At 43.2% G+C, this 288358-nt stretch overlaps 11 protein-coding genes and 1 non-coding gene across 29 annotated transcripts; 6 read left to right on the top strand and 6 right to left on the bottom strand.

Moving 5' to 3' along the window:
- The first annotated feature begins 4680 nt into the window (after positions 1-4680).
- LOC110498426 (TBC1 domain family member 9) lies at positions 4681-37211 on the top strand. 2 transcript variants are annotated; one of them, XM_036954237.1, is made up of 23 exons: positions 4681-4760; positions 5565-5701; positions 13648-13758; positions 16752-16870; positions 17456-17684; positions 17996-18072; positions 18185-18369; positions 22851-23058; positions 24285-24491; positions 24846-25025; positions 26193-26343; positions 28026-28240; positions 30543-30660; positions 30916-31201; positions 31737-31866; positions 32126-32224; positions 32378-32446; positions 33123-33375; positions 33512-33577; positions 34266-34349; positions 34588-34656; positions 34965-35068; positions 35230-37211. In XM_036954237.1, exons 2-23 carry the CDS (start codon positions 5581-5583, stop codon positions 36025-36027), a joined length of 3879 nt encoding a protein of 1292 aa, XP_036810132.1. In that variant the 5' UTR covers positions 4681-4760; positions 5565-5580; the 3' UTR covers positions 36028-37211. The 2 variants fall into 2 exon arrangements, with proteins under 2 accessions (XP_036810132.1, XP_036810133.1); XM_036954238.1 differs by lacking the exons at positions 4681-4760; positions 13648-13758 and having other exon boundaries at positions 4771-5701.
- A 3998-nt stretch (positions 37212-41209) lies between these two features.
- LOC110498444 (mitochondrial uncoupling protein 2) lies at positions 41210-46485 on the top strand. The gene is made up of 7 exons (XM_021575061.2): positions 41210-41366; positions 42400-42536; positions 42670-42877; positions 43019-43216; positions 43590-43691; positions 44333-44513; positions 44931-46485. The coding sequence occupies exons 2-7, from the start codon at positions 42411-42413 to the stop codon at positions 45043-45045; spliced, it is 930 nt and encodes a 309-aa protein (XP_021430736.1). The 5' UTR covers positions 41210-41366; positions 42400-42410; the 3' UTR covers positions 45046-46485.
- On the bottom strand, positions 45753-50821 carry LOC110498445 (ELMO domain-containing protein 2). 2 transcript variants are annotated; one of them, XM_021575062.2, is made up of 9 exons: positions 50608-50821; positions 49220-49367; positions 48945-48973; positions 48077-48174; positions 47851-47980; positions 47555-47688; positions 47349-47417; positions 46912-47045; positions 45753-46803 (listed from the first exon to the last, which is right to left on the bottom strand). In XM_021575062.2, the coding sequence occupies exons 2-9, from the start codon at positions 49362-49364 to the stop codon at positions 46643-46645; spliced, it is 900 nt and encodes a 299-aa protein (XP_021430737.1). In that variant the 5' UTR covers positions 49365-49367; positions 50608-50821; the 3' UTR covers positions 45753-46642. The 2 variants fall into 2 exon arrangements, with proteins under 2 accessions (XP_021430737.1, XP_021430739.1); XM_021575064.2 differs by lacking the exon at positions 50608-50821 and adding an exon at positions 49454-49886.
- A 7958-nt stretch (positions 50822-58779) lies between these two features.
- Positions 58780-70533, top strand: LOC110498432 (G protein-regulated inducer of neurite outgrowth 3). Its single transcript, XM_036954235.1, has 2 exons — positions 58780-59641; positions 67021-70533. Exon 2 carries the CDS (start codon positions 67117-67119, stop codon positions 69880-69882), a length of 2766 nt encoding a protein of 921 aa, XP_036810130.1. The 5' UTR covers positions 58780-59641; positions 67021-67116; the 3' UTR covers positions 69883-70533.
- A 9882-nt stretch (positions 70534-80415) lies between these two features.
- On the top strand, positions 80416-127539 carry LOC110498434 (ovochymase-2). 3 transcript variants are annotated; one of them, XM_036954211.1, is made up of 26 exons: positions 80416-80637; positions 85720-85850; positions 90781-90874; positions 92449-92589; positions 92849-92946; positions 94405-94531; positions 95373-95555; positions 101242-101463; positions 103333-103473; positions 104513-104755; positions 105933-106118; positions 112327-112436; positions 113200-113300; positions 114786-115063; positions 117924-118087; positions 118261-118444; positions 118911-119129; positions 119791-119925; positions 121156-121377; positions 121577-121759; positions 122271-122383; positions 122511-122605; positions 122743-122836; positions 123043-123238; positions 125687-125847; positions 126662-127539. In XM_036954211.1, exons 1-26 carry the CDS (start codon positions 80487-80489, stop codon positions 126851-126853), a joined length of 4164 nt encoding a protein of 1387 aa, XP_036810106.1. In that variant the 5' UTR covers positions 80416-80486; the 3' UTR covers positions 126854-127539. The 3 variants fall into 3 exon arrangements, with proteins under 3 accessions (XP_036810106.1, XP_036810107.1, XP_036810108.1); XM_036954212.1 differs by lacking the exon at positions 80416-80637 and adding an exon at positions 86604-86664 and having other exon boundaries at positions 85736-85850; XM_036954213.1 differs by lacking the exons at positions 80416-80637; positions 85720-85850; positions 90781-90874 and adding an exon at positions 91572-91658.
- Positions 127540-127768: 229 nt separating this feature from the next.
- Positions 127769-206045, top strand: LOC110498641 (protein FAM13A). Of its 7 annotated transcripts, none has more exons than XM_036954214.1 (25): positions 127769-128075; positions 138169-138379; positions 141629-141838; positions 147529-147706; positions 153223-153424; positions 156111-156242; positions 157248-157334; positions 162109-162347; positions 173009-173053; positions 179699-179740; positions 181276-181473; positions 182100-182328; positions 185036-185103; positions 185740-185785; positions 191006-191159; positions 194326-194391; positions 198343-198559; positions 199194-199338; positions 199705-199992; positions 200105-200188; positions 201202-201297; positions 202487-202570; positions 203294-203496; positions 203849-203950; positions 204120-206045. In XM_036954214.1, exons 1-25 carry the CDS (start codon positions 128049-128051, stop codon positions 204241-204243), a joined length of 3477 nt encoding a protein of 1158 aa, XP_036810109.1. In that variant the 5' UTR covers positions 127769-128048; the 3' UTR covers positions 204244-206045. The 7 variants fall into 7 exon arrangements, with proteins under 7 accessions (XP_036810109.1, XP_036810110.1, XP_036810111.1 ...); XM_036954220.1 differs by having other exon boundaries at positions 127770-128075; positions 147633-147706; XM_036954215.1 differs by lacking the exon at positions 194326-194391.
- A 221-nt stretch (positions 206046-206266) lies between these two features.
- Positions 206267-241473, bottom strand: herc3 (HECT and RLD domain containing E3 ubiquitin protein ligase 3). 4 transcript variants are annotated; one of them, XM_036954221.1, is made up of 25 exons: positions 241245-241463; positions 239875-240212; positions 236508-236667; positions 235740-235816; positions 235382-235603; positions 235040-235131; positions 234605-234735; positions 234242-234405; positions 233289-233362; positions 232093-232217; positions 231784-231843; positions 230209-230320; positions 227786-227975; positions 224644-224843; positions 224144-224257; positions 223703-223726; positions 223522-223611; positions 222946-223116; positions 222522-222665; positions 220199-220365; positions 215389-215455; positions 215068-215150; positions 209790-209973; positions 208672-208774; positions 206267-208227 (listed from the first exon to the last, which is right to left on the bottom strand). In XM_036954221.1, the coding sequence occupies exons 2-25, from the start codon at positions 240098-240100 to the stop codon at positions 208019-208021; spliced, it is 3189 nt and encodes a 1062-aa protein (XP_036810116.1). In that variant the 5' UTR covers positions 240101-240212; positions 241245-241463; the 3' UTR covers positions 206267-208018. The 4 variants fall into 4 exon arrangements, with proteins under 4 accessions (XP_036810116.1, XP_036810117.1, XP_036810118.1 ...); XM_036954222.1 differs by having other exon boundaries at positions 224644-224807; positions 241245-241462; XM_036954223.1 differs by lacking the exons at positions 236508-236667; positions 239875-240212; positions 241245-241463 and adding an exon at positions 236445-236466.
- trnaa-ugc lies at positions 223351-223424 on the top strand. The gene has a single exon. It is a non-coding gene; the product is annotated as a tRNA-Ala (tRNA).
- Positions 241474-241628: 155 nt separating the features above from the next.
- On the bottom strand, positions 241629-252711 carry LOC110498638 (probable E3 ubiquitin-protein ligase HERC3). Its single transcript, XM_036954229.1, has 24 exons — positions 252369-252711; positions 251782-251896; positions 251590-251660; positions 249428-249649; positions 249113-249204; positions 248791-248921; positions 248483-248610; positions 248269-248345; positions 248053-248171; positions 247809-247868; positions 247601-247706; positions 247255-247447; positions 246952-247109; positions 245143-245217; positions 244978-245022; positions 244793-244879; positions 244547-244669; positions 244187-244330; positions 243831-243997; positions 243095-243158; positions 242946-243004; positions 242636-242819; positions 242348-242447; positions 241629-242242 (listed from the first exon to the last, which is right to left on the bottom strand). Exons 1-24 carry the CDS (start codon positions 252592-252594, stop codon positions 242025-242027), a joined length of 2964 nt encoding a protein of 987 aa, XP_036810124.1. The 5' UTR covers positions 252595-252711; the 3' UTR covers positions 241629-242024.
- Positions 252712-253985: 1274 nt separating this feature from the next.
- LOC110517190 (probable E3 ubiquitin-protein ligase HERC6) lies at positions 253986-265106 on the bottom strand. Of its 2 annotated transcripts, none has more exons than XM_036954226.1 (23): positions 264819-265106; positions 264082-264238; positions 263852-263934; positions 263223-263450; positions 262950-263041; positions 261880-262007; positions 261602-261759; positions 261369-261421; positions 261156-261247; positions 260595-260654; positions 258876-258972; positions 258590-258773; positions 258254-258405; positions 257977-258099; positions 257701-257799; positions 257271-257450; positions 256842-256982; positions 256262-256428; positions 256091-256160; positions 255931-256001; positions 255388-255571; positions 254985-255087; positions 253986-254607 (listed from the first exon to the last, which is right to left on the bottom strand). In XM_036954226.1, the coding sequence occupies exons 1-23, from the start codon at positions 265036-265038 to the stop codon at positions 254396-254398; spliced, it is 3054 nt and encodes a 1017-aa protein (XP_036810121.1). In that variant the 5' UTR covers positions 265039-265106; the 3' UTR covers positions 253986-254395. The 2 variants fall into 2 exon arrangements, with proteins under 2 accessions (XP_036810121.1, XP_036810122.1); XM_036954227.1 differs by having other exon boundaries at positions 261369-261418; positions 264819-265105.
- A 4702-nt stretch (positions 265107-269808) lies between these two features.
- LOC118941453 (probable E3 ubiquitin-protein ligase HERC6) lies at positions 269809-275914 on the bottom strand. The gene is made up of 6 exons (XM_036954234.1): positions 275844-275914; positions 274693-274756; positions 274544-274602; positions 274250-274433; positions 273834-273933; positions 269809-271749 (listed from the first exon to the last, which is right to left on the bottom strand). The coding sequence occupies exons 2-6, from the start codon at positions 274693-274695 to the stop codon at positions 271532-271534; spliced, it is 564 nt and encodes a 187-aa protein (XP_036810129.1). The 5' UTR covers positions 274696-274756; positions 275844-275914; the 3' UTR covers positions 269809-271531.
- LOC110514020 (probable E3 ubiquitin-protein ligase HERC3) lies at positions 275068-287355 on the bottom strand. 4 transcript variants are annotated; one of them, XM_036954231.1, is made up of 19 exons: positions 286998-287355; positions 286411-286525; positions 286219-286289; positions 284057-284278; positions 283780-283871; positions 283458-283588; positions 283150-283277; positions 282935-283011; positions 282731-282849; positions 281345-281404; positions 281135-281240; positions 280812-281004; positions 280512-280669; positions 280336-280416; positions 280090-280200; positions 279826-279918; positions 276434-276547; positions 276193-276333; positions 275068-276010 (listed from the first exon to the last, which is right to left on the bottom strand). In XM_036954231.1, the coding sequence occupies exons 1-19, from the start codon at positions 287224-287226 to the stop codon at positions 275990-275992; spliced, it is 2262 nt and encodes a 753-aa protein (XP_036810126.1). In that variant the 5' UTR covers positions 287227-287355; the 3' UTR covers positions 275068-275989. The 4 variants fall into 4 exon arrangements, with proteins under 4 accessions (XP_036810126.1, XP_036810125.1, XP_036810128.1 ...); XM_036954230.1 differs by having other exon boundaries at positions 276434-276559; positions 286998-287354; XM_036954233.1 differs by lacking the exon at positions 276434-276547.
- Positions 287356-288358: the final 1003 nt, after the last annotated feature.

Raw genomic sequence — 288358 nt, 5'->3', positions numbered from 1 at the left:
AGACAGGAGACGAGGACGCTCACACTCTCCTCCCCCGAAGGAGTCGGATGAACGGTAGCCAGGTACAGCTCCAGTTGTAGTAGGAACCCCTGGCACCAGCCGCCGTTCCATCGTACTCCCTGGGGAGCGCCAGACGCAGTGCACGGATCCGGACGCTGGAGGAGGGGTAAGGCGGCGGAAGCGGAGCTGGGGGTGAGGTAGGGAGGCCACTCCTCTCCCATCGGTCCATCCTCTCCATCATCTGGTCCATTGCCGCCCGATCCGGTGGAAAATGGACGTATGATGGAGTACTCGCTCCTCCATCGATGGGAGAGGAGGTGCAGCTGCTCCTGCTGACTCCATTTAAACGGTGCGTGATTCTGTCAGATTCCTTTAAGAACAGTGGGTTTGGAGTCAGGTGCAGAGAGCAGAGGGTTCGAATACACAGGACCCAAAATGTCCAGAAAAATAAAATACAATCGAACATCCACAACTAACAGTAAAACAATCCCGCACAAACCTAGGCGGGCCTAACTGGCTTAAATAGACAAAAATCAAGAAACACACAAAGGAACAGGTGCAACTAATAAGACCAAACGAACAGAAAAGGAAAAAGGGATCGGTGGCGGCTAGTAGACCAGCGACGACGACCACAGAGCACCGCCCTAACAGGCAGGGGAGCCACCTTCGGAGGGAGTCGTGACACTGACATTCATTATGTTGGTATCAGAGACATGGGGGAACTTTAAGGAAATGACTCAGAACACATCAACAACAGCACAGTTTCTGTTTGAGCCATCCCATGATACTTTGTGGTCGTTACAGCACCTACACAAAATAACCCCATAATGTCAAAGGGGAATTATATTTGTCTTTTTTCTACAAATCAATTAAATATGAATAGCTGAAATGTCTTGAGTCAATAAGTATTCAACCCCTTTGTTATGGTAAGCCTAAATAAGTTCAGGAATAAGAATGTGCTTAAAGTCACAGAAACAGTAGGTTGCATGGACTCACTATGTGCAATAATAGTGTTTTAATACTGTAGTGGGCTAAATCAGGGTCACAGTGATTATTGGTAGTCTTAAACAAATCTACATTGAAACAAAGTATATACCTCACACACATGGTTATGAGCTTAAAGAAAAGTCCCCTGTACCATGTCAGATATAGAGTTGATGTATTACATTTTGATTTTGCATCCCAATATTACACTTTATATACATCACAGAATACTTTTTTTATTTTTTTATTTTAATTGTACCCTTTTTTCTCCCCAATTTCGTGGTATCCAATTGTTAGTAGCTACTATCTTGTCTCATCGCTACAACTCCCGTATGAGCTTGGGAGAGATGAAGGTCGAAAGTCATGCGTCCTCCGATACACAACCCAACCAAGCCGCACTGCTTCTTAACACAGCGCGCATCCAACCCGGAAGCCAGCCGCACCAATGTGTCGGAGGAAACACCTTGCACCTGGCAACCTTGGTTAGCGCGCACTGCGCCCGGCCCGCCACAGGAGTCGCTGGTGTGCAATGAGACAAGGATATCCCTGGGTGGGAGGCCCCGGTGCACAACTAAGCACAGGGAACAATTACATTAGAGTGTCTAGTTTGAGAAACAACCACACCTCACAAGTCCTCAACTACCCGCAAAACACCAGTCTCAAAGTCAACAGTGAAGAGGTGACTCCGGGATGCTGGCCTTCTAGGCAGAGTTACTCTGTCCAGTGTCTGTGTTCTTTTGCCTATCTTAATCTTTCCTTTTTATTGGCCAGTCTGCCTAGAAGGCCAGGAATTTGAATTAGGAATTTTCTATTACTGTATCTGTACTTTTACAGAATTATGACGATTGGATACCTTTTCCACCACTGGTTAGAGGTAATAATACAGACAACAACAATAACACGTCATCTTCAAGCAGGCAGACTGTTCTCTTTCTTCAAGGCTTCACTATTCGACCCGTTTAATCTGCATGTGGTCTTTTCCATTTCTCAATAGCCCCCTTCACTCCTTGAATGTGGAACGAATCTGTCAATTACCAATAATAAACTGCCCTTTTAGATTTAGGTTCCCTACACCCAGTTGTGGAAAAAGTAGCAGTTGTCAGACTTAAGTAATCGTTTAGATACCTTAATAGAAAGTAGAACGTTCCTTGAAAGTCACCCAGTAAAATACTACTTGAGTAAAAGTCTAAAAGTATTTGGTTCTGAATATACTTAAGTGTCAAAAGTAAATGTAATTTCTAAAATATACTTAAACATCAAAAATCAAAGTATAAGTATAAATCATTTCAAGTGAATTATATTACGCAAAACAGGTGGCACCATTTTCTTGTTTTGAAAATGTAATGATAGCCAGAGGCGGATGACCACGTGTTCTTTTGATAAGTGCGTGAATTGGACAATTTTCCTGTTCTGCTAAGCATTCAAAATGTAACGAGTACTTTTGGGTGTCAGGGAAAATTAATGGAGAAAAAAGTACATTACTTTCTTTAGGAATGTAGTGAAGTAAAAGTGAAAGTTGTCAAACATATAAATAGTTAAGTAAAGTACAGATACCCCAAAAACCTACTTAATTAAGTAGTACTTTAAAGAATTTGTACTTAAGTACTTTACACCACTGCCTACACCCTAGTAATAGCCTAAATATGACATACCCTAACTATGCTATTCTGGGGTGCCCAGGTAGCCTAGCAGTTAAGAGTGTGGGGCCAGTAACTGAATTGTCTCTGGTTTGAATCCCGAGTCGGCAAGATGGAAAAATCTGGTCTTCTGCCCTTGAGCAAGGCAGTTAAACAACAACTGCACCGATGACATTCGAATAAGGCAGCTCCTTGCACCTCTCTGATTCAGAGGGGTTGGGTAAAATGCGGAAGACACATTTCGATTGAATGCATTCAGTTGTGCAGCTGACTAGGTTTCCTCCTTTCCTTATTCAGTTATATACTGAGGAAATCCTTACTTTAGGTGTTTTCTCCTTCAAGGAGTGTTTACCGTAGCACCACTGTCTTGATTTTGGGGTTTTGGCAGCTCACAACAGAACAAGGAGAGGAAAAGGAACATTTCCTTAGAATGGGAACCCTTGTTTCAGTTCTGCTTCTGTTTTTTTTAAGGGAAGGACTGCTTCTAAAATGGGGATATGAGGATGTGTTAGATGCAAAGCTATGGAACAGATAGTTCTGTTTTGGTTCTGTGATGGTAAGAGAAGGCAGGGAGGAAGGCCCTACTGCCAAGCAGAAAGCAGCTCTCCACGATCAACTCAACCATGAAGGGTTTAACTCGACTGGGACTGAGAGTGAAGCTTGAAAGCCTCAATCCCTGATGTCTGCCTGACAGTAAAAAAACATTGAAGAAATCCCCATCTCTGTCAGGAGAGCTTGTCTCAGTAGGAGATGGAAGTCTAAGCCATTTAAACTGACAACTATTCCAGTAATCAAATGAAAAAATCTAACTAACTGGTTGGATTAGTTTAGAAAAATTTGTTATTTATTTTTGTGTAGCATAACATTTAATCAACTCTACACATAAACCTAATCCAAATATGAATGAATTTGCCCCTCTGCCCACTAAATGGCAAAGGTAAGCCTCACTTGAATCCTGCCCAAGATTTAAGGTGCTTTTGAGTGACATCAGAAGAAAAGTTGAGGCTAGAAACACAAAAAGTTTTGTAGATGAAACAGGGTGAAACTAAGAGGGACTTTTCGATCTAGTGGAAGAGTGTAAAATGTATCTTTAGGAAAGAAAAGAGAACAGAGTAAAGTTCAGTTGGAAATTCGATCTTGTGAACTCAATTACACGTATTTAGGGGGTCCCTTTGAGTCGGCATTATGTCAGTGGGTTTGTTTGTTAGTCCTAAATGTCAAGTTTCCATCCCCCACATCTGTGGATGAAACTGTTCCTCCAGACTATGTACACAAACACTGACTGAACAGAGCCCCTGACATAGCCCCACTGTGGTTACTGGTGAATAGGTGGAGGGTAAAAACAAATAGTGCACTATGCACATCTGCTTGTCCCTACCTTCAGCCTCAGTCTAAACCGACAAAAACAGAAAGTATAGCGACATCTGTCTCATCTCTGCAGCTCTGAATCCCGTTTACTTAATGTGGTCTGTCGAGAGAAAGTCGAGCAACCTCAGACAAGGTCTCCCACGCGTCGATGGAAGCTGTGAAACCTTAAAGTGCAGTCAGTTTAGCAAAGCTAAACCCACACATATATATATATATAAAAAAAAACAAGCACAGTTAAGTACAGGCCTTTAGCAGACCATGGACCACATACTGTAGACAGAGAGACGTTGTGGAATATAAACCATTCCTATCTCCATTAACTCCCACATATTTACCCAACATGTTGACACACAAACATTTGTTGACTCATGTCTGACAGGTTTGTGGGTGTGTGGTGTTGAAGGAACTGATGTTTGAAACTGGATATTATTTTTGTGTACCTTTTCAGCCCTCTGACTAACTGGGAATTTACTAATTCAACGTTTTCATTCTTAAACACCCCTTTCTCAAGATTTTAAGAAATCCCAAATGTGTGTGGCATGTCATTGTAAAACTCCTACCCACTGGACATAGGTGTAAGTTATGGCAATTGTATTTGCTTATAAAATTGCTTTGATGATATTTGCATTAAAGAATAAAGTACAGATGAAAGAAACAATGGAAACCATTACAATTGATCCACTAATTGGTACCAGGTGGCAAAAACAACAAATGCAAAACAGCAAGAGCCAGCAGTGACAGCTTTGCTCCTGAAGACAGCTTCGACACCTGGTATTTGTAAACAGTAGCCAAGTCATATCGACGAACAACTTTAGTCATTTGAATTATACTTTATTACCACGTAGGGCCTAGGCTATAATTATACAAACAACTCCCACAAAGTTGACGTAACGATGTGGCCACTCTATGACGCGTGTTGTTAATACAGAGCTGTGCGGTAGCGGCGCTAGAGAGTGGGTTGCATTAAATGACATTGTTGTTCGATGTGGAGCCAGGCAGCATACATATATGTTGGATAGTAGGTTGTAAATAGCCTAATGGATATAACGTGCTTGTGGGCACATTATTTAGCGTCCAACCATCGCTCATTCTGAAATATCTGACGACCGATGAACGAGGACTCGTCGGCGGCATCGATATCCACCTGACAGCGGTTACAACACAGATAATAAACAACAAAGACCGAACCGAAGTGTCGCTCTCAGATCCATCCCTACAGAAATCTGTCAGATTCGGTTGTTTTAATGCGAAAACTGCTTTATTGTGCCACCTAGTAATTGAGTTCCACTGAATGTATTGCACACATTTTTTTTGCATATTTTGCGTACACGGCTGGAATCCAATCACCTCTCACGCGGCCGTGCATGGAAGTTTGGAGAGCGTGTTTTTAGCGAATAAATAGGGTCTTTATGCTGTCATAGTTCTATACCTACACTGTAACCAAGTTGTCCTTGTCCAATTGTACGTGTTATTCGGTGGACCGGCATCGAGCCTCAGCCCCTGGACTGACCGAACCAGCATTCCAGTTCATTTGACAGGCACCGCCTGAATCAGCTGGATTTGATGTGCTTTTAGAATCCGCTGGACGAAGATGTGGGTGCACCCTGAAGAGGTGTTGCAGGCGGGTGCGTTGTGGATAACAGAGCGAGCAAATCCGTATTTCATCCTCCAGAAACGCAAGGGCCACGGGGACGGCAGAGGAGGACTAGCGGGTGAGATACATATAACTGTCTCTCTCTCGGTCTCTAAATCATGGCTTATTGTAGCCAAGCATAGCTCAACTCCACGAATGTTCTATCGTCGAGTTCAGATATACTTGGCTAGGATTATTTAACGCTATTACAGCTGTGATGCAAGCAGTGCCAAGCCAAATTATTGTCCTCTGGCCGGGTCTCTCGCTTGGTTTGGGAGATTATTCATGCCTCACAGATGTTTAGTGATGGAGAGAAGATTGCATGCGTAGTGAGGGATAGAGGTCAGGTCACTCGGGTATCAAAGGGGTGACAATGGCATGAGGGGATGTAGACCTGTATGAATGAATAGACACGTGACCCAAATAGCCCCTACTACTATATTTTATTTATTTAACTAGGCATGTCAGTTATTAACACATTCTTATTTTACAATGATGGCCAAATGGGACTCCCGATCACAGCCGGTTGTGATACAGCCCGGGATCGAACCATGGTCTGTAGTGATGCCGCTAGCATTGAGATGCAGTGCCTTAGGCCGCTGTGCCACTCGGGAGCTACTATAACTAGACAAATGCAGGTTTGATTTTTATCTGAATAAGGTTTTAGGCTCAGAATAGGCCATTGTTGTATGTTTATGGACCTCCTCCCATAGAACTACATACAATGGAGCTAGTGGGCATTCAGCAGCTAATGTACCCTATTGATCAGCATCCCAAGATCTGGGCTATTTATGTAGGCCTTGTACTTTAGGTGATCCTGGAAAATTGTAACTAATATTGTTACAAAGAGTAAGCCTTCTATATACCCTTTAAACCATTAACAAAACAAGGAAAGAAATGCATAGATTTGTTAAATAGATAATCATTGACTGCGCTTAGTTCACTCCAATTTTAATGTCATTATGCTACTAGCTAGCTAACATAAGTCTGGACACATCTCCCCTGACAGGGAAGACAAATTCCAGCACTTGGGACCGTTAAAAGGCTCCAATGAATGGAAATGAACCTGTGATTGATTAGAGCCCAGCACGCCCAGGGAATGTTAAAATGGCTGATGTGTCATTCCCCGTACTGAATTTTGAATGCCACCGAGACAACCCATACACAAGGAGACATGCAGAGCAAAGGCACACTCTTTCTTCCCGGCAGGAGTAGTACATGCTGAATCATCTCTCCCTCTCCTTTCTCTACTCATCTCCTCCTCTTCGACTTCACTCACTCCATCCAAATTTGTCCACAGTCACTAGGAGGACTGCTACATCAGGGAGGAGCAATCATTTTAAGGACCGTTGGTGGTGGCGACTGTCTGCATCTGAAATGGTGCACTATTTCCTATGTAGTGCACTACTTTTGACCAGGGCTCATGGGGTTCTGGTCAAAGGTAGTGCATAATGTAGGGCATATGGTGCCATCCCAATCAGGCTGACCTGGATTCAGTCTGTCTGTTGAACTCATCGCAACTCTGAGAATGATGCGAATGATGCTACCTTGTTAAAAAAAGGATAGAACATGATCAGTTGAAAAGTCAGTCAGGTTCACTATAGGTACAGTAGATTCAGTCCAAGTCTTTGACTCCGAGCCATAGAGATGACTCTGTATGGATATATCTATAGCCCTCTCTATACAGTATCTATGTAGCCCTGCTTTGACTAGACTGGCCGTTGCAGTCATGGTAGGTCAAAGAGAGTTGAACTGTGTGCTGCTGTCCTCAGTGCCAGTCAGTCACTCCCTCTTCAGTGTCAGCCAGCCAGTAATGAATATGACAAGGGGAGCCAAAATGGCCTGCAAGTATCTCACTTCATTGGTCAGCAACAAGACATTTCGCTGACATTTTACTGAAGGACGGAGATATTATTTTTTCCTGCATGCCAGCGACTGAAAGTTAGCCCCCGAACCAACGCTCTGCCTCTCCCTATTTTCTTGGGATAGCGACACAAAGCGTGCGGTGGTGATATGTGATGATGTCATTGTAATGTGAATACTGAGCGGACCGTGTGGTGTGCCAGTTGGCCTGCTGAGGAGAAGAGAGAGCCTGGGCACAATGACTGGCACTGCCCAGTAAACACCCCTTTTCAGCGGGCAGAGAAAGCCAAGCGAGCACCTGGTCCTCCTGGGGCATATGGAAGGGCACCAGGGCCAATGCTTTTTGATTTATAGCCATATTTATGAGGCTACTTGATATGAGAAGTCAACATTATCATTTTTTTTATTTAATTAATTTATAGAGACTGAGAAATAAAAAAAATTGTACAGTTTCATTATAGATGACTAGTTCCCCTAAAATCAATCTTAAGTCATAAGATTTGAAAAATGTCAAGCTTCAATTGTGAAGTGTTGACTGGTAATTTGTAGGCGCTTATATTTGTTCTATTTCCCACTTGTACAATTGTGTATTAATACGCATGTGACTTGGAAATGTTTGTTTTTGCATATCCCCACTCTCCTTGAGACCCCCTCGGAGAGTGGTGTCTCTGCCAGGGTCTGCCATTATCTACGGCGACACTGGAGCAATTTGGGCTAAGTGCTTTGCTCAAGGGCACATGGGCAGATTTTTCAACTTGTCGGTTCGGGAGTTAGAACTAGCGAACATTCGGGTGCTGGCCCAATGCTCTAACCGCTAGGCTACCTTCCACCACAAATGTTGGATTGGAGCTTATTCGCCATATGATACTTTCAATGCAGAAATTACACTATCCAAGGGACAATAAGCCAACCTATATTACCTAACATTTCACAATAGTGTGACATTTTGTAGTCGTTATGACCTGAAACTCTACTAGGCCTACATGTGTTGGGTGACTAACATCACGTACACATGATGACATCGCCCTCAATAGACACTTGGACTAGACTTCTAACCATCGACCTCTTTGACCATCGAACTTTACCCACACTATCATCTGCTGCTTTACGTCACCTATCTATCTTATCTGGTGACCTCTGACCTGGAGGTACACTTTGAGGCTTGGGAAAGAAGAAAAGGAATAACACTACAGCTGTGTTACAGGGGGTTAGGTTAGAGAAACATGACTTAAAATAACATGTATGGTGTTACTTCGTATCAGGTTCTTGTTATTTGAAACAATATTGATTCTCAACCAGTGGGGTGATTAGGAGCAGTGTCAGTACTTGGGAGAATATAGACCAGTGTTTTCGCTGTAGTCATTTAGCTGTGGTGCTGCTCCACAGCAAAATCATTACCGCCACGTCCAAAACAATATGGAACATGAGAAAATATTTCTGCCAATGCTAGAACAGTCCACATGTACTTTTCCTCTGCAAACAAACAAGTCATGAATATAAAAATCGGGTAACTCCATAGTACAATGGTTAATATTTTATAGTCCGCTTGTTTTTGTGTGTTCTATGCAAGATACATATTATTCTCATGGCACATTCAGGTTACAAGTGCCATAAGGAGGGAAACATGCATTGTGACAAGCAGTCGATGCATGCATATTTCTCAACTCCTAAATATGCAAGAACTGCACCAAGCATTTTTTAGTGCATGGGGGATATTTGGGATAAATGTAACACTGGTCAATTGTAGGATAACTTTGAGGTAAAACACCACCCTACCTCAAGTACAGGCAGGGGGTGTGTTACCCTGGGTTACCCTACCAGGTAGCTAGCTCTACACTATATTCACTGTGTTTATGCATAATAACTAGTTACCCTATTGGGCTAATCATTAACCAATTAGTTTAGCTGCAGACAGGTAGTCCCATGCTTCAGCCTATTTATGTGCTCTTCTCTGCATCAGTTGGGCTACAGGTGATAATGCTTATTGCTAATAGCATACCTGATCATATGGACCATGCATAGACTATATAAAATGTTAAAATATTTATTTCAAAATAATTTTACAAATGTGTTATTGCGCTCATTTCTGGAGATGGAAATTATATTTGAAAGGGTGTCAGCATAATTGTATTTTTGTTCATTTTTGGAGTAGAAAGTCATTTTTTAATAAGTCACCAGTACTGAGCTTCTCAGTCCTTCTCCATAAAAATGATCTGGCAGGGAACCCAGACCCCCAAATCAAGGGTGGGACCCTTCCTTCAATCCCCATCGGAACTTCCCCTCCACTGCTATACATTTTTCCAGATGAAACACTGAAATAGACCCAACAGAAAGCAGGATGGAGACCGATGAAAAGGAGAGGAAAACCGTTTGTTTTTGCTCTAAGAAAGTAGGAACTAGCCGTCTCAACTGAACAAAGAATGGAGCTTTGCTAAGTAACAATAGGCAGCCCAGCTTCTGACCTTGTTTCTTGGCTTCTCCAATCTATAAAAAGTCCAAAACATCACATGATGCTGGTCTGTTCTCCAGTCTACTGTATGTACACTCAGACTCGTTTCTTTCCATCCCCACCCACAACAAAGGAAGCATTTCTCATCAGTGGAGCTTAGTTTCTGTACGTCTTGTTTTTCTTTGTGTGTGTGTGTGTGTGTGTGTGTGTTACGTTGGGGATGTTGAAAGTACAATCAAATGTATAGGAACATATAGTCACAGACAATTGTGTGGTTTCCCAAAGTTCATGTTATGGATTAAAGGGTCAACACTAGGCTATAGGTCTGGGGTCCTTCTCTTCACCATATACAAAACACCACAGTACAGTAGCTCATGTTAACTCTTGTTATTATAGCATGGTGGAGGATCATGTGTTCTGAGGGGGAAAGCAGGGAAAGTAGCCCTCTGATCAAAACAAGCAATATTGTCACGATGATGTAGGGTGCACTAATTCCTTCTTCATAAAATACCGTGCATACTAATCCTCTCCATTGCTGTTGATATCTTAACTGTGCAGATTATTTGGAGTGAGCGGTTTGAGCTGTAGGTTGCATGTAGTCGTGGAAGTCACAGGATGTTGTGGGTGTCATCCTTCAGTGGGTCTCACTCGTCAGTGGTCTCTTTTGTTGTGCTTGACACCTGTGCTTCCTGTGTTAACCCCTAACACACATCCCTGCAACACCGCTGGGTTCAGGTCATGCCCTGCCTATCCAACTGAGAGGTGCTTCACAGGTATTTGTTCAGTGTTCTGCAACTCCATGTCTTGAGGTAACCTCCATGGTTGCACATTTTGTTCCAGCCCAGCACTAGCACACTCAATTCAACTAGTCTACTCATCATGTTCTTAGCTGAATGTGGTGTCAGTGCTGGGCTAGACCAAAAATGTGCAACCCTGGGGGTGCAGAACTGGATTCAACACTGTTCAACAGAAACAACCGGTTGAAGTTTTGAAACTGAAAATGTCCTTATGCCCACAACACCAGAAAGGCCCAGATCCTGTATCCTTGCATTAGCCAGCCCCAAGAAACAACAACTGCTTCGGTGTCTGTGCTAACCCTTTGAAATGGAGGCTAACACACAAACCTTTTGCATATCGGCCAAGCTGTTCTGTTCTCTCCCATCTAGTTTATTTTCTGTTTCCCCGTGATTTCGTACCGACGGCCATATTGATTACGACCATCCAGTGTGAAACTTGAATTGCCCTTACTGCCTCTTAAAGGCCCACTCTGTGATATATATATATATATATATACAGCCATTTTTGATCATATTCAATTACTGTTAATGATATATTAATTATCTATTTGCCTTTAATCATTATTTAAGCACTTCTCATTGAATTCGTCCTAACCTTTGATTGGGAGAGAGAGAACAGAAGGGAGAGGGAAATGAATCCCCATAGATTTAATTGTATTCAGATGTCTTTATTAGAGCAGGTAGTGGAGATGAGTGGTGTCCCAGAAGTCCTCCAGCAGACATTATGTATGGACGGAAGAATATCATCCAGACTGGCCGTTTTGGTTTCTCTTGCTCCCTTTCTGCATGTCTGTCTCTTTCCCCCTCTCTCCCCATATTGCTCTTTTCATCTATCTCGGTCTGTGTGACTCATAGAATTGTATGCGTCTGATGCGCCACTGGCAAAAAGCTGTCATGGTAAAATTCCCAACAGGGAATAGTTTTGGGGTGACTGTGGAATATGGCAGTGAAAAAGCTTCTTTCTATCAAAGGTTGAGTTTGTTGGAAGAGTGTCATTTCCACTCAAACTTTGATGACAACATATTAGTGTAGAACCCAAGACATAAAAAAAAAACGAGACTTATCACTATTCACAACAAAAGCCTTTCAGCAAGACTAGCGTATTCATCACTTCAGATGTTTTTCCTCCACTTTAAAAAAATATATATATATATATATATATATTTTTTTTGAATTGTGGTACCAGTTTCTTCTTATTTTATGATCTTGTGGTTTACAATAGACAGTAGCTAGACACTAGTCATGTATTTTTACTGTATCAGAGATAATAAGCATTAGGGTAATACAACTCTTTAAAAGAGATGGGAGTTATTGGCTTCTTTCAGCTGTCATGAGTCCATAATCTGTCCATCTATCTCTCCACTTCCCTCATTCATTAGATTATAGGGGATTCATCCCTCGGTCATTAGATTATAGGGGATTCATCCCTCGGTCATTAGATTATAGGGGATTCATCCCTCGGTCATTAGATTATAGGGGATTCGTCCCTCGGTCATTAGATTATAGGGGATTCGTCCCTCGGTCATTAGATTATAGGGGATTCGTCCCTCGGTCATTAGATTATAGGGGATTCGTCCCTCGGTCATTAGATTATAGGGGATTCGTCCCTCGGTCATTAGATTATAGGGGATTCGTCCCTCGGTCATTAGATTATAGGGGATTCGTCCCTCGGTCATTAGATTATAGGGGATTCGTCCCTCGGTCATTAGATTATAGGGGATTCGTCCCTCGGTCATTAGATTATAGGGGATTCGTCCCTCGGCCATTAGATTATAGGGGATTCGTCCCTCGGCCATTAGATTATAGGGGATTCGTCCCTCGGTCATTAGATTATAGGGGATTCGTCCCTCGGTCATTAGATTATAGGGGATTCGTCCCTCGGTCATTAGATTATAAGGGATTCGTCCCTCGGTCATTAGATTATAAGGGATTCGTCCCTCGGTCATTAGATTATAGGGGATTCGTCCCTCGGTCATTAGATTATAGGGGATTCGTCCCTCGGTCATTAGATTATAGGGGATTCATCCTTTTTATTCCAGGTGACTTTACTCTCACCTTCTTCTCTCCGCATCGATCTGTCACATGGGAAATCTGAGCTCTGTGCCATCTGCCCATCCACCCCACTTATCCATACAAGAACATTGATACCAGATTCACACATTAGTGCCAACCTGAACCGTACTGTGCTGGCTGGGATATTTCTTCACTGTGTCTTTTCCAGCCCAGTTCCAGCAACTAGGGTGGATGTGTAACCAGGCCAGCCCAGACCCCATCCACTAAATGTCTCAGAGTAGGAGTGCTGATTTAAGATCAGGTCCCCACCTGTCCATATAAACATATCTAATTATGATCTAAAAGGCTAAACTGATCTGAGTTCAGCACTCCTACTCTGAGATGCTTTGTAGATACGGGCACAGCCCTGGTTTGTGTGGCTCGGTTTGGTCCTATAATATAAATTGGGCATGAAGCAGTCAGGACAGGAAAGCCACAGCTGCCCGTCAGCCCTAAATACCCCTTCCTCCTCCCTCTATTTCATAAGTGGTGATCTCATAGCCAGAGGGCTCCATCAAGGGCCTTTCGAGGAGAGCATAAGTGGTCTAACAAGGGTTAATGTCCCAGAACGGTCTGCTGTCTCACATGGTGGAGGGGGGTGCTTTGTTACGTGTCCGAAATGTGCTAAAACAGAAACTCTTTTGTTGGGTTTTTGCTTTGAAGTCATTTTTTTAGGGGGAGGATTCATGACTTGTTTGTATTTGCTTTTTAAGTTCTTGGATCACTTACAGGTTTTATTTTCCATCCTCAAGACAGTCAATGCATTATCTATTCAACGTCCAAACAATGTTGTATAGACGATCATGATATTCCCACAATGTCTCCCTCCCTAACCCACGGTATTCCCTGCTCCTCCCACCGCAGGTCTGTTGGTGGGAACACTGGACGTGGTGCTGGACTCCAGTGCTCGAGTGGCCCCATACAGAATCCTTTACCAAACACCTGACTCCCTAATCTACTGGATCATTGCTCATGGTGTGTACTGTGTGTCTAGTTCTCTCTCACTCTTTCTTTCTCTCCCCCCTCCCCTTTGCACACAAGGCCCTCTCTTCCTGCACCATGTTCTCACTTCCTGCTAATGCCAAGCATCACGTCATGGCCCACTGCTCTTAAAGGGCTAGACTGGGGGGAAACGGATACCAGGAATGGGAATCGATGGGGATTCGCTCAAAATATGAGGAGCTGTCATGATTTTTTTTAGTTAATTAGCTAGTGTGATAAAGCTTACATTACATCTGCTGAATTCATCTGTTAACACTGTCTCTTTGCATGTTAAAGGGTTAACCACCCTAATGTCCTATATGGAAAAGCTAAAAGGTTAACTCAGGGCTGTAAATGTAAGATACTGACACGATCTCAATGAAATGGGCTATCTCATCACACCTCTTTTGGCTAGTTACAATGGTTTGTGACATCACAGAAACCCCAATCTTCACCTTCCTCTTTCCTTGAGCAGTTATGTCACACAAATAATTTACTACTCTGGAGGAGCCATAATGCAATCCCACGGACCCAACATGACAAGCGGATGGGAAAGGAAGGATTTATTTTTAAAGAGGGATTATTGTGTAAGTAAGGAGAGGCTTCAGAACTATACTCCCCAGACGTAATGAACAATGGCTCTGTTTTTAAATGAACGGCGAGAGAGCGGAGAGACACACGCACACTGCAACGGTTTTGACTCTTGAGTTTAGTTTTAGTTAGGGGGTCACGGGTGCCAGGTAGGTCATGCCTACCGGTAACGTTTTGATTTCTCCTTTTTGTTTGTGAGTCAGTCTCATCTGTCAGACATATAGTCTAGACCAATACAAAGGCCTGATGACAAAGTCGGTATTAGAATGTAAACTTTTAACATTGATAGAAATAACTTTGTTATTTTACATTGTATGACCCAAAATGAAATGATCACGGAAATAATAAGATCAAAACACAAATTGCATCACAACAATTAGACTTTTCTAGTCACAAAATAATATAAGTTGACTTAGGAAAGCACTGCACACACAGCATCCATGATACAATAGAAAGGCCTGTAGCTCAATCTGGCTTTATGGTGGGATGGAGATGGTGGATCGAAAAGTCTGTTGTATTGAATTGTGTGTGACTACGAGCATGTGTATTTGCCTTAGTGGGTGGTCCCATATGGAAAAAGGAGTAGGGGAAAGAAACAGGAGAGAAGACCCTCTCTGAAATGGAAGCCCAGAGAAGAAGACTCCTGAGGGCTGGCCTTGAAATGGCAACCACTCCTCCCTCCCCTCTCCCTATCCGCCCATCCTCCAGCACAGAGGGAGCGTGGAGCAGTCTGTCTGCCAGACGTCATCACTAATGTAGCTAAGAGATGAGCAGCAGTGGGCTACTTACAGGGGAGATGGATGATGGATGAGGCCTCTAACGATAGTGGACACTGAGGTTTCTGTGCTAGCAGGCTCTGCCTGGACTGGCTCTCAGATTTCACTAGCGCTAAGTAGCTGCTAACAAGTAGCCACAGTAGCACCAATAAGGATTTGCCTGCCAATACTATTAAAAATTCTCCCTGAATTTAAGGTGTGCTGTATTGCAGGGCATTATTATTTCACCTTTTTAAATAGGATCGTAACATATCTGAAGCTAATTAGCCAATAGCGCTGTAGCCATGAGCTTATCGCCATATGTGTGGTAGTAAATGTAGGCCGAGCAGAGGGGATGGCCAAGTAATGTCAGTGGCTGGGCTGTCTAGATTTAATCCAACTTTATTGATATAGCACATGTCTTACAGGATGCGTTTTAAAAGTGATTAACAAATAAAAGGTGAGAAAGATAGTTATTTGTATTTAAGACAATAAAACATTTAAGAGAACTTAAAATAACAGTGCACATGAGACTAATGCATTAAAATACATGTGATTATATATGGGAATATGATTTAAAATAACCCTAAGTAAAAGCATGTCTAGAGGCTGTTCTAAAGGCCAGGACCATAGTGGCTGAAGGCAGCCTCACCAAACGTTGTGGTTCTGAGTGACCTTTGGAACAGCTGAAAGGCCAGTGACGGAGGATCTGAGGGACAACCCGGCACATATGCTTTTAAGATATCAGACATGTATTCAGGTGCAAACCCACGTAGTGCTTTAAAAATCAATAAAGCAATTTTAAAATCCACTCTAAAACTAACTGGCTTACCAATGCAGTGACTTTAAAATAGGTGGTGTGTGTGTGCTCTCCTCCTGGCCTTTGTAAGCACACGTGCTGCTGCATTCTGAATTAATTAAAGCTGGCCAATGTTTTCATTGAGGGGGGAGACCAGACAGGAGTGTATTGCAATAATCAAGCCTGTCAGTAATAAAAACATGCATTAGTCAGTGTGGGCTTGACAGAGGAATGGTCACACTTTGACAATATTTCTAAGGTAATTAAAAAGCTGATTTGGGCACATTTCTGATGTGGGCCAGTAAACAAAAGTTTGCTAGATTGAATCCCCGAGCTGACAGTTTAAACATCTGTTCTGCCCCTGAACAAGGCAGTTAACCCACTGTTGCTAGGCCGTCATTGTAAATAAGAATTTGTACTTAACTGACTTGCCTGGTTAAATTTTATTTTTTTAGGTCAGTCTAAAATAACACCTAGGTTTACAGCCTGGTGGGTTGTCTAGTAGTCTTGATTAGCCGTCTGAACAGCTTGTTACTGCTCTCCGTACTGTCTTTCCCCTCGTCTGTCACTGGTCCTGAATCATGTACCTCCATACTACTTAGTATCCAGAAGAGTAGGTTTGGATTCCAAGTATGCTAAACATGTTAAATTTGCATACAATTGTAAGAATGATGAAGAGCGTCTCAGTCGACATGCTGTAATGTCTCAAAAAAAATGAATAATGGGTAAAACTCCATGCCTCCACATTCTCCTGGGAGCCTCTTGTAATCAAGTTCCTTGATGCACCCCTGTCTCCTCCTCCTCCTCCTCCTCCGTCTCTTCTCCCCTCCCTCGTTCCATAGGGTGCTCCCGTAAGGAGATCACAGAGCACTGGGAGTGGCTGGAGCAGAACCTCCTGCAGACACTGTCCATCTTTGAGAACGAGAATGACATCACTACCTTTGTCAAGGGCAAAGTTCAGGTACTGTTTAGTGTATATATGAGTCACTTAGCAGATGCTTGTCTCTAAAGAAACAGTATGGACTTCTCTGGGATTTGGAAGGTTGGTTGTGTTTTGTGTTTAGAGGGGTTGCATGGTGGAATTTCACAAATCTTTTTGTAATGGTGTTTGTGACAATGGTAATGGTGGTTGTCAGCAATTCATTTTGACAGTTTGGATATTGAAACGTATGACGTTTGCCTGTGTTCGTCATGCCAGGTGAAATATTAGCCTAGCATGTAGTCAAAGTTGTATTGTCAAAATAACTCCTGCCAGGGGCAAAATAACGAAGCCCGGCTGTATTTACTATTGTAACCTAAGAACAGGTCCAGCTACTGACACAGCCTCTAAATCAGATTCTGTATGTATCTGTATGGCGATAAAGTAGTTCTTACTCAATGAATAGATTACAAAAGCTAGCCAGACAAGATTTATTTTGCTCTCTCACTTTGTCAGCCACTCACTCTCTCACTTTCTAGCTATCTCTATTTTAAAATGAATTGGTGAACTTTTATTGATTGTCTCTCTCAAAGTCCTTCACTCCGTCTATTTCTCTCTTGCCCCCAGGGTATTATCGCAGAGTACAACAAGAACCACGACGTGAAGGAGGATGATGACACTGACAAATTCAAGGAGGCCATCTGTACGTTCCGTAAGCTGTTTGGCATGCCTGAAGAGGAGAAGCTGGTCAACTACTACTCCTGTAGCTACTGGAAGGGCCGTGTGCCCCGGCAGGGCTGGCTCTACCTCAGCATCAACCACATCTGCTTCTACTCTTACCTGCTGGGGAAAGAAGGTAGGGACCACTGGCATGCTGGCACAGGTACACACACCACTGCATACCTGTTAGTACTACATACCGATTATGCATAGCTTTTGAAGAGCCTTCATAAGTCCCAAAAATAGTACAGCCCCTTGATATTTTCTCTGTGTGGATACAATGTATTTTTTAAGATGCGGTGATGTATATTTCAAACGATCGGCTTTTATGCAACCCAAAAATGTATAAATGCAACCATCTTCAATTTCGCTTTCTCTCTCGCGCTCTCTCTCTCTCGCGCGCACTCTCTCTCGCGCTCTCTCTCCGTCTCTTTCTTCCCTCCTCAGCCAAGCTGGTGATCCGCTGGGCCGACATCACCCAGCTGGAGAAAAGCGCCACACTCCTCCTCCCCGATGCAGTCAAGGTGAGCCTTGTAAATCATATCAACTATACTGCATGTTACCCTCGCTTTAACGTCTCTTTATCCATCCATACACCCCTCTAACCTTCATTCATGCTTCCATTCCTCGGTCAAGGTGAGCACGCGGGTGGCTGAGCATGTCTTCTCGGTCTTCCTCAACATCAACGAGACCTTCAAGCTGATGGAGCAACTGGCCAACATCGCCATGAGACAGCTCCTTGACAACAAGGGCTTTGAGCAGGACCGCTCTCTGCCCAAACTCAAGAGGAAGACACCCAAAAAGGTGTCTGCCCTCAAAAGGTGAGGTTTGGTGGAGGGGGTTCTGGGGAGGTTCTGGGAGAGTTTGGTGAGGCTGGATGTTGTAGTCGATAGATTTGTTGGTCTCCCCTCAATAGGTTCGGTTGATAGTTGAGGAGGATTGGTTTTCTCGGGAGATGTAGTCATTTATAATGCTGCACAAAATTCTTTGCTGCGGGTGACCTATAACCATTCACAGCCATTCCATGTGGTTGCATGACATTGTAAGTTTTACACAGTTTAATAAACCATATACCACGACTTAACTAAATGACTACATAAGACCACCAACAAACAACAAAAATGACTTCAGAGGAAAGGAATGTATAGTCTTGTTCCAACGTGCCTGGAGGAAAACCAGCTGAGGCATTAGTAGTATATTTAAACTGGGTTCCTTTCTAGTAGTTTGGCTCACACACTTTTGCATTCTTTAAATCAACAGCACGACTTTGTCATAATCCTTTTAGGTACAGCTGAACTTTTACTGGCGCTATTAACTTTGAACACCGGTGTTTGCTTCATTAGCCCAAGACTTTCAAATGTATTTCCCTCAAGACAGATTCCAACTCTCTAACTACTACTCATACTGTTGCCCCATCCAGATGTCTATTGTAGTAGTAACTGTTGCCCCATCTAGATGTCTGTTGTAGTAGTAACTGTTGCCCTATATAGATGTCTGTTGTAGTAGTAGCTGTTGCCCCATCCAGATGTCTGTTGTAGTAGTAACTGTTGCCCCATCTAGATGTCTGTTGTAGTAGCAACTGTTGCCCCATCCAGATGTCTGTTGTAGTAGTAACTGTTGCCCCAACTAGATGTCTGTTGTAGTAGTAACTGTTGCCCCAACTAGATGTCTATTGTAGTAGCAACTGTTAATACATCCAGATGTCTGTTGCAGTAGTAACTGTTGCCCTATATAGATGTCTATTGTAGTAGCAACTGTTGCCCCATCCAGATGTCTATTGTAGTAGTAGCTGTTGCCCCATCCAGATGTCTGTTGTAGTAGTAACTGTTGCCCTATATAGATGTCTGTTGTAGTAGTAGCTGTTGCCCCATCCAGATGTCTGTTGTAGTAGTAGCTGTTGCCCCATCCAGATGTCTGTTGTAGTAGTAGCTGTTGCCCCATCCAGATGTCTATTGTAGTAGTAACTGTTGCCCCATCCAGATGTCTATTGTAGTAGTAACTGTTGCCCCATCTAGATGTCTGTTGTAGTAGTAACTGTTGCCCTATATAGATGTCTGTTGTAGTAGTAGCTGTTGCCCCATCCAGATGTCTGTTGTAGTAGTAACTGTTGCCCCATCTAGATGTCTGTTGTAGTAGCAACTGTTGCCCCATCCAGATGTCTGTTGTAGTAGTAACTGTTGCCCCAACTAGATGTCTGTTGTAGTAGTAACTGTTGCCCCAACTAGATGTCTATTGTAGTAGCAACTGTTAATACATCCAGATGTCTGTTGCAGTAGTAACTGTTGCCCTATATAGATGTCTATTGTAGTAGCAACTGTTGCCCCATCCAGATGTCTATTGTAGTAGTAGCTGTTGCCCCATCCAGATGTCTGTTGTAGTAGTAACTGTTGCCCTATATAGATGTCTGTTGTAGTAGTAGCTGTTGCCCCATCCAGATGTCTGTTGTAGTAGTAGCTGTTGCCCCATCCAGATGTCTGTTGTAGTAGTAGCTGTTGCCCCATCCAGATGTCTGTTGTAGTAGTAGCTGTTGCCCCATCCAGATGTCTATTGTAGTAGCAACTGTTGCCCCATCCAGATGTATTTTGTAGTAGTAACTGTTGCCCCATCCAGATGTCTGTTGTAGTAGTAGCTGTTGCCCCATCCAGATGTCTGTTGTAGTAGTAGCAGCTGTTGCCCCATCCAGATGTCTATTGTAGTAGCAACTGTTGCCCCATCCAGATGTCTATTGTAGTAGTAACTGTTGCCCCATCCAGATGTCTGTTGTAGTAGTAGCTGTTGCCCCATCCAGATGTCTGTTGTAGTAGTAGCTGTTGCCCCATCCAGATGTCTATTGTAGTAGTAGCTGTTGCCCCATCCAGATGTCTGTTGTAGTAGTAACTGTTGCCCTATATTGATGTCTGTTGTAGTAGTAGCTGTTGCCCTATATAGATGTCTGTTGTAGTAGTAGCTGTTGCCCCATCCAGATGTCTGTTGTAGTAGTAGCTGTTGCCCCATCCAGATGTCTGTTGTAGTAGTAGCTGTTGCCCCATCCAGATGTCTGTTGTAGTAGTAGCTGTTGCCCCATCCAGATGTCTGTTGTAGTAGTAACTGTTGCCCCATCTAGATGTCTATTGTAGTAGTAACTGTTGCCCCATCCAGATGTCTGTTGTAGTAGTAGCTGTTGCCCCATCCAGATGTCTATTGTAGTAGTAGCTGTTGCCCCATCCAGATGTCTGTTGTAGTAGTAACTGTTGCCCTATATTGATGTCTGTTGTAGTAGTAGCTGTTGCCCTATATAGATGTCTGTTGTAGTAGCAACTGTTGCCCTATATAGATGTCTGTTGTAGTAGTAGCTGTTGCCCCATCCAGATGTCTATTGTAGTAGTAGCTGTTGCCCCATCCAGATGTCTATTGTAGTAGTAGCTGTTGCCCCATCCAGATGTCTGTTGTAGTAGTAGCTGTTGCCCCATCCAGATGTCTATTGTAGTAGTAGCTGTTGCCCCATCCAGATGTCTGTTGTAGTAGTAACTGTTGCCCTATATAGATGTCTGTTGTAGTAGTAGCTGTTGCCCCATCCAGATGTCTGTTGTAGTAGTAGCTGTTGCCCTATATAGATGTATGTTGTAGTAGTAGCTGTTGCCCCATCCAGATGTCTATTGTAGTAGTAGCTGTTGCCCCATCCAGATGTCTGTTGTAGTAGTAGCTGTTGCCCCATCCAGATGTCTGTTGTAGTAGTAGCTGTTGCCCCATCCAGATGTCTATTGTAGTAGTAACTGTTGCCCCATCCAGATGTCTGTTGTAGTAGTAACTGTTGCCCCATCCAGATGTCTATTGTAGCTGTTGCCCCATCCAGATGTCTATTGTAGTAGTAGCTGTTGCCCCATCCAGATGTCTGTTGTAGTAGTAACTGTTGCCCCATCCAGATGTCTATTGTAGTAGTAGCTGTTGCCCCATCCAGATGTCTATTGTAGTAGTAGCTGTTGCCCCATCCAGATGTCTATTGTAGTAGTAGCTGTTGCCCCATCCAGATGTCTATTGTAGTAGCAGCTGTTGCCCCATCCAGATGTCTATTGTAGTATTAGCTGTTGCCCTATATAGATGTCTGTTGTAGTAGCAACTGTTGCCCTATATAGATGTCTGTTGTAGTAGTAGCTGTTGCCCCATCTAGATGTCTGTTGTAGTAGCAACTGTTGCCCTATATAGATGTCTGTTGTAGTAGTAGCTGTTGCCCTATATAGATGTATGTTGTAGTAGTAGCTGTTACCCCATCCAGATGTCTATTGTAGTAGTAGCTGTTGCCCCATCCAGATGTCTATTGTAGTAGTAGCTGTTGCCCCATCCAGATGTCTGTTGTAGTAGTAGCTGTTGCCCCATCCAGATGTCTGTTGTAGTAGTAGCTGTTGCCCCATCCAGATGTCTGTTGTAGTAGTAGCTGTTGCCCTATATAGATGTATGTTGTAGTAGTAGCTGTTACCCCATCCAGATGTCTATTGTAGTAGTAGCTGTTGCCCCATCCAGATGTCTATTGTAGTAGTAGCTGTTGCCCCATCCAGATGTCTGTTGTAGTAGTAGCTGTTGCCCCATCCAGATGTCTGTTGTAGTAGTAGCTGTTGCCCCATCCAGATGTCTGTTGTAGTAGTAACTGTTGCCCCATCTAGATGTCTGTTGTAGTAGTAGCTGTTGCCCTATATAGATGTCTGTTGTAGTAGTAGCTGTTGCCCCATCTAGATGTCTGTTGTAGTAGTAGCTGTTGCCCCATCTAGATGTCTATTGTAGTATTATACTGTCATACTTGGTTGCAAATTGCTCTTTCACTACATTGATCTGATTTTATTTTATTATTCATCCAAAGAAAAATAAAACATTTGAAATTGTTTTTGGGATGCATTTTAGGAAACATGGGAAATATAAAACATTTGCTAAATGTATTTTAATGTGTGACATACATTTGTAAAGGTATTTGGAATATATAAATTTGTATGGAAATACACTGCGTACAAAACATTAAGAATGCCTTCTCTTTCCATGATATAGACTGAAGTGGAGGAGAAAGTTTAAAGAAGGATTTTCAAGCCTTGAGACAGTTGAGTCATGGATTGTGTATGTGTGCTATTCTCAGGGTGAATGGGCAAGACAATAGATTTAAGGGCCTTTTGAACAGGTTATGGTAGTAGGTGCCAGGCGCACCGGTTTCTGTCAAGAACTGCACCGACAGTTACTCTCAATTTACTGCTGCTATTTAAAGACAACAGATTATGTTCCGAATTAGATTCTTGACCGTCTCTAGACTAGACAATCTCTTGAACCTTGTTGTCTCACCCAGGGACCTGGATGCCAGAGCTAAGAGCGAGCGTTACCGGGCCTTGTTCCGTCTGCCCAAGGATGAGAAGCTGGACGGACACACAGGCTGCACCCTTTGGACCCCCTTCAACAAGATGCACATCCTGGGCCAGATGTTTGTCTCCACTAACTACATCTGCTTCACTTCCAAGGAGGAGACCCTGTGCAGCCTCATCATCCCCCTTAGAGAGGTGAGTCTGGCTGGGTACAGACTCTGGTGATAGACCGTAGTCCTGGAGCTTAGTGTTGGCCCGGAGCAGTAGTCTGCACTGACTGGAGCTCTCTGGGATTTCGGGTTGGTGACCGTTGAACTATACTTTTGTGACAATGTTGGATGATGCCAAGACATAAGTCAATGTGGGACCACTATAGATTTGAGATTTTCCACCAGGAAAGAAAGGTTACCTTTGACAAGTTGGGCTGCTGTAGGGGGTTACTAGCAGGGCAGTTAGAAAGAGCAGCAGCCGGCTTAACACTCTGGTAGGGGCTGTCACTCCCAATCTGCTTTAGTCACTGGCTGCCCCTCCCATTGCCATGTCAATCAGGACCCCATCCCCCCCACCCACCCTGTCACATCCTATCCCCATCAGCCATCTTAAACTACCAATAGCTGGCAGGGCAGAACGTGGATCGACTACTAATGTCTAGTGTTACGATGTGTGGCACTGAATCAATTCAGTCACCTAGTATGTGGGTTGAAGTGTTGATATGGTGAAACCTATTGTGTGCTTGGTATGGTATGTTGGCCTTAGGTCATTGCACATGAGAATATTGACCTATGTGGTTAGATGGTGTAATAAATCAATACACATGTGATGGGTTACTGTAATTCATGTTCTACATCGAACACTTTCTCATATGAAATAGGAGATTTATATCTTATGTTGCATACTCATATCTTATGACTGACATGTGACTGGCGTATCTGTTGTCTGACACAACCGGGTGGTAGCAGGCTACCACCCGATTGCTCAACCCTGCACCTTAGAGGCTGCTGCCCAATACACATGGAATCACTGGTCACTTTAATAATGTTTACTTACTGTGTTACTCATCTCATATAATATATTTTATACTGTATTCAATTTACTAGTATTTTAGTCAATGCCACTCTGACATTGCTCGTCCTAATATTTATATATTTCTTAACTCCATTCATTTACTTTAGATGTGTGTGTATTGTTGTGAATTGTTAGATACTACTGCACCGTTGGAGCTAGGAACACAAGCATTACGCTACACCTGCAATAACATCTGCTAAATATGTGTATGTGACCAATAACATTTGATTTGTTATGACTGGCATATCTGTTGTCTGACATATGGCTGACATCTATTGTGACTGACATATCTCTTGTGACTGATACATGAATGACATATCTGTTGTGACAGACCTCTGTGTGTCTGCCCCTCCCAGGTGACGATAGTGGAGAAGGCAGACAGCTCCAACTTTTTCCCCAGCCCAGTGTCCATCAGCACCAAGAACAGGATGACCTTCCTGTTCGCCAACCTCAAGGACCGGGACTTCCTGGTCCAGAGGATCTCTGACTTCCTGCAGCAGACCACCTCCAAGATCTACTTCGAGAGGGAGACCACCGGGAGTGTGAACAGCTCTGACGATGAGGTGAGGGCACATCTATGTCATTGTATATCTAGGATGTTGTACATCATTTAGGTCTATACTCTTCCACAACTGCTCCCCAAGTTTGCTGATAAGTCTCCCTCCGGGTCTTCAGTAAATACTTAGCATGATTATTATCACAGGTCTCTGATCAGCTCTTATCATAAAGCACACTGCATTAACTATCCTTACCCTGATCCTGGACTTGTTCTGCTCTCCACCAGGTGTATTCTCAGTATTATTAGTTTGTCATCTCATCACAGGTCTCAGAACAGTTGTTATGATAAACTCATGATAATTGGCTGCATTAACAATCTCCTAATTCTGATCCTGAATCTGTGTCTCTCTCTCCTCTAGGTGTACTCCCAGCAGGGCTCTCTCCTCTCCAGCAGTCCCCAACGCAGCAGTCTGGGCTCAGAGGGCTCCTCCGAGGGTGAGCGCCAGTTTAACCTCAATGACAACAGCGTGCCCACCGCCACCCAGGCCCTCATGACCATGTACCGCCGCCGCTCGCCGGAGGAGTTCAACCCCAAACTGGTACGGTCAATGAATGTTCTGTTCACATGTTGGGGGCTCCTGAGTGGCGCAGCGGTCTAAGGCACTGCATCTCAGTGCTAGAGGTGTCACTACAGACCCTGGTTCGATTCCAGGCTGTATCACAACCGGCTGTGATTGGGAGTCTCATAGGACAGCGCACAATTGGCCCAGCGTCATCCGGGTTTGGTTGGGGTAGGAATGTCATTGTAAATTAGAATTTGTCCTTAACTGACATGCCTAGTTAAATAAACATGTGGTCGAACACAAGAAGATGCTATAGTAGAGAATTGGAATGATTGCACATGATTGATCGAACTGAACTGGGACTAAATTAATTGAGTTGAATACATTTATTTACAGTGACAAGATATTGTAACAAACTGTAATTGCGTGTATATACCTGCATGCTGAATAAGCCATTGGGAATCCAATATCTGCATGTAATAACCTGAGGCTTTTCCCAAGCCTCAAATCAAATTGTATTGCTTGCGTACAACTATTTAGCAGATGTGATTGCGGGTATAGCGAAGTGCTTGTGTTCCGAGCTCCAGCAGTGCGGTAATATCTAACAATACACAACAAAGCAAAGTTGCTTAGGAGCCAGAAACAGAGCGGCCATGTCTGTCGGTGCCATCAGTGTCTCAACCTTGATCTAAAACAAAGCTTACAGTCAGTGTGTTCTGTTCCTGTGCTAACCTCCAGCTGGCTTTGCATTGCACAGTTCAAAGGCCTGTAGGGAAGTTGCAGATGTAGACCAAGGAAGGGGGAAGTGTGTGGAAAGTATATTAAATCCAAGTTAATTGAAGTAAATAAAGCCTTAATGAAATTCTTCAAAGACCTCTTGGGGAGTATTTGTGCTGCATACGTCTGTGTCGAAAGTTAGAAATATTGTTTAGGCTTTGAAGGCTCTCTGGCTCGTTATTTAATGAGGTGGTAATTAGTTTTTTGCCTCCTACGAACCATCCTGATCTCTCTCGCTTACATTCTGCGTGTATTGAAAGAATGTAAGCGTGTCTACTTTCTTTCTCTCACTCTCTCTGTCCTTGAACATCATTCTGTAGTTCTCTCTAAGGGGAGCTTTACTGGCATGAAATGTCTCATGACATTTCTCTTTTCTTTTTCCAACACATTCAAGATTATTAACTGTCAATTTTAATTTTTCCCCAGGCCAAGGAGTTCCTGAAGGAACAGGCGTGGAAGAACCACATCACTGAGTACGGCCAGGGGGTGTGTATGTACCGTACAGAGAAGACCAAGGACCTGGTGCTTAAAGGCATCCCAGAGAACATGAGGGGAGAGCTGTGGCTGCTCTTCTCCGGTGAGGCCAACAGTCGCACGCGTTCTCACAAACAGTCCGGCGTGGGCATGATCTCACAATGCACTCTCACATTCACTGTACATAGTCATTTGTATATTACATTATGCCCCCCGGTTCTTGACATTCATATACTCGACTTTCACTCATTCTGTATCTCCACAAGCCGTGCTGATACACACACTCAAAGACCACAGATAGACAGTACTACGTGCTCATACACCAACTCCTAACCTGCATTCGGCATCGTGTGGTGGGACCACACATCTCATTACTATAGTTATTGTTATCACAGGAGGAAAAACAACAGGAAAAACACATCAGATTTTGGTTTTTAGCTTTTTTTTCAGTGTACATATGGATTTGGGTAGCCTCATTAAACATGCATTAGCTTGGCCTTGGCAACGCATTCCATTCCCATCTCCTGCCTGAGCAGCAGTATCATACTGTATCTAACCTGTAACTGGGCTGCATGCTTCACGTCCACTGCTACAGCATATTACAGTGAGAGCACACATTCTATAGTCTGCTTACTGTACGCCAAACTGAACACTGTCAGTCTGGTTTAACCAGGCTTTACAAACACAGCAGCTTATGTAGGGGTTGTGTTAGAGACGTAGGCCTACATTGTGACCAATGTAGCTGTGAAAAGCTGACCTATATAAATAAACCTGAAGAACCAGTTGGCCTACAGGGAGAGTCACTGCTGAGATCACCAAACTATGTTTTATACTTCAGCCTCTTCTTCCTGGAGGAAATGCCTTGCACCCACGCGACAGCACTAAAAGTTAGCGTCTTATCTACCTGCTCTTTCCGTCCCCTTGTGGTACCTTCCGCAGTCGCCATGGCAGCCATACATCTGCACTTCCTGGATGGACTGGTGTGTTTACATGTTAGCCTAGCGTCTCTGTTGGCGAAGCTCGCTAGCTGTGTTTTTATGTGGATGAAGATGCAGCATTTGAATGCAACCTCTATACTTTTCCCTCTACTCACACTCACTGTCACAGTGGGAACTGTTGATAAGCCTGAGTTTGACTGCGCTAGAAGAGTGAATTTGAGGGTGTTATGATTCAACAGACTTTTACCCAGGACCGCCCCCCCCACCCACTCCCCTCTTAATGGTTTAGCCTGTGTTGTTGTTACTGCTTCCGCAGCTGGGAGTACGGGAGGGGGAGGGCTATAAAGGCACTAAGGTTTCAGTGTAGAAGGGATTCTGCCTAAAGTGAGAGTGGAAGGTTTACAACTGCATGTCTATTGGCTGCTTGCCACATCCCTCCGTTAGTAGAGATGGAATAAGCAATGGCTTGAGTTCTGGTTTCATCACTCTAACCATTTCTGAAACTGATTACATTGAATATGCAATGCCATTGCAATGCTAGCCTAACTTAGCCAGGTGTAAAATAATCCCCTATATGGTCCTGAAGATAATCAAAAAATAACTGTTGGGGGGAGGTTCTCTTCAGCACCAATCCAGTAAATGTGGAGGAGTTAAGATGTTGCGTTGTTAACGTCCAAATGCGGAACTCGCATCACAGGCTCTCTTTCCATTTCCCCCTGAAAACCTTGGGCCTGACATTAACTTTGTTTCACCAGACTGTTTTTAAACAGCAATTGGCTGATGGTCTGATGCTAATGGGCTTCGTTTTTAACGCTATACTAACTGTGGTCACTATATCCCACCCCAGGGGCGATCAACGAGATGGCGACCCACCCTGGCTACTATGAGGACCTGGTAGAGAAGTCTATGGGGAAGTACAACCTGGCCACGGAGGAGATCGAGAGAGACCTGCACCGCTCCCTCCCTGAACACCCAGCCTTCCAGAACGAGATGGGGATCGCTGCCCTACGAAGGGTCCTTACTGCCTACGCCTTCAGAAACCCCAACATAGGCTACTGCCAGGTACACACATGGTATATAGTATACCCGCATGGTATATACACTGCTCAAAAAAATAAAGGGAACACTAAAATAACACATCTTAGATCTGAATGAATGAAATATTCTTATTAAATACTTTTTTCTTTACATCGTTGAATGTGCTGACAACAAAATCACACAAATTATCAATGGAAATCAAATTGATCAACCCATGGCGGTCTGGATTTGGAGTCACACTCAAAATTAAAGTGGAAAACCACACTACAGGCTGATCCAACTTTGATGTAATGTCCTTAAAACAAGTCAAAATGAGGCTCAGTAGTGTGTGTGGCCTCCGCGTGCCAGTATGGCCTCCCTACAACACCTGGGCATGCTCCTGATGAGGTGGTGGATGGTCTCCTGAGGGATCTCCTCCCAGACCTGGACTAAAGCATCCGCCAACTCCTGGACAGTCTGTGGTGCACCTTGGCGTTGGTGGATGGAGCGAGACATGATGTCCCAGATGGATTCAGGTCTGGGGAACGGGCGGGCCAGTCCATAGCATCAATGCCTTCCTCTTGCAAGAACTGCTGACACACTCCAGCCACATAAGGTCTAGCATTGTCTTGCATTAGGAGGAACCCAGGGTCAACCGCACCAGCATATGGTCTCACAAGGGGTCTGAGGATCTCATCTCGGTACCTAATGGCAGTCAGGCTACCTCTGGCGAGCACATGGAGGGCTGTGCGGCCCCCCAAATAAATGCCACCCCACACCATGACTGACCCACCGCCAAACCGGTCATGCTGGAGGATGTTGCAGGCAGCAGAACGTTCTCCACGGCGTCTCCAGACTCTGTCACATCTGTCACATGTGCTCAGTGTGAACCTGCTTTCATCTGTGAAGAGCACAGGGCGCCAGTGGCGAATTTGCCAATCTTGGTGTTCTCTGGCAAATGCCAAACGTCCTGCACGGTGTTGGGCTGTAAGCACAACCCCCACCTGTGGACATCGGGCCCTCATACCACCTTCATGGAGTCTTGTTTCTGACCATTTGAGCAGACACATGTACATTTGTGGTCTGCTGGAGGTCATTTTGCAGGGCTCTGGCAGTGCTCCTCCTTGCACAAAGGCGGAGGTAGTGGTCCTGCTGCTGGGTTGTTGCCTTCTCTACGTCTCCTGATGTACTGGCCTGTCTCCTGGTAGTGCCTCCATGCTCTGGACACTACGCTGACAGACACAGCAAACCTTCTTGCCACAGCTCGCATTGATGTGCCATCCTGGATGAGCTGCACTACCTGAGCCACTTGTGTGGGTTGCAGACTCCGTCTCATGCTACCACTAGAGTGAAAGCACCGCCAGCATTCAAAAGTGACCAAAACATCAGCCAGGAAGCATAGGAATTGAGAATTGGTCTGTGGTCCCCACCTGCAGAACCACTCCTTTATTGGTGGTGTCTTGCTAATTGCCTATAATTTCCACCTGTTGTCTATTCCAATTGCACAACAGCATGTGAAATGTATTGTCAATCAGTGTTGCTTCCTAACTGGTTTGATTTCACAGAAGTGTGATTGACTTGGAGTTACATTGTGTTGTTTAAGTGTTCCCTTTATTTTTTTGAGCAGTGTAGTATACACGCATGGTATATAGTATACGCACACAGACGCACCAGTCCTTTCGCTCAAGATCCACTGCCAAAGTAGACATCCGTCCAGGTAAGCAGAACGTCACGAGATTACTTCAAAACCGGCCTCTAGGGGCAATGTTGGCGCTATTACCTTTAAGTCCTGTGGACAGGGATGGCAGATGGGCGTAAGCTGCGACTCTGTGCGGCTCTGAAACTCGCATGTTCAATCCCAGCGCTAAGCACTATTTTTGTCTATCCCAAACCTTAACCCTTAACTTAACCATTCAGAATGAATGCCTAATCTTCAAAATATTATGTTTGTGGACAAACATCTGTTTCTGCAGTGAGATCGTGAGAGCTTGTTACACACACACTTATTTTACAACACAAACATTCACACTGCTCTTCAGTTTATAAATGGTCAAGTCACATAGTAGTTTGCCACTTCTATAGCTGTTCTGACTCCCCCGCGGGTCCCTAATCTTGGTTCCCCCTGCGGGTCGAAGCCATGAGGTTCCCTCTTGACTGCTGGTCCATCTGGCAGCTTGAAACTCTGAAGGCGTTTAACTCAGGCTGAAAACTGTAGTCCAGACCTACTGTCACATAGCTGTTTAATTTGATTTTTGAAGGGCTTTTTGAAGGGCTTTGAGATTCTGTAAAGAAAAGCACTATAGAAGTTGAATGTATTATTCTGAATAATCTTGGTGGTTCTTCCTAGGCCATGAACATTGTGACGTCGGTGCTGCTGCTGTATGCTAAAGAGGAGGAGGCCTTCTGGCTGCTGGTGGCTCTGTGTGAGCGGATGCTGCCTGACTACTACAACACCAGGGTCGTAGGTCAGTTGGAAGCTTCTGGAATGCGGCTGTAGTAGGGCAATGGGTGGCTTTGTGGTCGACTGGTGTGTTTGCCTCTGCGTTTTTAACTTGGTCTCAGTGTCTCTATTTTATGTTTTGTGTTCAGATGTTTTGTGTTCAGATGTGTGTGTGTGTGTGTCCCTCAGTCTTTGTGCATATCTGTTGGCATCGTTCTCCCTCTTATTGTATCAGTGTCTTTTTTTCTGTCTTGCTAACCTCCCACTTCTCCTTCTCCAGGAGCTCTGGTAGACCAGGGTGTTTTTGAGGAGCTGGCCAGGGAGTACGTCCCTGAACTCTACGACTGCATGCAGGACCTGGGAGTCATCTCTACCATTTCCCTCTCCTGGTTCCTCACCCTGTTCCTCAGTGTCATGCCCTTCGAGAGTGCCGTGGTGGTGGTCGACTGCTTCTTCTACGAGGGCATCAAGGTCATCTTCCAGCTGGCGCTCAGCGTGCTGCACGCCAACATCCACCAGCTGCTGGGGGCCAAGGACGATGGAGAGGCCATGACCGTGCTGGGAAGGTGAGGACAGGTGGGGGTGGAAGACCGACAAGGGGCCAAAGATACTAAAACGGGGCTTTTCAATTTCGGTCCTGGAGGGCAGAAACACTTCTTGATTTGTTTCTACCTGGTAGTTAATTGTATTCACCTGGTGCACCAGGTCTGATGAAAACCAGAAGGGTTTTAGCCCTGCAGTACCAGAATTCGAACAGCCCTGGACTAAAGGGACATGATTGGTAGGCCAACTCATGACTGGAACCCTGAACCTAACCTGAACTAAAACTAAAACCCTAACCTTTGCCCTGACCTTAATCCTAACCATAACCAATTAGGTAATTCAACATGGGTTTGCTGGTCAGTCATGGTACTTTAGTTTTTCCCTCAAAGAGCAGACCCCATGAGTCGGGTCAAAGGTCGAATTGTGTTGGCGGAAGTGACACGAGAGATCATCTTGTTTTGAAACACTGCAGTAAGAACACTTCTTAATTCAATTAAAGCTTGATATTGATAAGCTGTCAATATAAAGGATTTGGTTGTGTGACACGTTTGTGTGTAGGTACCTGGACAGCGTGTCCAATAAGGACAGCACCCTGCCTCCCATCCCCCACCTGCACTCTCTGCTGACAGACGATGGGGATCCCCACCCGGAGGTGGACATCTTCAAGCTGGTCCGCAGCTCCTACGAGGTGAGTCTCCTCAACATGACCAGGGCACCGTCATTCAATTACTCCTTCAATCTGTCAGAGATGGGGTCAATTCAGTCAATTAAGTTTAAATGGAATTCAGCCCAACCCTGCTTCCTAGACCCAAGTGTATTCACTGGTAGAACTGTCACTCTGTTTTGACCTTTACTCTGGCTGGTGATTATGCAGTCTCAGTGAATATCCCAGCCGTAGGATAGCAGCAGTGTTGACCTCTCTCTCGGTCCCGTGTGGCTGTTTGTAGAAGTTTGGCTCCATCCGGGCAGACGTGATCGAGCAGATGCGCTTCAAACAGAGGCTAAGGGTCATCCAGACCATCGAGGACACCACCAAACGCAACGTGGTAACGACCCCTGCTATTACACACACTGTATGGTACAACAGATGTTGGGTGTGGAGGATTTGAAGTCATTTTAAGCCATTGTTTCTGATTGTATTCAATGCTGGTTAGTTCTGATCTCCTCACACAGGTCCTAAATCCACTGTTCTCTTTCAGGTCAGAACCATTGTCACGGAGACTGCCTTCAGCATCGACGAACTGGAGGAGCTCTACGTTCTGTTCAAGGTGAGTGACAGCCATGCTGTAGCCAATATGATTAAATGGAACTGACTTCTAACCAATAGGAACTTAAAGGAACTCATCTCTTCCTGTATTGCTTTTCCTCAGCCTCCCTTTCTCTTTGGCAGGGCGTCTCATTTCTCCTAGCTCTCACATAGTGCCCTGCTGCCACGGCAACACTGAATTATGGGCTATAGTTGGAGCCGGTACTTAATATCCTTAGAGACAGAGCTAAAACCCTGGCAACAGCATTTTACTCTTCATCCATTAACACAACGGACGCTCACTGCTCAGTCCTGTTAGAGGACATGGAAAAAGACGGATGAGTCTTCAGCACAGTTCTAATGGTCAGGGGTGCTGGTATAAGATGTGAGAAGTAGAGAACTTTTAATACCCAATGTTGTGCAATGTTCACATTGTTCTCTGTTTATCAAGTACTTATCCATTAGAAACATTGTGCAAAGCAATTCAGCGGTATCTATATGCATTTCCTCACTGTGGGCGACCACATTTCCCCACATTTAGCATAGGTATCACCATTTGGTCTCATTCCACCTCACCTCGCTTCTTTATACTTCAAAATTTTCTAGAAAACTGCTACATAAATGTAATATATTTATTTCATTCACATTAAAACCCTGTTGAATCTATCAAATCTATTTCTACCATCTTCATTCTCCAGGCGGAACACCTGACCAGCTGCTATTGGGGCGGAACGGGTGGCAGCAACCCCACGGAGCGCCACGACCCCAGCCTGCCCTACCTGGAGCAGTACCGCATCGACCTGGAGCAGTTCAGGGGGCTGTTCTCCCTGCTCTTCCCCTGGGCCCCTGTCAACGGGGCCCATGCAGACCTCCTGGCCCTGCGCTTCTTCAGGCTCCTGGACCATAACGGAGACTCTCTGATTAATTTCCGGGAGTTTATTAGTGGACTGAGTGAGTATTGGTGGGTGAGGGGGTGTATCAAATAGAAGTTGACTAGTGATTGTAGCAACTGGTCAAAATGGATATTAAGTCTATATAGACATAATGAAATGTTATGACAAATTATCGCATCTATGGTGTATTTCAGGTGTTTTATGCCATGGGGATCTGACTGAGAAACTGAAGCTCCTGTACAAGATGCATGTGATTCCTGGTAAGTGTATGTGTGTGTGTGTACTGTTCACAGGGAGGGAAAGAAGTCCAGAGGGAAATCTATACTCCTTATATGCTGTCATAACTGAGTGAGGGGGAGGATGTTTTAAGGATAGGGGATTGGATTTATTTACTGTAAAGGAGCAAAGATAAATTATTTTGTTCTCTCCCTCGCTTGGTTGAGCATATGGAGAAGGGAAGCTGCGGTTGGATGGTGCTCAAGACTCACACAGCAGTATTTTCACTCTGCTGGAAATCTACCTCTCAATCAGAAGGGCTTTCATGGCTCTCTGGCTCAGGTCGCGTTAATTCCCTGTATAACAGCAAAGCCTGAAGCAGCTATTGTTTTGGTTCTCGGAATGATGGGGTTAGCTTTTTTCCTTTGCCAGCCACAAGGAAACATGGAAATATTGTCTCTGGCAGAATGATATATGTTGAGAACTAACAGATGTTTAGCGAGAAGAGGATACAGAAATGACTTCAGACTTATGATCCAACATTGGGATGTGTGAGGCCTCGATGGAAAGATAATGATGAATGGATACAATTTATATTGCACTTTTTCAACTGCAGTGTTTGAGGCGTTATGATAACGCCCCTTACAGCACTTGGAAAGGCGCTATAAAATGCTATCAATTATAATAACAATGGTAAGGCCTAAAATGTTGTATCTTCCTGTCCCCTCCCAGAGGTGACCCATGAGCAGGAACCAGACTCTGCCTTCGAGGCCACCCAGTACTTCTTTGAGGACATCACCCCGGAAACTTCCAATGGTAGGCCATGTCCTCATCAACACGCCAGAGGTTACACAATGTTTGCACCCCAAATTGCACCCTTTTCCCTGTATAGTCCACTAATGTTGACCAGGGCCTTATGTGCTCTCAATCACAGTCACACTCCACTCATGGCATGCATCAACCTATTTCAACCTCCCACTTTTTGTTGTCTTCTTCAGATAACTTCCTAATGTGTCCTTTCACCTTTGCACTCTTGACCTTTCCCTTCCTCCAGGCCTTGACCCCAAGTGCAAGAGCGAGAAGGATGATGGCTTTGTCAGGGTCACGTTCAAGACTGAGAAAGGTACGCACTGCTATAAAACAGTTATGAGACACGCGTATCTATCGCTAGTTTGTAAATGCTCCAATCTAAATGATAATACCTTAAGCCACAAAGTCTACCGTTCATGTTCCTTTTTTTTGTTTCCCAAGCTAGGCCTGCATGCCACTTCAGTTTATTGAGGGCATTATTGGTGCATGTTATCTTATTCATTCAACACTTTCTACTTGACAACAGCACATACATTAGTTGTTGTTATGGCCTCCTATAAATAGTCAAAGCGTGCCAGGCTGCTAGCTTTTAACTCTTAACGGCCACCTCTGTTTCTACAGTGAAGAAACTACACACCCCTGACTACCGCCACTACCTGAGGCTGTGGAACCAGGGCACCAAGAACAAACTGGACAACATGAAGGATCTGCCCAAACTCAACCAGGTAAGAGCATTAAGAACCACTCCACCTCCCCAGGGGGAGTCAGTGGAGTCCACTTGATCAATGTGGCTGTGTGAGGCTATGAAATTGTGTGTGTCGTGCCAATGAATCTACCTCGTCTTCCTTCCCAGGCTAACCTATGTCTTCCTCTCTCTCTCCTTCAGAGCCAGTTCATAGAGCTGTGCAAGACACTGTACAACATGTTCAACGAGGACGCCCAGGAGCAGGAGCTGTACCACGCCACGGCCACCGTCACCAGCCTGCTGCTGGAGATGGGCGAGGTGGGCAAGCTCTTCTGCCATTCCAAGGACCAGGAGGAGCAGGACCAGGATGATCCAGAGGAGGCCAAAACCAGTGGGCCAGCCCGAGATGGAGGGACCAAGCCTGGGGGTGTCTTCCAGCAGAGGGGCCAGGGGGAGAAGGAGAGCCAGGCCAGGCCCTGTGGCCCTGCGAAGAGGGATGGCAGGGGCGAGCAGCTGTCTGCCATGGAGGACATTAAGCTGGAGGACTCGTCCCCGAAGGACACAGGGACATCGTCCTCCATGCTCATCTCAGATGACGAGACCAAAGACGACACGTCCATGTCGTCCTACTCGGTGCTCAGCGGCGGCTCCCATGAGCTCGACGACAAGCTTCACTGCGAGGACATTAATGACGACACGGTCCTGGTGCGCAGCAAGAATGGGCCCCATGGTGGAGGTGGAGGGGTAGGGAATGGGCTTCACGGTGAAGGTGGGCCCCATGGCAGAGATGGGGGGCTGCCTCACAGCACCAGCATAGATAAAGACTGGGCCATCACCTTTGAGCAGTTCCTGGCATCGGTGCTCACTGAGCAGGCCCTGGTGCTTTACTTCGAGAAGCCAGTGGAGGTGGCCGCACGTATCACCAATGCCAAGAATGTGAGGAAAGTGGGGTGCTCCCTACTGTCCGCTAGCGACTATGAGATCTCCCTGTCTGGGTAACTAATGCCTCAATGAAAAAGAGAATTTACAGAGACAGACTCTTGCTCTGTAGGTTGACTGCTTCGGAAAACAGGGAAACATGTCATGTAAATGTACAACGTGAAAAACCCAGTCTTCTCCTCTTTGTTGGGTGACAAGAATGACAGTCTGCTAGAACTGATAAGTCTAACATTTGTGTGCAATACTATAAGAGTAAAAAAATCAAATAAATACCTGCTCTTAGCAATGTATTTTACCAGATGTCAACAACTTGGTTTTATCTTTAGGGTTAGATTCTGTTCAGCAGAGGGACCAGGGAAGGACAAAAAGGGCTTTATTGACCTTTGACCTCAAAAGGAATTCAGGCAGAGCTGTGGTGTGTGTACTGTACATGTATTAGCTGTGCTTGCTGTACTTTATATGAAGTCATGTATACATGTTACTACTAATAATCGCTAAACCAGTTAGACTACTACGTATCATGATGTTTAAGTCTTACAGACCACCAGCCCAGTCCAGGAGTGGCCTGTCACAGTCCCAGAGGAACACTGCTCAGTCGTTGTAGAGTTCTGTCACCCGCTAACTCATTAGCCGCTAGGCTAATTGACTAACAGCAACCTGTGGGGCAGTTCTACTCACTGCTAATCTATTAGCCGCTAATTTACACTAGAAACAATGGTTAAGACGGGTAGCATCCGTTAGCTACAATGAAGAAGTGACTGTACTTCTAGAGTTGGGAAGATTAGTTGCCGCCGCTTCAGGATAACCCACACTTGCACTGGAATGAAATATGAATGGTGGTGAAACCTTTATCTGGCTAGATGTACTTCAGTAAATTCACTAAGGAAAAGACTGTTTAGATTTCATTCGTGTGGTAGCTTAGCCTGCATACTGAACTGTAGAGCACATGCACTTTGTTTTATCAGGAAAAAATGACATTTACAACATCTTTCCTTTTAATTCCATAAGCATGTTTTCTGCCTTTTTTCTGTGCCACTCCTGCACTCGTCGTCAGCACACTCCAAAAGCGTATTTTTTTTAAAACAATGTTTTTGAACTTTTTGCTCTGTATATTTTTACTGTTTTATTTATTTTTTTGTTCCAATGTGAATGATTTTGTCATGTACAAAGGTCATGATTTTTAAGTGTACCACTTCAACTAATTAAAAAGTGTAGAATGAACGGTCTTACGCTACATATTAAAATGTCTCATGTCTCTTTATGGGATTTATCAGTTAGGGTTGCTCATACTGTAGCCTGGGATAAATATTGATAAGCTCTGTTTCGACATTGAGAGGGGAAGACGGATCTATACAGAGATGGAGACGGAGCACCCTCTGCTGGAGAAGAGAATGTTCCAGAATCAGACCCAAAATTCTGCAATGCCACCAAAGATCAGGATATATGAGGATGCTTTCATCAGGCTGTTTATCATTGAAAGAATGGTCAGTTCCTGTCTACTTGAGGGGGTGGCTCTCCCATAGACACCAATGCGATAGCAGTTGGGTCTGGTCTACTCAGCTCAATGGTCTACTCGGCTCCATTTGAAACAAGCAAAAAATGAGGGAGTAGAATATCTCTGATGCCACCACTGCAAATACTTTTCTCTTTTCTATCTAAGCGAAGGGTTAATGGCTAACATTTTTGCAGTTCTCTAGCTTCGACAATGGTGCGCAGTGTCAGCGTGGGAGACATGCTGAAATAGAGACTTTGTCACATACAGGTTGTTTGTGAAATCTCTCGCTTTCTTCTCATCTGCTGCTCTGCAGATGCTTGGGGGTGTGGTTCAGGTTGACCAATAAGAGCTTGCCATTGTAATGCATATGGGAACATTCTCTAGCAATGATTAATCCATTAACGTAGTAATGGATTGGGTTGAAGTGTTTACTGGTCTCTGTTCTCCTTTTACTGCAGTTATGTAATACTTGTTCATCCCAGGACCTGAGCAAACGCAAAGGTCCCTAAATTATGGATTCAAAGGTCATTAGAATGTAGAACAGGGTTTCCAAAACTCGGTCCTGGGGCCCCCCTGGGTACACGTGTTTGCTCTTGCACTACACAGCTGATTCAGGACCGTCTTTGGGAAACTGATGTAGAACACTGGATTTTTGATTTATTAAATTAACACCTAATTAATCATGTGTGATGCTGAATGATAGTGTGTTTAAAAAAAAAAAAAAATTACCATTCATCCCAGAGCCTACACGGTAGGTGCAAAGTCTTATGTATGGTAGCAAACAATGTCCCCAATTCCCTCTTGCTTTTAGGATTATTTTCTGTTTATACTCCAATCACCGGTTTTTTTTCCTTTGTCTACAGGGGTAATATGTTAACCAATAATGTTCTGTTTATCAAGTTCTCATTCCTGTGTGTTTACCATGAACCTGGGTGGTCAGCCTAACCGCACTTCTTTACACCCGGAAGCTAGCCGCACCAATGTGCCTGAGGAAGCACTGTTCAACTGACGACCGAGGTCAGCATGCAGGTTGCCCGGCGCACCACAAGGAGTCGCTAGGGTGCGACGAGCCAAGTAAAGCCAAGTAAAACCCGGATGATGCTGGCCCAATTGTGTGTTGCCCTATGGGACTCCCGATCATGGCCGGTTGTGATACAGCCTGGGATCGAACCCGGGTCTGTAGTGATGCCTCTAGCACTGCCTTAGTGCCTTAGACCTCTGCGCCACTCGGGGGGCCCAGGGTCAGTTTTGTCTTTTACATAAGAAGGTGGCGTTTCTCAGTAGCTGAGCTGAAGAGGGAGAGAGGGAAAACACCCTGCTGTAAGGCAATACTCTTATCAGACCCATTTGACCTTTAGTCCCTAGATCACGTCACAACCCTCCCACTTCTGTCACCTCTGTATATTGACCGAGAGGCAAACTCTTCACTCTACATGTGCCAGCATTACGATTTGAACGGTTCTGGGACTTCAGTCCGTTCCAACATGTGCTCAAACATTTTGTCCCCCTAAAAACACCAGTGACATGTAACTTATTGTAGAGAATTAAGGTAGCTGCTAGCATGGTTAAACCAGACTGAACACTACAGCCTGGTATGTTTAAACGTCTCTATCAATAGGCAGCCAATCGAAATAAAGCCAACTATCTCACCTGGTCTGTCACAATTTCATCAGGAACACCAGTTACCTTTTGACAGACTGTCATGAATCTGGCTGTTAGCCAATTAAACTCTCCCACCTTAAGCCCCTGTCCTCCACACCCTAACTCCTATTGGCTGAGAGCTTAGACAAGCCTCTCGACAGCTGGTACGATGGGTCCACTGCACGTTACTGATGTTGTTGCTACAAATGTTGTAGATAAGCAACATATTGTTGTAATGAAGGGAATGATTACATTCAGTAAACCCATCTTCGTGTTACGGATACTTCTGATATTCATATAGGTCTGCTGGTAGCTGTGGGGTGAACAGAGTAAAAGAGCCCCAGTGGTTCCAAATACTCTGTGGTAGATGGCTATGTAAACTCAGAATAAAAAGAAATGTCCCTTTTTCAGGACCCTGTCTTTCAAAGATAATTTGTAAAAATCCAAATAACTTCACAGATCTTCACTGTAAAGGGTTTAACCACAGCTTCCCATGCTTGTTCAATGAACCATACATTAATGAACATGTATGCACCTGTGGAACGATCGTTAAGACACTGACAGCTTACAGACGGTAGGCAATTAAGGTCACAGTTATGAAAACGTAGGACACTAAAGAGGTATTTCTACTGACTCTGAAAAACACCAAAATAAAGATGCCCAGGGTCCCTGCTCATCTGCGTGAACGTGCCTTAGGCATGTTGCAAGGAGGCATGAGGACTGCAGATGTGGCCAGGGCACTTAATTGCAATGTCCGTACTGTGAGACGCCTAAGACAGCGCTACAGGGAGACAGGACAGACAGCTGATCGTCCTCACAGTGGCGGAGCACTTGCAACAACACCTGCACAGGATCGGTACATCTGAACATCACACCTGCGGGACAGGTACAGGATGGCAACAACTGCCCGAGTTACACCAGGAACGCACAATCCCTCCATCAGTGCTCAGACTGTCCGCAATAGGCTGAGAAAGGCTGGACTGAGGGCTTGTAGGCCTGTTGTAGTAAGGCAGGTCCTCACCAGACATCACCGGCAACAACGTTTCCTATGGGTACAAACCCACCGTCGCTGGACCAGACAGGACTAACAAAAAGTGCTCTTCACTGACGAGTTGCAGTTTAGTCTCACCAGGGGTGATGGTCTGATTCGAGATTATAGTCGAAGGAATGAGCGTTACACCGAGGCCTGTACTCTGGAGCGGGAGCGATTTGGAAGTGGATGGTCCGTCATGGTCTCGGGCGGTGTGTCACAGCATCATCGGACTGAGCTTGTTGTCATTGCAGGCAATCTCAAAGCTGTGTGTTACAGGGAAGACATCCTCCTCCCTCATGTGGTACCCTTCCTGCAGGCTCATCCTGACATGACCCTCCAGCATGACAATTCCACCAGCCATACTGCTCAGTCTGTGCGTGATTTCCTGCAAGACAGGAATGTCAGGGTTCTGCCATGGCCAGCGAAGAACCCAGATCTCAATCCCATTGAGCATGTCTGGGACCTATTGGATCGGAGGGTGAGGGCTAGGGCCATTCCCCACAGAAATGTCCAGGAATTTGCAGGTGCCTTAGTGGAAGAGTGGGGTAACATCTCACAGCAAGAACTGGCAAATCTGGTGCAGTCCATGAGGAGGAGATGCACTGCAGTAATTAATGCAACTGGTGGCCACACCAGATACTGACTGTTACTTTTGACCCCCCCCCCCCCCCCTCCATTTATGTTCGTCACATGTCTGTGGAACTTGTTCAGTTTATGTCTCAGTTGTTGAATCTTGTTATGTTCATACAAATATTTACACATGTTAAGTTTGCTGAATATAAACGCAGTTGACAGTGAGAGGACGTTTCTTTTTTTGCTGAGTTTATGACAAAAGGTACCAAAAGGTACCATTACACAATGAGTGGGGAATGTTGCCACATTGCACTGAGATTAATGAAATATTCCCATTAAATGTTGCATTGTAGTTTCAAAGTAATGTACTGGTAAATGTGTTGTTTTTCACGAATGTTAGAAGCTGTGCGCTGCTGTAGGGTTGATTTGGACATTGACTTTCTTGACAGTGAGTGGACTTTGGTTTGGCCCGTGCTCCTGTACACAGTAACACCTCTCTCTGTGGCAAGTCAGTAAAAAATTGAATAAATATGAGGATGCACAACTCCTTGTTTCAGGGTTAGGGCTGGCTCCCTGGGACTGTAGTTTGGGCTCTCACGTCCTGCAGTAAACCAATAGCTAGTCAAACGGATTTTAATCCACAGGATTAATAACAATGTAAGTACTCTCAGATATTACCTGTTAGATTTCGCTACACTCGCAAAACAATTTGATTTGATTTGACCAACATGGTTTAATTTTTTGTTGTTGTTGGTTAGACCTAATATAGGTTTTGTAAATCTTGGTTTCTTTTTTAGATGTGTTGCACCATTTAATTTTAAACCTGGATTAGTTCATCTAAAGTTCGATCTTTAAACTATGAGAAGTTACATGTGTCATAATGGATTCACCATAGCAACGTGTTCTCATTCTATTTCTATGGAAACAAATTAGCACTGGTCATTGCTAGCTTGTGTCCTTTATACAGGCTATTAAAACTATACTTTTTGGTCAAATTAGTTAGCTGGCTAGTTGACTTTTACAATCATGGTATCCACAAGAGCGTTAATCACACTGAAAATGAAGCACATACACTGACATTTTATCAATTTAAACCTCCTGCAGGAGCAGTTCAGAATAATCCCTTATCTACATTTTAATTTCATTTTAAAACAATAGAGCAAGAAGATTTAAACTAAGAACAAAATTAAACTTAGTTTAGAAGAAGGTTTACATTTAACAAAGATTAATTTAAAACTAGGTTTAACATGTGGTGCAACAAGATTAATAATTGAACCTTGATTTAACCCCGTTTAAACCTTGATTAAACCCAGTTATTGACCTTGATTAAACCCAGTTATTGACCTTGATTTAACCCAGTTTGAGTTAATCCATGTTGGTGCAACCCACCCCTATATATAACTGATGTTTATTTGATCTGGTTGATTGTATAGATTATTATAATCAATGCTGTTCAGTTGTTATTATGATGTAATGTGTTTTCAAATATCACAAAATCCCTCCTGCCACAACAATAGGCTACACACTGCACAGGCTATTGTACTTTAGAAACTGAATCAACAAATTGACCGGCATATTACTCAACAATATCCTAAGTATCCACAGCATTTTCCTAAATTCCAAGGATGGTAAGAGAGAATAGATGCGGCAGTGTTGACATCCTTCCCTCTTCCTCCTTCACTGTCTGCAGTACCAGGGACCATGGTGGGAATGAAGCCCTCCGATACACCCCCTACCCTGGGGGTGAAGCTGCTGAGTGCTGGCTCAGCGGCCTGCATCGCTGACCTGGTCACCTTTCCCCTGGATACAGCCAAAGTCAGACTCCAGGTAATGGTTCACTGTCCACCTCCAGCCCTGAAGACTTGAGTCTGACCTCCTGTAACTCTGAATTTTACTGGCACCTCCTGTAACACTGATTCTTGTGGGGACCTCCGTTAACACTGACACTTGTGAACCCCAGATTCAGGGAGAGAAGGTGGCGTCGGAAGCTACCAAGGGCATCCGCTACAGGGGGGTGTTTGGGACAATCAGTACCATGATCCGGACGGAGGGGCCCAGGTCGCTGTATAACGGTCTGGTGGCGGGCTTACAGAGACAGATGTGCTTTGCCTCCATCAGGATCGGCTTCTATGACAACGTCAAAAACTTCTACTCTGGCGGCGCAGACAGTAAATTAGGATAACAGTTATTCATCGGAGATAATAATCTGTGATGTTACATATTTTGTACCAAGAGAAGAAGCATCATATAGTACCTCAATCATCATCCTTTCAGTACTTAACAAACCCTCTGCCCCTGTCCTATCCCAGCTGCAAATATTGGTATCCGTATCTTGGCCGGCTGCACCACAGGGGCCATGGCTGTGTCTTTCGCCCAGCCCACGGACGTGGTGAAGGTCCGCTTCCAGGCTCAGGTCAACCTGACCGGGGTGGCTCGTCGCTACACGGGCACCATGCAGGCCTACAAACACATTTTCAACCACGAGGGCATCCGCGGGCTCTGGAAAGGTTAGTCAGTACAACCCTGGGCCCAATCGGTTGATTTGCAAGTAACACCAATCTCCATTGGTTGTGTTGCTGCCAGCTTTGAGCCCCATTGATTGTGTTTGTCCGTAGTGGAACTGTTTGCATAGAAAAGACCAAAGATTGTTGTCTATGTCACTGTCATTCAATGTCAGGGATGTACAGATATTGATTGGAGCAGATACTGCAAAGTTGATGATCCCATAGGACAGAACTTGAGTGCACCTGAAAATAAAGCTTGGCTTTGCAGGTTGTTGTTGAGTTTTCTTGGGCCTTTTACTAATGATAGACTAGTGGTTTAATTCTGGTATAACTATTGGGGTTATCAACCAACCGACGTGCTTCTTGTTCACTCCAGGCTGTCTACCCAACATCACTAGGAACGCTCTGGTCAACTGCACAGAGCTTGTGACCTATGACCTCATCAAGGAGGCCATTCTTAGGCACAACCTGTTGTCAGGTGAGTGGGTGCTATTGGTGCATACAGTCACAGCGAGACAGCTGACTGGGCAGAAGTCCACATGCCCTCTCGCTCTTTTGTTCTTCATGTATCTTGAAAGCCTGATAACAGTATACATATTGGTACATAATATTCTGTCCAGCTATGGAATAACACGGAGCTAACATTTATCTCATGGATTTTTATTGCACCTTTCACAACAAAGCGGTATAAAACAGAGATAATGATTTCCTGCAGGCCTCGAGACAGAGGCCTTATACAGTACAATGTATCTGCATGGCACTACTTGAACATTAACTTTAGTGTAAGCATTTCTGTTATACATCTGTGTTAATCCACTAGTTCATCTAAGGTTCAATCTTTAAACTATGATTAGTTACACGTGTCATAATGGATTCACCATAGCAATATGTTCTCATTCTATTTCTATGGAAACAAATTAGCTAGCTAGCAAATTGAGTTTGAAATACAGGCCATTAAAACGAATTGCACTTTTTGGTCGAAATAGTTAGCTGGCTAGTTGACTTTTACAAACATGGTATCCACAAAATCTAAAATTGTTAATCATACTGAAAATAGGTGCCCATTGATATCTTTGTGACAGTGTTTCAAAAGGGCTTATGATGACCGTTTTCCCACAGATAACCTCCCGTGTCATTTTGCTTCTGCGTTCGGCGCCGGCTTCGTTACCACCTGCATTGCCTCTCCGGTGGACGTGGTGAAGACACGATACATGAACTCTCCGCCGGGCCAGTATAAGAGTGCCATCAACTGTGCCTGGACCATGGCCACCAAAGAGGGACCCACGGCCTTCTACAAAGGGTGAGCTCACAGACAGTCACACACACTGACCGGTGTCCTTCAGTCTGTTGATAGAACAAGGCAGTCGGATGTAGTTGTACATTTTAGAGTCCTCAATGATATATAATTGATTTTGCTGTTTTGGATGGTTACCTTGACACAGTAACTCTTCCAGAGGAGGCTGGTGGGAGGAGATATAGGAGGACTGGCTCATTGTAATGGCTGGAATGTAATCAAACATATTGAAACCACGTTTGACTACGTTCCATTTATAACATTCTAGCCGTTACAATGAGCCCATCCTCCTATAGCTCCTCCCAGCAGCCACCTCTGAACTCTACTAAGCAAAACTTTGGAGCATTCGCAGGGATCTTTAGTTGAAAGTCACTCCCAGACAGGCCAACTAATGTTTAATTTGTCCTCTCTTGTTCCCTGTAGATTTGTGCCCTCATTTCTAAGGCTGGGCTCATGGAACGTTGTGATGTTTGTGTCGTTTGAGCAGCTCAAGAGAGTCATGATGGTAGGAAAGCAGAAGATGGAGGACAAAAGTTAACTTCATTCCTAATGATGACAAGCGCACAAACCCTAGCCATATTGAGTTGGACCCACAATGTAGTGTAGACTACAGGAACACTATGGACCACGATCCATAACGTTAAGATTCCTATGTGTTCGTCAGCATGTTGTATGAATAATGAGGAATCCTTTGTTAAAAAAGGAGTTGTGAAAGTGCATTTGAAGTGCATCTACCTTGGAGAACAGTTTTATTTTCTCTATTGTTATTTATTTTGACCTATACTTCTCCTACGGTCTCAAACCAGTCCACGGAGACCTCTAGCCATTCTCTATAGTGTATTTAGCACACCTGCCAAATGTGAACTAATCAGCAAGCTGCTGTTACTTTAAATCAGATGTACTAGGGTTAGGATACAGAGTACTCTAGGAACGACTAGAGTTAAGGCAGCCCCCTCCGCAACGCTCTGATTCAGAGGGGTTGGGTTAAATGCGGAGGACACATTTCAGTTGAACGCATTCAGTTGTGCAACTGACTAGGTCTCCCCCTTTCTCTTAATTCCCCCCCAAAACTTTTAATTAGTTATAGTTTAATAATTAGTATTTAGATGGAGGTAATTTGCAATATATTGAACTTAATAAATATACTTTGTTTGTCTGTGTTCATTGTATTGTTCATTACACCATCCATTTAATCTCAATCTCGGGCCTGACAGCTGACAGTCATCACACACACATCCAAAAACATCACATCAGAAGTTTAATTTATTAACACTGGACATGTGTCAGTCGTTACAAAGATCCATACTGGGTCTACAAAATGTCAAATCATCTTAAAAAAAAAAAAAATCAGGGCCCACGGCCTATAAATAACAGACAAAATACCATACAAAGTCAGCTTTCAGCAAAGACAATATTGTACGAATGTGTGGAATAGGCAGCGGCGTAATAACCAGTAATCTCAGCACCACCTATTGAAATGTATTGACAACGACGGTATCAATTCAAACGCATTAAAACATGCACAGAGCTCTCAGTGTCTGAGTAAGTAGTACAACCACTGAGCATTAGGTAAACAAATTATTCCTTAGTTGTAAGTCTACTACGATATAAATTCCCTCTCTGGACACATATTTGATTCCTGAGCAAGAAGGACAAATACGAGAATGAGTAGGCAAAGTTATTATGAATACATGCGAGACGGCACTTGTTGACTTTGTTAAATAAATTCAAACCTAGTTACCAGCTAGTTAATATTATTCACCAATCTCAATTTCCTCTAAAACTATTATGTAATTCCTTTCCATGTCCACTGAAAAGTACACAGCCAATCAACTACATAGAACTAGTGCCCTACTATTTTATTTCCCCTTTTGTAATATTTGAAGCATTGGAATGGTCATTATTTGAGGCAGAGGGTTGAATTCCAGTCACTTGGTCTTATTTATTTCTAAAAACTACTAAAGTCACTAATTTATACCATTTTTAAAAAGAGGTGTGTAGATTGGGTCTAAACTAAGATCGAAGGGAAAGCTAGCTCAAAATGTCCCTTATAGATTTGGAAGTACGCTGTAGTGTATCGAGGTTCTGGTGGTCCCAATTAGGTCCAAGCGAGACCCGTTCAGTCGGTTGGTCGGTCAGTTACTTCTTGGACTATCCGTCATGGTGAGGGCGACGGCGGGGTCCAGCAGTTGAATCTTGATGTTGTCGTGGAACTTTTCCCTGTAGTGGTTGAACTCCATGATGCTCTCGGGCTCCTCCTCCACCCAGAACTTATCAAACTTGTACACCAGGTAACCTGAAGCAGGGAGGCCAAGACAGACTTAGGGGTTTAGGTAACCTGAAGCAGGGAGTTATCCCCTATGCTACTGACAAACAGAGTTGAGCGCGATTAGCATACACTTACAGAACAGCTGATGGAGGTGCTGCAGTTGGGGTCTCCCAGACACCGTGTTGTAGAAGTGGGGTTTGAGAGCACCACTCTTCAGTAAACTGTACGCCATCTCCGTCAGGTTGATACCCACTATGGCATAGGAGTACCTGAAACATGACACACATATGATAATCATTAAAAGGCTATAAATGTTGTCAAAGTAGGTTTACTTTGGGTGTGCTTGTTTTAGCTTGTTTGGGGCCCAGGTGGGCAGAGGTTTCCCTTTAGGACTAATGGAAAAGTCTCAAATGTGGAAACTCTACCCACCCAGTACATTGGGCAAGCTAAAACAAACAACTATTGACAGATGAGTGAATATACTGAAATGTGCAACAGAACAGCTGACATTTAAAGAACAGAGTTCAACAGGCCAGTCAACTCCTAAAATGAGATAATTACGTAATCCTTACCCCAGTTTGGGATGGTTTGCGTGGGACAGCACTTGCCGAGCCTCTTCAGTGTAGTTCTCACTAAAGAACCTGTAATAAACAAGATACCGAATAAAAAAAGTTTAAGCTAGCTTAAACTTGAGAAAAAAATATACAACTTTTCAGAATACTAATGAGCAAGGTTAGATTGTTAAGGACTGTACAGTCATTCAGACAACATAACTCACACAAGGTTGGTTAGGCCCAACATGCCCATTCCTCGGAAGTCAGTCTTGGGGTCATCGCCTTGGAAACCAATGTCGCCCCACTGTTTGGTAACTCTGGACTCCAGTTTGACCTCGGGCATCAACAGGTCCCACAACTGTAGAGTCAGACAAGTCCATTCCTGTTAATACTTTACACTTACCTTTAAATAGAGATGATATTAAAAAGGTTGAAACAGTCATGTTGAATCATCTCATCCAGAAACATTCCACTGCTCCATGCTAGTCATTGACATAAAACAAATGAACAGCCACAGTACCTTCAAAAGCATTTCCTCGTGTTGGACTTTATCCGAGTCAAAATTCTCCTTCCTCAACTCTTCCACGGACGTGAATAAGTTCCTGTATCCCGTTATTTGTAAGAGACACAGCTTCAGATTCACCTTAAACCTAGGACCAAAGAGACACACATTAGTCAGCAATACATACCATATAAAATCATCTATATAAAATATTAATAAAACTGTAAAGGGTAACAAGACTGACGTGGGATCCCTCTGCGTTTTGACATTCTTTTCCCTCATGACAAGATCCAGATGCTTCTCCAAACCATCCTCCTCCACTTCCACAGCAGCTCTTAATAGCTGGAGAGAGGGAAGGAGAGAGGAAGAGAAAGGGAGGGGAAAAGGATGGAGGGACAGAGGAGAGAGATGGTGTGATTAGTTATCTCATCCATGGTAATTGCTCAGAGTTTGTGTTAGTACTTCTCCTACAGACTATGATGTCATAACACGCACGATGATCACTGAGGTCAGATGATGGAACAACCAACTATGTATTACCTACTGCCTTAAACTTTGTATGGGGGAAATACCATAGTAACAGAGTGATGCTGAGACTCAGAATTGTTCCCTTTAAAATGTATGCCAAACAAAAAATAATATTTGCAAAGTTAAGCAAACCATACAACTACACACAACGACAACTTCCAACAGTGCAGATGCAAAGGTTTGGTAAGTGAATGACAACACCAACAGCACAAACCCTCATTTTATTACCAAACTTTGCATCTGCACTGTTCAACTAAATGTGTTTTTGTAAAATATTCTGTGGAAATTGTTAAAGTAGTTGTGTGCATTGAGTTGTATGTTTTGTTTAACTTTGCAATCATTGGTATTTGTTTGCCATTCATTTTAAAAGTGAAAAATCAGAGTCTCCGCATTTCTCTATTACCATGGAAATGCCCATGAACTGTTGATAAGAATGTGAATAGCAACCATCGAGGTACTGATCAATGGATTTGTTAAGTGGGTTAAATGTAACAGTTGATTGTGGTTGTCTGTATGATAACTAGTCAACCATGCATTCCTGCTTCAGTAAAAATCAAGTGAAATGAATGATTTCCAACATTTACCTTAGATTTGGAGTTCTTGAGTGAGTATTCTGAATGAAGAAAAATCAAATGCCAGGTTAAAAACAGTTCAAAATGATAATGAATAGCACAACTGACAACTTGTTTTTCGTATAGGCTGGGTAGTGTTCATTGGGCATCGAATGGAGGAAAAACAGGGAGGACTATCTGGACTTGTCCAATTAGAGACGCCAATTGTTGTTTTTCCGTAACAAAACGCTTTAAAACATGCTCTGTTACCCTAATGAACACTATTTAGCTCTAGAATGTAACCTCACCTGCTTTCGTTGTCCTGGGCGCCCCAGGCTTGTAGCCGGCACAAATCCTTTGCAGCTCGCATTTCCCTGTCACCTGTCTGATGAACCACTTCAGCCAGTATCTAAGGAAGGACGTGTAGAAGTATCCCCAGATGCTGCCGAACATGGTCTACAACAAACATGTCAGCAAGAGTTCAAAATACAACAAGGCAAGTGAATGACACCATAATCATAAGAGTATTCCAAGACACATACTGGTAGGACAGCAATGGCGAGCCGTGCCTCTTCTTCGAAACATTGACAAATGAGCACCCAAAAAGATTCCCCGTGTACTCCAGACAAGTCTATCGATTTATCCTTTAGTTGTACGCCGTGCAATGGTATTAATGGCAGATTTTTTTTTTCTCCAGCAATGGTAATGTCTCTGTAGTAGGAGCTAGCTATTGATACCTTCAAGCTATCAGTCTTTAAAGTACTGCAGGACCTCCCCAAAAACAATCATTGCCTACTCTGTACAAAACCCCATATTCAATGGGAACGGTTGATACGTAGCTAATCTTAAAATGGCATGTCATCAGATAGGCCTAGGTGGTCATGTCAGGTCAAGTCAATCACTGGAAAGTTACCGTAGCAGTAACTTTCCACGGTGTCCCCCTCCCAAATTATCTAAATCTAACTGCAACTATTTCACAATCATTGATTTGCTAGCAAGCCATCTGTTGAATGCTGTTCCAGGACAGTCATTTACTTAGCTAGGAGACCAGGCGTGATTCATTTTGCCAATTAGTTCGTCGTACAGCCTAGAAACCAGGTGCAGGCTGTGGCACCGCTGAACCAGGCTTGCCAGTGAAATGAGAGAACACGTTGCAACATGAACAGAACGGCTCTATTGTAATTTGAGCTCCTACTTTAGCAGGTGTCTTTACACAAATGGCTTTTGCTTGGCAAAATAACTGCTTTGTTAGCCGACTGACAGCTTGTCTTTTGTTTAGCAGCTAACGTTAGTTAGCTCCTAACTAACTGCTAGCTAGTCAGCTCGTAGTAGATCGCCTCATTTCAGCCACTGTGCCTCCACCGTAAAGCTTCAGCACAGTAGCTTCAGGTTTCTAAGTTAGTTGTTGGGGTACTAAAAATGTACAGTCATTTCATTGACCGGTAACGTTACAACACTAACTAGACTAGCTATAACAAACTGACTGTTCTGGAACAGCATTCAACGGATAGCTTGCTAGCAAATCAATGATTGTGGAATACTTGCAGTTAGAGACCTAGATAATTAACCCCAGAAAGAAAGTCAACATGTTAATAAACACAGTTAGCTATACCTGGCTTTTAAGCGTTAGCTAGCTAGCTACCTACTAACGTTAGCTAGCTTAGCCACACATTCACAACAGGTTGTCAATATTTACCTCTAGTAATCAGGTGGATTATGTCAGCAATTACGCCTTGACTTGAGTGAAGATAGCAATAAATATACCTAGTTGGGAGCGTTATTTACTTTAGCAATGACAAATTCCTCAGATTAAACTAAAAAAGATGTGTCCACTGAGATAGTGATGTTGACAAGTATTTTTTGGCTAACCTCTTCTTTGATTAAGAGAATCTCGACCCACAAGTGTACCACTTTACCTTTAGCGCCACCTGTTGGGTTGGGGTATGGAGAGTTGATGGAATCCTGGGGTGTATTCAATACGCAGATTCTGTGTCAAAACGTTTTGCAACAGAACAGAAACCGTGTACTCCAAACGATCTTCAACGTGACATACAAGTTGTTGGGTTCTTAAACGGACGTTGTAGTTCCTATTAATTGTATGGTTTCCACGTGTTGCCATTCCAATCTGAATAGTCTGCTAAGGGTTTGGCACAAGCTGCTATAAATGATAAATTCTGCTCTAAAGTGAAGTTTGTGGGGTTCCTTCCAACTTCTTCTACCCGCTTTATTTTATTTTTAAGAGAGCCACAACTCAACTACAACTTATATTTAAGAACAAAACGGAACTCACCAACATTTGGAGTAAATTTTTTTACCTGCTAATTAATTGCACCCTGGTGTCCCAGGTCTAAATCAGTCCCCGATTAGACGGGAACAATGAAAAAAAAAACAGTGGAACAGGCTTCGAGGTCCAGAGTTGAAATTGAGGGCACTAACCTATTATAATAGCTGCATTTCCTATACTTGCCACATGAAGGTGCGGATGTTGCATAGGATGTATGGTGAAAATACTTCTCTAAAGAAACCATGGTCACTGGTATAGGGATTAAGTTTAACAGCTCGACAAATTCCTTGAATTAGTAGTGTGTTCATATTTGATTGAAGTATGGAATCAGACATGTCAATCTCCCATTTTTAAACACTAATGTTTTGGCAAAAAAAAAACATTGCATGTATGGAGACTTTACTTTATCTATGATATAGCTTTATCAATCTAAGTATCTTCAACTATTTATCTATATATTTTAATCAATAATGTATTATATATTTTTATATATTTATCTATATCTATATGGTATGTATATGTCAATAGATTCCGATAGCACATTTGACCACATCAATCAAATCAAACTTTATTTGTCACTTGCGCTGAATACAACAAGTGTAGACCTTCCTATGAAATGCTTTTTTGCTTACAATCCCTTAACAAACAGTGCAGTTCAAGAAGAGTTATGCGCACTGTGTTAAGAAGCAGTGCCGCTTGGTTGGGTTGTGTATCAGAGGACACATGACTTTCAACCTTCGTCTCTCCCGAGCCCGTACGGGAGTTGTAGCGATGAGACAAGATAGTAACTACTAACAATTGGATACCACGAAATTGGGGAGAAAAAGGGGGTAAAATTAAACAAAAAAAGTAACACAATAAGAATAACAATAACGAGGCTATATACAGGGGGTACCGGTACCGAGTCAGTGTGCGGGGGTACAGGTTAGTTGAGATAATTTGTACATGTAGGGGTGAAGTGACTATGCATAGATAACAAACAATGAGTAGTAGCAGTGCACAAAAGGAGTGGAGGGTCAATGTAGATAGTCCGGTATTAATTGTTCAGCAGTCTTATGGTTTGGAGGTAGAAGCTGTTGAGGAGCCTTTTGGTCCTAGACTTAACGCTCCGGTACCGCTTGCCGTGCGGTAGCAGAGAAAACAGTCCATATTTGGGTGACTGGAGTGTCTGACAATTTTATGGGCTTTCCTCTGACACCACCTATTATGTAGGTCCTGGATGGCAGGAAGCTTGGCCCCAGTGATGTACGGTCAGATGCTGAGCAGTTACTGGCGGTGATGCAACCAGTCAGGATGCTCTTGATGGTGCAGCTGTAGAACCTTTTGACAATCTGGGGACCCATGCCAAATCTTTTCAGTCTCCTGAGGGGGAAAAGGTTTTGTCCTGCCCTCTTCACGACTGTCTTGGTATGTTTGGCACTTTGTGACATCATCTGATGTAAGAATGGCTTTATAAATACATTTCATTGATTGGTGATGTGGACACCAACCGCTCCACTACAGCTCCATCGATGTTAAGGGGCCTGTTCAGCCCGCCTTTTCCTGTAGTCCACAATCATCTCATTTGTCTTGCTCACATTGAGTGAGAGGTTGTTGTCCTGGCACCACACTGCCCGTTCTCTGACCTCCTCCCTATAGGCTGTCTCATCGTTGTCGGGGATCAGGCCTACCACTGTTGTGTCGTAAGCAAACTTAATGATGGTGTTGGAGTCGTGTTTGGCCACGCAGTTGATGGGGAACAGGGAGTACAGGAGGGGACTAAGTACACACCCCTGAGGGGCCCCAGTGTTAAGGATCAGCGTGGCAGACGTGTTGTTGCCTACTCTTACCACCTGGGGGCGGCCCGTCAGGAAGTCCAGTATCCAGTTGCAGAGGGAGGTGTTTAGTCCCAGAGTCCTTAGCTTAGTGATGAGCTTCGTGGGCACTATGGTGTTGAACGCTGAGCTGTAATCAATGAACAGCATTCTCACAAAGGTGTTCCTTTTGTCCAGGTGGGAAAAGGCAGTGTGGAGTGCGATTGAGATTGCGTCTTCTGTGGATCTGTTGGGACGGTATGTGAAATGGAGTGGGTCTAGGTAGTCCGGGAGGATGCTGTTGATGTGACATATATGTTGTGGTGTGTTTAAATCGTAATTAAAACGTCAAATGAAGCCATTTCTATCTCAATTTCAAATAAATTCTGGAAAACAATTAAGTACCTTACTGTGATTGTTTTAAATTTAAAATGTCTAAAAGAAAAAAATAGCTTCTTAGTGAAGAGCAATTTCTCAAGGAAAAATGTTGATAGGACAGTCTGGGAGTGGTTTGCATGGGGAGGGGAAATCTTAAAACTAGCTGTTATTGGCAGAGAGGTTTGGAACTCTCTTTCTTATTGGTCTATTAACTTATTTACCACATGGTGATGTCACAACAGAAGGCCAAAACTCCATCCCACCAAAAAAGGCTGAAATTTCAGGTGACCTTTTCTAACAGCTTTTACACTCAAAGGTATTGTCCTTTTCACAGATTTATTACTGTGGAAATATATAGACATATATATATATACAGTACCAGTCAAAAGTTTGGACACATCTACTCATTCCAGGGTTTTTCTTTATTTTTACTATTTTACACATTGTAGAATAACTATGAAATAACACATATGGAATCATGTAGTAACCACACAAGTGTTAAACAAAGCAAAATATATTTTATATTTGAAATTCTTCAAATAGCCACCCTTTGCCTTGATGACAGCTTTGCACACTCTTGGCATTCTCTCAATCAGCTTCATGAGGTAGTCACCTGGAAAGCATTTCAGGTGTGCCTTGTTAAAGTTAATTTGTGGAATTTCTTTCCTTCTTAATGCCTTTGAGCCAATCAGTTGTGTTGTGACAAGGTAGTGGTGGTTTACAGAAGATAGCCCTATTTGGTAAAACACCAAGTCCATATTATGGCAAGAACAGCTCAAATAAGCAAAGAGAAACGAAGGTCCATCCTTACTTTAAGACATGAAGGTCAGTAAATACGGACAATTTCAAGAAATATTTAAGTTTCTTCAAGTGAAGTTGCAAACACCATCAAGCACTATGATGAAACTCTCGTGAGGACTGCCACAGGAAAGGAAGACCCAGAGTTACCTCTGCTGCAGAGGATATGTTTATTAGAGTTAATGGCACCTCAGATTGCAGCCCAAATAAATGCTTCACAGAGTTCAAGTAACAGACACATCTCAATATCAACTGTTCAGAGGAGACTGTGTGAATCAGGCCTTCATGGTCGAATTGCTATATAGAAACCACTACTAAAGTCACCAATAAGAAGAAGAAACTTGCATGGGTCAAGAAACATGAGCAATGGACATTAGACCGGTGGAAATCTGTCCTTTGGTCTGATGAGTCCAAATTTGAGATTTTTGGTTCCAACCGCTGTGTCTTTGTGAGACGCGGAGTAGGTGAACGGTTGATCTCCGCATGTGTATTTCCCACCGAGAAGCATGGATAAGGAGTTGTGATGGTGTGGGGGTGCTTTGATGGTGACACTGTCTGTGATTTATTTAGAATTCCAGGCACACTTAACCAGCATGGCTACCACAGCATTCTGCAGCGATACGCCATCCCATCTGGTTTGCGCTTAGTGGGACTATCATTTGTTTTTCAACAGGACAATAACCCAACACACTTCCAGGCTGTGTAAGGGCTATTTTACCAAGAAGGAGAGTGATGGAGTGCTGCATCAGATGACCTGGCCTCCACAATCACCCGACCTCAACCCAACTGAGATGGTTTGGGATGAGTTGGACTGCAGAGGGAAGGGAAAGCAGCCAACAAGTACTCAACATATGTGGGAACTCCTTCAAGACTGTTGGAAAATAATTCCTAATGAAGCTTGCCAAAAGTGTGCAAATCTGTCATTAAGACAAAGGGTGGCTACTTTTTAAGAATTTGTTCACCACTTTTTTGTTACTACATGATGCCATATGTGTTATTTCATAGTTTGGATGTCTTCACTGTTATTCTACAATGTAGAAAATAGTTTTAAAAAATAAAGAAAAACCCTGAAATGTGTAGGTGTGTCCAAACGTTTGACCGGTACTCTATATAAGACTGCACTCTGCCTTTAAGGTTTGTATCACAGGCCTCAGTGGCTGCTGTCTCATCTAATCATCTTTCCTGGGCTTCTTAGGGCCAGAGGTCAACCCTACACAATTACTGAGTCCAATAGGAATGGTGAGCTATTCTGTGTGTGTGTGTGTGTGTCTGTGTCTGTGTGTGTGTGTGTGTGTGTGTGTGTGTGTGTGTGTGTGTGTGTCTGTGTATGTGTGTGATCAGAGACCCACTGAAATACAGTAGGATGACATTACCAACCATGTCTTAATGTTATAATCCCTTCAGACGGTTGGTTACAATGCTACACTCACTATGTTCCTCACATTAACCCAGTACCCCTGTATATAGCCTCGTTATTGTTATCTTATTGTGTTACTTTAAATGGTTTACTTTAGTTTATTTTGTCAATATTTTCTTAACTCTATTTCTTGAACTGCATTGTTGGTTAAGGGCTTGTAAGTAAGCATTTCACAGGTAAGGTTGTATTCAGCGCATGTGACTAATACAATTTGATTTGATTTGAAATTGTAAGTATTCCAACTATTTAGTTTATTGACAGAAATGAAGAAAACGTTGACATTCAATACTACAATACTATACCAGTAATTCCTACCATGATTTACAAAATGTGTCATTATACCATCATAACACAGTGTTGGTGCTATCTGGTATTCTTGGGATGTTCCTACCCAAACCACAACCTTAACCATCACCATAACTGTAACGTCTGCTCCCAACTCACACCCTCAAACACCTAGATCCCCTGAACGCAGCTCACTTTCCAGCCCACACTCTCAAACACCTAGATCCCCTGAACGCAGCTCACTTTCCAGCCCACACTCTCAAACACCTAGATCCCTTGAACGCAGCTCACTTTCCAGCCCACTCAAACACCTAGATCCCCTGAACGCAGCTCACTTTCCAGCCCACACCCTCAAACACCTAGATCCCCTGAACGCAGCTCACTTTCCAGCCCACACCCCCAAACACCTAGATCCCCTGAACGCAGCTCACTTTCCAGCCCACACCCTCAAACACCTAGATCCCCTGAACGCAGCTCACTTTCCAGCCCACACCCTCAAACACCTAGATCCCCTGAACGCAGCTCACTTTCCAGCCCACACCCTCAAACACCTAGATCCCCTGAACGCAGCCCACTTTCCAGCCCACACCCTCAAACACCTAGATCCCCTGAACGCAGCTCACTTTCCAGCCCACACCCTCAAACACCTAGATCCCCTGAACGCAGCTCACTTTCCAGCCCACACCCTCAAACACCTAGATCCCCTGAACGCAGCCCACTTTCCAGCCCACACCCTCAAACACCTAGATCCCCTGAACGCAGCTCACTTTCCAGCCCACACCCTCAAACACCTAGATCCCCTGAACGCAGCTCACTTTCCAGCCCACACCCTCAAACACCTAGATCCCCTGAACGCAGCTCACTTTCCAGCCCACACCCTCAAACACCTAGATCCCCTGAACGCAGCTCACTTTCCAGCCCACACCCTCAAACACCTAGATCCCCTGAACGCAGCTCACTTTCCAGCCCACATCCTCAAATACCTAGATCCCCTGAACGCAGCTCACTTTCCAGCCCACACCCTCAAACACCTAGATCCCCTGAACGCAGCTCACTTTCCAGCCCACACCCTCAAACACCTAGATCCCCTGAACGCAGCTCACTTTTCAGCCTACACCCTAAAACACCTAGATCCCCTGAACGCAGCTCACTTTCCAGCCCACACCCTCAAACACATAGATCCCCTGAACGCAGCTCACTTTCCAGCCCACACCCTCAAACACCTAGATCCCCTGAACGCAGCTCACTTTCCAGCCCACACCCTCAAACACCTAGATCCCCTGAACGCAGCTCACTTTCCAGCCCACACCCTCAAACACCTAGATCCCCTGAACGCAGCTCACTTTCCAGCCCACACCCTCAAACACCTAGATCCCCTGAACGCAGCTCACTTTCCAGCCCACACACAAACACCTAGATCCCCTGAACGCATCTCACTATCCAGATCCTAATCACCTGAATTCTATTCACTTGTTCACACACCTGTATGTCATTATCACACACTATTTAGTTCAGTTCTTTGCACCACATCACTGTGAGGTATTGTTTGTTTTGTGACACACGTCTTTCGGAGCACTGGGCTTCCCTGTGATTTACTCCTCCTGTGTTGGATAGTTTTTGCCTGCCTCACTAATGACGCCTTTTGCCTATTCCCTGCCTGTACTTGAGCCTATCGGATTTCCTGTTATCTACCTATTGCCTGATCTCCCGGACTATGTTACTAGCCTTTTCCCTGACTGTACTGTTGCTGTTTTGAACCCCCTGTGTATGACCTTCTGCCTGCCCCTGGACGCAGCTACCTGCCTCCTCCTGTGGTCCTTTGCAATAAACACCTGCTGCGCCCTGCGCTTGAAACCAGCTCTCTGTCTCCCCTCGTGTTCATTACAATAACCCTTACCTTAACCATTTTACATTTCAACTTCAACGGGGTGATGTCATCGTTGGACTTCCCAAGGATCCCAGGGAGCAATGATCCATAACACAGTGTCTTGGCGATGAGGATTGGGGACATGACAGGGAGGACAACACATGGAGGAGATACTGAATCAGATTCATTTGACCTGGAAATCTAGACTAAAGCCATTGTCCCCCTGAGTGCACTGCTGTCGAACAGCACCACATGTACTGTACTGTCACAGTGAAACATCACATCTCCACTGCATACAGTACAGGCAGTGGCGGATTTAGGCATAGGCAACATGGGAAGCCACCTGGTGCAGCGTCTTGCCGGTGGCAGCATGGGGTGCCCGCACAAAAAAAAAATACATAATAATATTCCAAATGGTGACATTTGCGTGAACTGTTTTCTATCGCTCATTTGCACGTCACGTCAATGATATCCTGTCACCGTGTGGGACTGTGGGTCAATTAACCTTGTCGGAGTGGGCGTCCTGATTCTAGTTTGTGAGCTAGGCAGGCTACTGCCTGGGAAGGTCTCCAACTCAAAAGTACAAGATGGGGAGGAAGCGGGGGTAGGTTGACCTCCGGTCTCCCCACTGGAAGCCCGGGGTTGGGGAAGCTGGGGGAATCTATCAAATAGCGCACCTCTAACAGTGTACAGTACTAATGCAATTAGTTGTGCAATTTAGTTGGTGTGTTTATTGTTTGAAGTGCAATAGTGTAATAATCAGGTTCTCTTCTTTATAAGTGTGTTGTTCTATTTGTGTATTTGTGTGATTTACGGATTTGTGCAGTTTAATTTTTCTGTGTGTTTTTTTTGTTAGGAATAGGGTAATAGTGTAATTCAATTATATTTTTTATTTATATTTATATATTACAATTTGTTTCTATTTGTCTTTGTTATTTATTTTTGATATTTAGGAGTCCTATTTTTGTATATCTATTTATATTTATATAGTTTTAAATGTTATGATTATTTATTTGTGTTGTTTCAAATGTCCGCCTAGGGAGCCATACAAGCTAGAACCGCCACTGAGTACTGGGCATAATTATGCTGCTTTTCCCCTTCAGTGCAAGTGCATGCATAGTCACATCCATATCCAGTGATGGAAATGGATAGTGTATAGCCACTGCCTCAACACAACACTACAGACAGTGTTGCGGTTCCCACTAGATATATAGTGCCCAATGCTCCAAATGCGTGGAACATAGATGATACCACAGCAGGAAATAACTAGCCTATCATATGTAATTAAATGCTGCTTTCTCTTTGTTTGATGTCTAATGTCCCTGCAATTCTGTGTCCTCCTGTCTGTCATACCATTCTGTGTCCTTCTGTCTGTCATACCATTCTGTGTCCTCCTCTCGTTCATACCATTTTCCCCCCATTCTTTTTTCTTTTTCTCTTTTACAGTCATTGAGCATCCCGAAAACAATGCAGTGTGGACATCCCCTGGGACAGCACGATCTCGCAGAAAGAGAGAGGTGACACCGCGATTTGTTAGCTCCAATGACAATGTAGCCTATTGCTCGGTGAAGAGTAAAGCAAGTTTGATATGATAACTGTTTGTATAGGAGGAGGACCCAACCAAACAAGCATGAGTCATAGCGCACAGCCACATCTTCGCTAGACCCTCGCAAGAAAATCGATATTACATGCTTGACCCAATTATCATTTAGGCTACCTCCTCTGATCAGACCTGTATCCCGAACCGCTCCGATCGAAGGCGCGGCTTTATGTCACGGAGACCTGCTTGAAATTATTTCATTGATATTCAGCCGGGTGCTTCAGCCGCACCGTGGAAACAAACAGGGGCTAAATAGCGCAGTAATCAACCCCCGAATATGATATGATACGGGGACTACACCGCACCAGGTAAGCTGTCTCCTCTTTGTCTGAATAAAGTGTCGTTAAGATAATAAGTGTACAGATAATGAATTCCTCCGCAAGGTCAAATATGACTGTAAAGCCGCAGGGGGGGTCCTGAAATTCCTAAGTGTTGATGTGTTGGTTATTAGGAGTGGGGTTCGGTTGTGCATCGTCAATTGACATGGTTGTGATGTTGTTTCTCTCACCAAACTGTATATTTTCATCGCATTCATCTGCACATCCCTTTGTTTTGTCATGGCTACGATAATGTTGTATTTTCTATATCAAACTTGTAGGCTACATCATAAGATACTTGTCTGGGGTTGAAACTGTAATTGCAGTGGGGATATTTTTGTTCGAGAGAGGAGACCCTAATATGACGAATGCATAGACATGTTCACAGCTACAGACGGATTGGGTAGCCTATAGGCCTACTAATGTGTAGTAGAAGTGAAACGTGAAATAGATGAGAAAGAAGGATATTCTCTACTATGTGATGCTCTAAAGGAATTCATGTCATAATGGTAAAGTTGATGTATGTCTAGGCTACATTATCTCCATCGCTAAGTCCATGCATTCTAGTCACCGGTCACTGACTGTATAAAATTGTATTTTAAATATATGGTATCTCCAGGGAAACCCACAGACCTACGAATTACTATTTCAGAATGAGATCTGAAATGACCATTCAATTGTCAGGGTCTATTCCCCCAACTCGCCTATTGTATCACGTGATTCGTTGTGATATGTACAGTGGGGCAAAAAAAGTATTTAGTCAGCTACCAATTGTGCTAGTTCTCCCACTTAAACAGATGAGAGAGGCCTGTAATTTTCATCATAGGTACACTTCAACTAGGACAGACAAAATAAGAAAAACTAATCCAGAAAATCCCATTGTAGGATTTTTAATGAATTTATTTGCAAATGATGGTGGAAAATAAGTATTTGGTCAATAACAAAAGTTTATCTCAATACTTTGTTATATACCCTTTGTTGGCAATGACAGAGGTCAAACGTTTTCTGTAAGTCTTCACAAGGTTTTCACACACTGTTGCTGGTATTTTGACCCATTCCTCCATGCAGATCTCCTCTAGAGCAGTGATGTTTTGGGGCTGTTGCTGGGCAACACGGACTTTCAACTCCCTCCAAAGATTTTCTATGGGGTTGAGATCTGGAGACTGGCTAGGCCACTCCAGGACCTTGAAATGCTTCTTACGAAGCCACTCCTTCGTTGCCCGGGCGGTGTGTTTGGGATCATTGTCATGCTGAAAGACCCAGCCACGTTTCATCTTCAATGCCCTTGCTGATGGAAGGAGGTTTTCACTCAAAATCTCACGATACATGACCCCATTCATTCTTTCCTTTACACGGATCAGTCGTCCTGGTCCCTTTGCAGGAAAACAGCCCCAAAGCATGATGTTTCCACCCCCATGCTTCACAGTAGGTATGGTGTTCTTTGGATGCAACTCAGCATTCTTTGTCCTCCAAACACGACGAGTTGAGTTTTTACCAAAAAGTTATATTTTGGTTTCATCTGACCATATTCTCCCAATCTTCTTCTGGATCATTCAAATGCTCTCTAGCAAACTTCAGACGGGCCTGGACATGTACTGGCCTAAGCAGGGGGACACGTCTGGCACTGCAGGATTTGAGTCCCTGGCAGCGTAGTGTGTTACTGATGGTAGGCTTTGTGACTTTGGTCCCAGCTCTCTGCAGGTCATTCACTAGGTCCCCCCGTGTGTTTCTGGGATTCCGTTCTTGTGATAATTTTGACCCCACTGGGTGAGATCTTGCGTGGAGCCCCAGATCGAGGGAGATTATCAGTGGTCTTGTATGTCTTTCATTTCCTAATAATTGCTCCCACAGTTGATTTCTTCAAACCAAGCTGCTTACCTATTGCAGATTCAGTCTTCCCAGCCTGGTGCAGGTCTACAATTTTGTTTCTAGTGTCCTTTGACAGATCTTTGGTCTTGGCCATAGTGGAGTTTGGAGTGTGACTGTTTGAGGTTGTGGACAGGTGTCTTTTATACTGATAACAAGTTCAAACAGGTGCCATTAATACAGGTAACGAACGAGTGGAGGACGGAGGAGCCTCTTAAAGAAGAAGTTACAGGTCTGTGAGAGCCAGAAATCTTGCTTGTTTGTAGGTGACCAAATACTTATTTTCCCCCATAATTTGCAAATAAATTCACTACAAATCCTACAATGTGATTTTCTGGATTTTCTGGATTGTCTGTCATAGTTGAAGTGTACCTATGATGAAAATTACAGGCCTCTCTCATCTTTTTAAGTGGGAAAACTTGCACAATTGGTGGCTGACTAAATACTTTTTTGCCCCACTGTATGTAATATTTCAGTCAATTCAAGAGGGGAGAAACCTCAGTAGTCCTAGATAAATTTCATGCTACTGTACTGTACGATAAACTTTTTGAAAATGGTTTTCAAAATATTTAATGTATTTATTTTTGCAAATGTAGAATGTGCAATTATTTTGTGATAAAGTTCCAATGCAGTTTTTATTTAATTATCAAATAATTTCTGGGTAACAATTTAAGTACCTCACTGTGATTATTTTCAATTCTTATTGTAAAAAATAAACAAAATATTGCTCCTTAGCAAAGATACATTTCTAAAGCAATAATTTTGTTAGGACTGTCTGGGAGTGGTCTGAGTTGGGATGGGAAAATTTAAATCAAGCTATTATTGGCAGAGAGGTTTGGAACTCTCTTTCTTATTGGTCTATTAACTCATTTACCCATGGTGATGTCACCAGGCAGGCAGAAATTTCAGGCATACTTTTCAAACACCTCTTACACTAAAATGGCATTATCATCGCAATTTCACAGTATTATTCCAACCTCATAGTGTGAAAATATGTATAAAACACAGGAACGTCACTTTTCTTTACTGCGTTGGGCTTTTAAAGCAGTATTCTTCCTGTTTTATCAGTAATGTCAGTATTAGCCTAATTTTTTACCAATGAATGATGCTGTTGGGTGTTCACACAATCTATGTCCTGTTTGGACCGCTATATTGTATTGATTAACAATAATATACATTATATACTAAAGTATGTGGACACCCCTTCAAATGAATGGATTTGCCTATTTCAGCCTCAGCCGTTGCTGACAGATGTATAAAATTGAACATACAGCCATGCAATCTCCATACACAAACATTGGCAGTAGAATGGCCTTACTCAAGAGCTCAGTGACTTTCAACAAGGCACCATCATAGGATGCCACCTTTCCAACAAATTTCTGCCCTGCTAGAGCTGCCCCGGTCAGCTGAAAGTGCAGTTATTGTGAAGTGGAAACGTCCAGGAGCAACAATGGCTCAGCCGCGAAGTGATAGGCCACACAAGCTCACAGAACGGGACCGCTGAGTGCTGAAGTGCGAAGTGCATAAAAATGGTCTATCCTCGGTTGCAACACTCACTACAGAATTCCAAACTGCCTCTGGAAGCAACGTCAGCACAAGAATTGTTAGTCGGGAGCTTCATGAAATGGGTTTCCTTGGCCGAGATGCCGCACACAAGCCTAAGATCACCATGCGCATTGGCTGAAGGGGTGTAAAGCTCACCGCCATTGGACTCTGGAGCAGTGGAAACGCGTTCTCTGGAGTGATAAATCACGCTTCACCATCTCGGTTTGGCGGATGCCAGGAGAACGCTACCTGCCCCAATGCATAGTGCCAAATGGAAAGTTTGGTGGAGAAGGAATAATGGTCTGGGGCTGTTTTTCATGGTTTGGGCAAGGCCCCTTAGTTCCAGTGAATGGAAATCTTAATGCTACAGCATACAATGGCATTCCAGACGATTCTGTGCTTCCAACGTTGTGGCAACAGTTTGGGGAAGGCCCTTTCCTGTTTCAGCACGACAAGACCCCTGTGCGCAAAGCGAGGTCCACACAGAAATGGTTTGTTGAGATCAGTGTGGAAGAACTTGACTGGCCTGCACAGAGACCTGACCTCAACCCCAGCAACCGCAGCAACCCCCTCAACCGCAGCAATGTTCCAACATCTAGTGGAAATCCTTCCTAGAAGAGTGGAGGCTGTTATAGCAGCAAAGGGGGGGACCAATTCCATATTAATACCTATGATTTTGGAATGAGATGTTTGACGAGCAGGTGTCCTCATATAGTGTACCTCGCTGGATCTTATTTACCACCTTGTTGATTCATCTGCTTGGTTTATTCCACTGAATTCCCATCGAAGTAAGAAACAAGACAAATCTAATTACAATGCTCCCGTGTCTCAAATGAACAGCTTGGGGGCCTCTCGCTCATCTTCGATATTAGCATGGGGTGATGGAACTCCTGATGGGAGACCCCACAGCTACTCTATATGAGGCAGAGGACACACTGACCCCTTCCTGTAGGATACAGTCACCTCCTGCTTCAAGGAACCAAGGCCCTTATTCATAAAGAGTAAGCGTGATAGTTAAACTGATCTAGGATCAGTTTAGTATTATAGATCATAATGAATAAGATTACATGGACAGAGGGGACCTGATCCTAGATCAGCACTCCTATTCTGAGGGGCGTTATGAATCATTACGGGCCCTGAATAAAGGAGTGACTTGTCTATCCCTCTGCCTCTCCCCTCAAAATGTACTCTGACAGAGTAACTTAAACCCACAGTTCTATTATATGGAATATTGATCCTAAACTGATCCTAGGTCAGCATTCTTACTCTCACACTTACTCTTTATGAATACGGGCCTATTCATTGTTTTGTGCAGAAAAAAGAAGACTAACCTTTCCTTGGCTGAGAACAAACTTAATGATGAGGATGATTAATAGTGAGTCCCAAAAACAACACCCTAGGAGACAAAATTCCAGAACAACAGATGCTTGAAGTCAGCATCTAATTTTGATTGAGATAAACTACATAGGAAATCACTTTATAGGATGTGAACGTCCTCGGATGACAGTTCAAGGAGTCCCACACAGTGTGTCTGTGTGAGTGCTGAGTTGCTCTGATTCCTTTTCTTCATTTCGCCCCTGTACACCTGGTTCAATTATTGCGGGAGAGTTGATTGCTGAATGCTCGGTTGGCCATTGAAGAACAATTTCATAGGGAACCATCATTTCACTTCACACTTCCAAGGGGTTGGATGTGATCTCGTCCGACAGCCAGAGAGAGTGGTGCAGTAGTAATAGGTCACTTTCGTATAGTGTGAATATACTGTGGACGTTTGCCAACTGTGTGGCATGGAAAATCCAATCTGACAAATCACAACTCAAGCACTCAGGACTATACAAGCCATCCTATTTTCCTTCTGTACTAAAAATACCATGGCAAAGCCATTTAGTTCGTACCTTTCAGAAATCGGATTTCTTTTTGAGTGGGCCCCTGCTCACTCACTCTTTCTATTTCTCTCTGTCTGGAGTCTGCAGCTGCAGGCTTAGACACTGCTTGAGATTTATTTTCGGATGGGTGTGTGCGTTTGGCCTACATATAAGCCAATACACTGTGATGTATTTGAGCCTACAATTCCAAATGGAATATTTAGTAGCCTGGCTAGGACATTCAGTAACTAGAAGTGTCTGATTTAGAAGGATAAGGATAACTCGTCGAGACATTTGCTTTGTTATTAATGACAATAGGCCTGCTTTTTAATTGCTATAACCTGTAGAAGGATGACGAGGAAAATAAGATCACAGAGTCGAAAATGAACAGACTCTATGATGAATGAAGCCTGTTGGAAAAATCCAATGGGCTAATTGAAGTGCATTTGAAATCTCCCCAAAATGGTTCAATGTCTTATCTATGTCCACAATACACAATAAACAGGTCTGTTGCTGTAGCTTCAGGGGAGATTTTGCAACAGATGAGACCAACAAACACACAGAGGTCTGTGTTTGAGGCCAGCAGATGGCTCATTTCAGACCTTTTTAAAAGGACTTCTGTCATAGATATAGGATCGTTATTTGATCACTATTTTGTTGCTGAGAAAATTGATCAACTCCTACAAAAATGTCCATTTATTATAGTACACATAATAATTCATATTCTTACTGTAGGAAACAAATTAAGATCCTACATCTGTAGGCTGCAGTGTCTGATAGCTCTTTATTTAACCCTTATTTTACCAGGTAAGTTAACTGAGAACACATTCTCATTTACAGCAACGACCTGGGGAATAGTTACAGGGGAGAGGAGGGGGGATGAATGAGACCATTGTAAACTGGGGATGATTAGGTGGCCATGATGGTATGAGGGCCAGATTGGGAATTTAGCCAGGACACCAGGGTTAACACCCCTACTCTTGCGATATGTGCCATGGAATCTTTAGTGCCCACAGAGTCAGGACACCCATTTAACGTACCATCCGAAAGACGGCACCCTACACAGGGCAATGTCCCCAATCACTGCCCTGGGCATTGGGATATATGTTTTTTCTAATGGTAAAGTCAAACATGGAACTAAGGCTACACTATTGCTTTCACTTGTTGCGATTGCAAAGTCAATGCCTCTGTCCCCACTTAAGGATAATTCAATAGATTTCCTCCTGGGTTAAGAGGAATTATTTAATTCACTCAAGCTTGTTGAAGTGTGTGGTAAGTGTTTGTGATTGCCGTAGTCTTTCAAATTCCATCAGTTTTTGAGCAAAAATCATTTGTGGCATAGTTAATCTTAGTTTTGGCATTGCTTTATCTTCTCTGCTCCAAAGGGACTCGGAGTGCTCATGGTCCATCATTTCAAATCAGTTTGCAGTCATCAGAGACACATTAAAATGAAATGTACTTACTGGAATGAAAAGAGGAAAGGCCAACCATCTCTGAGCAGCAAAACAGTTTAGGTCAGTATTGAAGCATCATTGTCTTGGGCTTATTCTTAGTAATTTGGAGTTATTGCTATTATCTGTTGCTTTGTTTACAGATTCAGTTAATACATTCAGTTCTGATGCGGTAGTTGGCACACAGTCTTTATTGTGATGGATACTAGGAGTCAGAAATAAGCGAAGGTGTCAACTCCCATTGTTTTAATGTATTGCCTCATTGGTCACATTCATCGAGGATGAAAGTCTAGTTTGAAAAATATCCATAAATGTTTTTTGGAGTGCACTACACTGCGGTACAACTGTTCCTCATCACTCACCCTGTTAGTTTTCTAATTTCAAGTTAAAATGTCTTTCTGTTTAAAAATAATTGTAATAAAGTCTCACGTCTTTTTTGGTGTTTCGATATCACCTTTGAGGTCAGGATGTAATATGCAAGAGTGAGAAAGACATTACCAAGATCATCATTCTCTATTATATTAGAGGATATTATACTATATAAGGCGTATAGTATAGTATCGTTATGTACATGGAAGGATCTAATGTGTTGTTCATACTTCTTCTCTGAATCTAAAACTATTCTATTTTTCCTACTTTATAGGGAATTACACAAATAGACAGGGACAGGATTGTGGACACCTGGTTTGACTTTGGATCCCTACAGTAGAAGTGTCTCAGAGGACTGTCTCAATACAGGATGGGAACCAACCCAAAAAGGACAGTGACAGTCCAAATGGTCCCTCAACTGGCTGGAGTGGAAGCTCTGGGAAACCAGGAGTCTAACGCCAACTGGGCTAAAGAACCTAACCTGAACCTCACTCAGGGTTGCCCTGCCCCCACCACTACCACTACCCCTGTCCCTACAGAACACACACGGGATAACCTGTGTCTGACAACCCCCAACACAACCTCCAGGATCCAATCAACTGGCCATGGACAACCGGTTGGCGGCAGAGTGGGGTCCAACACCAACACAACTTTCTCGACCAATGGCGACAGAGGGAAATCGCCATCGGAGCATGTGATTGGAATAGAGCAGCAGATGGTATTGACATGCCGAGGAGGTGTGAGTGTAACCGAGGCGACGGCAGAGGGCCGTAGGGACGGCAACGCCAATTTGACAGCGTTAACCCCCACAGCCGCCGCCGAGGAGAAGGAGAAGCATATCTGTAAGGCCAGCCTGTCGTCCGCCATTACATCATCAAAGGTTGACGTGCATACAAATTACTGCAGAGAGAAAGAGCCTGGTGGAGCAGGGGCGGGGGAGGGGTGTGCAGCCAAGCCATCGCCAGAGCCCACAGAAGTACAGAGTGCTACAGCCAGAGTTTCTGCAGTAGCTAAAGAGGAGTCACTACTAGAAGGGGACAACAAAAACGCAACCACACCAAATCAACATCCCCCTCAGACCTGTGATCCAAAGCATACCTCGGTCTCTGAAGTGCTGACGTCTCTGACGACTCCCAAACAAGGTAAGGCAGAGGGAGCTGCAGTGACTTCAAACAAGGTTGCTCCGCCTCCTTACAAATCAAAAGAGGCTGATAATAGTACTACAACACAGAGTCTCTCACCTTTACCTAGCCCCGCCACCGCCACCAACACCGCCACCGCCACCAACCCTACTCCATCAGAACGTCCTCTACAGGCCTCTAAAGAAAATACGCCCAAGACAAACTCTCAGAACCCTCCTTCCCAAACGGAATACAATAAAACGGCAGCTACATCACAGCCGGAACAGACCAAGGAGACTGCAGTAGCTCCTGTCAATGCTGCCATCACCATCACGCCTCCATTATCAGACAGCAAGGAGAATGTAGGGCTTAGGAATAAGGCCTCAAGTCCGGCACCCCCTGAGAAGAAGGATTTAAAACCTACTCCAGTAGCAAAGACAGAAATCTGCTTAGATAAACACCTGCAGGCGGCATCGTCAGAGTCTTCATCACAGAAGGATTCTCCCTCGTCACCCAACGAGGCCCAACAGAACCAACAGCCGGAGGCCCAACAGGGCCAGAACCAACAGCCTGAGGCCCAACAGGGCCAGAACCAGCAGCCTGCCTACCATGCAGCACAGGTGACAGACGAAGCCGTCCAGACTGCCTCGGTCTCGGAGGAGATGCAACAGAAAGCCCACTGCAAACTATACCGGGAGGCCTCCACCATGACCCGCACCCCCATCGCCACCCCCACCGCCACCCCCACCCATAGCAAGCAGGGCCAAGATGTGGAGGTCCAGGCAGTGGCTAACGTGTGCAGCCGGGCGGTCTCCACCAGCCCCAGCCTGTTTCCTCTGCCCCCGCCCTACAGGTCCACTGACAGAGGTGCTGCCCTGAGGGAGGAAGCAGCAGCTGAGAGCCTGTCTGTGGTCTACCAGGTGCCCCTTCACCAGATTCACATGGGCAGCAGTCCATCCTGCCCCCCGCCACCTAACTACACCGCAGGTCTCAGGTCCGGGTCAGAGCGATTGACCCTGGAGGCGGGGTTATGCTCCAGTCAGAGTGCCGGGGTGGTGCTCCATGCAGAGGAGGCGGTGGCGGCCCTCCATGCAGAGGTCGCCAGGCTGGGGGCCAAGCCTAAAGATCTGGCAGTCGGGGGGGCAGCAGCGCTATGCAACATCCAGCAGAGAGGAGCACTCCCGCCTCTGCAGCCCGTCTACCAGATCAACATTGAGCCGAGCGGCAGCCAAAACGAGCCGGTAGCTAAAGCGAATCATCACCAGCATCGAGGCGAGAAGGCAGTGGCAGACTCCCAATCCAAGCTCAATGCAGCAGAGAAACCAAAGGTGTCTAATGAAGGGCAGACCGTGCCAACGCAGCCTGCCAAGCCTCCCTCTGCTAAAGCTCCATCCCCCTTGTCGCCAACTGCCGCAAGCAAGACCAAATCCTCCGACAATAAGGCTGCTCCTCCTCCTTCGCAGTCAACTCCTTCCGTTACCAAGCCCAGCCAGGCCTCAACGACAACCTCCAAAAAAACAGAGGACACTAAACCCAAGACGGCAGTGAAAGCAGCGAAGCAGAGCATTGTTAAGGGGGTTGGGGGCGTTAAGGCTTTGTTGGGCAAGAAGAAGCAGGAGCAGCTGGAGCCGGAGAGGAAGGAAAAGGAGGACGAAGACGAGGAGGGGAAACAGAAAGGAGAGAAGAGCGTGCACGATGTGCTGTGGGACGAGCAGGGGATGACCTGGGAGGTGTACGGAGCATCCGTTGACCCCGAGTCCCTTGGCTTTGCCATCCAGAGCCACCTGCAGTGTAAGATCAAAGAACAAGAGAAGAAGGTCGTGACCCAGTCATCACTCAGGAAGTCCATCTCAGTGCCGCCGGTGGTGCCCGACTCGCCCGCCACCGTTGCCGTGGACGACGCCAACAGCAGGAAAAACAAGAGGAGGCAGCAGAACGTTTTCAGGTCCATGCTGAAAAATGTCAGACGGCCCAAGTGCTGCGCGCACCCTCCCCCTACCGCCGTGCTGGAGTGAGAAGGAGAAGCAGCGGGCTGTATGCAGCCCACACCATCAGCTGAGTCCCCTATAAAGCAGGCTGGTTCACCCCTTGTTATGGTTCCTCCGATGCCAAGCCATGTGTGGATATTGGGATCTCTCCCTAACCCTACTGGTCAGATGTTGTGGTATACAATGTTACCTTAGATAGGGTTGATGATTATCAACAGAAGAGGGCAAAACAAAAAGCTAAAATAGGTTCTTGGTATGGACAACTTATTTTTTAGATGAGAGAGATTCTAACAGTATTTAATGAAAAATGGCAATAATAATATCTTAGTGAAACGCATGTGTGTTAGTACTTATGGCAGTCATAACTCATTTTACCACTATGAAGTCCTGGTGTATACAGTACATGCCTCTGATCTTTGGGCGTACATACATATTACTGTCAGTATCATACCTTTTACAGATGTGCAACTAAATATCACTACTTCTCAGTGCAGTGGGTGCATTTTGGTAAATATACAGTATGATAACGTTCCGGGTGTATTGAACAACCTCTATTTATAAGATGAACATATTATTATTTATTTAGTTTGTTTTTTGTTGCAGATTTTATTTTGAATGGGTAACTACTTACTTTGTCTTGATAAAGAAGATGAATAAAACCTCTGCTGTGCTCATTTCCGTATGTCTTATACACAATATAACACTGGGCCTGTGTGCATTTAGGTGCTCTATATTTAGTCTCTGTTCTCTCCGTTTTGGATTTTTTTTTAAACTCAAGGTCGAAAACGGATCTACAGCCGAGCAGTTTTTGTCTGGATTCATTGACAGGTGTTTCGAGAGAGCGTTAGCAGCATGTATCCCCACAGTGTGAGTTCCTCAGTTACAATGTGTTATCAGACATCGCTTGAGGATGGGTAAAGGGTCTGTTTGAAGCAGTATTGCAGCTGATAGCTGATCTATGGGGACCGGAAACGATTGAGAGCGTGAGTAATGTCTAGTAGTAGAGACATTGCTAATCCGAGGAGCTCTGAGGTCTCTATTTTTAAATTCCTCTTCCAATTGGTCTGTGGACCCTCCTCATGAAACACCCAGCTTGTCATCTCCTTTATGGGATCCTAATACTCTTCTTTTTTAAACTATTGGTTAGACTCTGTTCGTATACTACATGAAATGTCAGCTTTTTGACTTGCTCTGATTCAAAACATAAATATACTGATGTTGTATATGCTTAGTTTGTACACACTGTTTCATCAGGTACAGTGTTTTGTTTCAATAAGTGCATCTGAAAACTGCTGTAGAAGGCTGTTTGAAACCACAGGGGACGTTGTTCAGGATGTATCAGCAGGTAGTAGTAGAGAAGTGGTGGTGCGTACCCCTTGTGGATTAGTTGTCGATGGGCTTTATACAGCCCTTTCCCAAAAGAATGTCTTTGAGACAGTGGTGAAATTGACCCAAAGCACACATTAGTGTGTGTATACAGTACTCCACACTATTCAAGCCCTTTTCCTCTTGCTATAATCTCTCATTAAAATTAGCTTAAATTAAAATTAAAATACTTTTGAAATTAGATGGTTGAATATTTGCGGAGAAGGAGAAATATAGTCTCTTCAAAGACTTAAACAGTTTATTTTCAAAATCATTTAAATGTAGAATTGTTCACTTGCTGGGTTAGTTTAATTCTGGGTTTTACATCTTTGATTGGATTAGGCACAGTGAAAGTAAAAATGACTAAATCTGGGAATTACTGTGGGCTTCTATTAGAGAACACAAATTAGTAGTAAGATTTTTTTTCAAAATGCACGTTTTTATGTGTAAATCCATTAGTATCCAATCAAATCAAATCAAATGTATTTATAAAGCCCTTCTTACATCAGCTGATATCTCAAAGTGCTGTACAGAAACCCAGCCTAAAACCCCAAACAGCAAGCAATGCAGGTGTAGAAGCACGGTGGCTAGGAAAAACTCCCTAGAAAGGCCAGAACCTAGGAAGAAACCTAGAGAGGAACCAGGCTATGAGGGGTGGCCAGTCCTCTTCTGGCTGTACCGGGTGGAGATTATAACAGAACATGGCCAAGATGTTCAAATGTTCATAGATAACCAGCAGGGTCAAATAATAATAATCACAGTGGTTGTCGAGGGTGCAACAGGTCAGCACCTCAGGAGTAAATGTCAGTTGGCTTTTCATAGCCGATCATTGAGAGTATATCTACCGCGCCTGCTGTCTCTAGAGAGTTGAAAACAGCAGGTCTGGGACAGGTAGCACGTCCGGTGAACAGGTCAGGGTTCCATGGCCGCAGGCAGAACAGTTGAAACTGGAGCAGCAGCACGGCCAGGTGGACTGGGGACAGCAAGGCGTCATCAGGCCAGGTAGTCCTGAGGCATGGTCCTAGGGCTCAGGTCCTCCGAGAGTACATAAGTACATAGTACATAAGTACATAAGTACATAGTACATAAGACAGATGTTCAAAATGTAAGTCACCATTTGTTTTTTTATGATGCATCTATACTCCAAAGCCAGTCATTGTGAGAGGTAGGTAGGTCTACATTCCAAAGCCAGTCATTGTAAGAGGTAGGTAGGTCTACATTCCAAAGCCAGTCATTGTAAGAGGTAGGTAGGTCTACATTCCAAAGCCAGTCATTGTAAGAGGTAGGTAGGTCTACATTCCAAATCCAGTCATTGTGAGAGGTAGGTAGGTCTACATTCCAAAGCCAGTCATTGTAAGAGGTAGGTAGGTCTACATTCCAAAGCCAGTCATTGTGAGAGGTAGGTAGGTCTACATTCCAAAGCCAGTCATTGTGAGAGGTAGGTAGGTCTACATTCCAAAGCCAGTCATTGTGAGAGGTAGGTAGGTCTACATTCCAAAGCCAGTCATTGTGAGAGGTAGGTAGGTCTACATTCCAAAGCCAGTCATTGTGAGAGGTAGGTAGGTCTACATTCCAAAGCCAGTCATTGTGAGAGGTAGGTAGGTCTACATTCCAAAGCCAGTCATTGTGAGAGGTAGGTAGGTCTACATTCCAAAGCCAGTCATTGTAAGAGGTAGGTAGGTCTACATTCCAAAGCCAGTCATTGTAAGAGGTAGGTAGGTCTACATTCCAAAGCCAGTCATTGTAAGAGGTAGGTAGGTCTACATTCCAAAGCCAGTCATTGTGAGAGGTAGGTAGGTCTACATTCCAAAGCCAGTCATTGTAAGAGGTAGGTAGGTCTACATTCCAAAGCCAGTCATTGTAAGAGGTAGGTAGGTCTACATTCCAAATCCAGTGATGTGAAATGTATGGGTTAAGCAGAGTAAATTAAACTATGAGTCTGCTTACATAAAGTTAATTAAAACTTTCAATTTATCTAGTCTCTTTTAGAATCACCTTAAACATACTTTTTTTCCTTAGGAGAAAATATCCGCTTAAAAATATTACATAAACCTTGTTTCCTCCACATTGTTATTAAGAGTAATGAAGTTATTACATTATAAAACATTGAAAACGTAGTCTCAACGTGTTGATATAGGCTTACCATCACATCCTACTGTGGAATGGGGAATATTCACAGCCAATCTACTTTGTTTGGGAATTACAACTAACTGTCTGTTTGAATACACCCTCTGTCTCAGTGTGATACACTGATTTCACAGGACTGTGCTGTCACTTCCTGTGTGTCTGGGTGTATGTGTGTGTCACCACTCATCACTGCACTCGTCACAGTGGGCTGTTAGGTTAGGTGTCCTGGGCTATTCTGTTCCCTGTCAAAAGAACACACACACACACACACACAAAAGTCCATCCCCCTGGTATTCAAGGTGTTAAGACGAGAATCACACCCCCCACACACTCACAACCAGACAGTCATCTCAGTTGCTGATTAAAGGGGCTGCCACAGTGAAGTGCATCACCAACCTATTTTGTTGTGCCGCTACCTTTGAGAGATGTATTGGATTTGTACTGACACTTTTTCTACATGTGTAGAGCTACAACATCCCCTGATCCTCTCCCTCCCATCTTCCTTCAATGTTCCCCCATCTCTCTCTCTCTCTCTGTCTCTTCGCGCTCTCTCTCTCTGTCCATAGATCACGACCAGCAGCAGTCGGCTCACCAGCCTTAATGCTGACTCCCTCACCCCGGCCTTAATTAGCTGGTGTTTCAATATTTAATGTCCCCTTCGCCCCCCGTGTCCCTGCGACTGGTTCCCATTTGAAAGTGGCCATAGGCGGTGGATGTTAAACACAAGAGGAGATTCATTGTGATGAAAAGACTGTAAGATAGAGAGATGAGAGAGACTGAGACAGAGAGAAACAGACATGGGAGGTAGGGGATCTCAACAAAGTGATAAAAAATACCTCTCACTCTGCCATAGTAACTTGCAGCCTGTATTATTCAATATTAAAATCACACTCTGCACTGTATGTCCTGTCTAATATCACTACCCAGAATCCAATCTGGTCATGACCGCAGTCTTTTGGTTCCAGACGGTTGGGGATGGGGCTGTTTTGAATGCACCTGTTTGAAATGGAAAGGTTGTTTTGTAATGTTGTACAATGAGTGCTGCTGTTCTCCTCTCTGGCAGGATAAGAAATCTAGGGAGTGGAATTGAAACTGAGTTTTATTTTAGAGTTATAAATCATAGGGTTTGGAAAATGAAATCCCTGCCTTAAAAATAGATATAGGCTATTTGACTTGCAGATGATCATTGATTTAGATGAAAATCAATTGTGCTGGGCCCAGAAACTTAATTAAACTGAGAGCCCGTGTTCATCAACAGTTGGCCAGTCTATCATCATCTAACATTAATGTGTCAGTGCGCTTTAAGAAATCAAATTATGCTCTAGCGTTGGAAAAGATTAGTGGAGTCTACATTCTATCTTGGTGAGTGAATTTCTCTGAATGTCACTGTTGTGTCGTCTCATACGATTCTGTTATATTCTCACGGGGCATTTTTCCCCTCTCTATGGAAATTCCTCTACAGTCACCACTACATAACCGTTCTTTGAGCTTCACTGAATATCAGGTTTCGGCGTGGTGCTTCGACTGCGTGTTAGTTAGAGTCTATATCAAGACTCCCTCTAGCCCTCCAGATAAAATGTCCACTTCAGAAAAATAGTTAAACTGTGTTAAACCTCCTGCTATGACCCAGTTAGCCACACACACACACACACACACACACACACACACACACACACACACACACACACAGACACACACACACACACACACACACACACACACACACACACACACACACACACACACACACACACACACACACACACACACACACACACACACACACACACACACACACACACACACACACAGAGAGACTCATCTCAGCTACACAGAAAATCCGTAGAAGGCCTCGTGTAGCCTAGACGCAGCTTGAGCACAAGCCATTACAATTACCAATACAAATCACAAATAATTCCCTGTCGGATCTTTAGACGCACATCAGACTCACTCAGACTCCATCTTATCATGGGGATCAGTTTCTGTCTTAATTGCTGTTTACTGATTGTATTTTGAGATTGGTACGTATGTGATTATGAGTAAGGGTCTGGTGATCTTAGCGATGCTTAGCTATTCTCCATAGATGAACCACTGGGGTTGATTCTGGAGCACTGGGTGATGTAATGACTCATGTCAAGCTTTATGTTCTCCCTCTATGATGATGTCATATAAAAGCACTATATCTCTCACTCTCTTTCTCTCCCTCTTTCTCTCTCTTTCTTTTTCTCCCCCTCTTTATCTCTCTCTCACTTTCTCTCTATCATAAAAGCGCCATATCAGTCAGCAACAGCAGGGCAGCTAAAGCCCCTGCCTCTCCCCTGAAGCGTCTCTTTATCCCTGACCTCTGAACAGCTCTTATAGTGCCTTCCCAGTACTGCTTCAGTCCTTTTTGTTTCTCTCCCTGACCCCAGAACAGCTCTTATAGCGCCTCCCCAGTACTGCTCCAGTTGTTTTGTTTACTCACTGTTGTCTTGAATCACCGGCAGCGCTACAGTAAGGAACTTCCTCCGATGTCGTCTGCTGCTCAGGCCCCTGTGGACTATATGGCCTACATTACTTCGCATTGTTGGGAAGCGTTGTGGGAAAAGGTGTTTGGAAGGATTGAGGTGTGTGTGTGCGCTTCTGTGTGTGTGTGTGTGTGTGTGCACGCGTTTATGCGTGTGTGTGTGTTCCCCTATGTGCTCTTGTTCATAGGGGAACACATACTTGTTTCTATCTTCCTCTCCCTCCTCCAATCCAGCATACTCCATCACTGTGTAACACTACACACTGCAGACCTGAGCATTTTATAGTGGCTTGTTATTAACCACCCCGCCGTTCCACACACAAACACACGTACGTAACCTTTCACATGCTGAAAGTCAAGCACAGGTACACACACACACACACACACACACACACACACACACACACACACACACACACACACATACACACACTAAGGTCACCTTGGCTGTCTTCACTAGAGACTGCTTTATAACGGCTGACAGATGTTTCTATAAATCATTGGTCCCCCAGTGGACAGAGGTTCCACACACACACACACACACACACACACACACACACACTGCAGCAACACTCTATCTCTCTCCCTTTTTCTCCCTCTCCCTCCCCCTCCCAGAGACACTCATGGTTGAGAAAAATATCCCCCACATTGACACACCACATCTAATAAAGCGATTTGAGCGACTGGGAAAACTGCTATATAAATCCAATCCATTCTTGATGCACTAAAATGTTTTGCAGCTGATATATTGAAGACCTGCAGCAGCAGCAGGGTTGATATACTGACCTGTAGTTGTAGGACTTTTACTAGTATTGTTGTGAACGGATGTCATTGTGGTGAGTGGTGTGCAGTTAGTTGTGAGCAAGTTTGGAGGGTAGAGTTGCATTGAGAGTTGTTAATGTCACTTCACAGATATCTTAGTTTGGAAGCATCCTCCATGGCAGGTGTCCAGTTGTATTTATTTTATTTGTGAACAAATTCTTATTTACAATGACGGCCTACCCTGACCAAACCCTAACCCGGACGACGCTGGGCCAATTGTGCACCGCCCTATGGGACTCCCAATCACAGCCTTTTGTGATACAGCCTGGAATCGAACCAGGGTCTGTAATGACGCCTCTAGCACTGAGATGCAGTTCCTTAGACAGCTGCGCCACTCGGGAGCCCCAAGTGAAGGGGTTTCTCCCCCTTGAGTTGAAATGTAAAGCAACTGAGAAAATATCTCAACCACCTACTAGAATTGACCCACAACCAACAAAAAATGCAAGACATTATATAAAATCATTATCGACTGTATAATATCTTAAATCATTTAATTTAGTTCTCTTAAATAATGATATGCTCCTAAATGTGTTGCCAAGGAGAGATAAGAAGTTTCTGTTTCAGCCCAGACGTCAATTCAACGTCTATTCCACGTTGATTCAACGTAATTTCATTGAAATGACACGGTTGATTCAACCAGTGTGTGCCCAGTGGGAGTACAGTATATCACCACTTGTTCCTGTCTTTCCCAAAGGGAAGAATTGGAGGGAATGTATAGGCCTAGGTGCTTATCTCCTAGAGATATATTAGGTATTTAAAGTGACTGGTTACCATAGTGAATGTGTCTCTGTCTAATCAGACTGTGGCTGAATCCAAGAGGCCTTTATATGATGAGGTAATTCCAACCATTCAATCTCCATGGAGATTAAGCCAAATTTAAGCACTTCCTCTATGAAACTCATTAACCCTGACTCCAAAGTTATTGTGAAGAAACCTCTGGTATCGCTTCCACATTGTATGCAAATCTCTCCTAAAGTTATTTTTAATCTCCAATCCGCAATTAGGAGCGTGTGAATGAAGACGTAGGTCGTTATTGAGCGGCCTAATTTGTAATGACGAATGGCGAGCGTGAATATTGCAGTTGCCAAACTGTCCCTTATCATTATCGCCCCCTCAGATGATATAAAGATTCCTCAACTCTCCTGCAGTCGACTCTGATTAAAAGTCCAATTAAAAACCTGTCGGTCAGAGGAGGAGGAGGAGCGTTCTGTCTCGCCGGACGTTGCCCGTGGCTGAGGGTTGATTCTCACACAATCACGTGTTGAGAAATAGTGATTCAGCCTTCATCCTTCTTCATACTTCATCATCCTTCAGCCTTCGTCATCCTTCTTGGTAATTCAATTCAAACAAGATGGCCTCACTTTAACACACAGTAAAAAACATCAACTCACACCTGTACAGCAGAGGAGGCTGCTGAGGGGAGGACGGCTCATAATAATGGCTGGAACGGAGCGAATGGAAATGCGTCAAACCCATGGAAACCATGTGTTTGATGTTGTTGATACCTTTCCACCTATTCCGCTCCAGGCATTACCACGTGCCCGTCCTCAACAATTAAGTTGCCACCAAACTCCTGTGCTGTATAGTACTGGAACACAGGTTGAGTCCCAAGTTACAGTCATAGTAGGGCCCTGGTCAAAAGTAGTGTATCATATAAAGGACAGGGTGCCATTTCAAACCCAGTGCTGTTGTATGTGAGTGTGCTACTTCCCATATCCTAAGCCCAGGGTTTCTATGGTAACACGAACCACGAACAGGTTCACAACATCTAACCCTCTAAAGTAGACCTTGGGGAGCCAGATAGATAACCGCTACAGTGTAACTCACACTTCACCTAGATAATAAAATATTATCTGATAATACATTGTACTGTTCTGTGCTGTATAAATATTTAACATTATGGCTTGTGTGGTGAAATTAATCTCTCCACAGAGACCATTTTCGCAATTTTCTTGACAATCATTCTGATCTGTGCTGATCTCTGTTAGTGTTTATGACTGGTTGTAAATGGCCCTCTTCTGCTTGCTCTAATATCTCTCTGGCTTGTGCTATTATCAGTCTGTACATAGTGAAGTGCTTATCTCAGCGCTTTGAAACTCCTCTCTACAAACCAATGACTGTATATATGAATGGACAAAGCCACTGATCACGTGACACCATTAATTCCTATGTGAAGACTCAATAGCGCATTGAAGCCAAGTGAAGTCTGTTTAAATGGTGTCTGATGAAGACATAACATGCGCAGTTTGAGCTACTCCAGGAAGTGCTGCTCCCTCTCATTGAGTAACTGAAGCTGAAGGCTTCCGGAGTACTGCTGGCTGCCATTAGCAACTTAATTATCCTTATAACTTCTTCTGTGTGCGATTTTAAAATAATCGGTTCAAGGACATACATCTGGTGTGTTAGAAGCAATTGTTGGTACCATGATTGTCTTCTAAATTGTTTTATTTACTCAAAGATTTACCATGAAGATTGTCATTTTTCCATTCACTATAATGGGGGATCCTGTTTTTCTGCTAACAAAGCCTTTAGTACCTCGGTTGGCCTCGAACTTCCATGGCATCAATCCGAGGGGGCAGTCGTTCTCCCCTGCTACAAACACACTGGCAGCATTACAGCAAGCCAGCATGAGCCAGTCTGTCTGTACAGAGAGCCATTAGAAATTTGCAACGAAGTGTCCGAAATTGCATCCTATTCCGTACATAGTGCTCTACTTTTGACCACGGCCCATAATTCCCTACAAAGTGCCCAACTTTTGACCAGGGCACATAGAGCACTAGTCAAACGTACTGCACTATTTGGGGAATAACGTGCTATTTTAGATGCATCCTGGGAAGGGACCCCTGATTACAACAGGCAGGATTTACAAGCCTGTTTCTAGCACATTATCCATTAGTTTAACAAATTGTAATTGATTGCCAGGTAGCGTCTGTGGGACTCCTATGGGACATAGATGACTACACAGCAGCTTCCTGTGAGCCTAGTCCCCATCATGCCTTTTACTTTAATCAAATCCAGCGCTAATTCTAAGTGCTTTGGCACTTAAGCCACATTAAAGAGTTTAACCATAGCCCAGAAGTGCTCTGTACTACATTAATCAATTAGTAAGCTTGACGATAATTGCAGTGCACTGTGTGACGGGCCCCGCTCCTCTTATAAAAGCTGAGGTTGAGACAGTAAATGTTTTGAAATGAGATTCGGGGTCGAGTGTAGGGACAAAGTTAATAATATAAACAAGCCTCGCGTAAACACAGGTCATCTACCATTGTCCCCCCCAAACTCAACTCTGGAATTCAAAGCCAGTTCCACTGTGTTTTTTTTCAATGTTGTGCTCTAATCAGGGACTGATTTAGACCTGAGACACCAGGTGGGTACAATTAATGATCAGGTAGAACAGAAAAGCAGCAGGCTCTGTACCTCATAGGGTCGGAGTTGAACACCCCTGCTATAGGCTATACTGTACAACAATGCGTATAACGGTTCTGTAGTAGCCTACAACAGGCTAAGTTATAGGTGAGAGGTAAAACATTTTACCATTGCCCCTACTGAAGCTATGTACAGTATCCTAATGGTTTTATTTGAGAGTCAAAATGACATCAACTAATTTACCCTATGCACACAAAAACACGTTTTACAACATGTCCAAAAATCCTAAACAGTCAAAAAGTCTCCGCACAGACACGCTCCGTGTCCCTTGTCCAGGTTCAGGAGAGTCCAAGGTACAGCCAGTCTAGCAAAGGTCGAACCAGACCGTGAGACGCAGGTGCACCAGAGGCAAAGCACATTTGCTCCACCACTGTGAACAGAGAGCATGGAGGAAGACCTAAAGAAGAGGCCCACGTCCAGGGGTCTGAGTACCCTGGAGAAGAGCCTGATACTACTGTTTGTGGCTCTGACTGGCGCCTGCATCGGACTGGTGGTCATCTACTTCACTGACAAGAACAGCGTCCCCACTGATGAAGGTGAGTAGTGTACTACCTGTATGTTTAAATGGAGGGAAGGGAAAGGGGGATACCTAGTTAGTTGCACAACTAAATGCATTAAACCCGAAATGGGTCTTCCGCATTTAACCCAACCCTTCTGAATCAGAGAGGAGCGGGGGGCTGCCTTAATCGATATGCACGTCATCGGTGCCCGGGGAGAAGTTGTTGTTGGAGGTTAACCTTACACAAGGACTGAAATGCAGATTTTTTCACCTTTTCGGCTCAGGGATTGGAACCAGCAACCATTAGGTTACTGACCGAATTCTGTTAACTGCTAGGCTACCTGGTGGTGAGCTGCTATATACTTTAAACACATTCATGTAGGCCAGATGATTAGTACTACTGTAAATACTGTAAACACATAGGAGTTGTACTATCCCTCTAAACTTCATCACTGTCAAGGAGGTGTGTGAGTACAAAACTTGAAACACTTCAATCAAATGAAGGTTTTTAGCTCTACTCACACCAGAAAGTTCAATGCCTCTCAGCAGGACTATGAAACAGTGATTTATGGACCTGTGTGATTTATGGACCATTATACATTTACCATAATAGCAGGCTTAGCTAAGCGTCTGGGGAGTGGGTGGGTAATGGCTGTCGGTTGGTGGTGAGTTTGCTGACAAGAAGATGAAAAGTGATGTTTTGTTGTCTATTTTGATTTAAATTTCCATCACTGTACATTGTGCTCTTAATGTATCTCTGTCTCTGACAGATGTTTTATTATTTAGGATTAAATTAAGCCACACTTTCATATCAGCAATAAATGATAAGTATAGAAGAATGATCTGAGTCATTGTATACCGCAATAACAAACCAACGGCATTCGTTGCTACAGTAATAATGGCATTGAATACTTCTGGCATTGAATGTGCCTCCATTCTGGGTACAGGGCGAGACAGAGAGTTATATTCTAAGGGGATTCTGTGTCTTTGTGGTACCTTTGTGATGTGAGTCACAGTGACGTCCCCTGCCACTGGCCTCACAGTGTGGCAGACAGACAGTCCGAGCTGAGACCCAGCTGTGGAGGAACAGAACGACAACAAAAGGCAAAGGTTCCCTCTAACGTTGAGGGAACGTCTATAGACAAACCTCCTGCGAACCTTTAGGGATATCTGAAAGTCTAATTGGTCCCCTTGGACATTGGCTTCTCATTGGTCACACCACTGGATACTGATGCACTGACGCGGTTCCAAGCACTGTTATGGATTGCTGGACGTATTTTTTATATAGTGTCACTCTGTCACCATAGAAAGCATGACAAATACGTCCTCAATTTGTCACGTCTGCATTATTTTTCATGAGTCATTCTATTTCATCTATAGTTAGAAAACAGCCCATCAAATCATCTGAGTTAAAATGTGATATAACATGCGTGTTGTTTTGGCTTCTGACAAGGTGTCAATCTATTTATCATATAATATAGTCCACCTATCTGCAATATATCTTGGTGCCTTTTTACAGTTCTGTGCTGGTTCCCAAAAAATATAGCATTTAAATCAAATAAAAATCTATGATGTTATTAACACTGTCCCACGCTACCTTGGCTCGGGTAGCCAAATCAGTCATATCGTACCTAAGAATAATGGCTGCCATCCATTTCTATGAGTGAGACTGTCTTAGGAGACACGGCTGACTCCAGAGACAGCACTCACACAGTACACTGGTCTAGTACAATGCAAATACTCTCACTCTATTTCTCTCTATTTCTCTCACTCTCTCTCTCTCTCTCTCTCTCTCTCTCTCTCTCTCTCTCTTTGTCTCACTCTCTCCCTTTTATAGACTTTCTCCTTTTATTCGTCCTTTAAATCCCTTATTCAATAAACCCAGGAATAATGTCTGCACTTTGAAGTGATGGTCATATTGAAAGGCCAAAAACTGTCTAGCTTCTGTCTACATTATACAGAGCATTAAAAGTATTCAGACCCCTTGACCTTTTTCCACATTTTGTTACCTTACAGCCTTATTCTAAAATGGATTAAAAAACATTTATCATCAATCTAAACACAATACCCCATAATGACAAAGCAAAAACAGGTTTTTAGAAATGTTTGCAAATTTGTAAAAAACATACAACTGAAAATATCACATTTACATAGGTATTCAGACCCTTCCTCAGTACTTTGTTGAAGCACCTTTGGCAGCAATTATGGCCTTGAGTCTTATTGGGTATGATGCTACAAGCTTGGCATACCTGTATTTGGGGAGTTTCTCCCATTCTTCTTTGCAAGCTCTGTTAGCTTGGATGGGGAGTGTCGCTGCACAGCTATTATAAGGTCTCTCCATTTTAGATCAGGTTTTAGATCAGGTTCAAGTCTGTGCTCTGGCAGGGCCACTCAAGGACATTCAGAGACATGTTCTGAAACCACTCCTGTGTTGTCTTGGCTGTATACTTAGGTCGTTATACAGGTCGTTGTCCTGTTGGAAGGTGAATCTTCACCCCAGTCTGAGGTCCTGAGCGCTCTGGAGCAGGTTTTCATCAAGGATCTATCTCTCTGTACTTTGCTCCGTTCATCCTTCCCTCAATCCTAACTAGTCTCCCAGTCCCTGCCGCTAAAAAACATCCCCACAGCATGATGCTGCCACCACCATGCTTCACTGTAGGGATGGTGCCCAGTTTCTTCCAGACGTGACGCTTGGCATTCAGGCCAAAGAGTTAAATCTTGGTTTAATCAGATCAGAGAATCTTGTTTCTCATGGTCTGAGAGTCTTTAGGTGCCTTTTGGCAAACTCCAAGCGGGCTGTCATGTGCCTTTTACTGATGAGTGGCTTCCGTCTGGCCACTCCACCATGAAAGTCTGATTGGCAGAGTGCTGCAGAGATGGTTGTCCTTCAGGAAGTTTCTCCCATCTCCACAGAGGAACTCTGTAGCTCTGTCAGAGTGACCAGCGGGTTCTTGGACACCTCCCTGACCAAAGCCCTTCTCCGGGCGGCCAGATCTAGGAAGAGTCTTGGTGGTTCCAAACTGCTTCAACAAAGGTGCCTTTACAAAGCACTGAATCCTTATGTGAATGTGAATGTTTTTTTAATCTAAAAACCTGTTTTTGCTTTGTCATTATGGGGAATTGTGTGTAGATTGATTATGAAAAATAACAATTTTATACATTTTTAAATAAGGCTGTAACATAATAAAATGTGGAAAAAGTTGAGGGGTCTGAATACTTTACGAATGCACTGTAGATACACTACTAGTCAACATATGGATAGATATATGTGTGTACAAAACATTAGGAACACCTGCTCTTTCCATGACATAGACTGACCATGTGAATCCAGGTGAAAGCTATGATCCCTTATTAAGCTGTGATCCATCATAGTCACTTGTTAAATCCACTTCAATCAGTGTGGATGAAGGGAAGCATTTTTAAGCCTTGTGACATTTGAGACATTAATTTTGTATGTGTGCCATTCAGAGGGTGAATGGGCAAGACGAAATATTTAAGTGCCTTTGAACAGGGTATGGTAGTAGGTGCCAGGCACACTGGTTTGAGTGTGTCAAGAACTGCAACGCTGCTGGGATTTTCACGCTCAACAGTTTCCCGTGTGTATCAAGAATAGTCCACCACCCAAAGAACATCCAGCCAACATCCAGTCAACATGGACCAGCATCCCTGTGGAACGATTTTGACACCTTGTAGAGTCCATGCCCCGAAGAATTCATCAAATCAAATCAAATCAAATCAAATTTTATTTGTCACATACACATGGTTAGCAGATGTTAATGCGAGTGTAGCGAAATGCTTGTGCTTCTAGTTCCGACAATGCAGTAATAACCAACAAGTAATCTAACTAACAATTCCAAAACTACTGTCTTGTACACAGTGTAAGGGGATAAAGAATATGTACATAAGGATATATGAATGAGTGATGGTACAGAGCAGCATAGGCAAGATACAGTAGATGGTATCGAGTACAGTATGTACAAATGAGATGAGTATGTAAACAAAGTGGCATAGTTTAAAGTGGCTAGTGATACATGTATTACATAAGGATACAGTCTATGATATAGAGTACAGTATATACGTATGCATATGAGATGAATAATGTAGGGTAAGTAACATTATATAAGGTAGCATTGTTTAAAGTGGCTAGTGATATATTTACATCATTTCCCATCAATTCCCATTATTAAAGTGGCTGGAGTTGAGTCAGTGTCAGTGTGTTGGCAGCAGCCACTCAATGTTAGTGGTGGCTGTTTAACAGTCTGATGGCCTTGAGATAGAAGCTGTTTTTCAGTCTCTCGGTCCCAGCTTTGATGCACCTGTACTGACCTCGCCTTCTGGATGATAGCGGGGTGAACAGGCAGTGGCTCGGGTGGTTGATGTCCTTGATGATCTTTATGGCCTTCCTGTGACATCGGGTGGTGTAGGTGTCCTGGAGGGCAGGTAGTTTGACCCCGGTGATGCGTTGTGCAGACCTCACCACCCTCTGGAGAGCCTTACGGTTGAGGGCGGAGCAGTTGCCGTACCAGGCGGTGATACAGGTGATACAGGTGAATTGAGGCTGTTCTGAGGACAAAAAGAAGGGGTACAACTCAATATTAGCAAGGTGTTCTTAATATTTTATACACACAGTGTATATGTGTGCAAATTATATTTAAAAAACGTGTACTGTATTGGTTGTATAGGATGGTTGCTGACCATGTTGTCATTGGCCACACCATTGTATGAGGGTACCAATGAATTACCAATTACCAATTGCTTTTGTTAAATGGGACTGGTCAAGCAATCTTTAATTCGAATACTCTTATTAACGTAAGTAGTGCCACTATATCATCAAACAGTCTGTCCCAGCAGGATGTTCCATAATGACATTGTGTTACTCTTCCATGTTATACATAACAGCCCAATAACAAGGGTTCTAATCAAAACAAATTATTCTGCCAACATTACCCAAAGCTGTTCCCCTGCAGCTGACACATCAACTGAATGTTCATGTAATCAAGTGTGTGTGTGTGTGTGTGTGTGTGTGTGTGTGTGTGTGTGTGTGTGTGTGTGTGTGTGTGTGTGTGTGTGTGTGTGTGTGTGTGTGTGTGTGCGCGTGCGTGCGTGTGTGTGGGACAAGAGGTCAATTCAGGATGCGGGGGTCCTCAGGCACTCAAGGGCCCGTCGGGGGAGTTCACCAGCATGAATCACCCCAGTAGCTACGACAACGGCATGAGCTGCAGCTGGCACATCACGGTGGACCCAGGCATGGTAAGTACCACAATGCAACACATTCAAAACACTAAGATTTTTATACAGTAACCTCTTTTCCTTTTACTGTGCTCTTTCCTTCAAACAAATACACTGAACAAAAATACAAATGCAATATTCAACCATTTCTACGATTTTACTGAGTTACAGTTCATATAAGGATCTCAGTCAATTAAATTCATTAGGCCCTAATCTATGGATTCCACACTTTAAAAAAGGTTGGGGTGTGGATCAGAAAACCAGTCAGTATCTGGTGTAACCACCATTTGCCTCATGCAGCGCGACACATCTCCTTCACATTGAGTTGATCAGTCTGTTGATTGTGGTCTGTGGGATGTTGTCCCACTCCTCTTCAATGACTGCGCGAAGTTGCTGGATTTTGGCGGGAAATGGAACATGCTGTCGTACATATTGATCCAGAGCATTCCAAACATGCTCAATGGGTGACATGTCTGGTGAGTATGCAGGTCATGGAAGAACTGGGACATTTTCAGCTTCCAGGAATTGTGTACAGATTTTTGCGACATGTAGCTATGCATTATCATGCTGAAACGTGAGGTAATGTCGGCAGATGAATGGCATGATAATGTGCCTCAGGATCTCATCACGGTATCTCTGTGCATTCAAATTTCCATTGATAAAATTAAATTGTGTTGGTTGTCTGAAGCTCATGCCTGCCCATACCATAACTCCACCACCACCATGCTCATTCACACAACGCTATATATGTTGTCTTCCATCTGCCCGGTACAGATGAAACCCGGGATTCGTCTGTTAAGAGCACACTACTCCAGCGTGCCAGTGGCCATTGAAGGTGAGCATTTGCCCACTGAAGATGGGTACGACGCCAAACGGCAGTAAGGTCAAGACCCTGGTGAGGACGACGAACACTCAGATGAGCTTCCCTGAGACGCTATCTGACAGTTATTGCAGGAAGGATTCGGTTGTGCAAACCCACAGTTTCATCAGCTGTCCGGGTGGCTGGTCTAAGACGATCCCGCAGGTGAAGAAGCCGGATGGGAAGGTTTATTTTATTTATTTATTTAACCTTTATTTAACCAGGTAGGCTAGTTGAGAACAAGTTCTCATTTGCAATTGCGACCTGGCCAAGATAAAGCAAAGAAGTTTGACACATACAACAAGCATAGTTACACATGGAATAAACAAACATACAGTCAATAATACAGGAAAATATATATACAGCATGTAAATAGGCCATAGTGGCAAAGTAATTACAATATAGCAATTAAACACTGGAATGGTAGGATGTGCAGAGGATGAATGTGCAAGTTGAGATACTGGGGTGCAAAGGAGCAAGATAAATAAATAAATACAGTATGGGGATGAGGTAGATTGGATGGGCTATTTACAGATAAGCTATGTACAGGTGCAGTGATCTGTGAGCTGCTCTGACAGCTGGTGCTTAAAGCTAGTGAGGGAGGTAAGAGTCTCCAGCTTCAGAGATTTGTGCAGTTCGTTCCACTCATTGGCAGCAGAGAACTGGAAGGAGTTGCAGCCAAAGGAAGAATTGGCTTTGGGGGTGACCAGTGAGATATACCTGCTGGAGTGCGTGCTACGGGTGGGTGCTGCCATGGTGACCAGTGAGCTGAGATAAGGCGGGGCTTTACCTAGCAGAGACTCATAGATGACCTGGAGCCAGTGGGTTTGGCAACGAGTATGAAGCGAGGGCCAGCCAACGAGAGCATACAGGTCACAGTGGTGGGTAGTACATGGGGCTTTGGTGACAAAATGGATGGCACTGTGATAGACTGCATCCAATTTGTTGAGTAGAGTGTTGGAGGCTATTTTGTAAATGACATTGCCGAAGTCGAGGATCGGTAGGATGGTCAGTTTTACGAGGGTATGTTTGGCAGCATGAGTGAAGGATGCTTTGTTGCGAAAAAGGAAGCCGATTATAGATTTAATTTTGGATTGGAGATGTTTAATGTGAGTCTGGAAGGAGAGTTTACAGTCTAACCAGACACCTAGGTATTTGTAGTTGTCCACATATTCTAAGTTAGAACCATCCAGAGTAGTGATGCTGGACGGGTGGGCAGGTGCGGGCAGCGATCTGTTGAAGAGCATGCATTTAGTTTTACTTGCGTTTAAGGGCAGTTGGAGGCCACGGAAGGAGAGTTGTATGGCATTGAAGCTCATCTGGAGGTTCGTTAACACAGTTTCTAACAAAGGGCCAGAGGTATACAGAATGGTGTCGTCTGCGTAGAGGTTTATCAAAGAATCACCAGCAGCGAGAGCGACATCATTGATGTATACAGAGAAGAGAGTCGGCCCGAGAATTGGACCCTGTGGCACCCCCATAGAGACTGCCAGAGGTCCGGACAACAGGCCCTCCGATTTGACATACTGAACTCTATCGGAGAAGTAGTTGGTGAACCAAGCGAGGCAATCATTTGAGAAACCAAGGCTGTTGAGTCTGCCAATAAGAATGTTGTGCCTTAGCCAGGTCGATGAATACGGCTGCACAGTAATGTCTCTTATCGATGGCGGTTATGATATTGTTTAGGACCTTGAGCGTGGCTGAGGTGCACCCATGACCAGCTCTGAAACCAGATTGCATAGAGGAGAAGGTACGGTGAGATTCGAAATGGTCGGTGATCTGTTTGTTAACTTGGCTTTCAAAGACCTCATAAAGGCAGGGTATAATAGATATAGGTCTGTAGCAGTTTGGGTCAAGAGTGTCTCCCCCTTTGAAGAGGGGGATGACCGCGGCAGATTTCCAATCTATGGGAATCTCAGATGATACAAAAGACAGGTTGAACAGGCTAGTGATAGGGGTTGCAACAATTTTGGCAGATCATTTTAGAAAGAGAGGGTCCAGATTGTCTAGCCCGGCTGATTTGTAGAGGTACTGGGATGACGTGGTTACATGTGGTCTGCAGTTGTGAGTCAGATTGGATGTACTGCTAAATGTTCTAAAGCAGAGAAATTAACATTACATTCTCTAGCAACAGCTCTGGTGAACATTCCTGCAGTCAGCATGCCAATTGCATTGTGTTGTGTGACAAAACTGCACATTTTAGAGTGGCGTTTTCTTGTCCTCAGCACAAGGTGCACCTGTGTAATGATCATGCTGATTAATCAACTTCTTTATATTCCACACTGATCAGGTGGATGGATTATCTTGTCAAATAAGAAATGCTCAGTAACAACACCTAATTTGAGAGAAATAAGCTTTTTGTGAGTATGGAACCTTTCTGGGATCTTTTATTTCAGCTCATGAAACATGGGACCAACAATTAACATGTTGCATTTATATTTTTGTTCAGTATACATGTCAAAACTCAACTAAGTCTCATAGGCTCTGTTCAAATGTCATTGACTAGCCTCCCTTCCTTCCTTCCTGTCTTTCTTTCTTTCTTTCTTTCTTTCTTTCTTTCTTTCTTTCTTTCTTTATTGAAGTAGTCACTGGTTGGATCATTGACTACCTCATGGAAGAGATAAAGGAAGAAGGGATGCATTTTTAAGAATTCTAAACTTTCAAGAGATAATCTAAAAAAGCCTCATGTCATTTCCATGACGACCACTGATCTGACAGGAGCTGATGGGTGGAAGTAACACGCCAGACACCTTTCCATGCCCTGTCCTTTCACCCATCAGTGCACATACAGAGCAGAAGAGAACACAAGGACAGGCGGCCATTTTGGAAATTGGAAAATGGGAACCCAGTCATATTGTAAGGAACAGGGTCTATTGTCCTTAAAGGAGATTCTGTGTCTGCCTGATAAATATTCATCAAAGGGATCCCCTTATCTTTTATTAATGCACAGCGGCTAGAGAGAATGTTTGGCAGGTGCAGAAACCATTAAGATAACGACTAAAAACATCAAATTAACCACATCACTAACTTTGAAAAATATTGCACTTTAAAAACCAACTCTAAACCAGAATGCTTGGTTGACTTATATAGAACAAAACCTGCAGCGGAACAATGCTTTAAAAGACGCCTTCGATCACCGTCACCACCTGAACAGATCATCATTTCAATGATCTTTCATTGGAATAGTGCTTTTGATATGAGTCTCTGAGCTGGAAGGATGTCAGGCGTAGCCATAGGTCTGCATCTCAAATGGAACCCTATTCCTTATGCAGTGCACTACTTTTGACCAGAGCCCATAGTTCTAAATAGGGAATAGTGTGTCATTTAGGAAGCAACCATAGACAGACACCAGGGTATAACAGTACGGTAGGTAGGCAAGGCGAACAGAACAGAAAGCCCTTAGATCAGATGTAGCTCTGAGACATGGGTAAACACAGCTCCACACCGTGACAGATGGCTGCTCTGCCGTCTCTTTCATTCTCTCAAGCTACAACATCCGGAGAAGAGACAGGAAAACAAAAAACATTTTCACTTTGCCAAGCAAGCCAGACTGAGACTGCCTCTCTCTCCCCCTTTCTTTCTCTCTCTCTCCCTCTCTCTCTCTCTCTCTCTCTCTCTGTCTCTCTCTCTCTCTCTCTCTCTCTCTCTCTCTCTCTCTCCCTATCTGTTCCTCTCTTTTTCCCTGTCATCTCGATTTTAATCTCCCTCTCCCTCCCTCTCTCTCTCTCCCTCCCTCTCTCTCTCTCTCTCTCTCTCTCTCTCTCTCTCTCTCTCTCTCTCTCTCTCCCTCCCTCCCTCCCTCTCTCTCTCTCTCTCTCTCTCTCTCTCTCTCTCTCTCTCTCCCCCTCCCTCCCTCTCTCTCTCTCCTGTCTCTCTCTCTCTCTCTCTCTCTCGCTCGCACGCTCACTCGCACACACACGCATATGCACACACACACACACACACACACACACACACACACACACACACACACACACACACACACACACACACACACAGTCAAGCCTCCTATTAAGTAGCAGTATGTCTACTGCTCTAGTCTCTAAGACAGTGAATAATAAAAACCTGCCTGTTTGTTTTCCTCTACTCCAGGTGATCCATTTGTGGTTTGAACACTTCTCCCTGGAGGCAACAGACCTGTGCACAGCAGACTACTTTACAATACAGGACAACCTGGGAGTCATCGGTAAGACACTGGAGACACTGGAGCCAGACTAATTAAGTGGATTAAGGCCAATACATCCAGGCAAAGGGTTTGGTAGGCCAACATTTATTACTGAAACCTGAGGGTGAGACATATGGTAAGGTTTGTGTGTTGGAGTGGGGGGTAGTGGTTTCTCAAATAGCTCGCTATACAGATCAGATATTGATCCACGCAGGGTTTTGAGAGGTGGGGTACAGGTGTAGGGTAGGGGATCCATCCTTGGCATGTCTTCAGGTATGGTGGGGCACAAAGGAATTTAATTCAAAGGAATGTAATTCCATTTCTGTCCTTTGAGCCTGTAGAAAACAAGTATCATACAGTCTCCAGCACATTGTGCATTCATATTCAGTTGTTTGATCTATCCTCAGATCTTTTCTCCTTGACTTTATACAACTCTAACCACCATGTTCTCCCCACTAACACTAGCTTTTCCCATTTCCCATTTTATTACAAGCTCATTTACTTGAGCAAACATATTACATTTTAATATTTAATTTACTCCGCATATCATATTCTATTATGCCTGTAGGTGATGGTGTGTGCTCTTCAGACTGTTTCTGACAGGATGGGAGAATTAGACACCCAGCCAGAGAATCTCTCTCTCTCTGTCTCTCTCTCTCTCTGTCTCTTTCTCTCTTTCTCTCTCTCTCTCTCTCTCTCTCTCTCTCTCTCTCTCCAACTGTCCATTCTCACCTCTTAGCTGACACGCTGGGATGTCTGGCACAGCAAAGGGAAGCTATGTGAAGTGTGAGGTGGAACTATTAAGGTGACTGTGCAAAAGCGTTGATGTTTAAACCTTGTGGTTAGGACACACTTTTTTCCTGTACTTTTCTATACTTTCTATACTGTATAGTTAGAGATTGGTGGATGTAAATGTGAGGCCACGCCATCATTCTCAGCTGTGTTACACTTTCCACCGTGCCACATTAACACATGGATGCAGACACACACACGCACATACACACATAACTAACCCTGCAGCGTTGTTGCAACACCTCCTCTGGCTCTTCACTTCCTCTGCCCCTTGGCTGCAGCACGACACACCTCACACACTCACACACTCACGCTCTCTCTCTCTCTCTCTTTCCCTCTCACACACACAGTGTCCCCTATTCCCCAGACCCTCAACACACAGCCCCACAGGACCATCCACACTCCACGGCTATAAAGGGATTGAGCTTTGATGTCAAACTCAAATTAGAGCGTCCACGGCGGACACAGCCTATAAGCCTGGCTGGCCTGCCTCTTCACTACTCCACTTTAAGTTACAGCCCCTAACAAGATTACCGACTTTCAGAGGGAGGTCAACTCTGCACTGCGGAATGTCACATTGATGTTTGACATTACTCGACTGTTTCTGTAACATAGCAACAAAAAATGCATACATGCATTTATTGGAATGTATTGAAAATATCAATGGTATATAGATATACTGGACTGCACATGTAGGTCTAGACGTATGGCCAGTAGCTATTGATTTGACATAAAAGGTTCTATATGTACAGTAATCCACATATTGTTTTCTTCTTTCTCTTCTGTTCTGTTTGGCTCTGCAGGGAGGTTGTGTGGGCGCTCCAAACCCGGACCGATAGTGTCATTAGGAAACTCTATGTTGTTGTTCTTTGACACCAATGACAGAAATACAGACAAGGGATTCAAAGCGAAGTACCAAGCTGTGACACCAGAGAGTACTTTAGGTACAATAACACCATTATCAACAGTGATCATAGTTATGAACATTCAGAACTTTTCAGGAGAGAGAGAGAGAAAGAGAGAGAGAGAGAGAGAGAGAGAGAGAGAGAGCGAGCGAGACACAGGGGGCAAGGAGACATAGAAGGAGTAACAGAGAAAGAGGACAGAGAGAGAGACAGAGAGAAAGCGATGGATGGATGGTAGGTATCCTTGAGGTGTCTGTTCAGCTGAAGTCCTCTCCATCTCCACACTCCCTGCTTCCAGAAATAGCCGGGGCTGGTGGCGCTCTCCAAGGTGACCGCGGTGATCTACTGACCCCTGGGTTCCCAGCACAGAACTATGAGAACGGGGCTCTCTACCAGGTACGCACACACACACACACACACACACACACACACACACACACACACACACACACACACACACACACACACACACTTACACTACTAGCGGCTTCCACAAGGACATGCCATCCATGGTACCACACACAATCTGCCATACACATGGCAGCATCTTTCTACCAAGTGGTGTATTATCCACAACACGTTGTTTATATGGCCCCAGTCTTTCTGTGAGGTACTTTACAATCAATAGGGCCTTTCTCTCTGTCTGAGGAAGTGAATAATAATAACATGGTCCGTCATGTCGTGTGCTGTATGGAGCTAAGCTACATCAATAACAATCAGTGGGGAAACGGACTCCTATATTTTGGGGTGTTTACAAATGAGGTGCCCCTTTAGTAAATCCATGGTCACTAGGCACCATCTGAACACAGGGGGCTGTTGACCATGCTTGATGTTCTGGATAGTGGATCGAGATCGGGGAGCAACTCGCGTCGTGTTTGGCTCGGAGCACGGCTGAGCGCTTTGACGTCAGCTTTTGCTTGGTTTGGATCATTAGATCATTGGGCTGCGTCACAAATGGCACCCTATAGCCCTTTATAGTGCACTACAGGTCCCATAGGGCTCTGGTTAAAAGTAGTGCACTATGTAGGGGAAAGGTTGCCAATTGGGACTCATGCTTTTTCCTGTTGTTTGGCTGTGTATTATCTGGCTTGCTCATGTTGCTTTCTGTCTCCTCCTTGGCTTGGATGTTGAGGCGGATGGGCTCCTGTCCAAACCGTCACAGCCCAGGAGATATTGGATGATTTTTATTCATGACTCGTGTCAATATGCAGCGCATGCAGCCGTCTGCAACCTGGGCACCCTCCAGGCAGAAAGAGAGAGAAAGAGATGGATGGGAACATTGAGGAGAAATTATGCATAAAGCAATGTAGATAGAAATGAAATGTAGAGAAAGGACACCCTTGCCCGTTTCCTGCTGACGAGTGACTGAGTCTATTCTAGAGATGTCACTTCTATCCGTAATGTTTTTCTTAAGGTTGTGCCTTACTTAGAAAGCCCCTGCCTTGGAATATGAATACGTTCAATTGTGTGCCAAAAACCCCGCCCCCACCAGAATCTACTAGAAGGAATATCAGACTCATGTTGGTGCATGTGGTTATATAATGGATTTATCTTGACATTGATTGAATCGTTGATCTTTGATCATTGATTTAATCTTTGTAATTGATTGAATGTTTGATGAAGTAATGGAAATATAATGGATGTTTGTGTTCAAATTAAAGGGATGTGTTTGTGTATGAAATGAATGCTCGTGGTCAAACAAACTGCATATCTTTGTGTATAAAATGGATGTTTGTGGTCAAACTAAATGGATTTGTTTGTGTTTAAAATGGATGTTTGTGGTAAAACCTAAATGGATATGTTTGTGTACGAAATGTGTGGTGAAATGAAATAGTATGTGCATGTGGTCCACAGTGGAGGATCACTGTACCAGAGGGAGAGAAGATCAGACTGACGTTCTCCTCCTTCGACCTGGTCCCTGAAGCCTGTAGAGATTACGTAGATGTCTACGATGGCCACAAAACCGGCTCCGCCATGTTGGGTAAGACATCACTCTGTGTTATGCTAACTCTGGTATACAGCAGTTGGACTAGTATAGATACTTATAGTACAGACATACTTAGGCCTACACACCTGTTGCACAATATGTGTAGGCCAACACTCAAAATGTACTTATTCACTAGTCTCATAATATGTCAAAATACCCTAATTATACCCTACCCTCATAATATGGGTACACTCAAATATTCATTTTCTAAAATAGGCTACTTTTGTTCATGGATTTTCAATGATGAGAACAGAGAGACTGTGACAACGAGTGCAACCTCTTCAATCCTCCAAACCCACAATCAATATATTCTTAAGTCTCACAATTTGAGCAACTTTACTAATGAACTAGTTTTAGGAGGTATTGTATCTTAATCGACATGCAACAGGAGCACTTGGCAGTTGAAACAGGCTGTGGGGAGTGAAATCAACTATGCACACGGCAACACTCAAATTCACTTCAGGCTGCATGAATAAGATATGATGTCCATTAAAGGTTTTGGGTAGGAAGATGAAAAAATAGAGAGAGGTTCCCAAATTAGACTGGCATGTAAATGTAATCTCTACAAACAGAAATTATGCAAAATAGCTGTATTTATAGTTGTTATTGAGCTTACTATGTTTGCGGAGACCTATATAATACTTGTGTGAATTAATCCATTAATAATTGGTGTCACTGTTTGGTCAATTCAAGTGGTGCATAAGGCCTGCCCAGGTTTTACATCAGTGTACCACAAATTGGAGTTTGGGTTATTGTAACTAACTGTGTAGTTTGATTAGTGGCCTAATCGAACTCTTCAGGGGTTTCTGAACAGTGAAATGTTGTTTTCTCACAGGTCGATTCTGTGGTAGTAAGAATCCAGGACGCCTGGATTCCAGTGGCAACACGATGGTGGTGCGTTTCAAAAGCGATGCCACTCTCACCTCCAAGGGTTTCAGTGCCACATTCACCAAGACCGGCCTCATCCCGACCACGGTCAAACCTACCACCATGATGCCCACAACACTAGCTATAACCGGTGAGTACACTACGGGGAAAACCATAGAATAGCATAGAATTCTACATCTATGAGTGTACCCATAGACAATATATCTGTCATGTATTGTCATGTTGTGTCTTGTTTCTGTCCTTTCCCTTCACCCTGTCTCCCTCTGCTGGTCGTTATTAGGTTACCTTTTCTCCCCCTCTTTCCCCCAGCTGTTCCTTGTCTCCTCCTAACTACCTCGTCACCCCTTTTCCCACCTGTTCCCTTTTTCCCTCTGATTAGTCCTCTATATCTCTCTCTGTTTTTGTTCCTGTCTTTGTCGGATTCTTGTTTGTGTTTTTCATGCCTGAACCAGACTATCGTCATGTTTGCTGCAACCTTGTCCTGTCCTGTCGGAATCTGCCGGTCCATCTGAGCCTACCTATGTTTTGTTATTAAAGAAGTTCTGTTTACGTTAATTCGCTTTTGGGTCCTCATTCACCACCGTAACAGAAGAATCCGACCAAGAATGGACCCAGCGACTTCGGATCCTCTCCACTCAGCCGTCGAGATCCAGGGAGCGATGCTTGGCAGACACGAGCAGGATTTGTCTGCTGCTCGACATGCCGTTGAGACCCTGGCCACCCAAGTCTCCAACCTCACAGAACAGGTTCACCATCTCCGCCTCGATCCACCGGCCACTTCCAGGGCTTTCGAATCTCCGGAGCCCAGAATCAATAACCCGCCGTGTTACTCTGGGGAGCCCACTGAATGCCGCTCGTTCCTCACCCAGTGTGATATTGTGTTTTCTCTCCAGCCCAACACTTACTCCAGGAGCACTGCTCGTGTCGCCTACGTCATATCTCTCCTTACTGGACGGGCTCGTGAGTGGGGCACGGCAATCTGGGAGGCAAGGGCTGAGTGTACTAACCAGTATCAGGACTTTAAGGAGGAGATGATACGGGTTTTTGATCGATCTGTTTTTGGGGAGGAGGCTTCCAGGGCCCTGTCTTCCCTATGTCAAGGTAATCGATCCATAACAGACTACTCTATTGAGTTTCGCACTCTTGCTGCCTCCAGTGGCTGGAACGAGCCGGCTTTGCTCGCTCGTTTTCTAGAGGGTCTCCGCGCAGAGGTAAAGGATGAGATTCTCTCCCGGGAGGTTCCTTCCAGCGTGGATTCCTTGATTGAACTCGCTATTCGCATTGAGCGACGGGTTGATCTTCGTCACCGAGCTCGTGGAAAGGAGCTCGCGTTCTCCGTTGCCCCCCTCTCCGCATCACTACCATCTTCCTCTGCCGGCTCGGGTGCTGAGCCTATGCAGCTGGGAGGTATCCGCATCTCGACTAAGGAGAGGGAACGGAGAATCACCAACCGCCTCTGTCTCTATTGCGGTTCTGCTGGTCATTTTGTCACTTCATGTCCAGTAAAAGCCAGAGCTCATCAGTAAGCAGAGGGCTACTGGTGAGCGCTACTACTCCTGTCTCTCCTTCAAGATCCTGCACTACCTTGTCGGTCCATCTACGCTGGACCGGTTCGTCAGCTTCCTGCAGTGCCTTAATAGACTCTGGGGCGGAGGGCTGTTTTATGGATGAGACCTGGGCTCGGGAACATGACATTCCTCTCAGACAGTTAAGGGAGTCCACGGCCTTGTTCGCCCTGGATGGTAGTCCTCTCCCCAGGATTCAGCGTGAGACGCTACCTTTAACCCTCACTGTTTCTGGTAATCATAGCGAAACCATTTCTTTTTTAATTTTTCGTTCACCTTTTACACCTGTTGTTTTGGGCCATCCCTGGCTAGTTTGTCATAATCCTTCCATTAATTGGTCTAGTAATTCTATCCTCTCCTGGAACGTCTCTTGTCATGTGAAATGTTTAATGTCTGCTATCCCTCCTGTTTCCTCTGTCTCTTCTTCACAGGAGGAGCCTGGTGATTTGACAGGGGTGCCGGAGGAATATCACGATCTGCGCACGGTGTTCAGTCGGTCCAGGGCCACCTCTCTTCCCCCACACCGGTCGTATGATTGTAGTATTGATCTCCTTCCGGGAACCACTCCCCCTCGGGGTAGACTATACTCTCTGTCGGCTCCCGAACGTAAGGCTCTCGAAGATTATTTGTCTGTAGCTCTTGCCGCCGGTACCATAGTCCCCTCCTCCTCTCCCGCCGGAGCGGGGTTTTTTTTGTTAAGAAGAAGGACGGGTCCCTGCGCCCCTGCATAGATTATCGAGGGCTGAATGACATAACAGTGAAGAATCGTTATCCGCTTCCTCTTATGTCTTCAGCCTTCGAGATCCTGCAGGGAGCCAGGTTTTTCACTAAGTTGGACCTTCGTAACGCTTACCATCTCGTGCGCATCAGGGAGGGGGACGAGTGGAAGACGGCGTTTAACACTCCGTTAGGGCACTTTGAATACCGGGTTCTTCCTTTCGGCCTCGCTAACGCTCCAGCTGTCTTTCAGGCATTAGTCAATGATGTCCTGAGAGACATGCTGAACATCTTTGTTTTCGTTTACCTTGACGATATCCTGATTTTTTCACCGTCACTCCAGATTCATGTTCAGCACGTTCGACGTGTCCTCCAGCGCCTTTTAGAGAATTGTCTTTTTGTGAAGGCTGAGAAGTGCTCTTTTCATGCCTCCTCCGTCACATTTCTCGGTTCTGTTATTTCCGCTGAAGGCATTAAGATGGATCCCGCTAAGGTCCAAGCTGTCATTGATTGGCCCGTCCCTAAGTCACGCGTCGAGCTGCAGCGCTTTCTCGGCTTCGCGAACTTCTATCGTCGTTTCATCCGTAATTTCGGTCAGGTGGCAGCTCCTCTCACAGCCCTTACTTCTGTCAAGACGTGCTTTAAGTGGTCCGTTTCCGCCCAGGGAGCTTTTGATCTCCTCAAGAATCGTTTTACATCCGCACCTATCCTTGTTACACCTGACGTCACTAGACAGTTCGTTGTCGAGGTTGACGCGTCAGAGGTGGGCGTGGGAGCCATTCTTTCTCAGCGCTCCCTCTCTGACGACAAGGTCCACCCTTGCGCGTATTTTTCTCATCGCCTGTCGCCGTCGGAACGTAACTATGATGTGGGAAACCGCGAACTGCTCGCCATCCGCTTAGCCCTAGGCGAATGGCGACAGTGGTTGGAGGGGGCGACCGTTCCTTTTGTCGTTTGGACTGACCATAGGAACCTTGAGTACGCCAGGAGGCGCTCGGTGAGTGGGGGGGTACTGTCATGTATTGTCATGTTGTGTCTTGTTTCTGTCCTTTCCCTTCACCCTGTCTCCCTCTGCTGGTCGTTATTAGGTTACCTTTTCTCCCCCTCTTTCCCCCAGCTGTTCCTTGTCTCCTCCTAACTACCTCGTCACCCCTTTTCCCACCTGTTCCCTTTTTCCCTCTGATTAGTCCTCTATATCTCTCTCTGTTTTTGTTCCTGTCTTTGTCGGATTCTTGTTTGTGTTTTTCATGCCTGAACCAGACTATCGTCATGTTTGCTGCAACCTTGTCCTGTCCTGTCGGAATCTGCCGGTCCATCTGAGCCTACCTATGTTTTGTTATTAAAGAAGTTCTGTTTACGTTAATTCGCTTTTGGGTCCTCATTCACCACCGTAACAATATCAGTTCTATATCTATGAGTGTACCCATAGATAACATATCAGTTCTATATCTATGAGTGTACCCATAGACAATATATCAGTTCTATATCTATGAGTGTACCCATAGATAATATATCAGTGCTATATCTATGAGTGTACCCATAGACAATATATCAGTTCTATATCTATGAGTGTACCCATAGACAATATATCAGTTCTATATCTATGAGTGTACCCATAGATAATATATTAGTTCTATATCTATGAGTGTACCTATAGACAATATATCAGTTCTATATCTATGAGTGTACCCATAGACAATATATCAGTTCTATATCTATGAATGTGCCCATAGACAATATATCAGTTCTATATCTATGAGTGTGCCCATAGACATATCAGTTCTATATCTATGAGTGTACCCATAGACAATATATCAGTTCTATATCTATGAGTGTGCCCATAGACAATATATCAGTTCTATATCTATGAGTGTGCCCATAGACAATATATCAGTTCTATATCTATGAGTGTACCCATAGACAATATATCAGTTCTATATCTATGAGTGTACCCATAGACAATATATCTAGATAATATATCAGTTCTATATCTATGAGTGTACCCATATACAATATATCAGTTCTATATCTATGAGTGTACCCATAGACAATATATCTAGATAATATATCAGTTCTATATCTATGAGTGTACCCATAGACAATATATCAGTTCTATATCTATGAGTGTACCCATAGACAATATATCTAGATAATATATCAGTTCTATATCTATGAGTGTACCCATAGACAATATATCAGTTCTATATCTATGAGTGTACCCATAGACAATATATCTAGATAAAATATCAGTTCTATATCTATGAGTGTACCCATTGATAATATATCAGTTCTATATCTATGAGTGTAACCATAGATAATATATCAGTTCTATATCTATGAGTGTACCCATAGACAATATATCAGTTCTATATCTATGAGTGGACCAGTCAGATTGCCGCGTTCAGAGGTTATATGCCCCTTATAGGAATTAGCCTGTATTTCTAATTGTGATTTTCATATAGACCGAGTACTTGGTATGCCACAGTTACAGCCGTATTGACTTTCTGCAGGTAGCCCTCCTTCCTCCTCCTCTTGACTCCAGTTGAAATATGTGAGCTCTCTCCGTGGTATAATTGATTAGAATTCAGTGGCTTGCAGCAGCAACACTATCGATGTTGTTAAACCTTCCTCACCAGAACATTTTTGTCAAAACTCGCCTCTTTTTCTAGTTTTTCATTAATTTAAATGATATAGAAGGATTGATTTCCTCAGCGAGATAAATTGCTAAACTATGTCCACATTACACAAAGCAGGCATACATAGCAGGCATAACTTTGCCTCTAGCAACTTCCATACTCTAACTGTGCATCCCAAATGACAACCTATTCCCTATATAGTGCACTACTTTTGACCAGAGCCCTATCAAAAGTAGTGCACTACTGTATATAGTGAATAGGGTGCCATTTGGGACGCAGCTGAACAGATGTAGATTGTTGGCTATGTTGTGAAGATCAGTAGAAACCAGCTGATTGATGAGCAGTGTTTGTTGGTAAATTATCACCAGTGTGATATGCTGGCATAATGGTTATCGCTGCCTTTCTCCTAACATAGACATAATGATAAGAGGCTGACAGGCAGCTTAAAGGACAATTCCACCCCCAAACTATCTTTTGGTGATTGTTTCATTAGTCTATTGTTGACATAGTGCCAAAACGTTTTGCTTGTCAGCTATCAAGTTTTCAAGATATGTAACTTTCAAAGTACAGAAACCATCCCATCATATGAAGCAAAACGCAGCATCATATGATGCAAAATGCATCATACGGGGATGATTTCTGTATTTTGAAAGTTACATATCTTGAAAACTTGATTGATGACAAGCAAAACATTTTGGGACTATGTCAACAATAGACTAATTAAACAAATACCCAAAACATATTTTTGGGTGGAGTTGTCCTTTAAATAAGAATGAATGCAGCCAAAACAATAGGGTGGGTGTGTCGTTTTTGTGTGTGTGCGTGCTTGAGGGAGTCTCCCATAGCCCTAAGCTTTGTTCATTCATCACTAACCCAAGCTTCATGTTCTCTGCTACAGACTCAGGCTGCGGTGGTGTCGGAACGCTGTTTGGCCGTAAAGGGGAGATCCATTCTATGGGATTCCCAGATGCGTATCCCGGGAATCTTCACTGCTCCTGGAACATCACAGCTCCGGAAGGCTTCCTGGTCAAACTGCACGTCACAGACATGTCCGTCACGGGAGAGGCGGGCCAGTGTGGCGAAGACAAGCTTGTAGTTTCTGACAGCCTCCAGGCGCTTGGTAAGTTACAGCCTGTCCACCCAACCTGGATCCCCTGTTAATGTGTTATTATGGAGATCCAAAAATGGCTCCAAATGGTGTCATAGAGGACAGACACTTTTAGTTGTTTGTTGTTGTTGTTTGGTAAACTCAGATGGACCGTCCAAATTGCTCGTCGGTCTCTATGAAAGCCCCAAAATGGCACCCAGTGTATTCTCTGACAGCCATTAGTCCATTGATAAGACAAGCCACCCACAATACCCACCTACAGTATCTGTAGCCAAACGCCAAAATGGCTACCAGCCTCTAGTTTCTTGTTAGTAAGATGTGCCTGCCCATCCAAACTATGCCAAACCCCCAAATGGCGGCAGTGGGGGCCAGGCGATAACCTATGGACCCACTCCCCCTCGTATTTCCCAAACAAGCTGTTTGTCAACTGAGGGACACACACACACATACACACAACAAACAAATCAAGTTGCAAGAGACAGCAGATAAGCATATGCTGAGCAGAATGTGCCCCGTTGCTTGAAATGAAAAGGGGGGGGGGGGGACTTTGACTCCTGGACAGAGCGCCAAGCACCAAGCTAGGCTAGTATGCTGAGTGTGCCAGTGCCTGTCTCCTGTCCTCAGGGCAGTAAAGCTGTTGATTAGGATCTCTCCCCAGAGAAGGAGCGAGGCTAGGGAACTGTAAATGTGACCTCCTTGTTATTCACATCAGAAAGCTGGAGTCTGATAGTTTTATCTCTGGCACAACACTCTGTAGCAGAGGTAGAGTGGAGACAATTACACCTGCGGGGTGTGTGTGTGTGTGTGTGTGTGTGTGTGTGTGTGTGTGTGTGTGTGTGTTAAGTTGAGAGTGGGGGGCAGAAAGAAAGGAAACAGCTTTGTTTCTGCGTTAAAGAAGACCTGGAAGACGCTGAAGTCGTAAACTCAGCATTTTAGAACCTAACACCATCCAAAGAACACTATTTAGTGCTCTGGGGTGAAGTTTCCCCGAGGTACAGATCTAGGATCAGCTTTACCTCCCCCAATCCTAACCTTAAGCATTAGTGAGGAAATGTTTTAACTGACCCACGATTCACATCTAGGTGCAACTTCTCCCTACACCCTATTCAGTGTGGTATTCAAGCTGATGTCAAAACATTTAGGATGACAGATATTTCGCTCTCCTTCCGTGTGTGTGTGTGTGTTTATGTGCACGTGCGTGTGTGTGCGTGTGTGTGTGTGTGGGGGGGTGTGTGTGAGCAACGGTCAGTTCCTTCCTCACCAGAGGTCTCTGTCGGAGCTCTAACTGTCAGAACAGGCGCAACCCCCTGCCAGGGGGAGCAGGGCTCAGCAGGAGGGCATGGTTGGCCCCTGACTGCACACATTAAACCTAACAAGTACAGGAGCAAAACACCAGGCTGCCATTGTACGTGCTTCAGTTGGTGCTGTGTCATTTCAGAACTCTGATCTCCTTCATTTAAAAAATCTATAGTTACTGAGGTAGCGTAGGGAGTAGTAAATGTTGAAAGTGGAGGAGTATGTTTTCTGAGATGTTGTGCCCTTAGACCTTTAGGTGACGTGAAACCATTTGATTGATGTGTCTTATTTTTCAAGGTTATATTTACATTATGACTAACATGTTCTTTATCAATGACAAGACCGTGCCTCATCAGAAATCTGTCTGTTCTCTGTAATGTCTATTGAATGTCTAATTATTCCATATCTTTGCTAGACCAACATTGGTATGCATGGAAATTAACATTTGTGTATTTGAAATTCTGGTTACTACTCTTATGTTTCTATATTAGTAATAGGACCCTCTCCCTCTCCCTCTCCCTCTCCCTCTCCCTCTCCCTCTCCTCCGATCCAATACTCCTAATTTCCGTTCCTTCTCCATCCCAGGCACACACTGTGGCTACGTCCTTCCCCCTGTGGTGGTCAGTGCCAATAACAAGATGTCCCTGAGCTTCCTGTCCGACTCACGTCTCTCTGACCGAGGCTTCTCCGCCAAGTGGGAGGCCGTGTATCCTGAGGACATTGCCGGTAATAATCCCAGCTTTCTCCGCTTACACACACACACACACACACATTCACACAAACGCATGCACACGAACGTGCACACACATGCGCATGCACATGCAAACGTGCACACATGTGAATCTGTACGCACACACACAAACACAGACACACACACACACCTGAGGCACCTTATATCGCTGAGGCAGCTCCACTACTAATAATGACCGGCCATAAAGTGAACTTTAGATTCCCAGGGCGTATTTATGACAGGAGCAACGTCATAGAACGAGAAGTATGAGTGGTAAGTCCTGAGAAAGCACAGGTCAGGGTACACTGGTCAAACGAGGGAAAATGCTTTGATCATGATTATAATTGATCTATCAGAGGGCTTGACATTTCAGTTGGGAAAGGGGTGAGGAGGTCTGAAGGAGGAGTTGTTTTTTGTTAAGTCATTCATTCTGATGTGGTAGCTTTAATGTTTTCAACTGCTGTTTTACCTTGGCGTTTTCTGGCGTTATACTACAGTTTTTTTTGAGTAGATCAGACATTTCAGTTTATGGATGTCGACACCCAAGGTTTTGGACGTCGACACCCACATTTAAAGAGATATCAATATGTATGTAAAGTGGATGCATTAAACGTTTATTTCTGTTACAAACTCCACGGACCCGCTCCATCTGAGTAAACACACATACACTCCATCTTTAAATAAACAGGGAGAGCCAGATACCAGGGCTGATCGACCAGCTACATTAGGGTGTATTGCATAGGCTTGCACTGGCTGTTTATCACTGTGACACACTGTGCTTACTGCTGAGTAAATTCTACTCTGCTCTCTGGCTAATGTTGAGGAGGCTGCAGCTCATCTACTCTAATCTGTTTATATCCCGTCTGCCCACTATCATCATTCAGACCCACACCCACACAAGGACGCATGCATGCATGCACTTACACACACACGCACTGGGCAAACGCACACGCACACGCACACGCACACGCACACACACACACACACACATGCATACAGTATGTACACACACTAACCCCCACCTTCATTCCACAGCGATCCAGGGATGCGGAGGGGCCTCCCATGAGTTAAAAGGGGTTATTAAGTCTCAGAACTGGCCTATGAACTACAAGGCGGCCAGTGAGTGCATGTGGAGTGTGGAGGTGCCCAAAGGGAAGACCATAACTCTGACGTTCACCCACTTCGACGTGGAAGCCAAGGACATTTTCACTTCCAAATGCTTGGATAACGTGGTGGCGTATGACATCTATAATGACGGAGCTGAGAGTACAAAACACAGTGAGTACAAATATGGTGATTTTAAACATTTGATTGAATAGTGCTGCAGCTTGTGTACCATCAGCACATTGTTACCCAATTTTATGAAAGGTTATTTATAAATAAAATGATAAGTTACAGAGTAGTAGTAGTAGTAGTAGCACTAGTAGTAGTAGTAGTGGTAGTAGTAGTAGCAGCACTAGTAGCAGTAGTAGTAGAAGCAGTAGTAGTAGTAGTAGCACTAGTAGCACTAGTAGTAGTGTTAGTAGCAGTAGTAGCAGCACTAGTAGCAGTAGTAGTAGTAGTAGCACTAGTAGTAGTAGTAGTGGTAGTAGTAGTAGCAGCACTAGTAGCAGTAGTAGTAGTAGCAGTAGTAGTAGTAGCAGCACTAGTAGCACTAGTAGTAGTAGCAGTAGTAGTAGTAGTAGCACTAGTAGTAGTAGTAGTGGTAGTAGTAGTAGCAGCACTAGTAGCACTAGTAGTAGTGGTAGTAGTAGTAGTAGCAGCACTAGTAGCAGTAGTAGTAGAAGCAGTAGTAGTACAGATGTAGAATCTTAATTTGAGCCAGATTGTTATGAAAATGAAGTCACTAGTAGCAGCACTAGTAGCACTAGTAGTAGCACTAGTAGCAGCACTAGTAGTAGCACTAGTAGCAGCAGTAGTAGCAGTAGTAGTAGTGGTAGCAGCATTAGTAGTAGCACTAGTAGCAGCAGTAGTAGCAGTAGTAGTAGTGGTAGCAGCATTAGTAGCAGTAGTAGCAGCAGTAGTAATAGCAGTAGCAGCAGCATTAGTAGTAGTAGTAGTAGCTGTAGTAGTAGTAGTAGCAGTAGTAGAAGTAGCAGTAGTAGTAGTACTATTAGTAGTAGTAAAAGTAGAAGTAGCAGTAGTAGCAGCAGCATTAGTAGTAGCAGTAGTAGTAGTTGTAGCAGTAGTAGAAGTAGCAGTAGTAGTAGTACTATTAGTAGTAGTAGTAGTAGTAGAAGTAGCAGTAGTAGTAGTACTATTAGTAGTAGTAGTAGTAGTAGTAGTAGTAGAAGTAGCAGTAGTAGAAGTAGCAGTAGTAGTAGTACTATTAGTAGTAGTAGTAGTAGTAGAAGTAGCAGTAGTAGTAGTACTATTAGTAGTAGTAGTAGTAGTAGTAGTAGTAGAAGTAGCAGTAGTAGTAGAAGCATCTGATGTTGTTGTTTTTACTTACCAGGTCCATGGTGTGGTGACCAACTTCCAGCCACCATCACAACTAAGGGCAACAAGTTGGTGATGCGTTTCCATACTGACTTCTTCGTGGAGGCTAAAGGTTTCAGAGCCTACTGGACTACAGACACCACCCAGCCTGTTCCCACTGAACCCCCTATACAGCCTAACCCCTGGGACAACATCATTATAGGTAGGTACCTAACCCTTACCCAGCCTGTTCCCACTGAACCCCCTATACAGCCCAACCCCTGGGACAACATCACTGTAGGTAGGTACCTAACCCTTACCCAGCCTGTTCCCACAGAGCCCCCTATACAGCCCAACCCCTGGGACAACATCACTGTAGGTACCTAACCCTTACCCAGCCTGTTCCCACAGAGCCCCCTATACAGCACCACCCCTGGGACAACATCACTGTAAGTAGGTACCTAACCCTTACCCAGCCTGTTCCCACAGAGCACCCTATACAGCCCAACCCCTGGGACAACATCACTGTAGGTACCTAACCCTTACCCAGCCTGTTCCCACTGAGCCCCCTATACAGCCCAACCCCTGGGACAACATCACTGTAGGTACCTAACCCTTACCCAGCCTGTTCCCACAGAGCCCCCTATACAGCCCAACCCCTGGGACAACATCACTGTAGGTAGGTACCTAACCCTTACCCAGCCTGTTCCCACTGAGGCCCCTATACAGCCCAAACCTTAGGACAACATCGCTGTAGGTAGGTACCTAACCCTTACCCAGCCTGTTCCCACTGAGGCCCCTTTACAGCCCAAACCTTAGGACAACATCACTGTAGGTACCTAACCCTTACCCAGCCTGTTCCCACTGAGGCCCCTATACAGCCCAAACCTTAGGACAACATCACTGTAGGTAGGTACCTAACCCTTACCCAGCCTGTTCCCACTGAGGCCCCTATACAGCCCAACCCCTGGGACAACATCACTGTAGGTAGGTACCTAACCCTTACCCAGCCTGTTCCCACAGAGCCCCCTATACAGCCCAACCCCTGGGACAACATCACTGTAGGTACCTAACCCTTACCCAGCCTATTCCCACAGAGCCCCCTATACAGCACCACCCCTGGGACAACATCACTGTAGGTAGGTACCTAACCCTTACCCAGCCTGTTCCCACAGAGCACCCTATACAGCCCAACCCCTGGGACAACATCACTGTAGGTAGGTACCTAACCCTTACCCAGCCTGTTCCCACTGAGGCCCCTATACAGCCCAACCCCTGGTACAACATCACTGTAGGTAGGTACCTAACCCTTACCCAGCCTGTTCCCACTGAGGCCCCTATACAGCCCAACCCCTGGTACAACATCACTGTAGGTAGGTACCTAACCCTTACCCAGCCTGTTCCCACTGAGGCCCCTATACAGCCCAACCCCTGGGACAACATCACTGTAGGTACCTAACCCTTACCCAGCCTGTTCCCACTGAGGCCCCTATACAGCCCAACCCCTGGGACAACATCACTGTAGGTAGGTACCTAACCCTTACCCAGCCTGTTCCCACTGAGGCCCCTATACAGCCCAACCCCTGGTACAACATCACTGTAGGTAGGTACCTAACCCTTACCCAGCCTGTTCCCACTGAGGCCCCTATACAGCCCAACCCCTGGTACAACATCACTGTAAGTATGTACAGTGCCTTCAGAAAGTATTCAGATCCCTTTACGTTTTCAGCATGTTGCTACGTTTACAGCCCTATTCTAAAATTGATTGATTAAATGTATTTAAAAAAAATCCTCAGCAATCTATACACAATACCACATAATAACAAAGTGAAAACAGGTTTTGAGAATTTTTGCAAATGTATATAATATAGAAATAAACCCTTTGCTATGAGACAAGAAATTGAGCTCAGGTGCATCATGTTTCCATTGATCATCCTTGAGATGTTTCTACAACTTGATTTGGAGTTCACCTGTGGTAAAATCAATTGATTGGATATGATTTGGAAAGGCATACACCTGTCTATATAAGATCCCACAGTTGACAGTGCATGTCAGAGCAAAAACTAAGCCATGAGGTCAAAGGAATTGTCCGTAGAGCGCCGATACAGGTTTGTGTCGAGGCTCAGCTCTGGGGAAGGGTACTAAAACATTTCTGCAGCTTTGAAGTTGCCTAAGAACACAGTGGCCTCATCATTCTTAAATGGATGAAGTTTGGAACCAAATCAAATCAAATTTATTTATATAGCCCTTCGCACATCAGCTGATATCTCAAAGTGCTGTACAGAAACCCAGCCTAAAACCCCAAACAGCAAGCAATGCAGATGTTGAAGCACGTTGGCTAGGAAAAACTCCCTAGAAAGGCCAAAACCTAGGAAGAAACCTAGAGAGGAACCAGGCTATGAGGAGTGGCCAGTCCTCTTCTGGCTGTGCCGGATGGAGATTATAACAGAACATGGCCAAGATGTTCAAATGTTCATAAATTACCAGCATGGTCAAATAATAGGTCTGGGACAGGTGCACGTCCGGTGAACAGGTCAGGATTCCATAGCCGCAGGCAGAACAGTTAAAACTGGAGCAGCAGCACGGCCAGGTGGACTGGGGACAGCAAGGAGTCATCATGCCAGGTAGTCCTGAGGCATGGTCCTAGGGCTCTTGTCCTCAGAGAGAGAGAAAGAAAGAGAGAAAGAGAGAATTAGAGAGAGCAGACTTAAATTCACACAGGACACCGGATAAGACAGGAGAAGTACACATAAACTACTGCAGCATAAATACTGGAGGCTGAGACAGGAGGGGTCAGGAGACACTGTGGCCCCATCCAATGATACCCCCAGACAGGGCCAAACAGGAAGGATATAACCCCACCCACTTCCGTACGGGCTTGGGAGAGACGAAGGTTGAAAGTCATGCGTCCTCCGACACACAACCCAACCAAGCCTGCTTCTTAACACAGCGCCATCCAACCCGGAAGCCAGCCGCACCAATGTGTCGGAGGAAACACCGTGCACCTGGCAACCTTGGTTAGCGCGCACTGCGCCCGGCCCGCCACAGGAGTCGCTGGTGCGCGATGAGACAAGGATATCCCTACCGGCTAACCCCTCCCTAACCCGGACGACGCTAGGCCAATTGTGCGTCACCCCACGGACCTCCCGGTCGCGGCCGGTTACGACAGAGACTGAGCGCGAACCCAGAGTCTCTGGTGGCACAGCTGGCGCTGCAGTACAGCGCCCTTAACCACTGCGCCACCCGGGAGGCCCTGTAACCCCACCCACTTTGTCGAAGCACAGCCCCCACACCACTAGAGGGATATCTTCAATCACCAACTTACCATCCTGAGACAAGGCCAAGTATAGCCCACAAAGATCTCCGCCACGGCACAACCCAAGGAGGGGCACCAACCCAGACAGGAAGATCACATCAGTGACTCAACCCACTCAAGTGACGCACCCCTCCTAGGGACGGGATGAAAGAGCACCAGTAAGCCAGTGACTCAGCCCCTGTAATAGGGTTAGAGGCAGAGAATCCCAGTCAGCAAGGGCGGTTCGTTGCTCCAGAGCCTTTCCGTTCACCTTCACACTCCTGGGCCAGACTACACTCAATCATATGACCCACTGAAGAGATGAGTCTTCAGTAAAGACTTAAAGGTTGAGACCAAGTCTGCGTCTCTCACATGGGTAGGCAGACCATTCCATAAAAATGGAGCTCTATAGGAGAAAGCTCTGCCTCCAGCTGTTTGCTTAGAAATTCTAGGGACAATTAGGAGGCCTGCGTCTTGTGACCGTAGCGTACGTGTAGGTATGTACGGCAGGACCAAATCAGAGAGATAGGTAGGAGCAAGCCCATGTAATGCTTTGTAGGTTAGCAGTAAAACCTTGAAATCAGCCCTTGCCTTGACAGGAAGCCAGTGTAGAGAGGCTAGCACTGGAGTAATATGATCATATGTTTTGGTTCTAGTCAGGATTCTAGCAGCCGTATTTAGCACTAACTGAAGTTAATTTAGTGCTTTATCTGGGTAGCTGGAAAGTAGAGCATTGCAGTAGTCTAACCTAGAAGTAACAAAAGCATGGATACATTTTTCTGCATCATTTTTGGACAGAAAGTTTCTGATTTTTGCAATGTTACGTAGATGGAAAAAAGCTGTCCTTGAAACAGTCTTGATATGTTCGACAAAAGAGAGATCAGGGTCCAGAGTAACGCCGAGGTCCTTCACAGTTTTATTTGAGACGACTGTACAACCATTAAGATTAATTGTCAGATTCAACAGAAGATCTCTTTGTTTCTTGGGACCTAGAACAAGCATCTCTGTTTTGTCCGAGTTTAAGAGTAGAACGTTTGCAGCCATCCACTTCCTTATGTCTGAAACACAGGTTTCGAGCGAGGGCAATTTTGGGGCTTCACCATGTTTCATTGAAATGTACAGCTGTGTGTCATCCGCATAGGTATGTCATTCGAAAACATAATGTTAACTTTCACTGCTAAGAGGTAAAATATATAGTGAAAACAATAGTGGTCCAAAAATGGAACCTTGAGGAACACCAAAATGTACAGTTGATTTGTCAGAGGACAAACCATTCACAGAGACAAACTGATATCTTTCCGACAGATAAGATCTAAACCAGGCCAGAACTTGTCTGTGTAGACCAATTTGGGTTTCCAATCTCTCCAAAAGAATGTGGTGATCGATGGTATCAAAAGCAGCACTAAGGTCTAGGAGCTCGAGGACAGATGCAGAGCCTCAGTCTGATGCCATTAAAAGTACTAAAACACTTGAGTGTCTCTCTTGATCCTAGGTCCTGGCAGAGTTGTGCAGAATCAGGACAACTGAGCTTTGAAGGAATACGCAGATTTAAAGAGCAGTCCTTAATTTGCTTTCTAATAATCATATTCTTTTCCTCAAAGAAGTTCATGAATTTATTACTGCTGAAGTGAAAGCCATCCACACTTCGGGAATAGTGCTTTTTAGTTAGCTTTGCGACAGTATCAAAAATACATTTTGGATAATTCTTATTTTCCTCAATTAAGTTGGAAAAATAGGATGATCGAGCAGCAGTAAGGGATCTTCAATGTTGCACGGTACTGTCTTTCCAAGCTAGACGGAAGACTTCCAGTTTGGTGTGGCGCCATTTCCGTTCAAATTTTCTGGAAGCTTGCTTCAGAGCTCGGGTATTTTCTGTATACCAGGGAGCTAGTTTCTTATAAGAAATGTTTTTAGTTTTTAGGGGTGCAACTGCATCTAGGGTATTGCGCAAGGTTAAGTTGAGTTCCTCAGTTAGGTGGTTAACTGATTTTTGTCCTCTAGGAAGACTCTTCCTAGAACTGTCCGCCCGGCCAAACTGAGCAATCGGGGGAGAAGGGCCTTGGTCAGGGAGGTGACCGAGAAGCCGACTATCATTCTGACTGAGCTACAGAGTTCCTCTGCGGAGATGAGAGAAACTTCCAGAAGGGCAACAATCTCTGCAGCACTCCGCCAATCAGGCTTTCATGGTGGAGTGGCCAGACGGAAGCCACTCCTCAGTAAAAGGCACATGACAGCCCGCTTGGAGTTTGCCAAAAGTGACCTAAAGACTCTCAGACCATGAGAAACAAGATTCTCTGGTCTGATGAAACCAAGATTGAAATCTGGCACCATCCTTACGGTGGTGACAGGCAGGGACTGGGAGACTAGTCAGGATTTAGGGAAAGATGAATGGATCAAATTACAGAGAGATCCTTGATGAAAACCTGCGCGAGAGCGCTCAGGACCTCAGACTGGGGTGAACGTTCACCCTCCAACAGGACAACGACCCTAAGACCAAGTAACGCCCCCCAAAAGCCCTTCAGGTGGCCAGTCTGTAGAGTACAGTAGAATCCTGGGTTTATTTGCCCAGATGTGTAGTGCCCAGATGTGTAGTAAAACTAGATTATTTGTTGGAGCTGTAAACACCGTGGTACGTTCCAAATGGCACCCTATTCTCTATAGTGCATTGATTTTGACCGTTGTACGTTCCAAATGGCACCCTATTCTCTATAGTGCATTGATTTTGACCAGAGCCCAGTAGGGTTCCAGTCAAAATTAGTATACTATTATCTGTATAGGGAATAGGGTGCCATTTTAGGATGCAGACAGTGTAGTATGAAGTGCCCTTAGTGCAGCAGTTGCCCTCTGGTTGTCTCTTACCCTTTGCCCCATTCTTTACCCTTTGATGGGCCCCAGGTGGCCGGGCCCCTGCCAAGCCAATTGCTGAAATCGAGTTTTACAGATGGACTGTGCATCGTGCTGCCTCGGGGGGTGGGGGGGGTTCTTCTCGGGCACAGCTGAGAGGAGAGGAAAGGAATAGGAGAGGAGAGGGGAGGAGATGACTATGGGAAAAATTCTTACTTCTATCAAAACAATAACCCTTTAGTCTTATCGCTGATGTCAGATAAGATAACAACTGTTCTGTCCTTTACTCTAGAATGGCCAACCACATGTGGCAAACCCGCCATTCCCCCCACCATCCACACCCGCATAGTCAATGGAGAGCCAGCCAACCCCCACTCCTGGCCCTGGCAGGTGTCCATGCAGGTGAGACACTGTCTGTCTAAACTCTATTTAGGGTCATTTAGATCCATCAAACACTGTTATTCTAGAATCAAATCCAAAATGGCTGCCTGGTTGCTAACATGTCTTAGGCATATACCCAGAACCAAGTCACGTGATTATGCATCAGGGAACATCACAAATGTGTCAACTTTTTTACAACAACAAGTGAATTCATTTACTCAACATCTCATCTCTCAAGGGCAATATCACCAATAGGTTTTGAATGAGATTCTCTGTTATCATGATGCAGCTACACTAGTCACAGGGACAAGACTTCTTTCAGATGGGACATGTTTGTTAATTGACATCATCATTACATGGGTCGGATTACACACACACCCTGAAACTGCACACACACACACACACACACTGCTAATAAAACTTAATGAGAAGGGTCCCTTCAACTCAACCCCATCATTATTTAAAACAACTTTGATTATATCAGAGGCATCGTCGTACACTATGCTTGTTTGTGCGTGTGGGTGGTTGTGTGTTTGCGCACTGTCTGTCCCACAGATTTGGCCTTTAGAAGACAAATAGGCACGACTGGCTCACTATTGATGGAATAGTTCAAACAAATGACATATTGGTTTCCTTGCCCTGTGAGCAGTCTAGAGACATGGCCCATAGCATGGATTGCTATCGTACCTTGTCCGTAGACTGCTTACAGGCTAAGGAAACCAACATGTCATTGAATAATTTGGGTGATCTATCACTTTAAAAGCTGATGTTTTATTTTACCCAGGTTTGGCCTAGCAGTCAGGAGACGCCCAAGTTCTTCCACACCTGCGGAGGAACTCTCATCCATAAGAACTGGGTTATGACAGCTGCCCATTGCTTCATACGGTGAATGAACTACAGGTTGAGTCCCAAATGGCACCCTATTTAGGGCACTACTTTTGACCAGGACCTATAGGGAATAGGGTGCCATTTGAGACGCATAGGCCCTGGTCAAAAGTAGTGAAATATATAGGGAAACGGGTGCCATTTGGGACGTAGACACAATGGCAGAATTACTAGAACAGACATTCTCATTCAAGTCAATGGTCCATTCCGTGTTGGGCGGTAATTCTATTCCTATAAATGTGCACTCCCCTCAACTGTGTCACAGGTACATATCACCGTACATGTAGGCCAGCATGTCTCTATGGTGTGCACAAAACAAGACGATTTTGGCATACATTTTTACCTTTTGAGATTTTAAAATGTACCTTTTACATTTGATTGAGCTGACACAGTGGTGTGAAATGTACCCAATGGTCATACTTAAGTAAATGTAAAGATAACTTAATAGAAAATTACTCAAGTAAAAGTGAAAGTCACCCAGTAAAATATTACTTGAGTAAAAGTCTAAAAGTATTTGGTTTTAAATGTACTTAAGTATCAAAAGTAAATGTAATTGCTAAAATATATTTAAGTATCAAAAGAAAAAGTAAAAGTATTAAATCATTTTACATTCTTAATATTAAGCACACTACAAAACTCAGACATAATTTACAAATGGAGCATTTGTGTTTAGTGAGTCTGCCAGATAAGAGGCAGTAGTGATGACCAGGGATGTTTTCTTGATGTTCTTGAATTTGAAAATGTTCCTACCCTGCTGCTAAGCATTCGGAATGTAACAAGTACTTTTGGGTGTCAAGGAAAATGTATAGATTAAAAAGTACATTATTTTCTTTAGGAATGTAGTGGAGTAAAACTAAAAGTTGTCAAAAAAATCTATACTAAAGGTACAGCTACCCCAAAAAAACGACTTAAGTAGTACTTGGGACTTGTACTTTACACCACTGAGCTGACATTACGTAATATTGTTCTGTGTCATGTGAAGTAAACAAAACAGAAAAGTATTTTTAGACCATGAAAGTTGAGAAAATGTCCCTCCCTGTGTCTGGAGCCTATTATCGTAATGCAGACAGGCAGTTCTTTGGGACGCCTATGCCTCTGTCTGTCACAACCATTACCAAGGTCCTTATCTAAGACTTGTTACAGGGCTGGTGCTGGGTCTTGTTAGTCCAATTAATGTCTCCAACTGTGTATAATGACCCACAGAGTTAATTCTGCCCTGTCACAGAGAACCATGCTGATAGATAGGAATTGATGGTATGCTGCTATTGCCAGCGAACTCTGTACACTGTAGGTTTTTCTGTCGGTTGGTGGTTGGTTTTGTACATAGAAATAGATCCTTTAAAGTGTATATTCCCAAGTCAAATCATTCAATTTCTATGATGTAGTTATGGGTGGTTATGTTAAGGAGGATGTCTGCATCAGTGTGTGTGTTTATACAATGAGTGCACTAAACATTAGGATCTATGTGACTCGCACTCTCTGCAGGTACGCTGACGAGCTCCAGCGCTGGAAAATGTGCCTGGGCAAACACAACCTGACGTTCACAGAAGACACGGAGCGCTGCTTCGGCGTGACGGGCATCTACCGCCACGAGGGCTTCAAGTACCCCACGTTGCCCACGGTGGAGTTCGACATCGCCCTCGTCAGGCTGGGTGGGGAAGTGACCCCCAGCGATCAGATCTCCTACTCCTGCCTGCCCTCCCTGGAGGAGGTTCTGGAGGGGGGCAAGAAGTGTTACGCCACCGGCTGGGGAGATGAGTCTGGTGAGGGGTTTGGGACGTCCACGATTTCCTGTGACCTCTTTTGTCTCATGAGTATTTGGATGCGTCCCAAATTCCACCCTATTCCCTATATAGAGCCCTATGGGCCCTGGTCAAAAGTAGCACACTGCATAGGGAATAGGGTGCCATTTGGGACACAGGCGTTGTGTAGTGAACACACAATCAATGTTATGCCATCGGCTGTGGAGATGAAGACTGGTGAGGGCTTGAGATGTTTTGTGATGTCTGCCATTTATTGTGACTCCTATTGGAGGACACCATGATATTGGAGGGGTAGCCCAGACCAGCGCCTATCAACCCAACACCTTATGCTGTGATCCAAATCTCTTGACGAGGTTGCTAGGGGTTGGGTTAAGGGTGCTACAATATGCATTGTGTAGATACAGTGCCTTGCGAAAGTATTTGGCCCCCTTGAACTTTGCGACCTTTTGCCACATTTCAGGCTTCAAACATATAGATATAAAACTGTATTTTTTTGTGAAGAATCAACAACAAGTGGGACACAATCATGAAGTGGAACGACATTTATTGGATATTTCAAACTTTTTTAACAAATCAAAAACTGAAAAATTGGGCGTGCAAAATTATTCAGCCCCTTTAAATTAATACTTTGTAGCGCCACCTTTTGCTGCGATTACAGCTGTAAGTCGCTTGGGGTATGTCTCTATCAGTTTTGCACATCGAGAGACTGAATTTTTTTCCCATTCCTCCTTGCAAAACAGCTCGAGCTCAGTGAGGTTGGATGGAGAGCATTTGTGAACAGCAGTTTTCAGTTCTTTCCACAGATTCTCGATTGGATTCAGGTCTGGACTTTGACTTGGCCATTCTAACACCTGGATATGTTTATTTTTGAACCATTCCATTTGATTGGTGATTTTGCTTTATGTTTTGGATCATTGTCTTGTTGGAAGACAAATCTCCGTCCCAGTCTCAGGTCTTTTGCAGACTCCATCAGGTTTTCTTCCAGAATGGTCCTGTATTTGGCTCCATCCATCTTCCCATCAATTTTAACCATCTTCCCTGTCCCTGCTGAAGAAAAGCAGGCCCAAAACATGATGCTGCCACCACCATGTTTGACAGTGGGGATGGTGTGTTGCTGTGTTGCTTTTACGCCAAACATAACGTTTTGCATTGTTGCCAAAAAGTTCAATTTTGGTTTCATCTGACCAGAGCACCTTCTTCCACATGTTTGGTGTGTCTCCCAGGTGGCTTGTGGCAAACTTTAAACAACACTTTTTATGGATATCTTTAAGAAATGTCTTTCTTCTTGCCACTCTTCCATAAAGGCCAGATTTGTGCAATATACGACTGATTGTTGTCCTATGGACAGAGTCTCCCACCTCAGCTGTAGATCTCTGCAGTTCATCCAGAGTGATCATGGGCCTCTTGGCTGCATCTCTGATCAGTCTTCTCCTTGTATGAGCTGAAAGTTTAGAGGGACGGCCAGGTCTTGGTAGATTTGCAGTGGTCTGATACTCCTTCCATTTCAATATTATCGCTTGCACAGTGCTCCTTGGGATGTTTAAAGCTTGGGAAATCGTTTTGTATCCAAATCCGGCTTTAAACTTCTTCACAACAGTATCTCGGACCTGCCTGGTGTGTTCCTTGTTCTTCATGATGCTCTCTGTGCTTTTAACGGACCTCTGAGACTATCACAGTGCAGGTGCATTTATACGGAGACTTGATTACACACAGGTGGATTGTATTTATCATCATTAGTCATTTAGGTCAACATTGGATCATTCAGAGATCCTCACTGAACTTCTGAGAGAGTTTGCTGCACTGAAAGTAAAGGGGCTGAATAATTTTGCACGCCCAATTTTTCAGTTTTTGATTTGTTAAATAAGTTTGAAATATCCAATAAATGTCGTTCCACTTCATGATTGTGTCCCACTTGTTGTTGATTCTTCACAAAAAAATACAGTTTTATATCTTTATGTTTGAAGCCTGAAATGTGGCAAAAGGTCGCAAAGTTCAAGGGGACCGAATACTTTCGCAAGGCACTGTAAGTGGGATACAGTCAGAGCAAGATATTAGGATTGTGACCTAATTTTGCTGTCAGAAAAAAACATATGACTCTTCCCTTCCACAAATATATACAAGCAGGTACAAGTTACAACAAAATACAACAATCCATCCAACCACCATAACTCATTCCTTGACCAGTTTTCCTATTTCCATACTGCCAATCCTGGTTCCAGTTCTTCCGGTGCTTTCACCCCCTCTGTTGGTTAACAATTGAAAATACATCCACTGAATTTCAACGTTGATCTCGCTGTACGCGTCTTTGGCTGCGTTCACACAGGCAGCCCAATTCTGTTCTTTTTTTGGTTCACTAATTGGTCTTTTGACCAATCACATCAGATCTTTTCAAATCAGCTCTTTTTCAGAGCTGATCTGATACCAACTAGTGAAAAAAAGATCGCAATTGGGCTGCCTGTGTAAACACAGCCTTTGTTTTCTATGAAAAAGCATCTAAAAAGGATTAGTCGAAAATAAATGTCAAGCACTATCAGTTGATAACAATAAATTAACTGGAGCAACTCATTTATTTTTAATCAGGAGATTCCATGAATACCAAAGTAGCTGAGGACCAAACAATAAATTAACCAGTTATATATTTTTTAATCAGGTGATTCCATGAATACCAAAGTATCTGAGGACCAAACAATAAATTAACCAGTTCTATCTTTTTTAATCAGGTGATTCCATGAATGCCAAAGTGGCTGAGGACCAAACAATAAATTAACCGGTTCTATCTTTTTTAATCAGGTGATTCCATGAATGCCAAAGTGGCTGAGGACCAAACAATAAATTAACCGGTTCTATCTTTTTTAATCAGGTGATTCCATGAATGCCAAAGTGGCTGAGACCCTGAACCAGGTGGCCCTGCCGGTGGTGCCCTTCAACACCTGTAAGAAGCTGGACTACTGGTGGTTCCAGGTCAAGACCTCCATGATCTGCATGGGCTACACCTTGCCTGACGAGCTCAAGTCTGTCTGTCAGGTACTCAAGTGGGATATATACCCGCATAGTATTATACTGTATAATGCAAAAAATTATCCATTGACTTATGCAGTGTTTACATGATACAAAAAAACTATTTGATTAATTTTGTCATGGTTGTGTTGATGATGTCATCAATATGAAGTGCTGTTGACCATCGCCATGTGACACAGGGGGATTCAGGTGGTCCCCTGGTGTGCCAGGACTCTGCCAACGCTCCCTGGGAGGTGCACGGCATCACCAGCTTTGGTCCCAATGGCTGCATCATGGACAAGAAACCCTCTGTGTTCACCCGTGCCTCGGCCTACATCCCCTGGATGGAGAATGTCATCCGCAGGGACATGTACAAACAGCACAGTAGGTTATTTAACCTTTATTTAACTAGGCAAGTCAGTTAGGAACAAATTCTTATTTACAATGACATCCTACCCCAGCCAAACCCTAACCTGGACGACGATTGGCCAATTGTGCGCCGCCCAATGGGACTCCCAATCACGGCCGGTTGTGATACAGCCTGGAATCAAACCAGGCTCTGTAGTGACACCTCTAGCACTGAGATGCAGTGCCTGCGACTGCACTGCCACTCGAGAACTGGTTCCAACCGGTCTAAATCGGTTTCTAATATCAAGCTTTTTGGTTGATTTGGAGTGGCGTGACATCTTTTTTTTCCTGCTCCTCTCTCGCTCTTTCTCTCTCTCTCTCTCCGACTCCCCTCTTTCTCTCTCTTTCCCTCTCTCTCTTTCCGACTCCCCTCTTTCTCTCTTTGTCCCTTCCTGTCCTCCCTTCAACTTACTTCCCATCCCCTCTCCTCCTCTCTTTGTAGCATCTGGCTGCGGCGGGCCAAAGGACATGGCTGGCGAGAGCGGCGTGTTGTCCAGCATGGGGCACCCGGGCAGCTACAGTAACGGTGCCCACTGCCAGTGGCACATCAAGGTGCCCGACGGTAAACTGGTCCACCTGCACTTCCACAACTTCTCCCTGGAGGACACCCAGCTGTGTCTCAACGACAAGGTCACCATCAACGACAGCTTAGCCAGCCTAGGTAGTACAGCCGTATGTAAGGGTCTTTGGTGTGTGTGGGAGGAGGGGGGGTAGGTGATATGTGCGTGAGCACACACACCCTGTCTGACGATTAATTTGCGGGGTCACTTGTGTCTGATAAATGAGATTACTGTGTGCGTTATTGTGTCTCACCTCAAACACGTCAATGTCATTACTTTCCAATATGATTAAGAGTAAATGACATTTCAGAGTCAAGTTGTTTGCTCTGGCAGCCGTACAACTGACTGGAAGGCAAGATGAAACACTGTGACAAGAAAGCTGTAACAGAGAATGCTCTTGTCTCTTCAACAACTGATATGCTTTGTCAGCCAGGACACGTATTGATGGACTTGATAATAGGGTAGTTGAATATCATTAATCACAGTAGACAGATTACTGTCGTTATCATAATGACAGTTGTAGATTAAGGCCCAGGAGACATTGTTTGCACAAAAAGATTCCGCCAACAATGTTTGATTAGCCTTTGAAACCCTTGATTTGTCTCATATCAGAAGAAAGATCTTGCTTCTCTCTATCCTGTCAGTACATATGAAGGAGAGGAGACCAATTAAGTGATGCACTGCATGCCTCCTTATGACCCCTTAATGTATCTTTATAACCTCACCACGTCACCTTATAACCTCCTTATGTCTCCTTTGTAGGTACCTACTGCAGTCACATTCCCCCTCAGGACCTAGTGAGTATCGGTGACAGACTGAGCCTCTATTTCACCTCCAACAACAAGGTGGTGGACACCGGCTTCAGGGCCACTTGGAAGGCTCTGGACCCCAGCCAGGGTGAGTGGAGCTGGGCTTCAGGGCCACCTGGAAGGCTGTGGACCCCAGCCAGGGTGAGTGGAGCTGGGCTTCAGGGCCACCTGGAAGGCTGTGGACCCCAGCCAGGGTGAGTGGAGCTGGGCTTCAGGGCCACCTGGAAGGCTGTGGACCCCAGCCAGGGTGAGTGGAGCTGGGCTTCAGGGCCTCCTGGAAGGCTGTGGACCCCAGCCAGGGTGAGTGGAGCTGGGCTTCAGGGCCACCTGGAAGGCTCTGGACCCCAGCCAGGGTGAGTGGAGCTGGGCTTCAGGGCCACCTGGAAGGCTGTGGACCCCAGCCAGGGTGAGTGGAGCTGGGCTTCAGGGCCTCCTGGAAGGCTCTGGACCCCAGCCAGGGTGAGTGGAGCTGGGCTTCAGGGCCACCTGGAAGGCTGTGGACCCCAGCCAGGGTGAGTGGAGCTCGGCTTCAGGGCCTCCTGGAAGGCTCTGGACCCCAGCCAGGGTGAGTGGAGTTGGGCTTCAGGGCCTCCTGGAAGGCTCTGGACCCCAGCCAAGGTGAGTGGAGCTGGGTGAATGGACAGACGTTCCTTGTGGAAGAAGCCTCTAAGCACAGTTCTAGGATCAGCACCATTAGCAACAGTCCTAATGTGAACATTCACCATACGGGCCATGGCGGAATACATATCTGACTTCAGATCACTGCTTAGGCGCACCTTCAGTTTCACCACTAAGCCTAACAACAAACATTTTTACCCCCTTTTTCTCCCCAATTTCGTAGTATCCAATTATTAGTAGTTACTATCTTGTCTCATCGCTGACAACTCCCGTACAGGCTCGGGAGAGACGAAGGTCGAAAGTCATGCGTCCGCCGAAACACAACCCAACCAAGCCGCACTGCTTCTTAACACAGTGCGCATCCAACCCGGAAGCCAGTCGCGCCAATGTGTCGGAGGAAACACTGTGCACCTGGCGACCCTGGTTAGTGCGCACTGCACCCGGCCCGCCACAGGAGTCGCTGGTGCGCGATGAGACAAGGATATCCCTACCGGCCAAACCCTCCCTAACCCGGACGACGCTAGGCCAATTGTGCGTCGCCCCACGGACCTCCCAGTCTCTGGTGGCACAGCTAGCGCTGTGATGCAGTGCCCTAGACCACTGCGCCACCTGGGAGGCCAGCCTAACATTCTTATGGATTTACACAAAGTCTTTACACACAGACTCTCCCCACCCTCCTCTCTCCCACTTCCTCCTACAGCTTCATGTGGAGGTGTCTTCAGCAGTGAGCAGGGAGAACTCACCTCTCCCAACTGGCCTAACAACTACCTAGACCAGGCTGTGTGTACCTGGCGTATCTCCATCCCCTCAGCTTCGAACATCCACATTGTCTTCACCCATTTTGAGGTGCAGGCCGTGAACCAGCTGGGACAGTGTGTGGACTACGTGGAGATCTACGGTGGAGCAGGGTTGACCTCACAAGGTTGGTACCATAGCGATAACACTATAGAGATGCCATTGAAGTATAATTCATAGAGGATATTTTGTTGGATTTCTGCGAACTGCTGTGTAATTTTTTCAAGGGTGCATTACTTTGATCAATGTAACTAAGTACAGTATATGTGATAAATCTACATTACTTCAATAATACTTTTCTTGTTTGTGATTTTTTACCTGTGCAGATCGCTTCTGTGGCTTTGCGCCGCCCGCTGAGGTTACTGTCGTCGGCAACACGGCTGTGGTCCGTTTCCTCAGCAACAAAGCCAATGTGGAGAAGGGTTTCCGTGGTTACTGGACCACTGATCCCAACTTGTTCCCCACTCTGCCTCCCCCTCCCGCTAACCCATGGGACAACATCACTATCAGTAAGTACAACCACTGGTTAACCACAGATCGAGGATCAGATTACCCTGACGCAAATCCTAACATGAACCATTAAGGGGAATAAAAATATCTGACCGTAGATCTGTGGCAAATGCAGATTGAAGACCATTTTACTGAGAATGTGTTTTTCTACGATTGTGTTTTGCTTTTCGTGTATTGATGTGAATATTGATGTGTGTATTGATGTGTATACAGGGCTCATCTGTAAAAGTGACCTTGGTCTCAGCATGACTCTCTGTCAAAACTAAACTAAAAATGGCCAACTTCTATCTTCTCATGGGAAGTTCATCTGGACAACTGCTATGTTTACCGCAGAGACATTGTCTCTAGGTACATCAATTGGAGCCTTGCCAGCTCAACCAGACTTCAGTTATAAGTGGCTATCCCTTTCCAACAGCACGGTGACATTTCCCACTGACTGACACTTTGAAAAGACTTTCATGAGTACCTTTTTATTAACTGTATATTGACCTGTCTCTCTTCTTCCTATAGGCTGGCCTGAGACGTGTGGCAGCCCTGCTGTACCCCCCAGTAGTGCCACCTTGAGAGTGGTCAACGGGGTAGAGGCTGTGCCCCACTCCTGGCCCTGGCAAGTCTCCATGCAGGTGAGGCCTGGGTTAGTGTGTATGTGTGTGTGTGCAACCGCGTATGTGCAGGACTTATTTGCAACTAGTGCCTACATGCATGTGTGGGCGTGTAATCATGTATGTTGATGAATCTCTCTCTCTTCAGGCCAGTCCGTTTAATCCCATCCCCTACATGCATGGCTGTGGAGGCTCCCTGATCCACAAGCAATGGGTCCTGACGGCCGCTCACTGCTTCATGGCGTAAGCACATACACACACACACACACACCTCACATTAACACATTATTCTATCCAATCCCAAAATGTGCGTAATAATAGAAACTCCCTTTAACTTTCTAACCTTAACCAAAAATCCCTTCTCCACCGACCCCATCCAGGCCTCTGGGTAACCCCACCTATTGGCGCATGTGTCTGGGTAAACACCACATGAACTCATCCCGGGACCTCCCTTCCCATGAGGCCTGCTACAAGGTGAACAGCATTTGAATGTTTATTTATTGAGATATAAAAGCTTGTAATATCTAAGTATAAACTGGAATATGATGTCTCTCTTTCTGTATTGTTATTGATGGTTTTTTATCTCCTTCATTTATATTGATTTACTGTAAAGTAGGTGGCGATGTTTTTCTTTCTTCTTCTAAATAAAGTTTCATTTGATTTGATTTCTTTGACTCCAGGTGGACGGCATCATCAGGCACAAGGGCTTCGTGTACGAGCAGGACAAGACGGACATCACTAACGACATCGCCCTGGTGCATTTGAGCTCTGAAGTCAACATGACCAGGGAGATTAGTCCCGTGTGTCTGCCGGCGCTCGGCGCCCTGATGCCTGCTGGGAAACCCTGCTACGTCACGGGGTGGGGCGACGAGAAAGGTATGTTTTTTTAGGAATAGTTGTTCATCAATAGGCACACTCGTAGGTGCACATACAGACACACACCCTGGCAATTCAGATACATGACACACCACTTCAAATACACGTTTGAAAATACGCCATTTAAATACACGGCACATATTGCATAGCAATACCTACCTCTGCTGAGACTAAACATTTAACTATTTTATGATGCTATAACATCAGCAGCCCCAAAGAACCTCTCCTCAAACTGACATTGATAGCTCCACCCATCTCACCCAGCTCAGGGCATTCAAATCAAATCAAAATCTAAAGTTTATTTGTCACGTGAGCTGAATATAACAGGTGAAATGCTTACTTACAGGCTCTAACCAATAGTGCAAAAAAGGTATTAGGTGAACAATCGGTAGGTAAATAAATAAAACAACAGTAAAAAGACAGGCTGTATACAGTAGCGAGGCTATAAAAGTAGTGAGGCTACATACAGACACCGGTTAGTCAGGCTGATTGAGGTAGTCTGTACATGTAGATATTGTTAAAGTGACTATGCATATATGATGAACAGAGAGTAGCAGTAGCGTAAAAGAGGGGTTGACAGGTGGTGGGTGGGACACAATGCAGATAGCCCGGTTAGCCAATGTGCGGGAGCACTGGTTGGTCGGCCCAATTGAAGTAGTAAGTACATGAATGTATAGTTAAAGTGACTGTGCATATATGATAAACAGAGAGTAGCAGCAGTGTAAAAGAAGGGTTGGGGGGGCACACAATGCAAATAGTCCAGGTAGCCATTTGATTACCTGTTCAGGAGTCTTATGGCTTGGGGATAAACACTGTTGAGAAGCCTTTTTGTCCTAGACTTGGCACTCCGGTACCGCTTGCCATGCGGTAGAGAGAACAGTCTATGACTGGGGTGGCTGGGGTCTTTGACAATTTTTAGGGCCTTCCTCTGACACCGCCTGGTGTAGAGGTCCTGGGTGGCAGGCAGCTTAGCCCTAGTGATGTACTGGGCCGTACGCACTACCCTCCATAAGGCCTTGCGGTCAGAGGCCGAGCAATTGCCATACCAGGCAGTAATGCAACCAGTGCCCTCGATGTTGCAGCTGTAGAACCTTTTGAGCATCTCAGGACCCATGCCAAATCTTTTTAGTTTCCTGAGGGGGAATAAGCCTTGTCGTGCCCTCTTCATGACTGTCTTGTGTTTGCACCATTCTAGTTTGTTGTTGATGTGGACACCAAGGAACTTGAAGCTCTCAACCTGCTCCACTACAGCCCTGTCGTTGAGAATGGGGGCGTGCTCGGTCCTCCTTTTCCTGTAGTCCACAATAATCTCCTTAGTCTTGGTTAGGTTGAGGGATAGGTTGTTATTCTGGCACCACCCGGCCAGGTCTCTGACTTCCTCCCTATAGGCTGTCTCGTCGTTGTCGGTGATCAGGCCTACCACTGTTGTGTCATCTGCAAACTTAATGATGGTGTTGGAGTCATAGCTGGCCATGCAGTTGTGGGTGAACAGGGGGTACAGGAAGGGACTGAGCACGCCCCCTGTGGAGCTCCAGTGTTGAGGATCAGCGTGGCAGATGTGTTGCTACCTACCCTCACCACCTGGGGGGGAGGGGCCTGCCAGGAAGTCCAGGATCCAGTTGCAGAGGGAGGTGTTTAGTCCCAGGATCCTTAGCTTAGTGATGAGCTTTGAGGGTACTATGGTGTTGAACGCTGAGCTTTAGTCAATTAATAGATTTCCTCGCCTAGGAGGGATTATAAGCAGGCTACAATATTAATGCAAAGCCTGGTGTTGGCTGACTGGGTGTGTCATGTTCTTTTCAGGGCTGATAAAGTTTTCATGAGGCCAGGTGGCACTCCACAGCATTGACACCACGTATAGAGTCTGAATCAATTCAGCACACTATTGACACCACGTATAGAGTCTGAATCAACTCAGCACACTATTGACACCACGTATAGAGTCTGAGTCAACTCAGCACACTATTGACACCACGTATAGAGTCTGAATCAACTCAGCACTGCAGCAGATGACCCCAGAGAGAGACAAAGAAAGCACTCAACCACTCACACAGTGACAAGGCAGTGACACACACAATGCTATATCCGACTCTAACATCTTCTGTTCTGTATCTATCTGCGCTCCCATTGACTCTCAGTGATTACTCTAGTATAGGACTATAACATAGCTAGTAGACATACTGGATATCCATACATTAGTCATGTATAGAGATACAAGGAGGAGTGATATGTTAAGGCTATTCACATCGGGTTCAATGAGGATAGCGAGGCTTGCAAGCTAAGAAGCTAGCTAGCATGGCGACCATGTGATCATGTCCATGTTGAATTAGACAGCAGTTGTAATGGTCATTATAGACATTTGCATGGGGAACATTACATGGGCATGACTATCTCGCCACTCCCCTAACTTGCCGGCCCTCCCCCTTCCTCCCATCTCTCTCTCTCCAGGTAGCCTCTTCCCTGTTGTATCTAAGAAGTTGAACCAGGCAGCCCTGCCCATCGTCCCATTCGCCACCTGCAGTAAGCCAGCCTACTGGTGGGACACCCTGAGACCCTCTATGATCTGTGCCGGATACGAGTCTCCAGACGAGCTCAAGTCAGCCTGCCAGGTAGACTACGGACCCCTACCCAGCTACAGTGCCTCGTTTTGGGCAAGGGGAGGAACCGAAAGAGCCTGGTGGTACAACCTATTATCCAGAGAGTGGCTCGTTTTGCGCTAGGAGAGGTTGGGAGAAGGCCTGGTTGTTCAACCTAACTAACCAGCTTTAGTGCTTAGTTTTGGGGTAGGTTACGGGGGTTGGCTGGTTGTATCACCTTGGCTTCGACCGAGACCAAGTGGCTTGTTGTTATATTACACAATGATAATACAGTCCGGTGGTTTCTCCTGATTGGAATGCATTATGTAACACAGCACATAGCATTTGTTTGTGATCAGTCAGCCTTGATAATGGTTTAATTAGTTTGTTGTTGTGGTGGGACAGAGGACAAAGAGCATAGGAACTACATAGTTGTCTGTCATAATGAGGTCCATATGAATGACAGCAGTGTGAGTCTTTGACCTCCACGTGCTGCTATGTATTTTACCCAGCAGCTCTTGTGCTACTCTCAGTGTTGTTCTTTCCCTCTGTAGTGTGTGTGCTACTCTCAGTGTTGTTCTTTCCCTCTGTAGTGTGTTTACCGTATAGCCTTAGTAGCCTGAGTACGTTGAGTACGTGTGCTTCCTATCCTATGATGTGAATTAATTTCTGAAAATAATTCACTAGCGATTATTTTAGTTGTCATCTATAATTACATTAAAATGTTCACTCTCCTTTCTCCTCATCCTCTCTCCTCTCCTCATCCTCTCTCCTCTCCTCTCTCCTCTCCTCATCCTCTCTCCATCCTATCTCCTCTCCTCATCCTCTCTCCTCTCCTCCTCTGCAGGGTGACTCAGGTGGACCCTTCGCCTGCCAACCCTCAGCCTCAGACCCTTGGGAGGTCCACGGCATCGTCAGCTTTGGCGCCTTCGGCTGTATCAAGGACAAGAAACCCTCTGTGTTCACCAGAGTGTCCTCCTTCAACGACTGGATCGGTGATAACATGAAGAGGTTCATCTATGAGAAGTCGCTAAACTAAAGCGAAATCACTGATCTCAGAACTGTTGGGGGGATGTTGATTTAGTTGCTACCTAACCACAGATCTAGGATCAGATTATAATGACTCATCTCAAAACTGTTTTGACAGGTTGGATAGTGTGGGTTGGAGTTGGAACCTAACCACAGAGCTATGATCAGATTAGTTTAACCTGACGCATAACATGATCTATTAGGTAGGTGGGAAATGATCCGATCCTGTTAGGGCAGATTGATCCTACCGTCTACACTCATTAAGGTTTAACACTACAGTATTTATACACTGCAGGCCCCAAGAGGTTTCATCATATATTTGAGTCATTTAGCAGATGCTCTTACCCAGTGTGACTTAAAGGAGCAATTAGGGTTAAGTGCCTTGCTCATGGGCACATCGGCTGATACAGTATTTCACCTAGTCGGCTCGGGGTTTCAAACCTGGCCCAACGCTCTTAGCCGCCAGGCTACCTGCCACTCCAGTAGGGAGGTCTAATACACTGCAGCACCACAGTACCTTATGGACATTAGGATTATACTGTGTATACCAGTACAGATGATTGAGGGAATACTTTTCACATTATGTCTGGATATCAAACTCCTATTCTCACCATGAAGAAATATTGTAAGTAATGTGATCATGATTCATATTGCAATTGCTTCCATTATGGATCTTTGAATAAAATCCTTATTTTGCATATTTTCTCACTTCTGGAACAGTAATGTGATTCTACATATTACCTCACAAGGATTATAAAATCCCCCTTTCCTCCCCAGCCTTAATATACTGTCATCCATTCTCCCTTCTGACTCAGCCAAATCCTACAGGCAGACTCTTCAAAATGATATTCCTTTAGTCACATGACCCATCCACTCAGCCAATGAGAGCGCGGGGCTCAGATTTCAGCCCAGGAGGAGACAGCCAGCCACTAATCTGTGTTTCAGAACAGGGGGTTCTAAAACAAGGAATCTCCTGTGTAGACTGGAGTCTTTACCCATTGTTCCACACTCTACCTTGGATTATTTTTGCTGTTGATTGGGGACTTTTGGATGGCACTAGTCTGGGTGAAAGGGTTTGCCAGTTTTGGGCAAGGTTTAGGCGGTGTGTATCCGGGACAGGAGTGAAGACAGGGAGAAGAAGGAGGGAGGATAGTCATTTTTCTTCATCCTTCTTTTCTGCAGACTGCAGGCATTTCCCTGAGAGAATGGGGGCAGGAGCGCTCACCATCTGTGTAAGTAGCTACAAAGCCTTTTTCCTCAGCCGAACCGGCTGGCAGGCACAGGGGCTTCTATCTCGGTGGCAAGGCGCTTTATGGATGTATAACGGGACACTCTTACAGTTCACTCAGCCATAGGCAGCACACTCTTTTGTGTGTGTGTGTGTGTGTGTGTGTGACAGCGAGAGTTGGCTTTTACATCGGTCTGGGCACAGAGAGAGTCTTTTTAAAATGTCTTCTAGCTGTCACAGTTCTGCAGTCTGTTTCTTGCTGGCACTGAAACACTGTCCTCTCTCTCTACATCTCCCTCCACCTTCAAAATAACTTTATTTAGGTTACTGAGCACAAACACGCATCAGAGTAACAGGGACAAGACGTGTTTACTGAAAGTGAAGAACGTTCTCCAGCACTGTGTGTTCAGTAGGTAGACCAAGCTTTTCTCTCCCTGGTAACTCTTACTCGACATCACGTAATTCTGAGTCAGACTTCCCTAATGGGCTACAACACATAAACCCAGTAGAGATGGCATCATGGCAGCATGACTAGAACAGTGCTACCTTTATGCTAACTAACTCTATCTGAGTCCATGTTCCTTAGCAATGATCCAGTGACTCAGTTTTTAAAAGGGAATCTGTAATGAAAGCCATTATGACAAACTCTTTAAAAAATATCCATCTCGCACAAGGAACATTTGAGCAATATTATGAGTAAACCCTAGTCCATTCCCTCTATAGTTTTAGGATTACTTGCCTTATAAGGACAACAACTACCCCATAGTATGAAGTCTGTGATACGAGCTAGACACTACTACAGACTTCTAGTTGAGCAGCAGTTGTTACTGCTAGGACTGTTTTTCCTGTGGTGCTGCCATACCAGTTGCTCCTACGGTCACCCACATTGGGAGAGACAAAGAGGGGGAGGGAGCAAGAGGAAGCATGCTAGGGCATGCTATCCCCCTCTGTGAGTCAGTTAAGGAGGCGGCCAAACTTCTGTGTGGTCTAAAATCACCATACAATTGATTTATTCACAAAAAGCTGTGTAAATGAGAATAGGCTCTCGCATCCCATCTAGACACTTAGGAGTAATGGTGGACTTCAAAAGAAGTATGCTTTGTCAAGTTCACAAGTAGTTGAAGAGTGTATGGACTACTCTCTTCAACACTCAACAGTTGCTACAAATGTAGGATCTTAATTTGAGCCAGCTTGCTACAGCAGGAAAATAATCCTGCAGCAACAGGAAATGTGAATTATTATGTGGATTATAATTCATGGACATTTTTGTAGGGGTTGACCTTCCCTTACGAAAGATCTATCAAGTCTGAAATTTCGGGGTGAAAATTACAAACTTCAGAAATCTTTTAAAACCTCAAATGCACTACATGTTTTAAATTTCCTTAAATTATCCTGCAACAGGGTGATCAAATTAACATCCTTCATCTGTACTGTCACGGCCCTCCAGGTGTTTATAGGAAGCCATTCTTTTACAGCGTCAACAGGTTGTAGCAGTAGTGCGATAATGTCCCTCTGGTCCTCTGGGGGAGGAGAGAGGGATGATGACAGGAGAGGGGATAAGGGGTTAAAAGGGCTAATCACAATATAATGGTCGAGTCAACAATAGAGTAGCAAGCTAGAGGCCATTAGGTATTAGCTTGCATTTCCTTTCATGTGTATGTACTATGTAGTTGTAAGATTATAGTAGTTGGCAAAAATCATTAAAAGCGTTACACTGATAAGTACGTGAAGTTGGTGTGTGTGTGAGAGAGAGAGACGTTAAATTCTACACCCACCTAAAAGGAAGCGATTCCCAAACCTTCCATAACAAAGCCATCACCTACAGAGAGATGAACCTGGAGAAGAGCAAGCTGGTCCTGGGGCTCTGTTCACAAACACAAACAGACCCCACAGAGCCCCAGGACAGCAACACAAATTAGACCCAACCAAATCATGAGAAAACAAAAAGATAATTACTTGACACATTGGAAAGAATTAACAAAAACCAGAACAAACTAGAATGCTATTTGGCCCTAAACAGAGAGTACACAGTGGCAGAATACTTGACCACTGAGACTGACACAAAATTAAGGAAAGCTTTGACTATGTACAGACTCAATGAGCATAGCCTTGCTATTGAGAAAGGTCACCGTAGGCAGACCTGGCTCTCAAGAGAAGACAGGCTATGTGCACACTGCCCACAAAATGGAAACTGAGCTGCCAAATGTATGACCATATTAGAGACACAAACTCAGCAAAAAAATAAATTTTTCAGGACCCTGTCTTTCAAAGATAATTCATAAAAATCCAAATAACTTCACAGATCTTCATTGTAAAGGGTTGTAAAGGGTTTAAACACAGTTTCCCATGCTTGTTCAATGAACCATAAACAATTAATGAACATGCACCTGTGGAACGGTCGTTAAGACATTAACAGCTTACAGACGGTAGGCAATTAAGGTCACAGTTATGAAAACATAGGACACTAAAGAGGCCTTTCTACCGACTCTGAAAAACACAAAAAGAAAGATGCCTAGGGTCCCTGCTCATCTGCGTGAACATTCTGCAAGGAGGCATGAGGACTGCAGATGTGGCCAGGGCAATACATTGCAATGTCCGTACTGTGAGGCGCCTAAGACAGCGCTACAGGGAGACAGGACGGACAGCTGATCTTCCTCGCAGTGGCAGACCACGTGTAACAACACCTGCACAGGATCGGTACTTCCGAACATCACACATGCGGGACAGGTACAGGATGGTAACAACAACTGCCTGAGTTACACCAGGAATGCACCTGTGCTTAGACTGTCCGCAATAGGCTGAGAGGGGCTGGACTGAGGGCTTGTAAGGCCTGTTGTAAGGCAGGTCCTCACCAGACATCACCAGCAACAACGTCGCCGATGGGCACAAACCCACCATAGCTGGACCAGACAGGACTGGCAAAAAGTGCTCTTCACTGACGAGTCGGTGGTTTTGTCTCACCAGGGGTGATTGTCGGATTCGCATTTATCGTTGAAGGAATAAATACAACCTATATTTATGTTTATTTCTTTTCCCTTTTGTACTTTAATGTCACGTCGTGTGTGTAGGTGGCAGGGAAGTCAGGCGCAGGAGAATCCAATTCAGTATAAATGGAGTATTTTTATAACTTAAAACACAAACTCCAAAACCAAAGTCCATAATGAAATAAATGTGGGTACAAGAACTCGTCGCACACCAATCCATAAAACACAAACATAACAACAAACAATCTCTGACAAGGACATGAGGGGAAACAGAAGGTTAAATACACAACATATAATGAATGGGATTGGAACCAGGTGTGTAAGAAGACAAGACAAAACCAATAGAAAATGAAACATAGATCAATGATGGCTAGAAGACCGGTGACGTCGACTGCCGAGCACCGCCCGAACAAGGAGAGGCATCGACTTCGGCAGAAGTCGTGACATTGAACTATTTTCACATTGTTACAACACTGTATATAGACATAATATGACATTTGGAATTTCTTTATTCTTTTGGAACTTGTGTGTAATATTTACTGTTCATTTTTGTATTGTTTATTTCACTTTTATTTATCCAGTTCACTTGCTTTGGTAATGTAAACATATGTTTTCCCGTGCCAATAAAGCCCCTTGAATTGAGAGAGCGAGAGAGAGAGAGAGAGAGAGAGAAGGGGGATAGAGAGAGATATAGAGGAGAGGGAGGGAGAGATGGGCAGAGACAGAGAAGGGGGGACAGAGAGAGAAGGAGGGAGAGAGAGAAAGGTTAAAGAGTTGTATTTGATTGTGCCACTTTATAAGCTGAGTGAGTAGTACACTTATCCCTTACTCTAGGTCACTGTCTCAGTGAGTCACCAGTGTGTGTTTATGTGTGTGCATGTGTGCGTGGCGTGAGTGCGTCTGTGTGTGCAGATTTAGGGGACATCTGCTTGCAACGGCTTGTGTCACTGACAGGCAGAGTAGCTCAGACAGGGCTTAGCTCTTAAACACCTGTGCTGGAGCACTACTGAAATACTACTACAGCTGTAGTACTGAGCCAACGTATAGAAATATACTGGAGATCTACTGGAGACGTACTGGAGACGTACTGGAGACGTACTGGAGATCTACTGGAGATCTACTGGAGACGTACCTGAGACGTACCTGAGATCTACTGGAGACATACTGGAGACGTACCGGAGACGTACTGGAGACGTACTGGAGATCTACTGGAGACGTACCTGAGATCTACTGGAGACATACTGGAGACGTACCGGAGACGTACCGGAGGCGTACCGGAGACGTACCGGAGGCGTACCGGAGACGTACCGGAGACGTACCGGAGATATTCCAAGTCTGACTATTTAATCCTCTATACAAGGGGTTCCCAAACTTTTTCACTCAGGCCCCATTTCCAGCATTGGGTAACATCCCACGCACCCTGTGCATGCACCACGTCTATTTCTATGATAGTCTCTTGGTGCGCTCCACTACAGCCCTGTTGATGTGAATGGGGGCGTGTTCGGCCTGCCTTTTCCTGTAGCCCACAACAATCTCCTTTGTCTTGCTCATGTTAAGGGAAAGGTTGTTGTCATGGCACCACACTGCCAGGTCTCTGATCTCCTCCCTATAGGCTGTCTCATCGTTGTTGGTGATCAGGCCTACCACTGTTGTGTCGTCAGCAAACTTAAGGATGGTGTTGGAGTCGTGCTTGGCCACACAGTCGTAGGTAAACAGTGTGTATAGGAGGGGACTGAGCACGTACCCCTGGAGGCCCCTGTGTTGAGGATCAACGTGGTAGATGTTTTGTTGCCTACCCTCACCACCTGGGGCGGCCCACCAGGAAGTCCAGGATCCAGTTGCAAAGGGAGGTGTTTAGTCCCAGTGTCCTTAGCTTAGTCATGAGCTTTATGGGTTCTATGGTGTTGAACGGTGAGCTGTAGTCAATGAACAGCATTCCCACATAGGAATGTGGATCTGTGGATCTGTTGAGCCGTAGGCAAATTGGAGTGGGTCTAGGGTTTCTGGGATGATGGTGTTGATGTGAGGCCTGACCAGCCTTTCAAAGCATTTCATGGCTACCGACATGAGTTGAGACGTACTGGAGACGTACTGGAGACATTCTGGAGGTCTACTGGAGATGTACTGGAGACATACTGGAGATCTACTGGAGACATACTGGAGACATACTGGAGATCTACTGGAGACATACTGGAGATCTTCTGGAGACATTCTGGAGGTCTACTCGAGATTTACTGGAGACGTACTGGAGACGTACTGGAGACGTACTGGAGACGTACTGGAGACGTACTGGAGACGTACTGGAGATGTACTGGAGATGTACTGGAGACATTCTGGAGACATTCTGGAGACATTCTGGAGACATTCTGGAGGTCTACTCGAGATGTACTGGAGATGTACTGGAGAAGTACTGAGGCGTACTGGAGACGTACTGGAGATCTACTGGAGACATACTGGAGATCTACTGGAGACATACTGGAGACGTACTGGAGACGTACCGGAGACGTACTGGAGATCTACTGGAGACGTACTGGAGACGTACCGGAGACGTACCGGAGACGTACCGGAGATCTACTGGAGACGTACTGGAGACGTACCGGAGACGTACCGGAGACGTACCGGAGACGTACCGGAGATCTACTGGAGACGTACTGGAGACGTACTGGAGACGTACTGGAGACGTACTGGAGACGTACTGGAGACATACTGGAGACATACTGGAGACGTACTGGAGATGTACTGGAGATCTACTGGAGACATTCTGGAGACATTCTGGAGGTCTACTCGAGATGTACTGGAGATGTACTGGAGAAGTACTGAGGCGTACTGGAGACGTACTGGAGATCTACTGGAGACATACTGGAGATCTACTGGAGACATACTGGAGACGTACTGGAGACGTACCGGAGACGTACTGGAGATCTACTGGAGACGTACTGGAGACGTACCGGAGACGTACCGGAGACGTACCGGAGATCTACTGGAGACGTACTGGAGACGTACCGGAAACGTACCGGAGACGTACCGGAGACGTACCGGAGATCTACTGGAGACGTACTGGAGACGTACTGGAGACGTACTGGAGACGTACTGGAGAAGTACTGAGGCGTACTGGAGACGTACTGGAGATCTACTGGAGACATACTGGAGATCTACTGGAGATCTACTGGAGACATACTGGAGACGTACTGGAGGCGTACCGGAGGCGTACCGGAGGCGTACCGGAGATCTACTGGAGACGTACTGGAGGCGTACCGGAGATCTACTGGAGACGTACTGGAGGCGTACCGGAGGCGTACCGGAGATCTACTGGAGACGTACCTGAGATCTACTGGAGACGTACTGGAGATATTCCAAGCCTGACTACTTAATCCTCTATACCAGGGGTTCCCCCCCCCCCCCCCCCCCCCCGCATCACGTCTATTTCTATGTGTTTAAAAAATGTATAATAAAATCTATAGGTTAAAAAAACTAAATAAAAAAACGTTAGCTGACATGGGCTAGTTGATCTGGACATTTATACATAGGACTCTAAGGTCTGCAGTGACTGACATGATAAGAGGAACTGATGATGTACGACCCAATTTAGAAATTGCACTTTGTGCGTTCTACTATTACAACTTTCAAGAGTAAATTTAAAGCCGAGTTCCTTTAAAAAAAGAATAATAATTACATTCACATGTTGTTGTTTTTTTGAGGGGGGGGGGGGGGGTGTCACCCCTGCCCTCACCACAGAGTTTGGGAACCGCTGCTCTATAGAACAAATGTTTCCCTGTAAACGTTGATGAATTTGGCATTGATATGTACACAGTCTAGCAGTTTAATGTTGATGTTGAATAAAATTCCTTTCATCTTGTATTGTTTCTAACGCATTACTATTACAATATTCACTTTATAAAACAGCTCATATAAAATCTCTGTGTTCATTTCAAATGAATTAAATTCATTCCCAAAAATGTTCACCCTCCCTTGTAAGTGACAAGAACGTCAAAATATGTAACCAATTACAGAATAATCTCTTAATACATTCCTACTCCCTCGGAAGGCATCGCTAGGTGAGGTGTAACCACACCGTCAAGATGAAAGGGTAACTTCATTATGAAAATGTCAAACTGGGAGACATAGTTATTATACAGTCTTCCTATCTGTTATCACCTTGCTCTAATGAAACTGGGAGACATAGTTATTATACAGTCTTCCTATCTGTTATCACCTTGCTCTAATGAAACTGGGAGACATAGTTATTATACAGTCCTCCTATCTGCTATCACCTTGCTCTAATGAAACTGGGAGACATAGTTATTATAGAGTCCTCCTATCTGTTATCACCTTGCTCTAATGAAACTGTGAACCCTTAGAGCTGTGCGTGCCAATGTCAATGCCACGGTGTGTGTGTGTGTGTGTGTGAGAGAGAGAGAGAGGAGAGAGCCATCTCCGGACCCCAAAGGGATCCCAAAGGTGTGTGTGAGAGAGAGAGAGAGAGAGAGAGAGAGAGAGAGAGAGAGGAGAGAGCCATCTCCGGACCCCAAAGGGATCCCAAAGGTGTGTGTGCACGCCTGTTTGTGTGTGTACATGGGGTCCTAATGCTAAGGCATCTGTCATGGTACAGCTCCCCTCTCCGTAACCCTCTGAGCACCATCTGGGAGATGGGTCCCAAATAGCCCGGCTGAGATTATAGACGTATGTTTGAATCAGTGGAAGACGAATGGTTAAATCCAAAAGTGACATCAGGCCTTAGATGGTTGTGTTGAATTAGCCCGGTCCCAGACATTGACCATATGAGTTGACAAGATAACACAAACAGATCTGGGACCAGGCTAGTGTTGAATGGATTGGGGATATGCAGAGATCAGTGTAATAGTGCTTCCCTTTACGACAGAGTAGTGATGGCTTTTGCCTGGAGTGTGTGGTAGTATTGTCATTTTGTTTGGCCGTGCTTGCTGCTGTGTTGTGCACATGCATTGACTCATTTAGTCACATTACGTAGAAATGAAGTGTCCAGATAGAACGGGTAATAAATATTCTTTCTTATCTAGATTAACAGGTTCATAAAGAATGTTTTAAATGAGGCACTTGACTACTACTTAATAACTACATAATACAATGATCCCATTGTGTCATACAGGGCCTCCCGTGTGATATAGTGAGGCCCCCCTCTCTCGCTCACCTCTTTCTCTCTCTCTCCGTCTCGGTCTCTCTCTCTCTCTCTGTGTTCTCTCTTTTGAAGTGGTGCACTCCAGGGTGACTGGATGTCACATGCTCAGTTTGATGCTGTGACCAGCCAGTGTGTGAAACAAAGCCCTACTCTGATCCTGTGTAGAACAGAGAAGTAGTAGCTCCTCTGTTGTGATGCTGTTGGACCTTGATGTCAATCAACAAATAAGTTACTGTAATCACGTGTGCTAATGTCACACTTAGTTAGTTTAAGAGTTAGTTAGACTAAGAGTTTACACAGTACTATCAGTAATCTGATCCTATGAAAGGAGTGTGTGGCGAGTGCGAGTTAGAACAGGTGGCAAGTTTAGTGGGTCATAGTAGATAGCCAACAGCTGATGCAAATACACACGTACATACAGGCCTAATCTATCTCACAGTAACGTGTGTGTGTGTGTGTGTGTGTGTGTGTGTGTGTGCCAGGTCAACTCTATATGAGAAGCTTACATCGTTTGTACTCAGAGGGTGATGGGTTAACATGGGTATTTAGAAAATGAGTTTTTGTCTCACTGTATAGCCACTGTATAGCCATTGTATAGCCACTGTATAGAGACTGTATAGCCATTGTATAACCATTGTATAGCCACTGTATAGAGACTGTATAGCCATTGTATAACCGCTGTAAAGCCACTGTATAACCACTGTATAGAGACTGTATAACCACTATATAACCACTGTATAGAGACTACAACCACTGTATAGCCACTGTATAGCCACTGTATAACCACTGTATAACCACTGTATAGCCACTGTATAGCCACTATATAACCACTGTATAGACTGTATAACCACTGTATAGACTGTATAACCACTGTATAACCACTGTATAGCCACTGTATAGAGACTGTATAACCACTGTATAACCACTGTATAGAGACTGTATAACCACTGTATAGAGACTGTATAACCACTGTATAGAGACTGTATAACCACTGTATAGAGACTAACCACTGTATAACCACTGTATAGCCATTGTATAACCACTGTATAGCCACTGTATAACCACTGTATAACCACTGATAACAACATGTATCTGTCATTACTATCTCTTGCATGCTTGAGTTTCAGTTCCATTTATATTGACATTATAGTTCCCCAAACTGTTTTAAAATGTGTACACAACTAATGTATTCATAGATTAAGTATTTTTTTAAGGAACGTGTGCAAAACATAGTACATATAGTGCCTTCAGAAAGTATTCACACCCCTTGACTTATTCCACATTGTGTTTTGTCACAGCCTGAATATAAAATGGAGGGGTATGAATGCTTTCTGAAGGCACTGAATAAAACACAGGAGAATAACGCCTTTAGGTCAGGGAGTGTTTACCCCATAGAACCCCACAGAATGAATTCTGTTTCTATGGTTTACCCTATGACTTAATGCAAGCTCTACAAGTATAATGTAGAAAGTAAACAGACTCTAGACAACAGATGGATTTCCAGCCTCTTTCCTTTCTATCAATATATCCCAAGCTGTCAAGCCCAGCTTGCAGTCCACTTCAGTGTGTGTGTGTGTGTGTGTGTGTGTATGTGTGTGTGCATGCCAGCTCTCTTCTCACTCACTGCTTGCCTCGGTCTTCACCCCTCCCCTCAGCCACAGGTGTGCATGGTAACCAAAGCCTTGTCGTAGCAACCGGTACACAGCCCAAACCCCTCCCCTTTCCGTTCTCTTCTCCCAACACTAACTCTCTCCCAACTTCTCTGTGTGTCGGCTTGTGTGTGTGTGGCCCTTTCCAAAGGGCCCCTCCATCCCTTCCACACACTAACTGACTCTGTGCCTGTGCCAAGGCAGAAGAGGGCATACCCAGCCCCTATGGAGGTGCCGGACGTGGCAGTGCCCACAGTGCCAGTAGTACCCGTTGCTGACTGCTGCTCTCTGCTGTGTTCCTATCTCCAGCACAACAAGGCTGCGGTACAGATCAAGCAAGACATGAAGAAGATGGTCCAGTTGCCCATGCTGAGGGGGACCTCCAGGGGACCTCGAGGAGTGGAGGCCAGGGGCGGAAGTCTGTTCGGCGTGTCCCTGCTGGAGCTCAGGGTGCTGGGCCTCGTGAAGGATGGCGTGCCCCTGGTGGTGCGGAGCATGGTAGAGTTCCTCCGAGAACATGGTGAGCTGAGGAGGTTGGGGGTCAAGGGGGGGAGGGGAAGAGCAGATGCGGGGATAGGACGGTCTTTAATGTTTCTATACACAGTCATTTTCTAATGGTCATTCTGCATCCATTTTGATTCTGAAGTAGTTGAAGGGATGGCTCGATTTTGTTAGCGAGACTAACTTGTTATTATTAACAAACAAGTTAATGCGATCAGTTTTTTTCTGACTTGATTTCCTCGATTTGATCAAGTTGAAATCCACTGTAAATGGACGGGAGTGATAGCTGCTACTGTGATAGCCACATCCGTAGATATAGAACTCTGCTTTATACTGTATCTATGACCACAGCTATCTTTCTCTGGCATTGAGTCAATAACCCACCTGATTGCTGTCAAGACAACACAAGGTTAACAATGACAGTGTTAGCCCTCAGTCCAAAGTCACTGTGTTCACTGGCTAGTTACGCTTTGTATAAGTCATCTCAATGCAAAATCATGTGTTACATTTTAACATCCACTGTACCTTTGCCTCAAGACTCATAATAATTTTATAACTTCATTTTTTATTTATCTTCCTATTATGAAAAGACCATGTCATTACTTAGACTGCCAACTGTAGGTTGTGTTGTGTAAAACCACATTTTACACTATTTGACATCACGTGTTACTGTTATGATTTGCAAACCTGTCATTTGATTGGTATAAATACAAATACAAGCTCCATACCATGATAGACGTATCCTTGGTTTATTCTGTATTATCTTGCTATCAAATGGTCTATTTAGCCCTTCTAGTAGTAATTTCCTTGTTTCCCCACTAGAGGTCAGCGTAGTTCTATGATACAGCAGTAGGATGTCCTCTTCATGACCACATGACGCCCTCTCGCAAACTCAGCACACCCACATCATACATTGGGCCTTGCACATAGTTCTTTATTTGTGAGTGTGGTTGAATAATCAGGTCACGCATCGTTGTGATTAGGAAATAGGAGGGAGACAGGAGCACATGCCATGTGGATAAAGACAGAGGGTATTGTTTTTTGGTAACAGTTTTTATTTTTTTACATTTTACAGTTTTAGTTAGGTAATAGTGAATGTGCCTGTAACGAGCGTTTCTTAATTACATTTCAATCTCCGGTTTAAATGATTAGTTCTCTGCAGTGTTGCCATTGCAGCCCACTGGTCTCGTAGCATTCGGTAGGATGTGCAACGTTTTGGAACGGTCAGAAAAATATGCTACAGCATGTACAGCAAAAATGCCTTTCTGACATGTAGAATAAGAAATCACGTCATGGCATTTCTGTCTGCAACGTTAGACAACTGCATGTGGCCCTGTAGACCGTTCACAACAACAGCAGAGCAACGCTTAATGCCGTGTAATTCCAGAAACTGCCGTCCAATTTAATAAAGTATAACTCACATGGTTGCAGCGGCAGGTAGCCTCGTGGTTAGCGCGTTGGCCCAGTAACCGAAAGGTCACTAGTTCAAATCCTAGCGCCGACAAGGTGAAACATCTGTTGATGTGAGGAGCAAGGCACTTAACCCTACTTGCTCCAGGGTCACTGTTGATAATGGTTGACCCTAGCTGTGACCCCCCTCCTCTCCGAGGGTGTCTCAGGGGGAGCTGGGATGTAAAAAAAAGTCCTTTCTAATTCACACATGCATATAAAACACACTTGTACATTTGTGAAATAGGACAAATATAAGCACCCACCAAATGAATGCATCAACTTGACCCTTTGTCACCTGTGTGTGTGCAGCAATGTTCAGTGATCCAGAGAGACTCTCCAAGTTGACCATGAAAGGTTCCACTCCCTGTCAATGTCTGGGAGTAGTATGGTTGTGTTATGTTACTGGATATAGTGTGCACACTGTTTACCATGGGGGAGAGCAGGGATCCCCAACCCTGTTCCTGAAGAGATACTGCATCCTGTAGGTTTTCACTCCAACCCTAATCTAGCGCACCTGATTCTAATAATTAGCTGGTTGATAAACTGAATCAGGTGAGTTACAACTAGGGTTGGAGTGAAAACCTACAGGAGGGTGTCTCTCCAGGAACATGGTTGGAGATAACCTACAGGAGGGTAGCTCTCCAGGAACAGGGTCGGAGTGAAAACCTACAGGAGGATAGCTCTCCAGGAACAGGGTTGGAGTTAACCTAAAGGAGGGTAGTTCTCCAGGAACAGGGTCGGAGTGAAAACCTACAGGAGGATAGCTCTCCAGGAACAGGGTTGGAGAGCCCTGGGGTAGCGTAATGTCTTAATTAGGTGTCCAAGAAACATAAAACAAACATTCTGCCATCAGTAGAAGAGATTGACTGTCCCTCTCTCGTTCTCCTCCCCAACATCTCTTTTGTCTGGTTACTCCCCCAATGTCTCCTTTGTCTGGTTACTCCCCCAACCTCTCCTTTGTCTGGTTACTCCCCTAACCTCTCCTTTGTCTGGTTACTCCCCCAACCTCTCCTTTGTCTGGTTACTCCCCCAACCTCTCCTTTGTCTGGTTACTCCCCCAACCTCTCCTTTGTCTGGTTACTCCCCCAACCTCTCCTTTGTCTGGTTACTCCCCCAACCTCTCCTTTGTCTGGTTACTCCCCCAACCTCTCCTTTGTCTGGTTACTCCCCCAACCTCTCCTTTGTCTGGTTACTCCCCCAACCTCTCCTTTGTCTGGTTACTCCCCCAACCTCTCCTTTGTCTGGTTACTCCCCCAACCTCTCCTTTGTCTGGTTACTCCCCCAACCTCTCCTTTGTCTGGTTACTCCCCCAACCTCTCCTTTGTCTGGTTACTCCCCCAACCTCTCCTTTGTCTGGTTACTCCCCTAACCTCTCCTTTGTCTGGTTACTCCCCCAACATCTCCTTTGTCTGGTTACTCCCCCAACCTCTCCTTTGTCTGGTTACTCCCCCAACCTCTCCTTTGTCTGGTTACTCCCCCAACCTCTCCTTTGTCTGGTTACTCCCCCAACCTCTCCTTTGTCTGGTTACTCCCCTAACCTCTCCTTTGTCTGGTTACTCCCCCAACATCTCCTTTGTCTGGTTACTCCCCCAACCTCTCCATCTTATCTCCTCATGCGTTCTATCTGTTTGCATCTTCTTTTCTATTCCTTCCACGTTCCTCCTCTTACCTTACTCTCGCCATCCCTGTCCCTCGTCATCCCCCTCTCTATCCCCCTTTCCCTGTGCTTCTCTACCCCTCTCTCCACCTGCCATCATTTCCCATCCTCCACATCCCTCCATCATCTCGCCCCTCTCTCTTCTCTCTCCATCCCCAGCTCTTCATCATGAGGGTCTGTTCAGGGTCAACGGTAATGTGCGGGCGGTGGAGGGGCTGAAACAGCGGCTGGAGAACGGTGAGGACGTGGACTTCCTGGTTGAGGCGGATGTGTGTACAGTGGCCAGCTTGTTCAAACAGTACCTCAGGGACCTGCCAGGAGGCCTGGTAGACTCCACCGTACAGCCTGCCCTTATAAAGCAGCACCAGGGTGAGAAATGTTACTGTTTGGAATAGTACAATGTCGTGTGTCTATAAACTGTGAAGGAACTTGTCCTTTGGGGCATAATGGTCAGATAATGATGATCGATTTGATCATAGTCTGTCAACAGGGCTCTTCTCTAGGGTCTTTGACCCTGACTGTCTCCATTCACAACATTAGAATTGTGACAGCCCACTTCTCTAGTCATATGACTATCATACCATGTACTGTATTCCCATTCTCACATCAGTGATTATTCCCTTAACCACGGTGTCGAGGTCACAAATGAACGGTAATGATACATAGTCATTATCATTAAGCAGCATAATCATGCTCAAGCGGTGCTTCCATCGTTACCAGATACTACATACCACACCAGTGTAATCAGTGTTATCGTTCTTCTACAGAGATCCTATCAGAACAATCTACAGCTAAGAATACCAGTTGGCACTCGCCCTAAACCATTTCCCAATCCCACCTATACATCCTGCAGCTCTTCGCCAGTGTTCTACGTATCTAGATCACGGTTCTGACTTCTGATTCGCTGAAAACAGGCTATGTTTAGATGTCTGCATGGGTCACTGGCTGGCCCTTACACTGTGCAGGAGACAGGAGTTTACCTTTAACACAGAGGAAGTGTCTGGACCACGGGACTGTATGTCAGACATACATTCACTGACTCAGGCAGTGGAAAGGCAGAGAGACAGACATTCACTGACTCAGGCAGTGGAAAGGCAGAGAGACAGGGGATGCATTGGCTTCAGCTCAGAGTCCTTCTTCACAGACTCCTCAGTCCTTACAGTGTATATTATAAGTCCATATAAGGTCAAGCCAGTCCCATGCCCGTCACAGACTGTACTGGCCTTACTCTGGTCTTAACTCACCTCCATGATGATCTAGTTCAAGCTGGATAATGGAAAGGGAAGGGAATCTAGTCCCTGTTCCAAATGGTTCCAAACAGTTCCATATTCCATATGTAGTGCACTCATTTTGACAATCTCTGTTTTGGTCAAATTGCTCTGGTCAAAAGTAGTGCACTATATAGGGAATAGGGTGCCATTTGGGGCATAGACTGTGTTTTGGTTCAAAGTGACTTGTGGTTGTCAGAGATGACAGAAAGTGTATATTATAAACGTTTTGGATGAATAGGAATATTTGTCATGGCTTGGTGCCAGAGGATGCATTAAGAGAGTGTGGGCCTGGCTGGGTACAAGTCAATGAAGAAGCAGGACTTGGATTGGCGAGAAAAATAACTGTGATTGGTTCAAGTCCTGGTGCCAAGGTACAGGAAAGGGTTAAACTGAGGGAGGGAATAAAGAAGTGAGGGATGGATGGATGAGCAGACAGCAGGAGAGCATGACTGTTACGATCGTCGATGGAAGGATCAAACCAAGGTGCAGCGTGGTAGGCGTAAATTTTCATTTATTAAATGAACACCGAAACAACAACAAATACAAAAACGAAACGTAACGTAACTATATAAATATATAAAAGATATGCGAAGAAAGATGTAAATATATATATATACACACAGTGCCTTGCGAAAGTATTCGGCCCCCTTGAACTTTGCGACCTTTTGCCACATTTCAGGCTTCAAACATAAAGATATAAAACTGTATTTTTTTGTGAAGAATCAACAACAAGTGGGACACAATCATGAAGTGGAACGACATTTATTGGATATTTCATACTTTTTTAACAAATCAAAAAGTGAAAAATTGGGCATGCAAAATTATTCAGCCCCCTTAAGTTAATACTTTGTAGCGCCACCTTTTGCTGCGATTACAGCTGTAAGTCGCTTGGGGTATGTCTCTATCAGTTTTGCACATCGAGAGACTGACATTTTTTCCCATTCCTCCTTGCAAAACAGCTCGAGCTCAGTGAGGTTGGATGGAGAGCATTTGTGAACAGCAGTTTTCAGTTCTTTCCACAGATTCTCGATTGGATTCAGGTCTGGACTTTGACTTGGCCATTCTAACACCTGGATATGTTTATTTTTGAACCATTCCATTGTAGATTTTGCTTTATGTTTTGGATCATTGTCTTGTTGGAAGACAAATCTCCGTCCCAGTCTCAGGTCTTTTGCAGACTCCATCAGGTTTTCTTCCAGAATGGTCCTGTATTTGGCTCCATCCATCTTCCCATCAATTTTAACCATCTTCCCTGTCCCTGCTGAAGAAAAGCAGGCCCAAACCATGATGCTGCCACCACCATGTTTAACAGTGGGGATGGTGTGTTCAGCTGTGTTGCTTTTACGCCAAACATAACATTTTGCATTGTTGCCAAAAAGTTCAATTTTGGTTTCATCTGACCAGAGCACCTTCTTCCACATGTTTGGTGTGTCTCCCAGGTGGCTTGTGGCAAACTTTAAACAACACTTTTTATGGATATCTTTAAGAAATGGCTTTCTTCTTGCCACTCTTCCATAAAGGCCAGATTTGTGCAATATACTACTGATTGTTGTTCTATGGACAGAGTCTCCCACCTCAGCTGTAGATCTCTGCAATTCATCCAGAGTGATCATGGGCCTCTTGGCTGCATCTCTGATCAGTCTTCTCCTTGTATGAGCTGAAAGTTTAGAGGGACGGCCAGGTCTTGGTAGATTTGCAGTGGTCTGATACTCCTTCCATTTCAATATTATCGCTTGCACAGTGCTCCTTGGGATGTTTAAAGCTTGGGAAATATTTTTGTATCCAAATCCGGCTTTAAACTTCTTCACAACAGTATCTCGGACCTGCCTGGTGTGTTCCTTGTTCTTCATGATGCTCTCTGCGCTTTTGACGGACCTCTGAGACTATCACAGTGCAGGTGCATTTATACGGAGACTTGATTACACACAGGTGGATTGTATTTATCATCATTAGTCATTTAGGTCAACATTGGATCATTCAGAGATCCTCACTGAACTTCTGGAGGGAGTTTGCTGCACTGAAAGTAAAGGGGCTGAATAATTTTGCACGCCCAATTTTTCAGTTTTTGATTTGTTAAAAAAGTTTGAAATATCCAATAAATGTCGTTCCACTTCATGATTGTGTCCCACTTGTTGTTGATTTTTCACAAAAAAATACAGTTTTATATCTTATATCTATGTTTGAAGCCTGAAATGTGGCAAAAGGTCGCAAAGTTCAAGGGGGCCGAATACTTTCGCAAGGCACTGTATATATATATATATATATATATATATATATATATATATATATATATATATATATATATATATATATATATATATATATATATATATATACACGGGACACGACGAGGACAAAGGACGCCTGACTGCTATGCCATCTTGGTATTTAATGACAAAACAATGAATGACAAAAAGATGGGGTAGATGCATTGGCCAATAGATGCATCCCCATCGGAATGATAGAACGATAGATACGACAGAAAGATGGGGTAGATGCATTGGCCAATAGATGCATCCTCATCGGAATGATAGAACGATAGATACGACAGAAAGATGGGGTAGATGCATTGGCCAATAGATGCATCCTCATCGGAATGATAGAACGATAGATACGGCAAAAAGATGGGGTAGATGCATCCTCATCGGAATGATAGAACGATAGATACGACAGAAAGATGGGGTAGATGCATTGGCCAATAGATGCATCCTCATCGGAATGATAGAACGATAGATACGACAGAAAGATGGGGTAGATGCATCCTCATCGGAATGATAGAACGATAGATACGACAGAAAGATGGGGTAGATGCATTGGCCAATAGATGCATCCTCATCGGAATGATAGAACGATAGATACGACAGAAAGATGGAAAACATTTGGACAGGACACACGGATCTATTTTATGCCCCCCAGAGAGGTGGAGGGTGATCTGAATGTTCCCGCTCTCTGTGTGTGTCATGTGTGTTGTTGGAATGGCCACAGATGATGCATCATGGGTGCCAGGAAACCCATCTAAAAACCCAGTGTGGGTTGGCTGACATTTTACTGCTCTGGCAGGTAATGTCACCCATTAGCAGATTGCAGTGTTCGACGCGACCGCATGTGACAGGTTTGCCACGTGAGGGACTTTTCTGCTATGTGACTGCCATGGCAACGATAAAGCAATTACAATATTCTGGATTGTGATGAATTTTATTGTGAATATTCAGTTTATGGTTGGTCAATATGAACTATTTAGCCTCAATCTCAAGCTTCCTCTCTTTGTCAGGCCGAAATTCTTTGATATTGTTTATCTGGTTACTGATGATATGTCTTACCTTGGAGAAATTAAGGGAAATATGCGAAGTGGTCACTATCATAGACACCAATAGAGACATGTTAGTGATAGCGGTCACTAGTCTGAGATTAGGGTCAGTCTATTTTGTTGTGTGGTAGAAAATGACAGTGGATCAACTGAGTAACTCTATGGTCATATAATACCCAGGAACAAGCCTGTGTCTGGGTGGTCTTGGCAGAGTGAAGGGCTGACGTCTCCATCTGATCCCACTTCACCTCTCCCCACACACACACACACACTCACATGCACGCAAGGGAGCGTACACACACACACACACACATCTCTGAACTTCACCTCACCAGACATGCAACAGCTGTGAGTGCTCTCAGAGCTCCTGATTCCCTCCTGCTGTGTACACACACACACACACACACACACACACACACACACACACGCCTTACTCAAGACCAGTAGGTATGTCCCTGTATCCACCCCTGACCCCAATATGAATCCTGACTGGCATCATTATGTTTTCACTGCCTTTTAATTGTAATGTTGTATTGAACCTTTATTTAACTAGGCAAGTCAGTTAAGAACAAATTCTTATTTACAATGACAGCCTACCCCGGCCAAACCCTAGTCCGGGCGGTGCTGGGCCAATTGTGCGCCACCCTATGGGACTCCAATCACGGCCGTTTGTGATACATCCTGTAATCGAACCAGGGTCTGTAGTGACGCCTCTAGCCCTGAGATGCAGCGCCGTAGTCCGCTGAGCCACTCGGCTAAGGTATTGATGCTAAGGTATTACCAGCATCGTGGTCATAGATTATACATTTAGAGCAGGTGTGTGCGTCATTCTCTTTCAAATATCAATGTGTGTCTAGGGTGTTAGTAGGCTTATTTTCAATTGGACACACTTGACCTTAAGCCGAAAGGCCACGACTCTCAGAACCCAAAACCAAAGCTTGTGTGTGTACTTGTTTTGTCAGTCATGATGGACTAATTATTATTTACACATTATAAAGTAGGTCATGTGAGCTAAGGTATTATTAAAAAACAGGATCATGCCAATGCATTGGTATCTGGGTTAATAATCGTATTTTCTCCTTCTCATCAACAAAGTGGAGCTTCAAAGTCCAGTACTCTCAAAATGCCTTCCAATCTTTTAATTGTTGATCATGTTGTTTCTACATATTTGTGGTTTCCTTCTAGGTGTGCAGCTGTTCAACCAAAGCACAACACAGTCTCTCCCCTCTCTAATAATGTCTAGAATAGAATACAATTACCTCAGTTAGCAGTCGCTCTTATCCAGAGCAATTAACAGGGGCAATTGGGGTTAAGTGCCTTGTTCATTGGCAGATTTTCCCCCTAGTTGGCTCTGCGATTCAAACCAGCGACCTTTCGGTTACAATGCTAAATTACCTGCCGCCATGAATTGAACAGAACAGCTTTATTTTCCTCAGAGTGAACTAGTTTTTAAATGGATCTTCCTGTGTATTTCCCTCCAGAGTCCAGTGAGGATGGTTTCTGCTCAGACATGAGGGTCTTACTCCACCAGTTGCCAGACATCCACTACAGCCTCCTACAGTACCTCTGTCTCTTCCTCACCCAGGTGGACCAGCGCCACAGGGAGAACCTCATGACCGCTCTCAATCTGGCAACTGTCTTCGGCCCCAATGTCTTCCAGTAAGTTTTGCAGCCCGTCTCTGGGATTGGTGTTAGTGGGTCAGTGAGTTAGTGGTATAACACACTTAGGTTGCCATGTTGGTCCAATGTCTTCCAGTGTGTTTTATTACATGTTCATGGGATTGGGGGATGGGTGTTAGTTGGGCATGGGTTTAATAAGACAGATGGGTTGCAAGGTGGGTCTAAATGGCAGGTGACTGTCATTATGTCTAAGGCCTTGTTAAAGTCAGGTTATGGTATATGTGTTACGAGTCATGCATGATGTTAGGGAGGAAAATGGTTTGACAGAGCGTTAGTGCTGTATCATTTTAAAAAGATACACAGAAACGGTTCAAAATCAAATGTTATTTGTCACGTACACAGTTTGTACAGTAGGTATAAAAGGTGCAGTGAAATGGTCGTGTACTAGCTACCTCAACATTGCAGTACTATAATTAAGCAATAAGGCCCGAGGGGGTGTGGTATATGGCCAATATACCACGGATAACCACTGTTCTTAAGCGCGATGCAATGCAGAGTGCCTGGATACAGCCCTGGATACAGCCCTTTATAATAGCAATAAGGCACCTCAACAGTTTGTGCTATATGGCCGATATACCACGGCTAAGGGCTGTGTCCAGGCACTCCGCAATACGTCGTGCCTAAGAACAACCCTTAGCCGTGGTACATTGGCCATATAACACACCCCCTCGTGCCTTATTGCTTAAATATACCACGGCTGTCAGCCAATCAGCATTCAGGGCTCGAACCACCCAGTTTATAATCAATAATATTTTTTTTATAGAATAGTCGTTTTTGTATTTTATTTGGATCCCCATTAGTTCCTGCCAAGGCAGCAGCTAATCTTCCTGGGGTCCACATAGTAATATCCTGGTATGTACTCAATAGGATATACAGAATAGATAATGTATGTGCTATGTCAAGTATGACTGTATTTACCATATAAAGTGGATAATGTGCTGGTTGCGCAGTTGACTAAATAGTATATTATAGAACAGCAGTGTTGTGCTTGTGTGTAAGGGTTGGCTGTGTGGAGAGTCCGTGCAAATAGTCTCTAAGGTGTAAATAGTCAGTTCATAGTTTGATTCATGTTAAATTGTTCCATATAATAATTGTTCTATAAGACAAAACACGCCTGTATAAAATAAGAAGATATAACAGAACGGGTCCTGAGAACTCCAGCAACCTCCAATGAGTTGTCCTGACTTCCTCACGTCTCCACTCCAACAACATTGATTGATCCCTTGCTATTTACCACCTGCTGTTTTAAAGGGTAGAACGTTCCTTAACAAGCGTATTAAAATCTGCTTGGATGTTGATTTATTCTTGGAGCATATCGTTATCCCGCCTGAGAGGTGTGTGTGTGTGTGCGTGAGAGAGATTAGGCTCTTGTGGCCTGCCTGCCTGTCTATAACAGTCTTTGAATAACACACACACATACAGTAGCTATCTCTATGTACCGGGACTTCTTGGCTGACTTGCCTAAATAGTTGGAATCAGGTTGATGTTTTGTGTTTCCATCAACATTGTCCTATTCTAAACCGGTGTTGATATGTGTTGCCATGTGAAAGAGTAGGTGGGAGAAAGGGAGAGGGCTTAGGCACACGCTGTTGCACACTTTCCTGGCTCATCCTCTGTCTCTCAATCATCTCTCTATTTAATTTTACCTTTATTTAACCAGGAAAGTCAGTTAAGAACAAATTCTTATTTTCAATGACGGCCTAGGAACAGTGGGTTAACTGCCTGTTCAGGGGCAGAACGACAGATTTGTACCTTGTCAGCTCGGGGGTTTGAACTCGGTTACTAGTCCAACGCTCTAGCCCCTAGGCTACTCTCCCTCCTCCTCCACCTTCTCTGTCTATCTCACACAAGCCTATGCGTGTGAGCACACACACACACACACACACACACACAGTCTTGTACAACTAACCTTGTAGGGACACATTATTCAGTTCCATTCATAATCCAATTTTCCCTAAACCTTAACCCTAAACCTAACCCTAGCTCCTAAACCTGAAACTAATTCTAACCCTAACACAAATTCTAACCTTAACCCTAAACCCCCTATAAATTGCATTTGACCTTGTTTGGACCAACAAAATGTCTCCATTTGGTCAAATTTTTGTTTGTTTACTATTCTTGTGGGGACTTCTGGTTAAACACGTCCACACACACACATACACTCCACCTCTAACCAACATGGGGGGCTGTAGGCTTAACATGCCATTAATGTTGTGGTGATAGAAACCTCACCAAGTGCACTCAGAGAGGGCTCATGCATTTCTCCTTTACAGTTCACATTCTCTTCCACTTCTACCGGCATCCCTTTGAGTGGTACTGGCACTACTTGAGAGGAACTAAAAGGAAACTCATCCCTGCCTGTAAATTCCACTGACAGGGTTTCAGAGGTGCTTGGTGAATATTACTTGAAGTCAGACTTTCTAACACAAAAGTTAACCAAAAAAAGTCCATAGTAACAATATTGTTGGATCAATCCGACTTCCGTGAGTCGGTGGTAAAGACTTTAAGTGGTCTGATACGTATCACACACCTTAAAGACTCTACTGCCCTCTCTGCCCAATCTGTCGTACATCGTTATTAGTGGGCGTTCCCAGTCATCCATGTCCTTGGCCCATGCCTTCCTGCCCGCATTGCTTATAAACGGTGTCTGAAGACACACAGACCAAAGTGTTCTGTCTTCTGTTCTCACAGTCCCATCCCATTTGGCTTGCACCGTGATCGAGGGCACTATGTTCCACCCCTGCCCGCTTTCTTGCCCACCTGATTGGCAACCATATCTTATAATAACCCCTGGTGTCTGTGCCAGGGAATCCGTCTCTGATGGCACATCGTCTCTATCACTGGAGGGTCTGTACAGGACATAGAGTTGGAAAGAGGCCACGCACCCTATCTTTGCCATTATTACGTCCACAATGGTGCTGTCCACTAAAATAGGTTTTGTGGCAACTGTGTCCTCTATCGAACTCTATGGTACAGTAACAGGACCAGGGAGTGACCAGAGGAGGCTGGTGGGAGGAGCTATAGGATGACGGGCTCATTGTAATGGCTGGAATGGAATAAATGGAACGGAGGTTTCCATATGTTTGATGTGTTTGATTCTATTCCATTGATTTAATTCCAGGTATTACAATGAACCAGTCCTCCTATAGCTCCTCCCACCAGCCTTCTGTGGAAGTGACATACCTCAGCTGGGGCCTTAGACTGTACACCATGTCCTCAGTTTGTTCCCTCCATCAACCAATCAGAGAGGGGTATAATTAGGCCCAGAGCCCAGGCCATGTAGGCATGTTAAACAGCTGTTCAGGAAGAACTCAGTGACATGATCTGGTATCAAGTGCTACTGGATTGTCCTGACTTGGCCTGACATGGTACTGGAATGTGCCCTACTCCAGAGGAGGCTGGTGGGAGGAGCTATAGCAGGACGGGCTCATTTTAATGGCTGGAATGGAATTAATGGTACGGAGTAAAACGTGGTTGCCATATGTTTGATGTGAAACCATTCCGCCCGATTCCGGTTACCACGAGCACTTCCTCCCCAATTAAGGTGGCACCAACCTCCTGTGCCCTACTCATCGAGATCCACTATAATATTACTGTCTTCTATTTAATGATGTGGCATCATGTTATCCGCCGTAAGAGCTGTAGATAAGGGCTGTAGATAAGCACTTTGTCGATGGACTGTTGTGTTATTATGATGTGAAAGCTGTTGTGGTGCTTGTGTTTTCCTTGAACCATGTTGTCCTTGTTGACCTTGTTTTGTGTCAAACGGCACCTGCAGAAATGATGTATTGTAGCTTTTGATGCCCTTTGTCATGGCAGGGAAGTTGTTGTATTGCAGCAAATAGGGGGTGGGGCTTGAATGATAAGTACCCTGTGACCCTATGTCTGTCAGTCAAACACCTACAGTGGCTTGTGAAAGTATTCACTCCCCTTGGCATTTTTTTATTTTGTTGCCTTACAACCTGGAATTAAAATAGATTTGGGGGGGTTTGTATCATTTGATTAACACAACCTACCTACCACTTTGAAGATGCAAAATATTTGTTATTGTGAAACCTTTGACTAGGCCATTCCAAGACATTTAAATGTTTCCCCTTAAACCACTCGAGTGTTGCTTTAGCACTATGCTTAGGGTCATTGTCCTGCTGGAAGGTGAACCTCCGTCCCAGTCTCAAATCTTTGGAAGACTGAAACAGGTTTCCCTCAAAAATGTCCCCGATTTTGGCACCACCCATCATTCCTTCAATTCTGACCAGTTTCCCAGTCCCTGCGGGTGAAAAACATCCCCTCAGGGTGATGGGAGGTATTGGGTTTGTGCCAGACATAGCGTTTTCCTTGATGGCCAAAAATCTCAATTTTAGTCTCATCTGACCAGAGTACCATCTTCCATATGTTTGGGGAGTCTCCTACATGCCTTTTTTTTCTTTAAGCAATTTTCTGGCCACTCTTCCGTAAAGCCCAGCTCTGTGGAGTGTACGGCTTAAAGTGGTCCTATGGACAGATACTCTAATCTCCGCTGTGGAGCTTTGCAGCTCCTTCAGGGTTATCTTTGGTCTCGTTGTTGCCTCTCTGATTAATACCCTGCTTGCCTGGTCCGTGAGTTTAGGTGGACGGCCCTCTCTTGGTAGGTTTGTTGTGGTGTCATATTCTTTCCTTTTTTTATATTGGATTTAACGGTGCCCCGTGGGATGTTCAAAGTTTCTGATATTTTTTTATAACACAACCCTGATCTGTACTTCTCCACAACTTTGTCCCTGACCTGTTTGGAGAGCCCCTTGGTCTGAAAGACTCTGGGGCCTTTCAGAACAGGTGTGTATATATACTGAGATCATGTGACAGATCGTGTGACACTTAGATTGCACACAGGTGGACTTTATTTCATTAATTATGTGACTTCTGGAGGTAATTGGTTGCACCAGATCTTATTTAGGGGCTTCATAGCAAAGTCGGTGAATACATATGCAGGCACCACTTTTCTGTTTTACATTTTTTGTAATTTCTTTGAAACAAGTTATTTTTTTCATTTCTCTTCACGAATTTGAACTATTTTGTGTATGTCCATTACATGAAATCCAAATAAAAATCTATTTAAATTACAGATTGTAATGCAACAAAATAGGAAAAACGCCAAAGTGGATGAATACTTTTGCAAGGCACTGTAGCTAAACTAAAGATGGTGGATAAATGAAGAAAATGTATTCAGGTCGTTTACCATTGGAAAATAACGGTCAGTTCCGGTCTACTTAACTGGGCGTCTCTCCCCTAGAAACCAATGCAATAATATCTGGGTCTAATCTACTTAGTTCATTGACTTTCATTGAACCAGAAAAAAACAGTGAGTGGGGTGTCTCGCTTCCTCTTCTGTCTCTGGCTAAACTACCACCCCAAGAGTTCCAATCCTTTTGTCAATGTTGCTACAATATTGTACTTATGATAGTGACAATTTGTATCATTATATGCCATCTCTAATCTTCTCTGTTTGTCTCTGTCACCAGTGTGTCCTCTGGGTTCGATGGGATCCAGGAGCAGAACATCTGTAATAAGATCATGGCAAAGCTGATCCAGAACTACAGCAGCATATTCAACAACAACCACCAAGATGACGACCATAAAGAAGAGCACTGTGTCTTCAATAGAGATGGAAACAGAGGAGAATACATACAGGAATCTATACCCTCTAACGTCATCATTGTTAAAGTGAGTTACTGGTATTTTACATGTATTTTATACAAATGTTCATACTGATCTGGGCTGGTTTGGTCTTCCCTGTCTATTTCCTATGTGGGCTCTGGTCAAAAGTCGTGCACTATGTAGGGCATAGGGTGCCATTTCGGAATTTATTTTGGGGGTACATTTTGTTTGCCTGCGAGTGATGTTATACCCATCTTTGAATTGATTTGGCTTGACGCAATCTCAGTCACGACTCTTCCAAGGGAACATCTTTGTTTTGATGTTCTGTTCTTGCTATCGGTCCATATTTAATGAGTCTAGACTACCCTTTGATGCGCTTGAGGAGAAGAAAGTCATATATAATGGGAATACACATACAGGCACAAGAAGATCCATCAAGCTGTAAAATATATTTATTTACCTGCTTTAAGAATCCATTATGTTTGGTTGAATTTTCACAAAACAGTAAGGATTTAAAAATATAATTATTTCCCAATTGTCAATCCTGACTTGGGCCTGTGCCCTTAGTGTCAGAAAGGGCCAATATTGGTCAGTGTAGAAAAGGCCTCTGGCGAGTTTGACCTGTTACAGTATACCCCTAATGCCGTTTTTAACTACAGTACCAGTCAAAGGTTTGGACACACCTACTCATTCAAGGGTTTTTCTATATTTTTTATATTTTCTACATTGCAGAATAATAGTGAAGACATGAAAACTATTAAATAAGACACATTAATCATGTAGTAACCAAAAAAGTGTTAAACAAATCAAAATACGTATATTTTAGATTCTTCAAAGTAGCCATCCTTTGCCTTGATGACAGCTTTGCACACTCTTGGCATTTTCTCAACCAGTTTAATCTGGAATGCTTTTCCAACAGTCTTGAAGGAGTTCCCACATATGCTGAGCACTTTTTGGCTTCGCGTATGCTGAGCATTTGATTTCCTTCACTCTGCAGTCCATCTCATCCCAAACCATCTCAATTGGGTTGAGGTCGGTTGATTGTGGAGGCCAGGTCAAACCAGATGGGATGGCGTATCACTGCAGAATGCTGTTGTAGCCGTGCTGGTTAAGTATGCCTTGAATTCTAAATAAATCACAGACAGTGTCACCAGCAGAGGACCCCCACACCATCACACCTCCTCCATTCTTCACGGTGGGAACCACACATGTGGAGATCAACCGTTCACCTACTCTGTGTCTCACCAAATCACGGCGGTTGGAACCAAAAATCTCCCAATTTGGACTCGTCAGACCAAAGGACAGATTTCTAGCGGTCTAATGTCCCTTGCTCGTGTTTCTTGGCAAACCTGTTAATTGAAATGCATTCCAGGTGACTACCTTATGAAGCTGGTTGAGAGAATGCAACTCTGTTATCAAGGCAAAGGGTGGCTACTTTGAAGATTCTCAAATATAATATATTTGTATTTGTTTAACACTTTTTTAGTTACTATGTGATTCCATATGTGTTATTTAATAGTTGTGATGTCTTCACTATTGTTCTACAATGTAGAAAATAGTCAAAAATAAAGAAAAAGCCTTCAATGAGTAGGTGTCCTAACTTTTGACTGGTACTGTACAAGGGTCTGGTTACTCGACTAACAATGTTACCCCAGACATACTGTACATGACTTCATGAATGCTTTATTTTAAGAGTATGTGTCAAACATACCTAAATTCCATGAAATAGCACTTTATCATGAGTTCCATTTTGAGTTTCTCAATCACTTTCTACATAAAGGACAAAGTGGTAATTTGGTCAGTCAGCCCTCAAAGGAAGTGCTGAGTGTATTTATCATTGCATGTTGTGTGTGTGTGTGTGGTGGCCTCACGTGAAGATATCTCTAGTTCTGTCCAGTGCTGTAAATGTCTGTAGCAGCCAGGGGCCTTAGGGGCCTCACAACACCTGAGACCCCAGTTGGCTGCTGACCTGTGGGATATCCCTCCGCCTGACCAGCTCCTATTGGGATCTCCTTACACACAGGGCTACATCTCCTGAGGCTGCTTTTTGACCATTGACCTCCCACATGCCGCTCATTGCTTTTCTCCGCACGCAGCCATGGATACAGGTGCTCCTGTCCTCTTATTGTAAGAAAGAGGGGGGCATGAGTTGACCATGGGGGTGTTTGAGTGGAGGGGTTGGGGTTAGAGGTTAGGGTCAGACAGCACAGCACAATTTACCTGTCTCACTTGTTCTCGACACTGTTGTGAGGGAGGTAGAACACACTGTTGTGAGGAAGGTAGAACACACTGTTGTGAGGGAGGTAGAACACACTGTTGTGAGGGAGGTAGAACACACTGTTGTGAGGGAGGTAGAACACACTGTTGTGAGGGAGGTAGAACACACTGTTGTGTGGGAGGTAGAACACACTTGTGAGGGAGGTAGAACACACACTGCTATGAGAATCACTCTGGGAACTCACCACTGCAAAATCATTGGGAATTTAAGTCAGAAGACATTTTTACATTGTCATATGATTTTCACTCTCCAATTCCTACCCTTGACCCCAACAGAAATGTTAATCTAAAATCTGTTCTGGAATGTATAGCTGGCATGATATTTCACACCATTAGATGAGGCAATGGTGTACCTTCAATAACAAAAGGAATAAAAGTCTACAGTAACTCATGCTGCTCCTCTGGACCTGCCGCTCTATAGTGGTCAATAGGTGGATTGTGTGTGAAACTTTTTTTGTTGCTGTCTTTTTCCCAGGAGGCCAAGGAGACCCCGGTGAATAGGACAGATACTGAGTCACCGAAAACACTCGGAACCACACCAAGCACTCCCACACCCACTCAAAAGACACCAAAAAAGACACCTATTCCAGTTCCCAGAAAGAAAAAGGTATGCGTGTGTGTGTTTTGTGTGTCCCTGCCATGGAATACAATGCTTAGGTATCTGTACGAGGAGTACGTGCTGCCTGCCTAGTGCATACTTGTTTTAGTTTGTGTGTGTGCACCTGCCATGGAACACAATGTTTAGGTCACAGGAGGTTGGTGGCACCTTAATTACGGAGGACGGGCTGGTGGTAATGGCCGGAGCGAAATAAGTGGAATGGTTTGATGCCATTCCATTGGCTCCGTTCCAGTCATTATTATGGGCCGTCCTCCCCTCAGCAGCCTCCACTGGTTTAGGTATGTGTTTGTGTCAGGATGAGAATGCAGGCTGTCTCCCTATGTCCAATGTACACATTTAGGATTCTCAGTGTTAACCTGCATGAACTACGACTCTTAGAATTCCCCAACAGTGTAGAATTCCCCTTACAGAGTACTTTTAACTAAGAATTCCTCAACAATGTAGAATTCCCCTTACAGAGTACTTTTAACTAAGAATTCCTCAACAATGTAGAATTCCCCTTACAGAGTACTTTTAACTAAGAAATCCCCAACATGGTACTTTAAATACCAACAATGTGGTCACATGACGTAGTCAATTAGACATGGTTTTGAAACGTAAAAATAAACAGATTTCGTCACAACTATACATGCATGTGCAAGTCCCTGCATCATATTTTCATAGTGATATCAGCTGTGATACATGCTACTCCAAGGTCAACGCGTGAGGATACTACAGATATGGTATCCAAAGTGTTGAAATGACTGATACACAGTGATCACTCATAGCTGTTTATTGCAGCAATCATCCTATATTCACAAAGTCACATTGCATTTTAATTGGGCTAATCCCAACCCATAGTTATATTGTTAGTAGCCCATGTATTAAAATGCCCCGTCTGTCACATGCGCTGGGATGTGACTTGATGCATAAACAATAAAGTTATTGACAGAAAAATACATCATGTTATATGAATGATATGATATGTACTTTGTCGTTCCTCTATGTTTCCAGGCTGCATCCAGCAGTCCACCAGATGACACGAAGTCATCAAAAGAACTATCCAATGAAAATCCAATCATAACTCCAAGGAAACAGAAGGTACAGTGAATACATTCAAATATTGACTTGTTCTCTCTGAAAAACATTAACAATGGTTATTTGATTGCCTTTAGATTGCACTATCCTAAAATAGACATCCAATCCTTATAATTGCACCGTAACCATGGCAATACAGACGTGTTATCGATTATATCTGATATACGGTGGGTTAGCTCTGGTTCAGAGTAGGATTGCTGATCTAGGACCAGATCCCCATCTGTCATTATAGTCTTATTCATTATAAGCTACAAGGCGAAACTGATCCTAGATCAGCACTCCTACTCTAAGAGGCTTTGTGGATACGGGCTCTGATGCCACAAACTACCTAATGTTGTCAATGTTGTGGCTGTATTTGCATCTCCCCTAAACACACACACACACACACACTCACACAAACACACACACACGCCTGTACGCGCGTTGTGCACATGCACAGTTTGATGACTTTGATAAACAATTGATGACTTTGATAACTCATTGATCCTGCTTTGTATTATACCCATCAAGGGTCAGTCGTGGGAAAGGCTGTGATTATTCGGCCATGATTACTACAAGTTTAGATAACTGACTAGACTAACTTAACAATCTAAAAATTGTTAGCTGATTGAGTGACTGTCAGTGACTGACAAAACAAGAGAGAAACTGCTGATCCACAACCAAATGTCAAACTTGCACCTTGTGTATTCTAACTCTCAACAGTAAGTTGAGACCCCGACTCATTTTTGTGAAGGTCGGACCCCCAAGCGAACGCTTATGCCTGGAGCCGGCCCTGGTCTTCTGATAGTGATGGCTCTGATCAAGCCACTCGCTCACATGACTTGATTTGATAAGGGAAATCAGTGAGAGGAAGCCAGACGAGCCACAACACAACAACAGTCAAGCTAATTCACAATGACACACAGGAGCTATGCAGACTATATGCCCTTCCAGACCTCCCTGTGGCATTGTGATGCAGACAGCCGAATAGCCTTCACCAACCGATTTCCGTTCTTAGATATTTTATAAAGTTGTAACCCTTGACTTAGAATGGAATTAAATTCTAATTCTATTGTTGTGACTCATAGACCTACATACACTAGCTGAATGTATTGTTTTGTCTAAGGCCATAAAAGAATGAGCAGAGTTAGCCCATAGGATATTCTTTAATATCCAGACAGAAGCCAGAGGAGAGATTGAGAAATGCTGATTGAGCGAACAATGGGATTGGCGTAGCATGGTGTGATGAAAAATAAGACAAGTTATTGCTGATGAGGGATGTTTTTTGTTGTCGTATCCCTGGCAGAGTCCCCAGGACCCATGTTGCTCAGTTGGTAGAGCATGGCACTTGCAACGCCAGGGTAGTGGGTTCGATTCCCACGGGGGACCAGTATGAAAAAAGGATGAAAATGTATGCACGCACTACTGTAAGTTGCTCTGGATAAGAGCATCTGCTAAATGACTAAAATGTCATGTTAAATGAGTCTGTAAAATCACTGAGCCTGTGCATTAGGCTCATATTTAGCATCGCTAGCAGGATCTAATGTAGCGTACTACATTGTTGTTGACACACACGTTGGTTTTTGTTTGTCTGTTCATTAGATTTTGAGCCATTTCAGTGAAGTTAGCTTTGATAGCGTTCCAGGAAATGTTAGAACGCCAGATGACCTTTGAAATAATATGGCCCTGGATAAAACAAACGTGTTAATATAAATTGTAATTGAAATGATAACCGTAAATATAACAATTCAAGGGCATTTAGAATGGCGGGAACTCCCCTTTAGTTTCATGTTGATGGAAAATGAAGGGAATTGACCTTTTCATGTAATGTTGATGCAGTCACATAAAGCACATGACTTCCCACTACATAATAAATACAGTCACATCCTGTAATAAACCATGGGGTTCCTTTTCTAAATGGCTTTCTATATAATCAATCAGTAATCTGCAGCCTAATAAAATCAATGCATGCTTATCAGGGATATTTACCCATGATGGCCCTGGATGACGGTGTTGTTAAAATGTATAACCTAACAAAGAAATGGCGTGTAGATAAGTTAGCTAGCTGGCTTGCTACTGGAGTTTGACTTTATGGTGGGAGGGGGAACTATAGTTGAAAAGCCATTGGTACGGTTCTTTTGCTGAGAGTCATTCAGATGTATGTATTGTGCAGTAAGCACACACTCACACACACTTTTGGGGCCTTAGTGTGACACTAGTTTGGCATGGCTATATAAATCTGTTGTGTGCAACTGAGAGGGGCTGTGACATTTGGAATCGATTAATCGAATCTTAGTGTTTCCATTTCGCATAAATTAGGCTCAGTTTAGATGTATTTATATCTCTGTAGAGCCTGGCTGTAAATTCATCTTATCTGTCGAGGCTCTGGTCTAGTGTTGGGAAACGTGAGATGAGTAATTGCCACCATCGGTCAGAGGGCCCTAAAAAATGTTTATGATGTAGTATATCTGACCCTGTTCACCTGTTGTTGTATGTACCACGTTACCCAACACAGTGAACACTCCTGTCGTGAGGGCAAATGACTTTCCCCATTTTAGCTGGGACTTTCTCAGCTAAAAAAAAAAAGTCCATGGTGACATTATCATTCAACTGCTGTAGTCTATTTTGCTTGTGCTCTTATTTATATTTACATTTCAAAACGTAAGCAAACACGCTGTTGTTATGGTAACAGCGGTATTGGAATTTTAATGTCACTCCTTCTCCGGTATTTATGTGAAAGTGTTTTTGCTGCTGTAAACAATAGCTTGTGTTTTTGGATCGTTGTGATGAGAGGCTCAGCCGAGTGGGTGTTGTTCTTCTCAAGGCCTACAACACATTAACAGGTATGTCTCTCATTCCAACAAAAGAGGTTAGACAACTGGTCTGTCAACACCGCTGCCTCTACAACTAAAAGTAGTTTTGGTGATTTAAAAGGCATGTTTTCACAGGTGGTTGTGAATGACTCCAGAACGGAGTGTACCTCGTCAAATCACAGATTGTTGGTATTTCTTTTGGCAGCAACTTGTAATTGTTAAGCCGTTGTTTTCAAATGAGGTCACCTCCTCTTTGGTCAATTGGACAATAATAAACTGTTTAGCCTAAAAAGTCTGTCATTAACACATTGTCATACTGCCAGTTTGTCTTTCTTGGTGACAGAATGGCGTTTATTTACCCATAGTTCTCCTGATCGGCCACTTCCTGACATCACCAGTGTTGGGGTCATTACAAAAAAATAACTAATATATTCGCTGTTACTTCTTTCAACAATAGAAAATGGCTTATTACTCCCTGGGAAAAGTCATTAGTTACACGAGGAGGTGTGGTACATGGCCAATATAACATGGCTAAGGGCTGTTCTTAAGCATGATGCAACGCGGAGTGCCTGGATACAGCCCTTAGCATTGGTATATTGGCCATATACCACAAATCATTGAGGTGCCTTATTGCTATTATAAACTGGTTACCAACGTAATTAGAGCAGTAAAAATAAATGCTGTCAGCCAATCAGCATTCAGTGCTCGAACCACTCAGTTTATAATACTTGGTATATTGCTTTTGCATTACACCCCAAAACGTTGCGCATCCTCACTCAGTGTAAACAGTGTCAACGTTACGTTGGCCTATACACCTACACAAGTATACATAAAAATCAAGCCTTGGTTGAGGTTGGCCTACAGTCATCTTTAGCAGCAGTGGTCAGGTCTCTGGGGGTCTTTCGCTATGAGTTGTGTGTTGGTCGTGTTGCCTTTACAGGTGCTTGAAGAGATTGGAAGTCGTGCAGTGGAGGGGCAGTGGAGGGGTCAACACCACCCCCCCTCGCCACCCTCTGGCGTTCTGGACGTTCAAATACGTCACTTAACTCCTGACATCTGTCGTTGAAGTGCAAAATCTAGTCCCTTAGGCTTAGAAGCTTTTCAAACTGTTCTGTAATGGAAAAACATGAACTACTAGACCTTTTCCATGGCGATTCCAGCCCTGACTGGATGTTCCATTGATAAACGTGGCTCACATGGCTCACTGATAAAGCACTTCCATTCCTCATCATTAAATGGTTTAGCATTGGCTTTTGTCCAGAGACAAACCCTGCCGGGATTGGTTATTGTGCCTTTGATCAATAGTTGAGCTGTAGGCTTCAGACCCATTAGGCATACAACACAGTGGACTGCTAACATTTGAACTTTTCTCTTTTCTCACACTTTTCTCTTACCCCCAAATGCACACCTCTCAGTTATATGCATTAGATGTAGCTAGCGCACCTCTGTAGAACTGAAAGAGTATAGCCTAGTGGTTGCACACACCATCGACATGAAGAAAGGTCGGTGTGACATACCAGTGGTACGGATGAGGTGCTTTAGGTACACCATAGATACGAAAGGCTACCGCCAGCTATACCCCCTAGGAGTCAGCACGGTAAGAGAAAGAGGAGTTTAACCCTTTTCATTTCCACAGGGTCGTATTCACTAGGCATGAAACAGAAGCAAACAGGCCAAAATGGGTACTTACTATCTAAACTTTTCCATTAAGCGATTTGCATTGAACACCAAATGTTTTGTTTTGTTATGGTGTGCCCAAATGAATACAACCCAGTCCATGTCTCTACTGTACATAGCCTATCCTCCAATGCATGTTTTATTCTGTAGTAACCCGACTAAAGGTCAGCACAGCTGATCTGATTGCCCCTGTGACAGTATGCTGAGGCAGGTATCGTTTACATCTCTGGCTTTACACATGGGGCTCTGGTATTACAGGGAATCCACCCGCCTCACCCATCCCTCATTCTCCTTGTCTCTTTCCACAGGTGAGAAAAGTAAAGCGGGAGACAACGACAGTGCTCCGAGCCGTGCCCCTTCCCAGTCTCTCTCCTGGCCTGCCCTATGTGAGGCCCCTGGTCCTACCCGTTCCCCTGGCTCCGGAGGTGAGGAGCCCCAGCCCTGAGAGAATGGAGCTGACCCCACCGGGGGCCCCACAGGAACCTCAGGGACCAGCCACGGACGCCTGGGACGTCAGCGCGGTCAAGACCACGGAGGTCCTGAACAGGTCAGTGTGTAGTGTAGTAACAGACAGTTATTTTGGGGCCGTATGGTGGAAAGTTAGAAATAGGTAGTTTTTAACAGGTTAGTAGTTCATGATGTTTGTATTCATTCAGGAGCACAATAGCATGTCTGGAATTTGGAAAGAGGTTATATTAGGTAGCTGATTATTTTTATTAAATGCATAATAAGATGCTACGGATGCCGACAAATGTATGTAAAACGCGTTCCAATGCATATGGTATTGGTGGTTCAGTAGTCCATGTAGCACCTCTTCCCTGAATAATTAAAGCTTGTCTCATAGCAGAGAAGAAACACAGCTTGCAGGTCCTGGATGTCAGCCAAGACTTCTGAAGTATAGCCTAGTTTTCTAACACAGCTTGCAGGTCCTGGATGTCAGCCAAGACTTCTGAAGTATAGCCTAGTATGCTAACACAGCTTGCAGGTCCTGGATGTCAGCCAAGACTTCTGAAGTATAGCCTAGTTTGCTAACACAGCTTGCAGGTCCTGGATGTCAGCCAAGACTTCTGAAGTATAGCCTAGTTTGCTAACACAGCTTGCAGGTCCTGGATGTCAGCCAAGACTTCTGAAGTAAAAAAAAAAAAACCTAACACAGGTTTTATGATTTTATGGGAGTCACTTAAAAGTATATCAATCTATCTGCACACATTTTAGTAAACATTGAGTTACACGTTATTACAATACATACATGCACTATTACATCAAATGTTGGATGTCTGACAATTTTCTCCAGCTCAATGAGAAGAAATCTAATGTTATTTTATTTGGCCCCCGCCTTGCTAGAACCCAGATTCTAGCAATCATGTTTAAGGCTCGGTTTAGTCCCGTCCTATATCTCTGATCCTTTATCTCCCTACGAGCCAGGACGCAGCCTGAGATCCTCTGGCAAGGGACCTGTTGACCATTCCAAAGTCTCGGTTGAAAAAGAAAGGAGACCAAGCATTTTCCATTAGGGCCCCTAGACTTTGGGAGGGTCTGCCAGACGAGATCAAGCTTGCAGATTCAGTGCCTCTTTTTAAATCCCTGCTGAAGACACAGTTTTATAAAGATGCTTTTAATGTATGATTTGAATGTGTGATTAGCTGTCTTGTTTCCTTCACCTTCCTCCTGTCTTTGTTTATTTTCTAGTACTTTTATTTTATGACGAGAAACACTTTGTTACTTGTATTGAAAAGCGCTATAGAAATAGTTATTATTATTTTCAGTATGTAATAGTACAGAATGAGTTTAAAGGTACATACTAGTAACCCTGTGTAATAACACAGTACGAGAGACTAGTTGTAAATATCTTATGACCACTGTTTGCGTTGGTGAGACGTTCCCGTCATTGTAGGGTGATTGTGCTGAGTTCAGAACAGCCAGCTGCCATTTGGGATCTAAAAAGCCGGGAGCCAATCTTGGTCGCAAGGCTCCTGTGGCATCCCAATGGCATCTAAACATATTTATTATAAGTTGGCTGAAACTGGACCCTGTCTGAATCAAGTGTCCCCAGTCTGGGAATAGCATGTCTGCAAAATAACATGTACAGCTGTGTTGGTTGGTTGTTGAGGCCTCCTTAGGGTTGATGTTAGCATTAGCCTAGTGCTAGCTAGCACACCCAGTGTTCAGTTGCTCTTAAACAAGATAGCCTTGTCCTCAGTGCATGGCATGCAGTCACTATGATGTAAGATTTAAGATGGAGCTTTTGTCTGTGGAGGGCTTAGTCAATCAATCAATAAGCTTCCTGTAGGTAGTTGTTCATGGAAAATACAAAATATTGGCCTGGTCATATTGGGCATGCATAAAAGTTTGTTTTAATAGTAATTGCTTATTTAACCTTTTATTTAACTAGGCAAGTCAGTTAAGAACAAATTCTTATTTACAATGACGGCCACGCCCTACCCCGGCCACACCCTAACCCGGACTACGCTGGGACAATTGTTCGCCGCCCTATGGGACTCCCAATCACGGCCATTGTGATACAGCCTGGAATCCACCCAGGGTCTGTAGTGATGCCTTTAACACTGAGCTGCAGTGCCTTAGACCGCTGCGCCACTCAGGAGCCCAAATATATATTTATTCAATGTTTATTCAGAATTAATAAATGGCTCAGTGGAAACTGGTAACTGCTGAATACAGGCTTCATGTTGTGTGGTGTTACTTGGAAGAGGACCTCTGACACAGGGCTTGTAAGAAATAAATGTGCTCATTAGATATTCAATGCTAAGTATCAGCTAGGAAAATGAAAGCAGAGCTCATCTCGCAGGAGCAAATGGAACATGTATGCTAAGCAAACAAAATAGTAGGAACAAGCTAACGGATGCTAAACTGAACCGATACGAGGCTGTATTATGTTACAGCTTGTGTAGTACAGCTCTCTAGTAGTTGATCTGGAGACGAGCACACGTGTGCATGCACGCAAACACACACACATACAGTATAAATGCATATGTGGAAGTGGTGGACTTTGCAGTATTTTTTGTATCTTTTACTGCCTTTAAATAGATAAGATAACAGCGTCTAAAAATACCTTCAGGTAAAGCCTGAAACTGTCTTTGAAAACATGCATTAGGAGTGCCTGGCCATACCCCCAATACTCCTTCATTAATAGAAGAAGTGTATATACAGTTGAAGTCGGAAGTTTACATAGACCTTAGCCAAATACATTTAAACTAAATTTTTCACAATTCCTAACTTTTATTCCTAGTAGAAATTCCCTGTCTTAGGTCAGTTAGGATCACCACTTTATTTTAAAAATGTGAAATGTCAGAATAGTAGAAGCGCCATTTATTTCAGCTTTTATCACATTCCCACTGGGTCAGAAGTTTATATACTCAACTAGTATTTGGTAGCATTGCTTTTAAATTGTTTAACTTGGGTCAAACGTTTTGAGTAGCCTTGCACAAGCTTCCCACAATAAGCTGGGTGAATTTTAGCTCATTCCTCCTGACAGAGCTGATGTAACTGAGTCAGGTTTGTAGGCCTCCTTGCTTACACACGCTTTTTCAGTTCTGCCCACAAATTTTCTAAAGGATTGAGGTCAGGGCTTTGTGATGGCCACTTCAATACCTTGACTTTGTTGTCCTTAAGCCATTTTGCCACAACTTTGGAAGTATGCTTGGGGTCATTGCCCATTTGGAAGACCTATTTGCGCCCAAGCTTTAACTTCCTGACTGATGTCTTGAGATGTTGCTTCAATATATCCACATATTTTTCCTGCCTCATGATGCCATCTATTTTGTGAAGTGCACCAGTCCCTCCTGCAGCAAAGCACCCCCACAACATGATGCTGCCACCCCCGTGCTTCACGGTTGGGATGGTGTTCTTCGGCTTGCAAGCCTCCCCCTTTTTCCTCCAAACATAACGATGGTCATTATGGCCAAACAGTTTTCTTTTTGTTTCATCAGACCAGAGGACATTCCTCCAAAAAGTATGATTGCAAACCGCAGTCTGGCTTTTTTATGGCGGTTTTGGAGCAGTGGCTTCTTTCTTGCTGAGCCTCCTTTCAGTTTATGTCGATATAGGACTCGTTTTACTGTGGCTATAGATACTTTTGCACCTGTTTCCTCCAGCATCTTCACAAGGTCCTTTGCCGTTGTTCTGGGATTGATTTGCATTTTTCGCACCAAAGTATGTTCATCTCTAGGAGACAGAGCGCGTCTCCTTCCTGAGTGGTATGACGGCTGCGTGGTCCCATGGTGTTTATACTTGCGTACTATTGTTTGTACAGATTAACGTGGTACCTTCAGGCATTTGGAAATTGCTCCCAAGGATGAACCAGACTTGTGGAGGTCTACAATCTTTTTTCTGAGGTCTTGGCTGATTTCTTTTGATTTTTCCATGATGTCAAGCAAAGAGGCACTGAGTTTGAAGGTAGGCCTTGAAATACATCCACAGGTACACCTCCAATTGACTCAAATGATGTTAATTAGCCTATCAGAAGCTTCTAAAGCCATTACATCATTTTCTGGAATTTTTCAAGCTTTTTAAAGGCACAGTCAACTTAGTGTATGTAAACCTCTGACCCACTTGAATTGTGATACAGTCAAATCAAATCAAATGTATTTATATAGCCCTTCGTACATCAGCTGATATCTCAAAGTGCTGTACAGAAATCAAGCCTAAAACCCCAAACAGCAAGCAATGCAGGTGTAGAAGCACGGTGGCTAGGAAAAACTCCCTAGAAAGACCAAAATCTAGGATGAAACCTAGAGAGTAACCAGGCTCTGAGGGGTGGCCAGTCCTCTTCTGGCTGTGCCGGGTGGAGATTATAACAGAACATGGCCAAGATGTTCAAATGTTCATAAATGACCAGCATGGTCAAATAATAATAATCACAGTAGTTGTCGAGGGTGCAGCACCTCAGGAGTAAATGTCAGTTGGCTTTTCATAGCCGATCATTAAGAGTATCTCTACCACTTCTGCTGTCTTTTTAAAACAGCAAGTCTGGGACAGGTAGCACGGCAGTGTAAAACTAACAGGTCTGTGAGAGCCGGAATTCTTACTGGTTGGTAGGTGATCAAATACTTATGTCATGCAATAAAATGCAATTTAATTACTTAAAAATCATACAATGTGATTTTCTGTATTTTTGTTTTAGATTCCGTCTCACAGTTGAAGTGTACCTATGATAAAAATGACAGACCTCTACATGCTTTGTAAGTAGGAAACACTGCCGATTTTGCAGGTTATCAGATACTTGTTCTCCCCACTGTAAGTGTATGTCAACTTCCGGCTTCAACTGTACAGTGTATTTTTTTGTATCAACAAGACACAACCTTAGTAAAATGTCTGACAGATAACCTATGACAAATCAACACTATTCCTTTTTAGGTTGTAAAATGGGACTTTCTAGAGGGCTTTTTTACTATTATTATTTATTATTATTATTATTTCAAAGTTATTGTTAAAGGACAGTAGTTGCCATATTATTATTGTTACTAGGTATTGTTTGTTTTAGTTCATTTTCATTTGGACACTCTTGAAAATGACATTGTGCATCTAAAGAGATTTTCATCTAAATACATATCATTACCTAATTATCCCTAGCAATAGCAACAGGTGCTTTCCCATTGAGTGGCAACAGCCTTCCTCGTCATGCACTTCATAGGGACAGTAAATCTATCGGAGGCTTGAAGGATTATACCTTAAAAATACCCTAGTCTGGGGTATCGGATGGCCGATTTGGGGATCGGGTGACAGGGAGACCCTCGTAGCCTTTATAAGCAACCCTGTCTCTTGTTGTAGCTATGCTAATAGCTGACTGGTACAGTGTTTCTATTGCTGCTGTCACATGATGTGACGGACCTTTTAGCTAAAGTTCAGCAGACTGGTATAGCTAGCGAAGGATTGCCAGACCTATTTGGAAACGCATACTTTACTGCCTAAGAACCCAAAGCCTACTAGTTGCCTCATGTTTTCAGTGGAGTATAGGATGGCTAACATTGAGCATAAACTATGTATAAATAGTACAACTGTATATAAATACATGTGCAATTAAGCTGCCCTTACTTTCCATAGGTATGTGTCAGGCTTGTATCTGTGTCAGTACAGCATCCAGCACTAAGCAGGAACAAACTGGATCAAACTGGATTTCAACTGAGAGATGGGTAGAATGCTAGTGGTGTTGAACTGCATTTTGTTAAATCTTGAGCTGTGAGATCTAGGCCATTGGAAGATACGTACTTAGGTTATCAGTTGATTTCTCTGGGGTCAAATTGTAACCCCTTGGCTAGAATATCTCCTATTGGCCCCTCCTCTACTTCTCTGTCCCCTCTCTACTTCTGTTCTTCATCCTTCTATGCTAGTCTTTATCAGATCTCCCCTTTAAAAAACAACTACAATTACACATTTTCCATCAATTGATTCAGTCGATTAGTCTGCACTTCACTGTGCTACGTTTTCCACCTGTCAGCTTAGATGACCGGCATATAAGCAGGTTTTGAGCCATGAATAAGGGCTTCACTTTACATGTTGGCCTCTCACCGGTTTGGAAAATACCAGTTTGCCGGTGGCACTGCTATGCAAACTCCACATGTGCATGTTTAACATTGTACCTGCCTGCGTTTCTACAAACCGGCCACACATCTCATTGAGAGTAGACTACAGTGGGTTTCCTAGGATATGACATAGAGGTGTTGCATCATCATCAGAGATCACTAGGATACTACATAGAGGTATTGCATCATCATCAGAGATCAACTCGTGGTAACACTAGGAGACTGTGAAGAAATGTTTGCCCACTGTCTGTGCACGGTTTAGACATTGATCCTGTCTAGCAACCGGGATGGATGCTTCATCATTACAAAGGCTCCTATCAATTCATCCTCATGTCTCAAATCAGAAGCACAAGCCAGCATAATAAAGGCATGTGAACAACCCGCCCCTAGTTGGCTCTGGGATTGAAAAAAAGCCACCTTTCAGTTACTGGCCCAATGCTCTTAACTGCTAGGCTACCTGTCACATCACGTAGGCACTCATAGGGTCTCTTCTAGATACAGGCTACATGCACATGCTGGTTGTTGTATGTAGTTGCCATGGTTCACTGACTTGTGACCCATTATCTTTCTTAGAAAGAAATCCATTGAAAGCGGGTTGGGGGGGTGTGTGTGTGGGTGTGGTGTGGTGTGGTTGGGTTGGGTGAGGAATGTAACGGTCTGGTGTGAGTGTCAGACACTCTGGGGAGGTTATTGTTGGCCAACAGGGAGCCTCATCCAACAAGTCTGCTTGGATTTAAGGAGGGAAAACCCTAGTAGCTGGCACCTGTCCTCAACCACTCTAACCTATAGGATACTCCTACAATGGTTCCCATCTGCAGAAAAAGAGAGAGAGGATATCAATTCTGATTCAAACAGGTGTCATTGGCTCCTGAACAGCAAATAGGAGAAGAGGGTCAGAGACTTGGCTCAAATGTTATTGGCTGCTAAACCGGCCTATAGGTTAGGAGGGGGGGGTTGGAAATGTATAGGAAGAGATGAGACTACAGTGACACTAGTCAAGAAGATGCTAGTTGCCATGGTTTCTGCCATGTTTGACTTCCAAGTCTGTCATTGACCCTTCACTCTCTAAAGGCCCATCTGTAGATGTGATGGCCATTTTCTGCTATTACAATTAGGCTATCAGCTGGTGTTTTGGTGTTGATTATTGACTATTTACACTGAACAAAAATATAAACTCAACATGGAAAGTTTTGGTCCCATGTTTCATGAGCTGAAATAAAATATCCTTGAAATTTGTCATATGCACAAAAAGCTTATTTCTCTCAAATGTTGTGCACAAATTTGTTTACATCCCTTTTAGTGTGCATTTCTCCTTTGCCAAGATAATCCATCCGCCTGACAGGTGTGGCATATCAAGAAGCTGATTAAACAGCATGATCATTATAGACATGCACAATGCCACAGATGTCTCACACAGGAATGTCCACCAGAGCTGTTGCCAGAGTATTCAATGTTAATTTCTCTACCATAGCAGTGCCACCGGCAAACTGGTATTTTCCAAACCGGTGAGAGGCCGACATGTAAAGTGAAGCCCTTATTCATGGCTCAAAACCTGCTTATATGCCGATCATCTAAGCTGACAGGTGGAAAACGTAGCACAGTGAAGTGCAGACTAATCGACTGACGTCATTTTAGAGAATTTGGCAGTACGTCCAACCGGCCTCACAATCGCAGACCACGTCTACCCACTCCAGCCCATCACATCAGCGTGTATGGCATCATGTTAGTGAGCGGTTTGCTGATGTCAACACTGTGAACAGAGTGCCCCATGGTGGCGGTGGGGTTATAGTATGGGCAGACATAAGCTACGGACAACAAACACAATTACATTTTATCAATGGGAATTTGAATGCACAGAGATACGGTGACGAGAACCTGAGGCCCATTGTCATGCCATTCATCTGCCACCATCACCTCATGTTTCAGCATGATAATGCACAGACCCATGTATCAAAGATCTTTACACAATTCATGAAAGCTGAATTGCATACACACAAGACATGCCACCCATTGAGCATGTTTGGGATGCTCTGGAACGATGGGTATGACGGCGTGTTCCAATTCCCGCCAATATCCAACAACTTTGAACAGCCATTGAAGAGGAGTGGGACAACATTCCACAGGCCACAATCAACAGCCTGATCAACTCTATCTGAAGGAGATGTGTCGCGCTGCATGAGGCAAATGGTGGTCACACCAGATACTGACTGGTTTTCTGATCCACGCCCCAACCTTTTTTTAAAGGTATCTGTGACCAACATAGTAATGGCCTAATTTATTTCAATGAACTGATTTCCTTATATGAACTGTAACTCCGTAAAATCGTTGAAATTGTTGCATGTTGCGTTTTATATTTTTGTTCAGTGTAGCTTAGTAAGAGGAAGTCGCCATGTTCCTGCTGCCATGGTGATTTAACCCCGTTGACCTGGCTTATGGCCATAATGTCAACGTGAAGCGCTGACACTGGTCAACCACAGTACAACTACAGGTCAAGGTCATTGGTACCTCTCAACATAATGAATCTGGATGATCATATGAGCATATCACTGTGCTCTCACCAGCTGTTCCCTTTCATTACTCTATAATTATGCTAGAAATGCATTGAAAACTGGTTTACTGGTTGAGAAGGAAAGCTGCCTACAAACCATATTGCTCATTCACAATTGGGTACTTTTCTCTCCAGAGTTCCAGCATGTTCCCCCATTGCCCCTTTGGCAAAAAAAATTGTAATCTCTGAAGCGTGATGGGTTTATGGTAGCATTCCCTTAACACCTTGGTCTATGGTGGAATGTACCGTCTGTAACTTGGGTTATGAGAGTGTACACCAATAGGGGCTCAAGTAGGTAACCGGTCCAAGCTTTTTAGGTTTGGTACACTGCAGGTTCTATTCTCCAAACATTCTAAGAATGGACCATGAAGCAGGCTATGGTTTATCGTCCTTAATAAAGTAGTGTGGAAGAGGCCTGGCGGGCGCAGGGGAGGAGGGCTGGAACACTGACCTCCAATCAGGAGAACGTATACTCCAGTAAGATCCTCCTTTTGGACATGGAGTCACCTGGACTGGAACCCAAATGGAATATGGCTCAGTTTCAACCAAAGTTTAGATTCCAGGCTAGTAGTCACATCCATATAATAATGCAAGGCTATGAACCTGAAATTAATTCTGTGACTTTGAATATGACCAATGGGTCAAATGTGAAAATGGTAGTGTCAAACAAATTGTCCTTATACTGGTATAGGGTATTGAGAAACCATTATTTAAACAACCTGGTCAATAGGGCACTATGGTAAAAATGTGTTGAGTTGAATGAAATAAAGATTTATTTTGTCTACAAAATGGTGGAGAGTTGCCAGCCTGGCCAAGTTGTTTGCTAGTTTTCCGTCACCTCTGCGAGGATTAAGTCTCCTCAACAGAGCCACTTGTTATTCCTTAAGTAAGGTAGTGGGTAAGCAGGATTTCCGTTTGCAACAATTCGTGACAGCACACATTATTTTAATACGCTTGCCAGACTGTTTAACACGGCCTAAGTATAGGGAAACATTTCTCGGCTGGCTTCCACTAGCAATACGTACAAATTGTGAAATGCTGTTGTGAGGTGCTCTTGGTACCTTGATCCGGAAGGGGGATTTCATAGACTATGTACGTAGGTTGTATTAGAGGAGGTAAGGGAAGAAAAAAATCTCACATACACACACTCATTCAGAATTCTTCAAGATAGAGGCCAGATCATGTGATATGGTAAGCTTTTGAAGTTGAATGAACTTCGGCCCATTTCGGTTCCCGACAAACTGAAACCTAAATCCTCTGTTTTGAACTTGGTACGGTGTTCGGCCTTTACACCCCGGGCAGCTAAACCAGTGGTATGTTCTCCCCTCTCAGCCCTAGACGGTGACATACTCACACCCTCCTTACCGTTAGACTACTGGAGCTACTGCACGTACCCAAAAACACAGAGTCCAAATATTTTCTCCATGGCCCATTTAACCACAATTCAGTCTTGTGTGTATTAGTGAGTCTATTGTTTAATTTCAAAAGTGTCTAACCCTATTTACAACCCATGATTAGACAGTATTAGCTGTTTATTGGCACAATTGCCAACTTTCATGTACTGTACCCCATGGTTATGAGAAAATGGCACTGGTGATTGAGGTTTGGCTTTCTTATGAAGGCTATGTAACCCTTTCCGTGGCAATATTTAGGGCTTTTTGCAGCAATTTTATACACCATGTTAATCACACACATGCTTCTGTAGGCTACGTGATGTTTAGGGTAGTAAGGCCCTCGGCAGGTTAACGTATTTTTCAGGATATGGACATGTTAAGCAATCTCCACATTAAGAAGTTCCCGTTCTTGTTGCATCATTTCTGTCATGTGTAACTATTGGCCCAGGCCCCGCCAGAGCTATACCAGAGGAGGGCACACACGGCCCTTCAACTGTCACTTTAATAATTCCCAGAGACAAGCTTTAACAAAACGTACTGAACTGACTGGAGCATTAGGTGGCTATTGTTCCAGAGACAAAAGGACATTCTGTCCCCTAAAAACACCACTGAGGTGCAGAGAATGGGAGAAAAAAAAAAGTGTGCTTCATATGTAATATTGCATCACTCTCACCCCACAGTGGCTAACCTAACTGTTTTTTTTTGTGTTTTTGTTTTTGCATTTCAGCTCCCAAGAGGAAGACAGCAGACCCATATCTCCTTTCTACATAAGGTAGGTCCTGGTCTTGTTTTTGTCCTGAGAAAAGAGGTCGACAGGATGTTATTATGGAGATGTGGGGTCATGGGGCCTATCCGCTGCATTTCATGCCATCTCAATGCATTAACATAGGAAACAATAGGCCCACCAGAAAGAGGAGGGGAGGGAGGGGGCATGCTGTGCACATGCAAGCTGTCGTTGTTATGATGGTGGCAGTGTGAGCACGTGGTCTCTGGTCCAGCAAGACTTCCCGTAAAGCTGTAAAAACCAAAACATTTCCCTGATTTGTATAGTAGTGAGAAGAAAGGGACCTCTGTCAACCCTGAGGTTGAGACTGACACCTTTTCGTTTATTGTTATCGTGCTGGTCATTCTGGATATTGACCTCTCCAACGGGCCTACACACTGTACTCCTGAAATTGTACAATTTAACATCTCAAATGAGATCATCTGTCATACAGTACATCCCATTGTTTCATAGATCTGGATATTGATCCATCACTGTATTAACAAAGTATCTGAAGAAATAGGTACATAGCTTCACAAATATATCATATAACAGAACATTTCATATTACTACATCTATAGTGCAGAACCAGATTCCCAACATAGTTTGACAATCCACTCAATTGTCACACCTCCACTTGATGGAAATATTCACCAAAACATATACCCATCATGAACTGCTTTGACACCCTGTCATACAGTGACATCAGACCAACATGGTTCTTAATGGAACCGGATCGTTCTAGTTTTGACACCTTGCCATACAGTGAGATCAGACGAACAAGGTTCTTAGTGGAATTTCTGGTTGAACCGGATCATTCTGCTCTGACACCTGATCTATGAGTCACCCTCCACTCAGGCACCCCCCATGACATTTTATGGCATCACTTCCTGTTAACTTCCTGTTTGGCTGATACTGTAAACTCTAGTCATGTCAACTTTACCGCCTTCACCAGGTACTTTGAGGCACATTGAGTGTACCTGCTGAACTCTATATTAAGTTCATAAGCCTTGACACAGACCCTCATTCGGCCTTTTCTCCTTTGAAATGTACCCTAAACAGGTTTCATCCTTCACATATACCTAGTTATGTGTTCAAGACCGTGACCAGTAGCATACATCTGATATTTTCACAATGATTTTGCTCATCGATGGTGATGGCTCAGAGGCCATAATGTATATGATGATGAAGGATGCCAAACAGGGGTGGACTGGCCATCTGGCATTACGGGCAAATGCCAGATGGGCTGGTCCATTTTTAGCCCAGTGGGCCTGTCGGGGCCCTTAAGGGACAAATGGGCTGGTGTTGGGTAGGTTTGGGCAGTATCCAGATTTTCATACCTTTTCTGTACCATACTGGGTACGCACAAAACAATTTAGGCAACAGGGATCTTGACCCAGGAGGGGATTGAATGGCTCTGCTGTAACCAAGAAGCTTGATCTTGACATCTAGCAAGTTAGCAAACCAAATGCATAGCTGGAGCCCTGAGCTGGATATAATTTATTTGACACATCTTAGGTTTCTTCCAGTGGTATAGCACAGCCAGTATTTCCAAATACTCCGGTATACGGTATAAACGGTATATCGCCCAAGCCTAGTGTGGAGGCCTCGAGGATAAAAATGGGCCGGTATGGGGGTATCAAGTAAAAAATAAGGGCCGGTGTGTTAGAAATGCTAGGGACGATTTCTGGTCCCAGTCCACCCCTGATGCCAAAGACCTTGACACTACAGAGGAGAAACATTACCACAGTGACTGATGTTTACCACTGCACAGCCTGTGATAGCCTGCCTATGTGCTAGACTGCCTATGTGCTACCCTGCACAGTAATTCTCTCTCTTCCTCACACAACATTCTTAAGTGAGTCATGCTTTCTAAGTAAGTCCAGCGTCTACTTGTTCTCCGTCACATACACACCGTGGGTACCACAGGATAGCTTAATCCTTTCCCAGTCAGAAACAGAGCTCACCTTTCAACCATGTTTCCTTTCTATGGTGATCAAATCCTGGCTAATAAGTGACTGTGGTGTAATACTGGATTAGTTGAATGGACGTTCATTTCCTTTTGAATCCCTGTAGGTTGGGCACACACCGAGTTGGAGGTGTAGGTTCTCATTTAATGTTTGGTCTGTTTCAAGCCCCCTGTAGAGTGACTCTGGGAGCTTTTCCTCTACGTTTACTGCCTTCTAGCGCACGTGTGTGTGTGTGGTGTGTGTGTGTCAATGTATGTGTGTGTCAGTGTGTACGTGTGTGTGTGTGTGTGCGTCAATGTTTGTATGTGTGGCTCCATGGAGATGCCTGTTGCCTGGTAACCCACCACTTGGACTGTTAGCTTAACATGGGTCACCCATTCCTTCTAGAACATCACATTCACTCTCTGACCCATAGACTATAAACATAACACTGCAAATACTCCTTTAAAGGTGCCCTATGCAGAAATCGCTCCGCCATTTCCTGGTTGCTAAAATTCGAATAGTTCGCTTAATTTCAGTTTGGGACAAAACAAGCATGTACAATCTTTGTACCATCTAAACCACTGTGAAATATTTTTATTTTTTATTTTACCTTTATTTAACTAGGCAAATCAGTTAAGAACAAATTCTTATTTTCAATGACTGCCTAGGAACAGTGGGTTAACTGCCTTGTTCAGGGGCAGAACGACAGATTTTTACCTTGTCAGCTCAGGGATTCGATCTTGCAACCTTTGGGTTACTAGTCCAACGCTCTAACCACTAGGCTACCTGCCACAAAATATACAGTACAAAATATTGTACTTTCAGTTGATGTACAAAACCAAAAGTAAAACACTCAAAAACTAAACTTAAGCATGGGAAGCATAGAAATAGCGCGCACAGAACATCTACCGCTTCTTAGACTTGCTTTCAATGATAATTATATATTACAGCTTTTAATGGACTGTTAGCACTTCTAGTGCCTCTGACCCACTCCTATAACATGTTTAGCATAGCGTTCTCACTCACTCACTCACTCACTTGTTAGCTAGAGTAAAAGTAACATGGAACGTCCCAAATGGCACCCTACTCCCTATATAGTGCGCTACTTTTGACAAGGGCACTATAAAGGGAATTGGGTGTAGTTTGGGATGCAACCTTATAGCCTCACCGTCTAACCAGTTCATCTCCATAAAGACACGATGGAGCGCTCTGCCATGGAAGTAGATCCCCAGTAGGACATTTGTTGTGGTGCTTTGGTCTGTCACCATGACTACAGTATTGGAGCACAAATAGGTCTCCAATGATTGTAACCATGTTGATTATCTGACTCCAATTCCACCCTGTGGTTTGCTTTGAGTTATAATGATACCTACCCAAGGCCTAGTTATAATGATAGCTACTATTTCTATTTCTTCTTGTTGTTGGCTTGCCGGCTGATGGAAAAACTTTAAATGAACCTAAATGAATCATTGCTTATCTAACATGAAATAAGTGTTTGATATCATAATGCTCTCAGTCCTGGATTTGGATCTCTCTCTTGTCTCTGTTTTAAGATGGAGGTTCTGGATCCTGAGTCACAGTCTCTTATTTTGTTGACAGTCAAGAGAACCGTGTGTGCTCCTCTTGCGGTAAGGGAAGGTCATGGCCAGGGGCCGACTGTTTGACAGTTCACGACCCACAGGGCATATTCATTGCACACCAAGCTGCATCCGAAATGGCACCCTATTCCCTATCTAGTGCACTACTTTGGACCAGAGCCCTATGGGTCCTGGTCAAAAGTAGTGCACTAAATAGGGAATAGGGTGCCATTTGAGACGCTCCCCAAGCCTCACCTCATTCCAGACTTGTTACATGTACGTGTCTAGAGTGGGCGGAAGGTTTTAATAGCTAAACTCAGTGGTACATATAGTCCCTTTCCAGACAGTGATGTCATATCCTGGAATGGATTGGTAGCCTACCGGTACTTGCCCCCCTTTTGCCCGCTGCTGTGCCCGGACAGAGGCTACTTAGCATGGGGTTGGCATTCCCAGTCTCCTGGTTGTTACACTAGACTAGAGACTTCACATTGGGAGGTTTAGGTTGCATGTAAACAGGCTAACGACTGCTGCCCTTGTTGCAGGATAAATATGGCGCTGTCCAAAAGACACAACAGGAGACAGAATAGAATAGAACTTTATTGTCCATCTTGGAAGCGTTTGCATTATGAATAGGGTTAAATATTAAAGACCTGTCATAACATGCTTATTATGTACTTATTACCATATGTTTGATAAATACTAAGTCCTAACGATTCACCCCATCCCAAGGTAACTAGGATATCCAAATGATGTCTCCCTCTAATGGTGACCTTAACTTTATTCATTAAGGTTCCTTCCCTTGTCTTAAACATGTTTAAGCCATTGAAGGTGAGCATTTACTAAAGTCAGTTAAGATGCTGAACTGCAGTCAGGTCAAGACCCTGGTTAGGACGACGAACACTCACATGAGCTTCCCTGAGACGGTTTCTGATAGTTTGTGCAGAAATTATTTGGTTGTGCAAACCCACAGTTTCATCAGCTGTCCGGGTGGCTGATCTCAGATGATCCCGCAGGTGAAGAAGCCAGATGTGGAGGTCCTGGGCTGGCATGGTTACACGTGGTCTGTGTTTGAGGCCGGTTGGACGTATTGCCAAATTCTCTAAAACGCTAAAACAACGTAGGACGCGGCTTATGTAAGAGAAATTAACATTCAATTCTCTGGCAACAGCTCTGCTGGACATTTCTGCAGTCAGCATGCCAATTGCACACTCCCTCAAAATTTTAAACATCTGCAGTGTTGTGTGACAATACTTTTTAGAGTGGCCTTTTATTGTCCCCAGCACAAGGTGCACCTGTGTAATGATCATGCTGTTTAATCAGCTTCTTGGTATGCTACACCTGTCAGGTGGATGGATTATCTTGGCAAAGGATAAGTGCTTACTAACAGGGATGTAAAGAAATTTGTGCACAACATTTGAGAAATACACTTTTTGTGCATATGGGAGATTTCTGGGATCTTTTATTTCGGCTTGTGAAACATTGGACTAACACTTTGTGTTTTATATTTTGGTTCAGTATATTTTGGTGTCAAAATGACCCATAGTACCTCGTGACATATGAAGTTATTTTTGGTTGTTCAAGCACTTTGTGACATCTGCTCATGTAAAAAGGGCTTTATAAATACATTTGATTCATTAATTTTAACCTTTCAAAATATTACGGTGTCCAACATCTTGGTGACACATTATGGGCCATAACATCTTGGTGACACATTAATACATGTTAGTTATTTTAACCCCTAGCATTTGGTACCAGATGTATATTTGGCTTTTCAACACTGACAGTGTCATCCATTTTAGTCAATTATTTTCGGGACATAGCGACATTTACCGTTAACCCAGTTTTAAAATAAAACCTTTGGCTAGAACTGAACGAGAATAGAACATGCCAGACTAAAAAATGTGTTGATTGTACACATTTTGAAAAGTCATCAGAATTACCTCGCGATAATCAGATAAGCGATAAGCTTGGCTTCAATTAATCTCTTGTTTGATGTGACTGTTCATTGTTTTATGCTCTGTTTACACACTAACACCGTACACACACTTTTCATCTATGTAGAATCACTGTTTTAATCCCATATAATTACTCTGATCTCTCCTCCATCAGCTCTCTCATTTGTCCATCCTCACCTTGGCCCCACACACACACACACACACACGCTATCACTGTCAACACTGATGCTGATGGATGAGATGTAAGGAGAATATTGTGTATTGTTGGGTGCTCAGTACCCCCACACACAAGCTGAAGGAAGGAAGTCATGCTTATGTGTATTTCTGTGAATTCTTCTGGTCTTTCCTGGTACTGTTGGAGCTCAAATAGCCTCCTATTGACATTGAAATGGATTGAGGAGTGTATTCTAGATTTGTATTAATAAGATGTAATATTCATATTTAGTAAGATATGTATCTAGAGTATGGTGCCAAAGGCCATTAGTAACGACCTATATTCATGTTTTTGTTGAACTGAAAAATGTACGCCTGGCCTCAATAGCTGTGCTGACACTGCATGCTATCCCTTAAGGGAAGGTGGTAGTAGGCCATATCACTATCACCTGGTCTAGCAGACGCACTCACACAAACACACACACACCACACAAACTGACACACACAGACACGTCAGATGAGAGAGGAGCTGGCAATCTGCTGTCACTCACGCGCACACACACACACAGACACATGTACATACATAACACACACACACCCTGGCTGCCTGTGGTCAGCTACAGAGCCTTGGGGCCTGTGAGGGCTGCCTGTGGTCAGCTACAGAGCCTTGGGGTCTGTGAGGACTGCCTGTTCAGACCACCTGTCTCTCTGCTGTCTTAAAACATGCTCTCTCTCTTTCTTTCTCTCACTCTTTCTTTCTCTCCTTTCTCACTCTTTATTTCTCTCTCTCTTTCTCTCTTTCTCTCTCTTCTCTTTCTCTCTCTCCTCTCTCTTCTCTCCTCTCTCTCCCTCTCTCTCTCTCTCTCTCTCTCTCTCTCTTTCACTCTTTTCTTTCTCTTTCTTTCTCTCTTTCTCTCCCTTCTCTCTCTTTCTCGCCCTCTTTCCCTCTCTTTCTTTCTCTCACTCTTTTTCTCTCTCCTCTCTCTCTTTCACTATTTTCTTTCTCTCTCTCCACAGCAACCACCTCTCATCTGTCCGGTGTAGATCTGACCTGACTAAGTGAGTACACTGCCATTCTATATTATATACTCGCTACGATGAACAGTTCCAGGAGGACATAGTGGTGACCATGCAGCATAGTTATATTATATACTCACTATGATGAACAGTTCCAGGAGGACATAGTGGTGACCATGCAGCATAGTTATATTATATACTCACTACAGTGAACAGTTCCAGGAGGACATAGTGGTGACCATGCAGCATAGTTATATTATATACTCACTATGATGAACAGTTCCAGGAGGACATAGTGGTGACCATGCAGCATAGTTATATTATATACTCACTATGATGAACAGTTCCAGGAGGACATAGTGGTGACCATGCAGCATAGTTATATTATATACTCACTATGATGAACAGTTCCAGGAGGACATAGTGGTGACCATGCAGCATAGTTATATTATATACTCACTATGATGAACAGTTCCAGGAGGACATAGTGGTGACCATGCAGCATAGTTATATTATATACTCACTATGATGAACAGTTCCAGGAGGACATAGTGGTGACCATGCAGCATAGTTATATTATATACTCACTATGATGAACAGTTCCAGGAGGACATAGTGGTGACCATGCAGCATAGTTATATTATATACTCACTATGATGAACAGTTCCAGGAGGACATAGTGGTGACCATGCAGCATAGTTATATTATATACTCACTACGGTGAACAGTTCCAGGAGGACATAGTGGTGACCATGCAGCATAGTTATATTATATACTCACTATGATGAACAGTTCCAGGAGGACATAGGGAGGACCATGCAGCATAGTTATATTATATACTCGCTACGATGAACAGTTCCAGGAGGACATAGTGGTGACCATGCAGCATAGTTATATTATATACTCACTATGATGAACAGTTCCAGGAGGACATAGTGGTGACCATGCAGCATAGTTATATTATATACTCACTATGATGAACAGTTCCAGGAGGACATAGTGGTGACCATGCAGCATAGTTATATTATATACTCACTATGATGAACAGTTCCAGGAGGACATAGTGGTGACCATGCAGCATAGTTATATTATATACTCACTATGATGAACAGTTCCAGGAGGACATAGTGGTGACCATGCAGCATAGTTATATTATATACTCACTATGATGAACAGTTCCAGGAGGACATAGTGGTGACCATGCAGCATAGTTATATTATATACTCACTATGATGAACAGTTCCAGGAGGACATAGTGGTGACCATGCAGCATAGTTATATTATATACTCACTACGATGAACAGTTCCAGGAGGACATAGTGGTGACCATGCAGCATAGTTATATTATATACTCACTATGATGAACAGTTCCAGGAGGACATAGGGAGGACCATGCAGCATAGTTATATTATATACTCACTACGATGAACAGTTCCAGGAGGACATAGTGGTGACCATGCAGCATAGTTATTTCAGTCGTTTCAATGACAGCTGCGGAAGAAGCTTTGTCTGGTGCATATCGTATTTCTCAATAACATCCTCTCTCCCTCTATTTCTCTCTCCATCTCTCTCTCTAGTGTTCTGGAGAGGACCATCAGGTCGGCAGTGGAGCAGCATCTCTTCGATGTGCACATGTGCGGAGGAGGTCAAAGTACGACGGAGGATTCCGAGTGGGCCGGGTGCTCCTCGTCGCCCGTGGTAACCCCGACGGCACGGCAGAGACGTCGGCACCAGAGGGAGCAGGAAGAGGCTCAGAGACACCGGGACAGGAGCAGGTATGGACCATAGAATGAATCCTTACATAGGACATTTGTCTCACCCAATTGGTGTAGGATCTGCCTTTACTGTTGTTGATTGGTATATTTGGTCAATGTGGCATCCTTTGTGAGTGTGTGAGTTATTGCGAACAGAGTGACATTCTCAGAGTTCTAGGCATCAACAATGGCAGTTTCCACCATTGGATTGACCAATATCAGTGCACTGGGAGACTTATTATGATCCGATGTCAATTCTAGTAATTCAAACTCTATGCTTCCAATGGCCTCGCCTCTAGTGGGGGCCTCGCCCCATGTCCATTGGGGTTATAATGGAGTCTGGGGTCCTTGTGCTACCCAGCTAATCTTTGTTGATAGAGACCTGATGGAGCCTGGAGAAGCAGTGAAGACATGGATTAGCGGGCTACATTAGTGCAGCCACCCACCCATACAACGTCAATAAGACAAGTCCACTGTACTCTGTAAATAGAATTAGTGCACATTCTAAACATGGCGTTAGCCTGGGTACAAGGTATAAGTACGATGACCTTGTCATTTGTAACCCAGGCCGCTTTGTTACAGAGAGAGAAAGGGAGAGAGTCGGTTTGATTCCTCCTCTTCTTTCCTTTCTCTCCATTTGAAAACAGATCCTCGTCTCTGAGGGAAGGAGACATCAACAAGGAGAACATCCCAGCGGCCGGCAGCGTTAGCAGAACTGTCAGCTGTGGCGTCAGCGTAGGTGAGGAAGGAGTCTGGAGGGACTACCAGACTAGCCAGGGAGGGCTCCACCACGAGGGCCCCAGACCCAGGAAGCCTAAACACTGCCACCAGAGCCCCACGCTTGGCCAGCTTAGTGACAACCAGGACCCCCACGCGGTAAGTCACTCTCTCTCCTCCTCTCTTTCTTTCTCTGTCTCTCTCGCTCCTTCTCATTGCAGATGTGTGTCTATTGTTGCCATGTCATGCAGGTCCCTTGTTTAATTCAGGTGGAGGTCAAACATTCAAAACAGCACATCTAAGACAATTACTTCCTGTTTACCAAATCTCTGAAGCAAACTTGTTTACTTATTTTGCGGTGCACGCTCATCATTTATTTTCATAGTGTCATGTTTAATACTCCCAAAGAGCAACCTGACCCTTTAAGTTCCCTGGACCCTGGTTCTCATAATCCTCCCTCTTCTTCTCCCACAAAACATTGTGATGCAGACAAGGTCTACGCCACTGTGGTGTTTTTCACTTCGCTGGTGTGACGTCTGGCTTACCACCAACCCCCGTCTACTCTTAATGGCTGCTATGAGTCACTGCTGAGTAATTGGTGATGTTTCACAAGAACTGCTAAATCGGGGACAGCAGAGAGATGGAGGTAGATAGAGAACATTGGCATAAGCATCAGCATAGCCGCCAATGGCTGGATTCCTAATCAATCTTACATAGGCTTAAGAGGCGCGTGATAGGCCAGGCAGCGTGCTCTAGCGCTTCGCTAAATGCGAAGCAACCTCCCTCCCTGGAACACTCTAAATTGCAGGGCAGCGCGTTAACAAGGTTCACTGAGGTTCAATTAGCATTTGCTTTTGAAGAAGAGGAAGGAACACATGTACTGTGTTGTTGTGTAGCAAGGGCTTGTTGTCGTTCAGGGTTCGAGACCGTCATGTTCAGAACAGTGTTTTGTTTCGGAGTTAAGGTAATAACTGCTTACCTCAGTGACGTTGTCTATGTGTGCAAAATAAATGCATAGCAAATTAAGAAAACATACCATTTCAGGTGTGTCGCAATATGATATTGGACTCTTGGAAGGCTGAATTTGATATTCAAAACGTAGGCCCTCACGGCATATTTTAGTATGTTTCATTATGTCTCATTATGCTGGAGGGTATGGGATTGTCTACCTCAAGTCATTACATCATTGTCTCAGAAATATGCTTCCAAACTGCTGGCGAACTAAACCAGGTTCCACAGTATTTTAATATTGCTAATTGAGATGCAGCCTCGGTATGTATCAAATGCAGCAGAGAATCCTTTGTCAGCAAACAGTTACCTGCCAACAGCTTAAAGGGTAGTAAGTCATGCCCCGTGGCTCATCACCAATGATACGGCCCTTAATACAGAGAGCGTATCTTAGTTCAAAGTCACGAAGACTTTGGGCGGTGCTGGAATAGGCTCAGGCCCCAGTAATATGGGCTACAGGGCGGTGCTGGAATAGGCTCAGGCCCCAGTAATATGGGCTACAGGGCCGATCTGCTGTCTTCACTGCATTAAATCTTAAGTAGTCGCGGCACTTCCTCATCTATGAATATAAGTTGATTGATTATTAACGTCGACAGACACACTCGTCTCATCAATATCCCAGGCTAATGTATAGCCTAGATCGGATGAAGCGTGTGTCTTATCCCAGGGATGAAAATAGATTCCCCGGCTTCACGTTAAAAAACAAACACTTTGAGGGACAGACAGGGTATAGCTAGACCTTTAGGGGCTTTTCCATGCCATCTCAACCAATCAGTGTATTTCTTTTTACATCAGCAGATGTCACAAAGTGCTCATACAGAAACCCAGTCTAAAGACCCAAAGATTGAGCAATGCAGATGTAGAAGCACGGTGGCTAGGAAAAACTCCCTAGAAAGGCATGAACCTAGGAAGAAACCTAGAGAGGAACCAGGCTCGGAGGGGTGGCCAGTCCTCTTCTGACTGTGCCAGGTTAAGATTACACACCTGTGTTATGTAAGAGATGAGAAGGCACCTGAAATCCTGGCATACATACTGTAGTGGCGATGTCTTGACCTTGGCTGGCAGGACAGGGAGTGACTGACAGAGGGGGTTGGCTGATGTAACAGGAGGGTAGCTACTGTAAAAGACCTGGGCTCAAATAGTATTTGTTTTCTCTCGAATACTGCTAGACGGTCGGGGTTTGCACTTTTGGGACGGTTCTATTACTTCTGTTGCTCCAAGCAAGCTCAATCAAGTGCACCGAATCTACTTTAACAAAAACAAATAACATTGGAACCCACATCTGGTAGGCACTCTAGCAGAGCGTGCACAAAACCCATGGGGAGTCATTAAGGCCCTACAAAGCCTCCCAGAGGGTTAGTCCCGGAGGTGTCATAGTGTACAGAACACCACAGCCCCATAGAACAGTACACGCTGTACACTACATCCCCTCGTTAGTTGGTGTGACCCACCCCACTCCACCACCTGTTCTGGAACCTGTTTCTATAACCAACTGGTGATTTGACTCATTCAGCTTTTCTTTCTCTGTGGTTGTTGTTGTGAGAGGTCTCGCAGTTTGGAGAAATATGTTTTTAAATAGATACTTATGAGTAATGTGATATAAATGTGTTGCTAGATTTGATATGTGTTTTATTTATCTAATGGCCAGGGCAAACAGAGTAACAAATCCTGTGTAATTGTGTAAACCGGGTCTCGGCACACTGTTTATGTCAAATGTTCTCCAAACATAATTTCCCTGAAAAAATGTTTTTGCTCCAGACACAGATGTCTGATGGAAGCATGTCAGGATCAGCGTTGCACATTGATGCATACCGTTAGAGAGAGAGTAATAAAATGTTATGTATTCTATTTTATACAGCTAAAAGAATGCATATCAAGAGTACATGACGAAGCCGGGACAAACAACATGGAGTCATCAGACAACCGGTAAGCATTGTGACATTTGAACCCCCTTTAAAATGCTTGTACTACTGACCATTTTTCACCTGTTAATTTAGATAGCAAAGTTCTCCAACAGAAGTAGCTAATATCGACCATTGTCACTACTTAATCTAGATACTAAGGCAGTGTTTCTCAAACTCGGTCCTCGGGACCCCAAGAGGTGCACATTTTTAGATTTGCCCGAGCACTACACAGCTGATTGAGATAATCAACTGACCGTCAGCTGTGTAGTGCTCGGGTTAAAAAACTAAACGTGCACCTCTTGGGGTCCCGAGGACCGAGTTTGGGAAACACTGTACTAAGGTAATGTGGCACCGTTATTTAAAGAAGGATTGTTGTGTTGCTAAGGCTCCGACGGACTCCCTGAGGCCTGGTCCCATTGTGTCACAGCACCTGTCTTTATCGGGCAACATTTATTTAACTACGTTTTTAATCCGATAGACTTGAGAGAATGCCGCTGACATTGGGGAGTTAGGGGGCGAGAGAGCATTCCTAAACTCAACTCGGCACGCTGTTCTACAGGCTCCTGGCTGGGTGGAAAGCACCCGTGTCCTTGCTAGGGTGTGATCCTCACATGAGGAAAGGTGACGCAACATGTCTATGTTTTCACCCCTCTATCAGAAATGACAGTCAAAGAAAGGACCCCAGTCTTCTGACTCCTTCATGGGTGAGTTGAGTGTCTCTCTCTCTCTCTCTATTCTCTCACACTCTCTCTCCTCTCTTTCTCTGTCTCTCTCTTTATTCCCTCTCTTACTCTCCTCTCTCTTCTCCCTCTCCTATCTCCTCTTTCTCTCACTGAAATTCCCTGCATGTACATGCTAGATCTCCTAGGCTTCCTGTGTTCACACTGCTTGCGGAAGATAGGGCCAGAGTCTCTCAGTAGACTAGGTGATTGTTTGGGAGTGTAGGGGTCTGAGGGAATAGGAGGGGTCTGGGGGAATAGGAGGGGTCTGAGGGAACATCTAGAGTTTGTTCCTGACCAATGAACAACTGGAGCAGATAAATGAGATACTATTTTGGTCCACTCACTACAATGTGGAACTACCACATCTCTGCTAGTCAAAATGTTGCAGCCAAACATCTTCTCTTTAGGGGAAAAGCAAACATCCCTTGGAGAGATTGACAGCTAAGCAACAATGAATCACTACTATTGACACCATATGGAAAGAAGTAGAAAAGAAACCAAAACAAAGTTTGAGCTTTTCCTTGAATGAAAATCGACCACACAAAAAAACGACTTATCCACACGTCTTGATGGGAAATGCTGTGAACGTTTTCCACTGCAGCTCTGTATCACTTCAGAATGTGAAGCACTCTGTAGCTATTCAAAACATCAGAAGCAGCTGAAGCTATTTAGCATAGTGATAAGGTCATAGTTGCTAAGGTGGTATACAGATGGAAACAGTCCTATGTAATCTACTGGTCCATGTGCTTTCTAGTACAGTAGGCTAATCTGTTACACTTAATGTGACTCTACAACAGAACTGTACACACACACACACACACACACACACACACACACAGTCCAGATGGGTCTTAGTGACACAATTCTCTGTCTCCACCTCCTCCACATTCACCACCTCAGAACAAGCTGCACCCACTGAGATGCAGTCTGTGCCTGGCATGGTGGCACGGCGTCATTGTGCCAACCTCTCTGCTGGTTGTTGGTGTCAGATCAGAGGTGGTGGCATGAGGGATCCCAGCACCTAGTGACATCAGAGCGTACTACTGACAGCAGGTCCAATTAGTGTACTAAGTAGATTAGTGCTCTTGATCTGTCTACTAAGACCGAGGCTGTGTTCCCTAGGGGCGCTGGTCAACAGTAGTGAACTATGAAGGGAATTTGGGATGCAACCAAAGGCAGATGGATGTCTTGACTAGATGTATTGTTTTAAAGCATATCTTTAACGGTATTGTTGAAGCTCAGTTGTATGTTGTCTGTTTAAACTGTAACTAAAGTTTCCTGTTCTTCAAAACAAAGACAGCCTTCTGGTGTTTCAGTCATTTGCACGATGGAACGCTTCTTCATCCGTATGTGGCTTGTTATCCTAGAAGCAACTCAAGTCGACGTGAAAGATGTGAGAAACATGTTAATTTGACCTGTTTGGCTTTCACACCGTCATAAAACGTTTTTGGACAGTCTTTTACAGCCTTGGCTTTAGTGGTGGCCTCGGTCACCACACACTCTGAAGTGTATCATTGTGTGGCATGCCTGAGCCTCTTTAACCTGACGACACCTAGAATGGCTTCTAGAGCTCACTGTTCCATTGTGTGTGTGTGTGTGTGTGTGCGTGTGCGTGTGTGCGTGCGTGCCCCCACATTCTCAGCCCTGTCCCCAATACTTCACACACAGTCCAAGGCCAGTGGAGGTACAGGGAGTAAGGACTGGTTTAAGAGATTAAAGACTTCCACACATCAGTTATGGACCACTTAAACCAGTACAGATCAATGGGACCTGGAATGTAACTGTACAAACAAGTATTTTGTCTTTATCTGTAATGCCTACTGTACTGCTTAGTACCCTGTCGCAAAAGACATTTCAACTGTCAAAGGGATCGTATTTGTTTGGATGAATGCTTGGACAACATGTAAATTTGAGCAACCCCCTCCAAAAAAAACAAAACATGACGCTTACTTGGTGGAGATTCTGATTTCTTGCATCTGTATAATATTGTAAAAATCTCAGGATTGTACTGTAGTAAAAATGTATCACAAAAATGTGGGTGAAGGGGGTTATTGCTCGTGTGTGTGTGTGTGCGGGTTCTAGCGTACGTGTCACTTGTGGCTGTGTATCAAGCCTCCTCATCCAATGTGATGCTACCCACCCAGACGAGCCCCTTCTCTCCACCCTGTCTGTGTCTGTCATTACCACCCCAGCCTCATCCTCCTAAATCCACCATGTGTTTGTGTGTCGCCTGTCTATAAAACCCCTAACACACAGATTAACAATGGAAAGAACACCCACTGTGGGACAAATCCAAGCCCAAAGCCTGAGCACAACATTGTGGAACGTTCGGATAGAAATATATTTAGTAGAACATATGTCTTTCACTGACATTTAGAGTAAAGGAATCATACTAGCTATATTTATTCATACAATTTCTATCTGCAATGCTGAATGCTAGTACCCTGGTCTCCCTCTGCATCACACTACCCAGGGCGACTAGTGATGATGTAATGTGATCAGTAGTTGAGTTGTGCTAGGACAAAGGATTATAGTGCAGTAGGTTATGTACAGTCAGTGTGGCAGTGATATTTACAGCCAGGGTAGTGGTCGCCGCGGTTAAGCTGTTCTGTCTTCTAGTGAGTCTGGGTTAATCCTGAAATGATTGGGACTGTATACAGATGTTTATATTTCTGTTGTGTGTAGTATTTTCCAGAGACTTGTTGATAGAAACATTTGCTGAAAATGACTACTGTGATGGTACATTAATACTTTTTTAAAAAAGTAATAGTGTGTATATACAGTACCAGTCAAACGTTTGGACACACCTACTCATTCAAGGGTTTTTCTTTATTTTTACTATTTTCTACATTGTAGAATAATAGTGAAGACATCACAACTATGAAATAACACATATGGAATCATGTAGTAACCAGAAAAGTGTTCAACAAATAAAAATGTATTTTATATTTGAAATTCTTCAAAGTAGCCACCCTTTGCCTTGATGACAACTTTGCACACTCAAGGGTGGCTACATTGAAGAATCTCAAATATAAAATATGACACTTTTTTGGTTACTACAGGATATGTGTTATTTCCTAGTTTTGATGTCTTCACTATTATTCTACAATGTAGAAAATAGTAAAAATAAAGAACAAACCTTGAATGAATAGGTGTGTCCAAACTTTTAACTGCTACTATATATCATATCGTTTTGATATCGTTTTTATTGTCATTCTTACAGCAATGTGATCATTAACCGCAATACGGATGATGATTAATGTGACTGAAAAAGATTGAGTCAAACCTATCATTAGCTCGTCCATGTGTGAAACGTGATTTGATCACATTACATTTCTAGTCCTTTCTCTGCATAACCTCTAATGGGGGGGGCGATGCTTTGAAAGTATTTGATTAATTTGCATGTCAATGACCCCTTTGGCGGTATCAAGGGGGACTAGTTTCAGTGCCCGGAAGAGATCTGCATTGCAGAAATGACATCGGGTGAATTGTTGCGTAAGAAGTAGTGTGCTTTAAAACAGTTGAAGGAAGAGAGGGCAAAGAACACGTTTTGTAGCAGTGTTGTCCTTCTTTGGACGTCTTTGACCCCAGTCCATCTCAAGGTAATCAGCTCTTTCGTCACAACTTCAGATGTAGTCAAGAGGTTTCTATTGTTTGACCTCACAGCCTGGTAATGGCCCCCATATCAATCACATGAACCTAAATGAGTTGTCATTGATTATGGGGTTGAGTAGTAGTTGTTTTCCTTCTGAAGTGTTTGTTTGCTTGTGTTCTGTAACATGAGGTGCTTTTGAATCTGAGAGTCACTCGCTTTTTTAGAACTAGGGTTAGATTACTTTTGACGGTGTCCTGTTACACACAGTGTGTGTGTGTTCCGCTACACGCATGTTTGCAAAACACACACACACACACACTGTGTGGCCGCAATTCACTTTCCTAGTAAACAATGGTAGTGTGCTCCTTGACTGAAGGGTAGGAAAGGCGAGATTAAGAGTGAAAAGGAAGGACATTTTGAGATTCAGAGTGTTTAAATGTGCGCTGTTACATGGTCTAGGGTCCCCAGCGTTGGATAGCTGGGTGACTGGGACAAATTCCAACTATCAGTCACATCAAAGCTATTTGCCAGTCAACAGCTGAGAGCACTTGATAACTCCCTATCATTGGCATTACAGTAACGTTCACCTTTCACCTCTGCCCCCCCCCCCCCCCCCCCCCCCCCTTCTCCCCCCCAGTTACACAACACCCTCAATGGCAGTTCCTTTTATAGGTGGCATTTATGAGGCTGGGGCAGTTTTAATCCCTGATCTGTTCCTAAAATAACTCTGTCCCACGCCTAGGCAGAGGCTAGAGGGGAAGTGCAAAGTCCTGTCTGTTTTGGACGCACGCCCTGCCTGCATGACCCACCATCTGAATTCACTTTCGGTAATGGTGAGGGATTGTTAACGTTTTGCTAGGCTGGCATCTGATAGGATGTTTGAGTGCTATGGTCAAAAAGCTTCCATTTGGTTGTGCATTGAAAAGGGCTAAGAACGGGGGGAGATGTTGAAAGAGTATTTGATTAACAACGACAGAGAAACAGCGTACAACGACAGAGATAATGGTATTTGCAGATAAGGGGGAGGGAAGGTGAAGAGGGTAGAAAATGATTGGGAGAGAGGGGGGGGATTCGGAAGAGGGAAAGAAAAACAATAGAGAAAGAGAGCACAGGAGAGGAGGAAAGGCGAGAGCCCAAAGAGGAAGCGAGAACTCCTCCATGCTCCAAGGCAAGGATGTCTTTCTGCAGCAGAAGAGAGGGGAAAAAAAATCTCTGCCTGTGTGCTGGCGTCTGGCGAATAATCTGCTTGCTTTTCTTTGCCATACCTCCTTCTCTCCCTCCTCCTTCTTTTCCTCCTCCTTTTCTCCCCCTCCCTTCTGCTCTGGCTACTGTGAGACAAACCACTCCAAAGGATCAGTGCATATGCACAGAGAAAGAGAGAGGAAGGGGTGGGAACCCAGAGGGAAAAGAGGAGGGGCAAAACCTCATACACACACACACACACACACACACGAGACAGACACGCCCGGTAGACCAATCAGGAGTGTTGTCACCCCCCCTGCAAGGGCTGTGGTAGGCTGGGCCAGGCAGAGGCAGCGTATGGCTGAACTTAAGGAGCATGCTCACTCCCAGCCCTTGTTGTTTTGTGTCTCTCCATGGTTGTGCAGACACGACTCAGTAGTATGAAGATCCAGGAGCTGCCTAGTAGCTGTGAAACGGCCGACAGGAAGGGGGTCAACGGCCGGAGTTCGGACCAGGAATGTGGCGAGGACGTACCCCGCTTGGACCTGTCGGCGCTGACCGACGATAACAACTGGGGAGGTAAATCTTCAATCCCCCCCCCCCAGCCTTCCCCTCTTCCACACACTCCCTCAGTCCTTCCCTTCCTTCTAGGCAGCACATGGGTGTCTGGGTGGCAGCTGCAACCCTCCTGCTCCCTCTCCTCTTCCTCTTGTTGTGGCCCCTTCTGTGTCTTCAAGAAGAGTTATGGACTCAGATGCTCTTAAAGTCTCTCGGCTTCTATATCTGGAGAAGCTGCACCATTACTGAAGGTGTTGTGCTTGTGTACACAGCTTGGCACAGCATATTGCATTTAGATCTTTTTTTTGCCTTTTTGACAAATGTAGCTCCTGTTTCGTCAGACCACATGGAGTGTTTTTGTTTACAAGTGATGGGAACAGCATAGAATATTGTGTTGCCGTGCTGCTACCATGAGTTATTGAAGAGTGAAAGAGTGAGTATTTACGGTTTGCACATGCTGCTGGCATGTTTTGCCTTTTGGTTGGCAGTTATTGGGCAGTTTGTGGGTTGTGAATAGCTTCCAGATTGCTAACGACAATCATTAAAGGGGAAGATTACAGGTGAAAAATACTGTACTGTTTAAGGGGCGTTGAGGTTTTTATATTTTCTTATAGGGATTGACGTTGATCTTGTTTGATATGGTCTGGATGTATTGTCCTCCCATTGATATTGCAAACGCTCCTGGCGTTTAGTTTTTTTAAGTGCGTATGGTGTGTGTGTGTGCCTGCATGATTAGATTAACCCTAGGAACAATAAGTGTGTGTGTGTGTGTGTGTGTGTGTGTGTGTCACGCCCTGACCATAGTTTACTTTGTATTTTCTATGTTTTGATTGGTCAGGGTGTGATCTGAGTGGGCATTCTATGTTTCATGTCTTGTTTGTCTATTTCCATGTTCAGCCTGATATGGTTCTCAGTCAGAGGCAGGTGTTCGTCATTGTCTCTGATTGGGAACCATATTTAGGTAGCCTGGGGTTCACTGTGTGTTTGTGGGTGATTGTTCCTGTCTATGTGTTTTCACCAGATAGGACTGTTTAGGTTTTTGTTACGTTCATCTCGTTCTTTATTTTGTAGTGTTTGTATTGATTCGTGTTTTACGTTTGTTCATTAAAACATGGATCGCAATCTACACGCTGCATTTTGGTCCGATCCTTGTTCTACCTCTTCATCAGAGGAGGAGATAGAAGAAAACCGTTACAGTGTGTGTGTGTGTTCATTAAGGTTGGATTTCAACTCTGCACATGGCATTGGATGTAAGCAATGAAGTGTGTCTTTGTTTATTCATGCCAAGGTATCGAATCTCATTGGTCATGCATAGTTTATACAGAAATAGACAGAGGTATTCTATTATTCATTAGTCTATCATGGGCAAGTCTGCTTATTATATTTTAGAGAGAAAGAAATGTAAGTCAGAAAGGACCTTGGAGAGATTTTCGCAGCCATTCAAAATGTTCAATGTCTTTGTTAAATAACTGCAATACAGTGGATTTTGGGGGATTAAACCATGTCAGAAAAGAGTTTGATATTAGAAAATAAATATTTTATTTTTTCTGTAAGCTTTTAAACCATGGTGCAACAGTTGTTGGCAGTATGTTGTTGAGTGGGATTGGAGTATCAGGAAGGAAAGGCTGTTAGATGCTGCACAACTTGTCTGATTGTTTTTGTGAGAGATTGTGAAAGAAAGGTGGGAGGAGTTTGAAAAAGTGTGTTTTTGTACACTAGTGAGACTGAATGCAGAGTTGTTAGATTGCTTATGTTTGTTTGCACAGGGCAAGTTACCTGAAAGAAGTCCACTTGCAGTTTCAGACTTGAAGGGACATGCATGGGCACCATTTTTTATAGTAACATGAGCATTGGATACTAAATAATTTCCTGTGTGGTTGCTCGGTGCAGGCTGCAGTCGTGCCAAACGCAAACTGCCTAACCCCAATGGAAATAGGTCACACCTTAAGGAAAATATTGTTCAAACATTCCCTTTGGATTCAGTATTTCTTCCAACTCAAACAGCACTGTTTGTCTTGAATTGTGGTCTCTAGTACAGTACAGTACCAACTGAGCAAAAAGCACTCAGACGCCCTCTAGTGGTAGGGCTTGAGACATGTTTGTCCTATTCGGCTAAGGAGCACTGTGTAAGCCTGGTGCTTAGTCCTTGTTTGCTCCAAAGTGAGTGTGATAGACAGATAAATATTCAGGTAGTGTATGTCTGCATAGAAATGCTAACTTATGCAGTCAGTCAGGGCTGCAGCCAATGTGGGTTTGGTGTTAGGGGCTTTGGCAGTGCAGGCAGCGTGTGTGTGTGTTTACACACGCACATAGTGTGTGTTTTCTGGAGAAAGAGAGAGGTATCACCAGGTGTTGTTCTCTCACAGCCAGGAATGGAAGGATGAGGAGAGGTGAGGGAGGACAAAACCAGACTTTGTTCAGTTTTGATGTCACAGTCCGCGTGTTGCCTGGCACAACAGAATCCCATGCCACAGGAGGTACCTAAAGCATAATGCTTTAGACTCCTCTGAGCTACTGAGAGTTACAACTCCCAGGGGAGTGCTTATGATTGACCGTGACATGGCATTCCCATATCACAAGAAGCATTTCTCCTAGACGCAGGCAAGGCAATCGGAACGCTTGGATCTTTTGAAGCCAGAGGAGCAAGGCTAGTCAGAGCTTGGGTTTTCAGTGTTGGATTAAACGGCAGTGAACTTGAGTGATATTCGGAGTCTTTTTGTCTGGCAGTAGGTCCTTTCTCTCCCCTTTAAATATAGAGCCATGAGACTAAGAGCGTTTTTGTTATGCGTAAGGTATTTGTAAGTACCTGTGTCCTGTAGGGGGGATAAGCAGGAAAACAGATGAGGTTGTTGCAATAGGAATGGATGAGGTAGTGATGGTTGGGACGGTGGATGGTACAGTGGCATGAGACGTTTTACCCAGTGCAGCCTGTGCCAACTGCAGTCATGGTGAGCAGATATTTGCTGTGTGCCAGCTCCACGTACATAGAGCTAGTTAGAGTAGAGGACTTGTCTACCACTGTGTAATGTCTCTGTCATTGGGAATGATGCACTATGATTCTCATTTTACCTTTTGCATGCAACAGAGTGACCGGGCTGGATCTTCTTTTCCTCCCTCCATCTCACCTTATTTTTCTCTTTTCCTCCCTCCCTCCCTGCCCCTATCCCATCTCTTCTCTGTCCTCCAGATTCCCCATTCTTTAGCGCCCCTTTCCTTGATTTCAAAAGTGCTTTCCAGTCGAGTTATTATGAGGGTAAGTGGCATTCTGGCTGGCAATGGAACCGGCACTTGTCTTGCCTTGATACAAATAACCCATTAGAGACAGAACAGAGAGGAAAAGGGCCAAATGCCTGTTGCATGACCTTTTACTACTGCATGGCAACATCACTACAGTGATTGGGCTTATTCTGCTCCCAACCAATCACATCCCAACCTTTAGGGGCATGACAACATGGCATACCTCAACTACAATGGGCTGGATGCTGTGCTGGTTGATTTAAAGACCTCATTTGAAATACCATGGTGAATGCCCTAATGGCTGCTTGGCTGTGTAAGCTGACATAATAGGTTAAAACATGTTGAATTGTTTGAGATGTTGACCTGCTGCTCACTGTCATCTAGTAAACCCATACATAGCAGTGTTGATTGGATACATTGTGTGAGGCAACCTTCTGCCTAGGGAGACTAGGCTACTGCTCCCGCGCCCCAGGCAGTCCCGACATGCCTTGAAAGACCGTGTAAAACCGCACGTAGTCCTATAGTAGCATACCGCGCACACACTAAGTACCTTCCAAGCCAGCACCTCCATGACCCGAGCCATACTTCATAGCCTAAGTCTCAGTTATGTCATTTGTGTTTATTAATTATTATCGGGGTGACAGTTGTCATTTTTTTGTAAACAAACTCAGGTCGTTGGTCAGTATTAGACAGCTACTGGTATGTAGTTACAATATCTAAGGAAAACCTAGTACGTACTATTATTAAAAAAAATGAATTTTTACAAGTCGAGTTAGCTATGAACGTTACAGCAGTAAAATGTCATTATAATTTAGTCACAACTATACTGCGGTATATGTATAGCGCCTTTATCTGCTTTATCACTTGCAGTGCAAACACTCGTCTGGAAAATTCGCAATCAAAAAGTTGCAATTGTAAACTCAACATCTAACATCTAAGACGAAAAATTTTTTATAGTAGACAGCTAACTCCGGCAAACTCTCCATATTTGCTAGCAATGCGCGTTGGCTTGCCAGCTAAACAACTAGCCTTATAGCAGCAGACAGCTAACGTTAGCTGGCTTTCGTGATTATTATCTACTTTCGTGATTATTATCTACCGTCTACAGTCCAGCATGCACTACTAGTCGTGCTGAGTGAGGAGTCTATGGGTGCCTTCGTAAATTCCCTCTGGCAATCTACTCTTGATTTCAGAGCACTCTCGTCTGAGTTTGCCATAGCGCAGAATAACTGATGCATTTATGAACGCTCAACACTCGTTGAATATGGCTGGTGTCAGTAAACGTGTCAAACTAAAATCGTAATTAAATTGTTGCCAGCAGTACAGTTAGTCACCAACGCTCCGGATAACATGAATTCAGTCTAACCAGCTCTGCTAGGGCGAAAAAAATGTCAGAATGAGGTGTTCTCTCATTTATGTCTGGAAATAACTAGCAAGCTAGCTAACTAACTTTAGCCAGTTAGCGTGGGTGCTTGACTGCCGTTGTGAGGTCAGAACGCTCAGATCAACCCCACTCCTCGGCCAGAGCGTCCAGTGTGCGATCTGATCGCTACGAAAGCGAAACGCTCTGAATTAACGAACGTCCAGAGCACACTGCGAGTGCATTCTGGCACTCTAAAGTTAATTTACGAACGCACCCTGTATACCCTGTAACACGGTCCAGATACCAAGTGTTAGGCCACACACTATAGGAACATATTCTCAATCCCTTAGTGATGAAAATCGCACACAATTCCTTTAATTCAGAAACTCAAGAAGGCAACATGAAAGCAACTTTGTTAGTGTTTTCAAATATGTGCTGCTGAGCGTCATCAGCTGTAGCACAAACGGATAAAACGGACCGACAACCAGGAGCCAATATTTACCGTTACATGCATTTGTCAGCTAAAGATGCCACTATTTTTATTCTGTATAACTCAACTCGTTTATAATATCGGGACATACAGTAGATGTTTGTATTGTTGCTGTAGTCGGATGGATCAGAGGAACGGATAGGGTTTCCACTAGTTATCACAACCACAAAGTCAAAATCGGCTACAGTGGTAACTAGTGACGACCAGCAGATAGGCCTATGTGCGCGAGAGAATATCAACAATATGCGTCAAAATTTACCTGGGAAATTCGACCTGCAATTTCTAAACAAAACTGTTGTAGGACTACTATTGGTAAAAATGTCATTTTGAAGTGACACAAATGGCAAATTAAGCGTTTATCTATCAATTTCGAGATATGTTAAACCAACAAAAAAAATGCATTTTTTATTTGGAAATTCGAACCCAAATCACTTCCCATATGAGTCCCTATCCACCCCCCTTCTTAGAAAAACATGCATGTGCAGCTACAGGGTGTGTGTGTGCACGTGGGTGTGCATGTGATCAAAGAGTGATTACTGAATTCTGATGTTTCTAAATGTTTACATTGGTGATATGGAAACCTGACGTTGTTATTGCTCTCACCTTCCCTTCTGGCTATGTTACCGTTACCTCTCCAGTGTGCAGTGTAGCCTACATGGTCTCCTTTTTCCTGTGGTACAATACCGTGGTTTCTCTCACGTCCACACAAACGCACGTGCAGTAGAACAATCATTGGCTGAGTTTTGTATTTACAATGCTGTTGTGTGGTGGTGGTTTAGGCTATCTGAAATGAAACATTCCCTCCTCTCCTAGCAACAACAGCCTGTGTGTTTCACTGATCTGTGATACAGTACAACTCCCGCTGTGGGTACAATGCCGTGGTCTTTCTCTCTCTCACATACACAGCCCAACAATATTCTTCCTATGCCAGTCACTCTCCGTATTCTGGTCCCATATCTGCTTGCGCTGTCTTGCAAATTGATGACAACGGCTATAGGAAATGTGAAGACATCACAAACCGATATGGTACAAGGCTAACTCTGGAGTCAAAGCAGTTCCATTCCTCTACCAGAGAGGCCATGGCTCCTGCATTATCCCAACCAGAGGCATCAAAGAGCAGTCCAATTTATTTATAGCTTGTGATTGGGATTGTCAGAGACATCCGCATGGTTATTTTCACCACAGTGTAATTATTGGCGAGTCGGAGTGGACTCTGGCTGGGGCTGAACTGAGGCCAGGGGCTGGGGAAACCAGCCTGGAAAACAGACGAATGGGTCTGTAAGCCATTAGTTAGTGGTGAGAGTTTTAGTGAACAGCTTCATCATGCAATGGCGCAGTGACCTTTAGGGCGCTCAGATGCGGGTGCCAAGAAGGTGTTGCCGAGGTGACGAGCGACCGCCATGTTTAGACTTAAAGTGGGGGTTGATTCATTTGGATCCAATCAGTTGGATTCCCGCTGCTTACTGCTTGCCTCATCCCTTGAGACGACAATCAGATAGGCAAGCCGTTATTTTGCTGTGTTCTACTTAGACTACACTTTGTCTATGTTTAGTGGTGTTTGCAGTTCAGATGTTGCAGCCAAGCAGGGCCCATGTTGAGCTCTAGCTGTGTTTGAGCGAGAGATAAGCCAGTGTTTGTCGACTGCTGGTAGAGCCTGCCAAGTTCCACAGGTCACTCCCTCATCCCTGCCCATGGTGATGTGTGTGTGTGTGTGTGTGTGTGTGTAGTTTTTTGTCACTTTCCTTTTTTTAAATTGCATTACCTTTTGGATTACAAAGCCTTGTGATATCAATATGTGCAGTGTGTTTTGGAGCGGTCCATGGTAGTCTAACCCACTTTTAGTGTGTGTGTGTGTGTTTTCATGGAGGTTCTGTCACTATCCAACTTTAATTTCAATTTTTAACCTTTATTTAACTAGGCAAGTCAGTTAAGAACAAATTCTTATTTTCAATGACAGCCTAAGAACAGGGGGGTTAACTGCCTTGTTCAGGGGCAGAACGACAGATTTTTACCTCGTCAGCTCGGGGATTTGATCTTGCGACCTTTCGGTTACTAGTCCAACGCTCTAACCACCTGCCGCCCCTAACCTGTGTTACTTTATGTGTGTTCCACAGAGCCAGTCCCGGCCTACTCGTCGTGGCAACGGGAGAGCATGGACAGCGAGGAGGCGTGCATTTCGCCCCAAGTGGGGGGCCGCCTGATTCGCCAGCTGATTGAAGAGGACAGCGACCCCATGCTGTCCCCCCGTTTCCACGCCTATGGTCATTGTCAGCAGTACATAGATGACACCGAGGTGCCACCCTCGCCGCCCAATACACACTCCTTTGCCAGGTGAGGAACCAACATGGATTTACAGTACTGTTGAATTTGGGGACGAGTAGTGTGTGTGTGTGTGTGTGTGTGTGTGTGTGTGTGTAGGTTTGTTTGTGTGTTTATGAATTATTATTGGGGTGACCATTTTTTGTAAACAAACTCAGGTCGTTGGTCAGTATTAGACAGCTACTGGTATGTAGTTACAATATCTAAGGAAAACCTAGGACTTACTATTATAAAAAATGGCATTTTTACAAGTCGAGTTAGCTATGAACGTTACAGCAGTAAAATGTCATTATAATTTAGTCACAACTATACTGCGGTATATGTATAGCGCCTTTATCTGCTTTATCTCTTGCAGTGCAAACACTCGTCTGGAAAAGTCGCAATCAATAGTTGCAATTGTAAACTCAACATCTAAGACGAAGAGAATTATAGTAGACTGCGGTTTTATTTGCAAGATATGGGAGTCACATAATGTGTGATTAGATGTGTGTTCATGCATGTGTTTTACATTTTTTTTTTTTTTACAATGGGTGGCCATCAGATTGTGTGTTTTAAGAGTGAAGGCGTGTGCATACGTCCAACGTGACTCTGTGTCCATAGCAACAGGCAGTCCTTCTATTTCTATGGCTGTGTCTCTATCCTGCAGTCGGAGGAGGAGTTCCTCTCTGGGCTCCTGCGGTGACGACGACCAGCAAGAGCTGACCTCAGCCCAGCTCTCCAAGAAGATCCACGGTCTCAAGAGGAAGATCCACAAGTACGAGGAGAAGTTTGAGGAGGAGCGCAAATACAGGGTAAATAGTGGCCCCTCTGTAGCTGAAACATTGGACAGCAAGGAAAAATGAGTGAGCCACTTTCTGATTGATTTCTAAAGTAGCTACAATATATCAGAGAAGGCAGAGCAGCACAACAAGCTTATTAGGAGATATAGCAAGGCATCCAAAGAAATGCACAGAAATATAAAATGACATTAATAAGACACGACTGACTTCTTTCAAAGTAAACACGATTAGAGAGTTCATAATGAGACTCAGCTGATGGGAGGGGTGTCAGGAATGGGGTCAACTGATAAAGTCAAGATGTTGTGGGAAGACGTCAAACAATCAAACTACCCACTGCTGCTGTTTGTGGATTAATAGAAATCATGTTGTTGTTTACAGCCCTCACACAGTGACAAGGCTGACAACCCAGAGGTCCTGAAGTGGATGAATGAACTGGCCAAGCTCCGCAAAGACCTGAAAGAGCACAAGCTCCACAAGTCTGAGGAGGACCTCCCTCCGCTGACCCGCCAGCGCAGCAACACCCTGCCCAAGAGCTTTGGCTCCCAGCTGGAGAAGAAGCCCCAACAGGAGAAGGCGCCCAAGCCCCCGGTAGAGAACACCCTGGAGGGCGTCCAGAACAAGCTGCAGGAGAAGAGGGACGAGGTGGGGCGGCCCGAGGACGTCAAGGTGAGATAGGAGCCGCCTAGCCGCTTATTGTACATGCCGGACCACTGTTAATAGCTAAATGCTAATGGTTAACGGCTAAAGGCTAACTAACAGTGTCTTCCTCCTCTGATAGGATATGACCCGGGAGCAGATTGGCGCTGAGAAGGTGGCCTTACAGAAGGCTCTCCTGTACTACGAAGGCATCCACGGTAGACCAGTGAGTGTCTTGTCCACTGTCCCTTTTCTGCCCCCCCAAAACTATTTCATACATCCTTCTAGATAGCCCACCCCTCTTGCCTGAACATTAATTGATAGCTAAAAAAATCCTACAAATGCATTAAATCAGTAATGCATTAAATCAGTCTCTGTCCAGTGGAAAACCTGACCTAGATCACAACTGAAGAGTGAATAATGTCTTGAACCAAGCTGTTTGTGTGTGTGTGTGTGTGTGTGTAGAGTGCAGAATGTGTGCAGAATGTGTGCACACAGTTGTGCACTTTGAACTATGCAACCTAGGTACAATGTTGGCTGCATTTACACAGGCAGCCATTTTCTGATATTCTTTCCACTAATTGGTCTTCTGACCAATTTACATAAGATCTTTTCACAGCAGACCTTTTTCAGAGCTGATCTGGTTGGTCAAAAGATCAATTCATGAAACAAATATTAGAATATGTCTGCTGGTATAAATGCAGCCACAGAGACCCAGATACAACAATACATTATTAAAAGGATGAAATACCAATGAAAACATGACCTTCTGCACTGCAATATATCGTTATTGGCAGGCCAAACGTCTTTAGACAGCTGTGACGAGTACTGTTGTCTCAGCGACGACAATGGCTGAAGGACGAGAAGCCAGCTAACGTCTTAATTTACCTGTAAAGGAATCGACATGGAATCCCTTTTTGATTGGACTAATTGCAAGGGCTAATCCTTGTTAAGGTTGTTTATCAGAAAGTGGTGGAAAGGTGTCCTTTCTGACACCCATAGCCTTCCCTGTGTGACTTTCTATCCTAGTTTATGGCCAGTTGTCCTCTGAGGTACTAAAAAAAACATTGGATTTGAATTGATGGGGATGGAATCTATGTTACCTTGCATGTTGTTGTGTGTCAGCCCTAGCTAGCAGAGTGCTATTGTAGCACCACAGGGGAGTGCTAATGCTAGCTAACTAGCGGTGTGCTATTGCTAACAATGTGCCTTTCCCTTTTCTCTCTGCCTCGTCTCTAGGTTACCAAGACTGAGAGACAGATCATGAAGCCCCTGTACGACAGATACCGCCTGGTCAAACAGATCCTCTGCAGAGTTTCCACCATCCCCGTCATTGTAAGTGTAGCTAGCTCTCTTTGCTCTCTCCCTTCATTTTCTCCACAGCAGAGTTGTTCCTGGGTTTCTCTTTGAGGAGCTGGTGGTAAAGGTCACCACGTAGCATTGGCTGAAGATCAAGCTCCTTTACGTGGGCACTATATCCGAACAACGCTAATGTTAGCATTAGGCTAGCATTAACGTCCGTGTCCATAGGCGGGACTGTATGTAGTGGCTAGCCGTAGCGCTAGGTTAGCCTCAAGACCAATGCCCTAAAGCTAAACTCGGTTTAAGTGGCTCAGTGGATCCACAGGTTCTTAACAGAGCTCAAAGGTGACAAGTTGGGGCCACAGCAACTCAGTTGGCCACAGGGAACTACGAACACATACGCACGCACACCACAGCTGTGCAGACTCTCCCTCTAGACTAGAAAGATGGGTACAGAGGGGCAGAAAACGCTGTTCAAGAGTTCAGATTCTCATCAGATATAGGGATTCACTGAGGCTGGATTCAAACCAGAAGGGGATAAAAAAAAATATATATATAATCTCACAATAACCTCTAATCACCAATACATTAAAGATTATTAGAATATATTTTTCCATTGTAATACATTTCGTCTCCATATGGTTTATGTAACGGGTATACAAGAGAACATTTGAATGTTTTGTCCCAGTTTTCTCTTTTAATTTCTTGTGTAAACACGTTGATTACGCAATATCTAATCTGTGTTATGAACCTAATGTACTGTACAGAACACACTTTATATAATAGATTTAATCCTCATTATATAAATTGGAGACCTAGCAAACGTTTATGTGCTGTACATGGTGGAATATAGGGTTATGTCAACTGCTGAATTCATTGTGGTAAAGAGCTGACTCGTGATACTCTTATCTATCTAAAAACCTGTTACACAGCCTGCCTTTCAGAGGTTTAAAATCACACGAGAGCCTACTGCTATGTTTTCACTGAAGAAGCCTATTATGGTCGTGACAAGGTCCCACAAACAAGAGCAGGTCATTCTGATCCTAGTACTTGGTGCAGGTTCCAAAAGAAGCATGGTAGTGTTCAGCAGAAAATCCTACAGTGACAAACCTGATCCGGGATCAGTTTGTAGTGGATGCTATTCAGTTTCTTTATGTGCTCTGTAGTCAGAGCTGAACTGGGGTCAGTTCTCGAGTGGTAACCCCTCCTTGTTAACTCTCAGGCCTCCCCCTCCAGCAAACGCAGAGGTCCTGTACTTCAGCCCATTATCGAGGGCGAAGCCGCGCTCTTCTTTGACGACATCAAGGTGAAGACACACTGCTGCTCGTGCTCGACTAATCAGTGATCAGAACGCAACTCCCTCCCCCTCACACCCTCCAATCCCCTACTCCCTCACCTCTCAACCAAACCTGATTGCAGCCTGTGGATTGGGTGGCCACCCACCCATAGCACTCGTGGGGGGCGGTTTTGATTCAATATCAACTTGGTTTTTGATGCTTAGATTGCTGCTTCATGACTTGTTAGATTGATTGCTTTGGGATCAACTTGATAGTGTGTGAGAAGGACTAACAAGGCAACTTGCCTGTGCATGGTGTGTGTCAATGTCTGTGTACACCAAAAATAAATCAGATCAAATACTGTAATCCAATCAAGCAAAAATAGGGAGATCGTCAAATCAACTCTGGTCTTGAGATGCTCATCACGTCTGTGCTGCAATTTGTGGATGTGTTAGAATAGTTCTGATTGAGACAATCTAAAATAAATTCAAAGTGGAAAAATTAACAATAGACATGTATTAACCTCATCAAACTGGCCTGTGCCTGAAAAACGACTGAATAAATGTTTCTTTGTGCTCTGATTCCAGTAACATTCAATTAACAATACTTTATTCTCTTGCATTAACATAGCTCTTGACCCTGGGGGTCCCTTGACAGCCCCATGGCACTACGATCAGTTCACCCCAGCATCGCTCACCCTTTCCCCCTTAACCCTCCACTGACCTCCCCCTTCGCTGGTTTTGTGCCCATAGGAGGAGGAGGATGGCTCTGAGGATGACTCCGAGTCCAACAACAAGCCCCAGATCACAGGGACAGTGCGTCCAGACTTCAGTATGCTGGGCTTCCTGGACCAGCTGGAGGAGGAGACGGACGGCTTCATCTCGCCCGTCGACGAGCTCTCGCCCTCCAAGAACACCACCGACATGCGTCTGTCCAACCTGCATTCGGCCACCATGTAAGCACCCAAGCCGGCCCTGACCTCTTCTTAATTGTCCCTGAGGGGATAAATAAAGTTGAATTGGATTAAATATAATTGACCTATATCTAAAGCATCTGGATGGGTGAATAACACGGGCATTGTAGTTTAGATTGTAGAATTAAAGTAGTGCAATCATTAGTAGTCTCGTGTTATTGTTGATGTCTTATCTATTCAAGTTAGCTGTGGTATTTCATGTGTTTAGAAGAACGTTCACTTCTTAAACAACTAAGATTGAAACAACCTGAAGGACTTTAAAAGCCTTTTAGAGTCAAAACAACCTTTGAGGTTCAGATGCCTAAAGCAGTGTTTGTCTCTCCCCCACACACAGGCCGGAACTAGTGGAGCAGCTACAAGAGGCCCGGGGGGAGAAAAAGAGAATCCGCAAGAACCTAAGAGAGTTTGAAGATCAATTCTTCAGGCAAAACGGCAGGTAAGATGACGTTTCCGGCTTTGTTTCGTGTCCTAGTTGGACTAAATGTAAACAATTAGATGATGCGAGGTGATGTACTGTCCTTCATCTTTGGTTGCACAGCCATTTTGACCGTCGTCCATTCAGCTAATGTTTGTATTTTGCTTCCTCCCACTTGCTGTTGCCGTAGAAACGTGCAGAAGGAAGACCGCTCCCCTTTGGCGGTAGAGTATAACGAATACAAGCACATCAAAGCCAAGCTTAGGCTGATAGAGGTTCTCATCAGCAAAGGAGATGCCTCTAAGTTCCCCTAAAGAAAATAAAACATCAAAGACTGACAGAGGAATGAATGAGGCTCAGTCTCAATAAGAGATGAACCACACCAGCCCATGGAAAGGAAAACAGATACACCTCATCATCCCTCACAATATGTTTATTTTTTTCTTGTGCCATAGACTCATTTGGCTTCAGGAGATGCCAACATGTTGCCCCCTGATTAATCCCAACTGTAGAAGGGAAACGGTATGGCTTAGTTACTGACCTGAGAGGTGTTGGAACTGACATGTAGGTGCTGCCCCGGAGGCTACTCCATCTTGTCTGTTGTTTCCCCCGTATAGAAGAAGAACCCCGGAACTCAAAATGTCGGGCATCTTTGAATGACTACTAACCTAACGTAACAGGCCTTAAAAGACGCCTGAGTAGAGTCCCCACATCGGTTTTTCAGGGGAAGTGGAGGAAAATACTGTATCCCTGAACCAGAAACATCCTCATTTTCCTGACCCCACAGAGAGTGGACCAAAACCAACCTTTTTTCAAAGGCAGATTTAAAAAAAAATGTTGGTGCATCTTGATATTGATTGATACCAAGAACTACCCTACATCAAATAGTCATCACTCATTTAAAGGATACATTTACAAAGAGTGTTGTATTGATTTAATTTATTTTTCTTCCTTTGAATGTTTATGTAGACTCATATAGTTCATATAGACTTTTATATTGGATTCAAAAAAAGTCTTAATGTGGAGTGTAACATTAGATTTGGGATTATGTACTTTAAGGTATTGCCATTTTGAGAAACAAGATTATGTAATCAGAAATTTAATGAGGGGATTGTGTATTTTTGTAAGGGAGACAGACCGTTACAATCTGCATGCAAACAACCAATCAGACAGCCAGTCTAGCAGAGTTCAGCCAATGGATGTATTTTTAAATGTAACTCATGATTGGTGCCATATGCCACATTCATGTGCAAGTCGGAACTAGTAAACTCTGACATTTTCGACTTGAAAACTAGTTGAACGCTGCACATGTATAAATACAACCAGTTAGCAAGTCGAACATTTCCGACTTTCCTAGTTCCGACTAGCACGTGAACGTGGCAATAATCTCGATGTTAACCTAGGAAAAACACACTTATCATAAATGCTTATATTAGTTTGTTTCCAGAAATTGTGTGTATTTTTAGCATACTATGAGGAAATGTCAGAGGAGCGTTAATTTGTTTAAACTGAGAACTAGAATGCAAAACAAATAGTCTATGATGTGTTATTGTGATCCAAAGAAAATGACTCAGATTGCATACCAAAATAGTGTAGTGGATCAATGTATACAATTTCATGAATTATTGTGATCATGGTCATCAGTCACTTATGAATTTGACTGCTTGTATATTATTTTGCATTGGTGTGTTCTTTTCCTATTCACTTTGTGTGAAAATAAGCTATCCTGTCTTGAAATCAGTGGTATATTTTTGACCGACAAGGGCCATTTTGTGTGGAGCATCCATCCTTAAAGAAAAGTCCCAATAACTATCAAAATAGCTGCCAATCCCCAACGCAGAGCCTTCAATACTCAGTCAAGGCATGCTGCTTTCTTTTTTTATGTAGGTATTTTCATAGCCTATTTGTTCCTTGTAAATATGGATCCAGATCTATGTTTACATTGCTAAGTGAGCAAGTACATTTTTCCTTTTTCTCCAAAATGGATCATTTTAATAGTGTGACTTTCGTTTTTATTGAATGTAAAACACTGGTGGACATAATGAATTATGGGTGTGTACATTTTAGTACATAAATTGTATATATATAATATAAAACCAAACATATTTTTACTGAGTTTGTTGGCGTTGGGTTTTCATTGGTGTGGTGAATGTCAACACATTTCACAGGGAAATACTTCAAGAACACAATGTCATTCATATTGGTTGAACTCTACAACAAAATGAATTTCTTTACACAAAGTCCCCCTATATGCACCGCTCATTTATCCACAAGCAAATCCTTATTCCCAGACCAACCTATAAAATAGCTTCTTGATTTAAAACACAACTACAGGGCAAGCTGGAATTACGTTTTATTTGTTCAGGAAAAAAATTTCATCCATTTAGAAGGTACAAAATTAAATATGATATACTTGAAACAATCCAGTTATAGATCCACTAATAAGCCCTTATTTGCAAACATTGACCCCATGATTTGGAATTGTCGCCATTACCGTGGTGAAATAAGAATAATAGGAATGAATAGGCTTTTCCCCTAGCCTGGTCGGTCGCTGATCGGTTTGTTGTCTTGCCAACAGCTTTAGTCAGCAAAACAGCACAAATGGATTAAGGACCAGGCTATAATAGAACACACTGCGCCTCCCTCAGGTATTGCCCTAGCACAGCTTATAATAAACAAAAGTTCACTGACATTTGTTTTTGTTTATTATGTCATTGTCTACACTGAGGGTGACAATCAAAATAGTAATTATTCCCCTTGGGCAAATTTGTGGCTATTGATGTATTAAAACAAAAGACAAACAAGGAGACCAGCCGTCCCTATAGATAACGACGTTTGTCTTAACCCCAGTTACAGTGGAGAAAGACATAGCTTAAGAGAAATGGTATACAATACAATACCTCCATTGGCTGAGACGTTCGGTAATAGGACTGAATAGGCAGAATGCACAGACAAAGTTATTTCTATCACTTGCATATCAACACACGATCCAGATACACTTGAGAGAATAGTCATTGAAGTAACGGCCGGGAAACGATGCAGAGATGTTCAGAGTGCAGCGTCCCCTGACCCTCATACAAACGTCATTACATTACTGAGCTGTTCGTTATTGCTAATAACATGACCAAATATAATCTGTTCCTTAAACCTAATCAATGACCCAAGACTAATTCTGCAGGTCAAATCAACCAATCCTAATGTCTTTGGTCCGAATGCGGTGTCATCACAGAAGGAACCGGTGGGAACCATGAACAGATCATCTATAAATCCGCCAGGCCACAAATGTGCACTCATTCTGACATTGAGATTTATTCCTAATCTGGGGTTACCGGGATCAAAGATGTGGATTAGCTGTATTTGTGTTTATTATGTAACAATGAGTCTTTTTAGCGTTTCCTCTCGACAACATGCACACAGACATTTTAACATCCATTAAAAAAAAAGACTTCACCAATACTACTGTAATAAAATCACTCCAACGGCATCGCAATCAAAGAAATATTGATACATGTAAGTAACTCCAGTCGTTCAGTTAGTCTTTTTAATGTAGAAATAGACTGGTATTGTGGGTATGGCATTAGAATGCCATGTATTTATTGGGCTTGAGTATGGAACTGTCTGCCTGCTGTTCACTCATGTATTAATCTGGTATCATCTGTCCCAAGATCAACGGTAAAAGGCCAGACTGATGTATTAATCTGGTATCATCCGTCCTCAAACTGACCCAAGAACAGCAGTAAAAGACCAGATCGCAGGTAAAGGGCTTCAATGTTCACCTCTGACATGTATAATTTTTCAAATCCCCAAAAACTATTCAATTCAATAAATTATCTTAAAGCAACAAAAAAAGCTGGTTTAATTAAAACTGTTCAAGTTATGTACATCAATCTGCATAGAAGACAATTATAACTCAAAATATATCATCTCTTACGGTAAACTGTATAGGGAAAGTGCTATGGAAAAGAGGCCCCTTCCCACCACCCATCCAGCCACCCCCATTCACAGGGTGTTGTTATTAAAGTACATTAGCATTAGCAGCCATGCTAATTCCCCCCCTGGTCCTCCAGGCCTCTAGGGGGAGCCACGGTCTCACACCAGGCTGAAGCCCTCGTACTGCTCCACGGCCTGGGTGAGACGGCGGTGTAGGGTCTCTTTGGTCTGGTAGCGGGGCATGTCCAGCAGGTTGTAGCAGGTGTGGGCCACGGGCAGATAGTGCTCCTCGGCCGACGTGGACTGGATGGAGATGCGAAGGCTCTCCATGCCATGGATGGGGATGCGGTCGCTGCCCGTCAGGAATACTGGGAAAGAGGGGACAGTAAAGGGGAGGGCTAGTGTTAGCATTAGGTATAGTATTATAGTTGAGAGAGGGAGAGATAGCGTTAGATGTACAGTTTCAGAGGCTGAGAGTACTAATACTCAAGCAGCTTTCTTTCCTTGTAGCGTTAGAAATAGATAGCCAGTGGCTCAAGCTCAATGTTAAGTCCCAACACTAGTAAGTGCCTATTTAGACCTTGAGTAAAACTACAGATTGTCATTGTGATAGTTTAACGAGGTGTTGGCTGAGGGCTCTACTCAGTATTTACATAAGAACCGAGGGCTCTACTCAGTATTTACATAAGAACCGAGGGCTCTACTCAGTATTTACATAAGAACCGAGGGCTCTACTCAGTATTTACATAAGAACCGAGGGCTCTCGTATTAATACTTACATAAGAACCGAGGGCTCTCGTATTAATACTTACATAAGAACCGCTTCTTCTTTTCCAGAGGGAACTCATGGAATACCTCCCAAAACATCCTCACAGTCGGATGAGTGGCTGAATACTCTCCTTTGTAAACCGCATTCTGTAGTAGAAAAGCCAAAACAACATAATATGGTTATATTATATTAGGGACAGTTATGTAACTGAAGTTGGCCAACTGCTATGATTTGTATAGAGCATTCTACTTGGTCACTATCATTAAGTGTTATTCAGAGTAAGAACATGATTCCTTCATATGTGACAGCCTGTGGAATTCCTCAGAGCTGTGTGTGTGTGTGTGTGTGTGTGTGTGTGTGTGTGTGGTGCAGACCCTTTACCTAGCCTAATCTAACCCCAGCGTTCAAACTTCATACACATTTCCCACATTCTGAGCAGTGCTGTGAAAACACCCCGCTTATGCCAGAGTCCCCATCATGTTGTCAATATCCTGCACACGACACTCGCAGTAAACACAGATCACAGACCCCTGACAATCATCTGAAGACATCAACACGCTAAAAGCAACACGAATCCAGGAGAAGCCCAGTGCACATTACTTACAGTGACCTTTTTAACTTCCTCCATTAGCCAATGGCTAATCCCCATGCCCTCCCCGGCTCAGCGAGCCATACATGTCCCGACACTCGAACTTGACCAGACAGACGCTCGAACTTCCTGGTTTCTGACTGAAGGGTTTTGTCTAATTGGCTATGCCCTCGGGAACTGCCTGGTCAAGACAGGTTCGTTTTAGTGATGGGTCAACAATTAAAACAATTATTTTGATTAGTTTTGACACTGTGCTTTGCAGTATGGCATCAACTGTTTTATTATATTTCACACCCATTTTGATGTTCTCCGGTAACAGTATGTAGTGTCAACACCAGTGTTTTCCGTGGATGTTTGACTCAGTGATCGACTGCCCTGGGGTGTATTCACTCTTACATTCTCCATCATCTACCATGTAGGGTTAGCTTAGCATTCTCCATCACCTACCATTAGGATTAGCTTAGCATTAGCACTCACATTCTCCATCACCTACTATTAGGGTTAGCTTCGTATGACCTACCATTAGGGTTAGCTTCGTATCACCTACCATTAGCGTTAGCTTTAAAGCTCACCTTCTCCATTTCCTCCCAGTTATAGTTGTTGTTTCCCACCACCATGGCCATAAGCTCGGAGGGCTGGAACAGCGACAGGATCTTCCCACCACACACCTTCAGGAACCCAGAGGAGAAGGCCTGGTACAGCTCGCTCACCGAGTCCCTGAACATGTACTTCAGGTAGGCCTCCACAAACTCCTCCCTGACACAGAGAGAGACACAGACAGACAGACATAAAGAATATTGAGTGGCCATACAGTTAACCATCCTAATTTTGGAGATCCAATCAGTAGTCTGGTTGTAGTTAATAGCCAGGGCCAGCCCTAACCCTTTGTGGGCCGTATGCAAACACTCTGGGCAGCAAATAGAAACATTTGACATTTCAATAATTTCCTGTATTCTACACGTTTTGCCATGGAGCGGAGAGAAAGTTTTGCAGTTGTGAAACTAATTTCATGCAATTCTACTATTTAACATGGGACGGAGAGAAAATGTTGTAGTTTTAAAGCCAATTTCTGGCACGTATACACATTTTGCGATGGGGCGGAGAGAAACGTTTGCAGTTTCAAAGCGAATTTAGTGATATTCTGCACATTTTGCCATGACTTATGCCATCTTCATATGATTTTTAAGTGAGAGAAATTCCCTGTAACCATTTTCATTTGTTATTGCTTAAACCCTTGCCTGTCTCATGTTGCTGCACTAATACTACACACACACAACCACACACACACGTGATGTGGCAAGCCCCTCCACCTACGGCCATGCCACTCAGCCCTAAAATGGCCATCATGGTGAAGACTACATGGCCCATAACCCACTGCTCTACAGGTCAGCTGGCCTGAGTGGCCTCCTTATGGTTTAAATGAATGGTTTCCCCACATGGAGAGCAGCAGGAGCTGCTGAAGACTATCCAAGCGCCATAGAACTGTTTAAACAAAGGACTTTCCTTCAGCTTGAGGATTGAATAAGTTATACTCTGACAGAGCTAGGCCTTTTGATTGAGTTTGTCATTACTCTATCATTTGATGGACAAGTTTGTTATTAAAATTAATCATATGATGCAAAATTCATCATACAGGGATGATTTCTGTATTTTGAACATTACATATCTTGAACATGTGATTGCTGACAAGCAAAACATTTTGGGACACTGTCAACAATGGACAAATGAAACAAATACCAAAATATAGTTTTTTGGTGAAATGTTCCTTTGAGGCTGCGACTGAACATGTTGTTCCTGTGACTGTCAGTATAACTTCATTCTCATGGCAGGCCTATCCCCTCAGGAGGGGAATAGGGATTTGTGAGGATAGAGAATATCAGTGAGAGCAGCACTAAGCCTGTGTCTCAAATGGCACCCAATTCCCTATATAGTGCACTACTTCAAAGGAAATAGGTTGCCATTTGTGACACAGACTAGCGGTCTCTCCCAGGAGGAGGTGTCACAGGGGAGGTGTTCTGTGTTCTGGAGACACGCTCTACTGGGCAGATTGGAGACCCGGAGACCCTTGGCCACTGCACCGGCCAATCAAAACAGATTAAAATAGACCATACATAACCCACCACCATAACCATCTATAATTGAGATCCATGGGACTGAGACACCCATCTTGAATTTAGTCACTATTAAGGGGCTGGGTACTGTGCATTCTGCAATGTGGATTGTAGCTCTACTCATTAATACTTTCATCCTAGTAATAAACAACCATGACAGTTAAAGGATGGGACTATCCTGATTAATTTCTCTCATTTAGTCAGGAACTTAACTGGTAAAGAACTTTATCTTTAAAACAGCACATGACTGGATAGAGAGTCAAATGTGCCCTTGCACATAGGATGTTTAACACACACACACACAATCTGTCCCTGTGTGAGGTTCCTGTGAGGAGGATAAGATGATGATGGCAGTGTGTGTCAGGCCTGGAGTTCAGCACAGCATGGCCCAGGGAGGATGTGTGAACTCTGTGTAGCAACATGGTTGGCCACCCACCTGATTTCCTGACAGATACTGTAGCAGCCAGCTACAGAGACGTAAGGAGAGCTGCAGGGGAATAGAAACGTTGCTCTTCGGCCTACTCTCCCTTTCTTACTAACACACACACACACACACACGTGGCTAATATACACTCACACAAACTGACACAGTCACACTCAAACAGACACACACACACACACACACACTCCCCAGCCTCTCCCTCCAGAGATTTAACTGACGAGCCCCACAGCCAGAAATAAAAACACTCGATCTGGCAAACGGCAATGAGGAATGGGAGCAGGAAACTTGCCATAGCATCTGTGGGCTAAGCTAACCTCCACAACTCCACTCACAATAAACAAACCTCCCTCGGTGTAATGAAGAGGAAAGGTGACTCAACTCATTGTTTCACAGTTTTTCCTGACCATGTGACCTGTCCAGGAAAACTCTGGGCTGCAGTTATAGTCTATAAGTAGGAAAAACTCCTGGAATTATGCTTTCACTTATTTACATTTTAGTAGACGGTCCTATCCACAGCAACAATTAGGGTTAAGTGCCTTGCTCAAGAGTACATTGAAAGATTTTTCACCTAGTCACCTTTCAGTTACTGGTCCTGTGTTCTTAACCACTTGAAAATTCTAGATATGCCTGCACTTCAAGTCATAACAGACAGCCTTCAAAACGGCCTTCGTAGTCTGACTCTGTTTTGGCAGGATGAATGGGTTAGTTTTTCGCTTGCTCTCTCTCTCTGGGTGGAGGCCCTGAGGATTTGGCCCCACGGCCAAATGGCTAGTCAAAGTATAATGAGGATTTGTGGAGAGATGTGGGCTGCTGTTGTTCTGAACCCAATCCCAGCTGGGGACATCCCCATCTGTTCAACACAAGCTTCCAGCACACCCCCGTACTGTTACCTCAATGGACTCCTCCATAAGCTGCTCTAACTCTGTGTCAGTGACAGAAGGGCCGCCTCAAAATACAGTGAGCTCCAAAAGTATTGGGACAGCGAAACATTTTTGGTTGTTTTGGCTCTGCACTCTGCTACCCCCCGAAAACAATGCTAACATCCCATGTTCTTGTAATGGTGAGAGGTTATCATATCTTAATATTTGTACGTCTAACTTCTTCACAATTCATTCAGGATTTTCCGTAATCATGTTAGCATCCACATTAATGTAGAGAAACATATTCTATTCGTATTTACAATAAAACTGACTGCAATGACACAATATATTACAGTGCCTTGCGAAAGTATTTGGCCCCCTTGAACTTTGCGACCTTTTGCCACATTTCAGGCTTCAAACATAAAGATATAAAACTGTATTTTATTTGTGAAGAATCAACAACAAGTGGGACACAATCATGAAGTGGAACGACATTTATTGGATATTTCAAACTTTTTTAACAAATCAAAAACTGAAAAATTGGGCGTGCAAAATTATTCAGCCCCTTTACTTTCAGTGCAGCAAACTCTCTCCAGAAGTTCAGTGAGGATCTCTGAATGATCCAATGTTGACCTAAATGACTAATGATGATAAATACAATCCACCTGTGTGTAATCAAGTCTCCGTATAAATGCACCTGCACTGTGATAGTCTCAGAGGTCCGTTAAAAGCGCAGAGAGCATCATGAAGAACAAGGAACACACCAGGCAGGTCCGAGATACTGTTGTGAAGAAGTTTAAAGCCGGATTTGGATACAAAAAGATTTCCCAAGCTTTAAACATCCCAAGGAGCACTGTGCAAGCGATAATATTGAAATGGAAGAAGTATCAGACCACTGCAAATCTACCAAGACCTGGCCGTCCCTCTAAACGTTCAGCTCATAAAAGGAGAAGACTGATCAGAGATGCAGCCAAGAGGCCCATGATCACTCTGGATGAACTGCAGAGATCTACAGCTGAGGTGGGAGACTCTGTCCATAGGACAACAATCAGTCGTATATTGCACAAATCTGGCCTTTATGGAAGAGTGGCAAGAAGAAAGCCATTTCTTAAAGATATCCATGAAAAGTGTTGTTTAAAGTTTGCCACAAGCCACCTGGGAGATACACCAAACATGTGGAAGAAGGTGCTCTGGTCAGATGAAACCAAAATTGAACTTTTTGGCAACAATGCAAAGCGTTATGTTTGGCGTAAAAGCAACACAGCTCATCACCCTGAACACACCATCCCCACTGTCAAACATGGTGGTGGCGGCATCATGGTTTGGGCCTGCTTTTCTTCAGCAGGGACAGGGAAGATGGTTAAAATTGATGGGAAGATGGATGGAGCCAAATACAGGACCATTCTGGAAGAAAACCTGATGGAGTCTGCAAAAGACCTGAGACTGGGACGAAGATTTGTCTTCCAACAAGACAATGATCCAAAACATAAAGCAAAATCTACAATGGAATGGTTCAAAAATAAACATATCCAGGTGTTAGAATGGCCAAGTCAAAGTCCAGACCTGAATCCAATCGAGAATCTGTGGAAAGAACTGAAAACTGCTGTTCACAAATGCTCTCCATCCAACCTCACTGAGCTCGAGCTGTTTTGCAAGTAGGAATGGGAAAAAATTTCAGTCTCTCGATGTGCAAAACTGATAGAGACATACCCCAAGCGACTTACAGCTGTAATCGCAGCAAAAGGTGGCGCTACAAAGTATTAACTTAAGGGGGCTGAATAATTTTGCACGCCCAATTTTAGTTTTTGATTTGTTAAAAAAGTTTGAAATATCCAATAAATGTCGTTCCACTTCATGATTGTGTCCCACTTGTTGTTGATTCTTCACAAAAAAATACAGTTTTATATCTTTATGTTTGAAGCCTGAAATGTTGCAAAAGGTCGCAAAGTTCAAGGGGGGCGAATACTTTCGCAAGGCACTGTACTGGCCTGTCTCCTGGTAGCGCCTCCATGCTCTGGACACTATGCTGACAGACACAGCAATCCTTCTTGCCACAGCTCGCATTGATGTGCCATCCTGGATGAGCTGCACTACCTGAGCCACTTGTGTGGGTTGTAGACTCAGTCTCATGCTACCACTAGAGTGAAAGCACCGCCAGCATCAGCCAGGAAGCATAGGAACTGAGAAGTGGTCTGTGGTCACCCCCTGCAGAACTACTCCTTTATTGGGGGTGTCTTGCTAATTGCCTACAATTTCCACATGTTGTCTATTCCATTTGCACAACAGCATGTGAAATTTATTGTCAATCAGTGTTGCTTCCTAAGTGGACAGTTTGATTTCACAGAAGTGTGATTGACTTAGAGTTACATTGTGTTGTTTAAGTGTTCCCATTATTTTTTTTGAGAAGTGTATATATATATAAATAAAGGGGCCCCACCTGTTGTTCTTGTCCACAGTGATGCGGTCTCCTCCAGGGATAAGCTCCTTAACTTCCGTCAGACCATAGTACTCTCTGGTGATCTGGGATGGACACAGTGAGTGGTTAGATATCATTCAGTCAGGCAACTAAATATCATCCATTTCTACTGCAGAATCTGATTTGGCATCTGAATGTTGTGAAGATCTTTCTGTACAGTCATCTTTTAAATGGGTCATGACGTAGTGTTTCAGGAGGGAGTGGGTTTATGTTTTGTTTGGGGTTCAGACATCTCCAAGAGTTGGCACAATTCACAACAGGGGGGGCCCTGTGAGGACTTACAGCAAAGTTTAGACAAAATGTCTCCTCAACATCATCTTCCTCATGGTCCAGGAGCTGTTGTAAACTCCTAGAGAGAGAAAGAGAGACGTATTCACTAACACATGATCGTAGAGAATGTAAGTTCTGTCTCACTATGGTGGAAAAACAAAGAGACAAGGGCTAGCAAGAGAGAGGGGAAACGCAAGACAGAGAAATAGAAGACCAATGTCATCCTCATCAAAATTCCTCCCACATAGCTGCGTCTTGAGGTAAAGACTCAGCCAGCACACTTTTCATCACTGACACGGACAGCATCCCTCCCTGGAAGCCTCAGCCATCGCTAAAGACTTTCTCCCTAACCTAGCTGGGGATAACACACTCTCCATTTTAAGGCCTCTGCCCTCAGTAGCATTTAGTGACATCGCTAACGTCACATTTTATCGCTTACCCTGGTGGCCAGCTGTGTTCTGTCCCCAAAGCACCTGGATTATCTAGGATAGAACAGAAGAGGGAACAACAAGGCTTCCTGTAGCGCTAGCCTGTTTGAGCGCTAACGCTAGCGGCTAATAATAGGCAGTAATGGAGAATGTCGGCTATGCTAATTCTTACAGCTAATAGATAGTGATTGAGAATGGGGGCTACGCTAATGCTAGTAGCCATTAATAGACACTGATGAAGAATATGGGCTATGCTATGCTAACGCTAGGAGCTAATAATAGACAGTGATGGAGAATGGGGGCTACGCTATGTTAATGCTGGGAGACAATAACAGACCGTGAGTGATGGAGAGTGTGGGAAGAGGACTACGCTAAGCTATGCTTGCTAGGGAGAAGCTAGCCAACCCTAACACAACACAGGAAGTATGCATGGAGTAACAGAGCCAGGGATAGGGTGCCAAGGGGAAAAGAAACTCCTCGTTCTCTCCAGACCCAAAGGGCAGCCAAGTGGGATGTCTCACATTCTGTTGAAGTTGGAGGGAGGATGGGAGTATGCTGCCTTGCTTTGTATGGGCTGTGTATTGGAGTGGTGTTCTTACGGGTTGTAGAGTTGAGTTTTTCTGCACAAAGTACTCTGAACTACAGTAGTCTGTGAAGTAGGTACAGTTGAAGTCGGAAGTTTACATACACCTTAGCCAAATACATTTAAACTTAGTTTTTCACAATTCCTGACATTTAAGCCTAGTACAAATTCAGTCTTAGGTCAGTTAGGATCACCACTTTATTTTAAGAATGTGAAATGTCAGAACAATAGTAGAGAGAATGATTTACTTCAGCTTGTATTTCTTTCATCACATTCCCAGTGTGTCAGAAGTTTTCATACACTCAATTAGCATTTGGTAGCATTGCCTTTAAATTGTTTAACTTGGGTCAAACATTTTGGGTAGCCTTCCACAAGCCTCCCACATTAACTTGGGTGAATTTTGGCACATTCCTCCTGACAGAGCTGGTGTAACCGAGTCAGGTTTGTAGGCCTCCTTGCTCGCACAAGCTTTTTCAGTTCTGCCCACAAATGTTCTATAGGATTGAGGTCAGGGCTTTGTGATGGCCACTCCAATACCTTGACTTTGTTGTCCTTAAGCCATTTTGCCACAACTTTGGAATTATGCTTGGGGTCATTGTCCATTTGGAAGACCCATTTGCGACCAAGCTTTAACTTCCTGACTGATGTCTTGAGATGTTGCTTCAATATATCCACATCATTTTCCTGCCTCATGATGCCATCTATTTTGTGAAGTGCACCAGTCCCTCCTGCAGCAAAGCACCCCCACAACATGATGCTGCCACCCCCATGCTTCAAGGTTGGGATGGTGTTCTTCAGCTTGCAATCCTCCCCCCTTTTCCTCCAAACATAACGATGGTCATTATGGCCAAACAGTTATATTTTTGATTCATCAGACCAGAGGACAAAAAAAAAGTACGATCTTTGTCCTCATGTGCAGTTGCAAACCGTAGTCTGTCTTTTTATGGCGGTTTTGGAGCAGTCTTGGCTTTTGATTTTCCCATGATATCAAGCAAAGAGGCACTGAGTTTTAAAGTAGGCCTTGAAATACATCCACAGATACACCTCCAATTGACTCAAATGATGTCAATTAGCCAATTAGAAGCTTCTAAAGCCATGACATAATTTTCTGGAATTTTCCAAGCTGTTTAAAGGCACAGTCAACTTAGTGTATTTAAACTTCTGACCCACTGGAATTATGATACAGTGAATTGTAAGTGAAATAATCTGTCTGTAAACAATTGTTGGAAAAATTTACTTGTGTCATGCACAAAGTAGCTGTCCTAACTGACTTGCCAAAACAATAGTCTGTTAACAAGAAATATGTGGAGTTGTTGAAAAACAAGTTTTAATGACTCCAACCTAAGTGTATGTAAACATCCGACTTCAACTGTATTTGATATCCAGTTATCTTTGGGCTCCGGAGTGGTGCAGCGGTCTAAGGCGCTGCATCTCAGTGCTAGAGGCGTCAATACAAACACCCTGTTTCGAATCCAGGCTGTATCACAACCAGCCGTGATTGGGAGTCCCATAGGGCGGTGCACAATTGGCCCGGGTTTGGCCGGGGTAGACCGTCATTGTAAATAAGAATTTGTTCTTAACCGACTTGCCTAGTTAAATACATTTAAAAATATCTTATTTCAACTCAGAGTACTAGGAGTACACAGAAATGCTAGAGTAAAGAAACACCCCAAATGACTAACCAACTGTCATTCATTTCTCTTCCTTCTTCATTTCTTCACCACCACTTAGTTCAAAACCCACAGCTGTGTCGACTCTCTACTGCCTCGGTCTTAAGTGTACCCAAAAGTCAAGCCAAGAAAGCAACACAACCCATGACAAAACAACAAGACACTATTCATCGTCTGGGTTGTTTTGTGGCCCAACACTCCCGAGGGAGCCAACTCCTTAAAGAAAGCTGTCTTTTACTGTGACACGCTCAAGGGCCGATGCACTGCCCTAATTGTAGCCCTCGGACTGGTAATCTAAGGATAAAAAGCTTCAGCACCAAAGTCCGGGCCATCTGCAGACAATTAGACCCTAGGCCAACCGCTGGGTTATGTACAGTAAGTACAGTGCCTTCAGAAAGTATTCACACCCATAGACTCTTTCCACATTTTTTTGTGTTACAGCCTGAATATAAATTTGATTATAATTGAGATTTTGTGTCACTGCCTATACACAATAACGCCAAAGTGGATTTAAATTTTTTTTTACAAATTAATAAAAAATTAAAAGCTGAAATATCTTGAGTCAACAAGTATCCAACCCATTTGTTATGGCAAGCCTAAATGTGCTTGACAAGTCACATAATAAGTTGCATGGACTCGTGTCCATGCAACTTATTATTATTGCACAGTGTTTAATGTGATCTTTGAATGACTAGCTCATCTCTGTACCCCACACATACAAACAATTGTAAGGTTGCTCAGTCAAGCAGTGAATTTCAAACACAGATTCAACCACAAACACCAGAGGTTTTCCAGATTGAAAAAAGAAAAAGATGTTTGAGCATGGTGAAGTTATTAATTGCACTTTGGATGGTGTATTAATACACCCATTCACAACAAAAATACAGGCGTTCTTCCTAACTCAGTTGCAGGAGAGGAAAGAAACGGCACAGGGATTTCACCATGAGGCTAATGGTGACTAAAAGAGTTACAGAGTTTAATGGCTGTGATAATTTTCTCCTGGGGATGGATCAACCACATTGTAGTTATTCCACAATACTAACCTAAATGACAGAGTGAAAAGGAATCCAGGGCAGAAAACATGCATCCTGTTTGTAAAAAGGCACTAAAGTAATACTGCAAAAAATGTGGCAAAGAAATTAACCTTATGTCTTGTATACAAAGTGCTATGTTTGTGGCAAATCTAACACAACACATCACTGAGTACCACATTTTTAAGCATGGTGGTGGCTGCACCATGTTATGGGTATGCTTGTTATCTGCAAGGACTAGAGAGTTTAGGATAAAAAGAAACGGAATAAAGCTAAGCACAGGAAAAATCCTAGAGGAAAACCTGATTCAGTCTGCTTTCCAACAGACACTGGGAGACTAATTCACCTTTCAGCAGGACAATAACCTAAAACACAAGACCAAATATACACTAGAGTTGCTTACCAAGATGATATTGAATGTTCCTGAGTGGCCTAGTCACAGTTTTTACTCATAAATCGGTTTGAAAGTCTATGCCAAGACTTGAAAATGGCTGTCTAGCGATGATCAACAACCAACTTGACAGAGCTTGAATTTTTTAAAGAATAATGTGCAAATATTGTGCAATCCATGTGTGCAAAGCTCTTAGACTTACCCAGAAAGACTCACAGCTGTACATCGCTGACACAGCGATTACAGCAGAGACAAACAATCTCCTCCTGGATCGAGAACCCTGCTGCCTAAATTTGTTTTGTGCATTTGGAAAGAAACAGTGTGCACTGCCAGTAATACCATATACCCTAGTATGGTACAGGAACGCTATGAAGATCTGGATGCTGCCCAACCCTAAGCCCAACACTCAATTATTGCCTTCTGAAGAGATGTTGAGTTCACACAACGTGTTCAAATAAGGAGGGAAGGGGGAATTAAAAAAATAAACCCAGAATGAAATCTCTCCGTACCCAAGACGAAAATACATTTATACAAACAGCATGGACAATCAATATACCTAATGGCAGTAGAAAGATTGTGTTCAACACTAAGTCTTTTTTAATGAATGAAGAACACTCACTTTCCATGTAGAACTTTTAACAAGATGTGGCTAGGGGGAGTTAGCATGCAAGTCCATCCCAGCCTAGAGGCCTCGTGGCTGGGCTATGAATTCACATTACCTGCCCTCTGTGGGCGACAGCTCCTTGAGGTCCTCCAGAGTGGGTGCTACGCCCAGTAGCTTCTTGTAAAGGACCAGGGGGAAGTGGAGATCCACCACGGTGCTGTTATAGATGGCCAGCCCACAAATGATCCCTATCAGATTGAACCAGTTGTACTCCACAAAACACTGGGCAGAAACAGAGAGAGACGACACAACAAGGAAGTTAAGTAGAGAGGCAATGCTTTGTTGGGTGCATAGCAATAGTCTTAAAAGGCGTCCTCTTCTTGTTGCTCGTTCCTCACTGATCAGAAAATACAGGAGGTGGAAGAAACAAGAGAAGCCTACTGAAATGGTTCATCAGTATTAAGAGAGTAAAAAACAAAAGGACTTGAAACTATTGAGATGTACATCTTGTTTTTGATGGAAATGTAGGCTGGCATACCACCAAAGGTCTGTTTTTAAATCCAAACCAAGATTTAATTTGTTTTTATTCAACCACTTCATTCAATAATGTTCACCAACTGGGAAATGTATTACTGGGCTACTCAGAATTGTTGTTGATTCATTACGCATGTGTTTCTGATTAAAACTACAAGTTACATATGAATAATTACCTATTATGCCTTCCTAACAAAATCTTGTTGATGAACCCTACAAACCTATTCTGAGGCCATTCAGCTTCATTTTGTTGTTATAGACCTGTTTGAGTTCCTCCTTCAAATCACTACTGTCAATTGCGAGTGTCAAAGGGTTTTGACATTCATTAATATTCCCACGACCCAGGGTGCTATTTTGTATACGTGAGTGAACGTTCCCGATGTCGCTTTGCTTCGCATGGGTGTCCCTTTTCCTGGAAAAACGCTGACCTACGCCAACTCACTCCGATAGGACGGCTCTCATTACATAAGCGGTTCATATTTCAATACAATAATTATTTCTACCCTCAACAAACCACAACAAATATGACCTTTCTGGCCTAGTGGCATGTCCCTTCACACAATAGAATGTATCCAACTTACAGCACAATGGCCAGGCCACACAGCCAAGCCTGGGTCGGGGGGTTAACAAAGGTCATTGAAATACAGACAAAAGACCTTACGAGACACCGGTAAACACTCAGGTAACCAAGACCAACCGTGTCTATTCAGAGCATTTGGAAATATTTTGAAACGTTGTTTGTGACCTTGTTTGGCTTTGAAAATGCATAATGTTGTTTAGATTTAGAAGATAATAAAATTGACCCTTCTGACATGTTGAGGCGGTTGGCTGGCTTCCAGAACATGAGTAGAAGAGATTTGACAACTAATATGACCTTGGTGTTGCTTCATACAATAGATAGGGTCTGTGTCCCAAATGGCATAGAGCACTATATAGGGAATAGTGGGCCAATTAGGATGCATGTCAGACAGACTAACATTGGTTTTCTACAAAGAGCCAATTCTATGATGTCACAGTACCCCATTAACGGTTAGAGATTGTCATTACTGTAAGAGAATGTGTTCTTACCTGGAGACATAAAAAAACAGTTATTCAATAGACTACTACACTGTTCGCTTGCAACACTTCCCTTTTTTATTTTGTTCCTCTAGCAACCGTTGCCAAGGTCAGTGAAGGCATTTAATACACTTCTCTTGAATCATGTACTATACTCCAATGCACTTGCAAGAAATATTTAATACTACGTCCCTTTTCGAGTACAGTGTTTTATTTATTTAGCATTTTATTTTTTTACACAGAATTATGAGTAACATCAGCACTATATTTAAGCAATAAGGCACCTCGGCGGGTTGTGGTATATGGCCAATATACCACGGCTAAGGGCTGTTCTTATGCACAACGCAACGCGGAGGTGCCTTATTGCTATTATAAACTGGTTACTAATGTAATTAGAACAGTAAAAATACATGTTCGGTCATACCCGTGGTATACGGTCTGATATATCACGGCTGTCAGCCAATCAGCATTCAGGGCTCGAACCACCCAGTTTATAATTACAGTTAGATATGTTCAGTTATCAACATTTGTTAGTGTTACAGTGTTGTGCAGTGTGAGTGGTTCACGGTTTTATTATATCATGTTATGAATGCCATCAGCCCTATATGTACAGTAAGATCGTGGTTAGTTGTACAGTGTTGTGAAGTAGAAGCGGTCACACAGGAGGTTGGTGGCACCTTAATTGGGGAGGACGGGCTCGTGGTAATGGCTGGTGAGGAATAGGTGGAATGGTATGAACTACATTAAACACATGGTTTCCTTGTGTTTGATGCGATTCCATTTGCTCTGTTCCAGCCATTATTATGAGCCTTCCCTCAGCAGCCTCCACTGAGTGGTACATGACTCACTTTATCAGAGAACCAGAGCAGGTTGGACTGGGTGTACTGGGTGAACATGCCGTACACAGGGTCCATCAGCTCCTTCAACAGCAGTAGGAAGAACTCCTTGGTTACCCCCCCTGCATCCACCGCCTCCTCCCCATCAAAGATCACCTAGAGGGGGAGAGAGGGCCTTAGTTCCTGTAATTAAAGTGGCACTAACTGAGCCCAAATACTCTGTCAATCACTTTCTCATCTTCAAGTGATATGGCCTTAGTTCCTGTAATTCAAGTGGCACTAACAACAGTGTGCAGCCGTTGACAAACAATTGATGATTAGTGGTGTTATCTTATTTCTCTTTGATTACAAAGATCTCTCCTAAAAAAAATCTTTCCATGTCTATTTACGACACACTACATGACCTTTGTGACCCTGAGAGGTGCTGAACTCAGACCTTGAGGGGCTTCTTGAGGTCGACGTCAGAGTAGATGGTGAGCTCTCTCAGCGCGTCGCTCACTAAGTGGTCCCTGCGTACGTGGAGCACCAGGAAGGGGTTCCGCGCCAGGAGGGGTTCCAGCGTCAGCAGCATGAAAACGTTATGCATGTTGGCCCCGCTCACCGCCATCTTGGAAAAGGTCACAGACAGGGGAAATAATATGTGTAGGAGAGATGGAAATTATTATTATTATTTTTTTTTTTTACATCAAGTGTTTAAAAAAAGACCATTGCAATTAAATGGTCTCCAAGGGACATGATTCATTCTTACATTGTCTATAAAAACAAGTTATTTTATCACGGCAAATGTCAACATAAATCAGTTTCAAACTTTGAGTTAACAGTGGGAAACTTTTATATAACGGTCCCGTGTGGCTCAGTTGGTAGAGCATGGCACTTGCAATGCCAGGGTTGTGGGTTCGATTCCCACAAGGGACTATTACTAATGAAAACGTATGCACTCACTACTATAAGTCGCTCTGTGCCAGAGCATCTGTAAAAATGTACATGTATATTTTCCCATCCTGGCTGTTACCTGCATCTGTAGCTCAGCGTCAGTTTGCAGCATGGTGGTCTTGGCTTGGGCGTTCAGTATGAACGGGTAGGCACATAAAGTCACTGAGCTCTGAATGGATGAAAAGAGAAACGTTATCGTTTGAAGAGCATATAGATAACGTGGCATTTACACTCATTTGATTAGAAAACAGCCTGTATACCTGTACTGCTGGTGTTCTCATTTTCTGAAAAACAAAATTATAATCATCAACTCAGTTTTGTCCAAATTACCCATGAAAACTATATTGTAGAGGATCATAACAGTGTATTCAGATTGACAGCTGGTGGCAGGGGCATAGCTGTCTAGCTATACCAGTTTACTGAGACATTGGCCAGAGCTACAAGGCACAAAGGTGAAAATATGAGGGTGGGGACAACAAAGTCTCTGTGCTCTTCCTAGAAAGGGCCTACACAGTTCGACAGATTCTACTATGCAGGGAGAAAGAGGGAGGGAAGAGGGGTAGGGGCTAGGGGGCTCGTCTGTGAGAGTAGCATCCCATTGGATTAGGATGAGAATTAGATAATTGGACACACACACACATTAAATTCCACAGGACGACATCGTCACAAGAGAGAGAGACGTAGAGATCTCCATTACTCACAATCTCTGCTTTACTAAGAAACCACTTGAGGTAGTCTTCCTGGATGTCTACCAGGGTGGTGATGTCAGGGATATAGAAGCGGTTGTACTCCACATGCCCGGCCTTCAGGTTAACCTGGACACACACAGCAGCACAACAGCCCTGCTCAGAACACACACACTCATCATTATGACTGTTTACCTTTCTTTTATACCAGGAAGTCTCTTGAGGTTTGATACATTTATATATAAAAGGATATCATGCATACTTGATATTTTCCCACAATTCTGTAAACTTATTTTTTGCATTACCGACATTCTTTAAAAAAAGGACAACTCATGTGTTCCTAACCTAAGGCTCCTATTCGCACAGTAGACCTGTTTAAGGCCGGGAATCATAACACCTCTTGAAGTTTCTCCACAAGCTTTAGTATAAAACTAACTTGTGAAGTATCTAGAGAAACTTTTATGTAAAGAATGAGCTAATGAAGTTTCCCCATGAGCATTAGCAGGAAACGTTACCTTATGAAGTTTCTCTAGAAGCTTTAGCGTGGCACTGGTGTAGTTTTCTAGGAAGACAGGGACGAGCAGGGCCTTTCCTCCAGTTAACAAGAACACCACGATGCTCTTATACATGTCCACCAGCCTGGAGAACACACCGCCATCCACCAGGCACCACCAGTTATCTGCGGGGATCCAGAATATAACACACCACCAGTTATCTGCGGGGATCCCGAATATAACACACCACCAATTATCTGCGGGGATCCCGAATATAACACACCACCAATTATCTACGGGGATCCAGAATATAACACACCGCCAGTTATCTACGGGGATCCCGAATATAACAAACCACCAGTTATCTACGGGGATCCAGAATATAACACAGGGAACCTGCAGTGACACTGCATATTTAAAAGTATGACAGAAGTGCCATGTGATGCACTGTACACATGAAGTGAATACCATTATGACAGTTGTATAACTGCCATTTTCCTGGGACTGACTGTGCAGTATGGAGAAAGAGTATTTGTGGTAGACTGAGGTGTACAGGGTATACAGTATCAAACACTGTTCAGCACATTTGTGTGCATGAGGGTATTTGTCTGTGCGCCGGTGAGCCTGCATGCTTCGTAAACAAGAAGCGTGGACTAACAGTGAAATGCTTACTTACAGCCCTTCCCAACAACGCAGAGAGAAAAATAAAATAACAAAGTAATAGAAAGATAACCCCAGGAGTAAATATACAATGAGTAACGATAACTTGGCTATAAACACAGGGTACCAGTACCGAGTCGATGTGCAGGGATACAGGGTAATTGAGGTAGATATGTACATATACAGTGGAAGTCGGAAGTTTACATACACCTTAGCCAAATACATTTAAACTCAGTTTCACAATTCCTGACATTTAATCCTAGTAAAAATTCCCCGTCTTAGGTCAGTTAGGATCACCACTTTATTTTAAGAATGTGAAATGTCAGAATAACAGTAGAGAGAATGATTTACTACAGCTTTTATTTCTTTCATCACATTCCCAGTGGGTCAGAAGTTTACATACACTCAATTAGCATTTGGTAGCATTGCCTTTAAATTGTTTAACTTGGGTTAAATAAGTTGAGTGAATAAGTTGAGTGAATTTTGGCCCATTCCTCCTGGCAGAACTGGTGTAACTAAGTCAGGATTGTAGGCCTCCTTGATCGCACATGCTTCTTCAGTTCTGCCCACAAAGTTTCTATAGACTTTGTTGTCCTTAAGCCATTTTGCCAAAACTTTGGAAGTATGCTTGGGGTCATTGTCCATTTGGAAGACCCATTTGCGACCAAGCTTTAACTTCCCGACTGATGTCTTGAGATGTTGCTTCAAAATATCCACAACATTTTCCTTCCTTCCTCTTCATAATGCCATCTATTTTGTGAAGTGCACCAGTCCCTCCTGCAGCAAAGCACCCCCACAACATGATGCTGCCACCCCCGTGCTTCACGATTGGAATGGTGTTCTTCGGCTTGCAAGCCTCCCCATTTTTCCTCCAAACATAACAATGGTTATTATGGCCAAACAGAGGACATTTCTCCAAAAAGTACGATCTTTGTCCCCATGTGCAGTTGCAAACCATTTGTATGGAGGTTTTGAAGCAGTGGCTTCTTCCTTGCTGAGTGGCCTTTTAGGTTATGTCGATATAGGATTCATTTTACTGTGGATATATACTTTTGTACCCGTTTCCTCCAGCATCTTCACAAGATCCTTTGCTGTTGTTCTGGGATTGATTTGCACTTTTCACACCAAAGTGCGTTCATCTCTAGGAGACAGAACGCGTCTCCTTCCTGAGCGGTATGACGGCTGCGTGGTCCCATGGTGTTTATACTTGCATTCAATTGTTTGTACAGATGAACGTGGTAACTTCAGGCGTTTGGAAATTGCTCCCAAGGATGAACCAGACTTGTGGAAGTCTACAATTTTGTCTTGGCTGATTTCTTTTGATTCTCCCATGATGTCAAGCAAAGAGGCACTGAGTGTGAAGGTAGGCCTTGAAATACATCCACAGGTACACCACCAATTTACTCAAATGTTGTCAATTAGCCTATCAGAAGCTTTTAAAGCCATGACATAATTTTCTGGAATTTTCCAAGCTGTTTAAATGCACAGTCAACTTAATGTAAACTTCTGACCTACTGGAATTGTGATTCAGTGAATTATAAGTGAAATAATCTGTCTGTAAACAATTGTTGGAAAAATGACTTGTGTCATGCACAAAGTAGATGTCCTAATCAACTTGCCAAATCTATAGTTTGTTAACAAGACATTTGTGGAGTGGTTGAAAAACTAGTTTTAATAATGACTCCAACCTAAGTGTATGTAAACTTCTGACTTCAACTGTAGGTAGGGATAAAGTGACTAGGCCACAGGATAGATAAACAGCAAGAGCAGCATGTGTGATGAGTCAAGAGTTTGTGCAAAGGAGGGTCAATGCAGATAGTCCAGGTAGCTATTGATTACTATTTAACAGTCTTATGGCTTGGGGATTAGAAGCAGTTCAGGTTCCTGTTGTTTCCAGACTTGGTGCATTGGTACCGCTTGCTGTGCGATAGCAGAGAGAACATGCTATGACTTGGGTGGCTGGAGTCTTTAATAATTTTTAGGGCCTTCCTCTGACACCGCCTGGTATAGAGGTCCTGGATGGCAGGGAGCTCGGCCCCAGTGATGTACAGGGCCATACGCACTACCCTCTGTAGCGCCTTGAGGCTAGATGCCAAGCAGTTGCCATAAGCAAGTGGTGATGCAGCCAGTCAAGATGCTCTCAATGGTGCAGCTCTAAAAACTTTAAGAATCTAAGGGCCCATGCCAAATCTTTTCAGCCTCCTGAGGGGGAAGAGGTGTTGTCGTGCCCCGCCACGACTGTGTTGGTTTGTGTGGACCATGATAGATCCTTAGTGATGTAGACACACAGGAACTTGAAGCTCTCGACCTGGTGCACCACAGCCCCGTCAATGTGTGTGTGCGTGCGCACGTATGGGTGTCTGTGTGCATGCAATGTACATAGTACATTAACATGTGATTGTGCATGTGTGTGTGCTTGAAATGCAACTATGTTGTACATAGTACATTAACATGTGATTGTGCATGTGTGTGTGCTTGAAATGCAACTATGTTGCCCCCCTACCAAGCACTTTGCTGGGGTTGGCATCCAGGCGGAGTATGGCCATGGCTAGGGGGATGGTGAGGGTGATGTAGTTCTTGGAGTCGTGCAGGGCGGGACACTCCGACAGGATCAGGTAGATCCTCATGGCCTCAACGTCAGGGGGAGAGCAGGGCAGCTGGGGGATCAGCAGGCTCTCAAAACTCTTAGTGGCCTGGCAGGACAGAGACACATGGATGGAGGGAGAGAGAGATGGATACATCACTTTAAAATCATCCATCAAAATATCACCTAACAGCTGTCCGTACAACCGGTTCACTGTACATCACAATGCTTGTTATTTTCATTTGCTAATGCAGATGTAACTAAATGAGTATATTACGATATGAGTTAAGTAGAGTACCTGAAGTTTTATAAATTTAAACTGTGACTGACCGATGGTGAAGAATTGAGATACTTCATATTGACTAAGAAATGTATTTTCAACATTGCAATACTGTACCAAAATGATACAATATATCTATTTTTTTTTATGTCGGAACAAGGATAGCTTTTTACAAAATCTAAAGGATTAGCTGGACTCGGCAAAGGGACAAAAACATCACAGGAAAATGTTTTGGGAGAGGCCTCCTGTGGTTGGCTGGTTGCTAATGCTGCCTGATCTTTATAGAACACAATAAATCAAGTTAGATTGAGAAGCCCCAAAATCCCTAACATATTATTAGTGGGCTAGCTAGCTCTGAACTGCATGACCTCAGTCCAGTAGGCATTCTGCGTGAAACCATCAAAACCCAGCAGAGTATGTGCTGATCTTACTGAGATGATGCGTAAAGTGTGCTGTACCATTTCAGAAGTCAACGGGGGACATAGTTCATATGTGGCATGGGAATTCAATGCTGTGGCCTATGATACTCTCCAGCCATCAAAACAAAGCGTAGGGGGGCGGTGTACCCTGAACACCCCTATTTTACTCTACTACATAGCTCAGTCCAAAGTGCTGCTGGCTAGGTCTAACAGACGCCGTACACTCCTAGAAAAAAAAGATGCCATCTAGAACCTTAAAGGATTCTTTGGCTGTCCCCATAGGAGAACCCTTTTTGGTTCCTGGTATAACCCTTTTGAGTTCCATGTAGAACCCTTTTCACAGATGAATGAATCTACATGGAACCAAAAAGGGTTCTCCTATGGGACAGCTGAAAAACCCTTTTGAAGCTTGTGCTTCTAGTTCCGACCGTGCAGTAATATCTAACAAGTAATCTAACAATTTCACAACAACTACCTTGTACACACAAGTGTAAAGGAATGAATAAGAATATGTAGATACAAATATATGGATGAGTAATGGCCGAACGGCATAGACAAGATGCAGTAGATGGTATAGAGTACAGTATATACATATGAGATGAGTAATGTAGGGTATGTAAATATTATATAAAGTGCCATTGTTTAAAGTGACACGTTTATTGCATTCAATTTTTAATTATTAAAGTGGCTAGAGATCTGAGTCAGTATGTTGACAGACAGACAAGGCTTTGTGTCCTTGGACTAAAATATTGCATTTGAGTCAAAACATAAACCATGACTCTGTATGATAGGGTTGCCATGACAATGACCCTGTAAAGGGGATTTGTAAATGCCATTATTTCGCTCAGTTCAAATCTACCGGCCTCAGCCATAACACGTTTATGAGTAGATGGATAGAACCAAGTAGCTAGATAGTCAAAACCTGGGGTACATCTCAATGAAATCTAGAATATTTAATGGTGAAACAGCCACGTCCGTTTGCTATATTACAAGTTACTGCAAACAACAGTTTTTTCCCATCAGACATCACTGCACGCGCAATAGAAGAGCACATGTACTTCTTTTTTTCTCATGCAGCGCGACGCTCCTCACGGTGGTGGGGTGGCCAGTGGCGCTGCTTCCCCCTACTGCAGATTCCATCTTTAAAGCTGCAATATGTCACTTTTTGGGCGACCCAACCAAATGTACATATAAATGTGAGTTATTGATCTGTCATTGTAAGCAAGTTAAGAAGCGGTAGATCTATGTGTACCAATATTTGTGGTTATGGAAAATATATTTCACAGCGGTTTAGATGGAACAATGATTACCTACACTATACTTGCTTGTTGTGTCACGTAAACTAAAATCATGCAAACTATTTGAATTTTACAAACCAGGAAATGGCTGAGCGATTTCTACATAGTGTACCTTTAGTGCCTAAAGTGTTTTCTCCTCATCTTCTTTCTTTCACCTGCTCCTATGTGAAAGAACCAAAGACCTGAAACCCAGTGGTCATCATTCATATTGCTTTTCACTGTGTTTTCATATCAGTACAGATGATGGAAGGAGGCCACTTTAACTATGCATACCCTGGTTTTTGAGCATAGGGAGGGTCCCGCTTTCAGGTATTGGGATAAGACATGGTACACAAGAGTCGTTACCTGCTCCAATAGTCTGGCGAAGGGCGGTTTACTGAGTGTCTCAAACAGCAGGCGGACTGAGTTGAGATCGATGCCAGGGACTTTAGGGTTGGTCTTAAAATGGCTGTCATCACTGGGGGAACAAACAAAGAACAAAATAGCCTTTAAGACCAATCCCCCCAAAAAATTACCAAACAGAGAAACCCATGATAAACTACCCAGACTTTTCATCACTTTTAACTGTGGCGCTTAAAAGGGAAGTTCCGCTCAAAATACAAGAACATCCCTTTAAAAACACATCAGCAGAGATATAAATAAACGGATGGACTAAATCCAGGAATTTGTGTAGAACCATTGATGAATAGAACACACAACACGTTCCTCTGGGTTAGATAGAGTCTCTAGCTTCTGGGCACGTGGCAGTTGTGTGAGCTCACTGCAGGGTATAGAGCTCGAAGACCTAAACAAAAACACACACACACACACACACAGACCTAGGGATGAACAGGGACCATATATTAAGTCTAGTCAGAGCCTCCATGTATTTAAGCCCATTCCAAACCACATTCACTGCTTTATCTTGTGAACTCTGCCAGGGGTGTTGTGTGTGAGAGAGAGAGAGAAACACCACAAAGCCCAGAAAACTCAAAGGCATGAAGGACAGCGACTATTTACAGACAACCTCCAGATATTGATAAAAAATAATAATAATTCAGCCATAATAAACCAGATTTGGCTTTGTGTGACTGTTTGGTAAACAGAGACTCCGACCGGAACGATAAGCACTAACAAGTAGAGAGGCGTTATGCTAGCTAGGGAACAGTGCTTCTGTACCCACCGGAATCAGGCAGCTTTGTGGCATGCCGTGTGTGTGTGTGTTTCATACTCTAAGGGTCCAAATTGAGACAATTCGTTTTAGGAACACCGTGCAGACGTTCTTGGGCGGCCCACATGATGCCATCACAAATGAGTGACCTCTACAAACAATAACAGATGTGCGATTGGGAACATAACATACTACCAGCAACACATTGTCAGTTTCTCTCCCTCTCGGTTGAGCTAATGGCTTAACCTGCCAGTGTTTTATATAACTGTTAAATCCAGTAGATTTTTAGGACAGGCTGCTTTAGCAGAGAGAGCAGGACATACAGTAAGGTGCTTATTGGTCTTCTCTAGTCTAGAGGACACCATTACGCTGATGGGCTCGGAACTAGGGTCGTTCCCATGAAGTGATAGGCATCTGGCAGAGAATCAGCACAAAATGGCCACCCCTCCCTCATACACGCCATCTGCACTTTATCTCCGCACGGATCTCTAATGGAATCTCTGTGTGTCTGTACAGTGTGTCTAGATAGGAGTATTTCCCTGGAGTCTCTTCCCCTAAGGTCAGCAGTTCTGAATTGTAGGCACATGATGGGAATGAGTGTTGGTCGGACAAGGACATTAAGGACATGATTTTGTCCTCTGTGAACGCTCTGCCTTTTCCCACAAGACATAAGAGAGAGACACCGGGTGTGACTCAATATTCATGGCTTCCTTTCGTGGTCTCCTTCCAAACAGGTGAAAGAACAGGATAGGCTGTCGATCAATGCTCACCTCTCATCCAGGAAGCTGGCGTTCCAACAGGCGGTTGAAGACAGCAGGAGAATGACGTCACTAAAAGCAGAGGGAGACCAAGACATAAATGCAGGAAATGATATCAATCAATTGAAACAAGATCAAACAGATACCAGTCTTCAAAGTGGTATAGAGCTTCCAGCTGCTGAAGCCAAAAAGGGTCACCACAGGATCATCGTCCTGCTAAAAGAAATGTCATTCTCCGCATAGGAAACGATAAACAATTGTTCACAAAAAAATATTTTCAAGACAAATCGAATCCACAAATAACTCATATCACTGACTTACTTGGTGATAGTGGAATCTGTGTTGTCTAGGAGTTTCATCCTCCACGTATTCAAACTGGCATCATTAATCAAAGAGATGCTTCTACTGATGTTAGTGACGCGGAAGTCTTCAGGAGGGGTGGAACTCTGTAGAGGAGAGAAGGGGGTCAGGGGGAGTCAAGGTAACGTAGCACATCAGCTAGTCCCCGACTACATTTAGCAACGATATTCTCGATAGCGCTTCCACTGTAGACATTACAAGGCTATCCAGAGACGTGTGTTTTGGGTTCATTCCCTTTCCCACTTGCAGATAAAATAAATACTTTGAGAGGTCCAAGTACATTGTAGAGAGAGTATCTATCTGTGTGTTGGTGTTATCAAGTCACATTCCTGGCAATCAACAGGAGGATATCCGTTGTAGACAGATGTAGGCTACTTGGGGTGCATCACAGTAATATCTCATTCACTACTTCCCACAAATCTAAAAGCACTGGATTGGTGGAGGCATCGGCTAGAGGGAGTTTTCACCATATTTATTACACCAGTCTTTTCTTTTGAACCAGTGAAGGGAAGTGAACAGGTGCACATTCTGGGAGGTAGGACAAATAATTGGGACATAGCCTTGGTCTTAAATCTCTCTGTCCAGAGCAGAGACCATCCAGACATTCTAGCTGGTCAATAACTGGAGCAACAGCTCCACTTAGTGGCAGAAAACTAGAACTGGCTCACAAAACACATCAGCATCCTTCCTCACTACTAGGTCTATAGCAGAGCTCTCTAACCATGTTCCTGAAGAGCTACCGTCCTGTAGGTTTTCACTAAAACCCTAATCTAGTGCACCTGATTCTAATAATGAAATGGTTGACAAGCTGAACCAGGTTAGTTCCAACTGGGGTTGGATAAACAACCTAAAGGAGGGTAGCTCTCCAGGAACAGGGTGGAGAACCCTGGTCTAAAGCATATTCTTCCCATCCCTGAAAGAGAAAATTCTATGTCTTCCAATTCAATGTCTGGGCCTGTACTCATAAAGCGTCTCAGAGTAAGAGAGCTGATCTAGGATCAGTGCCCCCCTGTGCATGTGATCGTATTCATTATGATCTAAAAGGCTAAACTGATCCTAGATCACTCCAATTCTGAGATGCTTTATGAATACGGTGCCTGTACTATTACATCAGTTAATGACCAAAAGCTGAAAAACGATTATGTGAAGTCCTTTACCTTTTCATCTGAGTACAATAGGAAGTTATGGTCCCCTCCACAGTTGATTTTTGTAATGGCATAATGATCAGGCCCTAGAAAGAGGAAAGGAGAGGGAAGAGTTACTGACTGTTGGTTTAAAAATCGGCTAGCTCAACAGCATTGTGGTGACTTACGGGAACAGTTTATGCTTATAGGAAATAGCTCCTGAGTGAAGTTTCCCCTTGAGAGAGATCGAGGATCAGCTTCCCCCCCCCCCATTCTAATCTTAACTATTAGTGGGGGAAAAATGCTAATCCAAGATCAGTGTCTAGGGGCATCTTCGCCCTACACAAGCATTTTCCAAACTCCAAAAGGTGCATGTTTTGGTTTTTGCTCTAGTACACAGCTGATTCAAAGGACCAAAGCTTGATGACGAGTTGATTATTTGAACCAGCTGTGTAGTGCTAGGGCAAATAACTAAATGTGCACCCCCTGGGTTCCCCAGTTTGGGAAACGCTGCCCTACACCGAGAAGCTCCCTAGATTTTGATTTAGTCCACTAGATGGCAGGAAAGCAATACAAGCTAAGCAATCCGCCTCAAAGACCATCAATCAGTGCTGAAATAATGTCAAACATTTTACCACATGGGGATATTTTGATACTATTTCATTCTTTGAACATTGAATTTATCCCATTCATAGACTTTTAATACGCATGGTTAATATGCGTATTATAGTGATCTAGTGATCTTCCTCCCTACAGTCATAGTTTTATATACAGTACATTATATGAATCACTGAATAAGCTGTGGATGTCTCTGAACAAGTCCTTGCTCTCGTGTGCCTGTTCCATTTAACGTCCTATGCGTTCTCTTGTCTATTTTGACTTGCTCCTACAACAGGCCGGACATTTTCCTCAAGCAACAGCTCCCTGATTCTGCCTTGCCTCATTTCCCTGCATTCTCTTCTTCCCAACTGGAGTCATCCAGTTACCTGACATATGACGAGGACTTCCTGTGAGCCTTCCTGTGAGGCTGCTTTTGACAGGAAGTGGGCTTTTGATGTCACCTCGTGTCCCGGTGCCCAGCTGACCATTGGTGTTACACCCGAAAGCATACACCAGACCGGAGGAAGGCACAAACGCCAGGGTGTGGTGTCTGAAACCCAGACAGAGAGGATAGAAAGAGAGTATGAGGAATCTAGGACAGAGAAGGCAAGTAGTCATACCATAACTTAACTGATGTAAACCTGTACTGTACTCTATTATACTGCTATGCTATACTAAGCTATGCTTTGCTAGGCTATGCTTTGCTTTGCTAGGTTATGCTACGCTGACCAGGCTACGTTGTGCAGTACCTGCCACAGGCAATCTGGGAAACCTCGCTGCCCATCAGCTCCTGCACCTGTCTGGGTAGAGGCTCGTTGTTGGTGGAGTCATGACCCAGTTGACCACGAGAGCCGTCCCCAAACGTAAACAAACCCCCATCCTGTCAACCAAACACAGAGCGAGGCTTCAATTACAATAAAGGATGTGAGAAGGAATGCTGAAGGACAGTCTGTCATAGCTCGATACAATTCCACATGCATATTCCTCACCCTCCAAAACAAACATGAGAATTCTTCAAAGGCATGAACACGTTCATGGATTAAAGGTTTTACGAGACAGCAGGTCCTTTTTCAGTACTGTGCTTTCTCAAAACCCACCATCATCTGAAGACTATATGAGAGCTTCATCACAAGACTATAAACACATAACAGACAGATACGCGGGAGGACAGTTGTGTTCCTCACCTTGGTGAGGGCAGCTGTATGCTCGTCTCCACAGCTGATATAAACCACTTTTTGGGATCTGAGGAACTTGATGTGGCAAGGGACAGACCGGTCTGTAGAAAGGAAATAAAACACACGTGCACATATTCCGTGTTACCTTCAGAACATCACATTGCTTTATATGAAGGTCTGCTTATAAACTGCTTACAAGCCATCATTCATTTAATCACATAATCGGAGAAACGATTGGGCATTTGGACCCATATAGCAGTGGGTCTGTAGTCCAACAGGCTTCATCCGTCTATTGGGGTGCATTACTTCTCTCTACGTATGTCTCATAGACGTATAAGTTAGTTAGCCTACCCTGTTTGTCATTTAACCCCAGCTGTCCGGCGCTGTTCTTGCCCCAGCCGAACACAGCTCCGGAGAGGGACAGGGCGAAGCTGTGGTCTCCCCCAGCGGTGATCTGAGCCAGGGGGATCCCTGACAGAGACTTGAGGGGCTGGGGAGACAAGGTGCTGGGCTCTCCCTTCCCCAAACCCAGCTGACCGCTCAAGTTCTGGCCCCACGTGAACAGCTGACCGTCTGGGAGAGAAAAGAGGGGGTTAGCCTAGCATTAGCCTGGCATTAACCTAGCATTAGCTGTGAAGATTGTAACTTTGGTGTGTAGCGCTACAGTATCAGTGGTAGTGTGAGGTGTTGCTGTTGGCTTCATTCTCACCTTTAGAGAGTGCGATGCAGTGCTTGTTGCCACACATTATTTGAGAGATGCGATGCTCGCACAGCTTCTTGATCAGCCTGAGAAATACAGGAGATGCATTGAGTTGCGAGGCCAATGCTTGAACAACTATGGAGTATTTGCCAGATTTTAACCAACTACATGCAATGTACAGTTAGCTTTACAATCCCTGTATAGTCAACATCTAGAACACCGTACGTGTTGTAGCCTTTGTAACCCTCCCAGCAATATGAAGATGGGCAGAAACTGCTTCTTAAATAGAAATCACCGATGACACTGTAGGTGATGTCATGGAGACGTTGGCTAGCTAAGCTCATGCGCAGAAACCCGTCATCGGGTCGAACGGTCGTCTAGCGCCGAACTGTGCATGTGCAGGCCGTCAAATCAAAGGCACTCCTTCGACAAAGTTGTTTTTGATGAAAATCAAAACGTCAGTTTGGCATTTTCACGAGGTTTGAGTGATAACATGTTTAACTACTGAAGACATTGGCTAGCATCTCAGGTTGTGCATTTAGATTTCGAGAAAATTAACCAATTTCTCACTTCTCTCATTGACTTCTCAAACCCAACCTGGTATGTTTCGTAAGCCTTCCTGGAAGTCTCGCTATGTTGCGGGTCTGGTTTAAAAAAAGTCTATGCCCGTAGCCATCACATGCAGTTCTCACAATTCCATTGGTTTTCATGTACCTCTTCCAGTAGGCTATTCCTCAGCAAAGCTTCAATAATGTATGTTCTAGCATGCTGGGTCACCTGGGGATTGGGACGGTCTCCTCAGCGGTCCCCAGTCCCAGCTGACCCCCTCCACCGGCCCCCCAGGCAAACACCTGGCCCTGCTCATTCAGCGCCATGGAGTGGGCCTGGCCGCATGATACCACCCCTATCTTCTGGGTGTCCAGGGCCACCACCAGTTCTAGAGGGTAAGGAGGAGGGACGAAGGGGGAGGGAGGAGTGGGGAAGGAGGCGAGGGTATGACAGACTTTAGCCAGGCTCTCTAGAAAGACTAGTATTTAGAATGAACGATCCACATCTACAAATGCACAATCTTAATTTGATCACCCGGTTGTTTCAGGAAATGTCCTGCATAGCAGGAAACACAAACGTGTAGTCTATTCAAGGATTAAAAAGGCTTCTAAAGTTTATAATTTCTGACTTTATTTGCCCTCAAAAATCTATCAACCACTACAAAAACAGCCATTAATTATAACCCACACAATAATTCACATTTCTGGTTGCTGCAGGATTATTTTCCTGCGGTGAGAAACTGGTCAAATTAAGATCTTACACCTGTACCAGTTTTAGGACTGGTGCATCTTAGACTATACTGTGGATGAGAAAAGGAAGTGTCTTTTCTCAATGTATCTTCTAGTCTGAGCATTCTGGAAGGTTATGCTAGGCCTTTGTCTGGAAGCCATAGAGACCAAACCCACTTCAAGTATTTAGTGTGGATACACTATCTGACCAACCATCTTCTGGAATGTCCCAGTACTTTCTAACTATCTAGCTCCACATTTCATTTTCACTTATCATGAAGGCATGTTAGGAAGAAATTAATGCAAAATAAACAGGGGTTAATGTCAGTCATTTCTTAATATTTTCAATCACTCTTGGAGAAAAGTACTTATTTATTATTTTAAAAAACAATATGTTTCAGCATTAGGCCTATAGGTTTCATCAGACTGCTTTGCTTTCAAATTCAATTATTTAATTTGTATCTTAAAAATGATGTACCTTAACATTATACATTTTACCTCAGCACTTTAGCAGATATAATTATAGTTAAATATCGCCTGAGAATTGGAAGTCAAGAACACGTGTGTGATGACTAAATAATGCATCCCAACAAGTCTCCTCCTGCCGTGCCTCAGTTCCTGTACACAAATCTGTGTGGCCGACCATGTAGCCTAGAGAGTGGTTGGGTGGTAGTGGTGGTGGTTTGCATGCGATATAGCTGTGAGCAGCAGCTTCATAGGAATGCAGGCACGCACAGCACAGTAGAAACCACTCATAAGATGAAAGGAGAAAGATATTTCACAGCATACAGTATTGTACTGCGGCGTCATACAAACTACCTGTGTATCAGAAATATACTATTATAGGGCATTGAGTCTCAGTCTTATATGCCAGCAGCACACCACCCTGCATCTCACTGCTGGCTTGCCTCTGAAGCTAAGCAGTTAAGCAGGATTGGTCCTGGATGGGAGACCAGATGCTGCTGGAAGTGGTGTTGGAGGGCCAGTAAGAGGCACTCTTTCCTCGGGTCCCCCCCAAAATATCCTAATGTCCCAGGGCAGTGATTGGGGATATTGCACTGTGTAGGGTGCCGTCTTTCGGGTGGAATGTTAAAGGGGTGTCCTGACTCTCTGTGGTCACTAAAGATCCCATGGCATTTATCGTAAGAGTAGGGGTGTTAACCCTGGTGTCCTGGCTAAATTCCCAATCTGGCCCTCATACCTTCATGGCCACCTAATCATCCCCTGCTTCCAATTGGCTCATTCATCTCCCGGTAACTGTTCCCCAAGTCGTTGCTGTAAATGAGAATGTGTTCTCAGTCAATTTACCTGGTAAAATAAGGATTTTTTTTCTTGTTTCGATAATGGATTATTTACAAAATAACAGATTGGCTCCGTTTAACATTGAAACCTTAAAAACTGGGAATCTTCAGTTGCTGCATCCATTTTTGGGCTTAAATTTTGGACTGTAAATTATACATAGACCTACCCATTGATTCTTGAAACATATAACTTATAAATTAGTCATGAGCTTTCTGCAACTGTCAACCCTCATCAGATCCCAAAATATTAGCTTGTTTTATTCCAATGTTTGCAAACATTGTAAATGTAAACAAACACTGTATAGACTAAACATGCTTAAAACTATAAGTTGAATATGTTGGGTGGTCAGTCCTTTCATACATTGCTCTGCCTATAATTTTGAGAGCATTTAAATATCTCCAGGCCCATTCCTCAGATTTATTATGTATTATTATTACCAAAATAGAGGTGGGGTGTCTGCTTTGTTATTGTTTCAACTAAGGATAGACGCTTTAAAGGGATAATTCACTCAAAAACAATATTTCATTATTTTGTCCATTAGTCAGTCCACTGTTAATATAATTCACTCAAAAACAACATTTCAGTATTTTGTCCATAAGTCAGTCCACTGTTAATATAATTCACTCAAAAACAATATTTCAGTATTTTGTCCATTAGTCAGTCCACTGTTAATATAATTCCCCAAAAAGTATAAAATGTCACCAGTCAAGTTAAGACTGATCACTTTCAGTACAGAGAAGAAAAAACTATCCTTGCCTTTGCGTATGGTAAAGCTGGTGTTATCGGCCCAACTGGTTAATAAATAGGCCTATTAAATGAGAAGGTGCTCTGAGAATGACTGGTGGCAAAGGGAGTGCTTCCAACAATAATCAACGTTTTGTAGTAGTTTCCAGAAGCAGTCGTCAAGTGTATGGTCTCATTAAACAGCCATGTGAGTGACAACACACTCCTGAGTCCTAGAAATAGTGCTTCTCCAACCCATCAACTATCCTGGCTTAGCCTAGGAGCCAGTGAGCTACCAGTAAGGATTCATCCCAAATGGCTCCCTATTTCCTTTATAGTGCACTACTTTTACACTGTAGGAGTAGTGCACTTTATAGGAAATAGTGTGCCAATTGGGACGTACACTAAATGTCATAAATAACATGAGCTTTAAGATTGTCATACCTACTTCCTCCCAGGCATTATCCCTCTGTTTAGTAAATATAACCTAATCCACCATGAATTCATATAGTCTGCATTGCAAAAGTGATTAAATGCTACTGTAGTATTAAGGAGGTGGGGTCTAAACAAACGTTGTGACACAGGTATAACGTTTCATTATAGTAGAGAACAGTAGAGAACAAATCTGCTCATTGGCAGATTTCCCTGCGCTTACACATTAGAGTTGCAGCCAAGTACAATAAAATGGAATATTCCACTAGATTGGGCATTCAGTATAGCATATTTTTTTAATCCACCCACAATATCAACAAACACAGGTTTTACCACAAATAAACATCAAACAGTGTTAGCTTGTTAGCTAACATCTGCAGATTGCTAATTGGCTGGTACTGGCAGCTTACCTGGCGAGTCCCCCGGCTTGTCGTGGCCCAGCTGCCCACAGCGGTTGGAGCCGCACGTGTACACTCTCCCATCACGCAACAGGAATAGCGAATGGCGCCCGCCGCACGCCACCTCCTTCAGGCCACGCCCATTGAACGCCTGGCAGCTTCGGGGTTCGTACACTGGGTCCCCCGCTCCGCCGATACCCAGCTGGCCCTCCACAGTACTGCCCCAACACAGCATCATGGCTTAGAGTGGGAAGGAGGGAAGGAGAGAGTGAAAGACAGGAGGGGAAGAAGGAGGAGAGCTTCAGGCTAGAAGGCGGCCCTGCCTTCTCCCCTTGGTGTAAATCACAAGTCTGGAAAGGAGAAACAGGGGAGAGGAGGAGAAGAAGTAGGGTGTCAGATGGTAGTAAGATCACATCATTGGCCCTTACAGTGCACTCATCATCTGATATGTTGGATCATGTTTTAAAAATGAAGCGAGGCTGGGTAAACACTCTGCTGGGGGTGGAGCCTGGCCCTGGGTGTGAGTGTGTAACGTGAGCGGTGAAAAGATAAGGTGGAAGCACCACCAGCTTGTTTAAATAAACCCAGTGCCTCTGTAATCCCTGTTTAAGCAGCCCCAAACTGTCCTGCCTTAACGCAATCCACTCCCAACGTGCGTGCTATGGACAGAGTTAGCCAAGGTGAAGGCAGAGAGACTGCTCTAAAGGTTCGGTGCCCTCTTGGGAGTAAACATGGAGACATGGGCCCCCTCCTTTCCTTAGAAGTCAAGTGGCACTTTCAGTTTACAAATGCAACTACAATCTGTCATGCTCAGACAATACACATCATTCATTCTGCATGTGTCATAGTTACCTATGTGGCTTATTGCTAGATAGAGGCCTTATGGATGATGATAGTTGTTGTGATGGTTACGACAGAAAGAGGGTTACATTGACAATGAATGAATATGCAAGGAATGATTCCGAGCTTGCGCTAGCAGATGGATGTACTTTGGCTGACGTAAGATTCCAACTATTGCTCTATGCGTACATCCAATATCGTCTGGACGTGACCACCATATGGCCCTATAGCTACTGTATATAGTTAGCTATAGCCTATAACTATGTAAAATAGTTACAGTAGCTAGTCAATCGTGTCAACTCCATCGTATTCGCTAGCGGTCGGTAACTAGCTATACGGATAAAAACGACAGCTAACGGGTAGGGCTTAACGAGATTTACAAATGCGTCCATTTCGCAGAATACTAGCAAGCTTGCCATATTTAGCCAATCTAGTGAATCTATCTGCATTTCACAGACTCTTCAACGTTCAAATATAGAAATGTAATCAATTGCACAAAACGTAGCTACGTGATTTAAAGCAACAAATAGCATGTGTTTTACCTGTAGAGATGCATTCCTGAATTCCACTAGCTGGGCGTTTCGACAATAACAAGGAAGTTGTGATGTAGGTTGATGCTCTTCGTCACTCAACATGTGACTTTGGGTTTATACTTCTATACCCACAAAGTCAGATTCCACCGCCATTCAATTGGCCAAAAAAATGCAGTTTGGTCTTCATTTAAGACTCCGTTAGGCATACGTTTATCAGTGCTGTTAGGGTAAGGTGTTACATCACATTTTATGAAGAGACATTTCAGAAAAGGGCGGGGTTTATGACTTTGTGGGTATTGAATCTAGTGGCGGGCATGACTGGTGTCAGCAAAATCTAGCCGAATCATGCGATGTACTTGCATAACTTCCTAAAAAACAGTATTGCACTAGAACTTCCACAACAAATCTTTATTAACAGTGGCTCTTTTTACTATGGCACTCATTCGCAGTTTAACATTTTTATTAACAAAGACAGCACGTCGTTTAGATATTCAAACAGCAGAGTATCCAGTTATTAAGTATCCAGTTATCCCAGTGCATGAAGGAAACATGAGTAGAACATGTCAAGAAATACATATTTATATTGGTCCACATTGTGCAATACTGAAGTAATTTAAATAGGAAAACTATATTTAAGACGACTTAATATGTTTGAAGATGTTCAGTTGTTAGCTCTGAATGTGTTTCATTGACTTAAAACATGAATATAATAATAATAATATAATAATAATGACTGGTGAGGATAAACAAATATTAAAAAAATGCTACATGCTTCCCAGTTTAACAATTTCAAGCATCTCCAAACACATCACAGTGGGTGATAGCATGGAGAAGTTTCTCCTGTAGTGTGTCGATACTGCTGTAGTTAGGGAGGCATAATGTCACAGAGCAGGTTTGTGCTTTCGGATAATATTCATCAGCGTCAGTGCTGCCCAAAGGCGTGATTTGCATCTGCAGTTTGGAGAGACTTCGTCCTCTGGGCAGTCTGTCCGTTCCAGTCAGAAAAGCTAGAAGTTAGAAATTAGAGGATAATAATTATCCACTGACCAAGCATTTCTGGAACTATACAATTATTTACATATTTAAGTTTAATTAACTGTCTGTTAACTCACTTAGGAACTTCTTCTTTTCCTCCTCTGAGAACTCTGTGAAAACCCTCCAGAAGTTCTGGATGATGTCATCTGTGGGCCTATATCCTTGATACTTGGCATTCTGTTAGTGCAGAGAAAAACATAACGAAACAACTGCATGTACAATAGACCATACCACTGTATTATAGCCATAGACTGTATAGCCCAAACAGGATGGGACCAAACAGGATAGGCTACCAAACATGTATGAACTTCCATATTCTATTGCTTATGTACTTTTATGACATATCCAAGCAGGTTGAACTTTACCTCTCTCAACTTGTCCCACTCGTAGTTGTCATCTCCTTGTAGAAGTGTCATCAGCTCCTCAGGTAGAAACATCCTCCATGCCTGTATAGGGAAGCCTTTGTGGAAGCCTCTCTCAAAGACTGCAAACTGAATCTGCACCGACTTGTTGAGCTTCATGTCAACATACAAGTCAACATATTTCTTCCTGTGAATGATATATGGCAGACCAATGTTTATTTATCAGTTCAGAAAACTTCCTGTGGAATCATTTTGTTAGTTCAAGAGAATCATAAGATTTATATGTTGATAAGATTATTGTCATCAAATATACCTGTTGACCATGGTAACTGGGACCTCCTCTCCATTTGGTATCAGTTCTTGCCCTTTGTACTTAGAAAGACAATAAAGATTATTACAGCATCAGCTGGGGTTACCTGTGTAGGCTACCAAAAATGGCTAAAGGTATCAATTCTCTCTTACCATGAAAACCAAATCCATTGCTTCAACTAACTCATCATCTTCATCCAACACATTCTGCAAGCCACTGATTTTAAACAAACAAACGATAAATGTGATTTGAGCAGATATATAATAGTATCTCTAAAACAACAACTACACTTAAAATGAAGTGCTTTGTAACACCCAAACTAGTGGCAACTGAGGAACCACCAACTTGAAGGAGACAAAACCTTAACTTTGCTGGAGTATTGAAACACATTATCCTGAAATGTTTTTAGATACAGTAGTATGGATTCTTTAAATCAACAGCCAGCAGTTGAAGACATATACATATATATATATATATCCACATTATCATAATTCACGTTTAGTGCAAGTTTTGTGGAGACTGAGTTTTGGCCTTCCAAATCTCTATCAGATGATCAGACATCACCATGAAGTAAATTAGTTAACAGTCCAATAAGAAAGAGCGTTCCAAACCTCTCTGCCAATAACAGCACATTTTCACTCAGACCACTCTGACAGTCCTTGCAAAATTCTTGCTTGAGAAATTGTCCTCTGCTAAGAAGCTATTTTTTTGCTCTTTTTGACCATTTTAATTGAATACAATCACAGTAAGGTGCTTAATTGTTACCCAGATATGACTTGATAGTGAGATTTAAAAAAATGTTTTCATTGGAACTTTAAGACACTTTATGTTGGTGTTTTCTTTATTTTGGCAGTAACCTGTATAGCTTTTTCAGCAGAATAATTGTACCTTGCTTCAGTTGGAGACAGCTCTTTAAGGTCATCCAATGTTGTAGTCAGACCCAGAAGCTTCTTGAAGAGAGCCAGAGGAAAGCAGAGGTTCAGAACACACTGATTATACAGTGCCTTCCCACAGAGCAGGCCAAGTAAGTAGAATTCATCAGTAATACCGCCGCACTATGGATTGAAAAAAACAGAATGCCATAATCTAATCAGAACTTTCAATATTTAACAGTATAATAAGTATAACAGATTATATACATTTCTAATAATTGATATTTCTAAGTTGGTAAATAACACAAAAACATTGTGGGGGAAATATTGAGTTAAATCTGGGAACAATTTGTAATTGAATATGGATCATACATCTGTTGTGAACCACGCAAGTCCAGAGTCCTCGTAAACCTCCAGTGTCTTTGGTTCCATTGTGAGAAGTTCCCTCCCCAGGAGGCTGAAGAATTCCAGTGAAACACCACCTTCATCCACACCATCCTCTGCTTGAAACTTCACCTGGAGACAAAAAAAATACGCTTTTTACTCCTAAATAAGGATTTGGAAATGAAAATACTTTGCCTAATACAGAGGTAGATGTTAAAATAAGTACAAAGTCCTGGTGTTTGTATTACTTGTTTAATCACTACTCTTTTCTCAGTTCTTATTTATAGCTACAAAGTCAAAATGAACATTTTACACACAAAAAAACTATAAAACCTAGCTAACACCAACCTTCAAAGGCATTGTGAAGTTGTGCCCACTTTGTCGAAGGTGCCGGAAAGCATCTTCCAGGGCTCTCTCTCTCCTCACATGTATTGTAGGGACGTAAAAGGCTAAAAGTCCATGGTTGGCAAACTAAAAAAAGGAACACATTTGAGATATGGCAACATTTAGCCTTCATTTTTCAAATCTGATAGCAGTGTAGTAAATGAATGTGGTACCTTTTTTTAATAAACACCACATTTGGAAACAACTTACGCTGTAATTGAGTTCCAATTGATAAACCATACATTTAGCCTCTGTGTTGAAGATGCAGGATTGTCGGTGAAATGTATCAAAGTAACCCTGACATAAGAAATAAATTAGTTAATCAACAATGTCAATAAATATTTTAAATCATCTATTCTGAATTCAATTGATTGGTGTTGACTTTCATGGCTTACCTCGGGAAGATTTAGGTAGTCACAATATACAAGTGTGTTGAGCATCTAAAGAGGATTAGAAATGACTAAATCATTTTCCACTCTTTGTAGATTTCAGTGACATCATGAACATAATTACCCATTTTGATACCAACCTGCATTCATTTTATGAGATAGGCTACTCACATTCCGAAGCATATAATTGGTTCTGTTGATGTGGAAATTGCTTGCCGCAATTTTGATGCGTCTTTTGCAATTGACCTGAACAAAACAGAGGTTAAGGGAGCATACAACATTGCACATTTTCTCCATACATACAAATACAGTGCCTTCAGAAAGTATTCACAGCCCTGGACTTTTTCCACATTTTGTTGTGTTACAGCCTGAATTTCAAATTGATCAAATTTAGATTTTTTTGGTCACTGGCCAACACACAATACCCCATAATGTCAAAGTAGACTTGTGTTTTAGGGAATTTTTACAAATTAATGAAACATTTAAAGCCGAAATGTCTTGAGTCAATAACTATTCAACCCCTTTGTTATGGCCTAAATAAGTTCAGGAGTAAACATTTGCTGAGCAAGTCAAATAATAAGTTGCCTGGACTCTGTGTGTAGTAATGATTTTTGAATGACTACCTCGTCTCTGTACCCAACAGATACAAGTCAACACTAATTAATTCAATTCAGTATAGATTCTTTGACATATTCATTGACATTGTCAATTAACTCATTTCTTCCTTATGCCAGGGCTTCTGTTCCCATCTGTAAGGTCCCTCAGTCGAGCAGTACATTTCAAACATAGATTCAAGCACAGACCAGGGAGGTTTTCCAATTCCTCGCAAAGAAGGGTAAAAAAAAAAAAAACATAACAGACAATGAATATCTCTTTGAGCATGGTGAAGTTATTAATTACACTTTGGAGGGTGTATCAATGCACCTAGTCACTAGTAAGATACAGGCGTCCTTCCTAACTCAGTTGCCGGAGAGGAAGGAAACTGCTCAGAGAATTCATCATGAGGCAAATGGTGATTTTAAAACAGTTACAGTTTAATTAATGGCTGTGATAGAAGAAAACTGAGGATGGGTCAACAACATTGTAGTTACTCCACAATACTAACCTGAGTGAAAAGAAGGAAGCCTGTACAGAATAGGAATATTCCAAAACATGCATCCTGTTTGCAACAAGGCACTAAAGTAATACTGCTAAAAAATGTGACAAAGCAATTCACTTTTTGTCCTGAATACAAACTTTTGGGGTAAATCCAAATCAACACATTACTGCGTACCACTCTCCATATTTTCAAGCATAGTGGTGGCTGCATTATGTTATGGGTATGCTTGTAATCGTTGATGACTGAGGAGTTTTTCAGGATAAAAAATAAACGGAATGGAGCTAAGCACAGGCAAAATCCTAGAAGAAAATCTGGTTCAGTCTGCTTTCCACCAGACACTGGGAGATGAATTCACCTTTCATCAGGGCAACAACCTAAAACACAAGGCCAAATCTACACTGGAATTTCTTACCAAGAAGACAGTGAATGTCCCTGAGTAGCCGAGTTACAGTTTTGACTTAAATCTACTTGAAAATCTATGGAAAGACCTGAAAATGGTTGTCTAGCAAATGAACAACAAATTTGACAGAGCTTGAAGAATTTTGAAATGAATAATGGAAAAATGTTGCACAATTCAGGTGTGGAAAGCTCTTAAAGACTTACCCAGAAAGACTCACAGCTGTAATCACTGTCAAAGGTGCTTCTACAAAGTATTGATCAAGGTGTGAATACCTATGTAAATTACATATTTCTGTATTTCATTTTCAATACATTTGCAAACATGTTTTCACTTTATCATTATGGGGTATTGTGTGTAGATGGTTGAGGGGACTCATTTTTTTTAAATACATTTTGAATACAACACAACAAAATGTGGAATAAGTCAAGAGGTATGAATACTTTTTGAAGGCACACAATTATGGCAATGGATATTTATTTACCTCATACAGCCTCTCCATAACCTTTACAGTCCCTTCAAATTGTTTTTCAGCAGCATAATCCTCCTCTGCCACCATACGGAGATACTCTGCTGACACATAGTGGAATGTTTTCACCAGAGTTCTGAAGGGGGTGTCGGGAAGTGTCGACCATAGGCCCTCTATTGGAATTAGACAAAAGTTTAGTTAATACCACAGCACACAAAACCTGCTATATCTTAAAAAGAGAGAAGAAGAGGGGAGGAGAGAAGTCAAGACAAGAGAAGAGAATGGAAAAAAAGGTATTCTGATGGATGGTGACTTTACCAAGGACCTGGAGCTTGTCTGGGTTCAGTCTGAGGACGGCAGCAGCGAAGGCCTCAGTAATATCCATGCCACGTTGTTGTTTTAGGAGAACCCTCAGGAGCTCAGGGATGATGAGGTACACCCTCAGACCCTCCACCCCAATGGGATCCTTACTCAGGGAGGGAAGGAGAATGCGCTGGACAACATCTTCAACCTAGAACCATGACAGGAGTGCTTGTGTGGGTTACAACTAAATGACTTATCGTGGCTTACAGTATCAATGACTGGTCAAATTGAATATCAAGGACAACAAACAGAACTATTGAAAATAAGTATCTGATCATAAAGATAATAAATTAAATGATACCTCAGCTAGCACTTTATTCTTTTTAGCCAGCTTTTGAAAAGCCAGTCGGGCGAATGACAAGTCCAGGCCAGAGTGCTTCAGTGAGGTTTGATAATGTTTGTCACGGCTAGTGATTGATGAGATCAATAAATACTATTAAATATGCATCAATAAAACAAAGTGTTCAATAATGTGATAAAACATTCATGGATAGGCAGTGAGTTCTTACCGTTTGTCCAGGAAGCTCCCATTTAAACATGATGCAGAAGAGAATGTTTTTGTGATTTCCCTGAAAATAAAAGTGAAGATTCTTATAGTTCAGTGTATGTAAGTTCCTGAGACCTTCATCTTTTCAGTAGTTGTTTTGTGTCACTGAGTCATGTATGTTTGTGTTGCCTTGTCCAATTATCAACCATCATGAGTTGCGTATTTGTATTGAGCCTAGGCATCAGGTTTATTTGTATTATACTAACTTCTGTATCGTCTTCCATGATTTTGAGTCACAGTCCGAGATCCATCTGTTTATGATGTCATCATCTAATGTTTGAGTCACTTTTCCGAGATTGGAGTCATTCAACCCTTTTCCTGATTCCTGTTATAACAATTTTATGCACTGTATTAAAACAATGTTAAGTACTAAGGACAAACAGAACAAACTAACTGTAAACTTTGAACTGTAAACACATTACTTGAGTAGTGCTGCACAAGGCAAAAGAATGGTTTCCTCCAGCAAAGGTTTGTTCAATTTGCTGGTCATCAATGTGGTCTGAAAGTTACCCAAAACAGTTAGGATGTTATAAACCTGTTATTTTATCATTTCATAGAGACCAACATTTCTGCCTAAGTACTGTATTGCATTTTAATTAGGTTACGTTATGCAAAGGAAAGGAATGTTTTAACTACCCTGTGGTAGGTGTACTGGCAGAGGCACAGACTGATCCATCTTGACTCCATTTCCCAGCTGCCCTTGCTCTCCATGCCCAAATGAGTAGATATTTTTGAAGGAGCCCACAAACGCCAATGTGTGGTTTCTAATTTGACAAACAGGATTGTAGGTAAAGGAAAAATCACAAATCAACTGTGATCCCTAAGAATGCATATATCCAATAATATACCCAGTGACACCCCAAGCTACATCCATTGATCTTTGTGTGACTATATATGATTTTACAGAGATTCACATGACTTATATCAATCTAGTAACTACATACCTTCCACATGCTATCTGGGTCACCTTTGCCCCCCAGAGTTCGGCCACCAGTCGAGGTCGTAGCTCATTTCTGAGAGAGTTGTGTCCAAGCTGTCCATATCGACCCGAGCCAAATGTGAACACTAAACCTCCCTAGAACAAAACCCATCCACACATTTATCATGAGGATGTGTTCTGCTCCTGTTGTTGATATGAATGTTTCTACTGTATGTGATGCTAACCAGCAAGACATCATTGGTCCAAACATTCTTTAGACCTTAATGGTACTGGGAGAATAAACATACTATCAGTTGGAAATATTGTTGTGTAAAAAACGTCAGAACCTTTGTCAGAACAGCAGTATGCTCCCCTCCACAGGAAACAGCAACGGTCTTCTTTAGATTCAAGCAATCAACAGGAGCTGGAGCAGGTCTGTCTGTAGAAAATAGATTTCACCCATTTTTTTCTTTGCTTGTCTTTTTCTGTTTTGACTATTGTAAAAAGAAAAAGCTATTAAAAAAAATCTACGTATACTATTTGACATTAAATTATCTACTCATACTGTCTGCTTCAAACATATCAAACGTACTCCTTTTCTTTAAAACATACCAACTATTAATGAAAGAGATATTATTTAATAATATTTGTGTATACAGTACCTATTGTGTCCCCCAGTCCCAGCTGCCCGGCGCTGTTCTTGCCCCAGCCGAACACAGCTCCAGAGAGGGACAGGGCGAAGCTGTGGTCTCCCCCAGCGGTGATCTGAGCCAGGGGGATCCCTGACAGAGACTTGACAGGCTGGGGAGACAAGGTGCTGGGCTCTCCCTCCCCCAAACCCAGCTGTCCGCTGGAGTTCTGGCCCCACGTGAACACTTTACCATCTAATGGAAGGTAAAATAATATTTGTACATAGGAAATATCACAGGACACGTGCTGCATTGTTAGAGTATGTGATAAATGTAGTTTTATTTTAAATGTCTATTGTGAACCTTCTCAAACTCATTTGTTTTTTGTTCACCTTTTATTTATGCACTATGAACTTTTGGGCATGATGATGTCCCAATAAAACATCTCTATTTTAGCATTAAAGCCTCAGTTTATTTTTTATTTTAAAAAATGTACAGTGTCTCCATCTCTTCCAGTATTCTCATGTTGATATCTACAGTGCGGAGAACAAGTATTTGATAACCTGAAAAATTGGCAGTGTTTCCTACTTACAAAGCATGTAGAGGTCTGTAATTTTTAATCATAGGTACACTTCAACTGTGAGAGACAGAATATAAAACAAAAATCCATTAAATCACATTGTATACATCAGAAAAGCAGAACTTAATATTATGGTATAGAAACCTTTGTTTGCAATTACAGAGATCATACATTTCCTGTAGTTCTTGACCAGGTTTGCACACACTGCAGCAGGGATTTTGGCCCACTCCTCCATACAGACCTTCTCCATATCCTTCAGGTTTCGGGGCTGTCACTGGGCAATACGGACTTCCAGTTCTTCCAAAGATTTTCTATTGGGTTCAGGTCTGGAGACTGGCTAGGCCACTCCAGGACCTTGAGATGCTTCTTACGGAGCCACTCCTTAGTTGCCCTGGCTGTGTGTTTCGAGTCGTTGTCATGCTGGAAGACCCAGCCACTACCCATCTTCAATGCTCTTACTGAGGGAAGGAGGTTGTTGGTCAAGATCTCGCGATACATGGCCCCATCCATCCTCCCCTCAATACGGTGCAGTCGTCCTGTCTCCTTTCCAGAAAAGCATCCCCAAAGAATTATGTTTCCACCTCCATGCTTCACGGTTGGGATGGTATTCTTGGGGTTGTATTCATCCTTCTTCTTCCTCCAAACACGGCGAGTGGAGTTTAGACCAAAAAGCTCTATTTTTGTCTCATCAGACCACATGACCTTCTCCCATTCCTCCTCTGGATCATCCAGATGATCATTGGCAAACTTCAGACGAGCCTGGACATGCGCTGGCTTGAGCAGGGGGACCTTGCGTGCGCTGCAGGATTTTAATCCATGACGGCGTAGTGTGTTACTAATGGTTTTCTTTGAGACTGTGGTCCCAGCTCTCTTCAGGTCATTCACCAGGTCCTGCCATGTAGTTCTGGGCTGATCCCTCACCTTCCTCATGATCATTGATGCCCCACGAGGTGAGATCTTGCATGGAGCCCCAGACCGAGGGTGATTGACCTTCATCTTGAACTTCTTCCATTTTCTAATAATTGCACCAACAGTTGTTGCCTTCTCACCAAGCTGCTTGCCTATTGTCCTGTAGCCCATCCAAGCCTTGTGCAGGTCTACAATTTTATCCCTGATGTCCTTACACAGCTGACTGGTCATGGCCATTGTGGAGAGGTTGGAGTCTGTTTGATTGAGTGTGGACAGGTGTCTTTTATACAGGTAACGAGTTCAAACAGGTGCAATTAATACAGGTAATGAGTGGAGAAGAGGAGGGCTTCTTAAAGAAAAACGAACAGGTCTGTGAGAGCCGGAATTCTTACTGGTTGGTAGGTGATCAAATACTTATGTCATGCAATAAAATGCAAATTAATTACCTGAAAATCATACAATGGGATTTTCTGGATTTTTAGATTCCGTCTCTCACAGTTGAAGTGTACCTATGATAAAAATTACAGACCTCTACATGCTTTGTAAGTAGGAAAACCTGCAAAATCGGCAGTGTATCAAATACTTGTTCTCCCCACTGTATATACCTGGAACAGAGACTATTTTGTATAAAGGACATTCAAAGAGCACAGACAGCCTCCTATGATATCCCGTCTCAAACTGAGTGATTTAGAATGTGATTGTTTACCTTGGGTTAGTGCAATGGAATGCTGGTCTCCACATGCAACTTGAATTACCTGATTCAAGTTACCCACTGGGCTGAGAAAACACAGACAACCAAGTAATCATTACAATATGGTCAATTAGTACAATTGACAGAAGCCACTCAAATGTGAGTCGGCCTAAGCCGAGAGATGTGTCATTTCTGTCAAGCACCCACCTGGGAACATTGGATGATTGGGTGAGGCAGAAAACTCTGCCCTCTTCAGACAGTAAAATAATATGTGCATCACAGCAACTCAGAGCCAGAATCTTCTCCCTGCACTCCACACCCTCTACACACATGAAATATAAATTAAATGTATTAAATAGCTTAAAGGGGCAATTAGCAGTTACTTCATCCAATTTTTAATAACATGTACCCATTGATTTTTGAAGAATATAAGTTAGAAATGCCTCGAGCTTAGTTCAACTGTCATACCCCATCAGAACTCAAAATATAAGCTTGTTTTACTCCAATGTCCGTAAACAATGTACATGTAAACAAACACTGTATAGTCTCAAAACATTGTTAAAACTATAATGTTGATATCATGGATGGTTCGTCCTTGCATCAATAGCACTATCTATGAATTTGAGAGTGGTTACATATCTCAAGCCCCATGCCTCAGCTTTATACAGAAACGGGTGGGGAGGAAGCTTTGTTGTTGTTTCACCTGCTGATTGCCGATTTAAACATTTTGTTTAAGCAGTTCAGTAAAGAAGTGGGCTCTTGTGGTGGGGAAAAACACATAGAAAGGTGCTCACTCAGTTTTCCTGTGATCCTTCTCCCATCTTTGTCATCTTGCATCCGAGCGAGGGACACTTTCCCATTATTTCTGATGAACGCGACCACTTTATTACCTGCAGAAAGATGCGTAACTGGAGATTTCAGGTGTATGAAATTTACGCAACCGTCCGTGTTCGCCTTTACCAAATCATTCGATTTCACTAAACCGAAGCCATCACGGGTGTTCTCTCCCCACGAAAACATTGTAAATGTGTTATTATCACCGTCTAAACGTATCTATTATCAGCTCATCTTGATGGAACACAGGACGGTCAGTCTGCGCCCTAGGAGTCAGTGCGTTCTGAAAGCGATGAACGAGACCATATGACATACCTGTAAAAGAAACACAGCAAGAAACGAAAACGAAACCTAAATTGGCATTTTCCTCCAAACAGAAACGTATGCCACAATGGGCATGGCCTGAGTAAACGAAAATATCAGGTTGGCTCATATGCAGTGGGACAGGGTAGAGGTAAAGTATTTTAAACAAACAAACAACCCAGCTAGCACATTTGGATCCTTGGAAGTTGTTCGAAAGTACTTTTTTGGTTTCCCATTGGTTCTGGGGACAAAGGCATACGTTTCCTGACAGTGAAAACAGAATGTTTTTGAAACATTCTGAGGATGGAAGTGAAAATGTTGCCTGTTCCGGGAACTTAGTTTAGGTTAACTGTTTTGAACTCCAAGCACAATTAATTTGCTTTGGCATTAATCATACAAACCCATTTCTTTTTTATGTTGCATGGCGTCAGTGAGATTCAAACCCATGATCTCTCTGTTCTCTAGCCATGGAATTAGTCCACTGCACCACTAGGATGTAGCAAGCATGCCATGTTTTTTAACTCATAGAAAGCTGTTCATTTTAGTATATTCAAACAGACCCCATTTCAACGGAAACAAGCACTAATTACGATCAGGTGTGGCCAATTAGTGGGTGCAGCAAACACACCTGAACACACTTAACAAGATAGAGGATAGAGCATTTTGTTGATGCTGGGAATGGAATGTATATGTTTTCAAATAACATTCTTCCAACGTTCTTTGAATGTTACTATGGGTTCTTATTTTTATGGAAGTTTTCTTAATGTTCTGAGAACATTACTTTAAATAGAACCATGAAGAAACCTGCATAAAACATTATGTGAAGTCCTGGAATTCCCACAGAAAAACATTGTTTCTTAATGTTCTCTAAACCTCTGAGAACATGACTGAATAGAACACGAGGAAAACTGTAGAAAACGTTATGCTGAAGTACTGATTTTTTTTTTAACATTCTCTGAATGTTCTGAGAACATTACTTTAAATAAAACCTGTAAGAAACGTTATGCTGAAGTCCTGAAATTCCCGTGGAAGAACGTTGTTTCTTAACATTCTCTGAACAATTTGAGAACATTAATTTAAATAGAACCCTGAGGAAACCTGTAGGAAACGTTATGGGAAGGTTGTATGCAAAATAACCATAGGACAACCACGCTCTCACCAAGCTCTAAGAAACATATGGTTCTCAGAATGTTATGTATGTTGTAGGAGAAACCACATCACTGCTCTGCATCGAAGTGCTGACAGCAGTTCCCATTGATAAAAGAAAACTGAGGTGAACTAATCATCTCTATTTATTAGATACAGACAGAATTATTCCGTCAATAAAACACAAGATACAGACATATATGTCAAAAGATGATGCAGACGTGTCCAGAAAAAAAGGATGTTCACATGTAGGATTACATCAAATGCCTGTCATTTTTATAAATCACACTCAGAATTAGTAGACATTAAGTCAAGGAATGTTTTTTCAATAATAGGGCAGGCTACATATCCTGAATTTGCAATATTCACATTTCCAATAGAAAAAGGCAATATTTAAAAAGTTTAAAAATAGTGGAAAATCTGAACCTACAAGGCGGCTAGAACCAAAATCCTATGCTAAACATAAGAGATATATTGACATGTAAGAAACACATTGAATGAAATGATGAACACAGCAGTAGCCTATATATAGTGTCCATTACTCCTTCCAGAAGCCTCTGTTGTGGGCACATGCCTCTTTGAGCCTGGCCAGCAGCATCTCCTTGGAGGGGTAGATGGGCAGCAGCAGTAGGAAGTGGCAGGTAAGGGATTCTGGGAAATGTAGTTCAGTAGAGTTCTGCAGGACTGCCACCTTCATCTGGATCTTGTCCATGCCCAGGATAGGAACGCGACCACAGCCCGTCAGGAACACTGAGAAGGAGGGGAGAGAGAGTGAAAGGTAGACAGAATGGGAAAAAATATAGTGGATGTCATTGTGTGGTAGGTAGCCTAGTGATTAAGAGCATTGGGCCAGCAACCAAAAGGTCCCTGGTTAAAAACCTTGAGCAAAGAAGGTGAAAATATGTTGTTGTGCTTTTGAGCAAGGCACTTAACCCTAATTGCTCCAGTAAGTTACTCTGGATAAGTGTCTGCTAATTACTCAAATGTGTTCAAACAAAAATGATGTGTAAATGCTCTTGTAGAACAGGAAGTTCAAATATGCAGACAAAACCCTAAACCAGCATTATGAAAGACTGTATGGTTCCTCCAGTTTTACTCAACCAAGAGCAATTTAGTGCCATACTTACGGAGGAAAGCTTTCTTTTGGTCAGCTGTCAGTTCCTCAAAAGCCTCCCAGAATGTGATGATGTTGGGATGTCTGGCATGATACTCTCCATCATACACAGTGTTCTGGATATACAAACCAAACAAATGGCAGCAATAATTAAACAATATTAAACTTGCACACCATTTAAACGATTCACCACTCAAAGTCACACAGTATGTCACAAAGCACCATGTGCATTTAGACAATGTATAGCATATTATCTCCTAGTCCCAGTCCTAACTTGAGATACGCACCCATAACTTGACATTAAAGCAAATCCCCCATTGATATAAATGCATCAACACTGACTGATTTATGCCCTAATTTCTCAAGTCAGCACCCAGCCCCACACTGAGTAATGAATGATGGTTGTATATAGAGACCTGTTTGAGCGTGTCCCAGTCGTAGTCCTCTTTCCCCACCATGACTCCCCTGAGCTCCTCAGGCTGGAACAACTCCACCACGTCCCTGTCACACACCTTGAAGAAGCCTCTCCTGAACTCTTCAAACACCTTCTCCGCTGATTGGTTGAAGGCAAGGTTCACATAGGCATCAACAAACTGCTTCCTGTCAAAATAATGAATTGTATTTTAATATTTTTTTAAACAGAAAACAGAACAAGCAGAAAGCCTGCTTGTTGTAACTTCCTAAATGTCAACCTTGTATTATGCATTACAGACAATAGACTGTAATGTGAGCCAGGTTGCTAGAGCAGGAAAATAATCCTGCAGCAACAAGAAATGTGAATTATTGTGGATTATAATTAACCAACATTTTTGTAGGAGTTGATACATTTTTCGTACGGGAAAATCAAATCTGAAGCCTTTTTAAACATAAAATATATACTACACTTTTAAAATGTCCTGCATTGCAGGAAAGTTCTCCTGCAACAGAGTGATGAAATTCAGATCTTGGTGTAGCCATACCTGTTAAAACTTGTGACTGGTTTTCCTGTTTCTTTGGGATCCAGCTCCACCTTCTGGTCATCCCAGATCACCTGATGAAAATAAACAGTTTTACCACTATGCACATACTGTATCTATTGGTATTTCATTGCTCAACAATCAGTTTCAATATTATACATACGGTGAAGGTCATGTCCAGGTTTTCTTCAACATCATCATCAGTGTAGTCCTCCAAGAGGTACCGCAAACGCCTTCAATTACAATGAAAATAAATTAATGTTGAAACATTTTCATCCGTTTCTAAGGGACACTAATTCAATGCTAAAATGTACATTCTAAAATACAAACGTACCCTCCCACAACAGGGTCAAACTCTCTCATGTCCTCCAGTGAGGGCTTGACCCCCACCATCTTCTTGAACAGGGCCAGAGGGAAGGGCAGGTGTACAATGTTGTGGTTGTACAGGGCCATGCCACACAAGACACCAAACAGGAAGTAGCTCTTCTCCTCCACTCTGGGCTGGTAGTAAGGGTAGGTGGCACATGAGTCAAGGCAGAGATCAAGAATAAACAAGAACAGGCACCATTCCTCTTCAAATAACTTGTATCTCCTTTGTTGTATTATGTTGTCTGTATACTGCAATTCAGCTTTTAGCTGTGAATGTGTACAACTATAAAACCTTGGTACATCAGGAAGAGAGTAGGGAGTGATGGTGATTATACTTGTAAACAATACTGTATTGATTAATACAGTGTAGATAGTGGCACTGCTGTAGTGGTTGAATCTCTTTCTGTTGCTATTAACTGACTAAATGTATTTAGATTGTTTTTAGAATAATCTAACTGTTCTTACTCAACTATTTTAATTTGCTTGAGAGTGCAGTTATTTATTATACAGTAATGAAATCGCAATTCCCTAATTCTAGTTCTTACCTTGGCAGGGAACCAGACCAGTGTCTTGGTGTCGTTGTACATGAACATCTCAGACTCTGGTGCCAACAGCTCTTCAAACACATGGAGGAAGAAGTCCCTTTTGTTGACGAGCGACAGCTTAATGTCCTCCACAAACTGCACCTGAGGGATACAGTAAGATAGGCCACATTTAGGTTGAGTTCTAGACTCTACCACTGGGCACAGACGTCAATTCAATGTCTATTCCACGTTTGTTTCACTGGAACCAACGTTGATTCAACCAGTGTGTGTCCAGTGGGTAGTGACAGTCTAACATTAAAATGTTAAATCGAGTAGCTGAGATTTGGTTTGATTTGGCCAAGATTAGTTGAGTTGTAACATTCGGTCTCAGGGATAATTCTTTGAATGTTACTTTATTGTCCCTTTTGAACTGACAAAAGATAATTTTACCACAAGTTCTCTCTGGAAGTAGTCATGATCTGCAGCACCCAGTTGTCTGAAGGTGTCTTTGATGAGTGACGGGCGCCTTAAGGTCAACTGGAAGACTGGAGCAGGGGGAGATTCTGGGTTGTCTGGGAACGTTCCAGAAGGACACATCACTGTTAGCCGGTGGGCTAGTTTGTGAATCTCCTGCAATATATAAATATACACTAGTTTCAAGTTTTTTTCATGTCACGTGCACAAGTACATTGAAATGCATTTCCTGCTATATATATACATAAACACATGAGAAAGTAAGCTATATACAGGGTCAGCTCCAGGGTCTATTTAGAGTGATATACAGACTGGTCTTTGGAAACCACTGGGTAGGCTATGGTATACTTGAAAACAAAGATTCAATAAAAGGATTTAAAACAGCCAGTGGAATAACACAGTATACCTTAGTAAAAAGTGCATTGTTGTTGAAAATCGCCATCTTGCAGATCAGACTCAACACAAATGGGTAACGGCAAAAGATGACTGGTGTCACCTCTGTGTCCTAGAAGTGACACAAAAGAAAAATGAAAGTGCATCTCAATAGTCTACATGGGTTCCATCTCTGTCTCATTCCATCAATCTGCACTGAAAGAACTGGACAAGTGAAACCAGATTGGCATCCACCACATTATAATTCTAACATTTGAGTAATTTAGAGATGATTTGGTTATTTTATTACCTCCCTTGTTGACCAAAAACGCCAAAGATTCACATCCCCCAATAGAAGAACACTATTGTTGATCTCTTCCACATAAAAGGTACTGGCGGGAACTTCCTGGGTTCTTCTGGCCCTTTTGTTTGCCTTTGAAATAACATGTCAGCATCAAAATAGATTTGCACATGTCCCTTGCAGTTCACAATATGAAGTATGTTACGGCATGATCAACAATACTGACAGACGGCAACTACAGAAAATGGTCAGGAGGATTATAAAAATGATTGACACAAACACTGACTCTGTGGAGGTACTTGAGGGCTTCCAGCAGGAATTTGACTCCGGGGTTGTGGGTAGCCAGAAGACCGTTCCTCAGCATAAATGACAGGGCATTCTTCCACATCAGAATGTGCTTAGTCATGATGGAAGGCTCCAGTGACGACCACCAGTCTTCTATAACATGACAAATGAATACAAGTCCAAAATATGTTAATTATATTTCCTGTGCAAAAAAAATATTATCTTATAATATATGGTCATGTGTCAGTGTCAGCTATGCTTCTATTATAATACAATTCTGTAAAATTATACTGATGCTAAATTCACTGATAAAGTGACAAGGTCAGAGGTTATATACTTAATGTTTTTATGGCTGTGTCATTCAGATGTTCAACGATAACTATAGATAAAGCCAAGACCATCTTCATGACGCTGAGGTCCTCATGGAGAAGAGAGATTGTGGGTAGTAGCATAAAGATCTCTGGTGACTTGATGACAGCTGCTGAACTGCAAATATTGTCCACCAGTGGCTCAATATTTATCTATATAGAAAATTAACAGAGAAATTAGGAGAGTAACATTTAGTTCTGTTCTAAATATATATTCATTTAACATATGGGTTTAAAGAGTAAGTTGATCTTAACTGATTTCCTAATCCAAGGTATGTTCAGTAGCTGGTCGAAAACCTGGCTAGCAGCTTCTAGGTCCACTGTCAAAGCTCCGGCTGCTTGTGGAATCTCACTGGTCATAAGAAACAGAGGGCATAGCATTAGCAAGAACACAACATAGTTCTAACTGTACACATCATGGGATGGAACCAAAATCATTTTCCAATCGTTTCGCTCTGAACAGAACCATTCTTTTTTTTGTTCCATTCCTGTTCTGACCAGCAAATGATGCAATGATGTTGCAAATGATGCAAATGATGTTCTGAACCGGTTCGAACCCCCAAAAAGTTTACCGGTTTATATCGTTCCTTTCTTTTTTTATACTTTGTTTTTATTTTAGGAACACAAAGAAAGTACAGATAAAGTAAAATAAAAGATCAACAAAAAAGATCTGGCAGTTACAGTGCACGTCATACCTTCATCATCATATCATCATATTAGTTACATTGACATCTTTGAATTAGACCTTTGAATTAGATTTGCAGCATACTGCAGTTATACTGCATTCTAATTATAGTTATACTACAGTGTTATACTGCACTCTGACTGCAATCTTTTTTCATAAGAGATAGGCTCTTTGTAGCGTGTTTTCCCCATGCTTTTAAAATTAACGGTTCTGTTCTGAAACAGTATAGATCACCTTTGTTCTCAGTTCTAGTTATGTTCCTCGAAAACAAAAAAAATCTGTTCCCTAAACCAGTTCCAACCCCTGGTTAGGGCTGTAACAGTACACCTTTTCATACTGGACCGTTCTTTACGGGACCTCGGTTCAGTCCGCACTGTGAACCCGAATTATAACATTCAAGAAATAACACTAGGCCTATAGGCTATGTAGCGTTGCATGCCATTACCTCGCCCCTACAAAAAAATATTGCAGTCAGAGTGAAGTACAACTGCAGTATGCTGCAAATACTGCATCCAAAATAACACCGCTATGACAAGCTAGACGTTAGTCTACTAGCTAAATGGCTGGCTATCTTAGCCATCTAGCTTCTCACAGTTTGATGCAGTCAAGACAGATACTAGGTAATTATATTGGATGATGAATAACCTAGCTATGACAAGCTAGAAGCTAGTCTACTAGCGCAAGTTGACTCGGTTGGTTGCTGCCTCTCCCTGCCTCCTCCTTTCTCTCGTTTCACTTACTCGCAGAACACACACCGCAAGGCCCTTCCTCCGTCTGCTCTCCCTCATAAGGCCACTCCGTCGCCTACCCTCCCTCGCACTGTATCAGCTCTGGTTAATAAAATAGCTTACAAATGGACTTTTCTGCTGCTTCCCTCACTCTGGTCCGACAACGTCTATATGGAACTAGTCGTCCTTTGGTCCGTTTGGAACAGGTCTCTATATTGACAAATGTATTTATGCATATTTCTCCAGGTGGGAAAGCTCCAGGTCCATATCGGAACGGGTCCAACTTTTTAGACCTCTCCTTGAGACCCAACATAACCAGCTCTGTCAGAACAGAATGAAACTGGACTTGGGCAACAAATAGAATGATTTTTAATTTAGTGTATTTTGCAAAAATAAACAAAAAAAACATTTTCCGCTGTACCTTAACCGAAACTGAACTGTGACCCCAAAACCACAATGCATACCGAACTGTGGGTTTGGTGAACCATTACACCCATACCCCTGGTACACATACCATTTTCATTTCAAACTATCCAAACCTTCCATTTTAAAATAGCTTACCTGGCTTTGGTGAAACTGGCCACAAGACTTGAACTTGTTGAGAACATCAAGGATATTTCTCTGTTGGAACAAATGTGGACACATTTGATGTTTCAGTACAATTATACAAAAATAAATACAACTGAAGGGTGCAGTGACATACCCGATGGGTTGGACATAATACTTTTTAAAAAGATAATTGATGAGAAGAGTTATCAACTGGAAATCAGCCAATCCTCCGTCGTTCACACAATTATAAAAAATTGAAAGAGCATGGGCGACGGAGAGAAACAAAATGGTGCAGTTTGATAAGGGCACTGGAGATAGGGGTGGGGGCTAGCGGGTCTGGGCAGGTGTAATGTAGTGAGGTTTGTATGATGTAATCGTTAGCATGAATGTTTTGTACAGATTCTAAAATATAAAATAAAATCGTATAATTTTTTTTATTACTAAAATACAACCAAACAATACATGTTTGTTTATTTCATTTTTAGTTAGCTAGAAAAAAAATAAAAAATAACAAAGAACCTTTGTCTACGGTAGATTGTATGTTCTAATATTTAATGTAAATAATAAATGAACCTTTGCGCCTCTGCATTTCCTTGCTCCATCGACAGCCATTTTTGCAACTTGGCTTTATCTAACCTCCCGATTGGCTGTTCTCTTTCAGAACTCTACAAAGGAAGATAAAGCAATATAAGAATTTCAAATATCTCAAACATGAATTAGCTGCTTGAGACACTTAGAATGTTCCAGTCTCCCTTTTACTGAGGTATAAAAGGTCAGAAACATTACCTCAGTGGTGTAAATGAAGTTTGAATTCCATCCCACTGATATCTTCATGTCTGCTAAAAAAAAAAAATGTACAGAAGAGGTTGTAGGGACATAAAATATCGTAAAATATCGTAATGTGTTCTTACTCAGTCACACAAACACTACATAGTCAGTATGTAACTGCATAATAGCATTGAATAGAATCAAATACAAAATAGAAAAGAATAGAATAGAATACACATTGTATCTGGTACCGTTGTGTATGACTGTTGCTGCCCCACCAGAATCCCTTTTCAGCAGCACTGAGGTGGGTTGCAAGCTGCCCCCTGTGTTGCCAGTCCCTAGCTGACCTTTGACCCCACTGCCAAAGGCCCAGAGTTGACCTGAGGACCCCAGCACCAGGGTGTGATGGCTGGCAGAGTTACAGTAAGACAAAAACACAGTCAGACTGAGAATGTTCAAGATTGTTTTCCTATCTGTTTATTATATGTGTATATATGTGTATAAGTAGCATTATGCTGTTGGTCATTACCTGCCACATGCTATCTGTGAGGCCAGTCCATCCATACCCTCTACCAGTTTGGGTAGGAGTTCGTTAGCTGATGCGTTGTGCCCAAGCTGGCCTCGGCTTCCCTCTCCAAAGGTGAACACCTGTCCACCCTAAAGACCACAAAGAACCAGAACCAGTTGTTGACATGTCAAGGCCCAGAGTTGTTCCTGGTCTAGTCAGGTCAGGGCCCTAATCACTTCTTAAAGAGACAGTATAATAGTATTGAAGGGTCGACCTTTACTCTGGTAGCCCTGAGTCTTGATCTGTAATAACAGCCATAATCAGGATATATTCTGTATAACCTGTGACTTTCTATTCTGTAATAAACTGTAACTTCTCATTTAGTACTTTCTATTCTGTAATAAACTGTAACTTCTCATTTAGTATGAGATTGTATTCATGCACTCAGATAACAACTTGTATGGTTCATTGTGTATCCAGACACTTGATCATTTGTTTTTCACCTCTGTTCAAGGTCATTTCATATAACTGGCTTTATTTATATGTGATGAATTGTATCTTCGAGAGGATGCCGACTTTGTGTGCAGAACTATCTCCCAGTGGGCCCACTGTTTAAGACATTAAATCATTTTTATGAACTAATGAACAGCTGTCGGATTTGTCTCCTTTCACACCAACATCTCCCTTGGGGCCTTCAGTAAAAATACAGTAATAGTATGATCCCTTGGTGAGAACAACAGTGTCCCTCTCCACAGTAATAGTATGATACCTTGGTGAGAACAACAGTGTCCCTCTCCACAGTAATAGTATGATACCTTGGTGAGAACAACAGTGTCCCTCTCCACAGTAATAGTATGATACCTTGGTGAGAACAACAGTGTCCCTCTCCACAGTAATAGTATGATACCTTGGTGAGAACAACAGTGTCCCTCTCCACAGTAATAGTATGATACCTTGGTGAGAACAACAGTGTCCCTCTCCACAGTAATAGTGTGATACCTTGGTGAGAACAACAGTGTCCCTCTCCACAGTAATAGTATGATACCTTGGTGAGAACAACAGTGTCCCTCTCCACAGTAATAGTGTGATACCTTGGTGAGAACAGCAGAATGTGCCTCTCCACAGCTGATGAAGGAAACCCCCAAGACTCTGAGAGCAGGCACAGAACAGATGTTGAACCGGCCTGGCAGGGGGAACAAGCATCAAACAAGCATCATGCAATATTCCCACACTATATAATACATCTGGAAAATGACTTAGTGGTTATGACAAAGGAATCCAAGTTCAAATGAGAAAATGCTGGTGGATAAGCCTGATTAGCTTTTTATACAAGTAGCGTACAAAGATAGAGAGTGCCGTAGTACCTTTCTCATCCACACGGTTGAGTCCCAGCTGCCCAGCCCTGTTCGCCCCACAGCAGTAGACCAGGCCTGGGAGGGTGAGGGCCAGAGTGTGGGTTCCTCCAGCTGCTACCTGGGTCACTGGGACCCCTGTGAGGGGGCGCACCAGGGCAGGTATGGGCTGCAGAGGGACTCCCTTCCCCAGGCCCAGCTGTCCATGGCTGTTCAGACCCCATGAGAACACCTGTCCTCCTGTAGAAGACAAGGAAATTACATATTTCATTACAATTACATCACAACAATTCCAGAGTTACATTCTTTCCTAATAAATATCATCTCACTGTCCTTTTGATGTTCACTCTTAGAAAAAATTGTTCCAAAAGGGTTCTTCGGCTGTCCTCATAGGATAACCCTTTTAGGTTCCAGGTAGAAGAACCCTTTTGGTTTTCATGTAGAAGCCTCTGAAAAAAGGGTTCTACATGGAACCAAAAGGGTTCTCCAACGGGTTCTCGTATGGGAACTGCTGAATAATCCTTTTAGGTTTAAGACAGCACCTTTTTTTCTAAGTGTAGTCTAACTGATGCATGTGGTTGTCATAGTTTAGATGGAATGCAGCGTGTGTAAGAGACATCAGTAGGTACAGTATGTTATACCTGTAGTCAGGGCCAAAGAATGGGAATTTCCACAAGCAACCTGTATCACTGTTATCGGCAAGGGCGAAGGTATTGGAACTGGTCTGTGAAAAAAAAGGAGACATCTAGTACATTTTGTCTTTGTTAGTGATCAGTGGAATCCAAGAGGGCTCTCATTACTTGACAATGTAAATCATGGATGATATTTAACTATCAATATCTATTTCAAGTTTAAGTTGAGGTTTCCTTGCCTTGGCCTGAGGACTTTGGAGACAGTAGTAGGTGCGATGCCCAACTGTCCCTCACCCCCTGCCCCCCAGGAGTAGACCTGTCCTGATGCGCACACAGCAACAGAGTGGTCCTGACCACAAGACACAGAGACCACTGCCCCCAGACCCTCCACTGGGGCTGAAACGGGTAGAACACACAGGCACACACACAGGTCTACATCTGTTGTATTCGGAGCATGTGACAAATACAAATTGATTTGATTAGACAACGTTTTATTTGGAAGTCCTGTCTTGTCCTGGAAAGGGTTAAATGCTAGAACATTGATAAGATGTAATTTAATGCATGAAGGAGTTAATCGTCAATTTATCTGAGTCATCTTGAGGATGACGTCAAGTTCGATCCTAGTGTGTATTTTATTGGATTTTTTTTTCTTCATTTCTCTACTTTGGGAGAAACGAAACTGGAACCAAACCATGAGCGCCTATTGTGCAGTAGTTTTATTGAGGGGTGTCAGTTTCTAAAAGTTGTCGTTAAACGCAGCAGAAACGAAACATTATATAATCTGACATTATGAACAATATCACTAAAATATTTGGGGGTAGTGATGAAAAATAATAAACGCATTCAGAGTCAAACAAACGTACTTTTCCAGTAGCACTTTTTTCAAATTAGCCTACATAAGAATGTGATTTTAATCTGCATTTATTCTGCAAATTCTGGCTACATATTCCGATAGCATTCATTGATGTCTTCTTACCTGGTAGTTTTGAATTTATGTTCCTCTGTCTGCCAAGTTGTCCCTTTGAGTTGCGCCCACATGATAGGATCCTGCCATCTACCGTGAGAAATAAAGTGTGTTGCTCCCCGCAAGCAATTTCTGTGACTTTATCAGAGAATATATTCCCTGCTATAGGAACAGACACATTCTCAAAGTTTAGACCAAACTGTCCACTCGAACCGTCTCCCCAGCAAAACATGATGATGTGAAGGTGAAGGTGATGCCTAACGTTACATTAGTAATAACGCAGTCCAACCTGCGCGCGCGCTATGTGCTTGTGGTTAACATTAGTCATCAGCGATCATATCAGCTAGATTGTTTTATGTACAAAATGTTTTGGACCCCACCTGTTTTGAGGCTCACCTGTTTAGCTTAAAAAAATTGTTTCAAAAAATAATTATATATATATGTTATTATGGCATCCGTATGTGTCACATATCAGTTTGCAAACGATGTAAAAAAATATATATATAAAAAAAAGCTTTAAAAAATTGTTAAAAAAAAAAAATATATATATATATATATATATATATTTATTTATTTATTTTTTTAAACAATTTTTTAAAGCTTTTTTTATTTTTTTATATATATATATATATATATATATATATATATATATATATATATATTCTTTGCATGTTATTTTGGCATCCGTATGTGTCACATATCAGTTTGCAAACGATGTAAAAAAAATATTTTAATTTTTTTTTTTAAATGGAGTAAAGCCGCATGCAAACATGGTCTCTTTTTTGCTTCCTTAAGTGAGGCAGCTCCAAAATGTGCAGTGCTTTCTGTGGTGGTGGGGCAGCCTGTGGAAAATATGGAGCTGAGAGGTTGGTAATGTTCTCTAGTTGTGCTGTGATTGGCTCAGTGTTCTGTCACTCATGGGGTCACTACATCACGTAGAGCTCGAATATTCAAGCCCCTTAGGTGCTGCCATAGACTTACATTAGAAGTGCCCATCCAAGAAGTCTCAAGGTCATTGACCACAGAAAAAAACTTACTTCAAATCACGTTATATCTACCATAACTATGACTGGACTGATGTCAACATCACACTTTCAAAATCTTAGCTAGCAAGCTAGACAAGCAGTCATCATCATGAATCAAGTCGACAATCAACTGGAAAATCCTTTTCAATCCTTGTAATATGAAGAGAAATTATAGATAAAACGTTCCAGTGCTCATCGCACATTGGACATAAACATTACACAACAAGTTGGGAATTGCAAATTCAACAATGAGTGCTGAGGAGCGACTGCAGCCTCAGATTCGGTCCCAGGCTGTCACAGCCGGCCGTGACTGGGAGACCCATGGGACGGCACACAATTGGCCCAGTGTCGTCTGGGTTAAGAAAGTGCTTGGTTGACCGGGATTTCCTTGTCTCATCGTGCTCTAGCAACTTCTTGTGGCAGGTCGGGTGCCTGCAAGCTGAGTCAGTCATCAGTACGACTGTGTTTCCTCCGACACATTGGTGCGGCTGGCTTCCGGGTTAAGCGAGCAGTGTGTCAAGAACCAGTGCGGCTTGGCTCGCAGAGTCCCTAGGGGAGTTGCAGTGATGAGACAAGATCGTAACTTCTGGTCCATGGCATTGCATGTGAACCTTTTTTTAAATTGTATTTCATATTACTCCCTTTTTCTTCCCAATTTCGTGATATCCAATTGGTAAAGCTTGAAGACGTTGGCCATGCTGTCAATCCAGCATGACTTCTGCCACATTCAAAATAACTGGAAACCCGGAACTGGGAAATCTCAGACTTCAGTGAGTTCAAGACAGCTGGGAACTCTGAAAAAAGCTACGACTGAGAAAATACGGAAAATAATTTTGAAAGGTCATCCATCTCGGAATTCCAAGTCGGGAACTCTGGCCTCTTTCTAGAGCCCACAAGAAGGACAGCCATGCCACCTTCCTGTTCAAGTGAGCACAGCACAGCAAGGTGAATCCAAAAATGTCTTGTATGTTGCTGCATAAATTATGTAATATGCCAGGGAGATATGTACACTGTAGCTAAGAAAGTAATACTAAGTGTATGTTGTGTAGTAAGATGTTAGTAGCCCATGTAGCTCAACCTAATAATTTGGTCCCTTTCCCCCCTCAGAACTTAGCCTACTGTTCTGACTTGATGGTGCACATGTAGCCTATAGCCTGTTTAAGAAAAATGTAATCATCAAATATTGTAAGAGCTTTCATTGTCTGCTTATATGCCCCCTTTATTTATCCTATGGTTCTGACTTGGTGTGCAGGGAGAATACTGTAAGAATGGCCCATGTTTTGAATTATGTCACTGTACATTTCAAAGTGCTGAACAAATAGTTATTTTGACTACGTCCATCCTAGCTCGGATTGCCTCTTATCCGCTCGTCGTTCCCTTATGCCATAGTTTGTACATCTCAATTGTCAGTAGAAACCACATTTGTTTAAGCAAGTCAGTCATATCAGCTATGTTTTTTTAAAAGGCAGTAAATTAGGCTGAATGAACTGTTTCGCTGCCAGACAAGGCTCAGCTGATAGCCAGGTGTAGATGTGGTAAGGGTTAACTGCCAGCCCCATTCCGCAAACCTGAAGCCCTCTTCCCCAAAGCTAACGACCCGATTTGTGTGTTTTTTTGTTTTACAATAACATTATAATCCTACTATGGTATTAAGGGTCATTGCCAGGGTTTGAGTTTTAGTGAGGTCTGAAGTTGAAGCTCATTTACTGCATTTCTATACGATTAAAAAACAATCACATTGGTTGCTGTAGCTTAATAAAGCTCAGTCGATCTACAAAACACATAGCCTATTAGCTATACAATTAGCCACTACACATTAACTCACAATAACTCAGCACTGGGATTAAAAACTATAATTGAATATGTACAGAGAGATCTGTAAGTCTAGCTGTTAAGAGCATTAAGCCGGTAACAGAATGGTTGCTGGTTTGAATCCCTGAGCCGGCTAGGTGAAAAATCGGTCAATGTGCCATTAAACAAGTTATTTAATCCTAAACGCTAATCTGTAAAGTGTAACTGAGATGGACTAATTAATTGACATATAACAAGAGGAAAACTGCCAATGTACAACCAAGTTTAAAAAATGCATGTTATGTATTCTAACAACAAGTCTTTTTAAACTTTATTTAACTAGTTAAGAACAAATTTTTATTTTCAATGATGGCCTAGGAAAAGTGGGATAACTAACTGCCTTGTTCAGAACAACAGATTTGTACCTTATCAGGTCAGAGATTTGAACTTGCAACCTTTCGGTTACTAGTCCAACGCTCTAACCACTAGGCTACCCTGCCGCCCTGTGAGACCCAACACAGCACAATTGAAAAATATATGGCAAATAGAAATGAAAATGTGTCGTTTTGCTCACAACCCAATGTAGCTTTCTGTTTTTATGTCATATCAATAGTTTTCATGACCTGCTGTGAGTAACCATGGGTAAACAATAGTTTTAATGACCTGCCCTGAGTAAACATAGGAAAACAATAGTTTTCATGACCTGCATTGAGTAACCATGGGTAAACAATAGGTTCATGACCTACCCTGAGTAAACATAAGAAAACAATAGTTTTCATGACCTGCCCTGTGTAACATAGCTGTACAGCTGTGATAAGATTTATTAGGATATGCACAGAGGAATGCAAATATTTACAATGTGATTTCCATCCTAGAGACACAACACATGTTCTATATCTCTCTCTGTCCCTCTCATACACTCAAACCCCTGTCTCCTCCTCCTCTTCCCTACAGCCAGTCTCTACAGATCCACTGCTTTAGACTAGAGGAGCACAGTACCATGACGGTGTCCAAGGCCTGGACGTTACGCCAGCACTTCCAGGGTTTCCCCAAGGCTAGTGATTTCCATCTGAGGGAGGAGATGCTGCTGCAGACCAGGGATGGACAGGTGAGGATAGGATAGGATAGACTTTAAAGGGCAATTCCACCACTTTTCAACCTTACTTTCATTATCTGCAGCACAATACCAGTGTGTACATATGTGGAAATGGTGCATTTCTATGTTTTGTAAAAATATATATGTAACATTAAAAAGTTCTACTTGATAACATCATCAAAAGTTTTAAAAACAGTGGTTTTCCAACACTGAGATTCACGGTGATGTGGGGAGCAAGGTAATACCTTCCCTCTGGGTAGAACCACATTGCAGTTTTTTTTTAAATCACAGTTTTTTAAACTTTGAATCCTACCCTGTGATGTCACAGAGAAGCCTTTTTTAGGACCTTCTTATCTTTTTAACCACGGATCATAGAAGCACACTCTTTTCACACATGTAGACACTGGATTGGTGCTGTAGATAATGAATATGAAGTTGAAAATGGGAGTAATTGCCCTTTAATGTCCCTGGGGGGAAAATGGTCTTGGACACATGCAGTAGCCCTACTGAAAATTTCACACAAAATTAACACATTCCATGTTATGTTAAATGACTTGATAATCTGTGGTTAATACATTTGTATTAGAAACAGGTTATCTGCACCGAAACAGGGAGGGACTAATCTGAATTTGTCCCCCACCAAAAAAATGTGTATTCTTTGCAAAACGGTGTGCACTAATGAATACACCCACAGTTGGAGGCTGTGTTCCTGAGTGTGGACCCCTACATGAGACCCTACAGCCAGGCGATGATGAAGGTGGGAGATGTGATGATTGGAAACAAGTTGCCAAGTAAGGGAACATTAAGGGGGACGGAGGTGGGCATGTGGACGCAAACACACCATAGACTTTCTATACTGCATTTCTGTACAATTTAAAAACTCAAAAATGCTATTTGGAAAAAGGCAAAAACAAGCCAGAATTACCCCCAGACTTTATCACTGTTGTTGTTGTAGCGTCATTCACCTCAGTCAATCTACAAACACAGAGCCTATTAACTATACAATTAGCCACTACACATTAACTCACATCAACTCAGCACTGGGAGGATTAAAAACTATAATTGAATATGTACAGAGGAATCTCTGTAAGCAGAAAAAGTATTTTATTAACAAAAGGTAAACAAATACATTTGCATTACAGAACTTGTATTTTTTTTGCAGTTCCACAGCTAATTTCCTGCAATTCTACACATTTTACCATGACTTATGTCATGTTAACATGATATCTGAGTGAGAACAACTAACCAAATCAATGGGGGCCCCCTGGGCACGTGCCCTGTGTGCCTGGTCAGTAATTTGGCCATGACAACTACATGGTAGCAGGTAGCCTAGCTGCTAAGAGCTGGTAACCGAAAACATGGTGGATTGAATCCCTAAGCCGACTAGGTAAAATATCTGCTGATGTGCCCTTAAGCAAGTTACTTAACTCTAATTGCTCTGGATAAGAATGTCTTCTAAAATGTACAAGTTTAGATAGCTAATGTACCAATCTGTAAAATATGAATTAACATGGGCTAATTGAGTGACATATAACAAGAGGAAAACTGCCAATTGCAGAATATGTATTCTACTATTCTAACTCTCAACAATAAGTTCAGGCCCTACACAGCACAGTTGAAAGAAATATAATAGCAAAGAGAAATCAAACTGGGAGGTCTTCAAAGATAGATGGGAGGGGTTGAAGGTAGCTGAAGGATGGGACTAAAAACAAACAAAAGATAGTTAATGTAAAATATACTGTATCCATAAAATGTATATTGTATGTATGAACTGGAAGTAGAAGCCAAAGTGTTGTTGTCCATTAGTTTACTCCAATTAGGGGACGGGTGGTACGTTTAGGGATACAAATAATATATATTTATATATATCAATGGTACGTTTAGGGATACAAATAATAAATATATATATATATATATATATATCACTGTATTTACCCCAAAAATATATGGGGTTTGGAAATGATGCAGACAACTACATTGACAGAAGCCTCAATCTATCAGCAATATTAAAGCTGATCTTATTTTCATTTGTCCTCTTATGTAGCTACAGCCCTGATGCTATTATATTTCATTCTGTTACGTAGAATACTATCACGTGATCTTGCAGACATTGATTCAGCTTTGATCTAACTTTATTAAACAAGCACCATTCACCTGAGTATCCTGTTCTCTGGGCAGCCAAACTGTAGCAGAGGCTGTGCATAAGGTAGAGAATTACGCACTTTCTCAGAATCTTCGGACCTTTAGCTACCAGGAAAAGTTTTTTTTGTCAAGATGGAATATCCTACAGTTTGTCAGAATTTACTAGAATTTCACTTTTCGTAAGAGATTAGGAGAATTTACACAGCAAATTAGGATAATTAATGTAGCAGATTAGGAGAATTAGGTTAAGGATAGAAAAATGGTTAAGGTTAGCTAAAATTCAAACATTTCCGAAAGAGGGTTCCTAAGAATTCATACCCACAGCCAATCTGTAAAGAGATAAAGAGCTCTCAATTTCTCTCAATTTTCTCCACTGTTTGATCATTAAAGTATGATTGGCTTTCATTCATTTAGTTCATAATTATTTGACCAATCAACTGCACATTAGGCTACGAGGGGTCCGGAGGAGGCGTAAATGTTTCTATTAACAGTGGTTTCACTGGAAAAAACATTAAGCATTTATGAAAGTTTATATTTATAAAGACTGCTGTTAATGTCTGAATATTTTCAGTTGTTAGCTCTGAATGTGCTTCATTGACTAAATAAATTCATAATATTGACAGACGTAGATAAAAACAAACTGCTAGGCTACTAGTAACATGCTTCCCATTTCAAGCATCTCCAAACACATCACAGTGGGTTATAGCATGGAGAAGCTTCTCCTGTAGTGTGTCGATACTGCTGTAGTTAGGGAGGCATAATGTCACAGAGCACGTTTGTGCTTTCGGATAATATTCATCAGCGTCAGTGCTGCCCAAAGACGTGATTTGCATCTGCAGTTTGGAGAGACTTCGTCCTCTGGGCAGTCTGTCGGTTCCAGTCAGAAAAGCTAGAAGTTAGAAATGAGAGGAGAAGAATGATAAACTGACCAAGCATTTGTGGAGTGCTACAATGATTTACTTAAAGGGGCAATCAGCAGTTGAAACAATAACAAAGCATCCTCTCCGCCAATGTGTCGGTATAAAGCTGAAGGAAGGGAGAAATTGAACCACCCTCAAATTCATAGACAGAGCTATGGATGAAAGGACTGACCATCCAAAATAGTTTTAACCATGTTTTGAGGCTATAAAAGTGTTTTTTTTACCTTAACTTTGTTTACAAACATTGGGAAAAAACAAGCTTATATTTTGGGTTCTGATGGGGTACGCCAATGAGGAACTAATAAGGTACAGTTGAAGTCGGAAGTTAACGTACACTTAGTTTGGAGTCATTAAAACGCGTTTCTCAACCACTCCACAAATTTCTTGTTAAACCATAGTTGTGGCAAGTCAGTTAGGACATCTAGTTTGTGCATGACATAAGTAATTTTTCCAACAATTGTTTACAGACAGATTATTTCACTTATAATTCACTGTATCACAATTCCAGTGGGTCAGAAGTTTACATACACTAAGTTGACTGTGCCTTTAAACAGCTTTGAAAATTCCAGAAAATTATGTCATGGCGTTAGAAGCTTCTGATGGGCTAATTGACATCATTTGTGTCAGTTGGAGGTGTATCTGTGGATGTATTTCAAGGCCTACCTTCAAACTCAGTGCCTCTTTGCTTGACATCATAGGAAAATCAAAAGAAATCAGCCAAGACCTCAGAAAAGAAATTGTAGACCTCCACAAGGCTGGTTCATCCTTGGGAGCAATTTCCAAATACCTGAATGTACCACGTTCATCTGTACAAACAATAGTACACAAGTATAAACACCATGGGACCACGCAGCCGTCAAACCGCTCAGGAAGAAGACGCGTTCGTTCTGTCTCCTAGAGATGAACATACTTTTGTGCAAAAAGTGCAAATCAATCCCAGAACATCAGCAAAGGACCTTGTGAAGATGCTGGAAGAAACAGGTACAAAAGTATCTATATCCACAGTAAAACAAGTCCTATATCGACATAACCTGAAAGGCCGCTCAGCAAGGAAGAAGCCACTGTTCCAAAACAGCCATAAAAAGCCAGACTACGGTTTGCAACTACACATGGGGACAAAGATCTTACTTTTTGGAGAAATGTCCTCTGGTCTGATGAAACAAAAATAGAACTGTTTGGACATAATGACCATGGTTATGTTTGGAGGAAAAAGGGGGAGACTTGCAAGCCGAAGAACAACATTCCAACCGTGAAGCACGGGGGTGGCAGCATCATGTTGTGGGGGTGCTTTGCTGCAGGAGGGACTGGTGCACTTCACAAAATAGATGGCATCATGAGGAAAGAAAATTATGGGGATATATTGAAGCAACATCTCAAGACATCAGTCAGGAAGTTAAAGCTTGGTCGCAAATGGGTCTTCCAAATGGATAATGACCCCAAGCATTCTTCCAAAGTTGTGGCAAAATGGCTGAAGGACAACAAAGTCAAAGTATTGGAGTGGCCATCACAAAGCCCTGACCTCAATCCTATAGAACATTTGTGGGCAGAACTGAAAAAGCATGTGCGAGCAAGGAGGCCTACAAACCTGACTCAGTTACACCAGCTCTGTCAGGAGGAAGGAGCTAAAAATGCACCCAACTTATTGTGGGAAGCTTGTGGAAGGCTACCCGAAACATTTGACCCAAGTTAAATAATTTAAAGGAAATGCAACCAAATACTAACTGAGTGTATGTAAACTTCTGACCAACTGGGAATGTGATGAAAGAAATAAAAGCTGAAATAAAATCACTACTATTATTCTGACATTTCACATTCTTAAAATAAAAGTGGTGATCCTAACTGACCTAAGACAGGGAATGTTTACTAGGATTAAATGTCAGGAATTGTGAAAAAATGAGTTTAAATGTATTTGGCTAAGGTGTATGTAAACTTCCGACTTCAACTGTATATTCTCCAAGGATCAATGGGTACATTCATTTGTAAGTCCAAAAATTGATGTAGCAACTGCAGATTGCCCCATTGAAGTTAGTTAATCATAATTGTGTTAACTCACTTAGGAACTTCTTCTTTTCCTCCTCTGAGAACTCTGTGAAAACACTCCAGAAGTTCTGGATGATGTCATCTGTGGGCCTATATCCTTGATAGTTGGCATTCTGTTATTGCAGAGAAAAACATAACGAAACAACTGCATGTACAGTAGACCATGCCACTGTATTATAGCCATAGACTGTATAGCCCAAACAGGATGGGACCAGATCTAACCACGGGAGCATAGAGCTGCTAGCCTGGCTACCATCTCTGTTCAGCTATTACATTCTACTCCTTGCCACTCATGTCATTTGGAGTGGAATGTTAGCTAAAAAGTCTGGTACTCTGACTACAGAGCTGCTATATAGGCTACCATACATGTATTTCAAATTATAGTTAATTATGTACTCTTATTACGTATCTAAACAGGTAGAATTTGACCTCTCTCAACTTGTCCCACTCGTAGTTGTCATCTCCTTGTAGAAGTGTCATCAGCTCCTCAGGTAGAAACATCCTCCATGTCTGTGTAGGGCAGCCTTTGTAGAAGCCGCTCTCAAAGTCTGCAAACTGAATCTGCACTGACTTGTTGAGCTTCATGTCAACATACAAGTCAACATATTTCTTCCTGTGAATGATATATGGCAAACCAATGTTTGTTTATGAGTATAGAACACATCCTGTGGAATCATTTTGTTAATTCAAGAGATTCATAAATTGATAAATCATCAAATATACCTGTTGACCATGGTAACTGGGAGCTCCTCTCCATTTGGTATCAGTTCTTGCCCTTTGTCCTTCAAAAGACAATAAAGATTAGTACTGCATCAGCTAGGATTACCCGTGTAGGCTACCAAAAACGGCTAAAGGTATCAATTCTCTCTTACCATGAAAACCAAATCCAGCGCTTCAACAACCTCCTCATCTTCATCCAACACATACTGTAAGCCACTAATTTGAAACAAACAGTAGAAATGTGATATGAGGAGATAATAGTATATCTGTAAAATAACTACACTGTTAAAATTATGTGCTTTGTTACACCCAAACTAGTGGCAACTGAGGTGCCACCAACTTGAAGGAGGCAAAACCTTAATTTTGCAGGAGTATTGAAATATCATCGTGAAATGTTTTGGTTATCCTCATGAAAGATACCTACATTTTAAGAAACATATTAAGTTGAATTTATTCATTCATTATTTTGGTAAAATGACATTAACAAATCATTGAAACGACTTGCATTCATTTTTTTTTTTTTAATTGGGGGGGTATTTTTACACTTTATTGAGATGGTTATGAAATGACAGAGGAGATACAGATAGGTGGGAGAAACAGATTGAAGGGTTGGAGCGGGGAATTTAACCCGGTCTTCGATGGGGAGAGGGTTGATATGTCTGGGCCAGGTACGTTATCGCTAGACATGGGCTCTGCACGACTTGCATTCATTTTTATAAAGTATATGTTGGTCTTTTTGTTGTCAATTTCAATTCACCTCAGAATAATTTCTTACAGTGTGGCTGCATAGTTGAGTGGGTAAAATTCCAACGAAATGTGCCTTACTGCCCTTCCTGTTTCTAACCTGTCTAAATAAAGCATTGAAAAAAATAATTCCACAAAAAGTTATTCTCCATGGGCCCTTATCATCAATCAATATTGATGAACCAGTGAACCAGTGATTGTATGAGAAACATAGTGTTTGTGTTTTGATGCTTCCTTTTACATGCATTGAAACCCTAAAAAGTGTTTTCACAACATTCTCTTAAAAACACAAATATTCAGGTTGAAAAAACACTTTGGGTGTTTCAGAGTACTCGATTTCTGTTTTAAAACACATTCTGTGCATCAAAACACTTCCCTTGGGTTTACATTCAAACCCCCTCGAAACACCAGATCTCATCTTAGGTGCACTACTTTTCCTGGTTTCATGGCACAATCATGGTGTTTTGAGACTTTCTACTTTTACATTGTTCTGTAGCAGCAGTTGAAGAGATGAACATATATTATGGGCCCCTCTTCTTTTTCAGCAGAATAATTGTACCGTGCTTCAGTTGGAGACAGCTCTTTAAGGTCATCCAATGTTGTAGTCAGACCCAGAAGCTTCTTGAAGAGAGCCAGAGGGAAGCAGAGGTTCAGAACACACTGATTATACAGTGCCTTCCCACAGAGCAGCCCAAGTAAGTAGAATTAATCAGTAATACCGCCGTCCTATGGATAAAAATAAATACATACAATGCCACAAGCCATTAAATATTATAAATATTTTATAGTATAATAACAGTACCATAATTGGCATTTCTAAGAATGGATATTTCTAAGTTAGTCAATTAAATTGTGGGGAAATATTGAGTTAAATCTGGGAACAATATGTAACTGAATATGGAACGTACATCTGTTGTGAGCCATGCTAGTCCAGACTCGTAAACCTCCAGTGTCTTTGGTTCCATTGTGAGAAGTTCCCTCCCCAGGAGGCTGAAGAATTCCAGTGAAACACCACCTTCATCCACACCATTCTCAGCTTGAAACTTCACCTGGAGACAAAAACAGTTTAGAGCACTTGAGATGATAACTCTAAATAGTCACACAGAAAGCTACCACATTCTCCAAAATACAGAAAAGCACAACACTTACCTTAAAAGCCACCATGTGGCAAGTCGTTTTTCGCAGATGCTGAAAGGTATCATCCAGAAGTGTTTCCCGATCCACCTTTAGGGTGTCGTCACAAAACCAACCGTATTCGATGTCCTCATGACAATCCTTGGATAAGATTATTAAAAGGTATGTGAATATTAGTGAAAACTCTTTGGCAGAACAGCAAAATATTACAATTTTTGAAAATTAAATTTGCCTTGTGCCCAGCAACTTCAATCTGGATAATGTCTAACATACACGGTAAAAAAAAAAGGTGGCATGGCAATGTTCTTTGTCTTAAGTGCTCTATTCAATTTGTCTGAAATCAAATAACGAATTTGACAGATCAATGTGATTTTTGAATTGAATGAAAGCGTCTAAATTGCTTTCAACATCTCATAGCAGTGGATGCAATGTATCGGTGGCAGCCTATCAGATGAGTTGGAGGGGTGGACTATTGGGGTCGTGACTTTCAGATTGTTATTTTTGGCTATCCCCGAGAGTGACTGTCATTCCATGTCACTTGCTCAACCTCATAAGGATTGGACCCTTTTTAAAAAAATTGCCTAAAATGACATACCCAAATCTAACTGCCTGTAGCTCAGGACCTGAAGCATGGATATGCATATCCTTGATACCATTTGAAAGGAAACACTTTGAAGTTGGTGAAATGAATGTAGGAGAATATAACACATTAGATCTGGTGAAAGATAATACAAAGAAAAAAACATGGGTTTTCCTTTTTTGTTGTTGTTGTGGTTCCATCAGCTTTGAAATGCGTCTTGCATTTCAGCAGGGGTAAAAACTGTACAACCCAGTTCCTACATTTGAATATAAAAATGTATGGGGGGGTTGTCCCGTATAGGTTAATGGTAATACTGTATGTTCACTGCCAGCACTGAATCTTAAATGAGATCCATGTAAGTACTGTTTTAGTAAAGAGTTTAGAAAGATTTATATTAATGAGATGGTCACCATTTGGTTACAAAATTGTTACCAGTTAATGTGAAAGTGTTTGGAGTAATTTTTCCATGTTATGGAACCATCTTAATATCTTGATTAACAGGACAGGGATTTAATTGCTTGTAACCCAAGTGAAGAAATTTGGATAGGTAATTCCAACATGATAAAATAGGTTATATATAAGTTTGGACACACCTACTCATTCAAGGTTTTTTCTTTATTTTGACTATTTTCTACATTGTAGAATAATAGTGAAGACATCAAAACTATGAAATAACATATGGAATCATGTAGTAACCAAAAAAGTATTAAACAAATCAAAATATATTTGATATTTGAGATTCTTCAAAGTAGCCACCCTTTGCCTTGATGGCAGCTTTGCACACTCTTGGCATTCTCTCAACCAGCTTCATGAGGTAGTCACCTGGAATGCATTTCAATGAATAGGTGTGCCTTGTTCAAAGTTAATTTGTGGAATATCTTGAGACAATCAGTTGTGACAAGGTAGGGGTGGTATACAGAAGATAGCCCTATTTGGTAAAAGACCAAGTACATATTATGACAAGAACAGCTCAAATAAGCAAAGAGAAACTACAAGCCATCATTACTTTGAGACAAAGGTCAGTCAATGCGGAAGATTTCAAGAACTTTGAAAGTTTCTTCAAATGCAGTTGCAAAAACCATCAAGCGCTATGATGAACCTGGGTCTCATGAGGACCGCCACAGAAAAGGAAGACCCAGAGTTACCTCTGCTGCAGAGGATCAGTTCATTAGAGTTAACTGCACCTCATATTGCAGCCCAAATAAATGCTTCACAGAGTTCAAATAACAGACACATCTCAACATCAACTGTTCAGAGTAGACTCATGGTCGAATTGTTGCAAAGAAACCACTACTAAAAAGAAGAGACTTGATTGGGACATTAGACCGGTGAAAATCTGTCTTTTGGTCTGATGAGTCCAAATTTGAGATTCTTTTGTCCCAACCACAGTGTCTTTGTGAGATGCAGACTAGGTGAACGGATGATCTCCACATGTGTGGTTCCCACCGTGAAGCATGGAGGAGGAGGTGTGATAGTGCTTTGCTGGTGACACTGTCAGTGATTTATTTCTAATTCAAGGCACACTTAACCAGCATTAACCACAGCAGCAATACGCCATCCCATCTGGTTTGAGCTTAGTGGGACTATCATTTGTTTTTCAACAGGACAATGATCCAACACACCTCCAGGCTGTGAAGGGCTATTTTACCAAGAAGGGGAGTGATGGAGTGCTGCATCAGATTGTCAGGATTTGGCCAGGATTGTTCAGGTTTTGGTCCCTAGATGCCCCCATTGTGATTTTTTGACCCTTTTGTTTTTCCCTTGTTCTAGTTATTAGTTGCACCTGTGCCTCATTTCCCTTGAATGTATTTAAACTCTTAGTGTTCCTCAGTTCTTTGCTCTGTGTTTGTATGTTAGCACCCAGCCATGCTGTGAACTTTTGTTTCTCTAGTTGGATTTTCTTGGGGTACTCTGGTTTTGTTCTTGTTTATTTTTGATTATTCTTTTGAGGTTTGTTTTTTCCCTGCTGTTCTTACCACTTTGTGAATTTTCCTTGTGTCTTGGAGGATATACATTTCTTCTCTTGGAATTGCTTTTGACGTTGTGGATTTATATTTTTGCCTGAAGATCTTTTTTCTTTATTAAATCACCGTCTCAAGTACTGCTGTGTCTGCCTCATCTTCTGGGTTCTGCCCACTATTAGTGGCTCAGTTTACTAAGTGACTGTTTCTCACACTGGAGACCTGAGTTTGTAACCGGGTCCTGACACAGATGACCTGGCCTCCATAATCACCTGATCTCAATCCAATTGAGATGGTTTGGGATGAGTTGGACCGCAGATTGAAGGAAAAGCAGTCAACAAGTGCTCAGCATTTGTGGGAACTCCTTCAAGACTGTTGGAAAATAATTCCAGGTGAAGCTGGTTGATAAAATGCCAAGAGTGTGCAAAGCTGTCTTCAAGGCAAAGGATGGCTACTTTAAAGAATCTAAAATATATTTTGATATGATTCCATATGTGTTATTTCATAGTTTTGATGTCTTCACTAATATTCTACAATGTAGAAAAATAGTAAAAATAAAGAAAAAAACTTGGAATGAATAGGTGTGTCCAAACTTTTTTTTTTATGTTAGTGAGTATTTGTGATTTATTAGGTTTAACCAAAGAGGAAAAGTAAGTTGAGTGTTGAAATAGGTTGCAACTTGAAATATAGGTTTCTTAATAATCAAATATAACGGTTAAATTAAGTCATGTATTTGGTTTCAACAAATGTTTTTTTTTTCAATTGAGAAAACCTGACTCATTTACTTCTAACCAGTTGATGCAACTTTTTTAGGTTGATCAAAAGTCATTTTTTACAGTGTAGTTTAAAAAAATGCAGGTACTTACTTTGATCTGATCAAATGCATACATCCACACTGTACATTTGGCTTCAGTGTCCAGGGTACAGGGGTGGTCCTTCAGGAGGCGTAATATGTTATCCTAAAGTGCCAAATGTAAAGGGATTTTACACTCAAAATACAACCTAGTGTAATTTCCCAACTACCTTGGCTGTAGTCCATTCCCCAAGACAGTTTTCAATATATATATTGTTTACGTAGGCATTTGTTACGTTAAAATACAAATGTTTCTAGTGATAGAAAAATAACATACCTTATAACATTCTATTTTGCTCAATATCATGTCACTTTCAATCCAATATGTGTCATCCTCTCCTGAGATATCCCAGACCAGCTCTCTCAGTTCTGAGTTTAAGTCTTGTACCTGAGTTTGGATAGAGGTGATAATGCCAAGTAGACATTATGCATTGCATTGCATGACCTGAAATATAACATTGCATGGTTTTTCATTAAATGATTGTTGCAGAAATGTGTATGAAATGCACTGTATTGTACAAACCAGCTTAGACTGAAAGAGAGAACAAATTTTGTTGATATGGAAAGTGTCAACTGTAATTCTTCTGCGTCTCTTGCTGTTCGCCTACATGCAAGAGAGAATATTGATATACAGTGCAGTGAACATTTAAAATGATTTGTGGCCATGAGCAATATTTGAAATGATCAAGTAATACCCACATCATAAAGCCTTTGCAGAACCCCAAAAGTCTTCTTTAATGATTTTCCATGATCACATCGTTTGACTGCCATCTGCTGAAGGTACTCTGCTGACGCGGAGTGGAATGCTTTCACCACGGTTCGGAAGAAGGAATCTGACAGTGTCGACCATAGGCCCTCTGTTGGAATTAGCCTGGAGTTTAGTTTATACAAGAGCACACAGATGACCTCATGTATCTAAAAAAAAGAGAATAGAATAATAGAAGAGAAGAAAATAGAAGAGAATATATGTATTGATGTATTGATCGATGGTGACTTTACCAAGGACCTGGAGCTTGTCTGGGTTCAGTCTGAGGACGGCAGCAGCGAAGGCCTCAGTAATGTCTATGCCACGTTGTTGTTTTCGGAGAACCCTCAGGAGCTCAGGGATGATGAGGTACACCCTCAGACCCTCCACCCCAATGGGATCCTTACTCAGGGAGGGAAGGAGTATGCGCTGGACAACATCTTCAACCTAGAACCATGACAGGAGTGCTTGTGGGTCACAACTAAATGACTTAAGTGGTCAAATTGAATATCAAGGACAACAAACAGAAGTATAGAAAATAAGTATCTGATCATAAAGATAATAAATGAAATGATACCTCAGCCAGAACTTTGTCCTTTTCTGCAAGCCTTTGAAAAGCCATTCGGGCGAGTGACAAGTCCAGGCCAGAGTGCTTCAGTGAGGTTTGGTAGTGTTTATCATGACTAGAGTAACAAGACCAAGAAATACTATTAAATATGCAACAAAAAAACAATAAAAGTATTCAATAATGTGATAAAACATTCATGGATAGGCAGTGAGATCTTACCGTTTGTCCAGGAAGCTCCCATTTAAACATGATGCAGAAGAGAACGTTTTTGTGATTTCCCTGAAAATAAAAGTGAAGAATCTTATAGTTCAGTGTATGTAAGTTCCTGAAACCTTCAACTTTTCAGTAGTTGTTTTGTGTCACTGAGTCATGTATGTTTGTGTTGCCTTGTCCAATTATCAACCATCATGAGTTGTTTATTTGTATTGATCCTGGGGACGAGGTTAATTTGTATCATACACTATATATACAAAAGTATGTGGACACCCGTTCAAATTAGTGGATTTGGCTATTTCAGCCACACTGGTTACTGACAGGTGTATAAAATCGAGCACACAGCCATGTAATCTCCATAGACAAACAGGCAGTAGAATCGCCTGACTGAAGAGCTCAGTGACTTTCAACGTTTCACTGTCAGAGGATGCCACCTTTCCAACAAGTCAGTTCGTCAAATTTCTGCCCTGCTAGAGCTTCCACGGTCAACTGTAAACGCTGTTATTGTGAAGTGGAAACGTCTAGGCGCAACAACGGCTCAGCCGCGAAGTGGTAGGCCACGCAAGCTCACAGAATGGGACCGCTGAGTGCTGAAGTGCGTAAAAAAATATATATGTTCTCGGTTGCAACACTCACTACCGAGTTCCAAACTGCCTCTGGAAGCAACCTCAGCACAAGAACTGTTCGTCGGGAGCATCATGAAATGGGTTTCCATGGCCGAGCAGTCGCATAGCATGTGCAATGCCAAGCATCGGCTGGAGTGGTGTAAAGTTCGCCACCAATGGACTCTGGAGCAGTGGAAACACGCTTTCTGGAGTGATGAATCACACCTCACCATCTGGCAGTCCGACAGACTAGTCTGGTTTTGGCAGATGCCAGGAGAACACTACCTGCCCGAATGCATAGTGCCAACTGTGGTTCGGACTAGGCTCCTTAGTTCCAGTAAAGGGAAATCTTAATGCTACAGCAATTCTAGACGACTTTGTGCTTCCAACTTTGTGGAAAGCCCTTTCCTGTTTCAGCATGGCAATGCCCCCATGCACAAAGCGAGGTCCATACAGAAATGGTGTCGAGATCAGTGTGTAAGAACTTGTCTGGCCTGCACAGAGCCCTAACCTCAACCCCATCGAACAACTTTGGGATGAATTGGAACGCCGACTGCGAGCCAGGCCTAATCGCCCAACATCAGTAACCGAACTCACTAATGCTCTTGTGGCTGAAGGAAGCAAGTCCCAATGCAATGTTCCATCATCTAGTGGAAATCCCTCCCAGAAAAATGGAGGCTGTTATAGCAGTAAAGGGGGTACAAACTCCATATTAATGCCCATGATTTTGAAATGAGATGTTCGACCAGCAGGTGTCCACATACTTTTTGTCATGTGGGGTACTTACTTCTGTATTTTCTTCCATGATTTTGAGTCGCATTGCAAGATCCATCTGTCAATGACGTCATTGTCTAATGTTTGAATCATTTTTTCAACACGGGAGTCATTCATCCCTTTTCCTGATTCCTGTAATAACAATTTGACGTAGTGTATAAAAACAATCTTAAATACTAAGGACTCACTCAGAACAAACTGTCTGTAAATGCAATACCTTAGCGGAACTGCACAAGGCAAAAGAATGGTTTCCTCCAGCAAAGGTTTGTTCAATTTGCTGGTCATCAATGTGGTCTGAAAGTTACCCAAAACAGTTAGGATGTTATAAACCTGTTATTTTATCATTTCATAGAGACCAACATTTCTGCCTAAGTACTGTATTACATTTTAATTAGGTCACGTTATGCAGAGGAAAATAAATGATTTAACTACCCTGTGGTAGCTGTACTGGCAGAGGCACAGACTGATCCATCTTGACTCCATTTCCCAGCTGCCCTTGCTCTCCACGCCCAAATGAGTAGATATTTTTGAAGGAGCCCACAAATGCCAATGTGTGGTTTCTAATTTGACAAACAGGATTGTAGGTCAAGGAAAAATCACAAATCAATTGTGATCCCTAAGAATGGATATATCTAATAATATTCCCAGTGACACTCCAAGCTACATCCATTGATCTTTGTGTGACTATGTATGATTTTACAGAGATTCACATGACTTATATCAATCTAGTAACTACATACCTTCCACAGGCTATCTGGGTCACCTTTGCCCCCCAGAGTTCGGCCACCAGTCGAGGTCGTAGTTCATTTCTGAGAGTGTTGTGTCCAAGCTGTCCATATCGACCCGAGCCAAATGTGAACACTAAACCTCCCTAGAACAAAACCCATCCACACATTTATCATGATGATGTGTTCGGCTCCTGTTGTTGATATGAATATTTATACTGTATGTGATGCTAACCAGCAAGACATCATTGGTCCAAACATTCTTTAGACCTTAATGGTACTGGGAGAATAAACATACTATCAGTTGGAAATATTGTTGTGTAAAAAACGTCAGAACCTTTGTCAGAACAGCAGTATGCTCCCCTCCACAGGAAACAGCAACGGTCTTCTTTAGATTCAGGCAATCAACAGGAGCTGGAGCAGCTCTGTCTGTAGAAAATAGATTTCACCCATTTTTCTTTTCTTCCTTGCTCGTCTTTTTTTTTTTTTGGACTAAATAATGATAATGATTTCATACTGTCTGCTTCAAACATATCAAACGTACTCCTTTTCTTTAAAACATACCAACTATTAAGGAAAGAGATATTATTTAATAATATTTGTGTATACAGTACCTATTGTGTCCCTCAGTCCCAGCTGCCCGGCGCTGTTCTTGCCCCAGCCGAACACAGCTCCAGAGAGGGACAGGGCGAAGCTGTGGTCTCCCCCAGCGGTGATCTGAGCCAGGGGGATCCCTGACAGAGACTTGACAGGCTGGGGAGACAAGGTGCTGGGCTCTCCCTCCCCCAAACCCAGCTGTCCGCTGGAGTTCTGGCCCCACGTGAACACTTTACCATCTAATGGAAGGTAAAATAATATTTGTACATAGGAAATATCACAGGACACGTGCTGCATTGTTAGAGTATGTGATAAATGTAGTTTTATTTTAAATGTCTATTGTGAACCTTCTCAGATTCCTTTTTTTTTTTTTCACCTTTTATTTATGCACTATGAACTTTTGGGCATGATGATGTCCCAATAAAACATCTCTATTTTAGCATTAAAGCATCAGTTTATTTTTTATTTTAAAAAATGTACAGTGTCTCCATCTCTTCCAGTATTCTCATGTTGATATCTACAGTGCGGAGAACAAGTATTTGATAACCTGAAAAATTGGCAGTGTTTCCTACTTACAAAGCATGTAGAGGTCTGTAATTTTTAATCATAGGTACACTTCAACTGTGAGAGACAGAATATAAAACAAAAATCCATTAAATCACATTGTATACATCAGAAAAGCAGAACTTAATATTATGGTATAGAAACCTTTGTTTGCAATTACAGAGATCATACATTTCCTGTAGTTCTTGACCAGGTTTGCACACACTGCAGCAGGGATTTTGGCCCACTCCTCCATACAGACCTTCTCCATATCCTTCAGGTTTCGGGGCTGTCACTGGGCAATACGGACTTCCAGTTCTTCCAAAGATTTTCTATTGGGTTCAGGTCTGGAGACTGGCTAGGCCACTCCAGGACCTTGAGATGCTTCTTACGGAGCCACTCCTTAGTTGCCCTGGCTGTGTGTTTCGAGTCGTTGTCATGCTGGAAGACCCAGCCACTACCCATCTTCAATGCTCTTACTGAGGGAAGGAGGTTGTTGGTCAAGATCTCGCGATACATGGCCCCATCCATCCTCCCCTCAATACGGTGCAGTCGTCCTGTCTCCTTTCCAGAAAAGCATCCCCAAAGAATTATGTTTCCACCTCCATGCTTCACGGTTGGGATGGTATTCTTGGGGTTGTATTCATCCTTCTTCTTCCTCCAAACACGGCGAGTGGAGTTTAGACCAAAAAGCTCTATTTTTGTCTCATCAGACCACATGACCTTCTCCCATTCCTCCTCTGGATCATCCAGATGATCATTGGCAAACTTCAGACGAGCCTGGACATGCGCTGGCTTGAGCAGGGGGACCTTGCGTGCGCTGCAGGATTTTAATCCATGACGGCGTAGTGTGTTACTAATGGTTTTCTTTGAGACTGTGGTCCCAGCTCTCTTCAGGTCATTCACCAGGTCCTGCCATGTAGTTCTGGGCTGATCCCTCACCTTCCTCATGATCATTGATGCCCCACGAGGTGAGATCTTGCATGGAGCCCCAGACCGAGGGTGATTGACCTTCATCTTGAACTTCTTCCATTTTCTAATAATTGCACCAACAGTTGTTGCCTTCTCACCAAGCTGCTTGCCTATTGTCCTGTAGCCCATCCAAGCCTTGTGCAGGTCTACAATTTTATCCCTGATGTCCTTACACAGCTGACTGGTCTTGGCCATTGTGGAGAGGTTGGAGTCTGTTTGATTGAGTGTGGACAGGTGTCTTTTATACAGGTAACGAGTTCAAACAGGTGCAATTAATACAGGTAATGAGTGGAGAAGAGGAGGGCTTCTTAAAGAAAAACGAACAGGTCTGTGAGAGCCGGAATTCTTACTGGTTGGTAGGTGATCAAATACTTATGTCATGCAATAAAATGCAAATTAATTACCTGAAAATCATACAATGGGATTTTCTGGATTTTTAGATTCCGTCTCTCACAGTTGAAGTGTACCTATGATAAAAATTACAGACCTCTACATGCTTTGTAAGTAGGAAAACCTGCAAAATCAGCAGTGTATCAAATACTTGTTCTCCCCACTGTATATACCTGGAACAGAGACTATTTTGTATAAAGGACATTCAAAGAGCACAGACAGCCTCCTATGATATCCCGTCTCAAACTGAGTGATTTAGAATGTGATTGTTTACCTTGGGTTAGTGCAATGGAATGCTGGTCTCCACATGCAACTTGAATTACCTGATTCAAGTTACCCACTGGGCTGAGAAAACACAGACAACCAAGTAATCATTACAATATGGTCAATTAGTACAATTGACAGAAGCCACTCAAATGTGAGTCGGCCTAAGCCGAGAGATGTGTCATTTCTGTCAAGCACCCACCTGGGAACATTGGATGATTGGGTGAGGCAGAAAACTCTGCCCTCTTCAGACAGTAAAATAATATGTGCATCACAGCAACTCAGAGCCAGAATCTTCTCCCTGCACTCCACACCCTCTACACACATGAAATATAAATTAAATGTATTAAATAGCTTAAAGGGGCAATTAGCAGTTACTTCATCCAATTTTTAATAACATGTACCCATTGATTTTTGAAGAATATAAGTTAGAAATGCCTCGAGCTTAGTTCAACTGTCATACCCCATCAGAACTCAAAATATAAGCTTGTTTTACTCCAATGTCCGTAAACAATGTACATGTAAACAAACACTGTATAGTCTCAAAACATTGTTAAAACTATAATGTTGATATCATGGATGGTTCGTCCTTGCATCAATAGCACTATCTATGAATTTGAGAGTGGTTACATATCTCAAGCCCCATGCCTCAGCTTTATACAGAAACGGGTGGGGAGGAAGCTTTGTTGTTGTTTCACCTGCTGATTGCCGATTTAAACATTTTGTTTAAGCAGTTCAGTAAAGAAGTGGGCTCTTGTGGTGGGGAAAAACACATAGAAAGGTGCTCACTCAGTTTTCCTGTGATCCTTCTCCCATCTTTGTCATCTTGCATCCGAGCGAGGGACACTTGTTTCCCATTATTTCTGATGAACGCGACCACTTTATTACCTGCAGAAAGATGCGTAACTGGAGATTTCAGGTGTATGAAATTTACGCAACCGTCCGTGTTCGCCTTTACCAAATCATTCGATTTCACTAAACCGAAGCCATCACGGGTGTTCTCTCCCCACGAAAACATTGTAAATGTGTTATTATCACCGTCTAAACGTATCTATTATCAGCTCATCTTGATGGAACACAGGACGGTCAGTCTGCGCCCTAGGAGTCAGTGCGTTCTGAAAGCGATGAACGAGACCATATGACATACCTGTAAAAGAAACACAGCAAGAAACGAAAACGAAACCTAAATTGGCATTTTCCTCCAAACAGAAACGTATGCCACAATGGGCATGGCCTGAGTAAACGAAAATATCAGGTTGGCTCATATGCAGTGGGACAGGGTAGAGGTAAAGTATTTTAAACAAACAAACAACCCAGCTAGCACATTTGGATCCTTGGAAGTTGTTCGAAAGTACTTTTTTGGTTTCCCATTGGTTCTGGGGACAAAGGCAAACGTTTCCTGACAGTGAAAACAGAATGTTTTTGAAACATTCTGAGGATGGAAGTGAAAATGTTGCCTGTTCCGGGAACTTAGTTTAGGTTCACTGTTTTGAACTCCAAGCACAATTAATTTGCTTTGGCATTAATCATACAAACCCATTTCTTTTTTATGTTGCATGGCGTCAGTGAGATTCAAACCCATGATCTCTCTGTTCTCTAGCCATGGAATTAGTCCACTGCACCACTAGGATGTAGCAAGCATGCCATGTTTTTTAACTCATAGAAAGCTGTTCATTTTAGTATATTCAAACAGACCCCATTTCAAAGGAAACAAGCACTAATTACGATCAGGTGTGGCCAATTAGTGGGTGCAGCAAACACACCTGAACACACTTAACAAGATAGAGGATAGAGCATTTTGTTGATGCTGGGAATGGAATGTATATGTTTTCAAATAACATTCTTCCAACGTTCTTTGAATGTTACTATGGGTTCTTATTTTTATGGAAGTTTTCTTAATGTTCTGAGAACATTACTTTAAATAGAACCATGAAGAAACCTGCATAAAACATTATGTGAAGTCCTGGAATTCCCACAGAAAAACATTGTTTCTTAATGTTCTCTAAACCTCTGAGAACATGACTGAATAGAACACGAGGAAAACTGTAGAAAACGTTATGCTGAAGTACTGATTTTTTTTTTAACATTCTCTGAATGTTCTGAGAACATTACTTTAAATAAAACCTGTAAGAAACGTTATGCTGAAGTCC

Source organism: Oncorhynchus mykiss, chromosome 19 (genome assembly GCF_013265735.2).
Source record: "Oncorhynchus mykiss isolate Arlee chromosome 19, USDA_OmykA_1.1, whole genome shotgun sequence".
NCBI lineage: Eukaryota > Metazoa > Chordata > Actinopteri > Salmoniformes > Salmonidae > Oncorhynchus > Oncorhynchus mykiss.
This window is presented reverse-complemented; position numbering and strand designations above follow the sequence as displayed.

Excerpts from the sequence above, each read along its gene's own strand:
- LOC118941453 (XM_036954234.1), bottom strand. Across the intron at positions 274,434-274,543 it reads CCAGTTACCATGGTCAACAG|GAAGAAATATGTTGACTTGT; the intron begins GTATATTTGATG and ends TATCATTCACAG. Across the intron at positions 273,934-274,249 it reads AGTGGGACAAGTTGAGAGAG|AATGCCAACTATCAAGGATA; the intron begins GTCAAATTCTAC and ends CTGCAATAACAG.
- LOC110498434 (XM_036954211.1), top strand. The coding sequence starts at position 80,487 with ATGGAGGAAGACCTAAAGAAGAGGCCCACGTCCAGGGGTCTGAGTACC. Across the intron at positions 101,464-103,332 it reads TGACAGCCTCCAGGCGCTTG|GCACACACTGTGGCTACGTC; the intron begins GTAAGTTACAGC and ends TCTCCATCCCAG. Across the intron at positions 119,926-121,155 it reads GGCTCTGGACCCCAGCCAGG|CTTCATGTGGAGGTGTCTTC; the intron begins GTGAGTGGAGCT and ends TTCCTCCTACAG.
- LOC110498426 (XM_036954237.1), top strand. The coding sequence starts at position 5,581 with ATGTGGGTGCACCCTGAAGAGGTGTTGCAGGCGGGTGCGTTGTGGATA. Across the intron at positions 28,241-30,542 it reads CCAACATAGGCTACTGCCAG|GCCATGAACATTGTGACGTC; the intron begins GTACACACATGG and ends GGTTCTTCCTAG. Across the intron at positions 32,447-33,122 it reads AGCTCTACGTTCTGTTCAAG|GCGGAACACCTGACCAGCTG; the intron begins GTGAGTGACAGC and ends TTCATTCTCCAG.
- LOC110498641 (XM_036954214.1), top strand. The coding sequence starts at position 128,049 with ATGGGGGCAGGAGCGCTCACCATCTGT. Across the intron at positions 128,076-138,168 it reads CAGGAGCGCTCACCATCTGT|CACAACAAGGCTGCGGTACA; the intron begins GTAAGTAGCTAC and ends TCCTATCTCCAG. Across the intron at positions 203,497-203,848 it reads AACCTGCATTCGGCCACCAT|GCCGGAACTAGTGGAGCAGC; the intron begins GTAAGCACCCAA and ends CCCCACACACAG.
- LOC110498444 (XM_021575061.2), top strand. The coding sequence starts at position 42,411 with ATGGTGGGAATGAAGCCCTCCGATACACCCCCTACCCTGGGGGTGAAG. Across the intron at positions 43,692-44,332 it reads TAGGCACAACCTGTTGTCAG|ATAACCTCCCGTGTCATTTT; the intron begins GTGAGTGGGTGC and ends GTTTTCCCACAG. Across the intron at positions 44,514-44,930 it reads CCCACGGCCTTCTACAAAGG|ATTTGTGCCCTCATTTCTAA; the intron begins GTGAGCTCACAG and ends TGTTCCCTGTAG.
- LOC110498638 (XM_036954229.1), bottom strand. The coding sequence starts at position 252,594 with ATGTTTTCGTGGGGAGAGAACACCCGTGATGGCTTCGGTTTAGTGAAA. Across the intron at positions 247,869-248,052 it reads TCATGGAAGACGATACAGAA|GGAAATCACAAAAACATTCT; the intron begins GTTAGTATAATA and ends TTTTATTTTCAG. Across the intron at positions 244,331-244,546 it reads ACTTCACAATGCCTTTGAAG|GTGAAGTTTCAAGCAGAGGA; the intron begins GTTGGTGTTAGC and ends TTTTGTCTCCAG.
- LOC110498432 (XM_036954235.1), top strand. The coding sequence starts at position 67,117 with ATGGGAACCAACCCAAAAAGGACAGTGACAGTCCAAATGGTCCCTCAA.
- herc3 (XM_036954221.1), bottom strand. The coding sequence starts at position 240,100 with ATGATGCTGTGTTGGGGCAGTACTGTGGAGGGCCAGCTGGGTATCGGC. Across the intron at positions 230,321-231,783 it reads GCCAGCTTCCTGGATGAGAG|TGATGACAGCCATTTTAAGA; the intron begins GTGAGCATTGAT and ends TTGTTCCCCCAG. Across the intron at positions 223,612-223,702 it reads TGAGAACACCAGCAGTACAG|AGCTCAGTGACTTTATGTGC; the intron begins GTATACAGGCTG and ends TCATCCATTCAG.
- LOC110498445 (XM_021575062.2), bottom strand. The coding sequence starts at position 49,364 with ATGTTCGGCAGCATCTGGGGATACTTCTACACGTCCTTCCTTAGATAC. Across the intron at positions 47,981-48,076 it reads AAAACGCAGAGGGATCCCAC|GTTTAAGGTGAATCTGAAGC; the intron begins GTCAGTCTTGTT and ends CTTTGGTCCTAG. Across the intron at positions 47,046-47,348 it reads GCAAACCATCCCAAACTGGG|GTACTCCTATGCCATAGTGG; the intron begins GTAAGGATTACG and ends GTCATGTTTCAG.
- LOC110517190 (XM_036954226.1), bottom strand. The coding sequence starts at position 265,038 with ATGTTTTGCTGGGGAGACGGTTCGAGTGGACAGTTTGGTCTAAACTTT. Across the intron at positions 263,042-263,222 it reads CAACCGTGTGGATGAGAAAG|GCCGGTTCAACATCTGTTCT; the intron begins GTACTACGGCAC and ends TCCCCCTGCCAG. Across the intron at positions 256,161-256,261 it reads TTTGACCCTGTTGTGGGAGG|GCGTTTGCGGTACCTCTTGG; the intron begins GTACGTTTGTAT and ends TTGTAATTGAAG.
- LOC110514020 (XM_036954230.1), bottom strand. The coding sequence starts at position 287,226 with ATGTTTTCGTGGGGAGAGAACACCCGTGATGGCTTCGGTTTAGTGAAA. Across the intron at positions 283,872-284,056 it reads GGGACTGAGGGACACAATAG|ACAGAGCTGCTCCAGCTCCT; the intron begins GTACTGTATACA and ends TATTTTCTACAG. Across the intron at positions 279,919-280,089 it reads GCAAAATAGAATGTTATAAG|GATAACATATTACGCCTCCT; the intron begins GTATGTTATTTT and ends TTGGCACTTTAG.